Source organism: Astatotilapia calliptera, chromosome 6 (genome assembly GCF_900246225.1).
Source record: "Astatotilapia calliptera chromosome 6, fAstCal1.2, whole genome shotgun sequence".
Lineage (NCBI taxonomy): Eukaryota > Metazoa > Chordata > Actinopteri > Cichliformes > Cichlidae > Astatotilapia > Astatotilapia calliptera.
In genome coordinates, this window is record NC_039307.1 from 9,812,856 (window position 1) to 10,093,348 (window position 280,493).

Sequence of the window (280,493 nt, forward strand, 5' to 3'; positions counted from 1 at the left end):
TGCAGAGGTTTTGACTTTTTGGTCCCTTTAACTTTCCCTGATGATGAGTACGCCATTAGACAGGCTGACCTTCTTCTGACTTGAATAAAAAGCCTTTCTTTCATATGCAGTGAGTAAAAGCCAGGCGTGAGGAATGTGCGTGTCCTGCAGAATCAGTCGAAAATGTGCAACATTGACTCAAAATGTGGGACAGATAGAAAAAGACTCAATGTTGCACAGTCTCTCACAAAGAGGGATATTTGATCAGCCTAGGTACAAGTTGTCTCAATGAGATCGTCTGATCAAATGAAATTTGAACTAATATAAAGGCAAAGTATTCAATTAAAATGTCTTCATATTGAACAGCTAAGTTTTTTTTAATGGAAAATAATAATTTTAAATTCATACAAAGGCTTTTTCATTTAGAAACCACTCGTTATTTCTAAATGCTCCAAACACTGATATGAAATAGTTCGCATTTCACAGTAGAAGTGTTTTTATGGTTACAAACACCCTTTTGTTTTGTTGCACAACCTGTTAAACCACGTATCTGTTTCTCTCTTTTAGGAGGCGGATTTTGACGAGCTCATAAACTGTAAATCCCAGCATGCCTTTGCACAACCTAACATGATAACTGAATATACCTGAAACGTCCTACCTGTGCGTCATCGTGACGTTACGCAAGTCGATTGTGTTTTTGTAGGCTACAATTAAAGTAAGTGTTAACAGCTGAAAAGTAAAGAGAAATTAGGTCTATAATGTAGTAAGTGGAGTTTTTTAATTACGTCACGCCTATTTTATTTTTCATGAACAGGTGAAATACACAGAGTAACAGCAGCACTTCAGCACGTCGCTTCGCAGGAAGTCCAAAGGATTTCCATCTGGGTTGCGGGCAGCAGGGGGCGGAGGTAGTGTTTTTCTTTTTTTGGATGAGTTGGGGTCTTTGCCAAGGCGGCAGGACAGAGTTTGAACTGCTGCGGCGGAAAGCGGCCGAGCAGATTTGCGGTTTCTCTCTTTTTGTTTTTTAACGCCCAGGACAGGCGCTGAAACCTGACGCTAACTGGGGGGAAAGCGCTTGTGGCTGTGCGTAAAATCAGTTTTGTCTCGAAAGTTTGAAATAACTCTTGGAAGTTTGAAGAAGGTTGTTTTGGCAATGGCCTGGACTTTTTTCTTTGCCGAGGTAACTCCTCTTTTCGCTCTGCCGGTTTAGTTTTGGAGTAGAGGCAGAGCCCGAACTCGGAATATGCAGCTTGTAGAAAGAAAGTCGGACTGATCCCAGGTTGGATTGCCCTGCTTTTGTTTTCTCTCTGGCCGGGCTCGTGGAGGAGATGCGCGCTCAGGATGGGACTGTGCCTCGGTACCGAAGTTACAGAAGAGCAGAAGAAGGCGAGGATACACAGCGCCAAGATAGACAGAGAACTTTACGAATCTGCCAAGCGGGAGATGAACGTGGTTAAAATACTCATTCTTGGTGAGACTGACAGCTTTAAATGAACCCAGCTGTTGATGATTTTAGTTTAAAATAACTCAGATATTCCATGTAAACTTTAATTTTTGAAGCACAAATCCTACTTTGACACCACACTTTGATTTTATAGATAACTTTTACAAATAAAGCCCGATCACAGTTGAACACACAGTAAAACAAGTTTTAAAACACTTTTTTAACCATCTCACGTTCTCCTACAGGTGCAGCAGAGAGCGGCAAAAGCACTTTGGTGAAACAGATGAAAATCATCCACAGTAATGGCTTCACCAAGCAAGAGCTGTGCACCTTCAAGGTGAGAAACACTCTCACGCTCACCCTGCCTGTGTTTTTATCAGTTTATTAGCATATAGTGCTTCCACTAAGCTCTTGTAGAGAATCTAAACAAATGCATGACTTCAAAAGATCAGTATCACGTGTGGGGTTAGAGCACGGGTGTCATCTATAAGGCCCGAGGACCAGAACCTGGAACGGCAAAAACTCAAATCCGGCCCGCTGGACAGTTTTGCAAACATGATAGAGGGCATAAAATGTAAGTTTTACAGCTTTTCCTGCTGATAAAGACCTCTCCAGTGATTCATACCACAGCACAGACGTTAAGTAAAAGAGAAATGATTAAATGGCAGAAAAGTTCCCTTTTTTCACTTTCTACTATAGAAATCTTGGTTAAAAAAATTTCATCAATCATAAAAAACTTTGCTTATACACACAGGCCACTGTGGGCAGTGAGCTACCAAAAATGTTTCTGTAATTTTATGCATTTATCATCTAGAAAAAATGAGATGTACTTTCATATTATTTAATTAATTAATTAAAAAAGCCATTGCTCTTCCTTATTCTATATTAAAATATCTCAGGAATTAAGTATGTAGTTAAACATCTTTGCAATGACAAAAGGGGGAGTTTCATTCGTCCAGCTCACTTAAGATGAAAGTGGTCTGTATGTGGCCCTCAATGTAAAATGAGTTTTTCATCCCTGATTTGGAGTCTAGTTTCCTTTCAGGTAATAACATGACTTCGACAAAGAGCTGAGATTATGCTGCAGACACAGGAATGCATTTCAGTTTTTTTTTTTTTTTTTAATGATTAGAGAAGAGATAGAGATGAGATGGAAAATGAAAGCAAAGCCTGGTTTTCCTGCAGGGGGGGAGATATCTCATGATACCCAGGATCAGGCACAAGTTGGTATGCAGTGATTTGGCTCACATCTGCTCTTCCTTCTGTTTGTGTGAGAGTGACTGAAAGCCAAATTCCTCTGTTGTACTAGAGGTTGGGATGGGGAGGGGAGAATGGAAACGGTTCAACACACACACACAGTTTTTTCTCCCATTAGCTTGTTTTTAACGAGGGCTTATCCTCTTTGACCTCTTCTCTTATTGTTTTTCCTGATTTTTACTTTGCTGTACTTTGCCCTTCTCATTCTCTTGCTTCTCCTTGCTGTGTTTAATGATGTGATGACAGGAAGGGTCTTCATCATGCTTCAGTTACCTGTTCTGTCTCCCAGCAATAACAGTCCTGTCAGTGGAAAAGTCTGACAGTCAAACCTCTTTTTAGATTGTGAAACAGACCACGAAGCTGAAAAGAAAGTTAGGAGGCTGGAGTTTTTCTTGAACCAGTGCTGACTATAGTATTCATTTAAAATAAGTTAACCGGATGTCTGGATAGAAGTGTGTGTGTGTGTGTGTGTGTGTGCACGCATGTGTTGGAGAGGGGAGGGGCGTCCCCTTGATTTGCAATAACTTCGGGAGCAGTTAATTGGCCAGGATCAGCTACTGTCCACTAATGCTTTATGGCCACAGACTGTATATAAAAGATGGACATGGCTAGGGTTTTTGGGGGGGGTTTTTTGGGCTCAGAAGTGACCGTGTCTTAGCTATAGAGAAATGTGTCTTCATGCTAGCTTGTAAACTTGCTTTGTAATGCTGTAAAGTTGGGGATTTTTAATGTGGGAGTCTTTGTTTTGGGAATTTACCTCAAGTGGCCACTTGAGGAAATGCAGTTTTTTGGGTTTTTTAAATTTTACTTTTATCAAAACACAGAAAGGAGAAGAGAGTCAAGAAACTGAGTGTGAGTCTGCAGAGGTACTGTCTGCCTGACAGGGCTTTGTATGTTCACACAGACAGAATACCAACAGTACAGTTGGTTTAATGTAGGTATACATTAATGAGGCTAATCCATATACTATGCTTCATTCAATTTTTTTTATTTTTGGCAGGTACAATCCTCCATACATCATTTTTTGTTTCATAAATACATATTTGATTTCAGCGTTACTTTGCATACATGCTTCAACACATTTTGAGTTCCAGTTGCACCTCTCTTTTGTCATTGCCGGTGTCAGTTGGGTTTGGTTTTGTTCTCAGGTGACGCCCTTATTTTAAAGTGGAAAAATGACACCAACCCACAATCCTGCTCTTCCGCCCCCCTCCCTTCCCCTGTCGTCCCAGCCTCCCACAGCAAACAAAAACACGCCCTCTTCTCTCTCACACACATGCACAAAAATACACAGATGAGCTCATCGCTCTTTCACCTATTGTTTCACATGTGTTTGTGTTTATCTCTGACACATTGCCCTCTTTTTGGAATAAGAGTCCGTGCTTCCATCAGTACAGTAGTAAACACCTCAACCCTGCCTTGACCTGAACAGATTATCCCTGCTCCACTTTGTTTTTTCTCTGATGAAATATCATCTGAAGCAAAAGCCAGAAAGGCATTAAGAAAACATTCCTACATTTCTCTGCGTGGCTCTTAGGTTTGGGTTGTGTTAGGACCATGACAGGACAGCCTGTTTAGAAGTAATAAGTGGAGGAAAGGTAGGACGTGGGCTCCTCTTTGTTTCATCCCTCTTTTATTTGCAGCCCAAGGCCGTGGTGTGGTTTTTACTTTGGACATGCCGACGGGCAGACATTTTTTCCTTTTGTTCCCTTCCAGTGCACACAGCTCTGTTTTTCTGTGTGTGTGTGTGTGTGTGTGTGTGTGGGTGCACTGTTGATGTAGTAGTTTTTATCAACTGAATTCGTATTTTTGAGCCTGTAATCTCGTCTGTTGACTCAGGTGTTTCACTAAGAACCTTTGTCAAGGACAAGTTGCTGGAGAAATGCAATAAATCTTTGAGCTTTTTCCTCAAATGTGACTACAAAGCCTGCAAGCAGACTCATGCTACACTCTTATACTTAGTTACTCATTGTTAAAAGAAAAGTTGGTAGTTAATGATTAAATATCAGGCCGCTGCCAGTTAAGTCACATTCTTTGTCGTGGTTTGCTCTGACACGAGACATGTGCTAATGGCTGTTAATTTTCTGTGCTCAGTGAGCTGATCCAAACGCCGAGCTGGACCAGGACAATAGTTCAGTGTAACTGGACGGATTTAGCGATTATGTTGTTGTAATGGGACTCATAATGTCTTTGCTGACGCACAGTGCAACACAAAGTTTCCGTAATACTTTGAACTGCTGAATCTAGCTGGAAACAGAGGTTCAAAAGGTGTAACAGGCTCTGTGGATTTCTATCTGGTGGACTTCCTTTCAAAAGGACACACAGACACACACACTGGTAAAAACAAGGTGTCACTTTACTCCTTGAGAGGTGAGGTAAAGCTGATAATGAGTTCAGATTACCATACAGTGACTCCTGTAGGCTGCAGGGTATGTGCTCTGTACTGATTGGTCAAATGCTCTGAAATGGTTAACAGTTATCACTTGAAAAGACAATGAGATATAGTGATATCTGCACACAAAGCACAGATGTCTCCAAAGGTGTTCATCACCATTGCTGGTGAAGCATCTCTGTATATTGGCATGATCAAAGAGAGATGCAGATAATGCATGAAAACAAGTTACCAGAGGCAAATCTGCAGATGCCTGCAAAATGGTGAAATTTGCTTTTAGGAGGAAGCCACCGCCTGGATTTAACCAAGCAAATGGGGATGAGCCTTGAACTGTATAAAAACTTTAGTCACTGGTATGTTTAAGTTGGTGACAGGTTATTTAACCCAAACTGGTGCAGTGAGTGGCTTCTCATTTCCTAAACTAAAGACAATATGTAGGAAGATGAAAAAAGAGCTTCTCTCTTTCAGAAGGGTTAAATAATTGGCATCAAGCAAAGAACTGTGGAAGTGACTCAAAATTCTTTATTGGGTTAACATCTGTCCCTCCATCCATCCATCCATCCATCCATGTATGTCATGGGGCAGCAGTCTGAGCAGAGAACACTCAACATTTGTGAAAAGCTACTTTTACCCTTTTTGAAAAATGTCATTTATGGTCTGTTTGGCCTGTGAACATTGATGGGTTTTCACCTACAAAATCCCTCCTTAGCTTTTCTTCCAAAATCCCAACTGCATGTTATTAGTCTTGGATAATCTATGTGCTCATCGAATGCTGATTGGTTGACGAGTGGAGCAAGATATGGAACTAAATGGGAGAAGTGTGAAAAAAGAATCATCAAAGATAAACAACACAGCATGAAAAGCAGAAGCGGCGAATACTTTTGTTTTTTTAAACACCTGGTTTCACTTCAGCTTGCTGATGGACCAACAGCAGCACAGGCACGAGTAGCCCACATAATACAGTATCACATAATTTCTACACTGCCTCTGTCAACAACAAATACTCTCCGCAGATAGACGGGCGGTCCGTGGGTGCCTTAGCGCTACCTGTGCTCAAGCATAAAGCAACCAAAATAGTGACTTCATGGAGCACGAGAGGTTGTTTTCACACATGGATTGGTCACCACAGAGCCCAGACCCCACTGAGAATCTTTGGGTTGGAAAAGACTTTACACAGTGGACTGACTCCCATCATCAATACAAGAGTCTCGGTGAAAAAATTGTGCAACTTTGGGTGGAACTAAATGCTGTCACATTGCACAAGTTCACTTAAAGGATGCCACAGTGAGCATCCTGCTACTCTTCTTCTCCTCTGTAAGTGCTAAACTAGAATAAGCTGAGTCAGGGAGGACGAACTGGGAAACAATTGATAAAGACAACAAAGGTGGAGAGGGGGAAGTGAGGAAGCACAACTGAATCACTACCCTGAGACGAGCTGTAAAGATAGAAGCATGAACTGTGACGCCTCTATAGTAAATGCTTCCATTGTCTTTATGAAGCTTTGATCACTTTAATTCAACTTGAAATATGAGAGTTCACCTTCCTCACTAAGCTGCATGTGTGTGTACTCCTGAACTTCTAAAAATATATCGATTGTGTTGCATTTTCTTGCTTTTCAAACTAAGAGCACTGATTTTTGGAGTCCTGCATTATTTGCATTCATGTTTACTTGCTAGCGGCTCTTTTTCTCTGCATCTGCTTATTTCAGTTCATTCATTTAGCTCCAGCTTCTTCAAAGTGAGTGTCAGTCGGTGCAGATCAGTCACAGGTGTTTGATTTGGTTTGTTAGGCTGGTGCAGAGAGAGAGTGTGTAGGTGCTGCTGACTGAATCGAGAAGTATTTCAAACTCAGATCTGAATAAACATTTTTCAAATTTTTTTTGTGAAAGTCCACAAAACATAAAAGCATAATTCGCACAAACATAACTGTATTTCTTGTATCTTTATGACCACATGTGTTGTGCAACTGTTTTTATTCTGAAAGCGTCTACACACCCACACACATGCTTTCACTTACGCTACCTGGTTAAACCCAATCCTTGCTGGAGTCACTTGTGAGGTCAGATGCGAGAGTAAAGGCATGTTATCGATGAACAGATTCAATCTGTTTTTGCTGTTTTTAAATCTAAACAATTTAAATAATTTAAAACAAAATGAAACTTTGTCTGTCTTTTAACCAGTGACCCTGGTAAAAAATCTGGTGAAAATCATCAAATACAAGTATAAGCAATATGTCTGAGAGCTTTTTAAAGCCAATTATCTGCCAGACTTGTGACTTCCATTTGTTTTTGTGGCCTTGATCCGTTACTTTGATGAAGCCCACAATGCTGAAACAATAACCTGTTTGTTCTCATGGGAAAGTAAACTAGTGTAACTGAGATTTGTGAACTATTTCCCTGAAGTTTCATATTAGTGCTACATTTTACCTTTGAGCTACTCCATCTCCGAGAACCTGAGAACTCTGCTTCAGCTCAGTTTCAGCCCGGAGCAAACACAAAGTCCTCATTGCTACTTTGTGTATGTTGCAAAATGCTGAAAGTGGTAAACATTGAAGATGATCTCCAGCTTCGCGACAATAAATATACCTGTGAAAAATTTGAAAATGCCAATAAAGACATCTATTGTCTAAAGGAAGACACGCAGTGCTGTGAAAATTATTTGCCCCGTCCTGATTTCTTGTTTTCTCGCATACTTGTTACATATTTAAACATTTCTCCTATTCTGACGCTGCCTACCTTTCCTAATAGCTTACAGCTTTATACCCCTCGTCACACATTGACTTCTACTGCCGATCAGTCCTCTGAATCTCCCTTCCCCTCAGCTTTTCTTTTAGCCTCTTCATGTTAGCTTCAATCATTAACATCGTCCTTTTATCAACAGTTCTGGTTGTTATCTTTAATCATTTATATTTATGTTTTAATTTAATTTTTTTTTTTTTTTTTTTTAAACTATGTCTTTTGTTGTGTTTTAATTATCCCAGTTATTTTACTGATTGTCATGCAACACTTTGCTCAATGTTTGTTGTGCTTAAATCTACCTACACTGCTGTGAAAAATTATTGGCGTCTTTGCTGATTTCTTATGTTTTGCTAATTTGTCGTACATATAGATACTAGCGTAAATGGGCTATAAGTGGGCCCCGGACCATCACACTACTGCCACCATATTTGGCTGTTGGTGTGATTTTCTTTTTATGAAATGCTGTTAGTTTTATGTCAGATACAATAGGATCCAAATTTTCCAAAAATTTCAGCTTTTTGGGGAAATATTCATTAGTCCACAGAATATGTCCACAAAAGGTTTTGTGAACCATCAGGATGTTTTCTGTGAGATGAGACTTTGTCCTTTTTCGAGCTCTCCCATTGATGCCATTTTTGCCCTGTCACTTTCTTATTGTCGAAACATTTATCCTGACTTTAACTGAGGAAAGTCAAGCCTGCAGTTCTTTAGATCCCAGACTGACTTCTTGAGTTTCTTTAGATACATGATGTTTTTCTTTTTAAGATATTTTAGCCTACTTCACTTTATCAGACAGGTTATATTTAAGTGATTTCTTGATCCACATGTCTGGTGACAAACATTACTTTTATTTATTATTAAAAAAAAATTTTAATGGGCACTTTTGGCTGCTCCCTTGTCACAAGTGGTTGCCACAACTGGTACCGACTGGGTTAGGAATGCTATTTGGTGTGTCTCTAGTTGGAATTGAACCGGTGACCTTTCACTTGGCAAGTGAATGCAAAGTGTGAATCTTTGCCTTTTAATAAGCATTAGTAACCTCGATATTTACCCGCACGTCCAGTTTTCAGTCTAAACTAAAGATAATCCGGCTCCTTTGTCATCTTTCCAATAGGGACACAAGGATGTTGTACCAATGGGACAACCAGTTCTTTTTCTTCCTTTTACAGATTTAACAAAGAAGCTTGGTGAGTTTTTAAGATTTCTTGTGTAACCATGCCGTATTACACGTCACTGTAACTGCCTGGTCAAAACAACCCCTCGACTCCGGTTATGGAATATCGCAGATGAAGGCTGGTTGTCTTCTTGTTGTTTGCTTGTGTGCAGCTGTTATCTGTATCTGGATAGAAACAGAAGATGTGCTGTTGTTGTCATTTGAAGATTTTATCGCTTGAAGCTTTGCAAGCGCCCTTGTACCATACGGGCCGTAGAAAAAGGTCATGGTTTGGCTTAAAATACAACAGCTGCCACTTCTTTTAAAGCTCAGTTTTCTTGGTTGCCAGGGTTACACATCTCCACTGAAGGGTCTGAATAACATACGTCCTGCAGTTTAATGTCCGTAAACGTAAACAAATGGATTTCTTTTTTTGTGAATATTTCAGATTTTGCTCTGACACAGGGTTGAATACACAGGCCACAGAAAAGTTGTTTGGCAATAACGGATAACTGAGGTTTCTCGTGTGACATCATGTGGAGTTGCTCAAGAGTTGTCTATCATATTGGAAGTGATGCAAGCGCTCGTTGCTACAGAAAAACATGTATTTCCTGACTGGTTGGCAGTGGTTTCTGGAGGCTGCTGGCTCCTGCTGGGTGAAATGGTTGCATCAAAGGTGATTGCTTTGGTTACTAGCAGATTGCCACGGCTGCCTGTAGTTTTTTTATGTGCAAATACTTTGTAACTACTAGCCAAGCTTGGAAATGGAGAAGAGTTGTGCTCTTTGGAATATTTGAAATATTTTGGCTGCAGGGCAGAGGCACAACTTTCACTTTGAAGTCGAACTGTCTCCATTTCTCGTTTGCGTTCACGCTTTTCACAGTTTCACTAGAGCTCGGAAAGAAGCTGGACAGTGTTTGCAGACGAGTCTTTCACTTCCACTACAGCAATATGCCAGCGACCAAAGCAATCCCATAGTGGTTTTTACCAGCTGGCAGGGGGAATAGTGGTTGCTGTGACTGACCGGTCTCTAGGCTTGTGTGACTTGAGCCTACATTGTTATCACAGTTGTCACACCTCCAAAATAGGTAACCACTTAATATCACATAGTTAGTGGTCTCGTGTCTGTAAAACCTCAGTCTCTTAAAGTGCACATGTATCCATATAGAGGGCACATATAGACACTATTTGTACACTACTCTGCCCAGTGCAGGCGTGAATTTCCACTTCGAATGACCCCCATGAGCCAATGAATCTCGAAAGACTCATAAATATTAAAATTATAGTAATTATTGGAAATATAATCAAGTTTATATAAACTCTGTTAAACCTTTTGAGCTTTGGACAAACAACAGCATGCTGTCTATTGTGCCATACAGGTTTGAAATCAGAAGTGACTGCAGATGAAGTATATATTAACATATAAACATGTGATGTTGTTTTAATTGAAATTTCTTCTTCATAAACATTTCTTTTCTGAATAATATAAGCTGTGTATAATTCAAATCAGCTGCCACTCTCGGTCTTCTCCGACATCTCTGACATGCTGACATATCTGCAGCCAACAGCTGTTGATCAGCAGGGCGTTGGGAAACTGTTTCCTATATTACGTTTGTGCACAGCATGCACACAAAGGTCTGTGTATTAAAACACTGCTTCACAGCACTGCCGCTGGTCGAAAAATACAACAGAAAGAAAAATGTAAATATGTGAAGTCGTTCATCTGTCTGAAACAAGTTTCCTTCTGATTGGCTTCCTCATAAAAAAACAAGTTTTAACACAAGTGGATTGGGCTGTTGTGCTTAAAGCCAGAGTGTTGTCCCTGAGATGACCATACATAATAAGCACTCTCAGTGATATCATGCAGACTGAAGACTAGAAAAAAAAGATGTGAAACTTGAGTGTGTAGTGCAGTCTCACAGAGATTGTTTGCATACATGCTGATGTCATTATGTGGAGGTTTGAGCATCAACCGTTAGAACAGTTTCTGTAAAAGAAATAAATAAGGACTAGCATGTTTTCCTCCATTTTCACTAAGTGACCTAACAAATCTGAGCAGCTCCAGGCGGATATCTTTTTTTTTTTTTCCTATATTATTTGTTGCACATCTCAAATCTCGTCCCTTTACCGGAAGCATTCTGATTTTTAGTGAAGTTCACGGTCATAAAGCAGGAAAAACTGAACACATTATTTGGTTTTTAAGACTCAAAGTGACAAAGTTATTGTGATATTAAGTTGTATATCTCTGAGTGACTTTTATTGTGAGTCAGAGGGAGACGAAACACAAAGCAACTTATTTGTGATGCAAGTCAATGCAGGGCTGTTTGCTCAGCTCTTCTGGTGAGGTGAAGCCTTGTCACCTCTCTCTCACACACACACACACACACACACACACACACACACACACACACACACACACACAAAGAAAGAGGAGAGCAACCAGACTGTGGTAGAATTGTGATGGAATGTGAAGCTTATCTTTAGTTGGTAGCAGATAGACAGAGACAAAAACTCATATATATATACACACACACACACACACACACACACACACACACACACACACACACAAACAACCTGAGTTAGTTCAAATCTCCAGGTGTGTAAGCATGAATACAGATTTTTGAAATTAGTTTAATTTATGTTGTTCAGGTGTATTTAGGATCTTATGCATCACATTCTTTCTATGTTAGAGGACTGGACATGCTTTGGTGGGCTAGTAGTAGTAGATTTATTTATATAGCAGACAGCACAATCACTTAATCAAGAGGATACAACCAAAACAAGTTTATAACATTCAGTAGAATCAGAGGAGAATCATCTAAATGTCCAACAGATGGGGATCCCAGCCACACTCAGATACACTGACTGGACTCAACTAAGTTCCAAGTACCAAGTCAGGAAGGACATGAGTCAGGTCTCAGAGGTCCACAAACCTGAACTGGCAAAGTATACTATCAGGGGTTAACCACTCAGGGGCAGTGTTTGCCAGGGTTGTAACATGAGGAAAACTGGGTGGTTTTCCCTGGTGGGTAGCAGCTGCTTTTTGCAAATGAAGATGTGATCAGGAGCTCTGATTGGTGAAAGTCAGTTACAATACAAGATCAGAGAAGAAGCTTCAAACAGCTCGATAGTGCCTTTTATCCTGTGGTTGAACTTGACCTCTGCTCTGTGCTCTTTGGCAGCCGGCAGTGCTCGATAACCTCCTGACCTCCATGAAATTTGTCCTCCATGGCATGGGCACCCTCCGCATCAACCTGGCTAACAACAGAAACAAGGTACTCATGTTCGACTTCTCTCACCTTCAATTTTGGTCTTTTTATTTTCTGTCGTTGTCATCCTGCTCCTGCCCTCTTAGAGTTTTGTGCTTCTTGTGTCTCTGCACGTCACCTGGATCACCATTAGAGGGCAGCATCTTAGCACTATAGCTACACAGCTTTCATTGAAGGAGAGCATAAAGTTAGGCCACTGGTGGGTGGTTTGCTTGTGAGGTTTAATTTAATTTGAACTTTACTGTCAAAGTTATCAGAGTGCATGTGTTTTCCACCTACACAGCACATCCTGCTGGGCAATGATGACCAAAGTATTTCCTCTATTAGATGTCATCAGAATGTGTGTGTGTGTGTGAGCATCTCTTTGTGTATGTGTTTGTGTGATTAACAAGTCTGGATGTGGAGACAGACTCATAAACTTTTCTATCATTTAGGCTTCCTTCTATCTGACCAATCGCTCCTCCCTGATCATTAATCTGAATTTCTGTCTCCCTGTTGTCTTCTGGCAGGTTCACGCCCATTCCGTGCTGTCGTGTGGGCGTTGTTTTGACGAAGACCAGGTGCTCTTTCCTTTCCTGAGCCATGCTCTGTCCTGCCTGTGGGCCGACCAGGGAGTGAGGGCCGCGGCCGCCCGGGGATACGAGTACGAGCTCAATGACTCGGCGCTGTAGTGAGTACTCCTCGAGAACAGACTCACGCTGTGCTGAAGAGATGCAGGGGACTAATTAGCTGGACTTAGCAGTTGATGCTGAGCCATCTGCTTACTGTCACTGGGAGTTAATGTCTGGAGAAAGGAAGAAAGTAAACAGTGCAGGAAGATAGACCACAGTTTGGAATCACATATACTTCCACAACTGTTGTATATCTTAAAATAAAAGCCATTAAATACATACATAAACCAGATATTATTTTAGTTTTGGATGCGTGTATGAAGGAGGAAAGGCATTTTTAAAATTATCAGTATAGGGAAAAAATTGTGATTAGACACAAAAGTGATGACACCATAGTGAAAGCAAAGAATTGAGGCTGAAGCCTGAAACTAAGAAAGTAGAGTGTGTGAAACAGAAATAAGACAGAGCGCTGACCCACCAGGAGGCCGTCCGGTCTCATCCTCCGCCCCTGTGAGAGGCCTCGCTTTGGGGTTATCTACACCGACAGGACTCTTGGTTCCTACTGAGAACCACCATGCATCACCTTCTTGCAAACACACATGCACACACACACTGTGCTTCTATAGTACTTATGAGGACTCTTATTGACACAATGCATATATTACTCTTTGATCTTAATTTGTGTTTTCTTAAACACAAATTAAGATATTTGTTGTCTGCTGTCATTTGTTGTGATTGGATTCACCAAGTTTGCTGTTGAAAACTGGATATGCAGAAACTTGAAAATGAGGACAAACTAAAGACGAACACAAAGAGTGTGCACTGACGATAAACATGATATTTAAAAATGAAAACACAGGTTGCTACAGTGGGCAGCTCGGTACCAGGTGCCCTTCCTGACGCAACCACAAATGGATTCAATTGCAATAATACCACACACAACACATCTTATAATTGAATTTGACTGATGCCATTACTGTTGTTATGATTACTATTGTTAAGTCAAACCATGTAAAAATACTGCTGGTCTGTCGATTCAATCAAAGCCCTTTCACTGATTTCCAATAAAAAGGCTTGTTAGACGTTTCAGGTGTTTCCAACTGTTAACTGTGATAAACTGGCAACAGTTGCAAATCTCTTGCCATCTGTTAACTGCTTGTACGGAGAGTCCAGCCAGAATGTCAGAAATTTAAAACAGAAATCCCTCCACAAATGGTGACGAAATTTCTGCAGGATGGCGAATTAACCGGAAAATAATATAGTTTCTCAGCAACTTCGCTTTTGCATTTGAATAAAACCAGAACGCAAACAGCTGGCGAGCAGCTGAGTCGAGTCATCGTCTGCAAAAAGATGCTTTGCAGATCACTTGCAGTGCAAAAATCTGCATTATATACAGTATTTTGAGGAATTGCAAACAGATTTTTATTTTTTTTTTTAAATTGCTGGCTTTGTAAAATAACGACTAAAGCTCAAAGTGGTCCTCACAACAACAGAAGTACCAAACAGGCTCTTGCATGTTGTTTGCCCTGTGTAACATTTTTTTTTTTTTTATTTATTTTTTTTTAGCAGCAGGATGTGTGTCGCTGTCCAAGAAACGAATTCAGGATGACGGGTAGAGAATGTCACAGTCAGTTCACATAGGTGGAGATGCCATCGTGTGAATGTGTGTGTAAAAAGATCACATTTTACTGAAGGCGCACACACACACACACACACGATACAGTTGATTACACTAGCTGTGTAAATAGCTAATCTGTGTTTAGAAGCTGTGCCTCAGTGTGTTATTATGGTAAACCACAGTGTGAATATTCATCGTGATCAACCGCTGCGGCCCCTGGGGCTTCAGCCTTATCGCTGCACACCCAACACACGCACTCAGCCACACCAAACACACAGTGTGTTAGCCTCCACTCCCGTAAGTGATACCTGATTTTTCTTTTGATCTCAAGTTTGTTTTCAAGTTATTAATTTCCCTGCCGCTCTCTTTCTTCTTCCCCTTGTTTCTCCTGGCTCTTTAACCTTTTTGCACCCTTCCCTCTGTCTTCTTCTCCTTCCTCCTCCTTTCCCAGTTTCTTTGAGAACATGAGCCGCATCATGTCTCCTGAGTACGTGCCCACAGAGACAGACGTCCTTCGAGTACGACTGAGGACGACAGGCGTGATAGAGACCCAGTTCAAAGTCAACCACCTTATTTTCAGGTAGTCACTTTTCTTTTTTTATTAAGGTGAAGGATGATTCTGCATACAAGAACCGAGTCACTCAGAGCTGCTGTTGTCAGGTCTGCTCTTGACTTCTGCAGGGAGCGCCTGTCGTACCGACTTACTTCACTTCTTTAGCTGCGACTGTCTTATCTCAGTCTACAGCCATATGATAGTCCTGAGATATAAGATGGAGATGGGCGGCTTCATTCAATACGTCAATACGACACCTATCAGTTGGCTTTATGCTCATCTACAAACACACACACACACATACGCAGAAGCATCAGTGGCTCGGTCTTATCAGTGGAGCAGCAGAGGGCAGGTATCTGAGCTCAGGAGACTGCTGTCAGATGACCATATTCATCTCTGATCAATGGGCCGTTGTCACATAATACCACCTTCTTTATCATCTTCCTATGGCTGAACTCATTTCCTGAAGCCACTGACGGTCACGACAGGGCAATAGGTACTAATGAACTTGATTTTCTCTGCAGTGTGACTAATGCAGAATAAATGTCACTAAAGGAAAAAATAGTCATTTTTACTTCATATCGATGCAGTTTTATTAAATATTCAACGCCTTACTTAAACGGTGCTTCATTTGATTAGTGACACATTTTTTTAAATATTTATTATCAGATTTTTTGATAAATACTCTTTTACATTTGTCGTATGACTGTTACACGCTCTGCAGCCCCAACTGTCCTTCCAGTTGAAGTCCAAGAACCTTTGGTGTGTAAATAAATTGGGTAGCACCAGTTTTTGGTTGCACTCATCATGCTGTCATGGCTGTTTTTGTTTCTTAGATTATAAGTAGTGCTGTCCCCGTTAATCTCGTAAAAATGACGTTAACGCCATAACCGCATTAACGCAGCAAATCTCTATAAGCGACTTAATGCGGGTGTGGCTGGACGGCGCTAACGTGTTAACGAGCTAGCCGTGCTAACACGTTAGCACTGTGCAGCCCCATGAACACATTAACTCACTAACAGAGATTTGAGGCATTAATGCGGTTATGGTGTTAACGTCATTTTAACGAGATTAACGCTGACAGCACTAATTATAAGAAATTTAAAGTAAAACCAATATTTCCAAAAATTCTTGTGTCCGTCTGTGCTACATAAATGGGGGTTTGTCCGGGATCCTTTGGGCTAGATGGCTGTGCTGTCCTTATATTGAAGCATATCTTTTTTAGTATTTTTTTTTCTTTGCTGATTTAGGTCATCGTGCTTGTTGGTTATTCTGGGTGGGAATCTGCCACGTTCCTGGAACAGTACTGCAGATGGGCGTGGTTGGTTATGCTATTTTGAAAAGTGTTTGGTTATAGCCTTGTGTGAACATGGCTGTGTTCATCTACATTACTGTTTATTGGTGACTTTTGAATAATGATGCAGTTCTTTTGTAGTGTGACTTTTAGAGTTGCGGCCCACTTTTGTTGAATAACTTGTAAATGTGGTTAACTGAAAAAAAGTAACTTTGTGTTCCTTTGCCACACTGTGGGTGTGGGTGTGACTCTTTATTTGCAGATGGACACTTGCATTTATCTTGCTGAATTTTATGGCTGTGGAAACTTGTAGTCATATCAGACCACTTGTTTTGTGGGGACAAGTGATCACTTCTTGTTGGGATTATTTGTTACTGTTTTTGGTTGATGTTTTGTTGTAACTTAAATAAGACTTGTAGTCTGTAGCTGTTCTCCTGGTGAAACCTTTATGAGCAGAGGTGTTACATCAGGCTATAACCCAGACTGTCCTTATACAGGTAGCACAAGAGACTTTGGGTGTTGACTGGGTTTAATTGCTAATTATTTAAAGATGATGAGGTGTGGATAAAGGAATTCCCGAGGTTGGCTTGGAAGTGACGCCATTTTTTTGCTAATCCTTACTTCCCTAGCTGTTGTTTTCAGCTTAGATTTTTTTTTAAGTAATTTAAAGAAAAAACAGAGCAAAACTTTCTTGAGCAAATGCACCTGTGTTTGGGTATTTTAAGTTAAGCAGTAAAATGCTGAAAGTCTCGTACAGGTGGCAGACAAAACACAAATACTTTTGGAGGAAGTTTAGGTTTCAGTTCAAGTGAAAGCATCAAAGTACTTTATAATTCATCTGAAGTGCTGCCAGGAGTTTAAAGTTGAGTAAAAATGTGAGCTGAACTGTATGTGATTGATATGAACCGTCACTTTTAAGTGCTTTTACTGGCAAAACAAGTTGAATTGTTGGCTGAAATCTAAACACCTGAATCAGTAAACGTACAGCAGTACGTTTGGGAGTGAGAAGAGTTAGGGCCGATGGAATGAAATGCAGCATAGAATTAGAAAATTATATGTCAATTAAATCTGCCAGAGCATTCGCTGCGAGTTGTATTGATCGTCTTTGACAGTTTTCATTTCCTGCTGTTAAAATGAAATGTTCAGCTTTTTATGTTTTATTTTTGAGAAGAGATAAAAATATAAAATGTTTATATGTAAAACACACACACACACATGCACATACAGTCTCTTACTCTGTCTGTGTTTGGGTGCGTTAATCTGGGACAGATCAGATGTTATTCAGTGATGGATGATAATGTATGACATTTGAAGGATTTTCAGGTTGTAGTTAAAGTACAGTCTAAAGTTACAGGTACATAAGAAACTGACTGACCTGCCTATAAGGTGTAATTATATTCACTGCAAATAAAAGATGGATGTAGTCTCCTAGAATGTCATTCATTGGGTTGCAGACAGTGTTTTTTGAAGTGATTTCAGCCTTTTAGCCATCAAGATTTAGTGTTTTTGTTTTTGTTTTTTTTAACCTCCTAAGACCCGCACTCTTCCACAGTATGCATTTTTAATTTCTCTTTGATATTTGGGCATATTGGGGCATATTGGGGCCCAATGAACAACAAATAATTACCAGATTTTTTTTTTTAACCTTATTTTTGTTTTTAAGAAAAATAAGAGCCACATATGACGATATTCGTTTAAAAGTTTGATAGAACAGTAGCAGTATAATGTCCTCGTAAAGCAAAATTGAGTATTCTGGTCTAAATAACCCAAAATGTGATGTCCACATATGTGGACGCCAGGTCCTAGGAGGTTAAATAACATTTTTAATCAGAGAGGTGGAATGCAGGCCTGAAGAAAGATTCACCAGGTGGTCGGTCCCATGTCATGTTAATTTTGTCATCAGTCTAACATTTGTCCCTAAAGTGGCCCCGCCCTTAACCCTTGCATACCTTAAAATCTTAATATTACTGAAAGCCAGTCTGTTAAATAAGAATGCGTCCCCTGCATAAATGTAATTGAAAGAGAAAATTATTTGCAAAGACCAAAAAAGATATTTTTATGTCAGGCCGTAAACAAGTTTACTTCTGTGTTTTACTTCTGAATTAAACAGCCTCTAGTGGTTGCTCCAGGAACTGCAGTTTTTATACCTATGTAGTGACTTTATTTTTCACTCTACTGGAGATTTCAAGTTGGGTGACATAGGTCAGCAGTCTGCAGCCCCCAGGCCATGTAAGTCTTTTGGTAACAGGCCACGAGAGTTGAGGCTTGGGGCGTGAAATTAATGGTTTTCAGGGTTTTTTATCGTTAACTCGGTTGACTCTGGGTCTTTTCCTGTGTTGTAGTTGTGTCTTATTTTGAAAGAAATATTTACCTGTTACCATAGTGACCAGAGAGCATTAAGGGGCAGAGAGGAGGATGTTACTCTCAATGTTGTTGGCGCATTTCAGGAGGACGCTATTAATAAAATTACACAGTTAATTCACATTTCTTATTATATTTACAAAATACCACAGGTTTTGTCGTATCATTTTATTTTGTTGTATTTATCCGCGACACCTTAAAGGCCAGTCCTTGAAAAAATTGACGGACATAAACCGGTCCGTGATGCAAAAAAGGTTGGTGACTGCTGTAGGTGTTTTTCCTGAAAATTAATCTGTCTTTAAATAATATCCCCAATAGCCGCTAATTTTACTTTACTTTTAGAGGTAATATCTAGTATGATTCTGGTCTGTATATTAAATCCTGCTGTTTGTGTAGCTAAAAATCATGTAAATCTCAAATCAGGCAATGAATGTTAAATTGATGTTGTGTCTGTTGTCATGTCCAGGCCGTTATGGAGATAGCAAAGCTAACACAGTTTTTTCTTATGTAAAATTTACCATCAAAGTCATTTTCTTGTAGAAATGAATGAAACATAATCCTGACTTGGTGGGAAAAAAATGTCAGAGTTGGGATGAAATGATTTACTCCAGAGCAGTAAGTTCTTATTGAACTTTAGCAACTGACCTCTACAGACCATAAAATTTAATAGTTGGTTTTGCGGTTCCATTTACCGGTGTGACTTTTATGGTACGGGCAACACAGTTCGCATTCTTTCTGTGTGTGTGGGTTTGTGTCTGTCATCATATTCCAGAAAATCAGATTATTTTCCACCTCTTTGTCAGTAATATCCACCAAAGGAGCGCTCCCTCCCCCTTTTTCCCACCACAATATCAACCTGTCCTTCATCTCAGTTCGACGTTACATCTCATATGGAATTATAATAATAATAAAACACATTACCCTCAGCGCTTCATACGATCTCTGTTTAGCATATAAACATTGTAGAGAAAGTCAGTTTGTCAGCACACGGCTGCCATCTGGGATATTGGCGTGACATTTAAATGCTTCTACTATGTCTCTGGATGCTGCAGACGTGACATGTTTGACTTGATTTGACAAAAGTAAGTTGTGGTTTGTTTTTGTTTTTTTGTTTTGTTTTTTTTAACTCAGGAAACATTTCACTGCATTGAGATCCTTTGATCGTGCCCGAATCTTTTGTTCTGTGGTGATAAATGCTACCTTTCCCTCACAGTCTTATTAATTGCGTCATTTAGTTGCTCAGTTTCTGCTGTCTGGGCCTTTTTTTGTTTTTTTTTGTTTTTTTTGTGAAACACTAAGAAGCTGACGTCACCACCAAGTGACGGTGTCAGATCAGAGCTGGGGGAGCGGAGTCCCAGGTGGTGCTGCAGGAAGGAGCCCAGCATCTCACGCAGCCTCTTTCTAATCTGAATTCTGGAGAAGATAAATAATTGGCTTTAGTTAATTGACACTCTGCACCATTAGTGTGTGTGGATTTCCTTCTGTGACTTGAAAAGATTAAACCCAGAGGGTTGATGAAGAGCTTAGCATAAGTTAATGTAATTATTTCATACTTGGCCATAAAATGGGTATTACAGGGATTTGGAGAAGTAGATGGTAGGGGAGAAAGGGTGAGTTTTTGCTTTCAGACATAGGAAGTGTGCAGTTTTTTTTTTGTTTTTTTTTTTAACCTACTGTTAAACAAAGACTTTTGATTTCACATTTAAAATATTACTTCCCAGCATTTGTGTTAGTAACCTGCTGATATTTCAGAAAGTGTGGTGTTATTACAGAGGCGAGTTTTTGGTGTCGTTTTGTCGCCATTCGGGCCGCACTCAGAGCTAACACAATGCGAAACCGTCTCCCTCTCTTCAATGATTGTCTCGCTTGTTCGTTCATAAGGTTTCTCATCAGTGGCCACATCTGCGCCCTGTACTCCTTCCCTCTATTATTTAAGAATCACTTTAGGTCTCACTGTAAGTGCTATTAGGCCTGTGTCTGTTTTCATTCTGACTCATTTAGTGCATTTTATAAGGTACTAAATCATCAGATTTTAAGTCACAAATTAAAGTTTAAAAATGAAGCTTCTATGAGTTTACAAAAACAGTTTAAAGTATATGAGTAATATGAGGTAAAGCACAGACTTTTAGGTTTATTTGAGTGCTATTTCGATCCAGATTGGAGGAAAGATTTAGGAATTACAGGGTTTTTAGGCTATTACTTTATTATTTATTCATCTGTTGTGTAGAAAAAAAAGATTCCTAGTATAAACATTTTCTGTGTGAACACAACATATAGTTGAATGACCTCTCACAGCAAGTGAAAGAGAACAACATGCATTGGCCTTAAAAAATAGAAAGATTAGATCAGACCAGGGACCTCTGTCTTCAGAGCCACATGTGCTTCTTTGTTCATCTTTACTGGCTATAAAAGTCCTGTTACTTTTGCAGAACCTCACATGGATGTACAAATGGCTCATCTTTATAGTTCACATAGATTGGAACAAGAATTTAAGTGTTCAAGAATTTAATGTGATTTCATTACCAACACTACTGGCTTGCAGGTATACTTGATCCACTGGTGGATTTTGTTTTCTTTAACAGGATGATTTATATATGGAATAGGTTGTATCAGGATGAGACATTTATTATCCTAAAGTTTAGACATTGTTTTATAGCAGCAGATATTAAAAAAATTAAGTTGCACACCACAAACATGTAATAAATACCATTTTTTTTAAAAAGCCCACTTTAGACTCTTATGCTTTGGAGCTCCAGGTAGTATTTTCTTTCAAGAATTACATAAAAATAGCTTTCGGTTGCTTTGGTTTTTTTGACCCCTGGAATAGCAGACGAGAAGGGATGGATGGATAGAGAGATGGACCTCTGAACTACAACAATAACAGCTTTCCCTAAACTGACTTCTTTGGACAGGAATCTAAGACCGGATATACCAGCATGACTGCTCACGATCCGAAGCACCTGTAAGACATTTTCGATGCTCTCATTGGGACTGGGTTACTGGTTTATTGATTATGTGACAGAAGCAGCTGGATAAATCCTGGAGTTTATAAAGCACGAAGGTGAAAATGTGGATTTGGGGTTATTGTACTTAAATAAAACTAAATGGAAAACTAAAAATAGACATGAAAAAGCAAAACTAACGAACTGACCTTTGTGAAAAGGAGCTACAGTACAATAAAAAAATATTGAGGAAATATCTTTAGTTTTAGTATCTGTTTGGTTTGATGAGGCATTAATGGGACTCTGGATGTCTACAAGAGTGAGTGCTCCGTTTTTATTGTAATACCTATCATGCCTCTGATATACCTCCCAAACAAAGACTGACACTAATTAAGACTAAACTAAAACAATTTCAAACAATAAGAAGTAAAGTGAAATAAGAAAACTCACTCTGGAAACTAAACTGAACTAAAAGGAAAAAGTCAGAATGAAAGAAAATTAAAATTAATTGTAAAATACAACAGTATAATAACATTTGCTTGGAATGGTGTGCAATGAGGCACTTTACTTATTTGGGAAAAGTAATCTTTTAACGGCATTTAGATTAACATTTGCATCTATGGTGGTGGCATACAAATCCAACATTTTTAAAAACTGTAGAAAGTATATTCAACCCATTTAAAAGTGAAAAATCGAATCAACCATAAAGTATTGTCAAATAAAAATACCATAATTTCTTACAGGTTTAACAAAAAGCTTCAGTTTTTGGGACATACCAAAGAATTTAGTATTTTTAAATGAATCAGCAGGCCAGCTGAACATGGGGAAATCTGAAATCAATCTACAGGTAGATCTCCAATCCAACGTGCATAGAGTATAAACCTTTTCAAAAGAAAAAAAATTAAATATATTGATGTTTCCAAATTTGCTTTCCAAACAAAATCACTTTTTCTGAGAAACTTAAATGCATTTTATGAGAATTTTGTGAAACCACTGATAGCAGTGTTCTACAAATTAATAGACCAATAAGAGCTTATTTCTGGTTTAGTACATATTCTGTGTGTCTGCTGGTAAATAAAAAAAGTGTCTTTTAATCTAGTTTTATAATCGAGGACGAACCCTTTCAGGAGTTTTATTCTCGTCTTATGTTCTCGTTCAAAATTAAATTCTTCAGGCACTAAATCAGAAGTATAAAATCCTCCAAATCTGTCATTAGATCTTTTTGTACAGCTGTGTTTAATTTCTGCTTCACATTATCTTTGTTACAGGAGATTTACTGAAAACCAAAAACATTGTGGGGAATCGTCCATGTAGAAGTAAACGTGTAGTAAAATATTAATACATTAACCAGTGTGTAACATCAAACTTTGTTTTCTATATTATAGAGGCTCTGAATAATGAACATGACCAAATGTTCATTTTTTTTAAATAATTCAATATCTTTTACTGATCTCACACTACAGTGGTGTGCCGGAAGTCTGTACGAAAATAAGTCTGCACGAAAATAAGTCTGCCTGCCTTCCTCCACCCACACTTCCCACAGCTGTAGTTGACCTTATTGACCCACTTTTGTTTAGTTATTTCAAATCACATTTGACGGTCTTGATTTCTGAAAAAGCTGCAGAGCGCTAGATGAGTTTCTTTAATTAGTTGAAATATGTAACAGGAGACACCTGAGGCACACAGGATTACACTTTATTAAGTTGAAAATGTTCCAAGTGTGAGCTTTTGGTGTTCTTGGATTCAAAACAAATAATTCAAAAGAACAGTTTACCGTTTTATGAAATTTGCACGCTAACATTGCTAAGACTTTAATGAGAGGATTGAGACCGTGTGTGTGCGTGTGGGGCCAAACAGCAACTAGCTTATGTTAGTATAAAGACAGAATAGTTAATCTACTATGTAGAACAACTTTTAAAACTATATATTGTTTTAGAATTTTTATTAGTGTACAGATTTGATGAATAACAGTCAACCCCCTTTTATTACACCTGCTTTAATTTCCATTAATACAAATATCTGCTCGGCTCATTTAAGCATGTAGATGCAGCCAAAGTTCAAACTGAGCATCAGAATCTGGAAGAAAGGTGATTTAAGTGACTTTAAATGTGGCATGGTGGTTGGTGCCACACAGACTGGTGGGGTATTTCAGAAACTGCTGATCTGCTGGGATTTTCCCAAACAATCATCTCTATGGTTTACAGAGACAGTGGGGAAAAAATATCCAGTGATTTTCTCTTGGAGAAAAATCACATGTCAAAGTTTACCCATGTCCAAGGTGAGTGGGTAAACTGCCACAACCTGAAAGGAGAGTAACAGTAGCCACTTGTTAAAACCAAGCAATGCAGAAAAGCCAAAGTTCAAACAGTATGTCACCCTTTGAAGCAGGTGGGCTACAGCAGTAGCAGACCACACCTAACATGATAACACTTGTGAACAGCCCAGGCAAGAGGTGATGGTCTAACGGTGTCTTGTACATTTACTTGGCGCATTTTGGGTCCTTTAGTACCAACTGAGCATCATTTTAACACTACAGCCCACCTGAATATTTTTTCTTACGTTTATAACCACAGTGCAACCGGATGCCAGTCTAATAGAGCATGTTTGGGGTAGAAGAAGAGATTCAGATCATGGATATGAAACAAATGCCATGAAGCACTGAGGCAGTTCAGAAGGAGAAGCCATCTTTTACATGTAAAACATGCAACTTGTATTACATACCTCAAAAACATATAATAAACTAACAGCACTGCACTTCTGTTGAATCCTTATTCAGACACTTTTGATGAAGTGTGTGTGTGTGTGTGTGTGTGTGTGTGTGTGTGTGTGTGTGTGTGTGTGTGTGTGTGTGTGTGTGTGTGTGTGTGTGTGTGTGTGTGTGTGTGTGTGTGTGTGTGTGTGTGTGTGTGTGTGTGTATACAGTCTCGCAATTTTACGCCCAGACACAGCCTAGTTAGCATACAGAGGTCCTGTTTGAACTTTGACCTCTCCGTGTAATAAGGTTCTGAGTCTTTTCCTGGATCATTAACATCAACTGCTCTGGTAATTACAATTACAACACTGCAGATGAGGGTGAACATCAAGGGGCAGAAGCAGGGGAGGGGTGAGAGGAGGGAAGGATGACATAAACAGAGATGTCTTATAGAAAGAAATGTGTTTCTTTATGCAGGCGAGGTCGGCGTTTGGATGCTGGGAGTTTCATCACTTTTCATTTTGAGAATATTACAAACGCAGTAGAGCCACGCAAGGAGCTTTCCATCAAACTAAATGCTACAGCATACACCGATGAGCCACGGCATTAAAAAATAATGGCAGCTGTCCTGATATTCACGTGGATGTACCACACACCTAAACACTGTTGCTGCCACTGCAACAGCCAAACAATGTACCTCATGGTACCCAAAGGTTTCGCTGCCAGTGTACTGGTTTTTATCAGCACAGGTGTCTGTGTCCTGATGGGTCAGAGCTGTTTTTACTGGCGCAAGGAGGACACACACAGTGTTAAGCAGATGGGTTTTAATGCTGTGGCTGACAGATGAATATTTCCCTGGTCCATTTAACTCAAATTGCACCCTCCAGCTTTTTATTGAGCACTGGTGCTGAAGGTGGTATGTCACGTAAAATTGATAAAACTTACTGAGAACCACTGATCTACTGAGAGGCTCTAATAGGCACGTTTCAATGTGCAAACTTTTAGAGACCACCTGCCATAAAAAAAACAAGAAAACAAACATGCAGAAATAGAAATGCATCAAAAACACATTTTATTTAGTATTTAGTTAGCAAGTAAATAACTGTAAGTTACATTCTTAATATAAGATGGATTATGGGCTTTATTTTATCATTTTTTTTATAAACAGTAAGTTCATGGATGACAACTATAATTGTATTTTAGCACTGTAAATATCATTTTAAGTAAAGCGCTTACAGATCTCGGTGGAGTAACTGTTACAGCAACATAATAAATGATAGAGGCTCTCAGTGACATCATCCAGAGCCCTGACTAGAGGAAAAAAATAATTTTGAGCAGTTTGAAGCCTGAGCGTTTTACTCAGAATATGTCAGTGATGTTGTTTTGGTTAAGCTGGGCTTTTGTGTATCTTGACAGATTTATTAGCTTATGGAAATGTCATTTAATTTTCCAGACAGATGAAGGGATTTTTCACCGCCTTTCCAAATATCTGAGTTTTATTTCGGATGCTTGCATTATTTTAGATTTTTCCAAAGTTATTAGCCCTGCTGAGGCTATAGTGTATTCTTTTTCCTGGATAACAGCCGACAGTCATTTGTTGTAGGTCTAACACACATCTCCTGAATAATCCCAGCACATTCTTCTTTGTCAGATCCCTCAAGCTCCTCTACATTTTATGGTCTTCTGGCATGGATCTTGGTCCTCAGTTCAGCCAACAGATTTTAAATGAGATTTCATTGCACAGTCCATTCCTGTGCAGGGTTCCAGTGATTGTCTTCTTTGAGACTACAGTTCCTGTCTTGGTTAAATTATTCACTAGTATCTCTGCAGTTGTTCTGCGGTCTAGGCACACGTCTCACTCATTTCTTAATCTTTTGCTTCCTACCTCTGCCAGGCTTGTTCTATACTGTGTGGCTCTCTTGAAGTACTTGATGATACCTCTTGGTCTGGTTATTGACCCTTGGAAACGCTGTGATAACTCTGCTTTGTGAGCATCAACAATGTTTTTTCTCAAACTTTGGAAAAAAGTGAAAGTTCAAACCCTTGCTGAGGTTTTTGCGCTGTGTGTAAATTGGAAGATTACGCTCAGTTTTAACTTGATTTCACAAGCTTTAAGCACTAAAAGTGAAACGCATCATCACGCAGCAGTGGTTTGTGCTAGGGCTAATTAAAAATGTCAGGTTTTTTTTAGGGGGTTAAAAATCTGTTAAGTGCAAATAGAATATATTTTTGTTTCCTGAAGAAAACTAGCATGTTTAGAAATGCTATGCTGAAAATCCTTTGCTCTCTTTTTAGGGGCGCTAGCAATTTTGTCCTCATCCGTAATTTGGTTTATACTTCTGTTCAAGAACAAGTACCTGCCAAATCATGACTACCATAAACCTCTGCTGTGTTTTAATTTTAGCGCTAATGAGCAAATATTACATTTAACTGGCAAACCATCAACATGCTAGTAGTAGTAATTAGCTAAAAACGTCACTCTGCTGGAACGCAATCCACTGGATGCTAACTACATTCAATATAATTCGGAAACTAACAGTTAAACTCAGTATGTGTGCTCATCAGAAATCCTACGTTATTACATTTATTTGTAATACAGGTGTCATTATGCACGTGGCTTATTAGTAGGTTTGTATAATGAACTTTAGCTTCAATGACAGCTCCTGTGTCTGGAAACAATTCCACTGAAAATTTCCAGCATAAATCTCATCTTTATGTTGCAGTCTTTCCTGTTTGTTTCCCCTGTGTGTCTGTGTCTCCACATGTTCATTTCCCCTCTTAATAAAGAGCTGCACTAACTCAACAGATGCTCAAAGGAAGGTGGCACATCTGGCTTTGAAAAATGGGTGAAGTGGCAGAAACTGATCTGTGGTGCTCTCTGTGTTCCTCGGCTCTTATTCCTGTTGTGTTTTTCTTTCTATCATCTTTCTGGAGAACATTGACCTTTACGCGTTTTGTGTGCCACGGTGTGATTGTCTCTGGAAAAACTGAAAAAGTAAGGGGGGGTCTGCAGAGACGTGCGGCACGAGGCTCCTTGTTTGTGTGTGTGTAAGTGTAAATAGCATTTTTCAAAAATATGACCTTATCCAAAACCAATACAATCTGTCATTGATGAGAGGCATCCTGAGGCACTTCAGCAGGCTTCATCATCCATATGGGAGGTCATGAACACGCTGACGGCACAATCTCAGATCATACACTTAATCGCAAACACAGACATGTGGTCTGTAAATACTTGAATGAAAATGAGCAGGATTTCTATCGTTTTGGTAAAATGACAGACAAGAGATGTGGATTATAAATTTATGCTAACTATAATAATAATATGTTGCTTACAGTAAAGGTAATACAATGTTTGGGTGAATAATCACTGTTTGTAATGTGTGTTTAGCCCCTTGAGCACTCCTGATTAAGTGTGTTGATCTTCCGAATCAGAAGCACACACCTATAGTTTGTCATTATCTTCTATGTCATGATAGATTTTGTGAAAAATGTGTTCTACTGAAACAAAGACTTTTCAATGCAGATATTATGGCATGTTGTGAGACATCACAGGGTTAAGGTATGAATATTCTAAATTCCTTTTATTTTTCTCAAAAACAGTGAGGTGAAGGTGGTTCCTCATTACTGATAGTGACTTTCTGGGATCTCACAGAATGACGTGTGTTTATTATATTCATCAGCAAGTAACTACCAACCCAGTAGCGCTCCGGACTGCTGTGCATCTCTCTTTAGATGTTTAAACTGTCTCGTTCCCTCCTTTCGTCTGTGTGTAGGATGTACGATGTTGGAGGTCAAAGAACAGAGCGGAGGAAGTGGATTGGCTGTTTCGAGGACGTCAGGGCGGTGCTATTCGTGGTATCGCTCAGCGGATACGACATGACCCTGGTGGAAGAGCCTTCTGTGGTACAGCATGCACAGAATCACTCATTCACAAATGTTTGTTTTGTTAAGTGACCGAACGTAGAAGTCTTTTTTAAATTTATTCATTTATTGATTTATTTTTTAGGTCAGACTACTATTAAAGACAGAGTTTAAAGTGAAAGTGTGTCTGCTGTTCTCTCTGCAGCTGTTTGATGGTTGTAATATCTTCTCTCTGCAGAATCGTCTTCAAGAGAGCATGAAGCTCTTCTCCTCCATCTGCAATAATATCTTCTTCCGCAGCACATCCATGGTGAGAAACTCATCTTTGACCTCAGGAGGGTAGATGTGAGTCCACAGAGCGTCATCATAGGAAGGAGACGTGTTTTATTCATAGACTGGCTTTATAATTGTTCACTTTTTAAAATCAGAAATATGTTGTGAAACTGCATAAGTGATGATTCTGTGCTTAAGTGGGCTAGTTTTATTCATTATCATCTTATCAGACTGGTAATTTGTACAAAACAAATTCAGTTCTCTCAACGAGGACTGACAGTAGCTCCCAACAGTTTTTGGCTTAAGGGGAAAAGTTGAAGGGATCACAAAAAATGATCGAATCCATCAGGAAAACGTAATGGCAATATCTGCTGAGATATTTCAGTCTGACCGCTATTGGTGTTACATTTCAGTCTCATTTTATCAGGCAGCTGTGGCTCAGGTGCTAGAGAGCGTAAGCTACTATCCACATAAAGTAAGATGAAATACTTTATTTAGCCTAGAAGCTGGCAAATTACATGAAAAACAACTTTCCTCAATGAAACTGATATATTAACACAAGATAAAATGGATCAAAGAGGGAAAGAAATACACAAAAGAAGGGGCTCAGATGATTTTTTTTCTTTTTAAAGTGAAGTGCTCAATAGATCAAAATTTAATTGTAATACAATAAAGAGTTTAATAAGTAAAATCTGATGAATGAATGCAGATGTGATACTGTGATTCCCGTGGGAGTGGAAGCAGTGCTGAGCAAGTGGCTAGGAAGCTGTCTCATGTTACAAAAAAGGTTTCAACTAAGTCAAATCTTCAGCTGAATATTGATGAAGTTGATAACAACACACTTTGTAACAAAATACCAGCAGAGACCATTTCCAAACTTTTTTTTTTTCATCATCATAAAATAGAAAACGTTGAAGTCAAATATTTATTATTTTATCTCCTTCACTTGGCTTTTCAAAACACAAAAGAAGACGTGCAAGTTATGAAAATATAACAAAGCTACTTTTCTGCAAGTTTGAAAGGAATTTGAAGGAAACTGCTGCTCGTGTTGCAACATTATAACCAATCCTTTAAAAATCAAGTCCTACATAGCAAACTGTTGCAGTTTCGTCTTTATAACACTCGTAGTCAATATAACATTTCAAGTTCTGGGAATTTACCTCTATATTCAGGTATGCATCTCATTTTAAAGACTGTTTTTTGTCCTAAAACATTTAAGGACAGAGCTCAGAGCAGCTCGAGGGGAGTCTAAAGCTCCTTCGAGAAGTTGCGCTTTCTCTCAATGCGCCACAAAAGAAAGTAGTAAACGTCCTGTGAACATGAATCTCTTAATAGTTGTTTAATGTTTAAGTTCCTTTTAAAGATTAATGCTATATAAGTTTGATGGTTCTTGATGGTTGTTATTTTTATCAGACTTGGGTTTGTTTTGTGATTCTATATCAGCTGCCGTGTTTCAGTTTGTTAGGCCGGGAATCTCAGTTACATTTTTATAGGTCTTGTTTGTTTTTTGTGCATTTTATTCCTGTTTGACTTGCTCGGGGACTGCAGATGGAAATTAGCTAGTGGCTAAATCTGATAAAATGCATCTCTTCTCTTGGGAGAGTGATGTTCTTGTACAAAGTCCCTGACAAATAAATACAAACAGAAAAAGATGTCCTTGAGTGTCTAATGTAATATACTCCTTCCTATCTTGTTAACCCTCCTGTAACACCATGTTGCTCCAAGACTTATGTTGGAAACCACTTTATTATATTTTTACAAGGTTACAGCGTAAAGCGATGGAAAGGAAAATGTTAAACATGTCTTTCTGTGAGACGGGAGAGAGACTTTGCCTTTTGTTTTAAAGTCAAAAAACAAAAAGGACCCGTCCAGAAAAGGTGGGAACCTCGGTTCAGTTTGACAGCTCGGCTCAGGCGGGCGGAGCTCGCCGATGAATCGAGGAGAAATTAGTTAAATCTTTGTCGCTCTCCGATTGTTCCCTATGACACCACGAGACGAGCATAAAGCTAATGTGTCTGGTAAATGTTGTTTCCACACACGGATCGCTGTCTCTGCCTTTTGTCTCTCAGCGCGCTGTCACTTGCAATTAAACGGCGAGTTGTAATTAGGATGATCTTTGGCTCTCTGTTTTTCCATTCCCATTTCTGGTTGACGATCACAGTAAAACAACCGTGTAATGAACTTGTTTAGTTTATTCCACCTAACTTGAGTTTGCGGTCCACTTAGAATACAGTGATGCAAAGGCTGCGACCTCTTTTTAACACTTTTGATTAACCTTTGGAAAAAGGAAACTCCAATCTCTGAGAAAACAAAGGCCTTTTTTTGCTTTATTTAACTTAAAGTTTTAAGTTGTGTGTGTATTATAGAAAATCTCTTCATGTGATTGTTTCTGTATTGCACCAAATCCTCTCCTAGTAGGTTATTCATTTTTACGCTATAAAAAAAACGTATTTAAGGCTTCATTAGAGCCAAATAGGCAATTAAGTATCTTTGTGTGACGTGTTTATGTGCAGGGTTGTGTGTGTGGACCTGCATGTTAACATGGCCAACAGGCTCATTAAACAAAAGTGTTTAATGATACCCTTTTTTTTTTATATGTGGGAGGGAAATTTGTAACCTCCACCTCAATTAACTTTTCACTTTGGCTGGTCAGTGATAATTGCACACCTAGGTGTCGCTCAATTTCTTGTTCATTGAAAATGTGCACAACCTTTCCCCTCTGTTGTTATTATTGGAAAAAACTAGTCCTTGTTTTTTTTTTTTTTGTGATCAGACAGGCCAGAAAGGGAAAACCTGGTCTGAGTTTTAATTGGTACACTACAAAGCCAAAAGTAGCGGTGTAGTTTAGTTGTAGTCAGGTTGAGGAAGTAAACAAAGAGACAGATTTACGAAAGGAGTCGCTGAGGTTGTGGAACTCGACTGCAGGAAAGTGCGCGACAGATTACTGAACATTGATGTGAGCGAAGCCATTGATCCACCATCAACACACGATGTTTGTGTCAACACAGCTATTGATTTTTGCATTTAATGTGAATATTTGTGATTTATTCGAGTGGATTTCATGTTTTTCCACAGTTACTGCAGAGTTTTAGTTGCAAACGTGATCTTTCACAGTTGTTCTTTCACACTGATTTTCCTCTTGTTATGAACTCCTTCTCTCAGCTCATTGTTTTTCTCTCTTTGCAGATTTTATTCATGAACAAGATAGACCTTTTTCAAGACAAGATCTTGCACTCTGGGCGACATCTGCGGTTGTATTTACCGCAATTTAAAGGTAGGATTGATATTCATTAGGAATGTTATTACCACGGTCAGCATAATAGCATGCAAAAGTCCATGGCTGTGTCCAGAATCACTCAGTAGACAGTAAGTTCACCATCTTGCAGTGCTGTCTGAAAGCACAGTGCATTTAGAGCTGCATAGAAAGTACTGCACAATTTATGGTAACTACCCAAACATTGAATACCATCATGAAAAACAGCAGATGCATCACAGCCTGAATTTGTCTTTAGATGCTCGCTATCATATGTGTTTATAATAAAAAATTAATGTTGGTATTTATCTGTTTGGCCAACACTGAGCTGCCAGGTTTTAGTGTTTAAAAATCATCAATACTATGTCAAAACTTTTTAAATTATCAAGAGTTAAATGAAGCTTACACGTTTTACAAATATAGATATTTGCTGTCATAAAAGCATAAATTTAGTCCAGCGTCACCTAGGGGATTTAAACGCGTACAATGAATGATGAGCTCTTAGCCTGCTGCAAACTGTGATATTTTGGGGGGATTTCTGCATCTGCTCAACATTTCACTTCTCGTGTCTCAGTGGGCTCAACAGGGGCCGTGTCCCCTCTGCTCGCATGCAAATGTCAATAAAAATGCTAAAACACTTGGGATTGGGGTCAGCCTGCAGAGCAAGAGTCTATTTCACACTGACCTCAGATGTGATGATGAGTAATACAGCAGCTCCCGGCATTTTTATGTGTGTAGGCTGTGTTTTTGTTTGCTTGGAGCTGACAGAAGTTGGATGGCTGGACTGTTGATTCATTATTTTCTAGTTTAGCTTCTCTGCTTGGTTAGTATCAGTCGTGGAAATGGACTAAGTGCATTTATTCAAGTGCTGTTATTAAGTCCAATTTTGAAGCAAGCTGCAGTGCACAGACACACAAATCTGCTAATTAGTGCTTAGTAACAGACTAATGAAACACTAGAATTTCACTTATTAAAACTGAAGCACAAACTTCAAGCTGTTATTTGTCAGATAATGCTATTTATTGCTTGAAAAAGTACCAACAGCACAAACACAGATGAGAGGTCCAGTTAGGTTAGTCAGATATGGTTGGGAGGAGGCTTGGTGGACAGCTGTCTGCTCCAGCTGCCCTGTGTGGGTACACCTGTCAATCAATGTGGCCACAACTTTAATTTAAAGCCTGTGACCACGTAGTTTTCTCTTGAATTAAGAAAATATCCAAACGGTACAGTTATTAAAAAAGATCTTTCTACTTCATCCCAGTATTTATTCTTATCTAGTATAAAATGTTACTACAACTTGCTTTTTATTCCTTTCCTCTCTCATAAATCATCTCACGACTTCTTTTATTTTTAGACCCTACTACAGAAGATTCACAGTTCAAAATAATCATTATTTATCATAAACGGCACCTTGGTTTGACCTCTGAATTCGTCCTCTGGCTGAAATAAACTCCTCTGTTTAACTCCTCTCCCTTTAAACCGCTTTTCCTCAGAAGTGCTGCGCCTCGCAAACAAAAGGTTTGAACATCAAGCAGGTGGAGCTGCTCGGATATCCGCTCTGTCACATCACAGAGAACAAAAAAACTGAAAAGCAAACCGTTTAAAACCGAGTGTTCAAAGCAGTCTGAACATTCTGCCTCACAGGGATTACTCATGTATGCCTAAATTTAATGATTTAAAAATGCTGGTCGTGATTAAAATGAGATTAAAATAAACATTCACCATTTCAAATCATGCCCACTGGCATTACAGTGGAACAGTAATGACAGAAAATAAGGAAAAGTATAATATAACATCTTGTGCAAATTTATAATTTGGCTAAAAAATGGAGATAAACCTAAAAAAAACTTTGGGATTCACCAAATCTACAACCTGATCATTTTTAATAGGAATGAATGCACTGGGCAGCTCAGCAACACCAAAAACATTTGAAAGATAGTAAAGTGCACGATGACAGGATTATTTCCATGGTTAAGAAAATTAACTTTCACACATCTTACCAAGTCATTTACTAATCAGGTTGGTGGTTCGATCCACTTAACCTTCAGTCACTCGCTGCTCCAACCTGGATGCCAAAATATGTTCACTGGAATGTAAATGCTAGATAGAAAACACTGATATGAACGGGTGAATAACACGTTTTATAAAACTCAAGTAGAGTAAAAAAAGTGCTATATAAGAACCTGTCCATCTATTTAAGAAAGCCTCACAAAAGAAACTGAAGGTGGCTGCATCAAAGGTCTAACAGAGCATCTCAAGGTAGGAAATGCAGCATCTGGTGATGTCCATGGGTCGTGACCTCGTTCAGACATTTATTTTTTTTTGTCTTAAAATGGAAAAACTAGTCCTTATATTTCAAATCGTGTTAGTTTGTCCAATTAATTATGAACCTCTGACTGTGAGGGACTGAGTATAAACATGGTTGTAACAAAACTAAAGCTGAAAGTTTGCACTTTATTATTTGATTTAAAATTCACTGTGGAGGTGGAGGTGCAAAACTACAAATACGATGTCTTTGTCCAACAAATTTATGGACCAAACTGTAAATAACCCACAAGCAGCTAAGGCAGTAAAATGATGCTTACACACCGCATCAGTTTTAATTCAAATCAAGTGGCAGAAAATGTGCTTAAATATCTGCACCTCAAACTTTTTTGCCTTTTTATTACATAATTTGCAATTTTTTGTCTTATGTCCACTTTCTTGTCAGTGAAAACTTGAATAGTAAAGCTGTTTTTGTAATAGAAAAGTAGAAACTTCCACTGCCTCAGTGGGCCGGTTGCCACTGGTGTCACATCTCCTCCTAAATGCAAATACAGAATTCAGAATTTCATTCTTTTCAACATTAACTAAGCAACTCCGGGAGTTTTTGCAAACACATCTGATCTCTCCCCCTTTATCTTCGTCAGGTGCAGACTGTGACGTGGATTCGGCCGCCCGCTTCATCGCCGTCACCTTCATCTCACTAAACAAAACGCCCAGCAAACTCATCTACCACCACTTCACTACGGCCACCGACACCTCCAACATCCAGATTGTCTTCCAGGTGGTTATGGAGACAATAATCAAAGAGAACCTGGAGGCTGTGTCGCTCCTGTGACTGCGTGAGGACTTTGTCACATTTTAAATACTGAAATATGGAGATCATGTCACGCAAACATGATTCCTGATCTCCCTAATGTGAGGAGAACCCCAGGAGCTCTGCTGCTCCTCTTCGATTTCATGATCACATGTGGCTTCTAAAAACTGTTTCAAAGCAGATTGAAGTGGAGGACCACTCGGTTCATGCTTTGCTCGTGTTGGTCCCCGAAATGTTGACTTTTGAAACCTTTAATTGAAAGTAAAAGGCATTAATGTTTTATACTGTAGATTTATATGAAGTCAAACTATGAAAAGTGACACTGATTTTTATGTTTGAAGACTGGATATAGATACATGTGGCATTTATTTGTGTCCTCCTCTGTGAACGTGGGGCCAGCATGGAGCGTGGGTGAGGGTTTGTTCAGTAACTTTGGTGGCGCAGTATTCCATCATGTGTTTCCTGCTCATCCATCACTTTGTCTCTGCTGTGCGTCATGCCTGTTTTTTTTTTTTTTTTTTTTTTTTTGTTTTTTTTTTTTTTTTTTAATGAGGTCTTAATCACTTTAAAAACACACCAGAGTGTGTTGACTTGACATCCTGAGCTAAAAACACCCACATCCGTGCACAGCCCCTCTGTCTTCTGATTCCTACCAGTCACACTGATATGGGGAAACTTATTAGAATTTAAAAAGTGAAACGTCTGACTTGTTAATTTCCTTCCCATCACCAATGACAATTATTGTTCCAGTATTACACACAAACCCCGTTTTTGTGTTTTTCAGCCAGGATGAAACCACCTATATGTGACTTGTTTGCAATTAGCTGAGCTGGAGTTTGTTTCCAGGGCTCCCCTGTGCTACTGACTCCAGTAATAAACAAGATATGGTAATGACTGATGCAGTGTGATTATGGATACTAAAAAAGAAAAACAGTGAGAAAAACACCCCCAAGTGCCTGATGAAGTTGTTTTACTGTGCTGTAATATAAATGCTTCATACACATGTATGAAATGTGTTTTTCATTCTTTGTTTCTTCTTTCTGAATTATTTTTTATGTTTACAGTTCATTAAGTGTTACGTCCTGAGACTTACTTTATGGGTTGTACTGAATCTGGAGTAGAGAATAAATGTTATGCTGCAAACTCAACGGAACTCATGCAAATGGATAAGATTCAAATAATCCCGTGCTGGACCACTTATGTGTCCCCTGTGCAGTTGAAGATTTAAAGACACAGTTAGACCACACAGCAGGTTACCAGTGTTTGTTCATTTTAATAGATAAAATAAATAAAAGTACTTTACAGTAAATCTGCTCTGCAGTCGACTTCTCGTATATTTAATACAGTTTGGCAACACAGGTAAATGTCAGGGTTCAAACACTAAAGATGAGAAATAATTTGGGAAGAAAACGGCTTGAGCGAACATCTCTCACACCGATGTTTTTCTTGTTTTTTTCTTTTACACTCATGTCTACGCAACAAAAGCAAAACTGAACAATGTTGAGGGGTTTAAATAAGAGAACATTCAGAGTCTGCAGCGGTCCGTCTTTGACAATTTGTGGGTCTTTCCCGGGAGTCGCCACCTAACCCTCACACTCATGCATCCTCGTTACTTTTCTTTTTTCCGGTTTCCACAGCAGTGCTCCCGGGATTCTGCGGAGGACGAGTCCAGTCGGGACTCACGCGGACAGGCAGTCCAGGGAGTCCAGAGTGAGGAAGACGTCCGCCTTGCACTGGAAGGTGCCCGTCCCGTCCCGCATCAGCTCGCAGCTCTTCAGGTTTGGGGAGATGTCCTTCACGCAGATGGCCTGAATGAGGCGAAAATGACAGATGAGAGAATTTAAAGGCAAAAGACGAGTCCTGTTTAACCAGCCTGAAAACCTACATTTCACTGATTTACACCGATTACATAAAATCATGCAGACTAAAATAATTAATCCTGGAGTTAGGGATGTAATCAGTTTAGATTTAGTTAAATATGCGATAGCAGTTTTATTAAAGCTGACCTTCAGCGCCCAATCATTTGATTTTTTTCTGTTTTCTTTGTTTGTTTGTTTTTGTCTTTATGATATAAAAAAACAACAACAAATAAATCAGGAGTATTAATTCAATCTCATCCTGATTTTTTTTTTTAATTTATTTTATTTTTAAGATGTCAAACTTTCAGCACTAATTAATCGCCAGTGTGCGAGCTGAATGGAAAGCAAACTTTACGCGCATACCTTCTTCGTTTTACTCTGAATGGTCATGTTTTAAAGCGCTTCCTAACAAGAATAGCGTTTGTAGTATGTTCTTTTTTGGCACTCACCATGCTTTTGAGGATGGAGATCTGCCTGGAACTCTCCGGGATTACGTTGTTACCGACTGTCTCTCCGCTCTCCATCAGCGTCTCCTCGGATTCGGATCTCCGGACGTACGGTGACCTCCTGATACCGGACAGCAAACCTGAGGCGCGACCAACCGAGTAGTAACTGGGACCGGTGGTCTGCTTGTACCAGGCTTCAACTGAATAGCAGGAGATGAGCAGAGACACTCCAACGCACACCACAGCAAACCTGGCTGATTTCTCCATGTCTGGAACCGTCTTGGCACGTTTTACGCAGGACTTTTCTCGTCAGCGGTGCGTTTGTTTTGCTTGGTGTTCAGGAAACTTTCTGCTGCTTATATAGGCTGACTGGGCGACGTTATCGTGACCCAGGTCGTTCGTCAAATCAGAGCCATGAGGTGGGCGGATGATGATCCATCTTCAAAAGGAGAAAAAAACATCCGAATTGATCTGCTCTTGATGGCTTATTGGCGCCACTGGAATGTGTTTGTGTATGTGGTAAGTGATAGAGGGTCATAGGACGTCAGAAAATCTCTGACCCTTGAAGAGGTCAGAGCGAAATTGATTAACATCAGTCGACCATGACAGACACTGAAGTCAAAACACAATAGACACCGGATACCGACAAATTAAAGGAAGACACCTTGTATTTCACTGATTCATTCCTAAAAGAACTCTACTTGAGCGACAGGTGGTTTTCTTTTTTCCCCTTTCCAAAAGATATTTCCGGATTTGTCGTTTTGTTGATGGTTGTTGAGATGCTGATTAAGAAGTTGGTTGAAAATCCCTCAAATGTTCAGTTAGAATCAAAATTGGCAGGCGATACGGTCTCTCAATCACACCACCACACAGTACTGACCCACACATATGGTTCTTACACACACACTGGACTTTCTGGACATTGTTTTTGCACACATTGTTTTTTTGCACAACACTGGTCACTATATTCTTCATTTCCGGTTAATACTTGTACAGCTGCTGTTATTGTGTATATATTTATTTATATTTCTTCATACATTCTTATATAGTTCTATATTGTGTATTTTGTTGTACAGTTATTTTATTTTCAACTTTAATTTATATATTTTCTTATTCTCCCAGTTAAATTTACCCTTCTAATTTGTGTTGTACAGTTATTTCATTTTTAACCTTAATTTATATTTTATTCCTTCTTAGTTAAATTTACCCTTTTTAATTTTTCATATTTATTTCCTATCTTATTCATAGCCTTTTCCTTTTTTGTTTTCTTTAGGTCACGAGCAGTTGTCCAAGCATTTCACTACATATCGTACTGTGTATGACTGTGTACGTGACAATTTGAATTTGAATTTGAAAATTGGTAAGTGTGAAGGTCTCAGCATATGATTCACATCATTCTCATTCTCGTGAAACTACTAAGTGAGTCAGTGCCCCCTTTGGATGAGGAGCTTTGTCATCTTGGAAGAAGCAGTCATCTAAGGGAATAAGTGGAGTGAAACCATGCCAGCAAAATGCCGCCCACAGCATAACAGAATTACTGAATAACCTCACTTGAGGGGTAAAGGGTTCCAATTTTTCCTTCAATAAATCACCCAGTAATAGCTTATGAGACCGTGTGTGTGTGTCCTAACTGCACGTATTTATTAAATCTCAATGTAAAATAATCAGACTGACCAATTTTCAGAATTTCTTGGTTGAGTTTTCACATCAGTGAAAAGTTACGATTCATTACTTCATTCACAGAAATCAGCTCGATCAAGCAAAATCAGAGCAAAGGGCTTCAAAATCTTGAATTGAAGTAAAGGCAGATGGATCAGGAATGACAAGATGAGCCGATCGATGTAGGAAGCTGTTAAAACTCGTTCACCCAAGGATTTAACGAACCAGTCTGACTTCAAAGTGGAGCTCAGAGGAAAAACGGTCCTATTTCAACAGAACCCATTTCGAGATTGATCCGCTGACATCACCAGTCATGCGTCATTTTTAATGGTCAAATGCAGACCTTATTATCTCCCCAGAGAATTCACTTCGATCATACTCACTGCCGTGTATATACCCCCCGACGCTAATGCTAGGTTGGCCATGAAAGAACTTTCTGCAGCCAAACACCAGAATAAACACCCCGAGGCTGCTTTTATTGTTGCTGGCGACTTCAACCACACCAACTTAAAGACAGTCCTCCCCAGATTCCACCAACATGTCTCCTGCTACACCAGAGGAGACAAGACTTTAGACCATGTGTATTCCAACCTGGCTGGAGCCTACAAAGCAACACCCCTCCCCCACATTGGACAATCGGACCATCTCTCCCTGTTCCTCACACCTCGGTATTCACCACTCATCCAACGTGTGAAACCTGCTGTGAGGACAATTAAAGTGTGGCCAGAGGGGACAGACGCAGTGCTCCAGGACAGATTTAAAAACACAGACTGGAATATGTTCACCCACACAGACCTGGACCAGTACGCCTCATCTGTACTGGATTACATCTCCAAAACCACAGACAGTGTCACCACCCAGAAACGGATCACCATGTACCCCAACCAGAAGCCTTGGATGAACCGGGATGTTCGTCTCCTCCTGAAGGCCCGCAACACTGCCTTTAGGTCAGGAGATGCACACGCCTACAGTACAGCCAGGGCTAATCTAAAGAAGGGCATCAAAAAAGCCAAACACCATTACAAAAAGAAGGTAGAAGAACACTTCTCCAACTCCAACCCCCGACGCATGTGGCAAGGACTCCAGACCATCACAGACTACAGGACCACCAAACCCTCCCCCGCATCCTCTGATGTCTCCTTCCTCAACGAGCTCAACAACTTTTATGCTCGTTTTGAGCGAGGGAACCCCACAACCACAACCAAAGCAGACATGACGCCAGACCACCAACCTATGACTCTCTCCCCCACCGATGTAGGAGCGGTGCTGAGCAGGATCAATGTCCACAAGGCTGCAGGCCCTGATGGCATCCCCGGGCGTGTTCTCAGAGCGTGTTCTGGGGAGCTTGCAGGAGTGCTCACAGACATATTCAATCTGTCCTTGGCCCACGCTGTGGTACCGGCCTGCTTCAAATCCACCTCCATCGTCCCGATACCCAAAAACTCCAACCCATCTTGCCTCAATGATTACCGCCCAGTAGCACTCACCCCCATCATCACTAAGTGCTTAGAGCGACTGGTCCTAGCACACTTCAAATCCTGTCTCCCCCCCACCCTGGACCCCCACCAATTCGCATACCGCCGGAACAGGAGCACAGAGGATGCAGTCTCCATCGCAATGCACTCTGTCCTCTCACACCTGGACAACAACAACACCTACGCCAGAATGCTGTTTATAGACTTCAGTTCAGCATTCAATACAATCCACCCCTCACAACTCATCAGGAAACTGACAGACCTGGGCATCAGTTCCCTCATCTGCAAATGGTTACTAGACTTCCTGACCAACCGCCCCCAACATGTCCGGCTGGATAACCGCTGCTCATCTACCATCACGATGAACACCGGTGTACCACAAGGCTGTGTGATGAGCCCTTTCCTCTACTCCCTCTTCACCCACGACTGCAGACCTGCTGATGGTTCCAACACCATCATTAAGTTTGCAGATGACACCACGGTGATTGGCCTCATCAGTGACAACGATGAGGCCGCCTACAGGGAGGAGGTGGATCGTCTGGCTGAATGGTGCGACAGAAACAACCTGCTGCTTAACACCGAGAAGACCAAGGAGCTCATCGTGGACTACAGGAGGAATGCTGACCCACATCCACCCATCCACATTAAGGGGACGGCTGTGGAGCGTGTGAGCAGCTTCAAGTTCCTGGGAGTCCACATCTCCGAGGATCTCACCTGGACGACCAACTGCTCCAAGCTGGTCAAGAAGGCTCACCAGCGCCTCTGAGGAAGAACCACCTGTCCTCAGACATCCTGGTGAACTTCTATCGCTGCACCATCGAGAGCATCCTGACCAACTGTATAACAGTCTGGTACGGGAACTGCTCTGCCTCGGACCGGAAGGCGTTGCAGAGGGTCGTGAAAACTGCCCAGCGCATCGCCGGAGCACCACTTCCTGCCATAAAAGACATCTACAGGAAGCGGTGTCTGAAAAGGGCTGGGAAAATCATCAAAGACCCCAGTCACCCATCACATGGACTCTTCACCCTCCTGCCCTCTGGGAGGCGCCACAGGAGCCTCCGGACTAAGACCACCAGGTACCGGAACAGCTTCTTCCCCACAGCTGTCAGACTCCTGAACTCTGCCTCCTGACATCTGACCCACGTTAAACTCATGGACTGAACATACACACACCCACAATGGACAACTGTACCCTCAAACACAATAATAACATGGACTGAACCACCACTCACAACCACTAGCACTTTATATAGCCTCTGTAGAAACTATCTACACCCTCACTTATCTTAACTGCACTACTGTATAGCTCTGTGTAAATAATCATTCTGTACATTCGATAATTTTTAATCCTACAACTGTTTACAACTTGCATAGTTCCCATTTCTGTATAGCTGTATATCTCAGATTCTGTAAAGTTATTTATTTCATATTCTGTATAGTTTTTCATATTTATATTCATATCCTGTACATAGCTTGTACTCACTACAGCCTGTACATACTTATAGTTATAGAATATTCACAACATACTTCATACCGTGTACATTATAACATACCATAATAGACCCATTTCTGTAATATACTCACATATCTATATTATTGCTAATATATATTGTAATATATCTATATCACTAAAGCACTTCTGGATGGATGCAAACTGCATTTCGTTGCCCTGTACCTGTGCAATGACAATAAAGTTGAATTCTATTCTATTCTATGAACTCCACCACGTCTTCAGTTACCAGATCAATCTATCAACAATAACAAAAACAGTTAAATGGTGTCTAAATATGTTGCCTTTCTATAACTCAGGGTTATCGTGAGAGTCTGGATGAAAATGGTGAAAATGAACCTTAAATGTACAGAGACGGAGAAAAACGATGAGCGATTAAATTATGCAGTAAAATAAAGCGGACGGTACAAATTAAAGCAACTAAAATTGTTTATTTTAAGCATTAAAAGCATCACTCACATACAAAATTAGAAATTAAAATAAACATATTGTATTTTACAAAGTAAATGTCCTCATCCATAGAGCTTTATCAGTCAAGATGACTGAAGGTACCATTAGGGTCCCTCATAGTCCATTGTAAAGTGGTCTGCAGTGCGGCTCCAGTTTGTCCTCCAGGACATAGTCTGGTCCACAGACCCAGGGGTCGCCAGTCTTCCACTGCCACTTCTGCAGATCCTGCTTCAGGCTCTCCAGCACGCCGCTGTAGGACGGGTCTAACACCAGGTTCTTCGTTTCCAGTGGGTCTGTCCTGCGTTAGCGATGCAATTATTAATATTTAAACATTTTAGAAAGACTGAGCTCATAAGCCACAATTACTCACTGCAAATCCCTCCATCTAATGCAAAAATAATGAGTTATATTTACTAAAATGACTATAGACTATAGCAACTATAGCTTCTGTTAGTTTTATTAAAAATTATTAATTTTTCAGGGAAATATGTTGGAGTTAAACTGTTGAACCGTTCAGGGTTTAACATGAATCTCACCCCATGACACATGTGATAGGCTACAGCTTCTCCACAACCCTAAACCCAGTAAGAGAATGGTTGCTTTGCCTCCATTTCTAGTGAAAATAATAAGCATTTTATTGGCTAACATAATATCTGACCAGTGTTTTTTCCCCACACATTACATTTAAAAGTACTAAACATAGCCTATGAATGAAACCAACTTTTACCTCTTAAAAGCTTAATATTACCATCAAATACTTTTTTAAAGTGCACTACATACCTATGTTTAAATAAGGCGTTTGTTGGTATATTATTAATTAATTAAAACCTTCAGGTCAACAGTCATTAGCACAGCAGGAAAGAGGAGTAAGAAATGAATGGTGAAATAAATTATGACAAGTAATAATCCGTTAAAATGTTCTTATACAAGTGTATGCCTTCATTATAGTGTGTTATAAGTCATTCATTAAATGTTTTTATACTGTGCATTCAATCAGGTTGTTGAAAATCAGTTTTAAATTAAGCTAAACATGGTTTTCAACGCCAATCTGTGGTGTAGTTTTAGTTTTAGACTATCAATAGTGTTCATTATTGGAGAAAAAAGAAACTTGATTACGTTTGTGCTCGTTCACTCTTCAGCTAACAGTCACCTTCATCCGTTGTTATGAATGTCATCTTTAAAAAAGCTTTACACTCTAAGAAACTGAGGGAACAGTCTGTTAACGGTCTGATATAAGATGTGAACGATGTGTCTGCAGATGTGGTGGACTCAACTAGTGAACCATCTACGTTTTTTACTCACAACTGATTAACCTCAGTGTAAAAGTCACAGCAAAGACAGTGCTGCTGATTTTTAGTGTGAAAGACGGCACAGCTCGTTATCAACATCCTCCTCAGTTTTTCACTTGTTACTGCTGCAGTGAAAAATTACGGACACACAAACCGTGAAATAAAAAGCTTTAAATGGAAACAGCCTGCTATTTATGTGTCGCATTTTTTTTAGTGACCGATCAAAGTGCTTCGAAAGACAAGTTGCATTTGACCAGTACATGTTTCTTCTGTACTCCAAGCACTTTATCCTTCTCACATCCACAGCAGATTGAGAATCACCAATTAACCTAACATGCATGTTTCTTTCTGTGTTGTTGAATATGTGGGTGGGGGGCAGGAGATTCATGCCAGGAATCTTTACCATCAAATGCAACAGTGTTTGAAGAAAAAAAAAGAAAAAGAAAAAAGTTTTAAATACTGATAGATCACCAAAAAAAAAATCTGAACAATCATGGCAAATAAAATTTGCTCAACACGTGATTCTTGTTCTGTTTTTGACCTCTGCTCTTTGTTTTCTGAGACAGAGTTGTTATCGCTAAATCAGCTGTTTTAGGTTTATCTCACTGGAATCGGTGGATGCCCCTGTCATCCACTGATCAAGGTCAAGTATTGTGATCCACTTTTCCATGAGGACCTTTTAACTCCCGTCCTTTGCAGGGACTGATACTTATCAGGAATAAGGTTGTGTTTGCTTCTCTGGATCAGCTCTAACAAAGCGAGCGACAGCAGCTGTTACAGACCTGGTGTCGTACAGCTCCCAGCGAGCTCTGTAGTAGTACTGCTCCAGGCTTTTAAACCAGTGTGTCGGCTGACTCAGCGTGGTGCGGTTCAGCAGGTCCTGAAAGGTGGGCGACACGTACAGATCTTGATCGATAGGGAAGGGCATACGGTAGTGCAGGTTGTGCAGAAGGTGGTACGGCCCCTGGTGAATAGAGCGAATCGGGTAGTACATGGTGACCTGAAATCACAGCAAAAGTTTTAGTTAAAGACATTTTATTCTCTCATTAAAGTGTTGCTGTCATGTTTTTCTTGATTTTCTGTCTTATTAATACTTTTGCAACAGCGAATTTAAAATAAAGATGTCAGTGTACGTGCAATTAATCCTTCTGAGCCAAAAGCTGCACACTGCTCTAAGCACTTGGTTTTAGACTTTTGTTCCCTACTCTTGGCTCAGTGTGAGTCCAGTCAAAGCAGATATTCTTATATGGTTGTGTCAGGCTTACAACTCTAGCTGTAACCACAGCAGCCCACTGCTGTTCAAACTTTTAGCTTGTAAGGGGCAGCCAATCAGAAAAAGGTTGGCTTCAAGTAAGAGGAGCGAAAATAGCTCATCATTAGTTTAGATAAGGGAATATTTTAAACTGAGACTCAAGCAAGGCTACCACAGTAGAGTCCAAAATAAAAATTTAGAGTTAGAAATAAAAATGATTCATCAAGCTAAAGTGGTGGTGATGTCCTGACCTCATGCAGGGACTGGCTGGAGTAGACAGTGTGCCAGCTGGTGGGCTCAGTTACCAAAGCAGGGAGTAACGAGCGGCCAGTGAGGTGGACCTGGGAGGCAGGGGTGCCAGGTAGGCTGTAGGATGGGTAAGGAACAGAGAACCAGTCGAGGATGGTGGGAGTGATGTCTGTAAAAATAAAAAGGAAAAGAAAAGATAGTAAAAACAAACAAAAAACTGACAAATGTTCAACTTAAGTTACTAATAATTAAAGGAATTCTTAAAAAGGCACACAGACCAAAATATAAGACCGCTTAGCTTTAAATAGTACATTTTAAACTAAGGGATACCCTCATATTTATACAACACCGTCAAAAGAAAGAAAAAGAAAGCCACATATCTCTGTATTTTTGTTAGTATTTGTTGATAGGTTGAGAAAATACTTCTACCCCTACTTGTACAGTCTATTACTCTATTATTTTTCCTTCTATCAATATTTCATGCTCTGTTGTTAAGTCTCCATCTAGTGTCTGCTTCAGATCAACACACCGACTCTTCTGCTCTGTCACTCTTTACTGGATCGTAATTATTAGAACTTTTTTATTGTTTGTTATTCACAATCCAGAAAGGTTTAGGAATGAGTGGCATCAGTATTTAACTTTAACCTGCAGCTCACTCTGTGCTCATAATGGATAGCTGCTTAATTTTAAGGCCTAAAATACTGAGAAAAGGTCCATTTGCATCGTTCCTTGTATCTTCAATTTTCTTACCCAGCAGGCTGACGTAGGCCTCGCTGGTGTCTCCCCATCGCTCCCTGTGCTCCGGAGAGGACACCAGCATCGGCTCTGCCGTTCCAGAGTGATACAGGTTGGTTCTGCCATTCGGGAAGGGGATCCCGTTGTCTGAGCTGTAGATTATCAGAGTGTCGTTCTCATAACCAGCTTCTCTGAGCTCCTGAAGAACTAAACCGATACCTGCAGGGGATATGCACAGCATCGTAGTTTAGTGTTTTACAACCTTCTTTTTCTATGTTATAAAACCGTTACGCACCCTGATCCAGCCGGCTCACTGTGGTGTACAGTGCAGCCAAGTCAGCTCGTGATGCAGGTGTATCCGGCACAAAAGGAGGAACCTGAAGTGCAGAAGATGAGGAAATTCTGCATTATCATGTGTTAAAGTTCTGTAGCTTTAATTCAACCATAATGTAATGTGAAAAGTTTAAAAAAAAAAAAAAAAAGAGTAAAGACTAAGACAAACTGGGAAATAAGAAAAAGCTGTGGAAAATTTGGGCATTTGAAAATTTCTGTTAATTTCAACTGCAGCCTGTGCAGGCTGTAATGCAAAGCAGCAATGAGCTCAAGACCAAATCTTAAATGCTTTATCTGGTGTTTGGTCAAATATGAAGTCCGTGATAAAACCATCATCGATGAGTACTCCGTTTAGAATTTATTGTTAGGCGAGTACGTCATGAATGAACCCACATTTATTAACATTAATGCACTCCCAAAGCACGTAACTGTAACTACAGTTAATTCTGACATTTAAACAGACTTTTGACTTGGTGTGAAAAATATGACATCTGGCCAAAACAGTCCTAACTTTTATACAACTTAATCAGTCAGATGGTTTAAACCAGCGGTCTCCAACCTTTTTTGCGCCACGGACCGGTTTATGCCCGACAATATTTTCACGGAACGGCCTTTAAGGTGTCATGGATAAATACAACAAAATAAAACTAGTACCGGTACTGAAAAAAAGAAATTTTATTCATAACACACGTGAAAAGACCCAGGAAAACAGAGTACACGATAAAAACGATAACAAAATAATGCTGAAGACCGATAAAAACCCTGAAAACTATACATTTCACACCTGAGCCTCAACTCTCGCGGCCTCAACTCTGGGGACCGCTGGTTTAAACCGTTCTCTGAAAAACCTGAGTATATGTTTTGTTTAATTTCATTTATTTATTGTCTTTAGTTTCCTGTAACAAATGATTTGACTCACTCATTTCGTTTGAATGAGCAGTTTTGCAGAAATCTGCACAGCCACATTTTAGGCACAATCCCAGAAACAAAAACACACTACTACAGTAAACAGTTTTGTAATAATTAAAGAAACACTTTAACCAGAGTATAGCATCAAGCCAACCTCTGGGATATTGATCTGGAGCCCTACAGCAGGCCACTGGTGTGAATGTCTCAAACTTCATGACGGTGCACTGAGGGCTTAGTGTACTCTAGTTGGTCCTGTGCTCACTGCCCGGCACCATAGAGCCTGACTGTCATTTACTATAAAATGCCAAAATTTGTAAGTCCACCACTGTCACCCTGTACTTTTCATTAATGAGAGCAGGCTCATCCTGAGCACATGTGACAGACAAGAATGGGTTTGGACAAGTTGGAGAATAATGCTGCCTGTAATGTTGTTCAGCATGACCAGTTTGGTGATGGTTCTGTGATGGTCTGGGGAAGCATATCCATGCAGGCTAGGCAACGGCACACACAGTACAATGGCACAGTGGTTCCTGGGTTCCTCCAGTTGCACGACAAAGCCTGGCTTCATGTGGCGAGAGTATGCATGCACTTCCTGGAGGATGAAGTAACTGATACCACCGACTGGGCCCCTAAATCCAATAGAACAACTCTGGTATGTTATGTTTCAGGCTATCTGATGCTGCCAGGTTGAACCTCAGACTACCTAGGAGCTCAGTGATGTCCGGGTCCAGATCTGGAGATCAGGAAATTCCTAATGATACCATCTACCATCTCAGTAGGAGCATGCATACAACAATGTCAGCTGCTGCAATGAAATTTCAGCAAAATGGACTAGCCTGCTTTCATTTTTATAGCCTTTTTCTTTTTAAAACAGTTAAATAATGACATAAAACAGGTATTAAAGCAGAAACTGGGATTTCTCTGACCTTTACTTGGTCTGGCGTGTAATACTGTGGTGTCCAGTCACCGATTCTACCCATCCCCTTTTCACCATTCCCAAACTTCTCACAGAAGGCTCCGTATTGGGGCTGCGAGTGTCCACATCGATGAGTATCATGGAAGGCAACATAAAGGAAAAATGGCCTGTCTTCATTCTTTATATTCTCCCGGTTACTTTTTTCTGCTTTTTTCCCGTTCTTTTGTTGAAAGGCTTCCTCTTTGTGAGTCTGGAAAAACTTGCGGACCAGGAGTTTAATGCGAGTGATGTTCCTCCCCACCTGGAGGACAGAGCTGTTTTCCTCTGTGTAGGCAAAGTCAAAGGGGTAAACAGATCCAGGGCCAACGTGCTTCTTTCCAATTATACCTGTGAAGAAACAATCAGTGAGTTCAAAAAGTAAAAAATAAGAACGATTTTTTTATAGACATTTTGTTATCTACCTGTGTGTACGTTGGTTTGTTTGAGAAGCAGCGGCAGACTTTGTACTTCATCAAAAGAATTAAAGTGATGAACTCCTTGATGAAGTCCATAAATGCCATTCTGATGCTGGAAACCACAAGAGAAACACACCTCAATAATTCACCTCGCTTTAATGAGTGGCATTTACAGGTGTGTGTGTCTCACCTGTGGCAGGCCGGTGAGGATGGCGGAGCGGCTGGGTGAGCAGCTGCTGACAGATGTGAAGGCGTTCTTGAACACCACGCTGTGCTGAGCCAGAGAGCGCAGGTGAGGCGTGTGGACCACAGAGTTGTTATAAACCTCTGTCTCGAAACCTGCATCATCAGCTGTGAGGAGAAAAAGACAGAAACTGATGCGGGGGCTCAAACAAAATGCCCATAACTCACTTTTAATAATCTCTAAAATCTTTGTCATCTACATACTGCTTTGCAAAGTCAGTAGAGTAATGAAACCTGGCTTTGAGTCACAATTCCAGTTCTTCTCAGAAGTACAGGATGGGTTTAAGGTTGGGGTTCAGTGCAGAGGATTTAAGTAGGAAAAGTGTTTCTTGGTGGATCAGGCTTCATGTTAAGAGACACTGACATTTTTCTTTTTCCCCGAGTATAGTTTTCATTTTTTTTCCAATTGTTTGGCATTTTCTGACAGATCATTTTAGATTAGTTTTACTTTAAACATATTTCTTTATAGAATATTTGTACGATAATAAAATCTACTTGCATGAAGGTTAAAACGGCTCAAGACTGTAACATACAAACCGACTTCTGCCTCATATTTAGTTTGTATTTAGTCAACTTAATTATTTTTTGTTATGGAGAGAGGTTCTACTAATAAACAAAATAAAAGCAACTGCCTAAAACAGTTATAACCTCCATCATGCACTTTCAGTACTGTGCAAATCTCATGCCTCTACTTATTTGTATATACAGAGTTTATACAATCCAAAAAGTCAGCAATATGTCTGTGAAGGTTCTCAGTCATCCAGGTCATTGTAGTCAAAGGAGCTTGCAAAGAAAAGTGTCTGGACTTCTTTCAGTTACTTGAAGACGTTTCACCTCTCATCCGAGAAGCTTCTTCAGTTCTAAGGTCAAATGTCTGGGACTATTATCTGGGACTCTCCACCATTTGACCTTAGAACTGAAGAAGCTTCTCGGATGAGAGGTGAAACGTCTTCAAGTAACTGAAAGAAGTCCAGACACTTTTCTTTGCAAGCTCCTTTGAATCCAAAACGTCAGTATTTGGTATGACTATCTTATTTCTTCAACACAGCCTGAACTGTCTTGGGCAAGCTTTCTTGTAATTTTTTTTGAGCAGTCTTCAGGAATCATTCTCCAGGCTTGAAGGACATTCAAAGCTGTTCTTTTGCACTGTTCCCTTTCACTATAATGATAAAGTCTCTGGGGAGGCCGATCCATGACTGATGGTACTCCAGTATGTGTTTTTCTATCCAGGCATGCTTTCACTGCATTGTCGGTGCATTTGAGATCATTTGATCATCCTGAAAAATTAAAGCTGTTTTTAGTAAGACGCTTTCTGCATCCATCTCAGTGTCCATCAGTTTTTATGATCCCCAACTGCAGCTCCAAACCATGACAGAGCCTGCACTGTTACAGATAGCTGTAGACACTCGCTGTTGTACCTCTCTCCTGATCTTCTCTGTAAATACTAACAATGATTTGAACCAACAATCTCAAATTTGGATTTGAGACTGTTACTGCTGATTTTCAGTTCAATTCTTGTGTAATTTGGTGTACTTAAGCCTTTTCCCCATGTAGCTTTCATTAATCATTAATGCTGTAGATATTTTTTTTAAGCCTGGCACTTTTAAGTGGATTGAAAATGAGTGAACAAGCAGTCAATGTCCAATGAAAAACTTCGGGAACTATTGAATCTCTGTTATATAACGAATTAAAGGGTGGCTCGAGATTTTTGCAGATAATTGTAATGGCAACAGGAGGGTGTATTTCAGCATTTTAAATTTCCAGCCAGATAACAGAAATGATTTATAGTTTCTCCAGGAGCACAAAAACGTGAACTCACCAATTATTAGAAGCACATTTCTTGTTTTGGACTCTCCGATGCAACATGATGCTAAAAAAATAATAAAAACAACCCGAGGGAGCATGCTGGCCTCTTCCTCTATTTCTCCACAGAAAAATAAACTTTAAATATGAAAACAAAACTCGCTAAAGTTAGCACTTAAAAGCATTGTTGGAACGACGTGAAATATGCTTCCTCAAACAACTCAAACCCCGCCCACTGGGAGTCACATGACACAAGTCACGTGAGGAGAAAAAAAACAGGAAACGACTTATTTTATTTTATTTTTTTTAAACAGGAAACGACTTATCTCGCGCCTAGTCAGCGAAATGTTTTTGGAGAAGTGGGTTTAGCAAAAGGAACAGTAGAGAAGGACGTGAAAAATCACAGCCCAGCCAAGAGAAAGCATCACGCTGTGTAAGAATTTATGTTTTATTCAACTCTATTCTATTTTATTTACTCTTTTCTACTTTATTTTGGTCTGTTCTTGTCTATTTTAGTCTATTTTGGTTCAGTTCGGTTAAACACTGCGGAGTTATTTTATATTATATTGTCAAATTTCTATTTTATTCTGTTTTGTTTCATTTCTGTAGTATACGAATTCAGTCTCTTCTGTGCATTCTTCTCTCTTGCACTCAAACACATCACTGTTTTTAGTGTATTATCATTCTTTTTTGATAATTACAAGGTTGTTATAGTCTGGGTAACATAGACTCATAATCAGACACAGTGGGAGATAAAGTATCAGTCTGAGGTCAAGTTCACGTAAGACTGTGGACCTATCTGTTGGACTTTTCTGATGAGGGAGTTTATAGTTTGAAGGTAAAGGTGACTTCATGAAAAAAAAAAGTCCTGACTGTTCAGATACCGGTATGCAAAGCACCCAGCTGTCATATGATCGCCATATAATTGTAAATGACACACAGTGAGCTTGTGAATGGTTCTTTTTTTGTGTGGCACGCAGATCACAGCATGCACCTGAAGATAAGTCCTCGGCTTGAAGAAATGCAAACAAACAGGTTGACAGCTGCTTGCATGAGCAGCATCTTTGTGGCGTTTTCCTGAATGCTGCATATCTCAGCAGGAGGTAGGAAATAAAAGGAAAAAACAGAAACTTGGGCAGCACCCAGCAAAGCTGATGATATTTAAAGCTGAGGGGAGAACTCATGCTTTGTGTGTGGCTGTTGTTTTGTTCATTTTACTTTTTTCTGCTACAGATGTCTCTTTGCTGAATTCCTCTCCCGCCGGTCTTTACCTCTAAGTGTGATGCAGCGGCGTCTGATGAGAAGACAGTCAGCCCCGTGCTGCTGTTCCTACAGCACCCTGAAGGCCTGGTTGCCCATCCTCTCATGGCTGCCAAAGTACAACCTGAAATGGCTAAAGATGGACGTCCTTGCTGGTCTCACTGTTGGATTGACGACTGTACCACAAGCGCTGGCTTATGCTGAAGTGGCCGGCCTTCCTGTGCAGGCGAGTCTTAGGCTTTCCATTAGGGTTCACCTCCCTCTGGATAACTAATTTGGCTTTCCTCTTTTCCTGAGACATGAGCTTTAAGATGAAAAAATAATTAGCTGCATAATTAGTTCAGACTTTATTTTATTTTCTGTCCACAGTTCGGACTCTACTCGGCCTTCATGGGGGGGTTCATTTACACCTTTCTGGGAACCTCCAAGGATGTGACCCTGGGCCCCACGGCCATCATGTCCCTCTTGTGCTCCTCTGTGGTGGGAGGGCAGCCTCACCGAGCCGTGCTGCTCAGCCTCCTCTGTGGACTCATCCAAGCTGTGATGGCGTTACTGAGATTAGGTGAAATGAGTGCTCCCGAGGTCATGTGGAAAGCTTGTGATTTCAGTTTTGGGCTTTTCCTGAAAAACTTGTGAACCACTGACAGCAAAACAAAATATTTTTTCACAGTAACACACATTGTTGTGTGAGTCTGAGAGCACTGGTAGTTTATCACATCCTTCAATATGTAAAATTTAAGGTGAAGTCCAAAAGTAAAAACAACATCACAAAAATCAAGTAACTATCATGTAGGAACTTAAATTTTAGAGGTAGACAGTCTACTATAAAATCTGTGGCTCTTAAATAGTCATGTGGTCATCCATTTTATTAGCCACATATCTAGTTCAGGGTCGTAGGGAGCTGGAGCCCCCTCACTGCTTTCATATGGTGTGACGCAGGATACACCCTGGACAGGGATGGCACACAGAGATAGCCATTCATGCTCACATTAACATCTAGGTTAGAATTGCCATCACCCGACCAAGCATGTCTTTGGACTGTGGGAGGAAGCTAGAGTACCTGGAACAAACTCCACAGGCACAAGGAGAACATGAAACCTTGTCTCATGCTCTCCTTGGACAGGACCCAATCCAAACTTAATTGTGCTGCGGGTTATTTTTAAATGACTTACTAGTCTTGTGTCATTTTACGGTAAAATGTCAATGAATGGGCAGCCTACGAACATAAGCTCCTTATCAAATGAGAATTTATATTTTTTCCTTAAAGAGTTACTGTAATATTTGAAATCTGGAAGGTTTAATAATGTCTTGGTTCTGTAAATCATCCACTGCTTTGCTTCTCTTCTGCAGGTTTCCTTCTGGACTTCATCTCTTTTCCTGTAATAAAAGGCTTCACATGTGCTGCTGCAGTAACCATTGGATTTGGCCAAGTCAAAGTAAGAGTGAAAACATGCACACACAGCAAAAACTAACACACATACATAGAGTTATCTCAGCATATACAACACATCAAACTGTATGCCTCAGTAGGAAAAAAGTCTTTAAAAGAATGAAAAGATAAAAAGTGAGTCTTTATTAAAACAAAGCAGAAAGGAAAATATTATATAAATAAACACGCCAGGATGGAAATGAGACCGGAGAAAACAGGAAGGCATAACAGATGACACAACAAAGAGCAAGGGCCAAACTGGGGGTATAACTGCACCAAGGCAGATTAGGGGAACGTGGAACAGCTGGGGCAAATAAACACAGGTGTAAATAATCGACACAATGAGGCAGGGGGAGAAAGTAAGACTAAACACAATGTAAAGGAGACAAAATGGTAGCAAAATAAAACGGGAAGAGAGGCACAATAACTAAACTGAAGACAGAACTAGCCTAAACGTAGGGGAACTGGCATAGAAGGAAAAGGTAGGAAACAGTAATTTGAACTAAATGCTCAAGACTGAAATGCTAAGGGAGTACACAAAGGTGAAAGTCTAAACCAAAACCAGCAAACTAAAGATAATGAAAAATAAACAGAACTTGAAAAGACCAAAAAACACAAAACGCTGGGTAAAAGACCCAGAATCATGACAGAAGAAGTGCTGAAAAATACGCTGAGAAGCACACAGAATTAAAAAATAATCTCTAGAATGATCAAAACTAGCTTATTGGCATCTAAGAAAATAGAAAAGTCACCAGAAAGCACCACAATAATGATTTGAGCATTGGGTCGACCAGTGGTTAGTACTGTTGCCTTTAAGCTAAAAGGTTGTGTGTTTGAATCCACCTGCTGGGTCCTTTCTGTGTGGAGTTTGCATGTTCTCCTTCTGCCTACAAAACTCCTTATTGCTTTTTTTTTTTTTTTTTTTTTTTACCAGCACAGGCTCTGATGTACATTCCCGCTCTGCTTCAGTCAGGTTCTTGTACTTCTCTGCGGTTTAGTCTCTTAATAAAACACTTAAACACAGCAGTCTGCTCTCTACAAACTAAGCACATGGCTTTACCTCTGACTTTAGTAAATAAATATTTGAAAAGTCTGTCTTAAAACTCTATATTCTGCATCAGTGTTTCTTTATTAATTAATGCAAGTTGAAATCTCTTTGCTTGCACACGCATACATAATATACAATAAAATTAATAGTTGCCTTCAAAAAAAAAAAAAAGGAAAAAAGTTGTGGTGTGGTTTCCCACAAAAATCACACCTATCAATTTCCCATTGACCTCATGCAGACAGGTCAAAGATGTGACCGGTGAGCACTATAATCTGTGTTGAGCTTTTACTGGTGGATTTGCATCATTGTTGGTGAACTGATTAACAATAAATGGTAAATGGCCTGTATTTGTATAGCGCTTTATTAGTCCCTAAGGACCCCAAAGCGCTTTACACATCCAGTCATCCACCCATTCACACACTGGTGATGGCAAGTTACATTGTAGCCACAGCCACCCTGGGGCGCACTGACAGAGGCAAGGCTGCCAGACACTGGCGCCACCAGTAGGCAACAGGTGAAGTGTCTTGCCCAAAGACACAACGACCAAGACTGTCCGAGCCAGGGCTCGAACTGGCAACCTTCCGATTACAAGGCGACCTCCCAACTCTTGAGCCACAATCGCACACGCGAATGTTTAGGTTATACTCAAAAATGCATTTTGATTGCTCTGAGTGCTTAAACTCCAAAGAGAGAACTGCTCTTGCCCTCTCATTTTCCGTTCATAATGTCAGTGGTTTTACCCGCTCTTCCTTTTTTTCTAGAATATTCTGGGAATCCAGGGTGTCCCTCAGCAGTTTTTCCTGGAGGTTTACTACACCTTCCACAAGATTCCCGAGGCCAGGATCGGTGATGTGGTTCTTGGTCTGATTTGTCTCGCTCTGCTGGTCACGTTGATGTTCATGAAGTCGAGTCTAACCTCTGACAGTGACTCCACCTGCTCCATGTATGCCAGGAAAGTAGTGTGGGCTGTAGCTACCAGTGAGTACCTTTGTGTTTGAGTACACGTGTCTCTCTTTTACAAAAAAAAAATTCTGTTCATTACATTTTTATTGTATTTCTTTATATCATCAGTGCGTAACGCTGCAGTGGTCATCGCTGCATCCCTCATAGCATTTTCCTGGGAGGTGTATGGTAATCATGTCTTCACGATCACTGGAAAAACTACCCGCGGACTGCCACCATTCAGGCCTCCACCCACCTCTGACACTACAGCTAACGGCACCGTCGTTTCCTTTGGAGAGATTGTGAAAGTAAGGAGGAAACCGCCAGTAACCCGATGAAGACACTGGATCTTTTTGATAAATGATTGAGCTGAAAGTTTCACTTCCAGAATCCCTCTGCTCTCAGAAAGAGCTGCTGACTGTCTCGTTTTCCTCTCTGTGTGTTTTAAAGGACTTTGGAGGAGGGCTAGCGGTGATCCCCTTCATGGGCCTGTTGGAGAGCATTGCTATTGCGAAAGCATTTGGTAAGTAATGTTAGTCACTGGTTTCAGAGGATAATCATAATGATGCTGGTAATTCCTTGACGTTTCCACTTTTTCAATGAGATGTCTTCAGACAGAATTAAACGATAGACATAAAATATGGTACAGATATTCACATTTCTTACCAGAATAATAATAAAAATAAGTATCTCCAAAACTAATAGCTGACAGTCCCATAATTTAACATGTTAAACTAACACTGTAAACATATAAAACTCCAATAGCAATCTTAATATTTATCATGTATTTAGCTTGTAAGTGCAACCTGGCTGTCAATTTAAGGCTTCATCATGAAGATGAAATTAATAAAGATCAATACTTTATACATTTTTAAAAACAAAACATGTTTCAAAAGCATTTTTCTACTCATTAAATAGTTATTAGAGAGACTTAGACTTAGAGCTTTTTATTGTCATTGTGCGGTTTCTTGCACAGCGAAATTGGGTAGCTGAACCACAAAGGTGCTAAAGAAAGAAGATTAGATATTAGATAATAAAGGCAGCTAAAGAATGTTTTTCCTCATCACACTGGTGGCTGATTTTAACTTAATGTTTCTCCTCAGCCAGTCAGAACGACTACAGGATCGATGCCAACCAGGAGCTGCTGGCAATCGGAGTGACCAACATCATGGGCTCCTTTGTGTCAGCCTACCCTGTCACAGGCAGCTTTGGGAGGTTTGTGTGTCTGTGTGTGTTATTTTCATAGTTATAATAACAGTTATGTTTATACTGACATGTTTTCTTTCACATCCAGGACAGCTGTGAACTCCCAGACTGGAGTTTGCACTCCAGCTGGAGGGGTTGTCACCAGTAAGTTGTGACACTTTCAGCTTTTACGTTTTCCTCTTCTGCCCCCTTGTGGCCATTTATGTTGTCATACAGCAAATTATCCTCACTTCACATTTCTTTAGTTTCTTTTTTCGTTATTGGTGAAATTAAAAGGCTTATCGTGCAGGTTGGAGACACTGCAAGAACAATGTTTGTACAAGAATTCAAAAGTTTATCTTTCAGTCTGTCATAGCATCCTTCTTATTAAAAAAATTTGCACCTTGAAGTCAAAACCAAAATAACAATCACATATTTTTTTGCTATTTTGGTGCAAATAAATATCATATTTTATGTTGTTTATACTGTTTTTAAATGTTTCATGATTTTCTTTCTCTTTATTGTTGCAGGTGTAATAGTGTTGCTCTCCTTGGCCTTCCTCATGCCGGCCTTTTATTACATCCCCAAAGCTTCTCTAGCTGCTGTCATCATCTGTGCGGTGGCTCCCATGGTGGATTACCGTGTGGTGGCTAAGATGTGGAGGATACGAAGTGAGTTTCATCTTGCTATTGTAATTAGTCAAGTCACTTTTATTTATGTAAGATATTTAAATTTAAAACAGAGTTTACCCAAAGTTCTTTGTATTCGACTATACAGAGTAGCCAAAATATATAAAAAGGATGTGGGAAAAAATGATTGAACTGAATTCAATTTGTCAACTGTTGTAAACTTTATATGGGAGGGAGAATTCTGGAGTCTGGAGCCAGACTCAGTCACCGTCTCAGTACCCCATTTTTAGGCAAGAACATAATATGTAACATGTGTAACGTCTAGTATCGATGGCACTTAAACGTTAATGATGATGATTTATCCCCCATAGAGCTGGACCTTCTCCCCTTTTTTGTGACGTTCCTGATGAGTTTCTGGGCGGTGCAGTACGGCATCGTAGGAGGTATAGCTGTGTCTGGAGCCCTGCTGCTCTACAGTATGGCCAGACCCCAGATAGAGGTGCGTTATCTTTTTATGTCTGTGTGCAAGCAGTGTATGAAACTAGTCATGTGAAGTGAGTTTGTTTGGCTCAATATCACGGGTAAAGGGTTAAAGTGGTTCACAAGCATAAAACAGGAGAAAAAAACAATTAAGAAGGTCACAAATATTAAGTCATGAAATGGTCTTAAAAGTCATAAAATACTAATCCGTAAAGTACTAAAAATGTAAAAAAATACATGAAAAGAGAAAGAGGGGAGGGAGAGATGAAGGACGCAAAAGAGGATAATGATTAAGGATGATTTGACCGTGAAAATGTCTTAAAAGCTTAAAAGCTAAGATTTTTTTTTTTGTTAGTATTTGCCTGGGTTAAACATTTGCTTTTTGTAGGTATGTGAATCAAAGCTGGATCCATCCTTATCCACCCAGAGAAAAGTCATCATAGAGTTAAATTGTGATGTTTTGCTGCTTCTTCCTGTCACACCAGTGTGTGATGACTGGCCCAGCTTCCAGCAGCTAAACTCTCTCAGACTGCATCTTATATCAGGACCAAACTAGAACCCAGATGCAGGAGACACTGTGTTGTTTCGTAGTGGGGTATTCACCATTTCAGTTTATTTTAGAGCCAGTTACAGTGGTGGGAAAAAGTGTCTGTTCATGACCTCTGCTGAAGCGCACTTGGGTTCTGCAGCAGGACAAAAGACACCAGCGAGTCCACCTCTGAGAGGCTTAAGAAAAACAAAATGAGGAACTGGAACTGGAATGTCAACAGAACTTTGAGACTTTGTATGAACTTCTTAAATCTTGCCCTGCCAATACTTAATAATGAATAAGCAAAAAATAAAAGTAGTAAAAACTAAAACTAAACATTTTTCATAACTTTGATGAGGACACATTTGAAATATGTGGTATCAAACAAGACTAATGCTGTAATATTGCATATCTGCATTGCAGGTGACTGATCACGGCGTGTTGGTGATGGAGTTGAGCAGTGGCCTCAGTTTTCCTGCTACCGAGTATCTCAGCCACATCATACACACTCGGGCTCTGCAGGGTAATGAAATGCTTGATAGTCTGCGTGGGCACATTTCAGTGTTTCCTGCTGTTTACTTGCTCGTCTTTCCCCAGTGTCTCCACCACGGTCTGTGGTGCTGGACTGCTCTCACGTCAGCGTCATCGATTACACAGTGATCAGTGAGCTCAGGGACCTGCTGAGGCAGTTCAAACTCCGAGAAGTGCATCTGATTTTTGCCGGATTGCAGGTACACCCTTCAGTCCTTAAAAACCTTTAATCCTTACTGAATGAGTTCATACTCATCATCTTTTGCTTTCCCCTGCCTGTGTCTTCCTCCCTCCTTCAGCCCTCTATTCTGAAGGTTCTCCTTGCAGCTGATCTGGAGGGCTTCAGGCACAATCACAGCGTAGACGAGGCACTGCAGATGGAGTCAAGGAACCTTCTTGATGACTAACACAAAAACTATCCAGTTACAGCCTGGAGAAGAGAGATGCCCCTAATCTGGAATTATAAGGCTCTTAAGACCTCAAAAAAATCTATAAACTACCTCCAGCGAGTAATTTCTCTGCAGTTTGCAGCGACTGCCACTGACCAAGTGAAGAAATAAGGAAATCTGTTAAGTTTACAAACACTGTCCACTGCACAACAACTTTGGAGCACAAGTTTAATATAATGTCTGTAAATGTAAATAATATAATCTATTAATATCTGGACTGTGTAAGTAATAGTGGATATATGTGGTATAATTTTGCTAATAGATGTCTGTGTGGTGTTTTAAGGTTGAAAGTCCAGAGTGGGACCAAATATGTTCTTAAAAATAAGAAGTTACTGATTAATGAACTGAGCAAAGTCAGGCTAACACAAGTGCCATCTATCGTTTTATTTATTCATATGTGTAAAATGTACTGTAAGGCAGTAGTCTCTTATTTTATGTTGACAAAGAAATGCTTCTAGGTGGGAAAAAGACAAAACTTTTCTCTTTATAAATAAATTATTCCAGTGTTGCGAGAGACCTGGTGCACACAGCCTCCCAGCCAATGACAGCTGGGACAGGATCTCTAGTTCAGTCGTTAAAAAAATGTTGAAGATGAGTGAATTATATTTTTAACCCAAATCATCACATTTATACAAAGATTTTTCCTGAATAAATCATTACAAGTTATTTGTGTTTCTATGTACATGAAGAATTTTCTTTTCATTTATCATTTATTCTTCTATTTAATGATCATTAGTTATCATCACTTGTCATGGGCATGATCCTTGGGATCACCATGCAACCGTGCTGCAACTGAAAAGCTGGTTCAGGGTTCTTTTCCATTTCTATTAGTTTTATTTTTGCTAGTTTTCCTTCCAGTTTGCTGCCACATCTTTTCATAGTCTGTTCATAACTCTCCCCAGAATGCAGTCGTTTAAAAAAAAAAAGTACGCCATCTTTCTGTTCTAGTTTTACACATCAGGACACAAGTTAAAAAGTCATCTAGTCTTCACCAGATTTTGAAATAATTTAAATAAAACCTCAGATGAAAAAGCAACACATGACATGTTACACTGTGTTGTTATCTCTTTGACAAAAACTAAACCAAAATGCAAGCATTGTGTAAAAAAAAAAAAAAAAAAAGTGCACTCTATGATGCAGTAGGTTTTAAAACTACTTTTAACAGGAATAGCTCAAGTAGTAAGAACAACAATTAAGAAGTAATTGTAATTTTTTCACCGTTTGGACTGTTTTTTAAACGAGTCAAAACATTTTTGAGGTATTTCAAGCAGATTTTAAAGCACTTCACAGCAAAGAGTCTGGACTTTGAGAGTTTTTAATGATATCTTACTAACTGCTGACTCTGGGAATTCTGTCTTATTTGTGCTTTTGGATCTCACAGCAGCTTTTGATACAGTAGATCACAACATTTTAATTTCCCACCTAGAACATCATGTCGGAATTAGAGGCACTGCCTTGGAGTGGTTCAAGTCATACCTGTCTGACAGAAGTTTCTTTGTCTCACTTGGGAAATTTTATTCATTCGCCGCCCCCCTCCCATGTGGTGTACCTCAAGGATCCATCCTCGGGCCCCTTCTTTTTTTTCTTCTTTTTTTTTAGCATTTATTTACTTCCCCTTGGCCATATTATTAAAAAAAAATATAGAGTCTCATTTCATTTTTATGCAGACGACTGTCAAATTTATCTACCCCTGAAACACAATGACCCTAACCCCCTCAGGCCTATTTAAGAATGTCTTAAGGATATCAGAGCATGGCTGGCTCTGAATTTTTTAAATTTTAATGAAAAGAAGACTGAGGTCATTATATTTGGGCCGAGTGGCCCTGGTGTCCCACCATCTGACTTGAGTCCTCTCACATCCTGTGTCAAACCAATTGTCACCAACCTTGGAATAAAAATCGACACAGCTCTTAAAATGGATAAACAGGTAAATACAGCGGTGAGCTTTTTTTCGGCTGAGGCAGCTCTCTAAAGTCAAACCTTTTTTTCTTTTTGTGACTTGGAGAGAGTTTTACATGCATTTGTGACCACTCGCCGTGATTATTGTAATGGGCTTTATGTTGGTATTGATCCGGCCTCACTAACATGCCTGCAAATGGTCCAGAACGCTGCTGCTCGCCTGCTGACAGAGACACGCAAACGTGAGCACATTACCCCAGTTCTTTGCTCTTTACACTGGTTGCCTGTCCATTTTAGAATTAATTTTAAAATCTTATTGTTTGCTTTTAAAGTTTTAAATGGCCTGGCTCCTTCTTATCTGTCAGACCTTCTACACCGATACCACGAAGGTCTCTCAGATCAACTGACCAGTCACTCCTTGCTGTCCTCATGTCGAGACTGAAACACCGGGGGGACTGAGCGTTCGCTGTTGTGGCCCACAAATATGGAATAAGCTGACCCTCCATATTAGGCTGGCCCCAACACTTGAAATGTTCAAATCATTTTAAAAACACACCTTTTTTCCCAAGGCTTTTTAGGAATAGTACCAGAGTGTCACGGTCCCTGTGTCTCTCTGGCTGGCTCACGCTGGCTACACGTTTTGTTGTTGTTGTTCTTTTTTGTTTTTGTTTTCTTTGTCTCTCCTCCTCCTCTCTGCCTGGGTGGAGCTCGTTACGGGCTCTCGCTCTTGGCCCACGCACCTGTGTGATTGTCTCCACCTGCTGCTGATCTGGCTGATTTCCCCAGTTGCTATTTAAGGCAGTGGCACAGAGCAGCTCACCGCTGGAACGTTGAGCCTCTTGAGTTCGTGCTCTCGGCATTATCAAAGGAATCCCCTGTGTGTATTTTGCTGTGGAACTAATGTTGAAATTCTGTGTGTAGATATCCATCTTCTGGACCAAATCACGGGACCTGCCCGGGTGTGGCAGCGTGTGTGGAGTTTTGGAGCGAGTGCGGCTGAAGAGGAGTGCGTGTGTGCGGAGGAGCTGTATGGATTCCCCCCCCCCCCCCCCCCCTTCCCTCCCTGGAATAAATAAATATATATATATATATATATATATATATATAGAGCACTGAGGTGATCCCTGTTGTAAATAAATAATCTCCTTTTGTTCTCATAGAAAGAACTGACTGCGCGTGAGTCCGTCCAGTAGCCATGACACAGAGTCAGCTTGTAGTCAGTAACTGGTCGCTCTTAATCTATTTATTTTGTTAATTTTATTCATTGTATATTTTATTGTTTATTTTACTCATGTCTTAATATTTAAGATATACTGATTTTTTTTCTTTTCTTTTCTTTATATATATTTCTTTGTCTGTTTAATGTATTTTTTTAACTGTTATCTCTGGTTTTTTATTATTAGAAAGCACTTTGGTCAACTATGTTATTTTAAAGTGCTGTATGTGCTGTGTGAGGATTCTGGGGAGGAATCACCACTGGGACCACAGTGCCTGGGAATGTACATAGTAGTTGTTTCACTGTTAATAAAACTCACTGTTCATCTGCATCAGTCCTGCATTTGGGTCCTACTTTCCCGCAACACCACGGTCTGCCACCGCTGTCTGTGATACCACAACTGAGAATCCACTGCCTTCTGGTCGGTGCCTCAGGTCAGTCACACCTCCAGAGTCACAAACAGCTTCTATCAGAGATATTGACATAACAGTGACAACTTGAGTTGGCGGAATTATTTGGGCAGGTGTGGTGATTATTGATAGGAAAGAAGTGAGGTAATTACTATCAGAGAAATGGAACACCAGCCACACCCCTGGAAAAACACACACGCAAAGATAAGTTGTGAAATTCAGAATGTTAACCTACATTCGGAAGGTTAACACTCCAACAACACAAATGATAATCTTATCTTATGAACCTTTCTGGAAAAAGATGAGTCATACATGCCAAAATTCAGAATTCTGGGCTGTCTTAATAGTTCATGGACCCTATTCTCAATTCGTACCAGGGTAGCCGGCCTCTAGCAGGCTCGACTGCTCCTTACCTCTGGTCCTCTGGGACTCTCATCCTTTGGTCTCCCTGGTCTTGCTGCAGCTTCCCACCTTCATTCTCAAGTACATTGGTGACAAAGACACATTCTCACACTAATTCTCTTTCTCTCACTCTATAAAAGAATTGTTAATTTATGCATCTGTGTATTTTCTAATTATTGTGTTTGTTTGTATGTTTTTTTAAACTATACCACATATAATGTAATAACTGAAATAATACAAATAGAAATGAATAAATAAACAGATAAAAGATTCACATGACCAAGAGGAGCCTATAAATATAGCTGTTCTTGCAAAAGTCAAATGTGTTTTAAAACCACAATGCTGAAACACTGGAAAAAAATATTTTTATTATGACACCTATTTTGCTTCAGTGACCAGAGCAGTCAACAAAAATCATGTAAAGATAGATCTATTAATGATGAAGATCAAAAGCAGCTCACTTTTTCTGTGGCCCCACAACAAGGATGACAGTTGTGATTCGTACCAGCCTGTCAGATCACAGAGAACCAACTGGCCGGATGTTGCCCACACTTTAGGCTACAAAGGTCAACTCTGCACTAAAATTTGAATTCTGGCAAAACAAATTTTCTGTTGTTGGACAACAAAGACAAAGAATCTTGAAACTTGATGTGGGTGTGAATCAAAAGTTTCAAAAGAGTATACGGACAACCTATTTCAAATTAGCACATTTTTAGAATATTTTCATCTTTTTTTATGCAAAAGTTTAAACATAAACAATGAGAGCTGTGAAATTTTAGCTTCATGTATCAAATACTTCTCAACCCAGTTTTTGTGTTTACGATTTTCTTAGTCTGCCAGTGTTTGTACTTCCTGTTTTACTTTGATAGTCTTCTGTTTAATGTGCATTATGTTCAGTTTTGCTTCCCCTGTCTTGTCAGTCAGATTAGTGTCAGCTGTGTTTCCACCTGTGGACGTTGTGCTTTTTGCACATTTTTCATCTGCTTTTAATTGTATTCAGCCCCATATTTTAGCAAGACATCTCACCAGTACACTTAATCTTAATTCTGGCTTGATTTCTTGGCTTACTGACTTTTAAACTGATAGACCTCAGAAAGTGAGAGTCAACAATATCTTATCAGATGTGCTTTTATCTTCCATCAGATCCTCTCAAAGTTGTGTCCTTTTACCACTTTTATTTGTTATTATACAATTAAATGTCAGAGCCTCTACCAGGGCAGAAATATAATCAAGTTTGCAGATGTGATTGTCTCTCTCAGGACGTTATCTAACTAATGAGACAGGGAAACAAAACAGAACATGCTGCACACAACCAGTGTTGGTCAAGTAACTAGTTACTAATGACTGATTACTTCTCCAAAAAAGTAATCCAGTTACTTTACTGATTGCTTATTTTCAAAAGTAATTCAAAAACATGATAAACCCGAGTACTTAATAATGCAATAGACCTTTCAGCCCAATTCTACATTTGTCAGTGGGGATACGGGGGTTTCTCTGTGAACTTCACATTCCCATGGTGGCTTGCTAGGTTCTTGCTCAGATTTGAAGTTTAATTTTTCACTGTAGAAAGACGTTTTCTTCCCAAGCAGAGTACAGCAGACTCTAATGTTTTTGTCACTTTTTACAGAATTAAACTTAAAGTAATGTAAGTATTTCCACGGTTTAAACGCTGCATGGTCGTACTCTCTGCTGCAATCCATATTATCCATTGTTGATCTACACACATCTGTTGCTGCCATGGACGACGCACACGCTTACGTCATTGTCATGAGACACTCTCACAAACAAAATCACGACGGTTTAGTAACGCGGTAACGCAGCATACTTACAGGAAAGTAACAGCAGTCTAATTACTTTTTTGCAATAATAATCCCTTACATTATTCATTACTTGAAAAAAGTAATTAGATTACAGTAAAGCTACCGCATTACTGCCCATCTCTGCACACAACACAAGTGACTATCAAAGTAAAACATGAAGCGAAACAAACACTGAGACACAGACTGACTAAACACAGGGAACAGAGGGAGTGAGGGAAACACGACCCGACTGCAGAACAGGTGAATAAACAAGACAGAGACAAAATTAGAATTACACAGAACAAGGTGGGAGTGCGAGGGACAGAACTTCCCAGGCATGATAGGCTACACAGAGACATGACTAGGGAACAGACAAATTAACACGGAGACAAGACTGACTTCAAAGAGAGATACTAACACAGGAAACCAGACACAAGAGAACGCAGAATGAGAACAGAACCGATCCCAGTTGCCTTAGTGTAAGAGGCTCATTCTATGAATTTTAAAGAAATTTCGTATGGCAACACTGATATTGCTTGATATTGCCAGCCAACTGCTACTCTATCTAATGATATCGGAGGTGATACAAGCATGTAGAGTCCACATTAGGTGATTTTTTTATATGTATATTTCAGCAGCATGGAAAACCAACTTCATGCATCAGAGGTAAAAACATTTCTGCAAAGGAGGCATATGTATTTTAGAATTTAAGACATCCTCTAACGTGGCTTAATGAGACTGATCTGCAGGATGAGAAGAGGCACTAAACAGAGAAACGAGAAAGTCCCATGTCTCCAAGACATTAAGTTTCTGTGCTCTTAAAGACCTCTTATGTCAAACCTGTCAAGACCTGCATAAAAATTAAGAATAGCTGATTATCTGTGTTTTAGTAACTCTGAAAGACTGGCTGGACTGGCATTAAAAACAGATTGTCACTGAATATATTACTGAAATAATCAGTGTCAACATTTGTGCCAGTTTTGCAGTTTTAAAAAGAAAGACTGGAGTGGTGTGTTACAGGCACATGGTGTGAAAGAGAAAATTAAAGAAGAAAATGTATATGGCCTGACCTTTTAGCTTAAACAGGTTCAGTTATTAAATAAAATGTTACAGTAAAACAAGTCATGTAAAAGGAATCTATTAATGATAAAGCTCAAGATGATTATTGCAGTGTTACTCTCACATCTATGCTTTGTGATGTATAGTGCTTTATGTTTTGCTTTGGTCTCCACAGTCAATGTTAAATACATCCTGAGAGGAACACAAATATGTGCTTTCTTAATAACGTTCCTTCCTGAAGGGCTGAAAGTTTAGTTTCTATTTGGAACATCGTTGGTGCTCTTTGGTACTTACAGTCACAAAGTGCTGTAAAAATATTACTATCAAACTTTTCTTGTAATCGAACAAAGAAGAAGTCAATCATTAATCAAAAAGGGGAACAAGGAATTCTCTGAATAAATATTGTGTAATGGTGTTTATTCCACTAAGTAATGATAAGAAGTGACATGCCAGCATAATAAAAGTAAAATAAATTGAACTAGAAAATGAGAACGATCAGTCAAATAGAGGTTAAAGTGAGCCACTCCTGTTTTCAAAGAAGACAATTTGATTTATTGAAACCAATTTTTTAAAGCCAGTCGGATAAATATAGAGAACAACACACAAAAGAACAAACGTGATATACAGTGTGGTCTATCTGCTTTTTGAAAATGGCACCTTTTTTTTGTGGTATTTTCGCATCTGTAGAGATGATTTTAATGATAAACACAAAGATGTGATTGAAGCGCAGACTTTTAGCTTTAATTCAAGGAGTTCATCATATATCTACATATATGTGTGTGTATATATATATATATATATATATATATATATACACACAAGGCTAGACCCCTTTTGCTAAGCAAGCCTACCGTAGACATGAGCGAGACAGATAAATATGAAGGCATGCCAGCTCGGACATCGCCCGGATCAACAAGGTCCGCATCAGGTGTTGAGGAACAGGGCACCCTGACGAGAAGTGGGCTACTGGAACAAGAAGGCATCGGTGGGCAAGAGACGAAAACAGGGCGTTGTTGAAATGCTACTACGCAAGTAACCCTGGCGGAAGGGGCTACATGAATAGGATGAGGGACCTATGGATTCTTCGATACCCAACATCCACAATGACGGCGAAACAACTAGTAGCTCAGTGTTCCAACATTTGGAAGAAGGGACTGCTCTCACAGCTAGAGATTGACGAGGTACAACATAAATGCTACGGCAAGGTCAAGGTCAGGTCAAGGTCAGATTTATTTATATAGCACATTTCCAACAGCCGATGCTGCACAAAGTGCTTAACAATAACAATAAAATTAAAAACTACAGTGTAATACAATAATAACAATAGAAACAATAAAATAGAAGAATTGAAACAATACTAACTAATTCAGATAAATCCAAAATGCTTGGGTCATAATGTGTTAAAAGCCAGAGCGTAAAAGTGTGTCTTTAGTAAAGATTTAAATTGCTCAAGAGTTTGAGCAGATCTAGGAGGAGTCAGGACGCCAGGTCAGGGGGGAGATATCATCACCCCCACCCGAGATTGGGTACCAAGCCCCAAGTGCGATAGGAGAACGATCCTCAGAAGGTCTGCTAGATGATGTTAATGCAGCACTACGGATGATACCTACAGCCACGATTACCGACACTAACAAGCTGATCTACAATACGGCAGCAGTGATCAGTGAGATGCTTGGCTACAAGTTGAACAGCCACAAGGGGCAGTACCCTCCATGGAGAAGGAGGCTAGAGGCTAAGACCAAGGTAGCACGGAGGGAGGTTAGCCAACTATCGGAGTTGCAGAAAGGCGCGATGAGGAAGGTGCCTAAGAAGTACAGGAAGCTGTCCATACCTGAGGCCTTGGAAACTGCCAAGCAACGACTCACAGCCTTGGCCAGCCGTTCTCCACGGAACCAGCCAAGGTGTACTCTCACTGGCAGGGGAACAATATGAGAACAGCACCACCAAGGCTGGAGACGGAACAATACTGGAAGAGCATATGGGAGAAGGACGCAACCCATAACGGCAATGCTCAGTGGCTAGTGGATCTGAGGGCAGACCATAGCAACCTCCCTGAACAGGGTCCAGTAACCATCACAGTGGCAGATATCCAAGAAAGGGTCTCCAATATGAAGAGTTGGACAGCACCAGGACCTGACATGTTTCACGCCTACTGGCTGAAGAAGCTGACTGCACTCCACGAGCGCCTGGCAGCACAAATGAACCAGCTGCTAGTTGACGAGAGACACCCGGAATGGCTAACCGAAGTCAGTCCTGATCCTCAAGGACCCCCAGAAGGGACCGGTCCCCTCCAACTACCGACCAATAACCTGCCTCAGCACCACGTGGAAGCTCCTGTCAGGCATCATAGCGGCTAAGATGAACAGGCACATGGGTCAATACATGAGCGGGGCATAGAAAGGATACCAGAGGCGCAAAACACCAGCTACTGGCAGACCAAGCAGTCAGCCGAGACTGCAGGACCAGACTGACCAACCTGTGCACTGCCTGGATTGATTACAAGAAGGCCTATGACTCAATGCCCCACACCTGGATCCTGGAATGCCTAGAACTATATAAGATCAACAGGACCCTGAGAGCCTTCATCAGGAACTCAATGGGGATGTGGCAGACAACACTGGAGGCCAACCTCAAGCCCATAGCACAAGTCACCATCAAGTGCGGGATCTACCAAGGAGATGCTCTGTCCCCACTGCTGTTCTGCATAGTGAGATAATTGACAAGATTGGCTACGGATACCGACTACGGAATGGAGCAGTTGTCAGCCACCTCCTGTACATGGATGACATCAAGCTGTATGCCAAGAGTGAACGAGACATCAATTCACTGATCCACACCACCAGGATATACAAAAATGACATCGGAATGTCGTTCGGGCTGGAGAAGTGTAGTCGGATGATAACAAAGAGAGGGAAGGTAGTCAGAACAGAGGGGATCAAACTACCAGAAGGCAACATTGCAGACCTAGAGGACAGTTACAAGTACCTGGGGATCCCGCAGGCAAATGGGAACCATGAAGAGGCCGCTAGGAAAGCTGCAACCACCAAGTACCTGCAGAGGGTCAGGCGAGTCCTGAGGAGTCAGCTGAACGGTAAGAACAAGATCCGGGCCATCAACACCTACGCCCTGCCCGTGATCAGGTACCCTGCTGGGTAATAGGCTGGCCAAAGGAGGAGATAGAAGCCACTGACATCAAGACAAGAAAGCTCCTTACCATGCATGGAGGGTTTCACCCCAAGTCCAGCACCCTGAGGCTGTACGCTAAGCGGAAGGAAGGAGGCCGGAGACTGGTGAGTGTTAGCACCACAGTCCAGGATGAGACAAGGAACATCCACGAATACATCACAAAGATGGCCCCAACTGACAGCGTGCTCAGTGAATACCTCAGGCAGCAGAAACCCAAGAAAGTGGAGGAAGGCGAGGAACCATCATGGAAGGACAGGCCCCTGCACGGTATGTACCACCGACAGATAGAGGGGGTGGCTGATATCCAGAAATCCTACCAGTGGCTGGACAAAGCTGGACTGAAAGACAGCACGGAAGCACTAATCATGGCAGCACAGGAACAAGCACTAAGCACAAGATCCATTGAGGCTGGGGTCTATCACACCAGGCAAGACCCCAGGTGCAGGCTGTGTAAAGATGCCCCAGAGACAATCCAGCACATGACAGTAGGGTGCAAGATGCTAGCAGGCAAGGCATACATGGAACGCCATAACCAAGTGGCCGGCATAGTATCTGTGCCAAGTATAACCTGGAAGTCCCAAGGTCAAAATGGTAGATGCCCCCAAGGGTGATGGAGAATGACCGAGCTAAGATCCTGTGGGACTTCCAGATACAGACGGACAAAATGGTGGGGGCTAACCAACCGGACACAGTGGTGGTAGACAAACAGAAGAAGACGGCCGTAGTGATCGATGTAGCAGTTCCGAATGACAGCAACATCAGGAAGAAGGAACACGAGAAGCTCGAGAAATACCAAGGGCTCAGAGAAGAGCTCGAGAGGATGTGGAGGGTGAAGGTAACGGTGGTCCCCGTGGTAATCGGAGCACTAGGTGCGGTGACTCCCAAACTAGGCGAGTGGCTCCAGCAGATCCCGGGAACAACATCGGAGATCTCTGTCCAGAAGAGCGCAGTCCTAGGAACAGCAAAGATACTGCGCAGGACCCTCAAGCGCCCAGGCCTCTGGTAGAGGACCCGAGCTTGAAGGCAAAAAAGTATTTAGTCAGCCACCGATTGTGCAAGTTCCCCCACTTAAAATGATGACAGAGGTCAGTAATTTGCACCAGAGGTACACTTCAACTGTGAGAGACAGAATGTGAAAAAAAAAATCCATGAATCCACATGGTAGGATTTGTAAAGAATTTATTCGTAAATCAGGGTGGAAAATAAGTATTTGATCAATAACAAAAATACAACTCAATACTTTGTAACATAACCTTTGTTGGCAATAACAGAGGTCAAACGTTTTGTATAGGTCTTTACCAGGTTTGCACACACAGTAGCTGGTATTTTGGCCCATTCCTCCATGCAGATCTTCTCGAGAGCAGTGATGTTTTGGGGCTGTCGCCGAGCAACACGGACTTTCAACTCCCGCCACAGATTTTCTATGGGGTTGAGGTCTGGAGACTGGCTAGGCCACTCCAGGACTTTCAAATGCTTCTTACGGAGCCACTCCTTTGTTGCCCGGGCGGTGTGTTTTGGATCATTGTCATGTTGGAAGACCCAGCCTCGTTTCATCTTCAAAGTTCTCACTGATGGAAGGAGGTTTTGGCTCAAAATCTCACGATACATGGCCCCATTCATTCTGTCCTTAACACGGATCAGTCGTCCTGTCCCCTTGGCAGACAAACAGCCCCATAGCATGATGTTTCCACCCCCATGCTTCACAGTAGGTATGGTGTTCTTGGGATGCAACTCAGTATTCTTCTTCCTCCAAACACGACAAGTTGAGTTTATACCAAAAAGTTCTACTTTGGTTTCATCTGACCACATGACATTCTCCCAATCCTCTGCTGTATCATCCATGTGCTCTCTGGCAAACTTCAGACGGGCCTGGACATGCACTGGCTTCAGCAGCGGAACACGTCTGGCACTGCGGGATTTGATTCCCTGCCGTCGTAGTGTGTTACTGATGGTGACCTTTGTTACTTTGGTCCCAGCTCTCTGCAGGTCATTCACCAGGTCCCCCCGTGTGGTTCTGGGATCTTTGCTCACCGTTCTCATGATCATTTTGACCCCACGGGATGAGATCTTGCGTGGAGCCCCAGATCGAGGGAGATTATCAGTGGTCTTGTATGTCTTCCATTTTCTGATGATTGCTCCCACAGTTGATTTTTTCACACCAAGCTGCTTGCCTATTGTAGATTCACTCTTCCCAGTCTGGTGCAGGTCTACAATACTTTTCCTGGTGTCCTTCGAAAGCTCTTTGGTCTTGGCCATGGCGGAGTTTGGAGTCTGACTGTTTGAGGCTGTGGACAGGTGTCTTTTATACAGATGATGGGTTCAAACAGGTGCCATTCATACAGGTAACGAGTGGGGGACAGAAAAGCTTCTTACAGAAGACGTTACAGGTCTGTGAGAGCCAGAGATTTTCCTTGTTTGAGGTGACCAAATACTTATTTTTCACCCTGATTTACGAATAAATTCTTTACAAATCCTACCATGTGGATTCATGGATTTTTTTTTTCACATTCTGTTTCTCACAGTTGAAGTGTACCTCTGGTGCAAATTACTGACCTCTGTCATCATTTTAAGTGGGGGAACTTGCACAATCGGTGGCTGACTAAATACTTTTTTGCCCCACTGTGTATATATATATATATATATATATATATATATATATATATATATATATATATATATATATATATATATATATATATATATATATATATATATATATATATATATATATCAACAATCTGGTACATTCTGGTCAGCTTAGCAACATTAAAACGCCTGAAGAAAAATAACTTCATAACATCTAACCATGTCAAGAACACGTTTGAGGAGGTAGGTGTGTGACTGTCAGTTTACAGTGAAGAGATGTCTTTAAGAATAATAGATGGATTATATGCATGGCTCTGTTCAGATAATGATAAGAAACTGCAAAAGCAACCCCCAAATTTCTCAGAACAAAGGAAAGGAATAATCAATGGCCACGTCAGTCAGACTGTTGAGCTGCCGATTTCAATCCAACAGAGCAACTTTTCAATACAAACCTGAAGGCAAAGAAACACATGCACAAGCAGCTGTAAGTTCTAAACCAATAAAGCAAAATGTTGTAAAGCCCCTCATATTAAAGATGAAAGCCTTTCACAACATCAATGTTTGGTCAAACTTACAACAACAGCAAGTCTTTATCCAAAACCTTTTGGGTCTAACTGTAAAAGTACTTACATGTGCTGGGGCATTTTGATTCATGCATGATTATTAGCAGGGTTCACCTGATGTCACTGGAAATATTGAATAGTTGAAAGTCTAGATGCCAACAGGATCTTGAGATAAGAATATTGGATCAAACAACATTTCTGAATGTCGGGCAGATAGCTTCATTGCACAAAACTTAGTGTACTTTTTATCTTCTGAGATGGTTATAAATGAGCAAAGTGCGAGAAAATACTGGATTGTGCAAACATCAATTTGTTGTACCATAAAAATGACTGACTTGGGCTTTGTGGATGTGCCCTTTCATTGTGGACGTGATTCTTTTTCGTTCTTTAGATTAATGAGTAACTCCTTTGATGTCATATGAATAAGTTCTCTATCTTGCCCACTTATATATTTCACCATCAATCACTTCAATTTGTCCTTTGCACACAGAAACAGGCCTATAAATTCCCATCCTTGCTGTGAGCTTAAGCGCTGGATTCTCAGAGTCTCTCCAGGGTAAGTACAGACACATCAGAAGTTATAGATTTAATACAGAATAAGATGGCATAATGTAAAAATGCAGTTTTAAAACATCTCCTTTGTCTTTTTCACGCAGTTTGAGTCGTGGATGTGATCAATAATGGGAACGCCTTCTGGACTGTTCTTACTCATACTTGTGCATATTTTCACAGGAACTTCTTCAGGTAAATCATCTCTAGTTAGACATAAATTCATTTTCTAAATGGACTGATGTAATTATTATAATGGTACTTTTTCCTTTGTCGATTATTGTGCCTCTAATTAAGACACTAATTAAATAATTGCTCCAGACAAACTATAATGAATTTGCTAATTTTACATTTTCACATTTCTCCTTTAGAAATTTTTTAGGTAAGGTATGTTATTTAAATATCAGTTTGAAAGTAGACAAATATTTACCTCATATTCAGTAAGAGTATTCAACAGTGACGTGAAATGCCTCCAAAGAGTTATTTTGATGAATTATCTAAATTACAACAAATTACTCAAATCTTTCTTCTTTTTAAATTCAGCTATTTTACACTGTGGTGAGATTTCAAAAGATGTTTCAAAATGATTATGAATCAAAAAGTCTTACTTGTATTTAAGTGCTGTGACAGATGAAATGCTGTGACTATTTTGTCTGCAGGGACTCCTGTGACCAGCTGTGATTCATGTCATGGCAAAGCCACCTGCTTGGAGTCACAGGAAAGAGGTGACACCTTCACCGGCCACGCCCTCTCATGTATCTGTAAAGATGGCTTTGTAGGTGATGGCCTCACCTGCTATGACCCAAAACTCTGCAGTGACTCTTCTTGCTGTGACCGAGGTTACCACTGGTCCTCAGAGAAGGGCTGTGTGGACACTGATGAGTGTTCCCTCCCAAACTCACCATGCACACCACCTCAGATTTGCCACAACACGCCAGGCTCATACGAATGTCCGGAGCCTTCCTCCAAGAACAGACCAGCTGCCTCTTCCCAATCTGTCCGGTTCTACTGTGGGAACACAGTTTGTCCTTCAGGCACGGACTGCATCAATTCCCAATGTGTGGACCCTTGTCAGAACTATGCAACATTGAATGATGACTGGCGTTCAACAAATAACACAAATACTGAGGTCCTACACTGTGATCAATATATAAACTGGCAAGGCTGGTATCGCCTGTTTTTGAATCAAACCAGTGCTCGTATTCCAGAGAGGTGTGTCGAATCAAACAGGTGTGGAACTCATGCGCCTTTGTGGATAACACAACCTCATCCCACATGGTCAGGTGAAATTGTGAATCGCACTGTGTGCAATGTTTGGAGTGGCAGCTGCTGCCATTTTCAGTCACACACCATCCATGTTAAACTTTGCCATGCAAACTACTATGTCTACAAACTTGTGAAGCCATATACATGCAACCTTGCATACTGTGCAGGTAAACCTATGCTTTAAATATGATTAACCTGTTGATGATTCAGTTGGTTCAATGGTTTCTGAGTGCATGATTATTATTATTATTTTAAACAGAAGTGAACACAATTACACCTGTTTTACCTACCACAACACCAAGGCCACAGAACTTCACCACCACACATGTGACCGCTAACATCTCTACCACAACACCAGTGGGCAACAGCACAACAGTCGAGGGGGAGGTCCGCCTGGTTAATGGAAACAGCTCCTGCTCTGGCAGGGTGGAGGTCTTCCACAGTGGACAGTGGGGGACGGTGTGTGACGATGCCTGGGGCCTGGTGGATGCTCAGGTGGTGTGTAGACAGCTGGGCTGTGGCAGGGTCTTCTCAGCACCAACAAACGCGCGATTTGGACAGGGCAACGGACCCATCTGGTTGGATGAAGTCACATGCACAGGCAATGAATCAAAGCTCTCTGAGTGTCAACACAGAGGGTTTGGAGCTCATGACTGTGGTCACTATGAGGATGCTGGTGTCGTCTGTGAAGGTAAATATGAACATGTGGGGTTAAAGAGAGTGAAATCCAACTTTGTTCGTGTGTGCATTTGGGATAACACTGAACTAAGATGATTTATAGTTACATACTACTACAGGTTTTTATCCACACAACAATTTTTTCTTTTAGTCTTGAATTATGAGAAATTTTTCAATAAAGATAAACTTACTATGAAGATATTTCCATGAATCCAGAACCTGCCCCCAAGAACTATCAAATTACCAACAAATTAAAAATAAGTTTAAAATAACGTGTTGTCAGCTGAAGTAAAATAAATGGTAGAAAGATGATTATGTTATATTATTATATATTATATATATTATGATATTGTTATATTATTCTAATAAATCTACATTTCCTCTGAAGTACTCCCATAGACAGTGTTCCTTCTTTTGGTTTTCTATTAGCTGCTTCGTCAGTGAGGCTGGTCAATGGTGAGAACCGCTGCTCTGGCAGAGTGGAGGTCTTCAATGATGGACAGTGGGGCACAGTGTGTGATGATTCTTGGGACCTGAATGATGCCAAAGTGGTGTGCAGACAGCTGGGCTGTGGAAGTGCTCGTTCAGCACTACAAAATGCAGCTTTTGGACAGGGCAGCGGACCCATCTGGTTGGACGATGTATACTGTTTTGGAAATGAACCATCAATAACTGACTGCAGACACAACGGGCTTGGAGTCCACAACTGTGGTCATAACGAAGATGCCAGCATCATCTGTGAAGGTAAATTTTATGCATTTTTCAGGTACCCTCCATTTCTTACTGCTGACACCTAACTGATGAGAAAACTATTCTCATTTGTTGCTTTAATTTACCATTTAAATATAACCTTGTTGTGCAGCACATGGAGTCAAATGCAAAGTAAACAAGGAGTTTGTGAGAAAACAATAATTTTGAGATGTACTAATGAGAGCTTATCCTCATTAATTTAGATGAAAGTGCAAACTGAGTTTGTCCTTTTAGTTCAAAGACACTTTTCTTTCAGTCCAACCAGGAATCAACAGCACTGTTTTTCCAACAACACCAAGGCCACAGAACTTCACCACCACACATGTGACCGCTAACATCTCTACCACAACACCAGTGGGCAACAGCACAGCAGTTGAGGGGGAGGTCCGCCTGGTTAATGGAAACAGCTCCTGCTCTGGCAGGGTGGAGATCTTCCACAGTGGACAGTGGGGGACGGTGTGTGACGATGCCTGGGGCCTGGTGGATGCTCAGGTGGTGTGTAGACAGCTGGGCTGTGGCAGGGTCTTCTCAGCACCAACAAACGCGCGATTTGGACAGGGCAACGGACCCATCTGGTTGGATGAAGTCACATGCACAGGCAACGAATCAAAGCTCTCTGAGTGTCAACACAGAGGGTTTGGATCTCATAACTGTGCCCACTCTGAGGATGCTGGTGTCGTCTGTGAAGGTAAATATGAACATGTGGGGTTAAAGAGAGTGAAATCCAACTTTGTTCGTGTGTGCATTTGGGATAACACTGAACTAAGATGATTTATAGTTACATACTACTACAGGTTTTTATCCACACAACAATTTTTTCTTTTAGTCTTGAATTATGAGAAATTTTTCAATAAAGATAAACTTACTATGAAGATATTTCCATGAATCCAGAACCTGCCCCCAAGAACTATCAAATTACCAACAAATTAAAAATAAGTTTAAAATAACGTGTTGTCAGCTGAAGTAAAATAAATGGTAGAAAGATGATTATGTTATATTATTATATATTATATATATTATTATATTGTTATATTATTCTAATAAATCTACATTTCCTCTGAAGTACTCCCATAGACAGTGTTCCTTCTTTTGGTTTTCTATTAGCTGCTTCGTCAGTGAGGCTGGTCAATGGTGAGAACCGCTGCTCTGGCAGAGTGGAGATCTTCAATGATGGACAGTGGGGCACAGTGTGTGATGATTCTTGGGACCTGAATGATGCCAAAGTGGTGTGCAGACAGCTGGGCTGTGGAAGCGCTCGTTCAGCACTACAAAATGCAGCTTTTGGACAGGGCAGCGGACCCATCTGGTTGGACGATGTATACTGTTTTGGAAATGAACCATCAATAACTGACTGCAGACACAACGGGCTTGGAGTCCACAACTGTGGTCATAACGAAGATGCCAGCATCATCTGTGAAGGTAAATTTTATGCATTTTTCAGGTACCCTCCATTTCTTACTGCTGACACCTAACTGATGAGAAAACTATTCTCATTTGTTGCTTTAATTTACCATTTAAATATAACCTTGTTGTGCAGCACATGGAGTCAAATGCAAAGTAAACAAGGAGTTTGTGAGAAAACAATAATTTTGAGATGTACTAATGAGAGCTTATCCTCATTAATTTAGATGGAAGTGCAAACTGAGTTTGTCCTTTTAGTTCAAAGACACTTTTCTTTCAGTCCAACCAGGAATCAACAGCACTGTTTTTCCAACAACACCAAGGCCACAGAACTTCACCACCACACATGTGACCGCTAACATCTCTACCACAACACCAGTGGGCAACAGCACAGCAGTTGAGGGGGAGGTCCGCCTGGTTAATGGAAACAGCTCCTGCTCTGGCAGGGTGGAGATCTTCCACAGTGGACAGTGGGGGACGGTGTGTGACGATGCCTGGGGCCTGGTGGATGCTCAGGTGGTGTGTAGACAGCTGGGCTGTGGCAGGGTCTTCTCAGCACCAACAAACGCGCGATTTGGACAGGGCAACGGACCCATCTGGTTGGATGAAGTCACATGCACAGGCAACGAATCAAAGCTCTCTGAGTGTCAACACAGAGGGTTTGGATCTCATAACTGTGCCCACTCTGAGGATGCTGGTGTCGTCTGTGAAGGTAAATATGAACATGTGGGGTTAAAGAGAGTGAAATCCAACTTTGTTCGTGTGTGCATTTGGGATAACACTGAACTAAGATGATTTATAGTTACATACTACTACAGGTTTTTATCCACACAACAATTTTTTCTTTTAGTCTTGAATTATGAGAAATTTTTCAATAAAGATAAACTTACTATGAAGATATTTCCATGAATCCAGAACCTGCCCCCAAGAACTATCAAATTACCAACAAATTAAAAATAAGTTTAAAATAACATGTTGTCAGCTGAAGTTAAATAAATGGTAGAAAGATGATTATGTTATATTATTATATATTATATATATTATTATATTGTTATATTATTCTAATAAATCTACATTTCCTCTGAAGTACTCCCATAGACAGTGTTCCTTCTTTTGGTTTTCTATTAGCTGCTTCGTCAGTGAGGCTGGTCAATGGTGAGAACCGCTGCTCTGGCAGAGTGGAGGTCTTCAATGATGGACAGTGGGGCACAGTGTGTGATGATTCTTGGGACCTGAATGATGCCAAAGTGGTGTGCAGACAGCTGGGCTGTGGAAGCGCTCGTTCAGCACTACAAAATGCAGCTTTTGGACAGGGCAGCGGACCCATCTGGTTGGACGATGTATACTGTTTTGGAAATGAACCATCAATAACTGACTGCAGACACAACGGGCTTGGAGTCCACAACTGTGGTCATAACGAAGATGCCAGCATCATCTGTGAAGGTAAATTTTATGCATTTTTCAGGTACCCTCCATTTCTTACTGCTGACATCTAACTGATGAGAAAACTATTCTCATTTGTTGCTTTAATTTACCATTTAAATATAACCTTGTTGTGCAGCACATGGAATCAAATGCAAAGTAAACAAGGAGTTTGTGAGAAAACAATAATTTTGAGATGTACTAATGAGAGCTTATCCTCATTAATTTAGATGGAAGTGCAAACTGAGTTTGTCCTTTTAGTTCAAAGACACTTTTCTTTCAGTCCAACCAGGAATCAACAGCACTGTTTTTCCAACAACACCAAGGCCACAGAACTTCACCACCACACATGTGACCGCTAACATCTCTACCACAACACCAGTGGGCAACAGCACAGCAGTTGAGGGGGAGGTCCGCCTGGTTAATGGAAACAGCTCCTGCTCTGGCAGGGTGGAGGTCTTCCACAGTGGACAGTGGGGGACGGTGTGTGACGATGCCTGGGGCCTGGTGGATGCTCAGGTGGTGTGTAGACAGCTGGGCTGTGGCAGGGTCTTCTCAGCACCAACAAACGCGCGATTTGGACAGGGCAACGGACCCATCTGGTTGGATGAAGTCACATGCACAGGCAACGAATCAAAGCTCTCTGAGTGTCAACACAGAGGGTTTGGATCTCATGACTGTGGTCACTCTGAGGATGCTGGTGTCGTCTGTGAAGGTAAATATGAACATGTGGGGTTAAAGAGAGTGAAATCCAACTTTGTTCGTGTGTGCATTTGGGATAACACTGAACTAAGATGATTTATAGTTACATACTACTACAGGTTTTTATCCACACAACAATTTTTTCTTTTAGTCTTGAATTATGAGAAATTTTTCAATAAAGATAAACTTACTATGAAGATATTTCCATGAATCCAGAACCTGCCCCCAAGAACTATCAAATTACCAACAAATTAAAAATAAGTTTAAAATAACGTGTTGTCAGCTGAAGTAAAATAAATGGTAGAAAGATGATTATGTTATATTATTATATATTATATATATATTATTATATTGTTACATTATTCTAATAAGTCTACATTTCCTCTGAAGTACTCCCATAGACAGTGTTCCTTCTTTTGGTTTTCTATTAGCTGCTTCGTCAGTGAGGCTGGTCAATGGTCAGAACCGCTGCTCTGGCAGAGTGGAGATCTTCAATGATGGACAGTGGGGCACAGTGTGTGATGATTCTTGGGACCTGAATGATGCTAATGTGGTGTGCAGACAGCTGGGCTGTGGAAGCGCTCGTTCAGCGCTACAAAATGCAGCTTTTGGACAGGGCAGCGGACCCATCTGGTTGGACGATGTAGCATGTTTTGGAAATGAATCATCAATAACTGACTGCAGACACAACGGGCTTGGAGTCCACGACTGTCGTCATAATGAAGATGCCAGCATCATCTGTGAAGGTAAATTTTATGCATTTTTCAGGTACCCTCCATGTCTTACTGCTGACATCTAACTGATGAGAAAAACTATTCTCATTTGTTGTTTCTAAATCACCATTTAAATATAAAGTTGTTGTGCAGCACATGGAGTCAAATGCAAAGTAAATAAGGATTTGGTGAGAAAACAATTATGTTGAGATGTTCTAATGAGAGCTTATCCTCATTAATGTAGAAGGAAGTGCAAACTGAGTTTGTCCTTTGAGTTCAAAGACACTTTTCTTTCAGTCCAACCAGGAATCAACAGCACTGTTTTTCCAACAACACCAAGGCCACAGAACTTCACCACCACACATGTGACCGCTAACATCACTACCACAACACCAGTGGGCAACAGCACAGCAGTCGAGGGGGAGGTCCGCCTGGTTAATGGAAACAGCTCCTGCTCTGGGAGGGTGGAGATCTTTCACAGTGGACAGTGGGGGACGGTGTGTGACGACGCCTGGGGCCTGGTGGATGCTCAGGTGGTGTGTAGACAGCTGGGCTGTGGTACGGTCCTATCAGCACCAACAAATGCACAATTTGGACAGGGCAACGGACCCATCTGGTTGGATGAAGTCACATGCACGGGCAATGAATCAAAGCTCTCTGAGTGTCAACACAGAGGGTTTGGATCTCATAACTGTGCCCACTCTGAGGATGCTGGTGTCGTCTGTGAAGGTAAATATGAACATGTGGAGCTATGAAGAGTGGAATCAAACTTTGTAACTGTCTGGCTTTGAGACAGAGCAGAAGCCCATGCCAAGAAGCTCCTGTTGCGCAGTTTTTGAACAGCTGTTAATGCCAGAGGAGGTCTGGAGCACTGCAGTTATTGAGTCAGCTGAGTGTTGGACATTTTAACATACTATGTGCCTCAGCACACAGAGACACTGCTCAGTAACTTTACATAGGATGATTCTTTGTGACTGAGCTGCTGTGGTTCCTAAGAGTTTCCACTTTGCAATAATATCAATTATAGGTGATCCTGGAATATCTAAGAAGCAAGAAGTTTCATGTACTGACATGTTGTAGTGGTGTCATCTTTTACAGCACCACCAGAGGTAGCAAAAGTACAGAAATTCTGTACTTAAGTAGAAGTACAGATACTACTATTGAAAAATATTCCAGTAAAATTTGACAGTGTTCCTTCTTTTGGTTTTCTATTAGCTCTTTCGTCAGTGAGGCTGGTCAACGGTCAGAACCGCTGCTCTGGCAGAGTGGAGATCTTCAATGATGGACAGTGGGGCACAGTGTGTGATGATTCTTGGGACCTGAATGATGCTAAAGTGGTGTGCAGACAGCTGGGCTGTGGAAGCGCTCGTTCAGCGCTACAAAGTGCAGCTTTTGGACAGGGCAGCGGACCCATCTGGTTGGACGATGTATACTGTTTTGGAAATGAATCATCAATAACTGACTGCAGACACAACGGGCTTGGAGTCCACGACTGTGGTCACCATGAAGATGCCAGCGTCGTATGTGAATGTAAGTTAAAGTTCTCACATACTGAAAAATTGAAATAATGAAATCTTTTATCTTATCTTATATTATGACATTGAAGTACTCATGCTGGCCTCATTTGGTATTTCCTATTTCATCTGCTTTCATTTTTTATTAGTGACCTCATGTCTTTTTCTTTAGTCCAGCAGCCTCCACTCCAGACTTCACAGTTAATTTGTGGCCGTGATAAAATCCAAGTTGGTCTGCATATGGGCAGCATGTCATCCTCCGGTTTGAACCCCTTCTCAGGCAACCTGGCTTCCAGCAACTGTTCCTGGGTCAGAGTCCGTGATGATTATGTTTGGTATGAAATGGAGGCTCGGGCAGGTGCCTGTGGAAATGTGCTGAGGGTAAAGACTTATTTCTTTTTCCTATTGTTTAACTGTCCCATTAAAAAACACTACTGCGCAATTAATTTGTGATAAGATGGCTGTAGACTGTGTTTTGGCATAAAATGGCCTTTTTGTTATTCAAGGAGAAAAAAGTGAGCAACAGCAGTCAGAGACTTCAGAAGGATTCACTGTATTAACCCCTGTGGACATGTCTCTGGTGATTAGACTTTCTCTAGGTGACATGATTTCTTAACTGACTGAAAATGTCATCATCTGTCTTTCAGACCAACAGCACACATGTCATCTACTTCAACAGTTTATTCATCTACCCTCTGACTAATTTGTCCTTCGCTCTTCCTGTGGGTCTTCCCTTCTCCTGTGCTTATCCCCTGGACACAGACGCCAGCCTGAATGTAGCTATCAGGCCAGACCTGTAAGTTCATTGAATTTAACTGCAGCATCACTTAGTATATGTAGCTCTAAAATTCAGGGCTCTCATGTGTGTAATAGTATAGTTATTACCCCACTCTTTTCAATTATTCTGTTACCAAACTGCAATAATTAAGATGAATCTTGTTTACTGTGTGTGTTTCTTTTAACCATTTATGAGAGAGTAAGCATGCATTACTGTGAGCTGTTTGTAATTTAACATGACCACTGAAAGTCATTTTCAGATCCTTCATGCATAAACTTAAGTGCTTTTAGCTGTGAGGCTACTTTCCAAACAGCGTTACAGTTTGTTTAGAAAGCTCCACATTAAGTTGTTTACTCAATCCAGTTAACAGTTTGCTGCCTAGTTGTAGTTTAAAGATATGTTTTGTAATTAATCAATGCAGAATTTAACAAACATTTACCACCAGGAGGCAGCGTTTTACCAGTGCAAATGTCTTTTTAGTCGCACAATTTCCTCAAGAGACTTTGTTGCTTTTTGCTCAAAATACATATATATCTTGGACTTTATAAAATAAAGTTTATAAAATAAAATAAACAAAGTCTTCTTTCCAGTCAGAAAGGGAGATTTGTCAATTAACATAACAAAACATGTTTACTGGATTAAAACTCTAGTGTAAAATTTAAATCAGCTATATAATCTGTTATTTAGGCAGTGCTATTTCACTTGTTCAACTACTTGATTATATGCACTTGAAGCACTTTTTATCTGCACATGCTCACATACCAATGGATGCATGTTTAGCACCATCTCCAAAGACATTTCCAGCATATGGTCTGGAGGAGCTGGGGCTCGAACCATCAGACTTTTGAAGAAAACAAATCCAAAGCTGTCTTCTTACACAAACCAGGAAAAAGACAGAATAGCAGCAAGTAGTGTCTGAGAGATCATTGCATTATATAATTTTCTTTCCCTTTGTCAGGTTCACTGGAGGAATTTCAGGTTCGGGTCCAAAAGCTCGAGCCTCCATGTCTCTGTTCCGCAACTCCAACTACACTGAGTCTTATCCACCAGGCCAAGTCTTCCTCCCAGTGGGTTCACCTCTGTACGTGGGCGTCTCTGTGGAGGACACAGACCCAGTTTTGGCAGCTGTTCTGGAGGACTGCTACGCCACTCACTCACCAAACCCTGATGATCCCACACAATATCCTCTCATCCAGAACAAGTATGTGCATCTCTCCAACCTCACCAATGCTTTGTGAGATACAGTGAAGTGTGTGGACCCTGCTGATCTCCTCCCTCCTGTCTCACAGGTGTCCCACTGACCGCCTAAAGGTGTCAATAGTTGAGAGCGGCTCGTCCCTCCGAGCTCGTTTCTCTGCTCTGCTCTTCCTGCTCCAGGGTGAATACAGAGACATATATCTTCACTGCAGCCTCAGCCTGTGTAACCAGAGGAACTACAACTGTGTACCAGTGAGTTCCACATTTCATTTTAGCAGTACTCCATAATCCAAAATGGTTTCTCTGGTTTAAATCCTATATCTCTTTTCTCATTCTTTTGCCCTTTGCAGTCGTGCACAAGTAGGGCACATCGCTCTGTTTCCAACTCAGCTTTTATGAATCCCGTCACCATTGGACCGATCACTTGTGAGTATGAATTAAAACCTGGATTCAGAGCTCATGTCTTGACATAGTGATTTATATTAAACTAATAACTGCCATATCAACTTTTTCTTCTTCTTCTTTTTTTTTAGTGGACAAGCCAGCTGAGTGATCTGGAACATCCAATAACATTCTGTAGTGTGAAATTAACTGCCAGAACTCTGTTTTCAGAAGAGAGATGATTTAAATATAATATTCACAAATATTTTACACATATTTTTTTGATATTATGTTCCATTTGGGCTTTTTTTCATTGTATAACTGCAAACTGTCCAAATAAGGTATGCATCCTATTTGTAAAAACTATACCTTGATGCTAGAATGTGAAACCAACTGGGTGATAAACTGCAAAGCCACCAAGTATCACAGTTCACACACTCTAATCATACCCTTTACATTTCATTGCACCGTATGAAAATTGCAGAGAAGGTATTAATTCAATTCAATGCAATTTTATTTATAAAGTGCCGAATCAGAACAACTGTTTCCTCAAGGTGCTTTATGTTGTAAGGTATAGACCCTACAATAATACAAAGAAAGCAGAGAAAACACCAACAAACATATGACCTCTATGGCCAAGTGCTTTGGTGACAGTGGGAAGGAAAAACACACTTTTAACAGGAAGAAACCTCCACCAGTTTCTTTCTCTCGAGTCCGAACTGGAAGTTTGTTCCACAGAAGAAGGGCATGAAAGCTGAAGGCTCTGCCTGCCATTCTACTTTTAAATACTCTAGGAACCACAATAAAGCCTGTAGTCTGAGAGTGAAGTGCTTTAATGGGGTGATTCAGTACTATAAAATCATTATGATAAGATGGGGCCCGATTATTCTAGACCTTGTGTGTAAGGAAGAGGATTTTAAATCTGATTCTGGATTTAACAGGAAGCCAGTGAAGAGAAACAAATATCGGAGAAATCTGCTCGCTTTCTAGTCTGTGTCAGTACTCTTGCTGCAGTATTTTTGATCAGCTGAAGGGTTTTCAGGGAATTTTTAGGACATCCTGATAATGAATTACAGTAGTCCAGCCTAGAAGTAATAAATGCCACCATTTCTTCTTTTTGTTTTGCGGGATAAATCAGCTCGGTGAGCTTGTAACATCCTGTAATATCAGAAAGACTTTCTATGATGTAATTAAATCCTTTTTTCAAATTCATTCTATATAATTTAATCAAACTGATGTTACATTGTAGAATTTAATATGTTATTTCATATGTTATATGCTAAGTACATTATATCCAACCTTATTATTATATTCACAAAACATTTTCTTTATTACTGGAACTAATATAATCTTTCTCAAAAAAACACTGGATTCCTCTCTGGGTTGGTTTACTGACTTTCCATATTTTGATAAACTGCCATTAAATTTGGGATGGGTATCAACAGTCAAAGAAGGAGGATTTGAATGACTTTGGTTAACAGATGACTTTTCCTCTGGCGTCACCATGAGGTTGTCATTTGTATTACATGATGAAAATCAGGTCTGTAAGCTTTTGGGCAATGACTGTTTCTGTGATCTTTCCTCTGTACACTGCAACACTGAATTTTCTAGATATGAGCGAAGTGCAGATTCCAGCTTGAATTCAAGAGGTTTTTACAAAAGTACAGCATTAACAGCTTAGTCAGGCCATCATTTGACTTAAAGACATATATACCTATGAGCAAGATAATGAAGAGTTCACGAGTGGTCAAATAAAGAAGGAGTATGATCCAGAGTATACCACATCACCAGGTAATGTCATGGCCTTGGCATGTATGGTTAAGAATAGAAACAAGTTAACTTTGTGTTTACTGATGATGTGACTCCTGGTGATGAGTACACGACTGTACTTTCTGCTCAGATTAAACAAAATCCTGCAAGAATTTCTCAAGGCAACGAAATGGGATATTCTTCAATAGACACATCAGTCACTGATCTGAACCCTAGTAGACCATAGTTTACAGTTACTGAAGGCAGAAAGACCCACAAACAAGTAACAACTGAACATGGGCTCAATAAAAGCCTGTTAAAGCATCTCAGAGGAGGAACCACAGCATTTGGTGATGTTCACACGTCCCAGTTGCTGTCTTGGTAGCCGGGGATCGGTCTGCCAGGGCCTCCGCTCCTGGCTGCTGCCCGACACACGATGCACCCGACCCCTGCGATACCTCCTGCGGGTGGTGGGCCTGCAGGACGATGGGCCTATGTCCTTTTTTCGGGCTGTGCCCGGCTGGGCTCAATGGACTAAGGCCTGGCCACCATACGCTCGCCCTCGGGCACCCTCCCTGAGCCTGGCTCCAGGGAAGGGCCCTGGTAACCCTATCCCAGGCAGGGTGAACTGTTCTCTTCTCATAATGGTCTTCTGAACCGCTCTTTGTCTGGTCCCTCACCCAGGACCAATTTGCCATGGGAGACCCTACCAGGGGGCAGAAGCCCTCAGACAACACAGCCCCTGGGATCCCTGGAACACACAAAACCCTCCACCACGATAAGGTAGCGAATCGCAGAGGGGGATTGGTGATGTTCATGGATTCTAAACTTCAGGTAGTTATTGAGAGCAAAGAATCCTCATCCAAGTATTCAAATGTAAAATTATGTTATTTTATCTAGTTAATTTTGAACCTCTGAAATACAGAACTATGTATAAAATGGCTTCCTAAGCAGTTAATAGTTTTGTTAAACCCTTTGAATTAAAGCTGAAGGTCAGCCCTTCAATAACATCTCGACTTTATTATTTAACCTCCTAAGACCTGAACTCTTTCACGGCATGCATTTTTAATTTTTCTTTGCCATTTGGGCTGATTGGGACCTAATGAATATAAAAACAAAGAATTACCTGATTTTTTTTTTTATAACCTAATTTTTGTTTCTGAGAAAAATGAGATCAACATATGAGGACATTCGTTTTAAATTTTAATAGAACAGTGGCAGTATAATGTCCTCGTAAGTGGATATCAGTCCCTTGTAGAGCAAAATTAGGTATTTTGGTCTAGACATCCCAAAATGTGATGTCCACATATGTGGACGCCAGGTCCTAGGAGGTTAAAAACAAAATTACAAGAATTGTACAGTTTTCCAAAAGGTTACCGACCAAACTGCACCACCTAATTAGTGCTAAATAATGGTAAATAATGCTGTTTAGACCAGGATGATATATCTGTCTTTCATGCTACTCTGTAGGCACCAAAGTAAAAATTACGCTCTCCTGTTATTACATTTGATGCCTCCAACAAAACACTGGATTTGTGTTTAGTAAGCTATTTACCCTCACATTTCATTTATTTTATTGTAAATAAAGCTATCACACTGGTGGACGTTAAGTGATGTGATGAATGCTGTGGCTGAAGGTCATGCAATGGCTAATGTTTTCAGGGGCGTGTCTCTGAGTTTACTTTTTGATTGACTGGTCTAGAGTCCAATCCAGTGCTTTTTTTTTTACTCAAATTATAATTTATATATATATAAATAAATATTATATATAATGTATATATGTATGTAACAGGTTACTGAGCTGTGCTGAGCCTCAACTCGAGATTTCAGTGTGACAAAGGTGGCCTTCCTTTGTACCTGGTAAGATCGCCATAGTAACTTAACACTGAGCACCTTTTATGTGACCTGAGTTATAATTTAAAATTGTCAAGCAGTGCATAGATTCTCCGCTGAAGGAATGCTTTTTGTGCATGTCACCGTGACATCAGCACAAACTGCATGCATTGCATTGCTGCCAGAATTTGCATGTATTCAGTTGGTGACTCCAAAAATGCATAAATGCGTTTTTATGTGTCGCCTTCCTGTAAAGTCTGTTTTACACTGCTTGACCTGAAGCTCACAGGCTAGAGCACCTTTTCAGTCAGTGAACTCAATTTAGCTTACAGAAGACTATAAAAGTAACTGAGGAAAATTTAAAATCAAATCTACATTTAGCAGTCAGTTAGTTTGGCGTCACACAGACGGGAGTAGTTGAAAAAATTCTTCAGTTATGCTAGTTGATCAGATGGTTTTATAAAGGCTGTGAAGGTTTTCATTGTATTTATAGTAACAAGCTGATTGCCGTGTGTGTCCGAGAGGAGAGGCTACTGCTGCATAAGACAGCATTGTCATCACTAGTGTTTTTTGTTTACAGGCTTTTAGTTGAGAAAAAGAGGCTACTTGGGCTGGTTGTATTATAATTTTTATACATGTGTTTGACAGTCTAAATGCTTTTATTGTTAGTAAAAGTGAAATGAATTGATCGTGCTGTTGAGCCTCTTGTTTTTTCTTTCACTAACTTCAAACACTAGGCTTTTGTTCTTTTAATCTTAAAACAGACTATAGGCAGAAAAAATGTTAGTTTTTCTTTACAGATGAATTCATGCCTTTGAGGCAAATATTATAGAACATGACCAGATCAAATAACATCACTATTTCCCATTGGGTCTTATCATGTGCACTTTAGTTTAGGATGATATGATGTCTTGTCTATGTAATATTTTGATCTAAGAATCAGAATCAGAATACTTTATTAATCCCGAAGGAAATTAGGGTTACAGCAGGCAGCACGCTAATGGCGCATGCACACTTACAAAGGAACCTTCTGACCAAACTTACACAAACAACACATTGGGAAGACATGTCAGAGAGGTAGGCTGATAGGAAAAAAACAACGAAAATATATAACATGAGGTGAGAGGAGGAGAAAAAAAAACTCCACTCAGACTGAGCTCCTAATGGGAGAACAGTTTGATAACAGAAAAAAACACCTCAGCACAAAAAGCACATGACTATCAGTACACCATAGAAACACAAGACAAGCAACAGGGTGGGTAAAGGGTAAGAGAGAGCCGGTGTAGACAGCGCATCCGGTCCTGCAGCATGTCTGCGCTGGTCCAGTCGATCGCCATCTTCCCCAGGAGGGGACAAGCATCGAAGGCGTTTGGAAAGGGAGGGGGGATGAGTGTGTATCAGTGTGTGTGTGTGTCCAGAGTTCAGCTGAGACAGTGTCCTCCGCCCTGCTAGGCTAAGTAAACAGTCTTCCAGCCAACCCATGGTGGCCTTGCGTAGGATAGGAAGAACAGTCTAAGCACAGTCTGTTATCAGGGTGTTTTTGTTCAGCTCCTGCCTTGAGATCACAGCTGGCGCCGAAGTGGTAGCCGCATGAAGTGATGGTGGTTTTTTCTTTAGTGCGAACAACTCATGTGAATTTCAAAGCTGTTCTAACAGTCCGACACTGGTCTCTCAATCTCCCGTTGGAGAGCCGTGAGCTTCTCCATGATCTTATCAAACTTACGCTCCGTGATGTTGTCCTTCTTGTGCTCAAAGAGCAGATTCTGAGAACTCACGACCGCAGTGAGCTTCTCCAAGATGTAATCAATTTTTGCTCAGAGGTCTTATTCTGAGTGCGATGTAAGATGTAATCCATCTTAGATATGACAAGTTTGTATGTTTTTTCTTCAAATTCAAAAGATTTTTTTTTACATTTTTATTTGTTAAAAAAACGGGGGCCTAACGACATCTTCTGTAATGACTCTAATTGTAAGACTTGAATGTTGTATGACACTACCTGCATAAAACAGAAAGGAGGTCAGATTATATCAAAGCCTATTCCTCATATCTTACAGTAAAAATCACGTGAGAGCAAATCTAAAACAAACATATCTTGATAAGATACCAAGATTTTATCCTATCAAGATACAATACCAAGATATGGTATCTTATCAGTGCAATAGTTTAATCTGAATTGGTTAGATAGGTTATCTGTTTTCATTCTTCCTCTTCTGGCTGCTCCCTAGCATGCTCTCCACAGTGGATCACCTCCATCTCACCCTATCCCTCCTCTGTCACACCAACCCTCTGCATCTCCTCTTTCACCACATCCATGAATCATCTATGTTGTCCAGCACCTGGAAGCTCCATAATCAACATCTTTGGTCAAATACATCAACTCTATATCTTCTCTGCAGATATCTAAACTATCTCAGCAACTACCCTCTCTCTCAGACAAGTCGATAAAAGTCTTTTCTCTTTGCTGTCTCTTTGCTACCTCTCTCTTTTCTGTACGCCAAGCCGCCCAGTGCTCTAGTCCAGCGGTCCCCAACCCCCGGGCCTTGGACCGGTACCGGTCCGTGAGTCGTTTGGTACCAGGCCGCGAGAGTTGAGGCTCAGGTGTGAAATGTATAGTTTTCAGGGTTTTTATCGGTTTTCAGCGTTATTTTGTTATCGTTTTTATCGTTTACTCGGTTTTCCTTGGTCTTTTCACGTGTGTTATGAATAAATTTTCTTTTTTTCGGTACCGGTACTAGTTTTATTTTGTTGTATTTATCCGCGACACCTTAAAGGCCGGTCCATGAAAATATTGTCGGGCATAAACCGGTCCGTGGCGCAAAAAAGGTTGGGGACCGCTGCTCTAGTCTACTTTCTTCATGTCCTTCACTACCCCTCTTTTTCTTCACTGATCTCTTTGTTTTGTTTTGAACACTTTCCTTTACTTCCTCATTCCACCACCAATTCCACAGTCCAGAGGACACAACACCTTCTTGGGAATTTCCCTCATCACTTAAGCTGTACTTTCCAAGTCATCTGGCAACTAATTCCCTACTACCCAGAGGCCATGTCCACATAATACGTTTTCATTTGAGAACGCATCTTTTTCTCTCCGTTTTGGCCTTCCGTCCACACTGAGACGGCATTTTTGGTCAAGGAAAACTGAGCTCTTTGAAAATGCTCTCCAAAGCGGATACATTTGAAAACATCGTTTTCGAATCGCAGTGTGGACTGCGAATCCGGAGCATTTAGAAAATTCTTTAATTCTCACTCACTTTTGCTACTTTGTACTTTTGTGTTACTTGCAGCAAGAACTCCACCTCATTGTCAGTCCATTTAAAAAACTTGGTGCTTTTCCTCAACATTTTACAGCAACGTTTCAAAGAGCCGGTAAGTAAATAAACAGCAGGCAGAAATTAGCAGGTCGAATCGTTTTCGTTTCAGGCATGCGCAATACAGGAACAAGCGCTTTGAGTCGTTTCAGTGTAGATGAACAACTGTTAGGAAATGACTGAAAACGACAGTGTGGACGCGGAGCGTTTTTAGACGAGAATGTCGTTTTCAAATTTATCATTTGAAATTAGTGTAGACGTAGCCAGAGTCTGTATCAGCTTCTCTGTCTCTTATCTCTTATAGATTGCACAGGAGACAACAGAGGGCGAAAATAAAACAGGAAGTAACAAACACGGAGAGAGACAAAGTGTTAACAAGATACAAAAGGACACTGGAGATGTTATGCTGAGATATAAACCAATGCTCAAAATGCAAACAGAGCCAGAGTACAAAAGTAACAAGAACTACAGACTGAAATATCCAAAAGAATAAACTAAGAATAGAAACACGAAACTCTTGCCCAAAGACCCAAAGCAACAACACCTTCCCCCATTCTTCCACATCATCCTATATGTTAGCAGTCATCATAGCAAGCCTTGTCTACCAATAACATTATTCTTATTTTACTTACCCCAATTAATATTTTGTTTTTCTGTTGGTGATGATTCCTGAGATCTTAATGATGCCAATGTGGTGTGCAGACAGTTGGGCTGTGGCAGCGCTAATAGCACTACCAAATGCAAACATACTTGGTTTGGGGTCCACAATTGTGTTAACTGTAAAGATGCCAGAGTCATCTGTGGAGGTAAATATTATAACAAAGCAGGCTTATGTCTCCTTTTATGAATTTGCCACCGGGCCAAATCCAGTGACGTGTTTACTGGCTTCAGTGAGGTGGAGACGGTGCCTGCGCAAAGTGTCTGTGTACCCCTTTCTGTCTCTCTCTCTCTTCCTCTCTCTCTCTCTCTCTCTCTCTTTCTTGATAGTGTTGCGTCCGTCGGCCCCAGAAGGTTAATAACACTCACCTTCATTCCATTTCCAGAGTGTAACAATCAACCACTTGTGGCACATGCCACCCCAGTAGATCCGCCCCTGATAATCAGGAGGGCTGGAAACTGGTCACAGCTGGGATAAACCTAAGTATTAGTACAGAGGAAATAGAATGACTACAAGTAAATCACCAAAGTTTGATTCTGCTCATCTGGACGTGAAGTTTTCAGTGGGAGAAACGTTTCGTCACTAATCCAAGTGACTTCTTCGGTCTCAGCTGAGTGCAGGTTTCCCCAATCTTATAAACAGTACGCTGCATAACGGCTGAAGGAACAATGGTCTGGGAGGTCAGTTCCTTAATCATTAATATGCAAATTCTTATTTTTCCCTCGTTTCTTCCACTAAAAACGTAAATATGGATAACAAAAAGTGTAGATGAATCTGAGATGGTTTAACAAAAAATAGTCTAAACAATTTGATGAGTCAACATGGAATAGAATTTTTTCATTTTTGTGACTGGGAATTTCACATTGGATTTTTGGATTTATGTGTGTTCAAATATGGGACTTTGCAATCTTTGGACAACCAAGCCCTGCTGGTCAAGCAGAGGACTTGGTTGATTTGAAATACAATTACCCAGCAATGTTAATGACCTTATAGAAATTAACCAAATTAGTTGCAAAATGTTACTTGAGATTTTTCTCTTTAGCTCCACTTCATGACATTCCATGAAGTGTCAAACATTCAAGAATAATGTTTGTGCAAATAAAACTGCCAAAATTAATGAATTCTTTTGGTACTCTGGTGCAAATAAATATAAAACATAAAAAAATATGATTCTTCAAGATTTTGTGACTAAAACACCACAAATGTCCTTTATTTAAAATCATCTTCTTCAGCCCATCTGTTATATGTTGTTTTTAAACATTTTTCATCTTTTCTCTGTGTTTTTGTACAATAGTGTTGTTTTGCTTGGCGTTCCTATGGTGGATTACCACGTGGTTTCTAAAATGTAAAGAATACGTAGGAAGCGTCTTCTTATTTAGTCAAATCACATTTATATAAAACATTTAAATCTAAAAACTGTTTACTTAAAGTTTTAAAAACAAATTTGAGACAAATATACTTAATAATAAAACCTAAAAACAAACTCTAATTCCAGTAGAAAGAAGAGGATTCAGGGGGCAAAAGAACCCACCTGAGTCTTTAGTGAGAGGCTGAAACAGAGTTTTCCCACAAAGGCTTTGAGGAAGAGAGGAGAGATAGCAGTGATCACTTGACTCAGCAGAATGATTGGTGGGGTGAAGTGATTATACACACACAATCATACACACACGCACAGGCACAAAGATAAGTTGTGAAATCCAGGTCAATAATCTCAAAGTGGTGCTGCTCTCAGGCACATTTTTGGTCATTATATGGTCCCTGATTATGCTGTATAATTTTTTTTTTTTTTTTTTTTTTACCTTTCTCCAGCTGAGGACAGTGTTTTCCATAAGGGTGCGTCTACTTGGCTTCCCATGATGAAAGGGAAAGTAGATTACATGGTCACTGATAGGCATAGGGCCAAGACAAATGTGGTAATTATATTCATTTCCTAAATGATTATTTATGACTCTTTCTGAATCAAATGATCACACACACGTCAAGGTTCAAAATTCAAGGTTGTCTTAACTGTTCATCTACAGGAAATTTGTTTGGTAGCAAGCGTTCACATATTTGAGTGAGCAGCCGTGGGATGTGAAGAGTACATTTTTTAAAGAGAGCACTTCCTGTTCTCAAAAGTCTTTTCTTTGCTTCATTCCATAATGTATCCTGTCCATTTTAAGAACAACAGGATAAACATGAGAAAACAGGACAAAAAGATTCTGCAATTAGATTTTTATCACTAAAACAAGTTTCTGATTTTTTACAGCCTTATTTATTATTTAACCTGTCCTTGTTGACTTGTTGAGCCTCCTGTCATCTGAGGACCTGATTATTCATTAACAAATAAAGATCAGTACAGTGAGAGGAAAAAACTCAAGGAGATTTCACATGAGAGATTTCTATATTTGTATTTGTCCTTCTTTTTGCTATTTCTATGTATCCACCAATTCAGAAATGTTGTAACAAAATTATATGACAGCCACATTGCTTTAGTGAACAGAGCCGTCAGTCAATAAAAATCATGTAAAGACGAATCTATTAATGATGAGGATCTAAATACCCACATTCAAGTACTGACAGGGACTTTAAACACTTGCCTCGAGGCAACAATTTGGATTTACAAATTAACATAACCCCACAAACTGTATGTAGGCTGAAACAGAGTTTTCCCACAAAGGCTTTGAGGAAGAGAGGAGAGATAGCAGTGATCACTTGACTCAGCAGAATGATTGGTGGGGTGAAGTGATTATACACACACAATCATACACACACGCACAGGCACAAAGATAAGTTGTGAAATCCAGGTCAATAATCTCAAAGTGGTGCTGCTCTCAGGCACATTTTTGGTCATTATATGGTCCCTGATTATGCTACTTGAGTCTATGCACTTGAAGCACTTTTTATCGGCACATGCTCACATACACACATCTCCAACATATGGTCTGGAAGAGCTGGGGATTGAACCATCAGACTTCTGATTTAGAGATGTCCACTTTTGCACAGTGGGCATAAAGACATAAAGTGAAAACAAAGCAAACAAACTGAAGGCCTCCACTTACACAAACCAGGAAAAAGACAGAATAGCAGCAAGTAGTGTCTGAGAGATCATTGCATTATATAATTTTCTTTCCTTTTTTTCAGGTTGTCTGGAGGCATTTCAGGTTCGGGTCCAAAAGCTCGAGCCTCCATGTCTCTGTTCCGCAACTCCAACTACACTGAGTCTTATCCACCAGGCCAAGTCTTCCTCCCAGTGGGTTCACCTCTGTACGTGGGCGTCTCTGTGGAGGACACAGACCCAGTTTTGGCAGCTGTTCTGGAGGACTGCTATGCCACTCACTCACCAAACCCTGATGATCCCACACAATATCCTCTCATCCAGAACAAGTATGTGCATCTCTCCAACCTCACCAATGCTTTGTGAGATACAGTGAATTGTGTGGACCCTGCTGATCTCCTCCCTCCTGTCTCACAGGTGTCCCACTAACCGCCTAAAGGTGTCAATAGTTGAAAGCGGCTCGTCCCTCCGAGCTCGTTTCTCTGCTCTGCTCTTCCTGCTCCAGGGTCAATACAGAGACATATATCTTCACTGCAGCCTCAGCCTGTGCAAAAAGGGGACCTCCAGCTGTGTAGCAGTGAGTTCCACATTTTACTTTAGCACTACTCCATAATCCAAAATGGTTTCTCTGGTTTTAATCCTATATCTTTATTCTCATCGCCTCTCTCCTTGTAGTCATGCACAAGTAGGACACGCCGCTCTGTTTCCAACTCAGCTTCTATGAATCCCATCACCATTGGACCGATCACTTGTGAGTATGAATACAAATTTAGATTCAATACTAATGTTTAATGATCGGTCTCAAATCAATAACCACCATTTCTTCTTTTTCTATTAGGGAATAAGTCACCTGCATGAACTCATAATATCCAAGTATATCGCAAGGACATTCTATGAGGGCATATTCATTTTTTTAAATCCTTTTTTCAAATTCATTAAATATTCATATTTAAATAATAAATATTAATGCTGTGATATTGTACAATTTAATCAATAATAAAAATCAAGATGCATGTACTTTCTTTTGTATTTGTTTTTGTTTTCTTATTTGTATAAAAAATTGTTTGAATTATTGAACTATTATTATTACTATGTTCACAACTATTTTTCTTTATTACTGGGACTAAGACCATCTGTTTCAAAAAACACTGGGCTCCTCTCTGGGTCTAATAACCAAACCAGTTATAAAGTTTCACAGCATAAAAGGTGAAAAATATGATGAAAAACAACTGCTTGATAATCTGTCATTAAATGTAGTATGTGTCTCAATGGAGGATTTAAATGACTTTGGTTAACTGATAACTTTTCCTCTGGCGTCACCATGAGGCTGTCATTTGTACTACATGATGAAATTCAGGTCCGTAAGGTTTTGGTCAACGACTGTTTCAGTGATCCTCTGTACACTACAAGAGTGAATTTTCTAGATGTGAGTGAAGTGCAGATTCCAGCTTGAATTCAAGAGATTTTTACAAAAGTACCTCATTAACATCTTGACTTAAAAACATATATACCTATGAGCAAGATAACAAAGAGTTCACGAGTAGTCAAATAAAGAAGGAGTATGATCCAGAGTATACCACATCACCAGGTAATGTCATGGCCTTAGCATGTATGGTTAAGAATAGAAACAAGTTACTAGTGTTTAGTGATTATGTGACTCCTGGTGACGTGTACACCACTGTACTTTCTGCTCAGATTAAGCAAAATACTGCAAGAATTTCTCAAGGCAACGAAATAGGATATTCTTCAATAGACACGTCAGTCACCTGATCTGAAACCTAGTAGACCATGGTTTACATTTACCGAAGAAAGCCTGAAGCATTTGGTGATGTCAATGGGTTCTAAACTACAGGCAGTGATTGACAGCCTGTAGGCAAGGATCCTCTTGCATAATTAAAGTTATGTTGGTTTTTCCGGTTAATTTTGAAGTCAAAGCAAATCTTAGCAAAATCCAGACAGATAAGTTATAAAAGACTCACCCACTACACCCAACACCATTTTTACACAGGGCTCTAAACATACTTTTTGTTTGGCCATTTTTACCGTGGAAGTCTGTGGGGACTGATTTGTTTTTCAAGCCATCCTGAAGTTACTCCAGGAACTACAATTTTTGGTATTTCCGTGTTGGCTCAATTTTTAGCCCTCGATTACAATGCAAAACAGTTATCAGATAATAGCTAGACCAAGTTTTCATGCAGTGACAATGTTCATGAGATATCACCTTCATACCGATACAGTACTAACACTAGAACTGTGCTTACTGTTTTAACAGTGCTGAACTAGTCTTACTAGCCAGTTTGATGTCACCCAGTTGTTAGTATGATCCTATTCTATCCTATCCTACACAACAGGACCATCCTATAGTATGGTCCTATTGCAAACACTCGAGGTGAGCATTTTTGCCACTTCCAACTTAGTGATTTGAAAGTGGATATGATGAGTGATGTGTGGGTGAGTACTGTGAAAATACACACCCAGGGAGCCGATCTTGTATAATCCTGTCAGACTTTTTGAGTGACCATCATTTGCAATTCAAACAGACTTAATTTTAAGTTCAGTATGACTGGAAAGTATCAATTAAGCTCATAAACTCATTGGGAAAGTGTTTACTGAGGTCACAGATTAAGTGAGCCCTGGACCATTTTCCCATGTTTTCTATACAAGTCTTTCTGAAACCACATGAGTCGCCACCTGGTGGTATTAAAAAGAAGGCAAAGGTTAGCACACTTTCACCTTGGCTTGGCTTTTCAGATCTGGAAGTTATGTCCGTCTTTCATGCTATTGTGTAGGCACCAAAGTAAAAATCCCTGAATTACGCCCTGCTGTTGCTACACTGGATGTCTCCAACAAAACACTAGATTTGTGTTCAGTGAGTCATTTACCCTCACTTATTTTATTTTCACGTATTTTATTGTAGATATGGCTATCACAGTGGTGGACGTTAAGTGATGTGATAAATGTTGTGGCTGAAGGTCACAGGATACCCTCGAGATCTGCTCTCTAGGAAACTAATAATAATGGTTAATGTTTTCAGGGGCGTGTCTCCGAGTTTACTTTTTGATTGACGGGTCTAGAGTCCAATCCAGTACCTCATTGGCGCAGCGGGGGCGGGGCATTGACCAGTGGACGATGTTTCCCCTCTCGGGTTTAGTTTGGAGCCGTTAGGGATAAATTGCCTCTCGCTCGGTGGTGGCAGTTTATAAGAAACAGCCTTCAACGTGTCTTTACCGACAGCCGTCGCCATGTCTAACAACAATGCCAACAACAACTTAGTTATCGCCCAGAGAGCCGTGAAGCAGCTCCGGTTCGAGGCCAGTATCCGGAGGATCAAGGTACGAACGAACCCCTGCTACACTCACACACAAACACGGAAGATTGAGCTGTTCTTGCTGCTGAATGGCGGAGACCGACCGTAGAAGTGACGCTGTGTCCGTAGATTCAACAAAGTTGTCCACACTAAGTTACACTTAAGACTCACAGATTGCTTTCTGGTAGTTTAAATCGCAGCTACAAGCGAACAAGTTTCTTCTGCTTATTAGTTTGTTTTAGAAAGTCGCTCTAAAGTGTCAGGAGAAGTGACCCGTTTATGGAATTTCTGAAAGTTAAACCTCCCTGGGTTGATTATTTTAAGGAGACTGTGAGCATAATCTGTCAGAGATACACAGCAGACACACCCGTTCGTGTATGGAACTGTTCCTTGCAAATGTTATGCAAAAAAAATGAGCCAGTTAGTCATGTAAATGAGAGAGTGGGAGGTACAAAGGGTTGTAGCAGGAATCACAAATACTCTGTTTTTGTTTTCATGATCCCCCACCCAACACACACACACACACTCACTCGTGTGTCTGGCTCTGCAGGTGTCCCAGGCTGCCGCAGATCTGAAAAACTTCTGTATGCAAAACGCCTCCAAGGATCCTCTCCTGATGGGCGTCCCCTCCAGTGATAATCCCTTCAGACCCCCCAAGTCCTGCTCCCTGTTCTGAGGTAGGCTTGCTTGCTCCTTCATGGAGGTTTCATTTGGTGGGGGTATAAAACTGTATATTTAATTAAACTAGGGCGGAAAAAAAATGCAGGGTTTTAACTGGGTCATAATGGATATTTTTCAGAATCAGAATCAAATTCTGATTCTGAAAAATATCCATTATGACCCAGTTAAAACCCTGCATTTTGGGGGGCATTTATAATGGACATTTTTAGGGGGTTAATGCATATATGGGTCACACACAGTTGAAGTAGATGGTATCAAATAATGTAGTGTTACCTTAAAGTACATTCCTGATATTTGATTAAAAAAAAAAAAAAAAAAAGTAAATAAAATTAGTTGTAGTTTAAAATTGTCAAGCGGTGCATCGCTCCTCTGCTCAAGGAATGCATTTTATACATGTCGAGCTATCTTGCTAACACATCTGTTTTGGAGGAAGGTTCAGAGCCTTTACAACAACATCACAAGGAAGCTGTGTGGTAAAGTCACAGCAGCGCAAATTGCATGCATTACATTGCCACCGGAATTTGCATGGATTCAGTTGGTGACTCCAAAAATGCATAAATGTGTTTCTATGTGTCGCCTTCATGCAAAGTTTGTTTTACGCTGCTTGACCTGAAGCTCACAGGCTAGAGCACCTTTCCGGTCAGTGAACTTAATTTAGCCCACAGACACTATAAAGGTAACTGGGGAAAATATAAAATCAAATCTACAATTACAGACAGTGAGTTTGGTGTCACGTGGATGGGAGCGATGTGACTCTGTCTCTTTGAATTTGGAGATTTTTGGCTGAGACTCACACAGAGTGACTTACAAGCCCAAATGTGATGAGTTGAAAGTATGGATGACTTTCAGGGTCTGCTTGGGATTAAAACAGTTTTAACTTTGGTAATATCTCTTAGTTGGAGAAGGCATGACTGTCTAAACAAAGCTCTGAGTCAAACATCACATCCAGATTGGTAGCAGAGTCCTCAATGTAGGAGAACCGGTTTCCATGATTGTTTTCCAAGCTACAGGTCAGGTTTGTGGAAATGAACAAAAGGACCTCAGATTTGGAATCACTGAACCAAAGTTTTGTGACATCAAATATCTAACGTCATAGAGACCAGTCTTAGCGGCATCCAATGTCGCAACTTTGGGCACGTGATTGAAAACCTTTTTTTTTTTTTTTTTTTTTTTCTCCCACAGCCCTGTTTGTTCTTTTCCATGTTATCAAAAACAGCTTTAATTTTACAGTTTTAGTTTACATACACACAAAAATATTAACTAAAGCTTAAACTAACTTAATTAAAGCTTTAATTACAAACATGAAGGACTCTAGCTTTTCATGCTAGGAGTTACTGAGGTTAGCTGCCTTCAGCCTGCAGCAAAGTTTACAAGAAATCTGATGAATTTAAAGATGCCACAGTAAACAGTGGCATCTCACTGTTTATCCTGTGCCTGTATGGGATTTCTGCAAGTAGTCAGTCATCCTGATGGTGTGCATGTATTTGGACTAGTTTTAATTTATTCTAAATAAAAGAAAGGCTGGAGATCAGGCGGGTTGATTAAGGCTGTGAGGGTTTTCATTGTAATTATGATTGTAATTACAATTGTAATTGTTTTCAGGCTTTTAGTCGAGATAAAAGAGGCTAGTTGGGCTGGTCGTATTATACGCACGTGCCCCTAAATATGCTTCACAGTCCAAATTTTTCTATTGTTGGTAAAAGTGAATTGATCATGCTGTTGACTGTGAAGGTTCTCAGTCATCCAGGTCATCGTAGTCAAAGGAGCTTGCAAAGAAAAGCGTCTGGACTTCTTTAAGTTGCTTGAAGACGTTTCACCTCTCATCCGAGAAGCTTCTTCAGTTCTAAGGTCAAATGGTGGAGAGTCCCAGATATAAACCTAGTGGGAGTATCCCCCACAGAGAGGGACAAAAGGACCCCCTGATGATCCTCTAATCGCCTGAGCCAAGGTGTGAAACTGGGTGTGGGTCCCAATCAGCCAGAGTTTCGGGTGAGTTCATTGTGAAACCTGGCCCCACCTTATCATGCGAATTCCTGAGGTCAGATGGCCCAGGATGTGAGTGGGCGTTAAGGCGTCTGGGAAGGGATCTCAAATCATGCTGTTGAGCACTACTACAAACACTAGGGTTGCTCCACCCAGCCTTTGGGGCAAATAGGCTAGAATATAAACAGACTATAAACAGGCCGGGGCGGCTTTTTTTTTACTCGTCCTCGCCCTTCAAAAGATTTTTGTATTTGCATATAGTTGTGTGTCATCAGCATAACAGTGGAAATTAACAGTATTATTATCTGACCCTACAGAAGCAAATGGAAAGAGAATAAAAATGGGACAAAAAAACACATTAAGTTCAGTTTTATTTCTTTATCGACACGTGAGTACATCCATTTAAGTGTATACTATCCATCAGTCTTCTTAACAAATTTATTCTGTTTAGGGTCATGAGTGGGGCCTATTGTAGCTGTGGACAGGTCACCAGTTTATCACAGCACTAATGCAAAGATGTTCATGCCTGGAGCCAGCCAATGCAGGCACAGAGAGAACATGTAGACTCTATACAGGAGAGCCCCAGCAGGTCAACGGATTAAAACCCCAAATATTTTCGCTGTGAATTGATGGCGCCAGCTGCTGCACCATTGTGCTGACCCATTTATTTTTATTACAAACATCCAAAAAACATCCATAGAACCATTGTTTTACTGAAATGTTATCATTTGCCACCATATTTTCTCAAACTTATTTATGTTTTACACAAATGACAATGTCGGCATTGCTTTTCCCACAGTTTCTCCAGCACTAAGAATATAAACCCAGTACAGCTATACTGGAGTTTTCACTTGTCTGTTAAGGTTGGGTGGAGTTTTCCAGGAAATTACATCAGATTGCCAAGCTGCATGTGCTACTAAGAGCACATGAAATACTTTTACTTTTCACCACAGGAAAAGGCCAAGTGTTGATAATACTTGTAATGATGCCCCTATTTTATTTACCTGTTCCAGTAAGGCTACAGTACAAACCACCCAGAACATTACTCCCACACTCAATGCTGTTACACTGTCATTATTTTTAATTATTTTTGGTATCTACACAAAGCATGATTAAGCATTCAGTAATATTATTGCACTTCCAAGCTTCTTAAACCTAAACCTAATTCTAACTTTAAACCTAAAAACTTTAAAACATAGGTGGAGTAGTTCCCTGTTAAATATGTGAATTAATTAAGTCACTAATTTTAATATGAAATTTAAAACCAAAGTTAAGTGCTTTTCAATGGAGGCAAATGGACTATGTAGTCTTCAAAAATGTGCAGAACCAGCAGTGACAAAACTGAAAACACAAAATACAAAAAAAACAAACCCATAATCAGTGTTGGGAAGGTTACTTTTAAAATGTATTCCATTACAGAATACATGCCCCAAAATGTATTCTGTAACGTATTCCGTTACGTTACTCAATGACAGTAACGTATTCTGAATACTTTGGATTACTTAATATATTATCATGCTTTTTACAACAACGTGAATGTACTATTGCTGTGTGATTTATTACTATTACTGAAGGTCCGCGACTCCGAACTGTAGTAAAGGGACCTCTGACTAATACGGCGGGGTCCGTGTCAGCTCGTAGCTGAAAAATAGCTTTACTTTGTTGTGTGGGTCAACTTTTCTTGCGAGACACAGAGAGAGGTGTCGAAAGGCTGCTCCAACGGAACTTATTGTTTTCGGAGGAAAACATGAACACGGTGTACAGTCGAGTCTTAATAGCTTACTTACAACTGGGCTCGTCAGGCACTCTTCTTGGCTGAAGTGGTTATTATTATATTTACATGCTTCCAGCTCCCGTTTTTCCTCGATGACAACTTGTACCTTTCCACTCCCCTTTTTCTCCCTCCTCGCGCTCACAGACACTGCCCATGATGCTACATTCTTTAGAGCTATGCTTGTAGCATTCTGCCTATTAGCTTAGCACAACAACAACAACAACAACGAAAAGGCGCTCTCTCACCCAGGAAACACACAGTCGCAGAGAGAGAGAGAGCGTCGCCCTGTAACCATGGCAACCGTAACGCTGCTGCCTGGAACAACAGCACGTAGCTGTCAAACAAAACCCAAACAGTCCTGACCCGCGACAAAATGAAACAGGAAAGTACCGCAGTGTAATCCATTTATTTCAACAAAGTAACTGTATTCTGAATACCACCTTTTTAAATGGTAACTGTAACGGAATACAGTTACTCATATTTTGTATTTTAAATACGTAACGGCGGTACATGTATTCCGTTACTCCCCAACACTGCCCATAATTACAAAATAAGAGAATCACGTAGACATAATAAAACTAATAAAAGACAAATAAAATCTGCTTTTAAAAATGTCGAAAAAAGAGAAAATAAAAGTAAAAGGTACAATAGTCAAATAATATTTTAAGTAAGAATAAGTAAATAATATTTGAATATTTTATTAAAAATAGTTACAATTAAAAAGTAGAAAAAACAGGTAAGAGATAAACATAGCATGCAGTACTTGAAGTGTTGCTTCATTTGTTTCTTAAAGCTTGCTTTATTGTGTGTTACAACAGTGTGTGTGCTTTTGTGTTACACAAAAGGAAGCAATTGACAAAAACTTGTGTTTTTGTGTTATTTCTAACATTTTGAAAAACAAAAATGTGCTTTAAGCAAAACACTGGTAAGAACAAAATATTATATCCAAGTACTCGTGTTTTTCTTTTGGCTTGGGCTAAAACGTATTCCACTAAACAGCAAAAACCCTAATGCTGTCTGGCCTGGTCAGATATGCATGTGTTTGACAGCTGAATGTGAGTTGACTATATAAACAATTAGGAATTTTCCTGACCTTAATGTTTCCGAGAAAAACCAACAGTGGTGTTGTCATTGCTCTCCTCTGTGATCTTTCTGTTATCTGGCTTCATTTACCCTAACATCATCAGTCAGGCTGAGAGGTCACATGGAGCGTGTTGACACAAAAGATAACAAACACAAATAAGTCTGTTTAGCAGCAGAGTGGCTGATTTTGCAAGGATAAAACCGTGATATTAGAAAATATGAAGGTTACACACATAATACAAACTGAGAGCAGCTGAGTGCGTGTCCACTTGTTTAGTAATTTGTTTAAGCACTTTTGTAAGTAAGACCAGAATAGACCTACTTTGTTAATAAAGATTGGCCTATTTGAAGTCAAAAAGGAAAGTTGGCAATAAAACAAAAGATGACTGTGTAAATAAAGCAACAATATAACATTACACATAATGTGGTATTAAGACTTGGTAAGAGAATCTTACAGATTATAATAGTTGTTGTTTTAGTTCATCCTTTCAGCTGCAGCCAGAGTAAAGAATAAAACATACAAACCAGTGCTCTGGTTTAGGAGCGAGCATTAAGGCTTTTAGAACAATGAAAAGTTTTTCAAATTGTTTGCAGCCAACAAGTGGGGGGGGGGGGAGAAATAAAGATGGTTCTAAGAATATTTATTGTATGTATGGATTTATTATTGATGTTCATTAGAGAAAGACAAAAGACTTTAGATGATGATTTTTAAAAAAAACAACTTTTGGTCCTCCTACTGTCTACACACGGAGGTCTGAGTGATATTCTAGGAATGCTGAAGCTGTTCTCTGTAGAACTGGTTGGTCCGTAGGCAGTGATTTCATACCTTTTTTATCTCAAATTTCAAACATGCACTCATCTGGAGCAGGTTTATTCTGCAGCATAAGTTACCATGGTGATGTACCTTGGTACCGAGTGAACCACCTTCATAACACAAACTCAGAGTTTTAGCATGCATTAGATGTCATCAGATGTGTTTTATTGATTTACTGATTTTTGTCATTTTGGCCTGCAGCTTAACTCTTTTTTTCCATGTTTCTGTTTTTTTTTGTGTGTGTAGCGGAAGGAGACGCGGAGGATTTCTGGATCTGTTCTTTGAAGGCTTTCTTCACTTCTAGTTGTTGCCGCTGTAGATCTACCTGCAACACCTCTTGGGATGATGCACACAGGGGTCGGGGTTTTGGGAGAGGGGAGGAGGGATTATGGGGGGCAGTTATTCCACTTGTTTGCCAAACTAATGGCTTCATAACTCCAATCTGTTACATAAAAGCAGGTCTAAACTCTACATGTTTAAAAAAAAAAAAGTTGTTCCTGACACTAACTTGACTAATGATTAAGCCGCTCTGGGTTTACCTAGTACTTAACATGTCCACTCTCCATTTACTGACTGAACAGTGTCTCTTTCCAGTCAGTGAAATTCAGCCCATGTTTAACGGCCAGTGCAAGTGTAACTTCCTCTTGTATTCTGCGTAACACGTGGAAGTACAATCAATCATTAATTTAAAGCAGGTGCTGCTCAGCAATAGGAACATGTTGTTATCCATGCCAAGTGTGTCATTACAAAGCACAGACATTAACACTACAGACACAGGACTAACTCTATATGTGGCCAAAAGAAACTGCTCATGTATTTGTGATTATGTAAAAGGTGTTTCTAATAATCTGATTTACGACACTTTTAACCTCTCGCTTTAGGGCATGTGATTGTTCATTAACATTTTGTCCCGCTGTTTTCTGTATGTATGTAAGAGCCCATTAGACGTGCTTTTACCTGCCTGTATCTGTACCTGTCTTTAATTTAAAAACACATTATGGCCTTACACAATTTGGATAGTGGCAGAAATTGAATGTATATCACATTAGAAACATATTTCTGATAATGTTTGTATTTAATGAATCTACTGCAATGACTTGTTGCAATAGTTGTTTTCCACACTGGAATCATTTTACTATCAACCAAAACCTTCACTGCTGTTAGTCTGTATCTTTATAAATGTTGCTTTTGTGGGAAGCCTTCAAAAGAAACTAAATTAAATTTTTTTTTTTTTTTTTTTTTGAACACTGAAAATCTGTATGCTATGCTTTTTTTTTAAGGAAATGTTAATCCTTTGCACAGATAGCATAAGAAAATGATTATTATGAAGTGTCACTTTTTTGACTTATTTTACGACTCGCACATTAGCAGGTCAGAAGGTTCAGTCTCAGGTGTTTTATAGTCAAAGTGAAAAGACTGAAGGATATGCAAACATCAACATTTTCCAGATCATATATTGTGTAAAGTGCATCTGAGGAACAGAGAACTGCATCAAGTGTGATGCTCAAAAGTTTGATGTCATTTTGAAATGTGGTTTCACTTTTTTAATCTGATATTAAAGCCATCTGAACAGCTGAATATGAAATCATTTATGATTTTTAAATGAATATTTAGGGTAGGCATGCACTGACTCAGTTCCAGTGACCATCTGTCTTGTATGCAAGTGGCATGTTTCTACATTAACACAAACTTTTGTGCACTAGTAAGTGTCTGCCCACATGTCATAAATCTCCAGGATCTCACCAGCATCAGTATGTCATGTGTCACCTCTATAAATCAAGAAAAATATACTGATAACGGCAGTGTCTTCATAAAAAAAAAAACAAAATAAATGTTGATAATGTGCTGCATTTGTTCTATTCATGCATTTGAAAACAAAATACAGCACCAAGCTCAAAGTCACGGGACAGATGACGAACACTGTGACTTACAGCAGTGTGACACTGCAAAGACGTCTCAAATTATCGCTGCTGCTCTTGTTCGAGGTACTGCTTTTAATTTGACATTAAACGGGAAAAAAACCCATCTGGATTTCTTTATTGGCATTCAGTCGATACGTTACAGATGCATTGCTGAACGAAATTATGAACACAGAAAAACAAAAAGGGGACCATGTAAAAATGCTCTAGTGCAGCTGTCAAAAAACATTACATTTATATAAGAAACCTGAAAAAGCTAAGTCGTGCTTAGGTTATTGTACTACATCCATTTATGATGTACATTATGAATTTACCAGTCTGATGGCAGTTGGGTAAATTCACATTATACTGCGATACCTTTTGCCTGAAGGCAGGAGGGAAAACGGCCAGTGACCGGGTGAGTGATGACCGTCACGATCCTTTTTGCCCATGAAGGGCAGCGTTCCTTTGCCAGATCCCCAGATGGTGGCAGTGAGACCCCGATAATCTTGTCAGTGCCGTTCTTTCTGAGACACTGCTACTCTCATGTTGCAGACGAATGCAACACTCTCTGCGGTGACTCTGTAGAAAGTGGTGAAGCCCGATGGGTTGGGATGAGTCTTTTTTAGCCTCTGTAGGAAGTGCAGGTGCTGGTGAGCTTTGACACTGGAGGAGGTTGTCGGTCACATGCACCCCCAGGAATCTTGTGCTGTTCAATCTCCACAGCAACAATTTGAGAAGTAGTAGTGGAATTTCTTTTATAATAAGTAGTTTGATTGAATAATGGTCTAAAGCTGCAGTCTCCTCATTCATCATTGTCAGTGATAATTAACAAAAGTGCCATCACCTGTGAACACAGGCTGGACTCACCTGAGGAGGTTTTGCTGCTCAGGTGAGAGCCTTTGTAAAGTTATATATAGCCACGTTTCCTAGATGTTGTGCACATCAATTAGAATTGTAAAAACATCTACCTTTTGCTATTATACGTATACTGCAGCCAGATGGCTTCCAGGTTTGTGCAAAGAAAAGACGACAGACAGGAGTACTCAGGTAATGACATCCTTTCACTTGAAAGAACATTATCTAAGCTACCAGACCACAGATTTTTTTTAAAAAAAGAAGACATATTTGTATTCATATTTCACCTTATCTCCACCTACTTGCTTTTTTGTGTTTCTCCTGCAGACTCTCATCTGTTTAGGGATCCCAGTCTCAACCCTCTAAATGCGCACCCCCAAAGCGCCTCCTGGTGGGCTGATAGGGAGGAACAAGGAGACTCACTGAGGGTGTGTTACAATAAATTTAAGAGCACAGATTTGTGTTTCAGATTAAGGAGACAAGGTGAACTCTTTCCCTCTAGGAGCAGCTAAAAGAGATGGATGAGCATGTGGCCAGGCTTCAGGACATGCTGAGATGTGAGCGGGTCAAAGTAAGATGAAAGCATGTGTGAGGGTTTTCTAAATGAATGCCTTCATATTCATTTCCAATTCCTAAACTATATCTTTCCACTTGTCAGTGCGGCCATCTGCAGCTCCAATGTAACCAGCAGGAAGCGGAGCTGCGACGGCGAGAACTGCAGACCAACAGACTGAAGGAGCGACTGTCACAGATGACTGACAGACATGGAGAGAAAGGACCAGGTGAGATTAACCCCAGCAGTTTGCTTACCTCTTAAATATTTCTCACATCCTGTAGCTTTCAACCCGTTATATTTTTCTATCCAGCCATAGAGGTGCTAAACTTTCCACCTGGAAGCCGGGGCAAAAAAGAACAGCCAATTAAATCATTCAGATCTACTGCGAAGTACGTTAGCTGGTTATTTTCATGCATTTTCTGATCTTGGACTCTCATCAAATTGCTCTTCCTAATCTTGACTTGCTCTCTCCAACTCGTAGACGAGAAGAGGCAGCACTGCGTCTGATGCTGGAGCGAAGAGAAGCAGAGCTCAGGGAGGCGATGAAGCTGCGTCACAGCCTCACCACTTTACTTCATGCACTCAGAGTCGACATGGAGCAGGTGGGCAAAGGCTTAACTAACACCAGAGATGCTGAATAAGTTATGTTGAATGAACTGATCCAAAAACAGTCAAATGAAAACTTAATCCCACCACAAGATCCTTTTAGAGTTTCAATCCCTGCTGCTGCAAACATTTGGAATGATACACTAATGAACCTTATAGTGACTGATCATATATTCATAAATCTGCTGCCTTAAACCACAAATTACATTTGCTGATGAAGACCATGTAAAGTTTAAAGATCTGGAATAGCTACTAAAATAATGTCAAGATAATAAATACACTTTCAAAGCTTTTGAATATTTTTAACATTAGAGTCTTCTTCCCAATCCCAATAAATCGATCTAAACTTTGATGTAAGACCCTGTCAGAGTCGATGGATATGGCCCAGGATGGAGATAAAAGGTTGGATCAAGCTGAGGAAGCACTTGGAGAACATGTGACAGGCGGGGTTGTTCAGAGTTGGAGGAAAGTGCAGAGGCTACTACCGGGCATCATGTTTGAAGGTAAACCTCTTTCAAACACACTTTAAAACAATCTGTGAAATATTGTTGGGTCAAAGAAGACTGTATCGAGTGTTGACTGGAAAACTTTTAAGAATTACAGTGTTCATGCAGGTCAGACTACTGCTGGTACCGACCAAGAAAAGCTTCTGGCTCAGCTGGAAGCTGAACTGAAAGAGAGTCAACATCTTGTCAGATTGCAGCAGCAAATGCTGCAGGTATTGCCCTCTAATATGAGTTAACATTCTTTGTCTTGTAAACTTTTGCTAGTCTCAGACTTTTTTCCCCTCATTTCTTTGTGAAGGATACCCTTGCTTCACCCATCCCCTCCGAACTTACTGATAGCTACTTTTTGGAAGAGTGGGAACGTCTTCAGGTGCGCTGGGCAGAGTTCCATCATATGAGGAGGACTTTTGAAAGGGAACGTCAGTCGTTCACTGATGCTGCCATTCGACTGAGCCGTGAGGTTTGAAGAAAATAAGGCAGACTCATTTATAAAGGGTTATATAAATGTCATTTGCTGTCAGTTCTGATAGTTCCCTAATAAGGTTTGTCAAAAAAAATAAAAAAAATAGTTTATCAGGACACCATCACACTGGAGGATTGTACATTTTCGAGTGGTTCTCTTATGCAACTTGTTTTTCTGCTTTGTTTTAATGTCTTGTCTGCAGCGCTGTGATTTTGAGCAACAGAGAGCCTCTCTTCTCAAGCAGCAATATCTGTGTGACTCACCTCTGTTTAACAAAGGAGCGCCAAACAACAACAGAAGAGAGAGCACTGCTCTCAGTGAGTGAAGTCGTTTTAATAGGTTTAAATAATTTACGTCAAATGCTTTGAAGTCACACACATGTTTGACTCCAGGTCTGTCAGGTTTGGGACCCACAAACATATCTGGCTGTCTTCCCCTTACTCCATCAACCTCTGAGTCGGGGACCGCTGCCGTTGCTGGATTACATCAGGGAAGAGGCAGAGTCCAAACTCCCAGCACTCCTGAGCTCTACTCTTCCCTCAATCTACCATACAACTGCAGGTGGATTGATATGACTCTTCAGTTCTCTCCTGCACTCCTTTCATGCAATAATTATTTAACAAAGTATTTTTTGGGTGGTGGGGGGTTGTGACATGAAAACAGATACAACTTCTGTATTTACTGCAAACTCTTTTCCTCTTGACTTTATGAAAGTGCTGCTTATTTTAAATTTTGTTTCTGTATTGTGTAGATCCAGAGATGTTGATCAGCACTTGGAAACATGGGACGCTGGAGCAGACAGGATTGGGCACACGCCCCATGCTCCACATTTAGATTGGTCATTTTAATGCAATTTTATTCAACAGAAACTCAATTTCCCCTTTTTAGAATTGACAATAAATATTGAATTTTATTTATCTCCACTGTTTTTTGTTTCTTTTTTTTTTCATGTGGATGCAATGCTGTTTGCTGTGATCTAAAGTTGTCAGTAGACTTGCACTATATTTTAGAGAGAACCTCAAGAATTTAGTGAACTGTAATTCCCTGCTGTGAACAACACTTTGCAACAGCAGAGTGGAAGATCTCCCTTTTAACAGGATGACGACCCAGGATCTGGACCAGGTCAGGCAGCCATCTGCTGTTAAAAGGAGCATAGAGACTTTGCACGACAAAAGGGGACCAAATTCAAACAGGAGAGAGTACATAAGTTAGCATGCAATAGTGGCATATTAACAATGGGAGTGAAAAGGAGTGGTGGAAAGTTCATCATGGGAGGTCTCACAGCAGTCTGAGACTATAGCTGCATAACTAAAGGGTGATACCATGAGGTTCTTTAAGATGCCATTGGCCTTTATCACTGGTTTAACTTATTTGAATCAAGTGAAGCTCAGCAAATTCATAACTTTTTTTGGGGGGGGGGGGGGGTATAATCCAAAATTTCTGAATAGTAGTTCAACTGGACTAAGATGGGCACTGAGAAGGTGTCTACATATATAGAATGATTTATGTATTTCTGGCGCTTCGACTTTTCAGTCATTATCGAAATAAAATAGAATTTATTTATTTTAATGTTTATTCCAATAATAAAAAAGTTTGTATACTGACATATATAATTTGACATTGAAGCATGTTGAATATGTTTACGTACAGAAAATGAAATCTATGTACCCATTAACCCTCGACAAGGGCTGCGCAAACATTTGGAGGAAATTCACTTTAATTGGCCGCACGCGTTGGGCACGTGCTCACGTGACTGGCTGCTGCGCTGTTGGTGAGGTCACACCTTGTGCTCAATTACTACTCGTAAATTCTGTGCGCAACGCGAGCTGTTTTGTCTGCTGGTGTTTGTTTCAAGTAAAAAAAACTGGGTCATCTTCCCGAAGGGGCCGAAAACATCGCCGGACTGGAGCTAGAATGAACGGAATGGTTTGGGGATTCCTTCATCACCTGCCACGCGTCATGGAGTCCGACAGCAAAAGTTTCCAGCCCTGGCGAGACTACATGGGACTGTGTGATACAATTCGAGATATCCTGGGTCGCAGCACCGTCTCCGAGTCCTCCCAGCCTGTGTCCAAAGCTCATCACACGGAGTGTGACGACATGAGTCAAGCTATGGTATCTGTGCGCAATAACGCAGCTCGCCAAGGTGGCCTCGGAGCAGAGAGCGCGCCGGATCCCTGCTCCCGCGAATGTGCACTAATGCGTTCCCCTGCTCGCACGGATCCAGTGGATGGTGTGGCGTATGCACCAAACGCAATTGATGTGAAAGTGATGCAAAACCCGCCGGGCTCCCGGGGGCCAAAAGATCGAAAGAAGACGAGTCGTTTCAAAACACCTGAGGCAGTCTTACCCACTCCTGAGCGCATGTTCTGCAGCTTTTGTAAACACAACGGAGAGTCTGAGCTGGTCTACGGATCCCATTGGCTGAAGAACCAAGAAGGAGATGTTTTGTGTCCCTATCTGCGCCAGTACGTGTGTCCTCTGTGTGGAGCCACGGGGGCCAAGGCTCACACCAAGCGCTTCTGCCCCAAAGTGGACAGCGCATACAGCTCCGTGTACGCCAAGTCCAGACGCTGAACCAGCAGGTGGCAAGGGACAATAAGACACTACACAGAAGGCAGGACCCTCGTTTCGTTTAGTGTGACTTTATTTTTTCTATTTGTGTATTTATTTTAGCACTAGTGTGGTTTTGCTTTTGTGTGCTTTTCATTTGCATGCTTTGGTTCGTTTGCTGTGTAGCTGATTAGAGTTTCTTTGCAGCTGGTCCTGCCAGCCTAAAATACCTCAGCTGTTTGGTGTTTGGATTTGAGAGGCACTTTCAAGAACGACTGCCAGATTTTATGTTTGGGAGGAGACATGTTTCAAAAAATCACTGTATGTTTCTTTTACATACTTTTAAAACGTGGCCAGCTGATATCGTTTCATATTTCCTGTCCATGCATTGAAGGATTATAACACTGTCAAACATTATAAGAGATGCAGTCATCATTAATAACTCTACTAAAACAGGTAAAGCATTATGTGACCATGTCAGCATTTTAAATTTTTTAAAAATGAGTGACTTGTTCTTGTTTCTGTGTGCAAGTAGGCCTCTGTTCTTGAGGATAGATTATTTTATTTTGAAAACTGTAATTGTGGCTTTTCTAAAAATGTTAACGCCGTTGTAACTCTTCTGCCTTTGTGGAAAAAGTCTGAAAATTTCTCTGTGGATATTCTTGTGTGCTAAAAAGTTATAAATAACTAAATTGGTTAAGTTTATTTGCATTCTATGTTGTCATTTTTCAATTTTGAATTTATTTATTTATTTATTTTTTGACATTTTAAATGAGTCATGTTCAAATTAATGTGACTAAATCACCAATGACAAGACGCATGTAATAAACATCCATCTTTATTTGGGAAGAAGTGGAATGAGTCATTAAACTAAAAAAGCAAAACAAAACTGAGCTGCAGTTAACTCCAGAACAGTAAACACTTTAAAACATGTTCTTTACCAGTGAACCACTGGGGCAGCAGTAAAATAAGGACTGAAGAAACCTGAAACAACTCTCTTAACGAGTTGAGCTCCTTGAACTTTTACTGCTACGGCGCAGACTCTCCAGCTCTCGATGAGCAGCCATGACTCTCCGACTAGAAGAAAGATGGAGGACATTATTTTTCATTCATGACAATTTAACTCTGTATCCGTCAACCTGCCGGGTGGGCTACAAGCGTCATGGACACCTAAGCTTGTGAACTCAAGAATGAGGCGATGTAGAACTTTAAGATAAATCCCAGAGAAGCATCTAGTAAAAATCTCAGACAAGTTCAAATCCAAATGACTTTGACCTTAAGGTCAGAGGTCAACTTCTCTGCAAATCACCAACGATCTTCAAATTTGTACCATAGGTGCATCTACTGGGAAGCTGAGAGAAGCCACTATTATATTTAATTTTGTCAGCGATTCTGTTTTACCATCCTCAACCCGCTGTGCATGTCGACGATGCACAACAGGGTTTACTGTTTTTCTGATCTTGGCTCTGTGTAATGTCAGTGAGAGTAGATGGCCCTACTTTGGTCATCTCAGGCACACAACTGTGGCTTTTTTTTTGTGTGGGGCACCCAATCAGAAGAAAACTGCCTTGCTTGGAAGAGAAAGGGAGATAAAACATTCATTTTTTTTGGACATGTGCAACCTACAAAGTTGCTCTAGTGAAATTTTGGAGTTAGAAATTAGAGCAAGAACTGCCTTTTAAGTGACTGGTTTAAAGAATGGGAGAGGTGTGTAATAACAGATAAATGTCATGGACTTTAAAGGTGCTGCAGGATTATTCAAGCAAATTTGCCACTTAAATGTCGGTCTCTCTCACATCTACATACTTTCGCTTGCTCATCTTTGACCAGACGAGATCTACAGCTGGCAGAGTTGACCACACATGCTTTACCCCCAACCAATCACAGCAGGGAGGCGAGTATAAAAACAATTAAACTGACTAATGGTAGTGAAAGTCAAAAGGTTACCTATAGGAAGAGACGCTAAGACGCTGGTAGCTGAAAGAAGAATGGCATGTACTAACTTTAGAGAGGAGAGTTCTCTGATAAGTCCGCAGATTAGGTCTGTACCATCTTCATCACAGTCTGAGGAATCAGGGTCTTCCTCTTTCTGCATCGCCTCATCCTCACTACAGAAACACAAACATTGGAATAATTTAAAAATAGAGGTGTTAAAGCTTGTCTGTTAATTTCATAAGATGACCAAAGTACATTTTTAACTTTAAGACAGCATTGTCTCTTAAAAATGTCTTTTTTTTATATTTGAGACTATTTTTTTAAAACAGTTTCTTGAATATTGAGTAAAATTAGCACAGTAGAGTTGAAAGATACACATACAGAGACTTGTACATCTGAAGCATCCGACTGCTCGTGTGTGCAGTCTTTTGTGTATCAGCGGATATACTGGTATTTCCTCGCTTATTTCTTACATCAGAACGATGGTGTTCAGCTGGGAGTCCGACACATAATCTAAGCACCCAGATCCAAACGAGTCAGCAGTGAGTGAGAGTGTCTGCGAGCGATCAGCGTGAACAGCTGACGGACCAGCAGCAGGTTCATCAGGATCACACTGTATTTATAAACACAAAGAAACAAAAACAATAAATGCTCTTTCCACATGATATTAATTAAGTAGCTATTTTATGTTGGGCTTATTTTCAGTTAATTAATTTCATAGTTTAGTTTTTTAAATATTAAAATAATTAATTTGTCAAATTAACATCACAAGTAAAGAGAACATAAGGAAAACTGACTGTAAATCAACACAGATAAATATACTAGAAACACACAAGATTGAAACATTTGTTCTTGATATTTTTAACATAAATGACTTATAATTTTACAGACAGTTTAATCAATAACTGATTAAGAGTTTCAGCACTAATGCCCAGTGCGTTTACTGGTGGTGCATAAGTGTGAAAGACTGTGATGACATTATAAACTACATTAATGAATCATTAAGGGGAACAAAAGGGCAAAATAAGAAGAAAGATTTAGTCCTTTAGTCCTTAAAATAGAAGAAGAATAAAGTTGAAATGTGGAGATTAAAATTGTTGTTTCAGGTCATAGACGTGCCACGGCTGCTACAACCTCTAAAAAATGGTTTGTGCTGATGAGTTAGTGAAATCATACTTGCAAAATTAAATAGCTGGCAATGGACAGTATATCGATATGGATGGCTACGCCCTCATGCAGTACAGAGGGGAAACAATGGCAGCTGATCAAGCTGTTTCCCTAGCTCATCTACACAGGGCATTTTGTAGAGCTTATACGAGCTGTGGAAGTTGTTTGACTTGAAACAACAACTGTAATCGCCACATTTTGACATTATTCTCAAAATAATACTCTGTTGCATAACAGTCTGTTCCTTCCCTCCGTTTTAGGTTTTAGCGCCACTACTTACACTGTCTTTCCTCTCTGAGACACTGGGTGTAGCTGCGCTCTCACAGATTTCCACAGAGCCACAGTTTAATCCTCCCATTTGGGTGTGTGAACAGGAGACATTTTTATCAGCTCCATCACCACTGAACACATTCCCGCTGATCTCTTCCTCCTTCTCATCTCTTGTTCCAGTAACACTGTCCACCTGCAGAAGGAGAGCCTGCAGGTGGACAGTCTTCTCATCTTGACTTGTGCAGAAAGACATGGCAGAGCTGCAGTTTGCTTCTGCTAAGCCAGCTTCCTCTTGATTTTTAGGTACTTCAGCCATAATTTCATTGGTACAAACTTTGAGTTCTTGGAGTTTTTGGCTGCCCAAATCCTCCCCTGCTTCTTTTTCTGCAATGTGATCTAAGTCACCGGCTTGCTCTGAATCAGTAACTATGCCATCTTCACGCTCACTACCTTTTCCCTCTGAGCAGCCGGAATCGAAACCAGCGGTGGAGCCATCTGAAGGACTGACAGCAGCACAGGCTTCACTTTCTGCTCTGTGTGTTCTCAAAGAAAGAAATGACAAATTAGTATCTCTTGTATTTTACATATACAAGTCAGTTTTAAAAAGTCATTTGAATTTTTATAAACCTCTTCTGAAACGGTTATTTAACATCTTGACTCGCAATGAAAACAGCACTTTGCAATCTTAATTTTTCTCTTTGTCCTGTGATTTTCAATTCTGGAAAATAAAACTGTCTAAACTGAACTCCATTTTGATAATTAAGGTATTTAAAACTAATCATTAACTGAAGTTCATGGTGTTTAAATTTTAAATGAGCAAAACTGTTACGTGAAACCTCTTTTAGGTAAAATATAACTAATGTAACAGTAGTTGTGTTAATGTTCCTTTCCAACACTGCTGGTTGCTAAAACAGTGTAAAACTCTGAAAAATGTAATAAATGTAATAAATGTAATATTACACTTACCTTTCATCTCCTTTACAGTGACTAGGCTGAAGCTTTATCTCTTCCTCTCTCGGCTCCCCGTTCTGCCCGTCTGCTGGGATGGATGGAGGTGAGGATGGTAACGGGAGTGAAGATGTGTTTTCTTCCACAGTCACAGGTTCAGCTGTGTTCTCGCAAATAGGTTTCTCCACTTTACCCTCTCTGTTTTGCCCGTTTTCACGCTTTTGTGTCATTAAAAAATGACTCCGCTCCTTCTCTGTCAGGCCACACATGCCCATCCTTCGCTTTTTCTTGGCTGGCAATCCTGCTACCGACCCCTTTGTGACATCACCCAAGCACACGTTGGTAGGTTCTTCTGGGCCAGTGTGTTGATTGCTCTCCACATCAGAGTTCTCCTTTCCATTCAAAGCAACCGGGCAGGACTGGACATGTTCTTTGGTGATAGGCAAGAAGACCTTGAGCTGATCTGTGCGTGTGTCATACAATGATCTGTTACATTCATCTAAATCCATTTCCTCCTCATTTGTTCCACTCTTGTTGGTGAAATTTTCAGAAAGTACTTGAAGGTCTTCCAGCTGAGAATCATTTTTGGGATTGTTAGCATCTTGCTCTTGAAGTTCCACATTTGTAAAGCAGCCTGCATCTTCTTCCTGTTTTGTGGCACAGGCTTGATCTGCTTCCTGCTGATTTGTAGTCTTAGCACATTCCTGAGCAAGAGACTGAGGACACTGTGGTGGTGTGGAAACTACTGCTGAGTTATACTCTTCAGCATCCTGAATTTAAAGAAAAGACAAAGAGAATCAAGCAGCTTGTCTTAATGATATGTGAATGTAGGTTCTGTTTCAATCACCTAAAGTACCTGTTGATGTGGAGCCTGAACATCATCGGTTAGAGAAATGTCATCACTTGGACATTCCCTCTTTCTAGACCTGAGTGACCGAGCCTGGGGTGGAGCTAAGTCTTCTTAAAACAAAGCAATCCGTTCAATTAATCAAATACTGTGGAGAAGAATCACTACATATACTCACCATTAACATTTAGTTGGTGCTATGTCAAAGAGGAGAGTCAAACCCTTTTTAGTTCTTAAGTCACGTACAGCAAGTTTAATCTCAAGTAGGCCAGACAAGTAAAATTACTATATAATACCTTATATATATTTATGTATTATTAGTAGGATTATTCCAAAATGTTTTTCCTTTATTACTATTTATCTTGTGTTAGCCTTCTGTAACAGGAGTTACAAAATAGTTATCCAAAGAAATGGCTTGTTGTTTTGTGACTCTGCATTATTGTACCTAATCAGTAATAATCGATCCAGTCCTTTTACTCCACATAAAATATCATTATAGATGATGTTATATTTCCTGCTTCCCTCTTAGCCAGAATCTCTTGAAAAAAAAATTAATGTCAATGAGAGTTTTGTCTATAAATAATAATAAATAAAGTATATATATAAAATATAAATATAAAAGTCACTTTGCCAAAAGCTGATTGCTACTTTGTGGCAGAAATGTTCTTTCTGGACAAAAATGACTTTTTTTTATCATTCATCAGAGATATGTTGAGATATGTTTGGTAGATTATAGGCCAACAAGTCATTTACAACAGTTTAAATACTGGTAATCACTCTCTGGCACAAGACAGGAGTCACAGGACACAGCACAACACAACACACTCCTTTAAATGGACTGAAATCAAATTCGTAACTTTTTTCAAAATCAACTTATTTTAAACCATAATTAATCTTATAATTATTTATATTCGGCGGCTAAATTAGCAAATATCTGTGTCAGTAGCATCTCCTGTTACCACTGCTCTTGATCTTCGTTTTGCCTTTCGCCATCTCCTCCTACGAGAAAGATAAAGACGTGAAAATATCAAAGATATATCAGCTGATAAGCCAGCTAACTTAAGGTTATGCAAAAGAGTCAGCTAACTGTTAAAGACATTTTTCTCGAAACAAATGTATTAGCTAGCTAACAAACGTAAACTTTGCTTACTCAATGAGAAAACGTACAGATAATCGGAGCACCGATTAAATGTGTCTGCTTACATTAAGTAATAAAAATATGGGGATTAAATAACTCCTGTGACAAAGTGACGACTTTTTTCAGCTGACTTTTTCTTCCCACGGGGACATACATCCACCCACCAGATGCACGGACCGTGTGCTTACGTTTTACGTCAGTGATGGACGTGTTTCGTCAACACTTGAAGCTGATTTCAAAAGCAACTCAGTTCTCAAAGACACGCAGATGTTTCCAGCCTGGTACAAAAACGTTTCGTGGCACTTTCCCCATTTCACAAAAGTTGCATTGAAGTATTTTTTTAATATAACTTATCCATCTGGATTCAAATAAGGCCTGAAGTAAAGGGCTTTTGTTAGCAGTGGTGTTCCCAGAATCTTAAAACACTGGACTTTCAATCTAACAGATAACAGCACAATAATAGCACCTTTTAAAATTTAATTTATACATTTTATAGTAAACTGAATACTAAATGTCAAACACTTTCTTCCTAAAGCTTAAAGTCTCACAATTATTTTTTTAAGCAACAGAAGTAAAACCTTAAGAAAAAAAGTAAAAATGTTTAGTTCAGTTTTTAAAGTCAGTTTAAAGTAGAAGCTCTGAGACAAAGACCAGTACTGGCCTTCTACTTCCATTGTGCCATAATGGTCCCTTTTACTGTTTTTTAACTCTCACGTCTGTCTTGTATTTTGGAAGCTCACCTCTTCTTCACCTTTCCTGCTCTTTTGCTTATCAATCTGCTGCACTCTTAATATCCTCTTTCTTCCCGTGAGGAGTTTGAATATTCTCTCTATGTTCTTTTGGATTTTTCTCCGGGTATTCCAAATTTTTTCCAATATCCAAAAATATGCACCTGACTGAAAATTCTAAATCACCCACCTGATTTGGCTACTAATTTCAAAATAAATCTGATCATCTGAACATTAAACCAATGCTTATATGTGATTTTCTCTAAAATATGAATTGGTTTGCAGGAAATCTAATTGACCAATAGATGGTGGCAAAAACATAGATGAACAAAACAGTTACTAGTTTGTGCTTGAAGATAACATTTAATAATATATACTACTAAGAACTACTCAGTAGATTTGACATAAAAGTTTAATATCTCTAGATGAAGGAGCAAAAAACTCTTTTGATGTTGGGCTCACAGGTGATGAAACTGTACAAGTAAAGTAGGGAGTAAACTTTTTTTCCCTTTTTTTTGGAAGTACTGCTTAATTTAATATTCATTTAATATTACTATATTGTCAGTGATGTACTTATGAGAGTAAAATAAGAGTAAAATAAGATCAGAACCTGCTTATCCTCCCGTAGTTTCTGCCCACAGCTCCACTGATGTGACCATACCATTTTGTGAGGGGCATGCCTCACCCCTGCTCTCACTCCTCAGCACCAAAAACTCAAAGATAGTAAAAATCTATCCAGGTGGCATCCCAGCATCCCACAGAGTAGTAGTTATTTTTCTTTTTTAAATCCATAACTCCACCTGAGTTTAATGCTATCATTAGAAAAAGTGAATCAGAACTACTGAGCATTCTTACAAAGTGCTTTTTATTGCTTCATAGACTTCATATATGCTTCTGAAATTTTCAGATTGTGGTCCTTGTGGAAATGCTGATGTAGCTTCGGGGACAACGTTGATAGGAATTCTTATTATGTCATAAATTTAATGGGTCACTGAAAGCCTCCCACACTGACAGATGCATGGTTTCTCTCTTGTGTGGGTATGCCGTGTCTTCAGATTTGTTGACTGGGTAAAACTCTTTTCACACTCATCACAAGAGTCGTGTTTTTCTTCACTCAGGCTATACAGATGAATATTAAAATTGCATAAATGACTGAAGCTTCCAACGCTGGTCACAGACGTGTGGTTTATCTTCAGCTGAGCTGAGCTGATCCAGCTGTCCTTGAGTAAAATCCACCCCACTCTCATCAGGATGTTTGTCGGGGATGTTGCATGTCTGGTTCTATTGAGCAAAAAGAGATGGACAGAGTAACAACAATCTGAGAACATATTTGATTTGAAATATTTCCTATTTTTTTTTCAGTTGTAACATTTCATTAACTTTAATAATACTTTCTAATTAAAAATAACAAGATGTCCTGATGCAAATAATAATTTGAAATATCATTTACGGCTTCATTTACGGTTTTAGCCAGAGCATCAACGTGGTTAACATCTAGCTCCTCCCACAAAGTGTTGAGCAAACATCATGCTAATTCCCCTCATGGATGCAAGAGAAACAATATTGAGTACATGTATACCAACACGCAGCTCAAACTGTCCGAAAGCTCTTCTCTGATTGGCTCATATGCTTCCCATTTTGGCTGTTGATAGGCACTTTGAGGTTAGAGGACCATTACAATAATATCAGTGGTTCTTTGATGCTATGTTTTCTCCCTATCTAATTTCTCAGGTTAAAGTGACTCATCTCTATCTGTGGTAGACAGTTTGCTGCTGGTGTTACTCTGCTCTTGTTCCACAAAACTCCTCCATCAGTGAATCAGCTCTGACGTACATAAAGATAACAAGTTAGATAAAGCTATCCAAATATAGCCATAAAAACTACAATGATAAGAATTAAGAGTTATTACCAAAATACATACATAAATAATCACATATTCACTTTTAAACATTAGCTTGAAAAAAGAAATACTTGTAAGCAGCAATAAGAAAGATAGTAGGATGCCACTGGGATGACTGTAGATGTAATTTATAATCTGATCTCTGAGTGAGCAGCACAAGGATGTATACAGGGATACATGATACACAGTAACTTGTTTTAATGTAACCTTCCCAGTATTGATGTTCTAATTTAGTAGCAGATTGTTTTTACATACACAACAGAAAGGTTTCTGCCTATGTCATGCAAAAGAACAAATAGCAGTATATTATTATTATTATTATCAAGTGTGCTATGTATTTACAAAGAAAGCAGACTAACGCTCATGCTAGTGCAGTGAATTGTTATAATGTCATCCTTCATAACCTTTTCTTAAATAACATAAATTTATGATAAATTCTGAAAGGACAATGAAGAAAACGTGGCAGGTAGGAAATAATTAACTTTTAAATATTTATTTTGTTCCATCAACATATAGTAATATATTTGGTTTAGACTCTTTCTGATTAGCATGCTGTTAAACAACACATGAACAACAATTCAACAGTTTTAAAATATGTTGAGTAAGCAAATAAGGCTTCCAGTTCAAATGAATCCTAGAATATTTGAGTTATAAATAAATATACAAAGATGTTAATGGATGTACCTCATCGAGGTATACACACTATTACATAATGATGCATTTCTTGATGCCTAATTACAAAAAACAACAACAAACACAAAAACACTTTTTCGCTCTGCAATCACACTCCCTAAGCACTTCCGGGATCGATTTGCCCTGCATGAATCACGTGAGACGTGACTCTCCATTCAACGGCTCTGGTCTAGCCGTAAAGTGCAATGCTCGTTGCTATTGGAGACGCAATATAGGAAGTAAATTCCACTGTCTGCGAATCTTGTTTTGGGAACTCGAAAAGAAGGCAGAAATATATCTGTCACGGTAGATCTGGTCTGCTGTTCCTCATTTGGATCCGATTTTAACCGTCGACCCGTGTGGCTGTAACGCTAACGTTTAACTCCGTTAATCTAAGCAGGTAAACAGCCCGTGTGAAGCTGTGGGTCTAGCTATTAGCTGACATAAATATAGAAGCTAACTGCATATTAGATCATAGAAGTTGTTTGATTTATTACGCCACATTGCCCTTGAGGCTGATAGTGAAGTGTACCGACTCAGGTGTACTAAGTAATCATTATTTATGTATATTTTACTCCAAGGAGTCAGAGTTGTACTTGTTTTAACTTTATTCTATATCTATTGGTTTCCCTTTTGGGGTAATTTACTGTCATCCTGTTTGTGCGTTCACTTTTAGGTATTAAAAGTCAATGAGTCGCAGTCGCAACCCACCTCCTCGGGGTCAAGGGGCGGCCCGAGCCAAACAGGTAATTACCCTCCCTGTCTGATAACTGTAAACTTTACGTGTGGCAAGCAGGCAGGACTCTGAAGCCGTTTCTCCTATCTGTCTGTCTGTGTCACAGATGGGGCTGCTCCTTGACCTGTCTCCGGATGGCGGCATGGATGATGAGGGAAATGATGATGAGCTGGAGGCAGAGTTGCTCAATCTAGTGGGAGGAAGGAAGGAAGGAAGAGCACAAGGGAAGAAAGGTGATGGGAGAGGTGAGGATGACACACTTCTGGCACATTAAGCCTTCTTTCTTTCTCATTCATGTGCTAATGTTTAAACTGACCTTTTCCTTATATCACAAAGAGCAGTTGACATTATGTTCATATGTTTGCCTCTTCTGTTCAGCTCCTGTTCCCATGGCTGAAATTGAGCGAATGGCAGCTCTGTGTATGAAAGATATAGATGATGACGACATGGGGGACGATGATTTGGATGATGAAGATCTGTTGGTAATGGACACAAACAGACACAAACGTAAGCGTTTCAGGGACTAAACAGTTAACTGACATTTTCCTTTCTGCACATAGGCAGAACTGAATGATGTTTTGGAGGATGATGAGGAGCATACTCCTGCTCCAACTCCACCTGCCGCTACACCAACAGCTCCTAAAACTAGTGTCGCCTCACACCCCTCACCTCCTGCTGCTCCCAGTGGTGCAACTGGGTTGGAGTCACGGCTCCTCGAGCGTATTGAAATGTATCAGACTGCCATTTCCAACGCCAAGGCTGCAGGCGAGACTAGCAAAGTTCGAAGATATGAACGCGGGCTGAAGGTAAAGCAAATAGGCAGAAACGCATCTTATAGGATGTGAAGTCTTGTGTACATACTTTTGTCTTTATTTAGAGTCTTCAAGTTTTCATTTACTGCTCAGATCAAGCTTTATGTTTATGGGTTTTTTTCTTCCACCTTAGACTCTACAGTCCATGCTAACATCTGCCAAGAAAGGAAAACCAGTCAATGAAGAAGAGATGCCTCCACCTGTTGCTCTCGGCGGAAAGTCGGATTCCCCAACCCAGCCTGAAGTGGTTAAAGAACGGGAGGTGCCCAAGCCTGTGCTGGTCCCTCCCCCTCCCACCAATCAGAAACCTCTGAGGGAAGCTGACCCGACACCTCTGAACACTAAGCCAACGCGTTTGATCCCTCCCCAAAAGCAAGCTGCTGCCATGACTCCGGAAACACCTGCCATCTCTCCCCTCACACCCAGCCAGCCTAATGCTCATCACTCAGGTAAACACATTATGTGAATTATACTGTTTATTAGAAGAGTATAAAAGTAAATACACGGTCATAGTGCAAGTTAATCAGATTAGCATCGTACTCAAAAGAATTGAATAATATTTGGTCATTTAAATAACTGCACTAAACAACATTGCATAAAAGATTAATTTGCGTTGTTTTTCTTTCCTTCTGCAGATCTTTACTTCTGTTTCAGTTTGAGAGAAGCTTTCTTTCCTTTATTAAGATTAAAATACATGTGGGATTTTTTTCACTTCTGATCAGACAGTACATTTTCTCTAGCTTCTGTTATCGACGACACCTTTTTAATAAATGCCTCACAATGTGATCTCACAGCAAAACGGTTCTTGGTTCAGATCCCCTGGTCAGTGGCTTTTCTGCACGCAGTTTGCATGAATGCTTTTGTCTCCTTGCTAACACCGTCAGACATACAGTACATGCTTAGTTAATGAGTGACTCTAAACTGGCTGTAGGTGTGGATGACAGTGTGTTGTCTATCTCTTCGAGTTAGCCCTGTGAGTGCACCACTCTACCTCTCAGTCCTGTAGCAGCTGGGATAGGTTTTAGCTCTTCCATGACCCTTATTTTGATAAGCGGTTAAAGAGATCGATGGACGCTTAACTGACAACATACATTATAATTTATGCTGCTCTGACAAGTAGCGTGTCTGCTAACTAAATGTTACTGTAATGCTCGCCCTCACATGACTATGTCTTCTTCACGCAGAGGCGAAACAGGCAGTGTTGACCAGACAGAGGGATTATAAGATGGCTGCCATACACGCCAAACAGAGCGGCAACATTGACCAGGCCAAACAGCACTACCTCACTGCCAAGGTAACACAGCTGATGTCAGCCAGGGCTTTGGAGTAAGAGTGTGTGTGTGGTTGTAGTGTGAGGATTTTTCATAGTTTGTTTTAACAACGCTGCTCTTGATTTATGCAGAACTTCGATGTGATACTGGAGGCACTGGACCGGGGCGAACCAGTAGACCTGAGCTCACTGCCTCCTCCACCTGGTCAGTGGTTAAAGGAGAATGTTAGTTTTAAATGCTCATTCATGCACTCACTATAGTGCTAACAGTTTCCTTTAATAAAATTAAATTAATGCCCATTTAAATAAAATAATTTTGCTTAAAAAACGTCCAGTTTATAAGCTCCACTCTAACACACGTCATCTGTACTTAATTGAGTTATGTTATGTATGTTCATGTCACATATTTGTTTCTGCACATGTGCCAGAGTCTCACTCAGATGTTGCTTGTTCTCTGGCTGGTCTTGTTGAGGCACAGTAAAAATTGAGAAACTGTAAGAACATTAGCGCCAATCACACAAGCATCATTTAAAACATTTTTATATTTATTCAGCTGCAAAGTGCTTTCCAAGTAATGGAGATGTAAAAGAGTTTCAGAGACTAATTCACAACAAAAACTATAAAAACAACTCTGATGATTAAGGACTGTATATTAAAAAAATCTGTTTCACTGTAATACTTGAGAGCAAGAGTTACATCATCAAGTCTTTGGATAAAGTTCAATCGTATATTTTTTGGTCCAGAAACTTCTCGGCCACGGCCTCTATATTGTACCAAAAAACGGTCTTGGATTTGATAATCATGTTCAAACGGGGTTTAATGTGTACTTCATAATTAGTTACAATCATAACCTGTGTCCACTTCTCCACCGTCTGCAGGAGACGTAATAACAGAGCAAAGTGCGCCTCCTCAGTCTTCTTCTAAACCTGACCCCCCTGCTGCTCCTGCTGCTCCTGCGCCCTCCCAGGTGGCCACTGCGGGTAAGATTCCAGGAGTCCCAGTCCCTCACTTTAACCAAAAAGTGTGATGAAGTGATTTTAAATAAAAAAAGTCATGTTAAAATAATAATGTACGTTACTGTGTGTTTGTGCCTTCTGAAGATCTGCCTGCTCCCAAAAGTTTGGCTGAAGCCCTGCAGCAGAGGTTGGATATATACAAGTCTGCAGCAGAGGGAGCTAAGAGCAAAGGGGACGATCGCAAGGCCCGGATGCATCAGCGCATTATGAAGGTACACAACACAAATATTGTGGCACATGTGTTTGCTTGTTTTTTCCAAATAAACTCTATGCTCAGTGAAACTAAAAGAAACAAGATATTAAAACATTTTTAGCTGTTACAGCTTCTTTTTTTTAAAAACTAATTCCTCGATTTTGTGCTTGGATTGGAATGGAAATGGTTTTGTGTGCTTTCATATGTTAGATTTCTATATATATATATATATATATATATATATATATATATATATATATATATATATATATATATATATATATATATATATATATATATATATAAATTCATGAGACAGCAGATTTATCAGTTTAAACCAGTACAGACCAAGATAAGGGAGCGTCTTCCTGCCCTTGGGTGAAGAAGCATCCTTTGTGTAGTTTATTAGTTCAGCTACAATTGTGATTATCTCAGCGACATATTTTCAAGGCACAAAACGAAGAGTTCTTTCATTAGTGAAATCTGAAACAAACCATTTGGCCTTCAACAGGCGTCTAAAAGATTAAGAAACTAATGTAGCTGAGGGAGTGATCTCTGTGGTATTTCAACCTTGTACCAGCCTGTGATTCTCACACATCAATTCTTGGGTCAAAGAGAAAAATAACTAAAACAAAGGGGCCTTATTGAATGACAGAGTTTTCCTGCATAATCTCACTATAAAACAATATCCAGTAAATGCTACCATGGTACTAAAATACCTAACATTGAGTAATATTAATTACTTAATGTTCACTCTTAACAGCAATATCAGGACGCCATCAAAGCTCACAAAGCTGGCCGACCTGTTAACTTATCTGATCTACCCGTGCCACCAGGTAAGTTTTGAGTTCATGTGTGTCTTGAGATTTTGATGTCTTGAGTTGATGTGTAAGGCTTCTTCGTGTGTGTGTGTGTGTGTGTGTGTGTGTGTGTGTGTGTGTGTGTGTGTGCGTGATTTTTGTTATTTGCTCCAGGTTGTCCACCGCTTCAGGGCACAGAGGGTGGTCAGCAGAACTTCATGGGTGTCCTGGAAACAGCAATGAAAATAGCAAACCAGGATGCAGACGCAGAAGATGAGGAAGAGGATGGGCACGAAGAAGCTGCCAAGGTAAAAAGAAGAATGGGGGGAAAAAACAAATTCAGGGACTGCCAAATGGCCAAATTGTGTTTTTTGCAGCCAAGAAATCTGATTGTTTTTGCACCAAGCCAAAAAAAAAAGCTTTATTGTCTCCCATAATAGCTTCTGCAACTTCTATGGCAGATTATTCAGTCATTGTTTTCTCAACTGCACCTTCTGCCTATTGCATCATTTTTGGGCTTGTTAACAAGTTTATTAATAGCCGTAATAATTTACACAAACGCTTTAAGGTAAATCAGTTTATTCACACACAAACTCACAGATGTATTAAGCTGTATTTTGTGACCTTGAAATCTGTTCTTGTGTTCATTTCATTTGCTATTGATCCTAACCTCTGCAGGCTGTGGTGCGTCCACCTGTCCAGAAAGCAAAGTCTCCAGCTCCTCAGGCTCCTGCAGGCTCCTCAACTCCGAAACTGGGAGCTAAAGGTGAGTTTCAAATGTGGGTGTGTGTAAGAGGGGCATGTGCATGTGTCATGCGCGATGTTTGAGTGTTACACAACACTGAAGTGTTGTCATACTGCAAACCTTATGGCCCATTTATGCTCACCGTTCTCGCTCTCACAAAAGGCGCTATATGAAAAAAGTGACTGAGCAATATCAGATTTCATTGTGACCTGGTCTCAGTCCTGAACTTACCTGCATGTGCAAAAGAAGACGAGGGCACTAATTTTGCTGTTGCCAAGCAGTAAACATGGAGGACACCTGAGTCAGTGTTTACACTTTTGTCTGTGTGCAGTAGAAGTCAGCAAACTTGCGACTGGACAAAGAAGACGAGGGTAAAGCGAGACAACACTTCACTTTTGGTTTTTTGTACTGCAGTGGCTGCTAAGTCTTTACAGAGGTGTATGCAGCTGGAGCCAGGAGTGGATCGTGATGCAAATGGCTTCAGTAAAACAAATTTCATTCAAAAAGTTCAGGATGTAAAAATGACACTTATTTCAAGCAAGTGATGAATCAATTTTTACTGTTCAGACTGCGAAGAGAATCAGACCTGTATCTGATTCAGCACCACACACTGTTCAACCCAATATGTGACATAAACAATGTGTGGTCAAGAAGTGAGTCACAGATAAGCTGAAATAAACTTTTTCTAACGGTGTGAACGTGGTATACAGTAAGTTTCGCTTATTTTTGTCTTAATTATCCTTGTAGCCCAGCAGCAATTGGATTTCCTGTTGCTAAGGCGACAAGCTTTCATGCGTGCGGCACTGCGCTCCAAAAATATGAAGGTAATCTTTTGACTTCCCAGCTTATTTTCTTTGTTTTTGTTTTAGATGCATACAGTGCCATCTTTACAGTTATGCAGATGTTTTTAGCACAGCTGCCTTTGATGTTATTGGAATTCCAAACCTTTGTTGTATTTTTCATTGATGCATCTGTTGCTGCGTTTGTAGGACATGACAGGAGCAGCACAGCACCTCAGACATGCCAAAGGACTGGACGCCATGATCACTGCTGCAAAGTCTGGCCTGCCAGTTGACATCACCAAGGTTATAAATACATTTTCTATATATTAGTAATCACTGCTTGCCCTACGGTAGCTAGGATAGGTTCCAGCACCCCCACGACCCTGAATAGGAGGTGGATCGGTAATACTCAGGATAATCTTGATCAAGGGTGTCAAATTTAGTTTCACTAGAGCCACACTGGGAAATAAGAGTCATGTTGACTGTGAGACACCTGTAGTTTGTCAGGCTTTGATGGTCATGTAACCTGCATATACCACATAGCCTCATCAAACCTCACAGAAACTCTCAACTAGTCAACACAAAAAGCTGCACAGCCATTCTGATTAGTTTTACAACAAGCAGATGACTCATAACAACCTGTTTCATAAGCTTGAATATGATGGGCACTCACAATAAATGGCATATTTACACGTATTTGGAAAAGGCTCTCATAGCTCATTTTACTGGCTGGGATGTGACAATATAGTGGCAGCATTGGGGGAAAATGTTTTTTAATTTATTCTTTTTTAATTTAAAACATTTTTTTGTTCATGTGGTTTACCTGTACCCTACAGCAGCGGTCCCCAACCTTTTTTGCGCCACGGACCGGTTTATGCCCGACAATATTTTCATGGACCGGCCTTTAAGGTGTCGCGGATAAATACAACAAAATAAAACTAGTACCGGTACCGAAAAAATAAGATTTATTCATAACACACGTGAAAAGACCCAGGAAAATCGAGTTAACGATAAAAACGATAACAAAATAACGCTGAAAACCGATAAAAACCCTGAAAACTATACATTTCACACCTGAGCCTCAACTCTCGCGGCCTGGTACCAAATGACTCACGGACCGGTACCAGTCCGAGGCCCGGGGATTGGGGACCGCTGCCCTACAGCATAACCTTCTGGCGTGAACTTGACTAAGCACACACTAATCACATAGCTTGAAAAGTCAGTTTTTGCCTGTAGTTACATGCGTCTTTTCAACTCGCCAACATTTTGCCTCCATACCCAGCTTGTGGTTCCATGTCTCTGCTGGGAAAGAAAATACTGCACATTTATATTCTTTAAAAACACCAATTATCTCACAGTGAATGGAAACGCAGGCCTGTCTTAACACTTGATGAAGAAACTCTGTCTCACACCTCTGTTAAAGTTGGCTTTGTGTGCGCTTCTTTGTTTGCTGGTTGGTTAGCTTGCAGGTGCTCTTCCCTTTTTAGTTTGGCATGTCCACTGGGCGCGTCACTGTGCATACCTCAGCTACAAGTAAACAGGAAAAATTTACTAAAAACCTGAAATAATACACAGACTGGTTGTATCATGCTAAAATAATTTATATTAAACGAGTTGTGTGTGTGTGTGTGTGTGTGTGTGTGTGTGTGTGTGTGTGTGTGTGTGTGTGTGTGTGTGTGTGTGTGTGTGTGTTTGCTGCTATACAGGTTGTCACGGCAGCAGGAGCTGAATGTGTGAGGTGTGTTAACACAATGTGACGGAAATAGAAGATGATAGGAAGGAAACACGGGGTGAAATCAAAACACCTGGTCTCACCTCCTGTGTGTGTGTGTGTGTGTGTGTGTGTGTGCGCACGCCTGTGTGTGCGCGCACGCCTCTGTGTGTGTGTGTGTGTGTGTGTGTGTGTGTGTGCGCGCGCACGCATATTTTCAGCATCATTACACTATTCATATTTCATATCTGTGCCAGTTGTCCCATAAGATTTTGATTTATTTTTGCCTCACTTTTATTTGACTTCTCTGCATATAACTCACTATAACTTATTTATTTCTCAGTGTGTCCCCTCATGTGTTAACCAAGAATATTATGCTTGTGCTTCTGTTTGTTTGTCACACAAGTGTAAAAACAGACAGACAGGAAACGAAGTAACAGCTGATTAGAGTTCGATCCAAGTTGGACATGCGGTTTTCAAAGCTGTGTTGTAACTCATAACAGAATATTTGTATTAAATCAGTTACATTTGTATTTGAATGGGTCCTGGTAACTTTCTAATTGTCTTTATTATTATTTGTTTGTTTCTATTTCTCCTTTACAACAGATTCCCAGTCTTCCAGTAAGTGAAGAAGACTACACCCTGGCTCGTTCCCGTACCTCTCCTTCTTCTCGTACCACGAGTGAGCAGTACCATAACCTCATGGATCACTTGAAAAAGCAGTACGAGGTTAAGATGCACCTTTCCCTCATCTTTATGCTACATTTTATCTGAAAAAGCACCTTCTTCACGTCCACCTTACATACTGATGTTAATGTCATGTGTTAGTTACGGTTATTAGTTACGAAATGTTCATACATATTGTGATTGTGATTCTTAAACAGACAAATAACAGTTGTTCTTTATTTTGTTGTCCTCGCCTACGGTATGTTCTCTCTCTCACACACACAACACGCCCTCTTTTGTTCTCTCTCCATGAACAGAAATGTCTGGGCCTCTCCCAGCAATTCACAAACACGGGAAACGTGGCCGAGGCTTTAAAGTAAGAAACTTTTTTTTGTTTTAGTTTTATAACCGTGGGATTTTTTTTTTTTGCAATCATGTTGGAGCTTAACATTGAAAAGATCACTGTTTACCTCAAAGGCATCAACACCAACTTCTAGAACAGATCTGGTTGTGATCACATTAAGTATAAATTCACCTTTTCACAAAATTTCAATAAAATCTGAAATACAGAGAAAGGGTTTTATGACTCAGATTAATGTAGTTTTTTTTTTCATTTTAATGAATGTCTGTAATAAATCTAACTGAGAACTTCTGTAATTCTTAATTATATTGTCAGCATGCACACAGTGATTTTAGCTATCTTTATATATGATGTACCTCTTTATAATATTTGTAGTTTTCTTCCAATATTTTGACATTTAACCTTTGAGAATTGTACTTTAAAACTTTTTCTTATCTTCAGAGGGTTTGTCCTGCTTCCTCATTTTTCTGGCATGGTTTGAAAAATCTTGTCCTGTCCTAGAAAATTAGGATTTATTTTTACAGATGATGCACAGAGTGTTTTGTAATCGCGGATTTTCAAATGCAGTGATATATGTGTTTGTCTCAGGAAATAGAGCTGTTCAGCTGTGCAGTTATTAAACTTGTTGTATTTCAGTACCAGGCGAGACCAAGATGTGTGTAGACGTGTAGACACGAAAATGCATAAAAATGACAAAATCAAACTAAAAGAAAAATGTTTTTTGTCACACAGATCTAAAAATCATGACTCTGTCTCTCACCCAGGTCTGAGAAGTTACTTGAGGAGACCATGAAGTACATAGAGATTCTAAAGAGCGCCTACACAAAGGGTCATCCAGTCCCCAAGTGCCGCACCGAGGAGAGAACCTTCAACTCTATCAAGTCAGTAGCAAACATTCAGAATACAGATTCATTCATAATAAACACCATCGCAAGTCGCTCAGTTTGTCTGTTGGTCCATCACTTTGGTCCAGAAGGATTTCTGTAAATCTTTCGTGGTCTCCTCCGGCCAAACGTTACCTGATTTTTCTTCTAGTCATAGTTCTGCTGCGCTCTGTCAACATTATCCTTATTTTACTTAACTATCAAATTTTCAGATCAGTTTATATCTTAGTAACATCCTGACTGGAGATCAAGTCACTTCAACAGCGTTATCAAAATTAGAAAAGAAAAAACTAACCAGCTCTGTAGTCGGATTAGATTCGTTAGATTATATAATTTGTGTTTTGGTTATTTTTTTTAAATGGTTGATTTAAGCCATGTTTTTAATTAATTTTTAAGGCAGATGTATTTGACAAATGACAAATACATCTGCCTTAAAAACCTAATACAAATCAGCCTGCAGTATAATGGCCAACATGATGTTAATTAATGTAATTCATCCATCCAGAGGACGCCTATGATAAAGACTACTAATCATCTGTATAACTTTTTGTTACTCATCTTGTGGCATTATGTCAGTGCCTGCAGAAAAAGGAAAATCTGTCAGTCAGTCAATTAAGCCGCGGTTCATCAAACTGTCACTTTTATTGTGTATTTTTTAAAACGTTATAATCAAGATGTTTTGACTCTATGAGGATTGTCCTTTATATTTAATTTTCTACTCGTACATGAGCTGTTTAATTTTGAAAGCAAATGATTGAACATTAAAGGTAGTGCTTTTCCTGACTGGATTGATGGATGACTCAGAGTGACTCATTGTGACTCACTCTGCCTCTGCTCCAGTGTCATACGGAGCTAACAGCTAAGCGACTGTGGCGGTGACTCATTCATCAGTTAATTGTTTGCCTCTCCGTGATGCTGACTGATGCTGACTTTTGAAGCTGTTTCTGAATGGTGTTTTTTATGTTTGTTTGTTTGTTGTTGTTGTTTTGCTCCGCAGGATCAACCCCAACCTGACACTCAATGACCTGATACTGTACGTCACCCGAGGCATCAACCTCCCAGCTCCCTCTGGTATTGAAGTCATCCCCATCTTTGAAATTACCAGGCAGTAATCTGTCAGATCGCTGTGCACTGACACCTAGCTTCTCTCTCTCCACAGGTGTCTCTGCTAATGATCTGGATGCCAGTGTAAAATTTGAGTTTCCTTTTCCCAGCGCGGTGAGAATCTTTCACATTCACTCGCTGTGGACGTTTCAGTCCGTGTATTTACATATGTGCGTTAATGAATTCTGTGTGTGTGTAGGAGGAGGCTCAGAGGGACAAAACCAACACAGTAAAGAACACCAGCAGTCCAGAGTTTAAAGAGACTTTCAGACTCAACATCAACCGCGGCCACAGGGCCTTTAAACGAGTCATACAATCCAAGGGAATCAAGTTTGAAATCATCCACAAGGGGTAAAACGCAGCAGCTTCAGTAGAAAAAAAGAGAATATGCTTCCATATCGGTGTGTTTTGTTTGTTTTTTTTCCCCTCGTTGTAGCTTCTGTAAATTGTATTCTCTGCTGTGTTTACAGAGGCCTGTTTAAGAATGACAAAGTACTGGGAACTGCTCAGCTGAAGCTAGAAGGTCTAGAAAATCACTGTGAAATCAGAGAGATCTTAGAGGTGAGTGTTGATTACGCGTGCGCGCACCCACACATGTTCAGAGGCGGTTTAACTGCGCGCGTTTGTTTTTTGTAGGTGATGGATGGACGTAAAACTACAGGCGGAAAGCTGGAGGTGAGGGTGAAGATCAGAGAGCCTCTGTCAGGCGTCGAGTTGCATCCAGTGAAGGAGAAGTGGCTGACTCTCGAACCAGTCTCCACGCCGACAGAGAAACAAAAGGAACGGGTGAGTAGTGTTATCAATTAAACTGACCCGCCTTTGTCTTTGGACTGAAACACGTCCAGCTCAAGCAGGGACGTACACAAGACTTCCATGTGTGATGCAAACTGTGCAAAACACTGAGCCAAAGTGCTGCCTCACAAACTGGATGTTCATATGTGTCAGAGCAGAAGTGTGAAGTCAGCCAGTATAAACAAAGTGTTTGGTGGCTGATCAAATAGTGTCTGAAACCACATCTATTTTAAAACTGGTGATCTACCAGTAACATCCCACTTCACGCAGCGATTTTAAGTCTTAGAGTGTACAAGATTTTAGCGTCTTCGCGAGTTCTCTTTATTCTTCACGCAATTACTTTATGAACTCAAGTGCTAGTGGTTCTTTGGCACAGGAGAAACTGGCAAACTCTTGAATCCATACTGCTGCATAATGTTTAGTCAATGAGTGGAAACACCGTTATAGCCTTTCAGGAAAAATGGAGACTACAGCGATATCTTTATCTGAACAATTGTCGTGTTTCGCTGCTTTCTGAGAAACAGTTTTCACACGTGAATTTCAGACAGTTTCAAAAGAATCACAGTTTTACTTTCTCACATGGAAAAAAAAAACAGAAAATTGGATTCTTTCAAAATATAGACCGTTCTATGCAGTTCAAGTCATAGAGCTGCCTGGGTAGAATTACAGAAGCCAGGATGCATGATCACATAAATGCAGCAGATACATGGAGTGGAAATGCAAGAAATATATTTGAAAAGCACAAAATAGGGAAAAAATGGCTGTGATGGAAGTAGTTTATTAAACATGGCTCCACAAAAGAAGGAAAACAAACAAGAAGCATGTACTTTCCTCAAATTATTGCTTTTTGTTATTAGTTGTTTTACTTGCGTAATTTTTTTCAACCAGGTTGTTTGAGGTGCGACTGGCGCTGTTGTAATTACATTAGCTCATTGTGTCATCTTCTGCTGCGATGATTCAATGAGGCCTGACTTGAGTGTTAATACATTCGTGTGCTTTTTGTAAAGTATATGCTGCATTTAAATAGAAATGACAAACAGCCTTGCTTTAAAACTCACTCAAACTCTCGGCTTTAGGCATCTTTTTTCCTTCTTCGTGTTTGGGTGTCTTACTGATGCTTACTGACTTTTTTTTTTAGTCAGCCAGGCTTCTTTACTGATTTTAATTCATTCTGTATCGTTTTTTTTATTTATTTTTTTAGGACAATTAATGTTTATTCTATTTTATTTGAGTACACTGCCTTGCTACCACTTATCTGTGAAAAGCAGTTTTAAATAAATGATGCTTATTTATTGATGTTTTGCATCTACACATATATTCTTACCCATGGTTTAAACTGCAATCTATTTCACGAACAATTACAAACAAAGTTGAAACAGAATAGTGACAAAGATTTGAATTTAAATACTCTGAGCGTGCTGGAAAGCAAATCGTCAGTCCAGTAGCTGTACCAGCTTTTAGTCTTTCCCACTGTCAGTAGCCAGAAGAAGCAAAAAGCATTGCTCACATCGTAGCAGACTGCAGGCTTTTCACTCACATTAAGTGCGGCCAGTACCTTTTAGATGTGTTTGGACTGCAAACTTGTTGTGTGTAAACCAGCCTGCTAGTCAGATTACGGGTAAATAAAGGTAGGCATTACAAAAACTAGCAATGCACAAGTCAAATAACCTGATTTTCATAAACCTGGGTGAAAATGAGTCAGTTGCCCAAGAAATCTAAGAAATGCTCTGGTCTGCTTGTTTAGGCTCCATCTCCTCAGTCCAAACCGAGACATGGAGGAAACGGCAGAAGCAGCTCTGATCAGCCTGCATCTCCTCGGTCTAAACCGAAACACGAGGCGAGCAGCAGGAGCGGTCACTCCAGCAGCTCCCCTCCACAGTACAAACTCCACAGCTTCAGCCTCCTCAACTACGACAAGGAGCGGCTGGAGAGGAAGGTAGTACTGCGTGTTCATGCGGCCCGAGTCGACCCACAACGTGCACTTCACTGATGCTTACAATGGCCCAAAGGCGCCAAGGTCTTGTCACTCATTACGCTTGTCTCTCAGATTACAGAGTACAGAAAGAACAAGCGGGAAACCCCGTCTGACCTCATCCATCAGCACCAAGAGGTCACACACCGACTGCAGTGGCAGAAAGCACAGCTGGAACGAGCCTCTCCTGCCATGCTCACAGGTAACACACACATCTCTTACTTTTGAACATGTGCTTTTACCCCTCCCTAAAATCTTAGCCTGACTCCGTTTTGGAACAACTTGACCGAGACAGGAAAGTCTTTCGTCAACAGCATCTATGTAGAGCAGTCCAGGTCCTCAAAGTACTGGCTGATAGCAGCACACAGCTCCATCACAAGTCCATCACTGGGATCACCACTACAGCCTAGAATTGTTTCAGCTAAATGGAACAGTTTTTGTCATTTCTGCTCTGTATACCACAATATTAGATATTAGATTCAGATTCAGTTGCTGCTTTTTTGTGAGTCTTTGCATTCACAAACTATTTAATAACTGAAAAGCTCCTTTAGGTTAGACTGTCCCATTATTTTTTTTGCCTTGCGTTTCATTATTCGTTTGCACTGTGAAGTGAAGTCGGATCAGTTTTGCAGCATTTGGCTGAATCTGAGCAGCACCCTGTGCACTTCAGAATTGATCTTGCAAAACTCCAAATCTAACTTTTAAATTATTACATTGATGAACATCGGGTTATGGATGCAACAACATCTCTGCATCTTCTTTTTTGTCAGGCAGGTTTTGTGGCAGCTTTAATTTTTGCAGTAATTCAGTCTGATAGATGCATCAAATTGGCACTCAAGTCATAAATTGAGGATCCCCTCTGCGGAGAAAGTAAAAGTTGTTTTATTATTAAGGATTATTTAAGGTTTCCTGCTGCTGTCACTGTCTCTGCATCTCAGAGAAACTCTACCTGCATTTGGCAGTGTCCCTCAGAGTGGTTGGTTGGTCGGTTAGTTGGTTAGTTGTGGGCTTTGCTGTCCTTGCTGCTGCTGTGTCAGTCTCTTGATGTGTGTGATTGTGCTGCCACTCCACAGATCCTGTGGTGGAGGCTGCTGCATCGAGGGGCCATGAGTGGCCCTTGCGTGCAACTTTACCCAAAGCACAGGCAGAAACGAGCTGTTTTATGGTTACTGGTTTATTTGTTCTAAATCTACTGAGGAAAGCAAACACAGGACTCACTGGCTGAAGATGAAAAGAGAATTAGCTTTGAGTAACGAGACGTCTCCGTATAACTGTCCATCTCAAGAGTACATAGGTGGCAGTGCTTCCTTACTGGCTTGCAGTTGTAGCTGAAGAACAGACTCACTGCTCACAGAAAAGCTTATGAACAAAATACTATACAATGTTTAAAAAAAAAACAACAAAGAATGCATAAATAACAAATGCAGCATAACTATTTCTCAATATGGGATTTGAAAAAAAATCTAAAAATCAGTATGATGGCAAAAACTGAGCCTAAATCCCAGGTCGGGATGAACCGTTTCCCCATCACTTCTTTCTGTTTTCTCGCAAAAAATTCATTCTGTTTAAGATGATGATGATAACGAATCATGTAACTCACTTTTTCCTTCACCACATGTGCAGAATATGAAAACGTGCTGCAACGCTTCGTTCAAGGACTTTCTGAGTCTGTGAAAAAATACTCCAGCCAAGGAAACCGGGTGAGTGCAGGGTCAGGGTATGGACAGGCGTGTGTGTGTGTGTGTGTGTGTGTGTGTGTGTGTGTGTGTGTGTGTGTGTGTGTGTGTGTGTGTGTTTTAGTGTGAAAAAAATTTTTTTATTCTCCTTATATAGGACGCTGCCAAGGATGCACTGGGCAGGTTGAAGATGGTTGAGAATGAGGTAAGGCTTGCTGTTGTGTAATTGTCATGTGTATATAAAAGCAGTTTGTTCAGTGTGTTTACACCTTCTCTCTGCTCCAGCTGGAATCGCTGAAGAGGAAACGCACTGGATGAGAGCAGAATAAGGAGTGGAGCCTTGGCTGGAGTACTGTTTTCTCTCTCTCTCTCTCTTTCTCTCATACACACTCATATACCAAACACTACAGTGGGTACAATAAGTACCTTTAGCATGATTCAGTGCTGCAAAACAACTGCATGAGCTAAACTGCTAATTCAGTCAGTTGTTCCTTTAGCTTGTGTCATATGTGGTTAGTTACCTGCCACAATAACCTAACAAACGGCTGCAGCCGCCAAGCAGACGGCAATTAAAAACACATCCAAATGTGTAAAGAGGGAGATGCATTTGCACTTAAACAAGACAAACACTACAGGAAACTGCTTCTAAAGAATGGCTTTACAGACTTTGCTGGTATTCTATTTTGTTTTGGGTTTTTTTTGTTTTTTTCCCAACGTTCCTGTGACAATTCTTGATGAAGTAATCTGCCAGAAGACTTGACGTTTTACATTCGGCACCAGCTTTTGGTGTCTACAGATGACCAAAAATATGTGTGTGTGAAGGTGCGTGTGTGTGTTTGTCCACGCACTCTTAGGTGTGTTTAACCAGTGAACTAGAGGGGTTTTTTTTACCTTTTTCCCTGTATTTTATGTGTGTAATGAGCTTAATCTAATCTGTCTGCTCCAGTGTTCACAGATTACAGTAATCTGCTCCGTTTGGAGTGCTGTGATACGGGAATAAAAGAAAAAAAAAAAACAACAAAAAAAATGGGGCTTCGGGGTGCAGCAGCCTACATCCCATGATAAGGGATTAGTGTTTATGTCACCAAAGAGGCGACTACATCAGACGTAGAGTCGCCTCTGGGGGCTGGGAAGAGGGGTTTTAACAGCCTGCCATGAATGTGGTAGAAGCTTAGCCTCGCTAAGAGATTGCTGCGTCTTCATCAGCTGTTTCTTCTTTGTCGTCTTCGTCATCTTATTTTCCTCGCACCCATTCCTTTCAAGATTATTCTTGATTAATAGGCTGCCCTACTCATAATCTATTTAAACTCTTAAACAATATGAAGCCCGCTGTGCTGTCACTTAGTTTAAAACAGTTTAGAGCTGCTGCGTCAGAGTGCTTTTTTCCCCCACAGATTGTGGTGGATGCAAAAACAGAATTTGTCCCATTGAGCTCTCCAGTGGCAGCACAGTGGATACTGAAAAATCTAACCACAGGAAGGCGGCCCTATAAGTGTCAGTATGGCTGGGTAATTGCTCATTTCTGTCTCAGTTCTCCCACAGACACCTATGTCATCATCATCTTCCTCTCTGCCTTCCCTTCTTTTTGGAGAATAAAGTCAAGCGGACAAAATACAGATAAAACCACTTAAACTTTGACACACTGACAAAGTTGAGGTGGGCAGATTGCAATGATCAGAATGATTTGCCACAACACCACAAGATGTACAAAAAAAAAAAAATCCGACAAATGTGGGCTGCCATGTATTCTGAGATCTGGGCAGATGTTTGGTGTGCTAATCTGACAATAGCTCCTGTTGCACGTTGATTGCATCCAGCCGGGATGTAGCAGACTACTTTAAGTGAGCCTTATTGTGCGTTTTGTGTTTGAATCCTCAATATTAACGATGTCTGGTAACTCCAGTTAATAGTTTTTTGGTCATGTGACACGTCAGATAATCATGTGTTCACGCTAATCCACTCACTGCTTCACTCCATTAGCAAATAATCCCGGTTAAAGTTGGCCTTCCACTGTGTGGTGACCCTTATGTAACACCCGTTGCCCCACTTTTTCTTTTTTTTTTTAATCAACAGAGGACATCTTTTGACTCTTTGTAAATGTTATGCTGATTTTGATCATCTCATATTATTTTGTAGATAGATCGTAGCATTAGAACATCAGATTGGAGTATTAAACATGGCTTCAAATCTTTAAACGTGCTCCCTTTCCTTCTAGGTGATCGTTTGTGTCTTATTTAAATCTTTGTACGGCACAGACTATAATCTTGAACGCTCCTAAAACTCGAGCTCGAGCCAAGCAGGTCTGGATTAATGTCAATGATGCATTTATGCAGCAGTGTAGTTTAAGTACAAATTTATTTGTAAAGCTTTGGGCATTAAGAAAGATTTAAATAGTGAATCAGCGGATTACTCAACTTGAGCAAATTTGAAGGTTCTGCTAATGGTTTTCATACTGTACGCAGGGCAGAGCCAAGGGGTGAACACAGCTGAAAGTCTGAACCACCTCTCTGTCCGGACCTTACACTCAGCTGTAAATCTGTTAGAGGGGCTATGCATGTAAAACTGGAGTAAACATGTGCCTGTTTGTTTCAGCAGAACCATTTTCTTTGACAATCAGCAGAGGGTTACATAAAAAAACAAAATTCTTAAAGTCCTTATGGTGGACCTCTATACTTCCTTGTATAAGTTAATCATGAAACTGAATGACCAATATTTGGAGATCAGTTTCTGGGTCGCCGGAAGTAATGGCCTCATGTTAGCAACACACACAGAAAGGAAAGAAGCCCCCAATTACTGCTTATAACTTTAAAACAAAGGGACTAGTATTTAATTTTAATGTTCCCGTGTTCTGTTTTGTTTTTCCTGTGGATGAAACGCAAAGCTGAATGAATTATTTGAAAACAGAACATCTGTCCCAGGAGTGGGGTTCACAGAAAGACCAGCTCTAATGGAAAATAGTGAGTTGGACTAAAACAACAACAACACAAAGATGTCGTTCCGATTAAAAGAAAAACATCTGAGTGTGACCGTGTAGCAGCTGCATGTTTGAGCCTGCACAAAAAGTGCAACTGCACACCGCCACCCCCATCCCCGCCTAGACCACACCCACTTTTTTTCTTTTCTTTTAAATCCAGAGCTGTAACCCCACGTCACCCCAAACACACAAACGCACTCCTGCCACATCACCCCACTCCCCAAATAACCTTGCGGCCTCTGAGGCTGACCTGTTGTCGTAGCAACGAGCTCATCAGCATTCAGTGTGGTAGGTGGATGGTCAGGACCCGGGTGGAGGGACATATTGTTAGTTTGTCCTGCTGGTGACTCACACTCCGTTTCTGCATATACAACACACCACAACACACACACTCCTGCTCACTCTCTTTTCATACGATTGTTTGGCTGTCTGTCTTTATCCTGTTATTGATTTCATTTAAAAAAGTTTGGTCTAAGTTTTGTTATTTTTTTGTTTTTACTACTTTCTTCCCGATGAGTTGGGTAAATGTATCCATTTATTGTTGAAGCTGACATCTTTTAAAAAATTTGCTAAGTCACGTAAGGGCAATCATTATAAATGTAATATTTATATTTGGTAAATATGGCATAATATGCTCTGTCTCTTTTTTTTTAAGTGAATGTCTTGATGATTGATGCAGTTTAAAATGGGAATGTATGACGGCCTGATTCTTGAGGCTTTATTATCTTATGTATGAGGTTGGTGTTGACACGAATAAAGTGGTGAAACCGCAGTGAGTTTGTGTCATTATTAAGTCTACTATAGGTAAGTATAACACTAAAACACATGAAATGTAATAAAGCTAACTAAAATAAAATATAAATGCAGTTTTTGTTTTGTCAAGAACACCCAGCCCGAGGGAGTGTTGATGCATGTGTTTGGTAAGGGTGTCTACTTAACTCTGAGGGTTTGTATAAAAACTAAACCTAAGAAATGTCAAATGATGACAACTACACTGAAAGAATGAGAAGAAAAACATCCCAGAAACCAGCTGAACAAAAACGAAAGAACAATTAAGAAACACATGTTTGAAACCACATTTGAGTATTGAGAATAAATTAAGCAGGGGTCAGTTTGCCCTTCCACATGGAAGACTTGGTTTAATTAATTTGAATTTTCTCTGCATCAGAAGAGGATGCAAATGTATTTATGTAAAGAAAAACACAAAAATCAGGCACCCGTTGACGATTCAACACGTAGTGGAATATTTCACTTATGCTTTCACTCCTTAGCAAGCACACTTTATCTCTCTGCAAACAGCAGAGTCTTTAGTGGCTTTTACTCAATGCCAAAGGGTAGAACAGGTTCAAATGCTTCTTGTTTTTCCTCTGTTATCCGCTTGTGTGACTCTCATTTCAGATAATGTGAGAGTCACAGACTTGTATATGAAGCACTGAGGTCTACTGTGCTCTTTACTCGTTAATGCAAATCATTTATGAGTCTGTGCTGTGGTTGGTAACATGATTTTAATTTTAACTAAAACAAAACACTAGGTGTGGGGAAAAATAGTAACTGGATTGAAAACAAAAACTAGACTTCAGACAAAAACTTGAAAAAAAAACCATGTAAAACATCTTTTAGGTTTATAATAATAAATAAAATAATAATAATAATAATATACTGCTACAATATAATAATAGTGATAAACTTTTTAAACTTAATCTTAAATCGCCTCCCAAATACCTCCCAAATTATAGTAATAGTTAAGAACTGAAACACAAAGTAAGCTGAAAATAAACATTATAAATAAATAAATGAATAAACCTGCTCTGTAAACCAGCAGAAACAAAAATGTATTGTAAAATACTTAAAATGGAAAAATAAAACAGTTTTGTAATTTTATTACTTTTGGATTTTATGAAATTTTCACATCTTTACTTTTATTACATTAAAAAAAGTTTAGTTTCAGTTGAGATTTTATTACTTTCCGTGTTAGCCCAGCTTTTGCTTTCATCGTAATTTAGTTGTACAATTTACTTAAGGCAGCTAAGTTAGAGCAACTTGTTAATTGTGAGTGCACGGTACGGCACTGGCATATATACTACATGAATCCGTTGCAAAAAGAAAAATGAGGTTATTCTAAGTACTGTGCACTAACTTAGCTATATTAAGTAAACTGTACTTTGTATTTTGGCAATTTTTTTAGATTTTACGGTTATATTTAGAAGTTGAAACAGGTACAATAAAAACGAATACTGTGACTCAGTACTTGAGCATGTTGGACTCAAGACATTTCCTATACATTTTTTGCAGTGCTTATTTTAATCAAACTTCACAAGTCACTTTTGTTGGTTTTCCCTTTTAAGCAAAAGTCCAGTTTATATTTTTATTTCAGTTAACCGGTTTTTGTTTTTCCATTTATAATAATCTTGATTATATATATATCTGCACTGTGTTTAACAGGCATCGCCCCCACAGTCCCGTTGAGAGGATCCCCCATTGAAATCTACTCCGGTAACATATTGGATTGGTTTTTGCAGTGATTACTGCACACAGAGCATGCGGTGCTTGGTGGGAGGAGGTGTCGCCAGAAGACAGAAACAATAAAATCTTGGGACAAAAATAGACTTGTCTTTGCAGAAGGAGTCTGCTGTTGTTGGGGGAAGCTCGTGGTTCTTTGGTGTTATGCTAATAACGTGCGTGAGTGTGAAATTTCCCGAGACAAAAGATGGGGGGAAAGAAAAAAATAAGAGGAAAATGTTGGGGGAAGGGACGGCGCACAGAGGCATAAGAGGGGAGCCTTAAAGAAATTGGACAACCCCGCGAGACTTTAGTGGGCGTGGACACCGAGGCGAGGGCTTCCTGCTCGGATGAACACGTGGTTCCGTGTCTGCCTTCCTGCTCGTCTGTCAGTGTGTGTGTGTGAAGGTTTCCAGCCCTTCTCTCACTCCTCTCCCTTTCATCCTCCCATACAGCAGACAGCACACCACCTTCTCCTCTCCTTCCTCCGTCCCACTCGCACCTCCTCATCCTCCCGCTACACTTTCCTCCTCTTTGCGACGGGACTGCCGACAGCCAGGCCGCGGTCACTTCAGCGTGGATCAGCTCAGAGAGGGAGAACGAGTGTGTGTGTGAGTGTGTGTATATATGTGTGTGTGTGTGTGTGTGTGTGTGTAAGTGTGAGTGAGTGAGTGCGTGTGCGCGCACCCGCCGGCAACCGGTCCATCCGCGTTATTCCCTCTCACCCCCTTCCCGCTATCCTGCCTCGTTGCTCGGTCATGACGCTAGAAGCGATCCGCTACCGGACCGGGTCTCTGCAGATCCTCAACCAGCTGCTGCTGCCACACCAGACCGTTTACGATGACATCCGCTCGGTGCAGGACGCTTACGAGGCCATCAAGTCCATGAAGGTACGGGGTTCTTCTTCTCCCCTTTCTCCAAACCTTCTCCTTTCACCCGCTCCCCCAGCCTGCCCTGCACGCCTGCCGCATGTGCATTCATTCCCGTCATGCATGTGTGGGGTTTTTTGTGTTGTGTTTTGTATGTGTCGGGTCTTTTGTGCTCTCACCGCTGCATGCATGCAGGCACACATACATGTGCTCGCCGCCGTCGGCCTGTATTTTTGTTTTTGGACCTACCTGCAGCATCGTCTCACCTACCTTTAAACCATCCGTTATTTATAGTTTTCACATCATGTGTAAGCGCGATAAAACTGGGTGTCTGCGCTCACTGAGCCACCCAGCCATGAAATATGCCTTCCCCCCTCTCTTCCTCCTCCTCCTTTCTTTGGGAGAGATTATTGATGAATTATTAATGACCTTTGCCAGGGTTTTTTTTTTTTTTTTTTTTTTTTTTTTTGTTCGCGTTTTTTGGTTTTGTGCTGCACTCGGTGACACCTCCAGCTCCAGTTTGTCTCCACACCTGAAATCCTGAAATACCTGAGTGTTCACATACATGTAAGACGCTCAAGTTCTGTAACAGCTGGAGCATTTTAAGGTGTTTATTATTATCATTATTATTGTTGTTATTATAAGAGCCAAGAAGACACTAGACCTTTTGTCTTTCGAGTTGCACACACACTCACTAGCTGTTTGTTTGATCCTTTGTGTGTGTGTGTGTGTGTCAGAGTGAAGGAATGTGCCATAAGCAGAGGGGTGATGTCATGTTAATAAAGTCTAATGGTAGTGAGAGAAATGTCTCCAGTAACGGAGATGAGATCATTTTAATCAAAGCTGTCGTGACAACTTTTGGCTCTGTGTTCACCCACTTCCAGCTTTGTGCTGGAAAAACATTGATCGTCCTCTTTAAAACTGATGGTGATGATGATGATGACTACTGTCCTCTTCCTTTTCTCCTCCAGGTGCGCGGGGCTCCGGCCATCGCCATCGTTGGCTGTCTCAGCTTGGCCGTGGAGCTGCGGGCAGGCGCCGGAGGTGACGACCCTGTGACCTTCATCAGGGAGTCTCTGTGTCACCTGACCTCAGCGAGGCCCACCGCCGTCAACATGGGCCGCGCCGCCCGCGAGCTGATGGAGTTTGCAGAGAATGAGAGTATGGAGAAGAACTCTGAGCAGCTCAGAGAAAGGTAGACAGCAATTTGCGGTTTGTTGGTTATGTTTGATATGTTTGAGTGGAGTCACATTTAATTAATCGGATAACAGACAGTATTCTTCTTCGGGTCCTGCACGTCTGTTACTCCGGGACCTGTAGGCCACCTTACACTGATCAATCCCAACCAAAATCTTTGGCTGGTTTCTCAACTTCTAATCTACCTTAAAAAAACCTCTCTGTGGAGTAATTGATACATTTCTGCTGTTATGATCAGCGATTCACATGCATGCTGCTGATCCACATTTTTGATGATAGTTTCACATTACTTCCTGGTCTACTGATGGTGGTTTGGGGTCAGAAAACGCAGCAGTGTGCCAGTAAAGATGAGCAGGATGAAGTGCACAACAGGAGTGGGGGATGATGTCTGTATAGCAGTATATACCGGTACTGCATTGTTTCTTTGAAGGTTTGCAGGGGCTCTTAAGGAGTTCCCTCTCTCTTTGAGGTGTTGGACCAATGGGCAGTGATCTCGTGGGTTGCTGGTGGTTAGAGTGATTTTAAATTAATTTTATTTTTTAAAGCATGTTTTCTTCGCTAATGCATTAAAGCAGCACTGTTATTATTATTCCCTTTGATGTCAGAGTCTCCACATGTGGCTGACATATGAGATGCACATACCTTCTGTGCTATTTAAAATGAATGTGAGGAGCAGCTACAGTGAAACGTCGGGCGGTGTTTGTCTGTTGACTTTGCGTGTTTGATTTTTAAATTAGAACTTAATGTAAACACGTTTGCAGAGACTCTCGCTCGTCTCATCTCCTGAACTTTTTGTTTCACGGTGTGTGCATTTGCGAGTAAAAGACAAGTGGAGGACACGCAGGGGAGCTTTTTTACACTCAAAAACGGACTAAAAAAACTGGTTGAACCAAAAAAAAATGTAAATAATCAGGTGAATCTTCTCAGTATCTGTTCAGCTGATGTAAATCCACTTTTAGTCCCTAATTACAGCTGGATAGATCATTCTTCATTGTTTACGCAAACGGCTCTCACGCCGGCCTTTGTCTTCATGCTTTAAGTGAAAAATAAACTCCCAGGGTTTCTGTCTTACCAGCACTGGTAGCTCACTTCTGGATTTTTTTGGATCACGGTGTTTGCATTATGGAGGTGGAATAACAAGTTAACCATGTCCCTGTTAGCCACACACAGAAGCACAAAAATGCTATGGAAAAAAAGACATTTCAGCCTTTTCCCTTTTTAAGGATATTTGTTTTAATTGTATCTTGGACATCTTGCTTGGATTGTATTACAGAATCAATGGATTGTGTTAATATTATTCTTGTCTGCAACATACCATGATCGTATCGTGAGTTCTGGTACTTCCCTTGGACTGGTGTTATGTCATGCGAGAGATTACTCCGTTCCCCGGCATTGGCCACGTGATGGACAATCAGTTAGATAGTCGATGACTGACAGATGTTCTAGATCTTCTACAGGCTTATAAAGAGTTCACCTGATCGGAGAAACGCTTTGTGTGGTCTGGTTTATGATTTCAAACCCAAATCAACATGGCAGCTTAACTGAAAACGTTCTCATAATGGACAAATGTATGTTTTGAAATCATTTGGTATCACAAATACTCCATGCAGTTGTTGAAGTTATCTTTATTTGAGATGGACATTGACTAGTTTTACAGATTTTCAGTAGTTTCCACCAGACCGGTTTGGGGTTTGTGGCCTGCTGTTAGGCACACAGTGAGAGCTTGGTTCATGTTGTTCGCAGTAAGTCGGTCTTGGTTCGAGTTGGACACTGCTAGAGGTGCCATTTAACTTTTATGGAGAGAATTTTCATTCTTGTGGGTCTTCTGCTTTCATTAAATGATGACCTCCAGCTTACACTGGGGAATTTTCCAGCTGAGAGTGACAAGCAAAGAATGAGAATTGGCACCGCCAAACCCTAAAAAAGGTGGAGTGCTGTCTTCGGGTCTGGGAAAAGTTGCAGAAAATGGATTGATGGATGTGTCTGTGTAGGCTTTCATGACATACAGTGGATTCCTGAAATCCCAGGTATTTTGAACTCGCACCCACACCTCGCCATATGTGACCTCAATAGCTCGCACAATGGCGGGGTGGGGCAATATCTCAGAGGTTTTAGTCGTCGGCCACGGTGATGGTAATTACCCAAACCACCTTGGCTCATGCAATGACTCGTGTGACCAAGATTGGGTTAACGGCTCCTAGAAACGCCTCCAAACAGGACAGACCCCACTAGGGGTTTATGACCTGGGACTCTCTGAAAGTTACGCCTCTTATCCAAGACGTTTCTTCAGTTCTAAAACGTCTTCAACAAAACAAAGACAAAAAAACTCCTAAAGACATCCAGTTACCTTCTTTCCAACATTTGAGGTGGGAAATAAGCCACGTGGTCTTTGGGTCCTAACAATGATTCAAAGATTTGCAGATTTCCTTGTTTTGCATAAAGTAGTGGGTAACTTGCTGGAAATGCAGAGCTATGTGGACACATGCCTTCACTCTGTGATTTGCACATCTGCTAAAGAATGGTTCAAACTGTGAATAGCTGGCTTTGTAAAAGTTTCATCAGGAACAAAAAAACATTTGCATTTTAAAAACGTTCATTTATCTAAAGGATTCACAGACTTTATGCTGTTGAATGCAGAGGCAAAATTGCCAACTGATATTGACTGATATTAATATTTGGCGATATCTGACATCAGGTGAGATTTTCTTAATTCAGACATGCGTAACAAACACACTTCACTTTTTTTTATGTGTACTTATTTGTGAGTCTTAATATATCGGTGCTGTTCAGCAATAATCTTTTTTTTTTTTTTTTTTTTTTTTTTGCCACAGCAAATCATGAATTACTCGTTTACAGTCAGCCCGACTGCTCGGATCAAAGAGTTTCCTCTGGTAGATAAACTATGCAGCATTAATATGCTCATAACATGATTGAATGGCGTTGTTTTTTTTGTCTGTTCTTTACTTTTTCCATTTTCATTTATTGGCCATCATAAACGTCGATACGAGCATATCCGCAAATAGTAGGGCTGTTCGATATAACGATATATGTCGGATGACGATAGAAAAACGTCTATCGTTTCATTTTACGCTATCGTTTGTTTCGTGGTGTCGCAAAATAAACTGTTCACGGCAATATTTTTTTTTATTGTTTTGATGGTCACTGTAGTAGCTATATTAATTTCTTAAAGTTCTCTCTTTCTCTTATATTTAATATAACCACACTACAGACGGACAAGCGCCTGTTTTTATGGGTTGTCATTAGCAACAACGACGGTAACACCATCGCATGTCCGCTTGTTTATTTTCCACATAAAACTTTCACAATAAAGCTCAAGATCCTGTTGAGAATTTTCAAAATAAACGGAATCACGTGAAAAAGTATGCCGAGTATTGACGGATGAGAAGCAAAAAAAAAAAAAAAGAGTCGTCAGGTGCTAAAAAATAAACTTTAGACTCAAACGTTAGAACAGGCTTTCCCCGCAGCACGCCGTGTAATAAATACTCACAAAGAAAACGGCGGCCGTTACAACTTATGTCTAAAAATGTATAGTTTCATGCATCGGTTAAAACACTCGACTCCAGCTACATGACGCCCAGCTGGAAACACTTCACCTACCTGAGATTCACAGAATTTACAGAAAATATTAAATTTTTTGTGATTTATATCGTTATCGGACGATAGATGTTTTATATCGGGATATGAGATTTAGGTCATATCGCACAGCCCTAGCAAATAGTTTTCTCTTTTACCTCAGAAGGGTTAAATGAGAATACAAAAAATAAATGAAAAAGTAAAGCTAGTGTCAGGCACACCGATATATCGGTCAGGCTCTACTGTCAGCTTTTCAGTTGTTTGCTCTGTATGAACTTGTTCTGTTACATGAAATCATCTCGGCTCTTCAGTTTTCCTCCTGAATGGTGTCTCCCGAGTTAGTTGCTGCTGTAACACTTCCTCATTTAACACCAGCTGCAGGTGTCTTGCTGAAGAAGTTGCAGAAGCTATCGGATCAGTTGTGAAGTGAAAATTGGAAAGCATCAATAGTATACATTTTTGCAGCTTATTAGTGTTAAAACCAAATTATCAAGTGGTAATTTTTACAGGGTTCACTTGTTAAATAGTGATTGAATAGCAATTTGATTCGTTTTTATTTTCAGACAAGTGGAAAAGAACACGTGTGAAAGACATTGGTGTTTCTTGGTGACGGAAAACGTTCAGTCTAGGTGGATAATGTCTGTCAGGGGCAGATGATGCAGCTTGTTTTTGACAGAAGGGAGTGATCTACTTTACAGTAACCCCGGCCTCAAGGCAGCGATTCACTTAATTTTGTGCAGAAAGCTACGTAGAGTTAAAAGAAGAAAATGCTGGTGCCAAAGCATGAATCAATATTTACTGCGGTTGCACCAATACATGCATTTCATGGTAACTGTTCCAGTTAAGAAGCAAGTGTTTCAGTTCATCAGTCACTGGCCTCTATGCTTATCAGTGATTGAATGTTTTCCTGACTTTCGTGTCAGTGGGCTGAACATAAGGGGGCCCTCGTCTTCGTCACCGTTTTTAGGTCAGGGATCAAAGTAACGCCATGTCAGTCGTTAGCATCCACTCAAAGGAATTTGTTGAAAATAAGCACTTTTTTAACAGGTATTTTAATTGACCTTTAAGCTGGTATTGTGCAGCACGCTCGTTATAATTTGCTTTCAAGGAGTCAAAAGGTCTCTTTGGACGTTGGCTGCTTTTTCACTCCTTTTGCACTTTTTAGCTGAAGATTTTCAGAGGTTTGTTCGTTAAGCCACTTGGAACACTGACTTACGAGTCATTCGAGCCCTGTCCAAACAAAGTGTCCCTTTAAAGACTGTGGAAACTGAAAAGGTGACTAGCTCCCTTCCCACGTGTTAAATAAATATGTTAGATTTCCATTACAAAGCAGTGAGTCACATTGCTTGGGGTGACTGTAGCTCAGAGACCTGGTCAGGTAGAGCAGGTCACCCACTAATGGAGAGGATAGTAGTTTGATCCCTGCATGCCACATATCCTTAGGCAAGGTACTTAACCCCAAGTTACTCTCTGAGTGTGAATGTTAGATACAAAGCACTTAAGCATAGAAAAGTGATTGTGTGACTGGGTGAATGAGGCATATTTGTATAAGGTGTACAGTAGAAAAGCTCTATATAAGAACCCGTCCATTCATCTGAGAATAAGTTGGGCTAAAGAGAAACACTGTAGTGGTGGAGTGAAAGACCTAGCAGGTAACCATGGAAGATTTATGTTACTTTAAACTTGGTGTGGTTTGAATTGTGGGCCAGTCTCCAAAAACACTTGTGCAAGTGTTTACTTGATAATGCGTGTCTGCAAGGTAAGAATCGAGACTGTGCAGCAAGAATAATGTAAGAAAGTGAGAGAAAATGAGGGAGATGTGGCACAGCTATGGCAGAAAAAGAGAAGGAACAGCATGAAGAAAAAGATTGTGTATGAGAAAAGCGGAGAAAGCAAAGTCATGACAAACAGAAACACAAAGCCGTATTGCTCCTGCAGATATGATGGACACATTGAGCCCACAGTGGCAGACATATATCCTCTTCTCAATTCCCACCTCTTGTGGCCCCCCTCCTGCAGTGTAATTGCCTGGATCGAAGACATGCTGGAGCGTGACGTCAATGACAACAGGAAGATCGGTAACTATGGCGCTCAGCACATCCTTTCTGGCGTCCCCAGGGACTCGGTGACCATCCTCACACACTGCAACACCGGCTCGCTGGCCACAGCTGGATACGGGACGGCGCTGGGTGAGACTGGAGCGCTGGCTCTGAATGAGAAAAGAAGGTGGTTGTTGAAATATTTAGAGCACTGTAACTGATATGAGTCTGTGTGTAGGCGTGGTGAGAAGCCTCCACGCGCTGGGCAGGCTGAAGCGCGTGTACTGCACAGAGACGAGGCCGTACAACCAGGGGTCCAGACTGACGGCGTACGAGGCTGTAGCGGAGGGAATCCCTGCCACGCTTATAACAGACAGCATGGCAGCTCTCACCATGAGGGAGATGGACATCACAGGTGTGTGTTTGTGTCCCATCACGTCTCCTTCACTTCACTAAAACCTCACGTTTTTTTTTTTCTTAAGACTTCCTTTCTGCTGTTTTCTCCCTCAGCTGTGGTGGTGGGTGCAGACAGGGTGGTTGCTAACGGTGACACAGCCAACAAGGTCGGCACGTACCAGCTGGCCATCGCCGCTAAGCACCATGGGATACCTTTCTATGTGGCGGCACCCAGCACGTCGTGTGACCTGAGTCTGGAGAGCGGGAGGGACATCATCATCGAAGTGCGCCCCCCCGAGGAACTCACTTCTATAAACGGGGTTCCCATCGCTGCCCCAGGTAAGGCGTGAGGGATGTCTGTGCAGAGAGAGCACTTAAATAAGCGCGAGCTCGGTAGAGTATCGACAGGAAAGCATCAAGGTTGGAGAGGAGATGAGCTTGGCCCAGTTCCAAAGTCAGCCCAGAGGCTTAAGCACCGAACACACTCAGAGTTAAATTGGCATCACATGAAACGTAAGTGCCAGAGTGAAGGAGGCTGTTAGCTCATATGTCCTGCACAGAGGCGCCCTGTGGCCACTAATGTGCACACAAAGTTCTTCTGTCATCGTCCTTTTTATTTTCTCGCCGGGTTTTCTTTCTTGAACTTTCTTGCAGACCATTTATGCGTCTTTAGTAGTCAGTGGCATGATAGAGATAAGAGAACAGAGTCATTTTCACACATGCACCACCGCCCACAGAGGTGTACGTGACACCGCAAATGTCAGACGCATTCAGGTGGGACTTTAACTGGTTTTTAACCTCTCAGCTCTCCAGTACAAAGTCTGTGTGATGTCATGTGCTGCTGAACAAATTATGGAGCTAACAGTCCGGCGTATTCAGTGCTAGTGAGTGGGTGTCATGTGTCTAGCTGCCTCTACATGGGGAGCTCCTTTCAGCTGAACCGCATGCATCTGAAGCAGACTGTTTACTGCTCTGCGCTGCATTACAGAAAGAACAACTGTGCAAAGCTGGCCAAAGTTCATGTGTGGAAATGGCCTGTGCTTGGACAGAAACACAGTGGAAATGTGTGAGGGCAAACTAAAGCCTGGATTATCAGTAAATATATTAATGCTATGCACTTTGGAGTGCTCAGAGCAGCCCTACTGAGCTCAAGTGCCCATATACCTTACGGCTGAAGCCCAGGTTTGAGTCTGACTTGCAGCCCTTTGGACCTGAGCCTGAGTCTGTCGGATCAAACCTTGAAAATGTATTTTAGTTGAGTTTGTGAGAGTTTAGTTGAGTCATTTAATCTCTAGGTACCCAGTGACATCACAGTAATTGTGCTGAATTAATGAGTACACAGGCCCCCGGGGACGAGGATGTGTGCTTGCACATTCGTTTTTTCCACTCTTTAACTTTCCCCACAGACTTTAATAATTATGAATTAACCTTTAGTTAAGGTTTTGGTGTACTAGAACCACACTGTTGCAGTCGTTAAACATTCCTTTACCACAGTAAAGAAATGCGTAACGAGCAGTGTGGGGTGCAGTCCTGCTGCTGTTTGAAGGAATAATAAACCCGAGACAGAAAGCAGGGTCAACAAACTCTGAGTCTAACTGTGGGAGACTCTGAATATCCAGAAAGGCTGATCAGACTTAGTTAAATCAACTCTGAGTATGTTCACCCTGATTGTAGCGCGATTAGGGAAAGAAAGCTATCATCAGTGGAGCTCCGATACTATGATTTACCCCGGCGACAGGTAAATATAGAGCACAGCCTCCATTTTAATCCAGTGTACTGAGAAATATGAACACGTTTCACTTAAAACCATGATGTTTAGTTTAAAAACAAGAGGGCAGTCCACTCAGCGTCCACTCAGTCATCGCTTACCCACTTTCAGTTTGTATTAACAGGAAAAGACGGAAAACCTAACACAAACGTACATTTTTAAAATGATTCTGCATTTACTCTTATTTACAGCAACTGTAAATAAGAGTATGTTTTATTATGACCTACTTGTAGTTTTTGTACATAAGTAAGACTGATTCGGGTCTTTTCGAGTGGAAAAGATGTCAAACTTTAAGCTTTTTGGGCGTCTGTTTTGCTTGGCAGTATTTAATGATAATTTAATCCTAAGTGTGCAGACAGTGTTCGAAAACTCACATTAAGGCACATTATTTCAGACATAGTCTTAAAGTTATTCAAGCCTCTTTTTGACTCAGGAATCTTCACATCTTCAATATGACGAGACTTTTTTCATCACAGCAACAGATTGCGACACATGATTATTCATATTGATGATAGATTTTTATTTTTTAAATCAATCTTCATCTTGTTGTTTAAATCAATGTTTAAACAACTGACAAGGAGCACGTTGGGCTCAGTGTCAGACCGTTCAACTGGGTTTTAATTCTCAATATTGTGTTCAGTACAGCTAGCTTACACGTTAGTGCACTTGCATTATAATAACCTGTGAATTGTGTTGTGTGACTAACACCTCATTCCCGGCCGCTTCCTGCAGGTATCGAAGTGTGGAACCCGGCCTTCGACGTGACCCCTCACCAGCTCATCACAGGGGGCATCATCACAGAGCTGGGAGTCTTCCTCCCCTCTGAGCTCCAGGCGGCGCTCACCGGCCGCCTCACTGCCCTCTAGAGCCACTCGGCTCCTCCTGCTGGTCCGTGCGCACCACTGCACGTTTACGTCACACTAAGAGACACTTTCTCATCATCACAGACGCCGCACAGTTGTATTTCTAATTGAATTTTGTTCAATACACAGTCACTGTTGCATTCAGTGGTGCACACAGGAAAAAAAAAATCCTGTTTGTCACTTTTCCACATACACAGCTACATAGAGTCTCACTGCAGGGAGTCGAGTAGCCACACACGTGCGGTCTCCCCTTTCTTTTAAATCCCTGTTCTGTCTTTACCTTTCACCTCCAAAGCTTTCCATTGCATCTGTCATTGTCTCTTTCAGCCTCTCTTTCCAAATGGCTTCTGTACCAACAAAAAAAAAAAAAGAAGCTCAGCTGGACTCGAACCCAGAAATTCAATTTGGCAAACAAACCTAAATGCGACCTTACGAAAGTCACATTGTAACAACTTAAAGAATAAAACGAAAGCCTAAATAGCACGACTGGTTCTTTAATTTGAAACAAGTCGTGGTTTCTAAAATGCTGCTACCTACTTGTAAATATATATATCCTTGCTGGTAGTGTGTACATATGTAGAAACTAACCCCCGCTCGTGAAACGCGCCGCTTTTTCATCCAAATAAGCGGTTATGTAAAAAATACATTTCGCATCTAAAAATGTTATATTAACATTTCATTTCTTTTGCTCAGTGTAGGAACTTTTTTGTAATAGACAAATTCACATTTTTAGCTCATAGTCTTAATATGGAAGAATTTTGTGTGTCAAAATAATTGAACGATCGGTCACGCTAGTCAGCTGAAGCCTTTAACGTCACATGGCTACTTTTATACCTCACTCCTTATTTGCGTTTTGCTCTTCCCAGTTATACTGTATCATACCACACATGTACTCTCGTAATAGACTTGTATAAACTGATCAGCCACAGCATTAAAACCACCTGCAGAAACGGGTCCAGATCGGTCTCTTTCTGATGCATCCCGCGGCCGCTCGATCAGATTTAGACCCGGGGAGTTTGGAGGCTGGTCAGCACTTTGGGCTGCCTGTTACCCTTCTCTGTAAGGAAGAATCATTAAAAAAAAATAGGAGTTAAAGGAGTAGTTTGCCTCAAAATTAAGGTTTAGTTGTTGGCTTGTGTGCACATCAGTCAAGACTTTAAAATAATTTTTCGATGTCAGCTTTCCTGCTTAGAAACGAATCTCTCTCCAGATGGTGCGTTTAACTACATCAGCCTCAACACACGAAAAGCTGCACAAAAAAGGATTTTTACTCTCACACTTCCTGCTCTGCGTGACGCAGCAGACGGACACAGCTGACAAGTAGAAGAAAGAGATAGTTGCTTTGATTTGACTCCAAGCTAATGGTTAGGTTGCTCTGTGACCACAGTGTCATCATAACAAACCGCTTTGCTAACACATCCGCCTTGATGGCTTGTTTTAACATTGGGTTAAGCAGCCTAATGATTATATTCCAAACCATGTGAGTGAAATCTCCAGTGTTCAGTCCTTTGTTGCGTGTCATACACCCACATCTCTGCCTTTATGTCAAGCTGCTCTTAACTGCCAAATAAATACCAAAATACTCTTTTAATATCTCTGTTATTTTGTGTGTTGTTAGTTTGTTTTGCCACTAAAGTGTGGAAAACAAATCAATGCAGTTTTAAAGCCCTCCAGTATTGACATCGTGATGGCGTTTCAAAGTGTCAGAGACACAAAACTTGGTCTAAAGGTGAAGTCTTAGATTTCAGACTAACTAGTTGGGCCATACAAACCTGAGAGACTCACAAATTTAATGTGAGGGTGAGTAGGAGCTGACTGTCTCTTTTTGTGGGGGCATGAACTACTCCTTTATGATGGAGGGCATCTTCTGCGTTATGTACTTTTACGCCACCACCAATGAGAATGTAACATTTAAGTCGTATAAATGTTGTTTTCGTTTGGGGCCGGACGTCAGACACTCAGCCACTTCTTGCCTTTGCGCTCACCTTCGAATGTGTTTCGACCGCTTGGACTAATCCCTCCTCATAAACTCCCAGACATGCTCGCGACTCGCCGAAATCTGTGCCGCGAGCGACTGAAAGCAGGTCGATATCAAGAAGTACACAAAGGTTTTGTTTTTTTTCTCAGAAGTTATTGTTTGACATTTCTGGCCCCTGAGTTTCTTTTCTCTATCATGATGAAAGAACAGGACTATAAAGGAAAAATGAATTTCATAATAGTAGGAAATGCCAAACTCGTCTAGTGCTGAAACTATTTGTACAGGAAAAGAATGAATATCCTAACAATATAGCAGTTGTTTAAAGGGAACCTATTATGCTTTTTTCCATATTTTTATTCTTGGGCTCTAGTAGAGTAGATTTGAATGATTCACAGTTAAAAATAGTTCTTGTTTATTTTATTTATCCTCCAGTTCATATGCCATCTGAAACAAGCCATTTTAGCTCCTGTCCATGGAAGACCTTTAAGAAATCCCTTTATGAGCATCCAGCATTGTAACAATATGTGTGCATTTATAACAGAAAATAAAGCATTTTCACACAAAATACTAGTTGAAATTTTACACCCAATATTTGGACCGTCCTTCAAGTTAGTTGCCAACTTACTAACTGATAAATCCAGCATCGTTAGGCAGACTGATTGATGCAAGCCTGTGTTTGAGGTCTTGTATCGTGATTTGAATGCACTGAATTTTTGCCACCTGGCCTGCAAGCTTACGGTGCATTTGTCGTTGCGAGAGGCTTCGTAGAAACATCCCAGACGTCTCTTATCTGCGTGCTGACACCTAATCATTTACCCAAAGTCACCAGGTCCACACTGTTTGCTGCCTTACAGGTGCAGCCTGATTGTAGCTTACTGATGTAAGGCAGTAGTCCCCTCGCTCCGTCCTTCAACAGAGTTCATATCGTGTTGCCAGAGTGCTTAAAGGCTGAGGCAGGCAGTAATATTTTTTTGTGGTTATTAGACAAAAAATCCTTTAATAACCTTTCAGCATATTGTAATTCAAGTGCTCTCAGAGGAAACCAGACCTCTGAACCATCTCTTCACTCTGTTTTCAGGCTTTATTAGATCTAGCCTACGTCTTTGTTCAATCACAGGCCTAATGGCTCCTCTGCAGATGTGCAGAGGAGTCATTTGCACATACTTCAGATTGTGAAAAGTAGCAGAAATTCCTGAAGGAAAATATGATTTTCAAAATTCACAGCTTGCACTGCGTCGCAGTCTGGTTTTTTGTTTTGTGGTTTTCCTTGTATATTACCTGAAACTCGGCCATAGCAATTGAATGGTAACATTTTTGTTTCATTTGAAAATACAAAGCCCGATGGCATGTTGAAATCTCAGACTTGCCTGTTGGCGGCGTGTTTTATGCCTATTCAAACATTTTTGCCTCGTGCAGAAAGAACAAAACCTTGTTAAAGACGCCCTAAAAACACAGACAGCGTTTTGATTTTTGTGCTCTGTGTCAGAAAATGCTATCCCACTCCTACACACAGTGTCACCACTCTTTTGTGAGTGAGTGGATTTACCTGCACACTCATAATGGTGAAATGTGTGCATATAAACACACATGAAACGTGATTGTACTCCTATGTGCGTCAGTCAGTATCAGTGTAAATGGCCGGAAACTGCGGAGATGGCTCAGCTGATGCATAAATGAGCGGAAACGCGATACTGTAATTACGCAGGGTTATGACTAACATCAAGGTTGAAAAGCAGTGCTCTAGACCAGCATGGTAATGTGCATGTAAATGCATTTACTGACTCGATTAGAGAGATGTCAGAGGTCTGGCCACAGGCACCACCACCTCACACATTGACTGTCTACTACACAACTTCTCTACTCTACAGGACCACAGGGAGGTTCTGAGAAAACATCATTTTAAAAAACAAAACAAAAAGCTTAACATCAATAATTACGACAGTGTCTATTGTCTATATCTTAAGATATGCTGTAATGTAAGCTCATTTCTTCACTTTCTTCCTCATCAATCATCACCTCTCTCACCCATCAAACCTCAACTCACAAAGATGCTGGTAGGTCACACACAAGTGTTAAAAAATTTCTTTCGTTTTGTAAAGTTAAAGACTTCATGCTTTTTTGGGGGAGGGGGGGATTTTAGACAATTTTCCTGACATATGTAGCAATTTTATGGCCCGTTAGATGCGCCGCCTGTCATTTCTGTTTAAGAGGTACAAGATTTTTGTTTGTCTGTAGGTCATGATTATAACTGTTCTGCTGTGGTTTGTTGGTTTATTTCATGATTTCATTGTGATTCCTAGTGACTAGGCCATTAGAGCACCACACTGGGGAGGCCTCCTCAACCATACGCACTACCTCTCCGTCTGCCTGCACGGACTCGAACACTGAAATGCATGAACACAAGCACTTAATGCGCCAGCCTGCAGCAGAGCAGATTGACAAGGTTGATGAAAAGAAATATGGATTACAATTTTCACTCGTTTGTATCTTGAACGCTAAGTGACAATTAATTTGTGGCGGTGCTTTTAGTTTGCCAAAGTAGCCTAGATTCAGGCTCGTCTGTTATTTTAGGTTGCAGTTGAATTACAATACCTTGCAGATGTCTCGAGTTCTCCCTCATTTCTTTATATTTCACTTCTAATAAGTCACATTTTCTTGTTATTTTTTTTATTTTATTTTAAGTGGTCTTGAGTAATAGTTCTGTAGGCTTTCTAAAGGTCTTTCAAAGTTCTTCTTGGGACATTGGCTGCTACATAAAATAGTAAAATGGTATATTTGCCCCAGCAATGTGATTCCCGAATAGCTATTAGCCAAAAATTTGGCATATCTCAGCATGGAGTGCTCTGAGTTCTTAAAAAATTTGAGGAAAGTGGACAAAAGAAGAAAAGGCCGGTCCGTAGAAGTGTCTACAGCAGAAAGTGTTTTTTGTCTTATATACTTACATATTTGTTACCATGTTTTCATAAATTGGTGCAGTTATTTCCAATTTCTTAGCAAGATATAAAGAAATGAGGGGTGACTTTTGCACAGTACTGTATTTCTGTATTATGGATTAATGCTTTTTAAGCAGCAGCAATATAATGTCGTATTTTAAAAAGAGATAACGCAGTCCTCTCCTTCCAAAAAGGCCAAAACATGGATAATAATGAGGTGCCAAAATCCAGCGCCGCCTGTCTCGTACTTTCCAAGTTGATTCGATTAATCATAGCAGATGTGTATGCATTATAAAGCGATTGGTGCAGTCTGCATTTACCATGGAAGGAGTGTTGTTCAGATGGCCTCTTTAAGTGCAAGTATGTTGTTGTTGTTGTTGTTGTTCTTGATAATCACCTGGTCTGGGTTTGATTTTGTAACATGTGGAAAGTGTTCTGAACTGGGTTTGATTTTTTTTTTATATATTTACGTATATGAATATAATGCTGTAAAGTGCAGTCATAAATTAAGAGATTTCTCTTTCACATCAATAAAGGAAAGAAGTAAAACCACAGCAAAAATGCACAAGTAGAATTTGCCTTTTTGTCATTTATTGAGCAAAATTGTGAATACATGACAGATGACATAAAAAGTAACCAAGTCTTTGGCCTCAGAGGTGCCGATGAGCGGGCTACTATCACCTCACAACAAGGTTCCTGTTTTGAACATGTGTGGGTTTGATTTCTCTCTCCAGAGCATTTCATTCCCAAATACTTGGTCTTTGTCATATGTTCACTGGGAAACTGAGGCCTTTTTGTTAGCAGGCCTCCCATGCAGGTCAAATGTGTAACCAGTGGCTGCAGGATTGTTCTGCAGATTGTTCTGTGAAATTTGGCAGACTGGGGGACATGGGATAAAATTGCTGGGATGGCAGTCCTAGAGGGACAGGAGTTAACAATTCCACCTCACAGCAAGACGTCTATGTTCAAACTCAAGTTAACTTAAACGCTTCCTTCAAGTGTTTAAGTTAACTGGTGATTCTAAACAGTCTGTAGATGTGGACTGAACAGACTATGGCTCTCTTTTCTTTGTGTTAGCTGTGAGGGCCTGGCAACCTGTCCAGTATGTGCTACCTTTTTTTTCCCCTCACAGTGTCACCTGGGATAAGCTCCATCTCCACCACAACCTTGAAATGGAATAAGTGGATGAGCCACACGCTGTTCAACCAGCATTTGTCACAAGTCAGTCACTGTGGTTGTGTTGGTCCCTTCTGCCTCAACAAAGAAATCATCAACAAAACACAAATATCCTTAGTTTTTGTGCTAGGTTTATTCATCCACTACCGTTTATGGCTTCAAGGACTCTTTTGAACTTGGAATAGCGATAGCAGATGTCAGAGGTGTGAAATAAGACTGGTTCCACCTGTCCCTAAAGTACTGGACCTTTAAAAAGGATAACAATGCTAATGACACAAAACCACTAAGGAGTGATTTAAAAAGAAGAAATGGTTGGTCATGGAATCGCTTAAATTAAGGTAAGCACAAATGGCCACATATTTTCTAAAAGCTGAATTAAAGCGTTGTTAAAGGTTACAATGAAAATATCACATTATTACATAGAAATCCACCTGAATCAAGGTTTAAGTTGCTCTACAGCTTTGTCACTGCGAGCCGGACAGCACAGACTGTGCAGTCATTTGCAAAATGCAGCAAAAGACTCATCGCCCCGAAATGCAGAACTGATCGCCACAGTAAATCCTTTGTACCGGTGGCAATAAGACTGTACAGCTCTTCCTCACTCTGTAGGTGATTTTCCTAAGACTAATACCAATGTTATTCTGTTCCTTTTCAGACCGTGCAATATCACCCAACAGTACCTTATTGAATATTTGTTTCATCTCCCCATCATACGCTGCTACTCCCTTTATTCAATTGCACAACACTATGTCACCTTCTAGAATCGCCTGCACTGATAGTTAAGTTATTTATTCTCCAGGATATAGTTATATTGTTACTTTGTTAGAGTTATTTGATACTATATTTTGCACTATCTTACTGTATAATACTGTATACTGCTATTCTTATTGTATATCTTATTCATCTGTTCCTCTGTCTCTCCTGCTGCTTTGAGCATATCATATGACAAAAGAATTTCCCTCGGGATAAACAAAGTTATACTTATCTTATTTGCAAGAAGATACTTGAATATCAAGTAAATTAAGTTTAAAAGGGACAAAGTAGGTTTAGACTTAAGTTTATGAAAGTGTTCGTGTGATTCTAATGCAGCGCTGAACTTCATTTCCAAGGCTGTACTAAACAGCTGTAAGCTGATTAACCAGCAGGTGGCGCTAATGACAAAAAGAAGGCTATAAAGCACCTTTTTATGCAAAGAAGAAAAAAACGGAGGAAGCAAAAATGGCTCAGGGTTCGCAGAAGTTTAAAGCTCAGCGTCCAGGATCCAAAAAACAACAACAGAGCAAACAGAAAGGCCCGAAGAAAGGAGGTATGGCTCTGATTTCTTTCCCTTATGAAGCCCGATGATTAAAAATATTAACAATAACGTGTGAAGTATTTTTAGTCGGTCAGCAGCTCCACCATGTGCCCCGCCTGTAAACAGCTGAGCACGTTTCAGATTATTTACCTCAAACATGTGGACAGTCTGTCCAGCACGGATATTTAAACGGCAATGAAACCAGTAACCCACTAAAGCCTTTCGAAAGCACACAAAAAATAAATAAGTACAAATAAAAAAAATAAGGGGGTCGAGAGTAAAACAGAAACATCAAATTAGCTTCATGCCTTTGTAAGCAAGCTAGTGACAGATGGATACAGTATTGATGCCACAAGGGAAATGATTGTGTTACAGCAGCAGAATAAAGAATAGAAATAGTACAGTCTACAATAAATAAACAGCATAGTTAAAATGCCACAGGTGCAAAGTACACAGTGCAAGTACTGATATATAGAACAGTGGCTAAAATGTTATAGAACAGTGAAAAAAGAGAGTAGTGCACATCACATTAACATATCTATCTAGATAGATAGATATCGATAGATAGATATCGATCGATAGATATACGCACGCACACACATATATATTTATATACATATATATAAAAGAAACGGCTGCAGGAAGGCATAACTCGGAAATATGTGTGTCTTAAGGAGTATTTAGTTGTCACAGAAACTCAGAACTGATGAACTTGTGCAGAAAGGCGGGACAAGTTTGGATGTGATCCAATCAGAATTAATATTGTTAAAAAAAAGTCTCCCAAGTTTCCTGTTTTTTTTATGAAAATGTGACAAAATGTCAGCACTTGGGAGCGAGAGAAGTGTAAACTTACAGACTTAAATTTGATATCAAGGAAAACTGTAAGCCATGGGGAGCAACTTAAAGTGAACTTTCTGAGGAATGCTTAAGCTGTTTTCTGACGTGTCTTTATTAAAGTCTTAACTAATACATAATGAACATTTTAAAATATGACCTCAATTAGAGTCACAAATGAAGATAAAACACACTATGCTGTAAGCTTGCCGGCCTTTTGAATGACACGTGAGTGAACACATGTCACAAATGATTTCAAAAGATGGTGATAACAAACATTCAGCTCAAAATTCACTAAATTCATTAAACGCTGTGATGTCATGGTGGCTACATCCATCTTTCATATACAGACTGTAGTTTTTGCAGGGTATACCAAAAAGCGCTTGAGCTCCATCTGATGGACAAACCTTCAGAGTATCTGAAAAAGGAAAGTTGATGTTTGTGACACTTTCTGTTACAAAGGGAGGATCATAGCACCGAAGAAGGCTCAAGTGGTTCAGCAGCAGAAGCTGAAGAAGGTGAGGAGGACAAGTGACAGGAAATCAGAGGAATTTAACAGTGAGTACAGGTCTGAGCTTGACCCGCTTTAACTTGTCTCCAACTCTGCTGAAGGGTCTAGAGGTTGCCATCAGGAACAAGATTGAGCAGGAGGTGACCCAGAAGGCCAGCTCCTCCCTCCACAAGCCGCTGAGTGTGATTAAAACTCCCGAGGCTAAAGGAAACCCTGGAGCAGCCCGTCCTGGAACCAGCTCCAAATAAAACCAGCTCGCTCGAGACCTGAGTCTTCTGGTTTTATATTACAAATTGATTAAAATGAAGTTTGAATGGGTTGCAATTAATATCAAATGTTACATGTCCTGCTTTGTTTTGTTTTTTTGACTGCAAGCTGACTTCCATGTTTTTAAGAAGTTAATCCAAAACATTTAGCGATTACACTCACTGGACAGGTTACATCAGGCTGTCACAGGATTTTATCTTTTCCTGCAAAGATAAAATCGACAAAGGAGACAGATTTTTGGTACTCTGTCAGATTATTCTGTAGTTATCACTGTACAGAAAAATTGTATTGTAAAATGTATAAATGGGCTTGATTTATTTAATCTTTTGTGTTGATAAAGTGTTTTGTCAGCTTGCTTTTTAAAACTAAAGATGATCAGTTCACTGTCTCTCTCTAATCTGTTGTGAGAATGTTTACACACTGCACTGTCAATAACTATGAAACTATATATATATATATATATATATATATATATATATATATATATATATATATATATATATATATATATATATAATTTATATAATTTTTTTTTTTTTTTTTTTTTTTAATATGAAAATTTTTTGGGTGTCACTTGTTTTCTTTCCTTTGATGGTACTTGGTCCATGCTTTGTAAGGAGTATAAAAATTTTACAAGGATAACAGAATCTGCCCTGCTCACGCTGACAACTAAATATGATTGGCAGGTCCCCACACCCTTTTCCAAATCACAGTGAAAATATAAACAGGTTAAATAAAAGCAGCAAAATCATTTTTAAATGCCTCGGCTCAGTCAGACTCCAGCCATGCTGACAATAGCTGCATGATCGGACATGGTTGCAAGTTTACTGGTGCTTTTCTAACGTAAGCACATGCGTTGTAGTGATTGGAGACAAAGTTAGACAGGCAAGGCTGAAATGGTTTAGACGTGTGCAGAGGAGGGATGGACAAAGGATGCTGAGGAAGACCGCAGAGAAGGTACAAGAGTTCTCTGTTATGAGGTATTTATTTAAATCCTTTTGCTGGATTTAATTTGTAGCCATGCAGAGGTGCAACATCTACATTTAAGTTTGATAATTATGAGGTTACAACGTCAGACTTAAAGCTTACTGATAGTATACTGTGCATATAAGGACAGCACTACCTTATGGTTAACATGATCACATATGTTAGATTAATTGCTAAAATACAATCAACAATTGAAGCAGTACAGATTCACCAGCACTTATTTCTAAAGCAGGTCTAGTACTAATCTGAGCATGTTTAAAAAGCCTTAACGGCCTCCATGCAGTGATGTGAGCGCAGGAAACGAGGGAAGGAGTCCTTGGCCATCAGACTGTAGATCCTCTGCTGTGCTTTGTTGAATGTGTTGGGACATGGAGAGTCCATCACACTCAGCAGAGCCTCCCGGGTCTCAGCATCCAGGTTTACCTAACGAGGGAAAAGTTATTTAAATAAGTTTTGTTCTTCATCATTTGATGTTTAGTGATGTGTGCTCCTCTCTACCAACCTCCTGTGGAGCGTCAGGGTTGATAAACTGGCTGTAGATGCTGCAGGCCTTGTTCTTCTGCAGGTTTGAAGGGGAAACCCTGTAATCCTCGCAAGCCAGCCAGAACTGAAGGTTCTCCTCACTGAACTCGGAGCGCAGGAACGCCCGAAAGGCCTGCAAACCACCTGAGAGGAAGAAGAAAAGAAGAGCTAGAAGAACGGTTCAGGTTTGACACAAATTTCAGCTAAACATCTGAGCTTTTCATGTTTTTACTTGGTTACAAAAATTCAAAAATACTGTTCTAAAAGCCATTTTTACACAGTTCCTATGATAAACTGTTCCACTGGAATTAACATTGAGTTATGTGAGATTATAATATTATTTTATGCCATGTTATACCCCTAATTAAAGATTGTGAATTATTATGTAGTTTTAGTTTGCATTATTCTCCTGAATTAGAAGAAGGTGATAACTATTGCATTTGTTAAACTGATTTGCATTACATTAGACTGCTGATTTATTGTGAATGAATGATATTGTTTTATGATGCATTATACTGCTGAGTTATAAGAAATACTGTTCGCAGAAAGTCATCGCCTTATTTGTCTGATTAGAAGAGAACGGAACATGCTGGAGTTTTCTGCCCCATCTCAGCAGGAGCAGATAAACAGGGAGCCAAGGTCATAGCTTAGGCGCCGTGTGAGAGAAAGCATGTGAATGTTTAGGCTTTTATGATTAGGTGGGGGCCACTAGAGGCTATAAGAGTTTGATCAATGCTCCACCATTTGTCCATCTCCCACGCGTGTGATCATTAAAATCATCGTTTGACTCAACCCGGCCGGACCAGTGTGGTTATTGTGGTTTTTCCTCTTGTATCCATCCCCAATATTTGAATCCGTAACAGTTATTTCACCTTAATTCTCCTTATTGAGGCTTAAATAGTACAAAATATGCAGTTGTCAAACACAGCTGACTGCCTTTCCTTTGATACATACTGTTTTAAATAGTAAGTTAGCATTAGCAACACTAAAAAATAAATTAGCCAACAGTAATATGATGGTTTTCACCATCTATCTAGAGTATTAAGAATACAGGAGATATAGATGTATAAAAGTAAAGGTACTTTTACTTTACAATTAATTAATTATAAGAATTAACTCAGTAAAAAGTAAAAAGCAGTTCAGTTAGGATGCACCCTGAATAAACATTACCATGTCACATTTTTAAAAAGGAAGAACACTATATGTTAGTGATAATAATGCCTAATGTCTTCAGATTTTTAGCTGAAATATCAGTGTGCGTTCTTATGTACAAAATAAAAGCACTTTGCTGCCTGTGCAAACGACTGATTAACCTTTCTCAGTAAAGATGTGCTAGAATTAACCAGAAAAAGGTCACATCTCCTCACCCTCCAGTAACATTGAGCTGTTTTTCATGTTTGAATATTAAAGTGGTGACTGACTTCAGAAGCAAAATAAAGTGAATCTTACTTTTGCTGTTCAGCAGCGTTTCCAAGTCTTGCAGAATTCTTCCGTCCTGAGTCCTGATAAAAGGGGCACAGGGAGTCAGAAATGTAGCTTCAGCTCCTCTGATTTACTCCTTATTCAAAATACGGGTTTCAGTGAACTTACTTGTTCTTGTGGTGGGTCTCAGCCAGGTGGCTTAGCTTCACCCGCATCTCTTTTGCCCTGAAACACAGACAAAAGAAGATGTAAAACAAACTCAGGGTTTCATTTATTAATGTAAAACATAATATCAAAAATAAACACGTACTTCTCCAGACATGAGGAAGGCAGGTAGGAGAGCCCCCTACACATTGAAGCTGCTAGTATTAAATGATCTGCAAAGGGAAAATTAACCGAGCTGTATTTGAAGAATTATTCCGAGCCAGTCTCCTGGACTAAAGCGTGCTGCTCTTATATACAGCAGTCCGCCCGTGTGCTATCTGATCTGTCAATCTGCTTCGATTAGAACAGCAGGTGTGGAGATGGGAAGTGAATAGAGATTAAAACCGTTGAATGAGAGGCTGTATACGTGCTCAAAGGCCATGTAGTCCTGTCAACAAGAGATACAAACACAGTCAATATATAATATAATAGTAGGAAAATCACATGTGTGAGTGTACATGAGTGGTCAGGGTACACCTGTCATCTTAAAAGTGTGTCATAAACGAAACACAGAGTGGGCTGCAGAGTTATATCACAGAAGAATAAAGTGATGAGGGAGGAGCAGGTGGACAGGCACAACCACTCATCGCTGGAGAATGTCTGAGATCTGCAGGCCGGAGATGATGATGGACAAGCTGGTGGACAAAATTAGAGGAACATCTGGCAAAATCATTAAATAAGGTTCAGCTTTTCTTCTCCATTTCTAATTTGTTAGTTGGCTGTTTTATAACCCTCTTATGTGGCTCTCTGCAGACAGTGCTCATCTGTATGTCACTGCAAATAATGTTAAAAAGAGAGCTAAAACTTTGTGCCAAATTCTGATCGACTCCATATTACTGTAAATTTGTAAAAATCAAATCAGAGACACATAGAGACAAAAATGCTCCTGTTGAATCATAACTTCCATTGTTTGAATAATGTGACGTATGGGAGGCCTGCAGATTATGTCGTGCTCCTCCTGAATGAAAAGATGACACTGGTTGGTTAAACATTTGCACACATGAGTCAACTAATTTTTAAATACTGGTGTTTCATTAGACGCTGTGAGGAAAATCCCAAATTATCTGAGATACTCAGAAAGATCCCCAGCTGTGTTCTTGTTCATTGATGTTCCTGTCTCACCTGGAGAGAAATATCATTTATGAATACATATCAGTGCATTCGGTTATCTTCACTGTTTAAATTAATGACTTGAACATGCACGAATATCCTCTCTACATGTTAGTGATTCCTTTTTTTCCTTCGACCTTATGCTTTTGCCAGCTGTGATAGGTTATAAAATCTCCGTGCTCATCTTCAAGAGCTGCAGGGAAGAAGCAGGAATTTTGTGACATAACTAGTGTGGAAGCCAGTCACGTGTGATTTGGAAACTTGAAACTTCCAAACACACTGAAAATAACGAAGAAGGGGACACCTTGTGCCCAACAGCGGAATTGTTGAAATACCTTGAATAATTTTAGGTAATATACTGTGTTAAAATAAACAGAGAGTGGTTATACACGTGAATACTCAAAGTATTTTTAAAAAGTCAAACTAGTATAGTTAAAATCCAGCATGCACGAAAGTGTCCAGCCTTTAAAAACCGTTCGCAAAGTACATTGAAGGTAAAGAAGCTCATTTAGCAGAATGTTTTTCAGTGATATACAATTCTGTGCAGGCTTTCAGCTTTAAGTCAAGGGATTTCACAAAAGTACTGCATTAACTGTTTAGGAAGTGCCGCCATTTTTAATCATATTGCTCAATAGTAAAGGGACAAATTAACATAACTTTAAATATAAGGAATTTGTACTTTAATTACAGCATGGCTGTTTGAAAGGCCACTGTGGTGGTGAACAGAGGCAAAACTAAGAACACTGTCACTGTCCAAATACTTATGGACCTAAATGTATTAGCCTGTTATAAGCATTAGGGAACCATGGACTGATGATCTTAGTATTTATTTAGAATCTGGCCCAGGGGCTCTAGCTGATGTCATGTGAGAAGTCCTTGTCGTAAACAATTAATAATTCTTTTTATTGACGCAAAATAAATTGCCGGCTTCACACTCTGAGTACACTGCGGACACACACGGATCGGACACTTCTCCACCAGAAGGCTTCAGCAGCAGCAGCAGGAGGACGACTGCGTGTTTCGGTCGCTTCCTGCTTCCTCAACAAGAGTGTCTGAGAAATCTGCAAGACGCAGCGCCAAGCGCCGCAGAACACGGAGACCCGCTGAAGCCAAGGGGAGCCCGCTTGTGTGGTTTCCAGTGCTGTTTTAGGATTGAGCGGACCTGCCGGTTTCTCCTGCGTCCTGATCCTCCGCATCCGCCCGAGCATGGGCGGCGAGTCGGTCTGCAGATAAACACACTGTGAGTGCGCCTCAAAATGGTCTCGTAGATGTTATAATTAGACCGTAACAGCGTGCGTAACGCTGTGAGGATCAAGTGAAAGGTGTTGTCATGTATTTAAAGGATAAAATGCTGTTGTGTATGTGGATGAACATGTGAGCCGGGGTATTTCATGGCATTCCCAGTTTACCGGTAATAACCAGTAACTCAGTTACTGGAGAGTGTTCGAACACATCAGTATTAGGTTACAAATTTAGTAAACGTTCCACTCGATGCCCACATGCCCTGCTGCTTGCATTCATTTTTCAAAATAGGCTAATCGTAGCCTATCAGATTAACAGGGTGGGCACAGTAACAGCGCCTTACACAACTCACACTACGTCCTGTGCTGCAAACTCAACTACAATACACACTCGACTCGACTGAATCGACTACACATCCACTATGAATAATAGCGTTCAACTCTATTCATTTCAAATGGTGTTTTATAACAGGAACACTATGTAACAGCTACAGTACACCCAGTTTAACCCTGCCAGATGTAATCTCTACCTATCATCAAGGCTTTGTAAACAAAACTGTGACGGCTGCCTGTTATCAACAGATACAATGCACACACACACACAAAAAAAATAAAAATAAATAAATTTGAGGTTTAAAACTGCAAAATAGTGAGTTTACATCTGAAGCTTCCTCCTCGTGTTATCTCTGCTCAGGGGCATCTAGTTTTGGGTTAAAGCTCTTCGGTGGCAGGAGGAGCCTTTTCTAGCTTGGAATGAAATGTTTGTTTTTCCTTTGCTGTGTTTCATCCGTAAGTAAATTAGTCATAGTTAAATTGCCTGAATGCATCAGCTTGGTGACTGAATTTTGATTTCTCAAAAATAGTGGAGGCTCTACTAGAGGTGTAGAGGTGCTACATTCACCTTATACAAATGAAGCTGACCTCCTTGGCCTCGCTTTTACACCACTAATTTATTGTATCTAAGTGACAGCTAATGGCATGAATCAACAAAGGAGGGAAGGCAAAGTGAGGGGAGTCAGCTGTTAACAAAGGTTAGCAGAGCACAGATAACAGGCTTAGGATGGTTTAGCAATTGTTAAAGACAGTGAGCCAGTTTCAGATGTGACATCTACCAAAATGACCCAGTACAACTTACAACCAACAGTATGAAACACATGGCCTTTCATTTCAGAAACAGTCAGAGTGAGTGAAGCAGCCCCAGGCCCCTCTCCAAATGATCTGCAAAATGTAACACAAACTGAGGTCACATCACGGCAACTCAGAGTTATTCCAAACAATCATTTCTATCCAGAATAGTTTCAACTGAAAGCTTAGCCACACTAATGCCAAGTGTCTTCGTGATATGCTGGACCAGTGACTCTCAGCAATTAGACAGTGAGATTTTCAGGCTGATGAAACAGCATTTTTAAAATACCACAGTGACACTGCTTCTTATTTAAAAAAGAAAATTATGTAGACACTTTTATGGGTGCGTTTATTCAGCTTTTGCTGTTTGCTGTACACCAGCACCTCTTTGTACACCCACAAAGATTGTCATATGTTCCAAAACCACCCGATATATATCTGCAAAAACAGTAGACTTCCTTATATGATATATTTAACTTCTGCTTTAAACGTGAAATAAATACCAACAGAAAGTGGCTGTTATATATTATTTTATCACATATATCATTAAATTGAATGGATTTCATTATTCTGTTATTCAGCCTACACAACCAAAGGACTGTAATTGTAGTTATTTCTCACTATGTGGAAACGCCCTCTGGTGTGACTAATCACAGAAGCTCCACCACTACCACGTCTATTCAACAGACCAATCACTGCAAGGACATGAGGCCCCCCTTTATTACAGTCACTGGCCCCACACAAGGTATTTTCGCTTTCTTCCAAAAGAGCTCCTTAGCGGAAGCTGGGAGACTTATTTAAACTTTCACAATTATCAGGATACTCACATTGTTACAACTTCTAGTGTGTCTCAGTGATCTGGGTAGACCTCTAATGTACCTTAGCACTAAACAGGCTGAAAACAGTGTTAGGCTGTAAGAAGGTTAAGAGGCTTATACAGGCTACAGTATGTTATGAGATGAGGATCCAAACATGGGGAGATTTTAAGGTGGGCAGACTATTGGACATATCATAGTTTTGTTTTTTGTTTTTTTTAATCAAATGCAGAATATGAACAGTTAATTATTAGCTACACTGAAAGATACAGATCAAGAAAGAAAGGGGGCCCACAGAGACTGGTTATGATTGGGGTCCAGGGTCCTGCGCTGTGCCCCTGTTTCTGCTTAATATTACATTTGCTGCCTCTGCAAAACCCGCCAACCAGATAACAACTGTTTGCAGTCAGTTTTAATAATTTTCTCGATTGTTTTTGGTCTCTTTCTTTGCAGCCCATAAGCTTCAGTTTACTGACCCTAATGGGTTGCAATGCTCTCATTAACAAAACTTAATTTTGATAACTGAATAGTTTGTTGTACAAATGAAAGTTTGAGGTATTCACAGATAAACAGACATACTGTTCTGTGTCAGGCTGTGGATACTGAACTGGTGCCCCTGTATCTTATCAGCTAACTCTGACTGGTGACCAGTCATGGGACCCCAGCGGACTTGGTTCCCCTGGGTGCACTGCCAGGAGAGTGAATCCTCTAGTCCAGACGAGGAGCGGGAGCAGCGCTGGGCTGAACTCTTTGAACAGCTGGACATCAACAAAGATGGACACATTGACATCCTTGAACTGCGGAGAGGGCTGGCAGACCAGGGGCTTTCCAAAGGCTCAGTAGAGAAGGTAATACAGCAGCATACAGTGATACTGTGCATTACAAATGGGTTCATTTTCTACAGATATTTGCCAGTTCACATTAGACACCTCCCAATGTCAGTGATCAGACTGTTTTGGTCTTTAGGAGCTAGCCGTCTGGGTGGCTGTAGCTCAGGTGGTAGAGCAGGTCACCTACTAACTGGAAGGTTTGCGGTTTGATCCCAGTCTGCTCCAGTCTGCAAGCCAAATATCCTTGAGCAAGACGTTAACCCCATGTTGCTCTTCGATGCATCCATGGGAGTATGAATTTCTGTGAATGTTAGATAGTAAGCGCTTAGAAAAAAGTGCTTGTGTGAATGTGCAAGTTGTCTAAAGTGCTTTGAGTGCTCAGATAAAACAGAAAAGCACTATATAAGAACCAGTCATTTACCATCTGACACAGTTTTACCATTAAACAGTCAATAAATCATTCCTTATCTGCTCTATGCTCTTTAAAAATCTTGTTACCTAACATGCACACAAATAGTGGGCCATTTTGATAAACGACTCTACACTTCAACCTTCCACGTCATTCAGTCTTTGCGAGCTGCGTTGACCCTAAATGTAGCTACATTTCTTGGGAGGTGCACATCAGATTACGTGGAATGTTACACCGTAGGGTTAAAAGGAGTTTCCAGTTACATCATAAATTATGAAGCAGATTTCCCGCTGAAGCATAATTTAAGCTCAAAATGGTTCCTAGCAGAGTGGGAGAGTCCTATTGTCTTCCCAGTCTCATTACACATTTCCACCCAGCTGAATCCTGGAAAAAGGAAAGTTGAGTTCCCAGAAAGTTGATTCTGTTTACCCGGACGTTGAGAAATGCAATGTCCAGGTAAACAGGATCAACGTTCTGGGAACTCAACTTTCCTTACCTTTATGACTGAGCGTGCAATACATTTATTCAGGGTGGTTATAGCGAAGATTTTAAACAAGTAGATAAGAATGAAAGTGAAGACATTTCAGCTTTGTATTTCTTTTATTTTAGATAGTTTTGTAAGCCTGCAATTATGCTTTTGTTATTTCTTTGGTTTTTCCACATCTAATTTTAGTTTTAGATGATAACTTTGGTCCCCAGGTGGCCTACTGTCTCTACAACAGATCACACTCGAGAGAGAATATATCCACCAAAATCCTCCAGCAGGCTTCTACTTTTGGGCTTTGCCATTTGCCATTTTTGTATATTGAAGTCAAGGTGCATTAGAGGACTCATGAGGGCTGGTCTCTGTAAATGGCAAACATAAGTAGAGGGCACTCTGTAGTACCAGCAGCCACTTCACATTAAAGGTCACATCAAGTCAGTTTAGTTGTAAAGAAAGATTTTTAAACCAGATGCTGGTTTCAGATAAAACCTCAGTAATTCAGCTTTTCAGTGCTTTTTTGCCATTACTTGTTGCTCTACTGTTGGAAGGTCATTGTTTAACTCAGTGGTTTAACCTGCTTATGCATGGGTTTTTGTGGGAAGGAGAAACTGTGTCTAAATTTCACCTTCCTGCACACTTTCTATTCATTAAGAATAGCACCCGTTCATCTTTCCTCTTCTCTTTACATTAAACAACCAGGAAAGGCAAAATCTCTGCCCTTCTCCCTTTACGTTCTAGTTCCATCTTATCTGCATCCTTACTATTTATGCAGCAGCAGCAGCAGCAGCAGAGAACATAAACAGCATGGATTTGTATTGAGAAAGCACACACGGTGTCTCTCTTCTCTCTTTGAGTGTTTGTTTTGGTAAAAAGTGTCTGGGTCACCAAGAGAACTCATCAGTTCTTCTAGTTCTGCTTCTTCTCTCGCCTGGACTGTGTGAAAACTGTAAGCTGAGCCTTGCTCCTCTTTGTGAATTAAGAGGGCTGCAAGCATAATATGGTTTATTTCAGAGTTTGAGGCTTATGTTAGGGTAAGATTTAATGTGTGAGTGTCTGTCTTTGCACACATGTAAAGGGCAGCGGGATGCTATTTTGGTCGAAGGAGCAGGACTTTGTAAGCTGAGATTAGTAACCTTTTGCTCTGTCATATGCTTGATCTCTCTACACATGGATAATTGTCCAGTTTCTTTTTCTCCTGTAACATTTATCACTGCTTCTGTGTAATTCACTCTCTACTTTCAGTGTGTTTTGGCCCCTGTTTTTCCAAGAATATTTCTGCGACAGAGTTACTTTTTAGGTAACTAGACAGGGATTCTTATTGTTATTTGAGCCACTACATAAAACAGAGATGGACACCAAAGTTTTGGAAAAATGGGGTGTAGCTGTAACTGTAAGGAGAGTAAGGGTTGCAGAGTGGCATACTAGTCATCCAAACCTTTTGTGGACATTCATAACACACATGGCCAAAATTTCAAATGATAACGTCATGGTAAAGTCAGCATACATAAATGTGTTCACTGTAAGTCATACAGCTCTTACAGTGAACACATAAGAGACTATTGTTTTCTCTTCATGAGGGGCAGCCAATCAGAATGAAATGGCTTGTTATAGACTGAGGAGCTGCACACAGATAAATGTCATACAGTATGTGAAAAAGTCCAAACATTCTTTTTTCTTTTTATGTTTTCTAAAATTTCAAAACTTCTAGATTGCAAACAACAAATTTGTCTATCATTTTTTAACTTGATAAGATATGAAACTGTGTCAGTTCTGACAAACGTAAATACTCAGCAGATAAATGATTGTTTATAATCAATTAAAATTCAGATAAAAACTCCTTTACATTTACATGAAACCGTTGATTGATTACAATCCACATGGTGTCATCGCCACAGGCTAAAGATGAAAAAGTTGCCGGCATCACTAAGGAGGTAATATCCACTAACAGATTTAAGGGAAAATCGGTGCGTTGTTTATCTGCAGTTCATTCATTAGAAACTGTTTATTAAACTAAATTTTGGACACAGTTTCGAGAGATATTAGTAGACAGTGAAGTTAACAAACACTGGAAATATTGGAAAATCCGAATGGTCTTGATCGCGTCATTGCTTGGCTGTTTTTGTGCAGCTGGGATTCTCAGTGTACGTCTTTTGGACCCTTTACATGTGCTTCTAATGGAAAAAAAAATGTAAACTGTGAATCATGCAAGCTACACTAATAGAAATAAACATTGAAGTGGCCCATTAAATCTTCGATTATGGTGAATACCTTAAAAATAATTCTGTTCACAGCTTAAATTAACTATTAGCTGGATGTGTAAAGTTCAATTAATAGTTTTAGTTTATAAAACAGCCTTTTTGACTTTTTAAAACAGATGAACCGATCCTTCTTGGGAGAAAAGCATTTCATTTAACACATATTTCCTTGACTGCACAACACCTATCAGCCATATTTTCCCAACAGATTGCAAAGTTTATGTAAAGCCCAGAGGCTGCTGGACTTTTGTGAGGAGATATTTCTTTGCTGTCAAGGTCACCTCAGCTCTGTGTGCTCTGATAAGCTGAAGCAACCTTATGCTGTTGTGGAGAACTACAAACACACTGTCTTTGTAGTAATGTGTAGACAGGCTAAAGTCCATTTTTGGTCCGGATACTTTCAAGTAAAAGTAAAAGTATACTTTTAAGGACCAAGCAGCACTGTGTAATTACACTTGTTTAAAGACCTGTTTTTTGTTCTTGACCAAATGTTGTTTTACATCACGTCCTTGCTGTCAGATCGTGGAGGCCGGAGACACCAACCGTGATGGAGTCCTGGACTTAGAAGAGTTCACTCAGTATCTTCGTAGCCATGAAAAGCAGCTTAAAGACATGTTTCGCAGCCTGGACAATAACAACGATGGTCTGTATCAGATCACAACATGATAGTTTTTGTAATTATCTCACTCGTCTCTCACTCAACCCCTGTGACTTGTGGATATCTGCAGGTCGCATAGATGCAACAGAGATTCAGGTCTGTCTTCGCAACATTGGTGTGAATATTAGCTTGGAGGATGCCAACAGGATTTTGTTAAGGTATGTTATCAATCAGTAATCCATATTGCATTAATAATTCCTACGATCCCTGTCTATCATCAAAAATACTACCTGCCACCATTTCTAATAGGTTGAGCAGCGTGACACTTTCAATATTAAGCCACTGACTATGCTCTATAACCAAACTGGGGAGAATCTTTAGAAGCTGTTCAATCACCTCAGTCACAGTGACCCATTGTTACAGGTTTGTTAGTTACTCTCTAACCTAGAGATTTAGTTTTGTGGAAGATATAATGTCAATTTTTGCTGGAGTCAATCCTCACTCTGGCCCAGTGATGGAGAGGAGGGAGATTTGTAGTATTTACAAAAGCTGTCTTTTATCCATAAAACCTTGATTTTAGCCTCATATTTTAAAAAAACTAAACTGATTGAATCAGTGGATTATTTTAAGGGGATATTGAAAACATGATCTGAAGAACATTCAGAGAGTTGAAAACATGAATATGAAGAGATCTCCACACTAATGAAACTGAGTCTTTAGAATGGATTAGAATAGCCCTTTATTGTAATTGTACATTTACAACAAAATTGTAGGTGCTCTACACCAACTGTCCTGCTGGGATAAAATATAAATAGTAGACAGCAGGAATAAATAGAAAACAAGAGAAAAATATACAAAAATAAGAGAACGATTGAAACATTGGACAACAAAATAGTTGCAAAGTGCTCAGTAGTAGTGCAAAGAAAAGACTTGGTCTGAAAAGAGTCCATAGTGATGAAGGTTACTCCGACCATGGCTCAGACTAGGGAGGCAGGATTGGTGGGCAGGGTGTATAGTGTTTGTTGACAGTCTGAATTGCCCAGGGGAGGAAGCTGCTTGTGAGTCTGGAGGTGTGAGACCTGATTGACCTGAGGCGCTGACCAGAGGGCAGCAGGTCAAACAGCTGCCCTCTGGGTTGGGTGCAAGGGGTCACCTGTGATGGGCCTGGTTTTCCTGAGACAGGAGGAGCTGGCGATGGCCTCAAGGGGTGGCAGAGGGCAGCCAATGATTTTTTGGGCAGTGTTAATTACCCTCTGCGCAGCCTTCTTGTTCTCAATTGTGACCCCTGCATACCAAACGCCCAGGCAGTACTAGAGCACACTCTTCACTGAGGAGCGGTAGAATGCCAGCAGCAGGTTCTGGTCCAGGTTATTCTTCCTCAGGACATAGAGGAAGTGCAGCCGCTGAACTACTAATAGTAGTAGTAGTAGTTAATAATAAGATGAACTTTTATCGATTTACATGAACTTACTGTGGTTTCAGACGTAAGGTGTCTGAACCCTGCAGACATTCTAACCAGAGGGTGATGTCACTGTGGCTGTGTCCATCTTTGTTGTACAGTCTCTGGTGTTTTTCTTTATATGAATTTTATGACCTTTTTATCTATTTTTTAATATTTATTTATATGTGTTTCCACAGTATAGATAAGGATGGTACAATGACCATTAACTGGAATGAGTGGCGGGACCACTTCCTGTTTAACCCTATCACTAACATGGAGGAAGTGGCGTGCCATTGGAAACGCTCATTGGTAAAGTCAGAAACAAAATTTATCATACAGTATGCAGTGTGTTTGACACCACTGTTAAGAATTCAAAATATTTTTTTATTCCCCACTCCTTGTTACTTTTTTTTTTATACATCTTCTGACCTGCATGGCTTCAGTAGATGGTGGACATCGGTGAGCAGCTGACAGTCCCAGATGAATTTTCAGAAGAGGAAAAGAAGTCTGGGTTTGTCTGGCGGCAGCTGATGGCTGGAGCCATAGCCGGATCTGTATCCCGGACTGGAACGGCCCCTTTAGACAGGCTCAAAGTCTTCCGACAGGTCAGACTGGTGCACTTACTGCCTTATCTCTCTGATCACTCTGAATTCATCCATGTGTTACTGTTTATGTATAAAAAGTCTTTTTTGAGCTCTGATGCTTTAATATTGACTTTCTTGCTTTACTCTGCCAGGTACACGGCTCCTCTGATTTTAAAGGGAATGTGCTAAGCAATTTTCAGACGATGGTGAAAGAGGGAGGAATCTGGTCTCTGTGGAGGGGAAATGGAATCAATGTCCTAAAAATTGCCCCGGAGACTGCTATCAAGTTTGCAGCTTACGAACAGGTGGAGAAAACTATGAACACACATTCAATTTTTCACCTTACACTCCTAACTCTTTCAAGGCTTTACCGTGATTCATCATTCTCTTATTATTATTATTTTCCTTTGTCCAAATATTTAAATCGTTCTAAATGATCTATTTAGATCATTGTGAAAAATAAACATATTCTCTTATTTATTCTCTCTGTATCGAATATGAATCCAAACCAGCAGCAGCTAGTTTGGTCGAGATATCGCGGAAGTGAGAAACAGATGCAGGACTTCTCAGGCTATTATTTCCTTCACTGTATTCTGGTTGCATGGCAACAAGACTGCAGAAAGTCACAATGTTTTTAACCTTCTGTGGTACAAATAAAAAAAAAAGATTTAACTAATGAGAGGTGCTTTCCTGAAAATGCTCATTAAATTCTAAAACATGACAGTGTTGTTTCCTCATTAAGGATGTCACCCAAAATGTTGACTTCCTCATTGTGTATTATTATACACAATAAACGCTTTCCCCTCGCTCGTGCACCAGTTTTGCGTGTAAACTTTACGTCTAATTTTGTTTCATAACTGCGATGTAAATATACTGTTTATACTGTCCTTAATCATTAATTATATGAATAAATAAACATTTGATTTTGTGAAATTCTCTTGCATTTTAAATTTAAAATTATTGCTTTTGTTTATGAAGGCAAAGATTTTTTTTCTTTGCCTCAAAAGAAAGGAAGTGTTTTTACGGGGTGTTATGCAGTGGCTTTACTGGTCTGTAAATGTTGCACCTGATCTAAAACAATGGGACTCCAGTATTAGACTAACAGGCATTCAGCTTCCGTTACCTACTGATCTACTAGAAATTCTGAGAACCACAAACCCTCCAAATCCTGGAGTGCTCACCACTGACCCAATCTGAGGCTCACTTTGTGCTATTTCTCGATTCTATTACTCTCTTTCCTTGCTGTTTCCATTACCAGGCCTTCAGTTTTTGTTTTTTGCTTTTTTACCAGGTAGATTTTCTACAAGTGTTTTAGTTGTTCTAGCATCCAATATTGAGGAAAGCTGCTGATAGCTACCAGTCATCTTTTTTTTAAATTTCACAACTCAAGGCTTGAATTTCTTGGACATTTTGTGCTTGGTGACATCTTAAAAGCAAAGCTTGCATGGAACAGATGTAAAAGCTGACAGTCATGTTATTCTTATTGTTCAGTTTACTTTTTAACGATACATTAACAATAATTGCCAAAATAATTTGTCTTTCTTCTCTGATTGTACAACCATTTCATATTATTAACTTAAAAATTATGTATTTCTGCACAGATCAAGAAAATGATGCGTGGCAGTAATGAATCTAGGACTTTAAAAGTACATGAGAGATTCGTTGCCGGTTCTTTGGCTGGAGCAACAGCTCAGACAGCCATCTATCCAATGGAGGTAACAGACATAAAGAATATTTTTATATTATTGAGAAAACACATTTTATAGACTTAAGTTCTCTCCTTAAGTTCTCTCCTTTTGTCTGCTTCTGTTTCTTTTCCTTCTCTCTTCTTCCCCTCAGGTGTTAAAGACCCGTCTCACACTGAGAAAAACAGGTCAATACTCAGGAATAGCAGACTGTGCCAAACAGATCCTACAGAGAGAAGGCGTCGCAGCCTTCTACAAGGGCTATATACCTAACTTGCTGGGTATTATCCCTTACGCTGGCATCGATCTGGCTGTCTACGAGGTCAGAGAGACATGAAAACCTACAGCTCCCGCTGTGTTTTCCTTAGTCTTGATCTTCTTTTCATGTCTTTTATTCAACAGACTCTGAAGTTTTCTTGGCTGAACAGGAACAGAGGTTTAGTGGACCCAGGGGTCACGGTGCTGGTTGGATGTGGTGCCGTGTCCAGCACTTGTGGACAACTGGCAAGTTACCCTTTGGCGCTGATCCGTACCCGAATGCAAGCGCAAGGTGAGGATACGCGTGCTTGTACTCACAGTTACAAATAAGTGACAAGTGAGAGGAATTTCAACACATGCTGGTGTGCAAAGAAATTCCTTCATATATGAATTTTATATTTATAAGATTTGATGTGACTCTCCAGGCGATACATATGGTAAAGCATCATTCAAAGCATCAACTGCACATAATCGCATAAAGTAATGAGGGCAACTGTTTTTATTGTGCTAATACAGCTGAAATGGACAAGTACTACAATATAAGCTGATGCCGTCTCGAAGAAATATTGTCATATGCTTTGGTTATTGACAATTACGGTTCTGAGGGGTTGTGCACTAGTCGAATAACTGTCTTACGGCTAATTTAGCCTTCTGCTGTAAATCTATGTAAAGCCTACGATGCAACCTACGTAAGTGGCCGAATTCTTTAGCAGAATTCATGCTTTCGTGGGGGTTTTTATGGGTTAGTTAGTTATATGTTGCCCCGGCCATAATAGAAAGAAATAAAGTGTTGGGTCCTTTTTCCTGTGTCCTGTGTCCCTTCTATTTGTTCTGGTCATAGGGAAACAAATTATTTCCATTTGTTTGGAAATCCACAGGAAAAATTAACAGTACTGAAAAGGCCAATCACAATAGTCGCAGGTTGCATCTATGCATCTATGTCATTAGATTTCCAGGGAGATACAAATCAGGTTACAGTGTACTTATGGCATAAATGTAAAACATAAATTTAAAACAGAATCATAAACTGCCTGTTAGCAAGATGTCGAGCCACCAGAGGGCTTTTAAACAGTAGACCAAAAAAAGGAAACAAAGAACATCTTAGTCCAAGGTATATTTCTTAACTTTTTTCCAGAGTCTTTAGCTCAGTTTTCTTTCAACAGAGTTTGCTTAGTGTTTATAACAAGTTCAGAAATATGTAGGATTGACATGTTCAGCTCCATCAGATGAAGACCATATTGTGCCCCTTGTGTTAAAATGATCTTGATGTGGCTCATCTCTTTACTTTCCCAACAGCTTCAGTGAAGGGAGCCCCTAAAGTCTCCATGCTGACATTGCTTCAAACCATTTTGAGCCAGGAGGGCATCACTGGACTTTATCGAGGAATTTCTCCCAACATGCTCAAAGTCATCCCCGCTGTGAGCGTGTCCTATGTCGTCTATGAATACACAAGGATATTCCTTGGAGTGGATATAGAGGGTAGGAGGGTAGGAAAAGGAAAGGGGTAGCAAAAGGAGAAACTGTGGTGCTTTTTACCTGCAAGCTGTTGGAAGTGCATGGGTCGACAGGCTTTTGAATGATACAAGAGAATGTAAGTCTTGAATTTTGAAGATAAGGATGAGAGAAATCGACATATATACTGTATGTTATATATACAGTAATCTGTTTGAAATTCTGACATTTGGGTGACATGTGATCTGTAATTGCTTTGCAATGCATGTCAGCAGATGTGTGAAAGCTAACAGACTGACATTTTGCTGCTGGAGTGACCTGGACATATGAGGATTTGCATGAACTTGACTGAGAACAGGTAAAAGGTATAGTCGATCTTGAAAACCATATTATATTGCTACAACATTATTTTTTTTCTTCCAGGTGGTACTTAGAGAAGATGGAGGGCTGATCCAATTTCCTCAATTCTCTCTAAGTAGAGAGACTTACAGGGTCTCCCAGTCCCACATATTTTACATGTAAGGGGTCTGATCTCCATGGGGATACTCTTTAAGAGACATCACTGATTGGCTACAGAGTCAGAGAACCTAGGTTACAAAGTAACTAACTGTTCTCTTATGTATCAAGGCTCTCTCTCCACTCATTTTCCATGTATATGAGGACTCTGTAACAAACACAGTTAGGAAACGAAGCAAATGTAGCACAAAATGGCAGCTGAGTACTAGTGTGATTGTAGAGTTCTTCTACACATAAGCATATGCTCATGGTTTTGATCCAAGATGCTACCAAAGGTTAGCTGCCTCTCCCAAGCACTACGCCTACTTGCAAATGTAAGGAAAGCCACTTGGCTACAGTGAAAAAACAACATCATTCTCAACCATATGTGAGCCATGTGCTACAGAATCTAGCATGTGTTTTTCAATTAAGTCACTTTTAGCAGTCAAATCTGGTAAAAGTGGACAAGTTCGTCCAAAAGGCTCCTGTAAAAAATTTCTGTGAGAAACACATCCTGCAATAAAGCACATGAGGTGGGAGAACTCCTAAAGGGAAGACATGCATTCTGCAGGTCCTGGACTGCCCATTTAAATGAATAGTAGGTCACCTCCACAATCCAGTGACAGGTTTTCCCAGGCAGTCTGGTCTATTACCAACGAGTAGTTCACCTACTGATCTCTGAGCACAAGTCTGAAAAAGATACATCTTGAAAACAAGGCCTTAAAGTGAAATGGAGGTTTTGTGTAAAGCACCGCCTGCATAATCTGGCAGCCAGCTGCAACACTACCTGTGTGCTGAAAGGTCGTTCTCACAGCTGACACCACAACCAGCATGCACACAAAACCATTACCTCCAAATCCCATGGCAGGACAGCACAGCATAACACTACGAGCACTTTTGGCAACCAGGCAATACAGGTGCTAGTTTATGACGACCAGCAAAGGTTGTTTTCATGGCTGCAATCAGTCCCCTCAAAGCTAACAGGGACTTGTAGAAACTGGAGAATGTCAGGGGCTGTGCAGATGAGGGAATCCACCTGTCTCACATTGAACTCTCTGTTTCAACTTTGCTTGAACTACTATGTAGTCATACGAACACACCACCCTGTTTGACCAAGAGCCTTCGGCAACGCTGTGGCTGGAAACTCAGAGGCCAGGCCTAAAGCCTCAGCCTCTGTGAAAGGAGATGATAAATGTTGCTAAGATACAGACCTGATGACCACAATGATGAGGGTCACTCAACCTAAACTCTTTGCAGGACGATACAGAGGCGGGTAAAGGGATGCAGGTCAAATAGAAGGCCCCTAAGGCCACGGATGTGCCACTGTGCAGATAGCTGACCGAAAACACAACCCAGCGACACAAAGCTCACATCACCTGAGTCCTCTGAAACTGGCTGGGCTGGTGTAGCCTGTGGTGTCTTTAGGATACATTCTTCACAGCCTTGTGGGTGCATCGTTAACACTTCCTCTTGAGCCTGCGGTAACATCAAGGTTCCATTTGACTTGAACAAAGCCGGTTGTACAATCCTTTGGACAGACAGACCTGTCTTCACATCTTTTCTTACCAGCAAGTGGAAACTTCTGCTAATCACAATTACACAAACAATAGACACAAACACTCAATGCAAGTTGAACAAACTGTAACACAGTGGTCACGGGAAACACACCACACAACTCCAGTCTCTCAGTTTCAACTGTGCAAACCCTGTTTATTCTCACAATTAGTGATTTAGTGGTCACACTTTACAGTGCCCTTTCCTCCGTCTGCGTCCCTCTGATTTCTCTCTCTGCTTCACACTGCCGGTCCCAACGTCCTACTATGTAAATAAGGGAGGTCACGATTAGCTGATGACTGGCAACAGTGCCAGTCAGGCTCCCCTGGCACTGCCCCGGAACCCTCTGCCCCACCCCTCCCCTGCCGCTGCGCCACAAACCGCACCCCGCCACCATACTCATGTTTTCTGGACTCCATGGAAATCAAGTTAGTAAAAAGCCCTGCACACATTGCACCTACACTGCAGTATTGCCAACCATTGTGTGTACACCACAGGTGATGTCTTAAACAGTATACACAGTAACTGAGCTTGGGGGATCAGTCCTTGTACATGTGGAATATGTAGGGTGGAGGTACACTCCTGACTTAAAAGGGCCACAATTAGTAAAGCAAAGCAATAGGTATTGAAAAAAAAAACTACTGAAGAGGCACTCTGCCATGCATTTTCTAGAAGAGTTACAACTGAATAAAGCACACCCAAAGACTTTATGTTTTACAGAAGATGAACTGCCAAAGCCATATCAAGGAGCACAGATTGTTTCAGATAACTTCTTTGGCTAAATGCTCATGGGTAATGTCACTGTTCTTATGCAGAGAGGTATTTGAATGCTTTCTTACCACATGGGCCAGTGCCATGTACAGTATTTTCATAAACACTATACTAAGACTTATCTTTGTCTGTATCATGAAACAATAATAGTATTTAATGCAAGTGAACATTTTTTCTCAATATCAAAATATGTATCAATGAGAAATAAAATGAAAGCAGTGAACTAAATAAACTTTGTAATTTGTGTTTATTGAATGCTCCTTGTATTTGGTGACAGTGTGTTAAAAGATGAAAGTCAGACTTTAAGAACACTCCTAGTAAACCCCACCTTGTTATTTTTACCTGACATACAGCAATTATGCAATTAAATTCAAATTTAATGAATGAAAAATTGTTTGTGGGGTTTGTACTTACCGTTTCCTATGAGAAGTAATTATTTTGTGAATTTCCAAATAATTTCCTGCGGTTATCCAGGAGAGCACTTCATTGCAGTCTAGAAGCTGTTGAACGCCAGTGAAGAGTGAGTTTTTAAATGTTTCCAAATCTTTGAAATTGTCAGATTTTTCTTAATTTGCAATACAATATGAGGATTTTTTTTTAAATCAGAATTGTGGCCCTTACCGTATATAATTTAGTTCTTCTAATAGTCAAGACTGTTCAATTGGGAACAGTTGATAATAATGAAGAAAGAGGAAAACCTCCAAATTCTTCAATTTCACTCAGATCAATAGCTACACAGTTCAAACTTGGACACAGTTGGGTGTTTCAACTGGACACTGATCCCAAACACACATCGAAACTGGTGCAGGAATGGATAAAGCAGGCAATAAACATAAAGGCAAAAAATAGACTCAACAGAAGCTTCTACCCACAGGCTGTCAAACATGCCCTACCTCCAACCTGATTGAAGGTTAACTGCACTGACAAGACTCATGGATGTTATATATATAATATATTTTTGTGTGTGTGTGTGTGTGTGTGTGTGTGTGTGTGTGTGTGTGTGTGTGTGTGTGTGTGTGTGTGTGTGTGTGTGTATGTATGTATGGGTGGGTGTATCCGTATGTATGCATTTGTATGTATAACTTATACATATCTTTCTTGTGTAAATGTTACGTTATTGTGTATTTCACACAATGGAAAGATGCCAAACTGTGTGTCATTGTTCTTGTAGCAGTGACAATAAAAATCTATTCTATTCTAAAGCTCCTTGAATGGCCTTCCCAAAGTTCTCAACACTGTTGAAAATGGATCTGTGCCAGGAAACCAACCAGTTTAAATGAACTCCAATTCTGCCAAGAAGAGTGGTCAAATATCCAACAATAATTGTACTAGAAGCTTGTTGATGGCTACCAAAAGTGTTTGGTTGAGGTGCATCTTGCTAAGGCACTTAGCACTGAGCCAAATATTATTGGTGATATAAAAAAATGAAAACTTGTACATCCAGTTTTTATTTTTTAAAGTCATGACAGATGTATGTTTGGAGTTTAGTCTGTTACTGTTGCTTTTTTTTTTTTACCATTTCTTCTTGGAGCAACTGTAACCCACATCATTTCCTTAGGGGTTAATAAAGTATTCTGATTCTGATAGTTTCAGGCTACATGTCCTGCCATTATCCAATGACACATCTGCTTACCTGTATCTTTTGCTTGTTTCTCCTCCTCTTCTTTTCTATTTTTTCTAAGCTGAGGACTTGATGGCTTTGAACTTTTCTTGTCCATCTTGGTTTTAATTTTGCACTCCAGTACGAACACCCATTCCCCAACCCGAGCATCACCACAACATAACCTAATAGACCTACACCTTAGTTCACAGATTCACTTTGTCTAGGGTTTATGTCTGGGATTTCGCACAACCCAGGATTCAAATCATGAATACATAATGGGCTTGGACTGACAACATTATGAATGAAATGTGCTCTGGAAGCAGCCGGCCGCCTGCCCTTTCGACAGGTTGTGTGTGAGACTTTAAATCATCAAACTATAAATTTTAAATTGTTATTGGTCCCTTTATCCCTAGTTGTAAAGTGTATATTTACTTTTTTACTCTTCTTATATTTATTGTTTGTTTACTTGCACTGCTGTAACTGGAGTCTCGTCGTCTCGTCTCTCTATATACTGGACTGTATGTAGCGGTATGTATGCTGTATGTAACGATGCCGCCCCGGGCAACCGCCCGTATTAAAAACCGCTACTGGTTGTCAGGACCAGAGCCAAAGGGTATAATGTATTCTGAATACTTTGGATTACTTAATATATTATCATGCTTTTTACAACTACATGAATGTACTATTGCTGTGTGATTTATTACTATTACTGAAGGTTACTCACCATACCAATACCAACTAGATTTTTAAATCTTAATATAAAATGAGTAACAGGGTGGACATTAGGTAAGGCTGCACTTTTTGCAGCGATCTCTGAAAACTATTCACGTGTATATAAAACAGGTTTGCGGCTCCGAGCCGTCGTAAAGAGACTTCTGGCGGGCTTGTAGCCGAAAACTAGCTACCCTTAACTTGTCTGGGTCAACTTTGCTAGCGAGACAGAGAGAGGCGTTGAAAGGTTGCTTCGAAGGAAAACAGAACACAGTGTACAGTCGAGTCTTAACAGCTTACTTACAACTGGGCTCGTCAGGCACTCTTTTTGGCTGCAGTGGTTATTATTACATTTACATGCTTCCATCTCCCGATTCTGCTCGGTGACAACTCTGACTTTCCACTTCAGTTTTTCTCTCCCTTCCTCGCGCTCACACACGCACGGGTATGGCAGTCCATTCTCCCTGCAGCACGCACTACACTGCCCATCAGGCTACATTATTTAGGGCTATGCCTGTAACACTCTGCCTATTGCCTTCATATTAAATCATTTTTGTGAATAACTTTTTAAAAATATTTATTCACGTGATTATGCGGCCGCAAGTAGGGGTGACATGGGCCGCGAGATTGAGATGCAGACATTAGAGCCTCTTAATGCGTGTTTTGTTTGGGTTTCCCTGGCGTGGAATTACCAAAAATAGAGATGTCATAGCCTAACATGTGAAACAGGAAAAGACCACCGTGTAATCCATTTTTTTTTTTAAAAAGTAACTGTATTCTGAATACCACCCTTTTAAAAGGTTACTGTAACGGAATACAGTTACTCATATTTTGCATTTTAAATACGTAACGCCGGTACATGTATTCCGTTACTCGCAAACACTGTCTGTATCAGCAATTACATAAACATGAATTTAAGCATCCATTGCAATGTCTTCATGGTGTATCTCTACATAAGGAAATTACATATGTGATATAATGTTATTAAGCTAAAAAATACAGTTAAAAAGCCTACCATAATACAATTACTTGAACACATTGAAAGAAAAACCACTGAGATGACTAGACATCGGTTTCTGTGCAATTTCAGTGCAACTACGCTCCAGTCCAGATGGAGGCGACATTTTTTTATTGTGTTTGAAATTTTTAACAATTTAACCCTCAAAGGTACAAGGAAGAGGAAGAAGAAAACCCGGGGTCGAACATGCATTGATTGGTTATTTCAAGCAGGGAAGTTTGCCGGCGTGGTAGGAGATCTCACACACATCGGTGTCTCCCTGTACGCTCCTGTTAACCTTCCCGCTTCTGCGCAGCTCGACCCGGCCAAAGCCGTCCAGCCCGCCTGCCCCCCCTGTGTGTGTGTGTGTGTGTGCGCGCGCGCGCGTGTTTGTGTTAGCCCTCTGGGAGCAGCATGTCTGATTACAGCTCTCTGCCATCAAATGGAGTCGGAGCAGGAATGAAAAACGACGCTTTCGCAGATGCCGTTCAGCGAGCCAGACAGGTAATCCAAGCGCTCGACTACGAGAGGAGTCAGCCGGCGAGCTAATTAGCTGCTCTGAAACCGCAGCTAGCATAACGACCAGTAACGTTAGCTTTAGTTAGCGAGGTAGCACACTAGCTAATAGCAAAGCCATTCATTTGCCCTACTTTCTGTTCAGATCGAGGCAATTGAATTGTGTGTGTTAGCATGGCTCTGTTACATAAATGAAATGTTTGTCCCTACCGCGATCCTTGAGGTAAATTTAGTGAACTTGGGCTAAGTAAGCAACATTTACTTATTACCCGTTAGTTAACGGTTAGCTGTTATATGGGGATCATCTCCATTCATTTATGAGGCATTTATTAGGTAACTGTATTATAGCATTATGGCTGTTTTGTTTCATGTAGACCATTGACTGAAAAGAGTTCAGGAGCCATCGTTTACTTTTTTTCACTGTAAAGGGTTATTTTTCAGCTAATGGCTATTTTCATTAACAAGTATAGTTGTTTATTTCAACAAAATAAAAAAACACATCGTATATTTTATCTGGTGATAGTTATATTTTGAGATGTTGAATATAGATATATTAAATTAATATTTTTTGATAAATTAAGATCGTTTAAGGTTATTTGTGATACTTGAAGGGACTGCTAGCATTGGATTATAGTTTCTTTGATTTATTAGATTTAAATTAGTGTCGGGTTGTCTGACTGTCGTGCTTCCATTAATTTGGGGCACAGTCACAATGGCTCATGTTTCAAAGTGGCTTCTAATATTATAATAAGTACTTAATATTTGATCAATTATATGTGGATAAGCCCAGGGAGTCAGAACAAACATTTATACAACAAGTGGTAAGATATTTATTATAATGCATAACACAACAAAGGCGAACCAACAATAACCAATAATAAAAAGCAAATTAAACTACACCATCATACAAAACGAACCTATTAAGTTATTCAGTTAGAGAAGAAATAAATGAACATACTGAATAGACATAGAAATAGAAACGAATAGACTTACTGAAAACATAATAAGTCAAAAACAAAGCTTGTTTAAAACAGTGATAAAATGGACATTTAAAGATAATTTATTCCAAACAGAAGCCACTTGACACATGAAAGCTTTTTTTAAACCATTTTTCTGTGATACAAAAGGGACATTAAAAGACCTGGGGATCACATCTTTTTAATTTATAATGTGGAGCAGAACTAAACATTGTTTTGGACTGTAAGAATAACCAGAGTTAAAATGATAACTAAATCATTTGTACCAGCAATTCTTAAACAAGACAGTGTCCATATCAGCACTATGCAGTGAAGGGTTAATGAAAAGTCTGATACAAATCTGTAGTCAATTATATATAATATTAAGAGAATGATGATCAGTTTTGTAGGGATTCAATGCACTGCAATATTATCATTAGTTTATTCTTCCCAACCTGGCACATGCTCACATCTCTCAAAATTTCTACTCTTTCTTTGTAACAAACAACCCAAACCCCTGAATGCCGTGGGAGCATCATTTATTAGCACTACATTATCTCCTCATAATTAAACATATATTCATGTGTCTGTTGATTTGCAGTTTTAAATGTGAAGATCTTTTATTTATATGACATGAGCTGAACATGTCTGAAAGCTCCAAGCAATGTCAAAGATTTCTTACCAAAATAGACACATTTCAGATGTCTTAATGGTGTCTTTGCAAAGGTTTCTGGTTTAATCCAGTATTCACCTCTTTCCAGATTGCAGCTAAAATTGGTGGCGACGGTGTGTCCCCGACAAACAACGGAGGAGCCGAGAGCTACCCGTTCACATCACAGAAACGATCCCTGGAAGAAGGAGGTAGAAAATCTGATCAAACTTGGACTCTGTCTACAGTTTCCTTTACTCCACTTTGAAGGCTTACTATTATTTTTGTTTCCAGATGAACCCGATGCCAAGAAGGTAGCATCACAGAGTGAAAGAGATTCTGCAATGTGTACGTTAAACAATTCTCTAGTTACAATAACTCCTTTTTGCTCAGTTTCCACCTGCTCACCAGTTTTGAATCTCTTACAGCTATTGGAGCTCAGCTAGCTGCTCTGTCCCAGCAAAGGTTTGACTTTTATTTTTCTTTATGTAAACACCTTTTGCTGTTTATTGTTGAAACACTGTATGTCATTATTTATTCACGATCATGTGTCTGCAGTGTAAGGCCCTCCACAATGACAGAAGAGTGCAGAGTGCCTGATAGCATGGTTGGGCTCAGTGAGTAGACAAACCCTTCATAAACTGTACAAATTATTCCCGTGTTGCTATGTTACACATGTTCAGACTAAACTCAACATTCTTCTGTTTTCCTTAAAGTCATTGGGCGAGGAGGCGAACAGATTAACAAAATTCAGCAAGAATCTGGCTGCAAAGTCCAAATTGCACACGGTGAGCTGTGATTAGTTAAGTAAACGGTGCCTCATCGATATACCATCGTCCCTTTTTGATTTATAATTGTTATCATATCAATCCACAGACAGTGTTGGTCTGCCAGATAGAAGCATTTCCCTCACAGGATCACCCGATGCCATACAGTAAGTTGGTCCTTTAAGTCTTTTAAATATTGGGAAAAGCTGTCAAGAAGTTTGGTTTGTGGTAAATTTTATTTCATTATTAATATCTGTAGGGAGAAATGGTAACGAGATTGATGGCCAGCCTAGTTAAATGATAGACAAACCTCCTGGTACAGCTTTAGATTGTGTGAAATCTTTATTTCCTGTGTACTTGTTAAGTTTCAGTGGTTTGCACTATTGGGATGAGTTTGGCCTCTAAGACATGACTCTGTGTTGTCTGTGTCCTATATTAAGCTTAAACCATAAATATGGTCCTTAAACTAATCATTGTTTGTTTGCTATTGTATGTATGCCATGAATCTTTAGGTGACTGGAGGAAGTTGGCGTGCTCTCAGAGATTTGGACATGTTGTGTAACTGCTTGGATACTATAAGATGTCAGAAGCTTTATCAGTTCTAAGGCACTCTGTGCAACATAGATCTAATGAAACTTGTCTAGGACAACAAGACAGGTTGGCTGCATGGTGATTTAAAAAATATTGAATCATGGGCTGTGACTGCTGTAGCTTGTTCCCATTCTTTGTCCTCCTTGAGGCAATCATGATTTATTTTTATTTTTTTTGGATCAGCGTGTTATTTCATGCAGCATTCCTGTTGGTTGGTCCTAGGTCGTACCTACAGTCACATTGGGAGATAGTCCTTATTATAAACATTTGGCAGTGTTACCTGTTCAAATCCTTGCAGCTTTCTGAGGCAATGCCATACTGTGTGCTGTAAAAGTTGCTTGGACCTTCTGCAGTAATGGTGTGAAATGTTAACTAGGTTGCGTCTGTGCCACATTAACCTTGTGTTCTTCAATCATTTCATGACCTTGATATGAATTTGCTTGCAGGAGAGCCAGGGCGATTCTAGATGACATTGTGTCCAGAGGTCACGAGTCAACCAATGGTCAGTCAAGTTCCATGCAAGAGATGATAATCCCTGCTGGAAAGGCTGGCCTTATTATTGGCAAAGGAGGAGAGACTATCAAACAACTGCAGGTGACACATGCAGCATTCAGTTATACAGATGGTGATGATTATTTATTTAACCAGGAAAAGATAGCCAGCAACACTGCTTTTGTAAGAGTGCAGAGATCAGTAGTTGCATAAACTAGTAACGCAAACAAATGTGCGCATAAAATGCACAAAATTAAGTATATAATTAAAGTAACAATCAAAGTTGCAAACTTGAAGCTGGGGAAAACTAAAACAGCAGAACAGTTAATTGTTTTGATTTGTGCCAAGAAAGGCCTTAATTATCAGGAGTAACATTTAGAACCTGAGGTAACTCAAGGTCATATAAAGTGACTTTAAACATTTAGACCATCTCCTGAAGGTTGTTTTTAATTCCAAGATGAGGGAGCTGTAGAAATTAAAGCATAAAAATATTTGGAAAAAAATTATTATTACAAATAACACCTGACATATCACATAGTACGAAATACAAGTGCAACAAATGGACAGTCTGATGTGCCGAAGTTTGGTTAGTCTGCCATGTGTCTGTAATATACCTCTTCCTTAATTCTTAGGAGCGAGCTGGAGTCAAAATGATTCTTATCCAAGATGCGTCGCAGCCACCCAACATAGATAAACCTCTTCGTATCATTGGAGACCCATACAAAGTCCAGGTACCGTTTTGGGTTAAGTGGTTTCATTTGTGCGGGAAATATGTTAAGCTGCTGTTGGTTAAAATTTTTCATTGTGTTGCCTTTCTAGCAAGCTAAGGAGATGGTTAATGAGATCCTACGAGAGAGAGAACATCAGGGTTTTGGAGAGAGGAACGAATATGGATCAAGGATGGGAGGAGGGGGCATAGAAGTGAGTAAAGACAGTGTGTTTGAATTCGACCAGCACAGTGAGACACATCAACTCTGAATGGTTAAGTGTTTATTTAATGTTACAGATAGCTGTCCCGCGGCACTCTGTGGGAGTTGTGATTGGTCGCAGTGGAGAGATGATCAAGAAGATCCAGAGTGATGCTGGCGTGAAAATACAATTTAAACCAGGTACACTCTCACTCTACTTTCACTGCATGTAATAAAATTGAAAAATATCTTCACCCCACTGGGGAGGTGGGCGACGTGGACACCCAAGTTTGGGAATACGATAACTCGAAAATGAGATGACATAGTTTTGAAATTCATACCACAGGTGCATCTGCTACAAATCTTGGATGAATTTGAATCGTGACTTTGACCTTGAGGTCAAGGTCAGAGCTCAAATTTTCTGAAAGTCTTGTGGGTGTGATAACTGAGAAGGAAGTCACCTAGGATGTTCACATTTATACCATACATACATCTACTCAGTATTGGTGGCTAGAAATTTTTGTTTGTTTGTTTTTGTCTCAGTGTGGACTCTCATCAATAAACCCAACTGTCATTTTCCTACTCTTTACAGATGATGGTACAGGTCCTGAAAAGATTGCTTATATTATGGGTCCACCAGACCAGTGTCAGCACGCTGCCTCGATCATCACTGACCTGCTACAGAGCATCCGTGCCAGAGAGGAGGGTGGGCAAGGGGTAAGTACACGCTGAAGAGACGGGCAGGGGATGTAATTTAAAATGCTCAATTTAAACTCCATATTTTTTCTTCTTGGATTATGCTAGAGTAGCTTTGCATGATTCCAAATAATCCTTATTTATTGCATACTGGGTGTTTATGCAGACCCTCAGGTTATGTGTATGAAACAGATCATTTTAGCTCCTCTTTTCCTCTCTAGATAGGCTAGCCATTAAACAGAGAAGGTGCAAACACAAAGTGGGTGGGGCCAAAGCTGTGTGGCTGAGATGACCATTAAGTCAGTCTTCAGCCTGAACTTTTGGCACCCAGGGATAACTGTTATAAACACTGACCTCATTATTTGAAATGTTACACATGTTTATTAAGGGCCTCTTTAAGAAATTTTAATGTTGAATTTTGTGTTAATTAAAAAGAATGTGGCATGTTTCTTTCACAGGGTCCACCGGGTCCTGGTGCTGGTATGCCACCTGGTGGCCGAGGGCAGGGTAGAGGCCAAGGGAACTGGGGTCCACCAGGAGGTGAGATGACTTTCTCCATCCCTGCTCACAAATGTGGGCTTGTTATTGGCAGAGGAGGAGAGAATGTCAAGTCCATCAACCAGCAAACTGGTGCATTTGTGGAGATATCTCGTCAGCCACCTCCAAACGGTGACCCGAATTTCAAACTGTTCACCATCAGAGGGTCTCCACAACAGATTGATCATGCAAAGCAGCTTATAGAAGAGAAGATTGAGGTAGGTTCACATTACTTACAAAGCAGAGAATGACTTTAAGCAGCTGCCTAAAGATCCCATGCAGTCTGAAGTTATTGGTATAATGATTTTTATTCCCTGTTTTTCCAGGCCCCATTGTGTCCTGTGGGTGGTGGTCCTGGTCCAGGAGGGCCACCTGGTCCAATGGGTCCCTATAATCCGAACCCTTATAATGCAGGGCCTCCTGGTGGAGCTCCTCAGTAAGTACAGTGTGTAAATAGTTGTGCCAGTGTGTTTTCTTTCAGGGTTAACTCATATAAGTAGGTGGTTTATGCTTTAACTGTCCCGTCTCTCTGCAGTGGAGCTGCACCAGGTGGTGCCCAGTATTCTCAGGGTTGGGGAAATGCCTATCAGCAGTGGCAAGCCCCAAATCCATATGACCCCAGTAAGTCCTTTATTTATTTCTCTTTTGTTTGTTTCAGTACTTGATTATTTATTCCTCAACTCAATTTCATCTTTCCCAATTAGATAAGGCTGCAGCAGACCCAAATGCAGCATGGGCAGCCTACTATGCACAATATTACGGGCAGCAGCCAGGGGGGACAATGCCAGCTCAGAATCCAGGAGCTCCTGCAGCAGCAGCAGCACCAGGGGACCAGAGCCCGGCAGCCCAGACTGCTGGGGGTCAGCCAGACTACACCAAGGCTTGGGAAGAGTATTATAAGAAGATGGGCATGAGTAAGTTGGAACTAATTTTGAGTAAATAATGTTTATTAAGTCTGTAACTGACAGCCTTTAACAACTTCAAATATTTAATTCTTAAAGAAGTTAAAAAGTCACAACCGTCAAATGTGCTGCCATCTCACAAGTGACTTTAATGCTAATATATTATTCATTCATCCATATGTGCTTGTAGCATGTAACTGTACATATATAATGTATGTTTGCACTTGTTTTTCTTTTCCAGCTCAGCCAGCAGGAGGGGCAGCAGCTGCTCCAGGCACAGCAGCAGCCCCCACAGCAGCTGCAGCAGGAGGAGCTGCACCTGGTGGCCAGCAGGACTACAGTGCAGCCTGGGCTGAGTACTACAGACAGCAGGCTGCCTACTATGGACAGACAGGCCAGGCTCCTGGACAAGCAGCTGCTCCACAGCAGGGACAACAGGTATGGCTGATGTTTAAAACTGACCTCATGGCTGCTTGGAAGGGGGTAAACTAAACTAATTAATTGGCTATATATTTAATTAATGAAAAAAGAATTAATTTGGGAATAATTCCCCAAATTTTGTGTATAGAATTCTGTAAAAATGGATAATAGTGATCCTCACAGCTATGAGATAACATTATGGTAGGCTACAAAACTGTTCTGGAAGCAGGGTAACAAATGGACACCGCCTTGTGTAAAGATGGAGTAAAAAGCAAGATCTGGATATATGTGATTTGTAGTTCAGTTGGAATGGTAACATGCAAAAATGTATATGCATCTATGTCAAAGTGGGTTGGTCAAAAGGCCAGCAATGATGTTTCCAACCATCACAGGTATGAGTTCACTGATGAAGTTAAGCTCAATTACACGTAGGATTTTTTTATATGAACCAGGGATGTTTTATCTTGGGTTAAGCTTCTCAACCAGTAGCTTAAATCAACCACATCAGTAGTTTCCATATTCTTCTGTCTAAAGATGGAAATGGCATTTACGTTGAATTATTTATTTGGCACCTTTCATGCAAGTTACCTTCAGTTCAAAGTATTTTACAGATAACTGACAAGAAGATGGAACAAAGCAAATAAACATTTATAAATCAAAATCTAAAATGACTCTTTAGTACCATAAGGGTATATCAACTGAATTTGAGAAGAACTAGAAAATATGGTAAAACTTAATACTAAAAGAAAATGGTTGAAAAAAACAGAAAAGGCCTTTTTAAAAAAAAAGTTAATACCAGGAAATCGACTACATCAACTGTTGATTTTGATTGTAAGAACATTTTTGTCTTTTATTAGTGTGACTAGATCAGTGCTTCTCTATGACATCTTTTCTCTTCTTTTCAGGCCCAGTAAACGTGTGACGTGTTCTGTTGGGCAGATGTGTTGAATCTCCGGGCTTGGTTTTTTTTGTTTGTTTGTTTTTTTAAATTCCCAGGTTTTTTTGGGCTTTAATAGGACAATAAGCCTGTGGTTAACTCATCCTCTCAGACATTTTGTATTCAAACCTTCCTGTTTGTTTAATTTTTTTTAATGAAATTCAAAAGGGAATGCGTTTTGCAGATGTATTGAAAAAAAGCACTAACTTACCCCTTCACCTCACCTTCACCTTGTAATACATCAGATGGTTTGGAATTTTTTTCTTAAATGTGAAATAATAAGCATCTTTTCTTGCAAGCTAGCACAACAGCATCTCAACAATGACTCACATGTCAGTAGTTTTCCCCTTCTGTTTGCTGAAGGTAAAAACTGTCTAGCAGTATTTTGAATATATTCAAAAAATTATGTTTGTATGGCAGAAGTTGTTGGTCTTTTTTCTTCTTCTTCTTCTTCTTCTTCTTGGTACTTTTTTAAACTTCAGTTTTTTTACAAAAAAAGATTCCAGTGTTTAAGTTGCAGGTGAACTTCTCCCTGCTGTCATAATTTCTTATTTTTAATTACATTCTCTGTGATTTTCCTCAAGGGGCAAGTCTTGTGTCTGTATACAGTGTATGCTACTGAACAGAAGACCGTGTGTAAGTTGGCTGTAATAAGGCACTAACTGTCCTGCAGTTATGTAGGCTGGTTCTTTGTGCATGTATGTGTTTGTGTGCTTGACTGCCCTTGGTTTCATTTCTACATCTTTACAATGAAAAGAATAGTCTCTTTTCCAGTAAGTTCTCTTATTGTATGCTGATTTATTTTTTTTTCTTTTTGTTTGTTTTGTTTTTTACAGCTTGTTTTTAAATACTTAAATAAAAACATTCAATTACCAGTCTTGTGTGATAATCCCCTGTGCTGTTTGTAATGCCACATTAGCTAATATGCCTAAAATTAAAGTTATTCTTTCAAGTTTAATGTTTTTTATTCATATTTGAAAGTTTTCAACACTGAGATAAAAACTATAGCCTCTTTAATAGTATTGTAGGGGATACAAAATATTACCCCTGACAAGTAAGATAAGATCAGATAAATGAAAATAAAAAAATCCAAGTGGACGTCACAATCTCACTAAACATCTTCGTATATCTCATCTCATTCTTAATGTCTTGACAAATTTTCCCAGGTTATTTTTTATATCAGATCACTAAGAAGAATTTTCACACCTGCCTATTTGTAACTAAAATCCTAGGCACGTCAAAAAACAAACAAACGCATGCATGTCTTCCTTTGTGGTTGCTTCCCTCGGGATGTTCCCCTTGTCGTGCCTTACTTTTGTTTGGGGTTTTGATGGATGCGAGTACTGGCGGATGAGGGCCGCCCCGTGCAGCCTGTGAGCCAATCGGGACGGGCCTCTGACGGGCAACTGGGAACAGTTCAGGGGGAGATGGCGCCCAGCTCGAAATCTGAAAAGGACGACAGCAAACAGAAAAGCCAAAGAAAACACAAAGACCATGTCGTGAAGCTTCTTATGCGCGGAAAGGTAGGCATGCATCAGCAGGACCTGAAGAGAAAGGTTTAGAATGAGCCGTCAAAGAGAAGGCCTCTACGGTTTCAGGAGCTTCTGAGGCCAGCTAGGAGCTAGCTGCTAACTAGCACCGCGGCTAACTTAATAACAGCCAACGGCTGGCAGGTGGCTAATGCTCCAAACTGTAAAACAATGCAGCTTCCCTGCTCTATGTTATGATATTTATCCATTTTACTTCCCAAGTTGGTTTGCAGATGGCCCATACACATTTTAATGCAACCGAACCGTGTTAAAGTGCTAGCCACTTAAGCCACATTTGTAAAGGTCTATTTGATCTGAGTTTTAACTTTACCAGTCAGCTTTAGCGTTTATTCAACCGCGGCAGCACACCTCAGATTTAATGGCAGTCTTTGTGCATCAAGCGTAATTCATGTACTGTTCGTGTCGTCTTACTGTGCTGGGCATTACACGAAGATGAAGCACAGCAAAATTGCAAAGTATTTTGGGCTTTATGTTACACCGTGTGCTAATTAGCTATATCTACCTCCACTGTGGTTTCTTTCCTGCAGCTGTCAGGGCAGTTTTCTCAGCGCCTGTTCAGGAAGCTGCCACCTCGAGTGTGTGTACCATTGAAGAACATCGTAAGCGAGGAGTTCCTCAGAGCAGGGTACGTATGTGTTTACTGCATTGTTTTACTGTGATTAAAGAACCTTGACTGGCACAGTATGCTTCATTACATGCATGTATACCACACTGGCTGCATCTCAAATAGACTGGGATTATTGGTGACTGAATCAGAGCTGTTGACACTTGTGACACATGGCTGTCTCTTGAAGTTATGAGGGTTCAAAGATGCTGGAAAAAATTTGTTAAAAGCACCAAGTTTCCACCCGCCTCTGGTGTACTTTCAGTACCTGGTACTCAGAAAATATTCATAGTATGAAAATAAAATTTTCCATATGTTCTTTGAATATGATAACATTACTGTATTTTTAAAAAAAGGAATTAGCAGATTCTGAGGATGTCTGGTGGGTAATTGTTGTTATTTTGTATTGTTCATTGTGGAGCATATATGACACCAGTACTTTATCTTTTTGTTTTCAGGCACATCTTTCTTGGCTTCACCAAATGTGGACGCTACGTTCTGTCTTACACCAGTGATTGTGGAGAAGATGATGATTTCTCTTTCTATACTTATCATCTTTATTGGTGGGAGTTTAACCTGCACAGCAGACTCAAGCAGGTAAAAAAAAAATCTAATTGTAATATATAAATATAATTGTAGAATTTATTTTTATTTTCTTTAACTCCTTTGGTTTCTCTTTAGGTCCATCATGTGCGACTGTTTGCAGGAGAGGAAATCTACAGTGACCTGTACCTTACAGTATGTGAGTGGCCAAATGATCACTCCAAAATTGTCATCTTCGGCTTCAAGTAAGGAATGATAATTATTTTTATGAATGGCAAAAATAACCTTATTGCAAGCCACAGGTAGTGATGGCTAAATTATGTGTTGGTGTGTATGTTTCTGCTAAGTACACGCAGCTCCAACTCAGTCCTGATGAATCTAATGATGAGTGATGAGAACAATAGAGACATCTACATCACCATCGCCTCCATGCCACCTCCTAAACCTTGTGCTCAGTGCTGTCCTGTTCCTTCAGTCACTACTATACGCACAGGTTAACAAAAACACATACAGAGCTACTACTTCACCACTCTCATTACGTTTTCCTCTCTCACTCTCATCAGACATCACTTTTTTTCCACAGGAAGTGGTGAGTGTCTTGAACACGGATATGTGCTCAACAGCAGGTACCAGGTGGTATATCCGTTCCCCACTTTTCAGCCAGCTTTCCAGCTTAAGAAGGACCAGGTCATTCTGTTAAACACTAGCTACTCTCTTGTAGCCTGTGGCATCTCACTCTGCCCAGGTAAGACACACACAAATAGTAAAATTGCCACATTTCTCATCTCTTTATAATGCGTCAGATAAGATTTTTATGGATTTAAGATCACCACATTATGAGTTTCCTTATCAATGAGTCCACAAGGGTTTACGCAGCTGAAAACTTCAGACCACCCAGACTCTGCAGACTGTGCACATACACAGACTGGTAATATAATGGATGCAGTTTCTGAGCATAAAAGAGAAAGGCAGTGTTGGAAGATCCTCAATTCTGCATTCATTCTGTTTGCCAGCAGGCAAGTGATTTTGCACTGGTTGCAAAATCACTTACGATTGCAAATAGGGAAATTGCTCTCATCTCCCCTAATCTGTGACTTCAGTAGACACTTACAGTGGGGCAAAAAAGTATTTAGTCAGCCACCGATTGTGCAAGTTCCCCCACTTAAAATGATGACAGAGGTCAGTAATTTGCACCAGAGGTACACTTCAACTGTGAGAGACAGAATGTGAAAAAAAAAAATCCATGAATTTACATGGTAGGATTTGTAAAGAATTTATTCGTAAATTAGGGTGGAAAATAAGTATTTGGTCACCTCAAACAAGGAAAATCTCTGGCTCTCACAGACCTGTAACGTCTTCTGTAAGAAGCTTTTCTGTCCCCCACTCGTTACCTGTATGAATGGCACCTGTTTGAACTCATCATCTGTATAAAAGACACCTGTCCACAGCCTCAAACAGTCAGACTCCAAACTCCGCCATGGCCAAGACCAAAGAGCTTTCGAAGGACACCAGGAAAAGTATTGTAGACCTGCACCAGACTGGGAAGAGTGAATCTACAATAGGCAAGCAGCTTGGTGTGAAAAAATCAACTGTGGGAGCAATCATCAGAAAATGGAAGACATACAAGACCACTGATAATCTCCCTCGATCTGGGGCTCCACGCAAGATCTCATCCCGTCATACCTCTGTCATCATTTTAAGTGGGGGAACTTGCACAGTCGGTGGCTGACTAAATACTTTTTTGCCCCACTGTAGGTTATGAGTCACACGTTTCAAGTTCTATAAACCGTGATGTTGAGTTTGTAGATTTTTTTTCTGTTTTTGAGTCGCTAAGCGGGTAAAAGCCTGTGAACGTGTGGTAGTGCTCGGTTTCTCAGATGTGCACCTTGCTCATCACATCTCATTGCAAAACACCGAGATGGTGACAGTGAAAAGACTCAGAAGTTTTGCAACCAGAGGGTCATATCATGCTGGCGCTCTCTCTCTCTCCCCCCCCCCCCCTAAAAAGAATATTTTATTTTTGCTGTCAGGATGTTAACATCAGTTGTTTTTGCTTTTTTAATGCATAGGTGCATGGTGTGTCCATGTACAAATATCTTCTTTTTTTGTTTGCTTTGTTAATTGTAGGAGCATATATGTTGATCATATCCAGAAACACGGCTGTTCATAGACACACCTTAAACAGCAACTCACTCTTATCTCCAGATAGGATTAGAAGGAACAGTGCTACACTGAGTAGAGGCCTAAAAATGTTTGTGTCTTCAAGAGTAAAAAACCATCACAGTGATGTTTTGCTGTCTGATTTTATCATTATTAGTTTTTTCATTCCTTTTTCTTTGTTTGCTTCAGGTAAACAGGGTCAGTCATCGCAAATCCTTTACACAAAGAGAGCAGCCCTGTCAAGTCAAGCTTCGACGTCTTTTTCCTCCTCTTCTTTGGTCTCTTCTTCCTCACTACCTCAAGAATCTCCTGAACATCGACTTCCACCTAGCAGACCCACTCCAGTCCCCTCATCTCCTAGCCATTCACAAGCAGCGATGCGAGCCCGGGAGTTTGCTGCTGACCTTTTCAGGCGAGCCCAGGGAGGAGGGAAAGATGGTGAAGGCCAGGGGGAGAGGAGAACGTCTGATGGTGGTGTAAAAGAGGCAGTACAGTCAACTGGAGACAAAGGGACCATTGCAGAGACTGTGAGAGAGGAGGGTGGTTGTAAAGGGTTGAGCGTAGAAGAGAGGACTAATTTACTACAACCATTAACCTCAGGTGTTAGCCATAGTCTGCCACAGGTATCGGAACAAGTGATGTCTCCCGCCTCTTCTTCCTCATCCCCGTCAGCCACTCCAACTATGTCTTCATGCCAGGAAGCCAGCCCCAGTGAGCCTGGATATGTAAACTACTCACGCCTACACTACCGCTTACAACAGCCAGGGGCAGCAGAGCAGAATGCCGGAGGTGAGAGATGATAAAAGACAGAGTCAAAGAATGTGTCCGGTCAGATCCAAAGATGCTGACTGGTATTTCTTCCTCATTTGTTTTTCTAGGTTATGAAGATGATAAAGTCCAGCTGCCTTTCACAGTCACAGATCTGAAAGGACGTAACCTCCAGCTGGTTACAGGGCCACACAATGGACAGGTAGGTGTTGGTGCATGTGACTGTAAAGTCAATGGAGAACATGTATGGAAGTAGCAGTAAGGAATAAGTAAGAACTGTCCTGGGGATGTTGGAGTTACAGGGCTGAGTAACCAGAATGGACATGAATTAGACACTTTGAAGACAAAGGTAGAGAGGCAAAGCTGAGATGGTTTGGACACGTACAGAGTATTTTTGTGTGTGTGGTTGATCATGAATTTGTACTTTTTGTTTTGCAGAGTGTTTGTGTTGAGCAGCTGACTCTGGATTTTGAATATCTAATCAATGAGGTGATCAGGAGTGATGCTGCCTGGGCCACACAGTTCTGCTCCTTTAGTGACTATGATGTTGTGATATTAGAGGTCAACACACACACACACACACACACACACACACACACACACACACACACACACACACACACACGGAGCTCAGGACACTCGCATTGTCTAATTTACACCTGACTCAAGGTTGCTGTAGCTTTTATGAAACTTGTCATATATGCAGACTGTTTTTATTGTGTTTATTATAAAGTCTTACAGTATTAAAACAGTACTTTCATGTTGCATCACGGCGTGGACTGCAAATACCAGTTCTCATTAAACCTTTGGGTCTTAAAAACTAAGCTGTGTAACTTATCAGTCAGCTGACGCTGCAGCCACTAGCTGGTTGTTTTAGTAAGGTATGGTGACTGTTTGTTCCAAAATGTTACATCATCATCTGCAACTGCAAACAAAAGCAAGAGAAGTCCATAGACTAGTTGTTCCACTTTTTTTTTTTTTTTTTAATACTGGTTGCTAGTGACGGGACACAGCTACAACATGTAGACAGCAGCCTGCAAAACAACTAATCTGATATTGAGTGTGAGCAATATTATGCACAGCTCAAAGTGTACATTTCAGCGACATTTAAAATATGATTTGATTTTTAAAGAATGTGAATCCTAGTTTTAAACAGTCCTCCGCTTTCTCTCCTCTGAGTCAGGCTGGTGTATTGCATTGTTTAAAGTTGATTCTAATAGTGTGTTTGTTACTTTCCAAATTGTAATTGATCTCAGATCATGTTGGTATTTATATCTTGGGACTTAATTGAAAAAGTGTCATCCTAAAAATACCTGCCTTTGTGAATCTTAAACTCACTTTTAGAGAACATATTGAGCCCTAAATGAAGTAATTGAAGGTTAAATTCGTTTTTTATTATTGTAATATGGCCTGTAGTAATTTGATTTTGGAGTTAGGAAGACACTTGCACATGCTTCGTTCCTAAAAGAGCCTAGTTATGGTTACACTTAATTACTGGTATGCTGCTGCCTCTACAGATCATCGTCTAGACCAGGGGTAGGCAACACCAGGCCTCGAGTGCCGGTGTCCTGCAGGTTTTAGATGTGTCCTTGATTCAACACAGCTGATTCAAATGGCTAAATTACCTCCTCAACATGTCTTGAAGTTCTCCAGGGGGCTGGTAATGAACTAATCATTTGATTCAGGTGTGTTGAACCAGGGTGAGCTTTAAAACCTGCAGGACACCGGCACTCGAGGCCTGGCGTTGCCTACCCCTGGTCTAGATTCACTTTTGCATCTAATTTATTGTCCAGTACACATCACAGTTTGACTAGTATTGGCAGGGATAGCTCAGTAGGTAGAGTGGTTGCCCCACGATAGGAAGCTTGTGGGTTCGACCCCACTGAACACCTACCCTGAGGTACCCCTGAGCAAGGTACCGTCCCTACACACTGCTCCCCGGGTGGCTGCCCACTGCTTCACTTAAATGCAGAGGAGTAATTTCCCTACGGGGACTAACACATACACATTATTATTATTATTATTATTATTATTATTATTTGTATATTTTTAACAACAAAGCCAAATGGAGTAAAGTCTTCCTGATTTGTCACAAACCTACACTTAAGATTTTTCCCTCGTTTAGACCTCTTAAGGATACTTGTATTTTTGCAGAACTTGGAGGCATAGTGTTCTCTTATTTTGCACCTTGGTCACAGAGTAACCTTCATAACAACAAGAACTAAAGGTTAATGTTTTTGTTTTGCTGGTGGGTTTAAAGAACTTATAAATGATTCTGTAACTGAAGAGTGCAACTGTTGCTCCAGAGGTGGATTTTAGATTATGTGTTGCTGTCTGTTTATGGAAAATGCAGCTTTATCATTTTTGCAGGCTTTTGTTTCCTTGGTTATGCTTCCCTTGAAAAAAGAAAAGAGATATTAATCTCAAGGGACTTTCTGGTTAAATTAAAAATAAAAAAGCAAGGCTTAAATACACACAGTCAGTGTTTAAGCCTGTTCAGTAGATTGTATGAATTCTTTGCATTTTTTTTTTTTTTTAAATTTCTAGTCCACTAGTTTTCTCCAACTAGGAAATTTCTGATTTCCTTAATTTTAATTTCATACATTTAGTGCATGAACCATGGAAGAACACTTTGCATGTAGGTAACATGTTTTTGATGTGTATCAGGTGTGTCCAGACAGCAACATTGTGATGATCAACATTGGTCTGCTGTTACTAGCATTCTCCAACTCTGACGAGGAGCACTGCAGGTACTTCGCCTGCTCTTTTACCCTAAAGCACCTCGACCCTCACCTGTTTGACCCGCCTTGGATTTTTGACCCGGTGGCTCTTATTGTTTTCAGGCCAAACACATACCATTCCAACCTGCAGGTTAGCTGGGACCTCAACACGGGTGTATGTCGCACTGTGGGTGTTGGCGACCTCACAGAAGTCAAGGGTCAGACAAGGTGAGCCCTGCAAGCCTGTACCACATACACAGGTTCTCTCTGCCTCCTGTTTCTCGTTAGTTCAGTTGTATTGAAAGGTTTTGTCTGTCCGTCAGCGGGACCGTCTGGAGTTCGTACAGGAAGTCCTGTGTGAACACGGTGATGAAGTGGCTTGTCCCCGAGAGCAGCTCCCGTTACATCAACCGCATGACCAATGAAGCTCTCCACAAGGGTGAGTATATAGACACAGAAACAGATGAACATAAATCCTCCCAAATAAATCTGTCAAAAATAAAAACTGCCAAATGTTAAGTCCTTTTTGGAGAAATGAGACCTTAGTGAGCTGTAAGATAGAAGATCAGAATAAACAAGAGAGCCTTTGACTTTCTAGTCCCAAAAAAATACTGCACTTTCTTTCTGTGTTTAGAGACCAAAAGCACATCAAAAACATTAAAAGATGAGACTTCTCAGATGTTAAGGACCTGTGTATTTGGACTAATGTTTCTGACTGATTGAAAAGATGAATTGATTGCTTTGTTTTTTAAGTATATGGGATGAGTTTTTATGTTACCAATGATGAAATCACATTCCACCTCATCTATTAAATTACTAAGCTTAATACTAGAAGTCAACTGAGAAAAAAGTAAAGACTGATCCCCTGCGCAGCTTTAATCCAAACTCATGTTTCTTCCTTATACTGAAAAAGAAATAGAGATCTGACTTCTCTTCCTTAACCCCCTCAGGCTCAAATTAAACTTTTTGTTGCTAATGCACAACCAAGTCCTGCAGTGGTACTTCTGAGTAAAAAAAACTCATAAAATATGTATGTGGGGTAATCAGGTTGTTAGTTTTTAACTGTTGCAAATCTGCAACGCCTGCCTCCAGAGGGTTAAAAACGTCTTATTTTATTTTATTTTTAGTTTTCATCTTTTGTATCAATAAAAGAAAAAGAGAGAGAGAGAGTTAAGTCCCGCTCTTTTCTCACCTGCAGGCTCATCTCTGCAAGTGTTGGCAGATAGTGACCGGTGTACCTGGATTGTATTGTGAAGGAAGAAGCGATCCACATGTGTCCAAACAACATAAAGAAAAGCACACAGAAGTACACGTTGACATGAGCTCACCTGCAGTATCGACCTTAATCGGAGGCTCCGTTTGTAGCATGTGTTACAAACCAAGAGCTGGACTGAACAAAGACTTCATTTTTACTTTTGTTTTTATACATTAAGGCAGTTTTATTGTCAGTGAGTGTGAGTAACTGAATGTATGTGATATCTGTACAAGGTGGGTGTATGAGAAATTTAATAGATTTTGCTGCTTCTGAACTCATTTCTTATCCAGTGTGGACCAGCTCTGTCCAGCTGTGTGTAAGGCTGCAGTATTTGAAATTTGAAAAACTCTACTGCTTCACTTGATTTCTGTTTTTGTTTTTTTAAAACCCTCGTCAGTGGAACCAGGAGTCACCTGCTTAGCTGGCTGCTGTCGTGCTGTATGAGTGACAGCATGGAATACAGACTGTATTCTGCTGGGATCTTTTGTTTAAATAAAATGTTCAAAAACGTTATGAGTGTGCTGTGATGATAACTGGATACATGAAAATAATCCAACAGTCTGCAGAGAAGATCTTGCCTGGAGGGGAAATAATTACCACAAAAGTTGTCATGTGACTTCAGCTGAAGCAGTGCTGGTTCCCTAACTAGAACCATTTATATACAAAACAGAACAGGCCCAACATTGGAACAGACCACACTGTCTAATACTAAAGTTACATTAAAAGACGCAAAGAGCTGGTTTCGCTCAAGGAAAACATACACAGAGAAGAGGTAAAAGTACTCCACATGTTTAACCGATTAACATACAAATAAAACACAAACGTGTTTTGTTTTTCTTTAAACGTCGTACAGTCTTGTCAACTTGTGAGATCTGCATGATCCATAAAGCAACTGAGTTTTGGGTCTGTTAGTGTAGTACTGGGTATTTGCAGTGAGGCTAAAAAGGTTCCATGAGCTCCTAACCGTCAGAATTTTTATTCTTTGTTACATTTTCAGTTTGGTCGTCTGAAGCCTAAAGACCTTTTGGACTTTTTATCAGATTTTGTTCGTCTCCTTCTACAGCCATAAAACATCTGTATAATTTGACATTTATACCTTTTTTTTTTTTTTAAATTTCACTAGTTGAATGTATTAATAGAACAATTTTGTAGACTAATCAATTTTAATACTACAATGTCCCAAATTTATAATTTAAGTACAGAGAAACTTAAATTTAGGTTTACCTTTTACTGTTCATTAAATGGTCCCTGATCTTCTGTCTTTTAGCTGAAGTAGACCCCCGGGCCATCCATCAGGTCTGACTTGTACAACCTGAGCATTAATTTGTATAAGAACCAAAGAATGAATGAGGGACACGATCAGTTCTGCAAACTCCCACCAAACCAAACCTGAATCTGAGGTTTAACTAATGGACGAACTCCCATCCTCCGTGGCATAAACTTTCCCAGGCAGGTTGAGGATCATGATCCCCCTGAAATGGCTACATGATCAAAGGTCTGCTGCCTTAGTTTGCCAATCCAGAGGAACTGCCCCTGACAGCCGATGTTGCGAGGGGCATCAGTGGCAACAGCCCCACAACATCTAGAGCAGGTCTTCTCTGAGCCCTCAGGTTCTCTTTTTCCTGAGTCTCCGTTTGACTTATTTAAACCTAAGAAAAAAATATTATGAAAACAAAGGTGGTCATTTTTTGGGACAATTCCATTACAGCCTTTGTTTCATTTTGAGGACTCCCAAACCAAACTGCCCATCCCCAAACCAACCTCCAGTTGGAAAATGTGGTTAAGAAAAATTCCAAGAACAACACAGGGAATGAAGGAAAAACAGTCTGGCACAAGTTTTGATAGCAATCACATCTCTTTAGTTATAACAGTGAGAATAAAGCTACAAACATTGATCACAGGTTTAAGTACAAAGGTCTTCAGAATAACAGCAAGAACCTCGTTCAGAAATGGTTCTGCAGCACAAGCAAGGGACAGAATCCACGGCACAGTTTGTATGACATCGCAGTTGGCGGTTAATTTTAATTCGAGTCAGATTTTTGTAGCCTGCTCTCACATATATATTTATATATAAATGTAAACATACTTTTTTTTTCTCCTTTGTTATGTTCTTTGGTGACATCTTTGTAATCAGGTGGTCCTGAGGGACATCCCACTACCATTATAATATTTTTATTTCTTTTCCCCTCAGTCCCACAGTCACACATTGCTGCTGGTTGAGCGTGTGCTCTTTGAGGGGGTTAATCTTAAGTCACCATACTCACATGCTTGGTCCATCATCACAATAAAAATATAGCTCAAGACTCTGGCTGGTGGACATACCACGACATACTTATTAAGGCAATAATGGTTAAACAACATACGAATATTTTGGATATATTACGGCGTTCACAAAAAGGTACATAATATAAGTTATCTACAAACGTCCAGCATACACACTTTCTGAAAATAAACATCTACTCTTACACTACAAAAACTTTGAGATAGCTGGTACATCTAGCTGGTACAAAGATTGCAAAATATGTGGAGCTGATCAGGTGGGAAAAGCTGGGGGGGGGTTGCACTCGAGTCATCTGGATGTTTATGTGTGAAAGAAAGATGTTGATGATGAAAGAAAGGATGGATGAAGAAAAACAAACCAGGCAGAATCATCACAAAACTAGACGATCAATTTTTTTTTCTTTTAACAGCTACAAAAAGTTCATGACAACACCACGACTACTTCACAGGACCTTCATTTATTGAACCACCGATACAGAATATATAGAGCACAACCTTTTTTTGTTAAGCCTAGAAATCTCTCAAAAGGCACAGCGTATCAGTTAGTTGGCTAAATGAATAAGGAGTCACATTTATAAAGCCAAATACCTTTCACTCAACGTCCATGTGCCAACAAAAATTCATGATGCAGTATCATTCTAGATGCTACTCTTAAACAAATATATTTTTCAGACAATATCATTCATTCAAGTCCAGCTCCCCTGCATAGTCATTGTGTTAAAGGTAATTAAAGTGATATTTGAGTTTAGAGGACAATGAATCTCTCCACAGCAATCAGGTCAGTGGTTAAGGCGGGATGGGAGGGAATCAAGAATATGCGTATATATAATTCAGGCTGGGCAGGAGCAGCCACTGAAAAGGCAGGGAAGGCACAGGGAACGAGGGGGGGACTGTGAAATGATAAAGTGAAGGTAAACATAAAGGCTGCAGCACAAACAGTACAGCAGAGAAAATTTGGCAAAAGGCCCTCCCACTTTCTCACCACAGACGACCAAACATGCAAACCAGAAGCTCACATGGTGCGACAGAACGAGATGACATGATTTGAAACTTAAAGCAAAGGGATGTGTCAAGCATTGTGCTAACCGTACAGGTGATTAGCTAAGGTGGTGTGCTGTCGGTCTCATTGAGCGTGTGCAGGCTTAAGTTTGTCCTGGGCTGTTTGACTGGCGGCTCCATCACCTCCTTCTCATCATCAACTGCGCTCAGAGAGCTGGACTGCAGCACCAAATCTCCAGTGTCCTCCTCACTATATTCATCGTCATCCTCCTCCTCTTCTTCTGAGACATGAAAGACAATAAGTAAATACCATGGTGCCATGCTGAGTGTTGGCCTGTTGCAGCAGCTACTGTGCACTTTTGTTTTGTTTTTTGTTTGAATCTCTAATGCATACATAATTCATTTGTCTTCTCTTTGTCTCACCATCTTTTTCTTTTCTCCCCCTAAACATGAGTTCTTCCTCCCCACCATCTCTATGTAATAGCGCCTCAAGCTGATTTTATTTTGATTAAAATTGGATCAAACCACCAAATTTAAAAATCTGTAGAAAAAACAAAACAAAAAAAACCCCTTTATATTACCCACAGTTTCTTATGGATGATCTTCAAACTTCACAACAATATACTAAACATTACATACTAAAGTATACCATTTTAGTATGTAAGGTCAAAGGTCAGGGTAACACAAATAAGGCAAAAGTTCAGCACTTTCGTTGCTTTAACTTAAAACATGATTTCATGACTTCACAATGATGCAAAATATACTTTGCTCCATTTCCATATTAACAATACTGATATCACCATAAATGACCTCTAAAAACCGCTGATGTCATCATATTGTAATAAAAACTTCTCCTCAGTGGGGACCTTGTTATTGTTTGCATTTAAAAAAAGAAAAAGGTGTGAACTCTAAATCTGTAACGCAAAGAGTTTCATAAAAGATGGACGAGTGTCTGAAAAGTGAAGTCAATGCAGAAGTGCATTAATTCAGCATTCTTTGTAATGGCCAGCAGGGGGCAACTGCTGTGGTTACAAAGTAGCAAAACGGCTAAGGCTGAGGCTGGTGCTTATGAGGAATCCTAATAAAAGAGTATTTAAGGAAAACCATCCTCATTTACCTTTTTCAATATCTTGAGAGGTCCGGCTCTTGACAGTACTGGCAAACTGTGTCCATGGCAAAGAAAGCACATTTATAAATGTTTGTGAAGGTTCTCATTTATAGACATATTTATAAACTTAATTCAAAAGTGGAATACAAGTATGAGTGTGTGTTCAGGTACATACTTCTGCCATGACTGCTATGGGAGTTTCTCCTCTAGCCTGAGCCACTCTGTGCTCGATTAGGTAGTACATGTACTCATCATACAGCAAGCGGATCAGATGAAAGGACCCAAAACTTGCAGCACTGCGCAGAGTCAAGTCCCGGATTACCATAGAACTGGTGAAGAAAAGAAAAGATTCAGAAAATGTTTCTTTAACATAAAACTGCATCTTTACAAAGCCCATTTTCCCCCATTTCCCCTCACCTGTAGAAAGACCAGTTGAGCAGGAAAACCTTTGCAGCCTTTGGCAGGGCCATAGGGTTGTGCTCATAGGGCTTTAGGACCTGGGACACAACACTATCTAGCCAGGTAGCCCACTGTTCCAGAGAGTTCTGCTGCTGCAGAGTCGCTTTAAAGTCTTGCTCCAGCCTCTGGATCAAACTGTCTTCACACTGACAAACCCAGGATGCCTGTTCCTGAGGGGGACGCAGGCAAGCACAGTGAGCAATCTGCTGTTTTATTTTAAAAAACACTGATGTACAGCAGCAGGTAAGCGCAGGAGACACAGACGGCAGTACTGGCAGACCTGTACGTTATTGAAATCAACCCGATTGAGGTCAGAGAGCATCTGGTTGATCTGAGCTGAGTTCTGGAGGACGGCCCGGGCAGCCTGAGCCAGGTGGTTCAGACTGGTGTAACGACGCAGCGTCTGGGAGAAAGAGCCAATGCACACCACCTGAAAGTAAAAGCGAGGAGAAATAAAGTACCATTGTCAAAAAGAGCCATAAAGAGGACAAGTCACATTTTTCCATCACAATATGGCAGCACTAAAAACCACCAAGTCAGAAAATACATCACAAATCCCACTTATCAGCTTACATTTGGTGATGTAAGGTGAGCTAAGTGCTAAGGGATGCACCCGTGTATTAAAGAAAAAGCTCTAAATTAAAACACGGATACAGAGCTCAGTGTAAAAAAAAATAAAAATACCTTTATGCGAACCATCTCCTCTGGGATGTTCATCATGGCACCTGTCAACCAGTTTTCCAGACTTTTGGCAAAGTTGCGGATGGCCTGAGTTAAGGCACCTGATGGCGGTGATGCAGAGGAAAGATGCAATTTACAGGGATATACAAAAACACAGGAACACTTCTCTCCATTTTAAATGAGCCGCAGTGTATAATTCTTACATACAGTATACATCACTAAAACAGCACTGAAACGTATTCAGGTGGGTTTCGCAGAAAATTAAAACGTTTCTACATGACATTATTAACTTACTTGGAATGGGTCTCAGTACATCAGGGATGAGGATCTCCACCAGAGTCTGGTACAGCAGGTTGTCGCACTCTCTCGTCCAGCGTAGCACTGGCTCAAACTTACACAGCACCACCAGGCACGATTTGGGCAGTCGCTTCTCAGACTCGTTGTGTCTGGGTGGGCATGTGAAACAGCTGATCAGCTTCAGTTTCAGCAGGGGATGCTTGGGTGCACACATTTGAGTGTGTTTGCAATACTTACAGGTTGAGCGATTCTGCATCATTGCTCTGGCTAAACCTCCAGAATGATTTCCACAAGGTCTCAACAAGAGTGAACTGAAGGTTGACCATCACATCCAGAATAGCCTGCGAGGATCACACTTAGCATCACAGAGGTGTTCATGGGACCTGTATGTATAACACTGCACAGCTGGATGCTTGTATTTATGTTAAAAATTTCAAGTAATAGGCTCAGCGAGTGAAACCCGATGCTAATTTACACAGGATAGAAAATTAGAAGAAACTGGGCTGGATAAACTTAGGGGTTGCATCAATGTCCAACATAAAATAAAGATTATTTTGAACTGTGTGAATCATCCAAAACTACTTTGTGAATGAGCACAACTTCACTTCAGTGTTTCTGTTTGCATTTCTTCGGAAGCTGATGTTACTGTGCTTTACAACAACTACAAGAACCTTGCTTTTTTCAATGACAAAATGAAATGGCAAGAGAAATAAGTAAATAATGGCAAGAGAAATAAGTACACACACATGGAAAGCATGTCTATTATATTCAGTCTCCATGTCATTTCTTTTGTCTAAGCTGCATACCTCACAGTGTTCTCTGTACAGAGTCTGAAAGGCCTTGAGGTGCTCTAAAAGGATCCCACCGGGCAGGGTTCGATCTTGAAGATCAATTTCCACAAAGTCTGGCAATTGCTTTGATGCCTCTGCACATGATAATGCACAGGAAACAGGAACCACGGAGAGTTGATTCAGTATCATTTGAAATAAAATCATATCCATCCATTTTTTAAACTGCTTATTCAATATACTAAAAAAGAAACAATGATGAACAATGTGCAGGTGTTCCTCACCTAGGAACTGCTGGTACTGTTGCACCTGGGCCGAAATGTCACAAAGTGTCGAGCCCTGCTGTTGACCTATCCCGCCTACTGTGCCGTTGGTGATCCCCTGTGACTTCTGAACTGGCTTTACCCTATTTGTCACATCATTCACACAGAAACAGAGCCAGAGTTAATGAATATATGAATATATGTGTGCATTGTTCTATTTTTACATATTTTTGTTTGAGTGGATCTTTTCACACAAGGTGTTCAGTTTTGACAAAATAACGTAAAACCCAACAGGAGGACCAGTTGTGGATAAGAACGAAATGTCATCCATGCATAGAATGAAATCATAAACCACAGGAGGAATATTTTTCAGCAATGATGTACTCTACTAGTATTTCATACTATATTTAGAAGCTCAGTACCTGTAATGGCTCAAGGACAAGTTTTAGAGTGCATGGGTGGCTACCTGTTTTTCTGTGAGAAAGGCTGCTGCCTCATCGCCATGTGCTGTTGTTCATCCATCAGTCTGAGCAGAGGTGACCCGGATTTGATCCTCAGACCATAGTAGTGGTACTTAGAGTTCCCTCTGAAACATACACAGGAAAAAGTTATGATAAACCCTTGAGAGACTGGTCTTGCACAGTTCGTGTATGTGTGTCTGTATGCGTGTTTTTCTGTACCTGGTTCCTAATCTCCGTGTACGCAGCCCCATGAAGACAGACCTGATGAGTTTTCCAAAAGATGCAGCATTAACAGGTTCTAGTTTCTGTTCCTGGCAGTGAAGCAGGTAGTGGTAGTAGAGGGTGCAGCGAGGTAAACTCACCCCCTCAGCCCCCTCGTAATTATCACAGAGCCACTGCACCTGGGGAAAAAGGACGTCACAGTATTTGAACCTTTGGGTGGTAGGCTGTCACGGATCATAGATGTGCTTCACTTTCAACTTTTCGACTCACGGTAGCAGGTGGGGCACGAGAGTTGGGGCTGGAGTAACTCTGTCCTCCTCCTCCTCCACCTGCTGTTGGAGTTCCTCCTGCTCCTAAGACATAACCTCCTTGAATAACGTAACCACCTCCACCTGCAGCAGCTGCTGTGCTGCTGGCTCCTGCTGTTGCCACAGAAACTGGCTGTGAAGTCACAGATCCAGTGATGTCTGACTCAGAGCTGGGCGTGGCCTCGTAAAAGGTGGAGGCGGACGTAGGAGGTGTCTGGGAATACAGGGGCGACTCGGAGAAGGGGTAATTGTTCGGTCGACTGGACAAGAAAAGACACAGACAATGAAATATATCAATGGCTCTGTGACGAGCAAAGTTTCAGAGTGTGTGTAACTGAACGTGTGAGCATAGAGCAAACAGACAGACAGATCAGGTGCTTTACTACTTACATGGTGGGTGTGGTGAAAGTTGCATCTCCTGCTCCATCCACATATTGGATCTGGCCAGAGTACACATGCTCTACCTGAAAAATTAGCAAAAAGGAGATTAACACAATTAAAGGGTTGCAAGAACTGAATGAAGTCCTCCTTTAGCATAGAATATATTGGACCATCCTCCTAAAGGAAAGGAGATGGCACCCCACATCTCACAATTTAAAGTGTCACACTAACAGACTGTGCTCAACATGACTAACAGTTGCATTTTCCACCTAATGACATAACTCAGCAACATGCAGATATGTTTTGAATGTCCCACTTTATTAAAATCTGCTCCTTATGATGGTGTTGCATGAACAACTGTGAAAAGCACTCTATAACTAAAGATAACTAATGTAATTAAAGTGTAATTGAAGTGAAGGGTGCAGTGAAACTTAGCGTGCATCAGTTATGCTCTCGATAATTATTCGTATTTTACTTATTAAAGCAGATAGTAAATATTGTAATGACGGAAAGACAAATCGACTCTTTAACCGGAACATAAAATATGTGTGGGCACAGTGTGAACAAGACTGCTAAACCTTTTGATTTCACATTTGTGACTGAAAAGCTATATTCTATTTTTTTTTTTTAATTCTAAGGAGTTACTATACAAGATGCACTTGTTATAGTACATTTCAACTCAATGAAATGCAAGCTTAATACATGCTATGCTGGTGTGACTACTAGGTAAAAAGCTGCAAAACTGTTCTCTTTCTACACATCCACTTGGCATGAAGTTATCTTTCTGGCAATTTCAAATTGGTTGCAAAAATATTCCTTAAAACATTTATACAAAAGCAATGTCTTAATCTTCATCAGGCATTATGAAGAAGACAAGCAGAGCACGCATTCGTTCACCAAGTTCAATATTTGATTTGCTTTCATCGAGTCCTGAAAAGTAACTGTCTCTTTGACTGCCCACGAGGTTCTCCCGGTCTTCAGTAATATCATACTGTGCACTCAACATGTTGATTACACATTAATTAAACCCAATTTGTTAACTTAATTGTATGATAGCAGGCTATTAAGGATTACAACTAATGAAACAAAACTGGCAGCGGTGTGCTGTTGCAGATCAATGTACGTGGTGTGGCATGACTGACATGCTGATGAAGTGATGAGAGGAATTATCTTCCTTACCTCTGGGGTTATATGCACAGACTGTAGATTGTTGACGTGGCCTGTCTGATTCCTCTTGGCTGCCTGAGACACGGCTTGCAACACTGACCTCTGTTGATGTATAAAGCCAGAGCGTCAGATTGAAAGTTGAAAATTTCTTGTAGTGTTTCGTGAATGTCATTCCAGTAAGTCCTGATCAAAGAGCAGTCCCACAGTATGTGTGGTGTGCTCGTTGGTGTCCACATTGTCTCCAACATACAGGGGAATTCCCATCATAATGAATATATGTGTGCATCTTTACCTGTGGGGTGGTCTGCACTGATTGGACCACCTGAGTAGGTACACCAGGGGCGGGCGGGCTGGAGTCTGACAAACTGTCGCTGGAGGGCACAGAGTCATCTGTGGATGAAACACAAAAGGTAAAGGAGAAAGGTTTCATTTGACGATCAGGCACATTTAACTGAAAACCCATCCACCATCGCTTCAAGCGAAGCACTCACGACAGACTGGTTCCAAATCGTAATAACAGCCACCACAGAACATCTCGCAATCAAGTTTCTTTTTTTGCTCTACTGAGGAAAGATGGACAGTGAGGAGGAGGAGAAGTGTGTCTGTCCAATTCTCATTTCATCCTTATATCTTGTATGCAGAAGGGACAGCCTTGGACAGCTAATCTCCCCAGATGGAGAGAGAAATCCCTCCATCTTGTAAACATGGAGATCAGATGAGAGGGGAAAAAAGAGAGATACGTGTGGGTTGACAACAGCGGGAGAAAATAGAGAACGGAGGTTGGGTGGAGGAGAGGGCAATATTCACTTGTTTTTATTTTTCGGGTGAGAAAACGTTTTACTTTAACCACCTGTACTGTTACTCCTGTTGTGATGCTCTTACTCCAACCAAGGTTGAACACTGTGGAAATAGACTACCAGTAACTACACTTTGGTCAAGTCATAGCTGACTAATGCCCAATGTACCACTCAGTTGAATTTTACATTATTATAGCTAAACGCTCTGGCCTAGGTGCTTGAAAATGATAACTCTGATCACAATTTCACCTCCCATTTTACAAGAAAACGTTTTTTATTCAGGCAACAACATCAGTCTGACAGCTAACTAGTCACCTGTGTTTGGTGCAACAGTATAAATCCAGTCTGTCTGTGGTTTGGTGGATACATTTATACAAGATTTGTCAATCCTGTGTAAAAAGGATGGCTTGCGTTGTTTAACCTGGTTTAGGGCTTGTTTGTAACCCCAGCCCAAACACACCACTTTAGAATTCTATTGTTTTCATCAATTGGTATAATTAGTACAGTTGATAAGTCAGTTATTTGTTAGAGAACTTTGCTTTTATTTTTTCAATCACCTACCAATAATCCAAGCCTATACAACCTGAAGGTTACAATATTTTTTTCTCGTTTTACAGCTATATTGTTAACTATTGAATAATGAAAATGTAAATGTTATGTTCTAGACCAGACTGAAGCAACATTTAAGAAACACCATCTAAACCTTACAGTGCAAAACAACATCTAGTCATATATTATGACTCATAATTATTTGGACAATGCCAAAAGTTTTGTAAATTTGCCTCTGTACACCACCCCAATGGATATGAAATCAAAAAATCAAGCTATGACTGAGGTGCAGATTTTTTTAAAGTACTGTATTAACCGTACAGCCATGACTGTATAAATCATTTTCAACACCTAAAAAAGAAAAGTAATTGGACAACTTGGAAGCAATTTAATGGAAAGGTGAAGACAGTTCCTTGTTATTGCATGACAAATTCATTAACTGTGCTGATACTGCTTAGGCAACTGTTTACTGGAACATTCAACATGAGGTCTACTTGTCAATCTAAGCATGGGAAGCCATCCTTAACCTGAAAAACCACAATAAACCTATCTGAGAGACAGCAAAAACGTTAGGAGTCATCAAATTAACAATCTGGTGCTTTCTTAGAAAGGAGGGCTGATTTTGCCAGGTCAGCAGCAACAAAAGACCTGAAAGACCACTACAGTGGATGATCACAGAATTCATTCCTTGGTTCCAGCTTCAAAATATCTAACTCAAGAGCACTCTCAAAGAGTAAACGTCTACATTTAAGAGAGCTTACAACAAAGTGCACACCACAAAATACATTCAAGAACAAGACGTCCACATTAAACTTTGACAGAAAGCAAGCACCTACACAGTTCTTTGGACAGATGAGACCAAGATTAATGTGTGCCAGAATGATGTGAAGAAAAAAGTCTGGAGGAATGGAGAAATAGCTCATGTTCGGCAGCTTACGACATTATATGTTAAATATGGTGAAGATAATGTTATGGAATGGGGATCTATATCAAACAGTGGAACCCAGTCATTAGTGTTTAGTGATGACGTGACTGCTGAGAAAAGTATCAGGATAAATAACGATGCATACGGGGCTATAGTCTCTGCTCAGATTCAGCCAAATGTTGCAAAACTAATCAGACGGGGTTTCGCAGTGCAAATGACCATAGTGCTGTGGATTATGACCCAAAGCATACTGCAAAAGCAGTATGAATTTCTCAAGGAAAAGAAATGGGTTATTCTTCAATGATCAAGTCACCTGACCTCGACCCAAACAGAGCAACCTTTCTGTTATTAAATAATGAATGCAGGGAGATCCACGAACAGCTGAAGGCAGCTGCAGTTCCAGACTTCAGGCGGCCATTGGCAGGATAGGATCTCATCCAAGTATTAGAAAACACTCCTTATTTTTAAAACTGTCTTAGTTTGTCCAATTACTTTTACGCCTCTGAAGATGTGGGGCTGTGTGAAAAAATGGCTATAATTCTCAAAGAGTTAATACGATTTTTGTTTTGTTTTTTTGTTAAATTACAAAAAATGTGTCAGTCACTAAATACTTATGCCCCTAACTGCATAATATTATTCATGTTATAGAAATCTTAAACTATATTTCCAACAAGCTATCAAAAAGCTATCAAAAAATTGAAATACAGAAAACAAACATGCACAAAGTCTGTTCTTTTTACTGTAGTCCATGTTCTAGATACTGTTACATTGTGTACTTTGTATTCCTACTTTATGAGGCAGAGACAAGCCCCAGGCAACAGGCCTGTGAGGCTCTCACTCTGGGTGAGAGGGCACAGCGTCACTCGATACTGGCAGGAAAAAAGATCTACAAATAGAAGGCCCTAAAATAAACATACAGATGGGCACTGACACTGGGGTCTCTTTTCATTTCCTCTAGTTAGCATAACTTTTTAAAATACTGATTAGGTTTTTTTGACTAAGCTTTTGTATTTATTTAATAGAATACATTTTAAAATAAGCCATGGCTGATTGAACTTTTCCTAGATAAGAAGTACTAAGCTCAAAAGTGTTATTAATCCATCTTACGTCAACTACCTTCATTTCTACGGTAATGTCTAATTTTGTACATTTGCTACTATGATTTGCAACTTTTGTGGCATCCCAACCCAAAAATTTCTGGTTTTGTTTTTTTTCTTTTCTCCAAAAGAAATTCAACAACTGCTAGGCAGAAATTTAAAGACATGTTGATGTAGAATAAATATTTTTAAAATCCCCATACGAAGATCTATGTATAACAGTAAAAGCAGCAGAAAAGAGGTTCAGTGAAGTTTCATTCATTGGCTACCCATAGTCCCTAGTTTCCGACTATTAAGGCAAACAATCCAGTGCACATAGATTGTCATCATAACGCATCACCATCACACCGCACAGGTTCATTCTACATCAGTGGGTTTTCTTTCTTTTTGGTGGGACTTTCCACCAACAGACTGCCTGTGCTGAGATAGGTTTACCTTGGTGCCTTTTTGAGAACCATCCCACATTTGGACATTTTTGAAGACTGAATGTTACTTAGTGTCACTGGCGAAAGCTTCCATTGCCGACACAATCTGTAGACTGCATCTGTGAATCATCAGTAAAGTTCTTATGGTAGTCCCTCCAGTAGCCAGTGGATTCAACTTTTGGGAACAGGAATTATGTAATGTCTTGCCAGTACTAGCTTTTTGGCACTAACACCTTTTTATTTTATTTTTTTTCCCCACAGGGGAAATGTGTGGAACCGGTTCTACAGTAGGCACCAGTGCTGCTTCGTTGGAAAAAAGGTATTAGATATCGGTCTGACTTCTTCTTTCTTAAAGAGATAGCAAGAGATGACAGAAATCTTCTGTAATAAGACTGATGGGTGATCAGGAAACATCAATGCAAAATTATTATTTATTATTATTAATAGAATAATTATTATTACTTCTGATATTATGCTCTAGGTATTCTAATTGAGATTGAAATCTCATTTTCTGTGTAAAAACATAATGCTTGGATATCCAAGCATTATGTTTTTAGTGTTTGTACAACACACATGCACTGACATCCCTTCATAGAAGTTCTGTTATTCAAATACCCACGAGCAAGCCAAAGTTTGCCACATATCTGGGCGGTTCTAGCCCGGGAGGTTAGTGGTTTGATCCCCGGCTCCTCAACTTCACATATCAAAGTGTCCTTGGCCAAGATAGTAAAATCCCAAAGATGCATCCATTAGTAGTCTGTGAGTGTGTGTTAGGTAAAGAGCTCAAAGTGCATAGAATATAGTGCTGTATGAATGCGTGTGAATGACTCAATCTGGCTTAAGGTGTAACGAGTCTTTGAGGAGACAGTGGGACTAGGAAAGCACTGCATAAATACCAGATCACGAGCATGAGGTTTGCGAATGTAATGAGCTTAAAACATTGATTTGAAATGCAAAAAAAGGTGAACAAGGCCTTGTGTTTTACATGCCTCACCCAGCTATTCATTTCTGTGGAGGAAATTCCCTCTTTCTTTCAAGTACAACAACACAGTTCATTCACAGAGTGACAAAGCGATGAGTCTTCCTCCACAAACAGCATCTGGGAGAGCGCATTTAAAGACAAGCAAAGAGTCACTGTAGTTGTAAAAAAAACATTAAGTGTGTGATACAAAATCTAGTGATTCTCAGTGTTTTTTCAAGGAGTAGTTTTTTTCTGTTAATAAAATGTGTTTTGAGGGTCTAATTGTCTTGTCGAAATCAAAAAGCTTGAATCCAAGCCAGTATTCATCTGAAACATTAGGGACAGATTTATGGGATAAATACCTCTCCTCTGATCATACAGCCTAGTGCTCAATCTAGAATTGGCTCCACACATTTCTACAAAACAAAAAAACAGCTGCACCCAGAGTCTGAAGTAGAGATGCCAGTAGGTACAAGAGGGGCTGCTGCAAGAAATTTATCACCCATTTGCTTCCACATAAGCATATTAATCCAGTTTCTGGTAGACAAACTATGTAACACAGCTGTCTAGAGACTTTATCCAACAGACACGTGGCGAAAAAAAAAATTCTACTAGTTTAATCTAAATAACACTCAACCCTGCATGCTGCGCTAATCATTGCCAGAGAGGGATGGATCACTGCTGTCAGCCTTCAACAAAGTTTACAAGAAATCTGTGAAATTTATACATTTCACAACTATATAGTAAACAGTGTCTGCACACAGACAGTTTTCATTTTCTTTTCATTTCTTCACTTCTTAATTCAGCAGTGGTTTGACTGTGTAAAACTAACTGCCGGTGGATGGAAGTAGAGCAACAGATCACTTTCCTTTGCATTTAAACAATTTTATCTTCATTTTCAACAAGACTTTTGTTGGCATTTTAACATAAAGATACTGACTGTGAGAAAAAAATACTCATTAGTGAAGCTTCATTCCAGCCAGTTATCCAAACATTGGCAGCTGACCAGTCAACATGCCTGGGCTACGAGTTCATTGGTAATGTTGAATCCTGGTGTGTGTATGTGTATGTGTGTATCAGTCACTCCTAAGGTAGTCTCTCACCTGGAATTGTTACTATGATGTACTGAGGTGAGCTGCTTTGACCATTACTCTCCTGGACTGGAGAAGGCTGAAGATTAGGGTTCACGTAGTGCTGTGTGGGAGTAGTCAGAACCACAGCCTTCTGGCTCTGGGCTTGGGTGGGCGGAGCCTGAGAACAAAGTGCATCCTGTCCAGTTTTAGAAGCAGCAGTTGACTGGTTAGCTGACGAAATGGTTCCAGAGGCTGGTGGGATCTCGGACAGGAAGTGTGCAGTCTTTGCGGATGAGGGTGTGGTGGAAGCAGGTGTTGCTATGGTTACTGTGTTGGCCTGCTGAGGCTGAAGGTCTTCGGAGTATCCAGAAGTTGCCATGGCAACCAATGCTTTGAGGCACTGGTTTTATGGATACAGAAAAAATAACAGTCATTAATGAAGGTGCTATGAACATACACAGAAATACACTTTGTTGTCCTATTATCTCACCGTGCTTTGACCACTCAGAGTGAGTGAGCGCTTGTGTGTGTGTGTGTGTGTGTGTGTGTGTGTGTGTGTGTGTGTGTGTGTGTGTGTGTGTGTGTGTTTGTCCTTGTGTGCCTGTAACATAAACCTTATGAGGAAGTAGGGCTTTTGTCTGAGACTAAGCAGTAGTCTAAAGCCTTTCCTGTTTTGTCAAAACGGAAAGAACCAGTATAATCTTACAGCATAACAGATAACGCAATTAATCAAATTTTCAAAATGTTTCTGACTGACCATGGCCATGACATTTCATCTCAAATAAAACAATCAAAACCGCTGAGCAAAAAAGCAATTAAATTTACGGATTGTGGATAGTCCCGTGATTGCATAACCTGAAGAAAAAAAAAATACTAGAGGCCATCCTACTGCGCGAGAAGCCAATCCTGCGTGAACCAACATGCCACACAACACAAGCATGAGGCACACCGACCTCACGACAGTCACTTCCACTGGATTCAATGTCAGCGCAAGAAACTTTTTCAAAGTCACTAAATGATTATGAAACATAGTGCAATCATCTTGTGTGCGTTTAAAACTCATTAAAAACCCAGTGGTGCGTGTGTAGTTTGGTGTGCGTTTCGGTATTTAATCTCTTTAGTCAGCTTTTGTTTGAAATGTGAGTTGAGAAAGTGATAGCTCCCCCCTCTCCAGCTAGGAGATCGCTCACGTTGAGTTATGACGTTAACGCAAGCTACCCAACTGCTAGCTAGTCACGTCGGTAGCGAATAAATCTACGACCACGTTACAAATCTCGCCTCGTGAGTTTCTCGGTAATCGAAACTGTGACAAACAACCTGAACATTATGACAAAATAGCAGAAAAAAGTACGACAGGCGCCACAACACACCCGCCATCTTGTGCTCTTATCAAAGATCTGACATCGCCATAACAACGGTCTACGTTTGGAAGGAAGCTAGCAACCACTTTCATCACCTAAACGCTCGAGCGATTTTGCGCGAGTGTTCGCGACTGCACAAACACACGCACACACACAGTTCACCTAAAATTAAATGGAAATTCAGAGATAGTTTACTTTTCACCTGTTTGTTCCGGTTTTGTCCTTTTTAGGCGTTAAAGTTTTTTCCTCTTAGATTTAGGTTGTTGTTGTTGACTCCCGTTGCTTAGTTCTTGTCGCCAGGACTACCGTGACTATGGCGCCGAGCCTTCACCGGGGCAACTGTTGCTACCCTCTTGTAGTTACCCCTCCCTCTGCTAAATGTTGGTTGGCTCTGTAAGGAGGTGGTCGAAGCATCGGTTGGAAAACTCGACCGTTGATTGGCTGGTTACACCTGTCTATCACGTTCGCTAGATTCTAACGTCAAATGAACGCTTGTAATGTTACTTTTTTTGATTGCCCAAAATGTCACACAGATTGGAAATGATGGGATGTAAATTCATTCTTATTCACAGAAAGCGGTGGTTATCTCTGTCCCCGTGTGTCTCTCTTATAAATAATTAGTATTCGATGATGATAATGGGACGTTCACAACTGATTAGTCACTGTGGGGTCCACTGAAATGTCTCTTTAGTGTGTGTGTGTGTGTGTGTGTGTGTGTGTGTGTGTGTGTGTGTGTGTGTCAGCAGTGAACAGCACCCTTCCTTGGGGTGCAAAGATAGTGATCTTAGTCCCATGGTAGGCAGAGTTAATGTGCTGGTGTCAGACAGCCCAATCAAAATGATGTGAGGGACAGAAAGGCCACTTAAAGGTCACAGGTGATGAGATTCCCAGTGGCACTGTTGACATCACCTCTGGTATCGTTCAGCATTTTAATCACAACTTTTCTTTTCCTCTGAGTGCATTGTTGCCCGTAAAGGTCTCCAGCCTTATCTCGAGGTATGACGAACACTGGAGGTGAGTTCAGGTCCTCCTCGCTGATGCTAGGCCCTATAAAAGGTGGAAAGAACATCCAAAAAGAAACACAAACCACAGAGACACTTAAACATACCTTCGAGATACCTTCAGTATTTGTTCAGCATCATGTGGAAGGCAGCGCTCTTGACCCTGGGCTTGTTGGTGGCTCTGGTAGACAGGGTGCGCCCCAATGACGGTCATCCCTCTTTTTATGGGGTGAAACTGTGTGGAAGAGAGTTCATACGAGCTGTCATCTTTACCTGTGGTGGTTCTCGCTGGAGGAGAAGCGCAGAAGACTCGGGTAAGACGGTGTGATTTTGTGTGCTGATTTTCTATAATGTGCTTTGTTTTCAAAGAATTAAACTGCAATATTGACAGATTTACTTTTTATTCTTTTTGTCAGCATTTATTGGAGAGAAGACCTATGATCCATGGAAGGCAAATCCCATCCCTCAACTTATGAGCGAGCAAGATCCTGCAGAATCCGAACCATGGAAAAATCCAGCCTCTGTAGCAGCAGGACTCAGCCGCTCAGCTCGCTCACCGATAACAGAAGAGGTCCTGGAGGCTCTACGGAGCGCAGACAGGAAAGGACGGGACGTAGTGGTTGGACTGTCCAATGCTTGCTGCAAGTGGGGCTGCAGCAAGAGTGAAATCAGCTCTCTCTGCTGAACTTAAATTTTTCTAAATATACACCCTGTTCTGTTCAAAATGAAGAACTTTACTCCCATACGCAATTTCTTAAATGTCCACTTTCGTTCAACTACCTGTCCATAATGTGAATGTCTTCTTGATATTTGTTTGCTCTGGTTGATGTGGTTGTTTAATAAAGCTTTGCTTAGTTGATTATGAAATGTTTTGCTTCGTTAAAAAGAAGAAAGTTATAATAAAGATACTTCATGCTGTTAGAGCACTTCCCATTTTCCAAAGGACTGTTTCACAGTTTTGGTAAGTATTTCAAAATTAAGGAAGTGGTGATGACTACGAGTACATGGTTAAGTACATGGCCTGCGATTAACTGAATTATACCGAAGTCATTTTCCTTCCTTAAAATGTAGTTGCTTACTCTGATTCTGCAAGGGCTTACAATGTGACAGCCCTGCAGCATATTAGGCTTATGATGCTAGAGTTTTTTGTTTTTTTTTTCTTTTGGGAAGGGGTGGGGTTTCTTTTTCGAACCTAGGACCCCTGTGGCAACAGTGCTAACCACTGTTCCATCTTACTACCGTGTATTACTATAGATAAAGCTAAAATTAGTCATTTAATTAAGTAGTAATATGTGAAGCATGAAAGTGTACATATTGATTAATTAATATTTATCATCCAATAATATCACACATATCATATGATAATGCAATAGTGGGTACGTTATATATTTTAGACATGTTTTGAAAACTTTAGTACAATTACTTATGGAATTATAACTTTTACTTAAGTAAAATCGTCTAAATACTTGTCTAAGCACTTTACAAAGTACTTAATTTGAGTGTAGTGCCACTCTTCAAACAATACATATGTCTGAAGACACAGGAGCCCTTGAATGTATACACAGTGTTTTCAGTGCCAGTTTTAACACTGTATTTACCTTGCTCATATCTCCTCTGTGCCATACCGGTGACAAAAATCACGGAGACGCTCATGATTGTGATTGTTGATGGGCCATCATCTCTGGTGACAGTGTTTTTCTGTCAACGCCCTGTCTCACTTCATACACATAGCTAACAGGCTAGAGGCGTTGAATATGGTTCCATCTAGTGGAGAAAAATGAAACCGCACAAACCGACGTAGGTATATTGTATAATCTGCTCCGTTCACGGAATAAAATGTTATCAGAATTTTATAATCATACATGCATTATTAATTAAGCGGTAAATGCTCATAAATGCTGAACACAGACTGAAATAACAGTAATACTTAAAGTTGTTTACGTCTCTTTCACCTCGCTCGAATACGGAAGCCGAACGTGATCATACAGATCACCCGGCTTGATTGCAAGGCATGCAATCTCTGTCACATACCAACTAGCATAGCAACCACGTAGATCTACTGCGATTAGAAGTTTGTATTTACCTACACAGACCGCGGATATATATATTATTTAATGTTAGTTGGTACATTGCATCTGCGCGGTTGTCTGTAGGAATATAGATCTACCACATCGGAGAAACCAGGTAAAACCTTTCGCGGTACTTTCAGGATGCTGTTAGCTAGCGGTGCTACTGATAGCTGCCGGGGGAAAGGGGGGGTTGGTGTGCGGCTGCCTTGTTATGCATATTAATTGAACCCCTTTAGCGGCTTTTGTGGCTTGGATTAAAACATAACTGTGGCAGCCGGGTAGTTGATGTGAGAAAGCGTTTCGGCAATCAGTGAATCGTTTACCTGTTACTGCGACGCCAGGCTAGCTTGCTAGCTGATGGAGCGAGACATTTGCGCCTTTACCGTCTGGGCCTCACGTAGAAAAGGTTCTTAGGGTCACGGTTGATAGTTGTTGATGTTTGGCTACTTATTCGTGAAGCCTTAAATGACCACTGGTTGTTGGTGGTCCTCGCCAGAAATGTCAAATGTTCATAAACGCCACTGCTTCCGCAGCACTGTTTTGCTACGCTATACATATTTACACTGACTCCAGCATTTTGTCTCAAATTACGATTCAAAGAACCGGTTTTGAGGCTATTTTAGAATTTGATGCTTTTAATAAGTCAGCATAATTCATTTGTTCTGTAGTCATTACATGGCGTTTTGATTTGTAAGATTACAGGTGCTGCAGTGAGCCCCTAAACGGGTAACGTGTGTGTGTGTTCTGTTGTAGGATGGAGTGGCAGCCGGATGAACAAGGTCTGCAGCAAGTGCTTCAGTTACTCAAGGATTCCCAGTCCCCAGACACAGCAACACAGAGAGCTGTGCAAGAAGTATCCTTACATCTGGCTCTGTATGTGTGTGTGTTTGACAGTTAGGGTGAGAGGAGAAGGTGTGAAATGTTGCCTCCCCCATGAGAGCTGGTGTGTCAGTTTGGAGGACAATGAGAAGATACTGTTTGTTCAGCTTGCATCAAGTGTCTGTGAAATGAAGGTCTGTGAGGATGTGTGAATTCTTGCTTTGTATTTATAGTGATTCAACTCCTTAACAGACTCTGCAGAAACTGGAACAGCTTAACCAGTTTCCAGATTTCAACAACTATCTCATCTTTGTTCTCACAAGCCTAAAATCTGAAGGTGAGTTTGTGCACATCAAATTTATAATTAAAAAAACAAACAAAAAAAAAACGCGTACTAGATTGTTTCATCTTTGCTTACCTCTCTGTATCTCACCACCTCCTTTTGGGTTTTCATGTTGCCTCTCTGCTGTCTTCCTTCTCAAGATGAGCCCACTCGTTCTCTGAGCGGTCTGATTCTGAAGAACAATGTGAAAGCTCACTACCAGAACTTCCCTCCCAATGTGGCAGACTTCATCAAACGAGAATGCCTCAACAACATCGGAGACCCTTCACCGCTTATCAGAGCTACAATCGGTGGGTGTTTCAGTCAGAGAGGGAAGCTTGAGAAATAAAAGGTTTAGTTAGATGGAGTTTTTCAGCAGTGTGAGTCAGATTATTATGGAGGTGGGTGAATTTTTGCAGGTAATATGGTTGTGTGGGAGAAAGCGTTGTATTTTCAAGATCTTTAAATGACAGAGGGTGAGTTATCCGGCTGGGTTTTAAAGCCTAATGTACTAGTGTGTAACTTTTTAACTCTTTATTATAAAGGCATTCTGATCACGACCATCGCCTCCAAAGGAGAGCTGCAGACCTGGCCAGAGCTGCTGCCTCAGCTCTGTAACTTGCTCAACTCGGAGGACTATAACACCTGCGAGGTTAGGGTTACATACCTTAAACACATGCACAGCCTTGCAATGAAAATTTGGTACTATTTTGGTGATAAGGTTTGTGTCTGTTTCTTTTGTAATTTGTTTCTGATTTGTTTTTTTTTGGCAGGGTTCTTTTGGAGCACTGCAAAAGATCTGTGAGGATTCATCAGAGTTGTTGGATAGCGATGCTTTGAACAGACCTCTTAACATCATGATCCCCAAATTCCTCCAGTTTTTCAAACATTGCAGCCCCAAGATCAGGTCAGTGAAATCCAAGTCTCAGTGTCTGAATCTTGCAGAATTAGCAGTTTTCCTTTCCTCCTCATCTAAAATCTCCTTGTTAAAATTATCTCTTGTTTTTTCTTTTTCTTTTTTGCCAAGGTCCCATGCTATAGCTTGTGTGAACCAGTTTATCATTGGCCGAGCTCAGGCTCTGATGGATAACATCGACACCTTTATTGAGGTGAGCAATTCAACATTTTTTACTTTTACTTACGTTTTTACGAGGATCGCAAAATTTTGCTCCATGAAGGTATTTTTGTTGTTGTTGTTTGGGTTTTTTTGGGGTTTTTTTTGCGAAAGCCTCTTTTTGACTTCAAACAGAAGCTGCATGAACACGGCACTTTTTCAGCTTACTGTGAAAACACCATTTGGCGCCGCACCACCATCTGCTCAGCTGTGATATACTCTGCCACATGTGTTGCAGACAGTGCTGACAGTTTTGTAAACAATGAAGTCTGAGCTGCTCTGCTGGACAAACTATGTGATGACATAATTTCTAAAATGTTCCAAGCCGGTTTTTTTTGCCCTGTGTTCTGTAAAACAAAAAAGAAAAGGTTGCATATTTATTCCTGTTGAGCGACATGTCTGCTGTGTCAGTGATGGGCCAAAATGTTCCTAGACTCTAGTTAGTTTGTGGATGTGGGTAGATTGCCAGCACATGTAAAATAATTAAACAGACCTGCACACGTTTTATAGTAAAGGTGTAAAGCCTCATAAAACCTCTAGAATAATAAATGAATAATAAATTGTTTTTGTTCCTTCACCTTTGTTGACCCTACCTGTCTTTCCTTCCCGTTTTTAATTTGTTTTCTTTCTGTTGTTTGTTTATTTTCTATCCAGAGTCTGTTTGCTCTGGCTGGGGACGAGGACAGTGAAGTGAGGAAGAATGTGTGCAGGGCTCTGGTCATGCTCCTAGAAGTCCGAATTGACCGTCTCATCCCTCACATGCACAGCATCATCCAGGTAAAGGCCTGACTCATCTCGACCTTAAACTATGTTTGGCTGTCGCTTTCTCATCTTCTTAATCACTTGTTGTTGGGTTTTTTTTCCCCAGTATATGCTCCAGCGGACGCAGGACCCAGATGAGAACGTGGCCCTGGAGGCCTGTGAGTTCTGGCTGACACTGGCTGAACAGCCCATCTGTAAAGAGGCCCTTTCTGGCCACTTGGTCCAGTAAGTGCTCACTTTCTCCCATAGCAAGGACTGGTTTAATGATGAGATAATTTCATCTGAGTAGTAATGTGTTTCCTTATCTTTTTTTTTTTTTCCTTTTCAGACTGATACCTATACTGGTGAATGGGATGAAGTATTCTGAAATAGATATCATTCTACTAAAGGTTAGCATCCTCTGGACAAATCTGGCATCTCTTCTTGTGTTTTGCTGTTTACCTGTGTTCTGAATTCACCTTGAGCTCTGATCTCCTCCAGGGTGATGTTGAAGAGGACGAGACGATTCCAGACAGCGAGCAGGACATCAAGCCTCGCTTCCACAAGTCCCGCACTGTCACCCTGCAGCATGAAGGAGGGGAGGGCGAGGAGGGGGAGGACATCGATGAAGATGAGGACGATGATGATGACACGCTGTCTGATTGGAACCTACGTGAGTTTCGCATGCAAAGTTAGAATTAAAGTTAGATTAGATTTCCTTACCAAAACAAGTAAAATGGAGCAGAACAGCACAAAAAATTAAACGTAGAACTAAATTATTAATAAAGAAAAGGTTCTTGTGAAATCTTTTGTGACATAAAATAATCTAAGCATTAGAAGGAAAGAGGTAGGACTGGGTGATCTTTTGAACATTATTTTAAAATTAAGGTTAAAGTAGAATAGAATACAAGGATGTTTGATTGAAAAGGGATCCTGTAGGTTTTTTGAACCTGCGTGGAAACTGCGTCATGTCAAAAACGTCTTTCAACCTAAAACCTATTATATACTGTTTTGTTGTGTAGTATTAATATTAAAAAAGTGCTTCACTTTTTTTTTTCTTCTATTTTTTTCTTCAAAACAGTACATTTGAAAATTCATGGACAAGGTTTAGGGTTAGCATTCAAAACAGTTTTTGGTTAAAGAGTGTGCACATACCGGTGAATTACTCATTACAGAAACAGAAAAAATGATTTTAGCAATTACCGATACTGTTAATTGTTAATGTTTAATTATTAACCTTCATTGGGTGGTGGTGTAACAAATTTGTTAAGCGCCCCGTGTGTGTTTGCAAGAGTGTGTGCACGCGCAGGTATGTGAGAGATATGAATAGAAATGGATTGATTTCTCTGGGGAGCATTTACCAAAAAAACCCACCTACTTATCCTCTTTATTATAACCATTATAACCCTGTTGTGGTACCTTTTATTATAACATAGTTATCCAACACTGATCCTGGATTTTCCTCTTTTCAGGGAAGTGCTCTGCTGCCGCTCTGGATGTTCTTGCCAACGTGTTTCGTGAGGAGTTGCTGCCTCATCTCCTCCCCTTGCTCAAAGGCCTGCTTTTCCATCCTGATTGGGTCATCAAGGAGTCCGGCATCCTGGTGCTTGGGGCTATTGCTGAGGGTAAGATGAGGCAGAAGCACAGTAAAGGGGACTTAATATGTTTTTCTATTTTACCTGAGAAAAAATAAATTTCTAGTTTTAATCTGGGCTTTTTGTGGTACCCCAGTTCATCCACTACTGAAACAAGCCATGTTAGTTTTCTTGGCCCCTCCTTTTAAGCTAACTTGCCTATTGCTTGAACAGAAGGTGGATGGATTTTTTTTGCTACAGCCAGAGCTGTGTATCTGAGATTAGAGCAGGGCAATATGACCAAAAACATTTATCGCGATATACATTTGAAAATTTGCGATAACTTTATAACTGACAATATAATTGACACTAGACAAAACATTTGACATATTTTTGAGCGCCGTGTACCACATAAAATCGTTTCGAGGTCAGTAAACACAACCAGAATTCATACATAAGGCACACGGGATTATAAGGGGCACTGTTGATTTTCAGAAAAATCCAAGTATTGATTTTAAGTGTGCCGTATTTTCCAAAAAACACGGTAATAACGACGGCCCGCTAGCATGCTCTACCAAAAATAGTGCTTTGTTGTGTATCGGAGGGACAAAAGCCAAACCAGTTCCACACCACTGAAGTTGCAGCATTTTTACAAACCAATTCTGGTTCATTGTTTCATTTAACGATCCACTTTCGCCCTTCTCATTCTCCGTCGCCGCCATGCTTTTTCCGCCATGTGCGTATGAAAACAAAGGCACTGTGCGTTTTACCCATATTCTATCGCGATATTTCATTTTCTTATCGTTGCCCAACATTATACCGGTATTACCGTGAATGTTATGATATGGCCCAGCCCTATCTGAGATCACATTAAGGATATCTGCTCTCACTGACCAGAACCAAGAGTACAAAAACTGCCTGAAACAAAGCACTTAGAGCAATCTGAAAACTGAACCTTTGGCTCCTAGGGATTACTTTTGTATATGACAGAAAATGGGTATGTGTTGTTTACCTAGGTCCCCTCTAAAGAAAACTGATCATAGATGATAAGTTTAAGACTGTAACTATGGGGAGACCCCCCACATATTGTGTAATCTTTTATAAAACTTTTTTTTTTAATTCTTTTTTAAATTTTAGAAATATCAAAACAAATTCTTTTCTCATTTCCACAATAGTGATAAATAAATTATGTTTATCCTTCCAGGATGTATGCAGGGTATGGTACCTTACTTGCCTGAGCTTATCCCTCACCTCATCCAGTGTTTATGTGACAAGAAGGCCTTGGTGCGCTCCATTGCCTGCTGGACCCTCAGTCGCTATGCCCACTGGGTGGTCAGCCAGCCCCCTGATGCTCACCTCAAACCCCTCATGACGGAGCTGCTCAAACGGATCCTGGATGGCAACAAGAGAGTACAAGAGGCTGCATGCAGGTACAGATCTTCCCTTTTCTTTGTTTTCTGTGTGCTTTCTAGTTTCTTACTAATAAGTGGTTAAACAAATTGCGTCCTTCCTCAAAGTGCATTTGCCACTCTGGAGGAAGAAGCATGCACAGAGCTGGTACCATACCTGAGCTTTATCCTGGACACCCTGGTTTTTGCTTTTGGGAAGTACCAGCACAAAAACCTCCTCATCCTCTATGATGCCATAGGAACACTGGCAGACTCTGTGGGACACCATCTCAACCAGCCTGTGAGCCCGAACGTTTTAGACACAGCTGCATGCATTTACACAAAAATGACAAAAAACAAAGACAAAAATCTCCCTCTTGTTTTGTTTAGGAGTACATACAAAAGCTGATGCCTCCACTGATAGCCAAGTGGAATGAGTTGAAGGATGAGGACAAAGATCTCTTCCCTCTGCTCGAGTGTCTGTCATCTGTTGCCACAGCGCTGCAGAGCGGCTTCCTTCCCTATTGTGAGCCCGTCTATCAGCGCTGTGTCACCCTGGTCCAGAAGACCCTTGCTCAGGCCATGGTGAACCAAACATGCATATTTAATTACTCACAATTTATGCTTTTGCTGCTTTTCATAAATGACACTCGTTTTGCGTACATCTCAGATGTACAGTCAGCAGCCAGATCAGTATGAAGCACCCGACAAGGACTTCATGATTGTGGCCTTGGATCTTTTAAGTGGCTTGGCAGAGGGACTCGGAGGCCACGTGGACACACTCGTGGCTCGCAGTAATATCATGACCCTGCTTTTCCAATGCATGCAGGTGAGGAGAGCCTATGTTTGTGTGAATGCCTTTCCAGAGATCATTCAGAGTCAATGCTGTATATGTTTAAGTTTTCATTTTTAATGTTGGTGTATGAATCTCTGAGTCTCTCTCTGAATCAAATTAGCTGCATGCATGTACATCGGTATTAGTGTAATTTCATGTAATGGATTTTTTTTTTTTTTTTTAAATCCCTGGTTCTTTGTATCAGTTGTATTTAGAAATGCTCATGTAAACAGGATATTTTCCACTACTTTTCACTCTGCATTTAATTTTAATGTGAAGTAGCCAGAGGAAATGTGCTATATTTGTAGCAGAGTGCTCAGCGCTTGCAGCCATTTGATCACAGAAGGTTTATCTGGAAAGAAACACTTTTTTTTGTTTTAAACTGCTCATGTTTTGCAATGTTTTATTTTTTTCAAAATCGCAGAAGAAGGAGGAGGACAACTGCTACGACGTGTTAGATGTGCCAAATTCTTTCAGTCATTTGATGGTGTATATTCACATTACTCCTTGTCTTTCTGTCTCTTTTGTCCCAGGATACGATGCCCGAAGTAAGACAGAGTTCATTTGCTCTGCTGGGTGACTTGACCAAGGCTTGCTTTCCTCATGTCAAACCCTGTATCGGTAAACATTTAGCTGTCTGTTACCCTTACACACCTGTACATACATATACGTATCCCATAATTCTACTTTTTAACATTTTGTGTCTCTCTTAGCTGAATTCATGCCAATCCTCGGAACAAATCTGAACCCAGAGTTCATCTCCGTCTGCAACAACGCTACCTGGGCCATAGGAGAGATCTGCATGCAGATGGGTACGTGGAAGAAGCCCAGTTTTTGTTCTATGTATTTATGCTAACTTTTTGATGTACGGCTGTACAGTGTGAGATGTCGTGTGTCTCATTTTATTTTTATTTCTCTGTCAGGAGTGGAGATGCAGCCATACATTGCTATGGTTCTGAACCAGCTGGTGGAGATTATTAATCGACCCAATACTCCCAAGACCCTGTTGGAGAACACCGGTATATGATTTCACAGATCATTTTATACATGCTTTCAAGGGGAAGGGAAGGGACTTGTACAGATACAAATATGCATTTATCTAAGAGCAGGTTTGACTCATCTCTGTTCTCTTCCAGCAATCACCATTGGCCGGCTGGGCTATGTGTGTCCTCAGGAGGTCGCGCCCATGTTGCCGCAGTTCATCCGACCCTGGTGAGAGATGGTTTGATTCTGAGTCTGAAAAGTGAGGTTGAAGTGAAAATGCAGACTTAAGATACTTTGTTCTAATGGATGCATTATCATTTACATAACTTCATTCTTTAAATGATTTCCAGAATTGTTACTAATTCCTTGGGAATAAGAATTCTTTTCTTCAAGCCCAATAGCAAAATAAGTCGTCTTTCACAGTGACACAACAGTTTGCATGTCTCCCATAAATTTTTGATTTGGTTTATCTCTTATTAAAATGGGACTTGTGAACTCACAATTCTGGCAGAATCATGCTTAGCGGTCACTAACTGGTTAATAATTGCACAATGCAGGTGTACGTCTCTCCGAAACATCCGAGACAACGAGGAGAAAGACTCCGCCTTCCGTGGGATTTGCATTATGATTGGCGTGAACCCTGGAGGTGTGGTGCAGGTGAGACACTGCTCATTGCAGTCATTAGGATTCACAGTGTGCGTATTTGGGTTTAAATTAAATCAAAAGATAGTGTTGAGGTTGATCTCTTCCTGTGTTTGTTCAGGACTTCATCTTCTTCTGTGACGCTGTGGCCTCCTGGGTCAATCCTAAAGATGACCTGAGAGACATGTTCTACAAGGTGAGGGTCCACCTCATTTTAAGGGGCGAGTTCTTGTTTCCACAGCTAGTACCATCCTTCTGTCTCCTCTCCCTCTGAGAGTGACTCGGTGTGAGGTGCAGTGACCTTAGGCGCAGCAGAGTGTTAACTATGAACCTCAGCAGCACAGACAGGGATGTTTCTATGCAGAAAAACTGACTGCACACATTCCCCTCAGGGTCCATCACATAAAGTGTGATCTAAGACTAGACAGACAAACGTCAAAGCACAAGGATCCATTCAGTAATGTTTAATTCAGTCTAATGTATCAGTGTGCTGGGCTTCATTATAAAAGGAACCCTTAATATGGATTTGGATCAGACTGATTGCATTGCAACAGAACTTGTGTAGGACCCTTCCTTTGATGCATTTGATTACTGACCTGTTTCATAATACCCCGTTCCTCTATGGCGAACAAAATGAAATTGGTAAATCTGCCTGGTCTATAAATTTACCTTTTATACTAGGGCTGTGCGATATGACTAAAATCTCATATCCTGATATAAGACATTTATTGTCCCGACAACGGTATGTATCACAAATGTTACATTTTCTGTAAATTCTGTGAATCTCGACTTGCGTGAAGTGTTTTCAGCTGGGCATCGTGTACCTGGAGTCGAGTGTTACATAAGTTGAAACGGCCGCAATTTTCTTTGAGTTTTTATTTTATGGCGTGTCTAAGGTTTATTTTTTAGCACCTGACGGCTCTTTTTAGCTTCTTGTCCGTAAACACTCTGCATGCTATTTCACGTAATTCAGTTTATTTTGAAAAATCTCAACAGGATCTTCAGATTTATTTTGAAAGGTTTATGTGGAAAACAAAGAAGCGGACAGCGGAGCCACGAGATGGTTTTACCGTCGTTGTTGCTAACGGCAACGCATAAAAACTGTCGCTTGTCCGTCCGTGGTGTGGTTATATTAAGAGAAAGCGAGAACTTTAAGAAATTCTACAGTGACCATCAAAACGATGAAAAAATATTTGCGTAAACAGTTTATTTTGCGACACCACGAAATAAATGATAGCGTAAAATGAAACGATGGACGTTTTCATATCGTCATCCGATATGCATCGTTATATCGAACAGCCCTATTTTATACTATTTTGATCTAAGCTGATTTTGGCCTAGTTTATAGTATTTTGATACTAAATGACGTAGGTCTCCAGAAAATATTGGGTGATGCCTATTAGTTTCACTCCATGTCCCTGAAGGAAGTAACCACTTACTGGACACTGTTTTGCACACACATACTTAGGTGGGACTCTCTCAGCTATATACGGCTCCTTATTTAAGTTTTTGTTTTTTATGTTCCTCTAAGAGAACTATTGCATTATTTTGAAAGTTGAATCACTGCTAACCGGCTATCTTCAGCTGGATTGCTGGCTCGGTTGTAGTTGTGGTGGTTAAAATGTGACCACAAGTGACACATTCAGTGGGTCTGTAATGCAGTAAGCAGTGGTTGCAGCATAACATATAGAGACAAAGTGGAAATTTTAGAGCAGATAATAACACAAGATCCTGAGGTTGTAATTATGCTTTTTCACTGGACTGTTTCTCGATCAGTCCACTTCTCCTGCCTGCTTGAGATATTGAAGAGATGCCATTTTTCTGTTTCCAAAGATCTTGCATGGTTTTAAGGAGCAGGTTGGGGAGGAGAACTGGCAACAGTTTTCAGAGCAGTTCCCACCACTGCTGAAGGAGAGACTGGCAGCCTGCTATGGGGTTTAGATTCTCTACACCCACCTAAGAGGTAATGCCACATCCAGCTTCATTTAAACTGCATTTTTAGGCACAAACTGCATTTGATTAATATTAACTTATTTGTGTCCATCTCTCTCTCTCACTTTTCGCTCCTTCCAGGTGAGCCAGCAGGAGGAGGGTGAATGGGAAACTCATCCATCTGTGTATTGCACTGCCCTGATCTGGGGGGAGGGAGAGGGATGCTATTGGCCGCTCCCCCTGATGGACGGCCCCCACGCCCTATGTGTTTGTCCATAGAGGGAGGGTAGGCGGGTGGGAGGGAGGGACAGGGAGGACACCTCTAGATTAACTAGGCAGGGACCTGACACAGAAAAACTAACTGGTAGGGACAGATAGAGAGGGACAGAGAGAAGGAGACGGAGGAGAGATGGAGGGAGAGACAGGATGGGAAAGAGGAGAGGCAGGGAAAGATACCAGCATAGAGTGAGTTCAGGGAAAGAAACGGAGGGAATTCAGTAATAAGGAAGGGAAAAAAGAGCCACAGAAAGGTCTGTTACTTGGCTTTGAGGACAGGGACAGCTGAGATTTTAATGGGATTCTTAAACTTAAGAGTAATTCTTGACCGACAGAGACAGACCAACGAACACAGACTCTCACACTTTAACTTGCACATGCTGTACATTCAGTACATGTAACAGACTGTAGGTGGCACTATAATTTAGACTTTTTAAGACCTACTACATGTAGTTAGGGACCGACAGGTGTCTAAATTCTGTTCATTTTCTGGGTGATACATTTCTTTTCCGGGGAATAGGATTCAGTATAAATTACTTCATCCATAGTCACTGAAACAATACTTAACTGTAAGATAATCTAGCTATCTTCATCTGTGTTTCCTACCTTCATTTTTGACCAGAGTGCTGCTTCACAGAGCTTTCTATCTATCAGACGTATTCCTGTCACATTTTCTACCTGATCAAACCAGAGTAAGAGAGCAGGAGGGAAAAAAACTAAGCATCTTTTCCTCTTGGCTTCACAGCAACCATTCCTCTAGGAAGGGAGGATTAGGGCTAACACATTTGTTTTCTCTCCAGAGGGGGAGGAAATATTACCAAGAAAATCACATTTTTAGTTGTCTCTGTGCAGTTTTGTGCGTGTGAATGTGCACGCGCGCACGTGTGTGCATGTGCAGTTTATAAATCCTTACTTCGGCATTCTGTGTTAACAGTCCGTGAAATGTGTATTGTTTTTGATATGGTACCGAGCTAAAACTTGACTCCCACCGCGATGTCCTTTGGCACCTGTTAACTGTGACCAAGTGTGTGTGTTTGTTTGTTTTTTTGTATGTGTGTGAGTGTGTATGTGTTTGTCTACATTCGTACTGATATCCATTTGATGCCATATCAATATCTTAAGTAAAACAGTGATTGGCAGTGTCATTGTGATCTTTATAATGTTTTAAAACTGGTCCTTTTTTTGCTGCTACTGATGATTCTTGTTTTTGTTTTTGTTTTGTTTTTTTATATAGTGGATTTAAATTCGCACACTTAACACAAAAAATGAATTAATGCTATTTTCAGTGACTGTTAAGTTGTTTTTTTGCACTTTTTAAAAAAAATTTATTTTACCTATATTTTGTTTTTGTATGGATTTTTTTTTTAACCTCACCCATATGATATGGTTTGACCCTAATGTCAGTGTTTGTCATACTGTGTTGCACTGTGAAATTAAGTGTCTGTGACTGGCAAAAATATCCCAATACTAAATGGCAAATAAAAATAACTTTGTGAAACTGCGACTAATCCGCACTTTTACAATGACTAACCTTGCCATATTGCTGAGTGGTACGTGTGTGCGTGTGAATGTATGTGTGTGTGTGTGTGTGATCCTGCATGTGTAGGTGCGCATGAGTACCTTTTTTTTTTTACCTATGAGCATGTTTTTGATAGTTTAGTTATGATGTGTGCACAGTAGGGATGCAAATGATATTTTCTTTCTGTATTTGGAAGGGTTGTAGCCTGCCCCAGCATACTTTGTGTGCATGCTCAGTGTCGGTGTTTTCACTTTGCGTGCGTGAAAGTGTGTGTGTGTGTGTGTGTGTGTGTGCAGTTTGATGGATATTTTAGAAAAAAATGATTGCCCTTTACACACCAACACACCACCTCAAATCACAATAAGACAAGAGCACAGTACACTTAAAATAATAAAAGCTAGGACACTGCCAAAGAGCAATAGCCACTGAAATTTTAAAAGCAGACAGTGATTAGAGGTGAGCTGCTATTTCCAATAGTCACCTTGTTTGTCGTGCTGGTGTAGAGTTAGACGCACAGTGGGGCTTTTATGGATAATCATTGTTAAGGTTTTTCCAGCAAAATTGACTACAGGGATTTTTTTTTTTTTCCATTTGATAATCTGCCAGTGTTTTGCAGCATGTTGACATTTGGAAACACGCAGTGGTACTTGGTTTGACCTAGACTGTGACCATAGAGATAATCAAACCGATCCTTAGTTATTTCAAATATGAGATAATCTCAACCCCAGTTTAATTCTCTCGCCACTGTCTCTTAGTTCAAAGCTTGAAAACACATAAAAATGTTTGTGGTTGCTTGTTTTTTGCTTTACTGCTATTTTTTTTTTTTTTTTTTTAAATCTTCATGAGCAGTTTTTGTATTGGCAAGGTCGGTGTATTTTGTTTCTTTGTCTTCTTCAGTGCCAGCAAGATTATGATGAATTTGAAGTGAAAGTGGGGGCATCACGGCTTCTTTAAGAGGAAAAGAAGCAGTTTATGTGTCCGTTCTGTTTATATAATAAAAAGCATGATAATGTTGCAGTTTGGCAGAAAGACTTTGGTACTTTTTGTTTTTCTGTGAATTCCTCTCGCCAGTCTTGTTCCCTTTTTTGGAAGATGGGAATAGAAATAAAAATGATTTATAGTTTGTGTGGAATCTCAAAAGTCCAAATGGATAGTGGAGTCGTGAAATAAATCATGACGTGCATGCTGAAGGGTGATTGTTACAGTTGCCAGTCCAGTGTTTTTTATCAAAGGATGACGGTTTGGTGTGAATTCTTAACTCTTAAAAATCCTTAGCCCTTAGGGCTTAAAAGTTTGTTTGTTTTTATGCTGTATTTTCTGTTCATGCAAAACTGAGCTGCAAACTCCATCATGTTCAGCCATGAGTTATCTCTGGAAATATTAATATTACCAGAATTTCCTCAGGTCACCTCGTCAGGAACTCTACTTGGCACAAAGGTGGATGTTTTACAAAAGCGCACTGCAGGACTCTCAGGAAATAAAAGTAACATCGCTTGCTCTGTTTAGTTTTCACAGCAGACCTGGCTCTTGTACTGAAAAGTAATGATGCAAACGTCCCAGCTGTCCCGCTAAACTGTTACCTTTATCCCAGAAAACATTACAGTGTCTCTTAATCTGCAAGGGTCACTTATAGATCTGGAGGAACAGGAAGAACAGTTACTTTAATGTGTAGATGTTCACGGAGAGAAAATGTGGCATATTCAGATGTTTGTATCTTGTATCTGCAGTTTATTTACTTAATTTCAAATATGAACTTTGTATATATTTCACACATTTTTCACTGCTCAGTGTAGATTTTTTTAATATACCAATTTCATTTTCAAAATTAAGATGTATTGTTTTGATCATTGTAGTGCATTTCGGGCACATCTATGGAAATGCGTTTATAAAATGTTATGAGTAATATGATCCACCGCAGACTCCTCAGACTGCAGACTGGGTCAGTGATTAAACACATTCAACATAAATGTAACATAGTACATGCATAACATTTCTTTCTCAGCTACTTTTAATTGTGAACTAAAATATCTTATACGAGTGTATATAACAACAGCCTTTAGTTCATGGATTCTGCATTTGAAGCCTCCATATTAGCATTTTGTAGCATATAGCATTAGCATGTTATACTTTTAACGTCAGTAGTGACTCCCTAAATTGCACAGCTACAATGCACAGACATACATAGGCTACTTTCTAATTATGTTGATAGAATACAAGAATTTCACTCACCAACACTGAACCACAAACATCTGGGACGTATAATTTCTCAGAGCTCAGAACTCTTTCCAGGATATTTAATGGAGATATTTCAGCCAGTTGAAGAGGTTTGTGGGAAATTAAAAAATTCTATCAGCAATAAAAAAAAATTAAGTACTTGAAAAAACGCTTAAAAAGGAGAATTCGGTGACTTTTAATGACGTATAACGTGCACGAACATCCAGCTTTCATATAAACTCATACACAGTAATTTAAAGCAGCTGCACTCAATCACAAGATTTAAGGATGAGGTAATGGAGCTAATAAAATTTAATTTATACAGAGTGTTAGAGTTGAATAACACTGCATCACAAAGCTTTGTTTACAGTTTGCAAACTAGTCGAGGTACATGAGAGGGATTTAGCCTGAAGCTTGAGGTGAAGTTTGGGCAGAGAACGTTCAGGGAAACCCCCGAGTTAAGCTCTTTTCTGTCTGATCACTTCTCTCCCAGTGTTTCCTTCCTTATCTGTCCCTTTTCCGTCTCTGTACTGAGACACCATCACACGTAGATCAGCACACAAAATCTGCATCCAATGCAAAAACTGTGAGAAAGCTGGCTCGCTCGCTTTGACAGATAAAAATGTAGGCTCAGTTGTTTCTATATGTGTTTGTTTCAGCTGTAAACTGATACGAACAGGCTTTCATCTTCTGTTGGTGTCCTTATTCAGCTTTTTGTTCAATTTACAAAGTTCACAAAGAAGAAGGGAAGAGCTGATGGTCCCACAGGGCCAGATATTTTTGCCATGACCTCATGAAGACTTTAGTTACAGTTCACTCTGGTCTGGTTTTTGCTACAATGCTTGAAGAGCAAACCTACAAATATAATTTCACCTGAAGGCAAGGCAAGGCAAGGCAAGTTTATTTGTATAGCACAATTCAACAACAAGGTGATTCAAAGTGCTTTACAGAGACATTAGAAACAAGAACAAATAAAAAGCATGATTTAAAATTGATTAAAACAAGCAAATAAACGAACTAACTAATTAACAAACAAACAAACAAACAAAACAGTATATAAAATCAAAACAGATAAAATCAGAACAGTAGATAAAATCAGTAGTTAAATGTAAGTTTTGAAATTTAAGCTTAAAGAGTGGATTTGGTGCTTTATTCAAATGCAGCTGAGAACAGGTGAGTCTTCAACCTGGATTTAAATAAACTGAGTGTTTCAGCTGATCTGAGGCTTTCTGGGAGTTTGTTCCAGATATAAGGAGCATAAAAGCTGAATGCAGCTTCTCCGTGTCTGGTTCTGACTCTGGGAACTGATAAAAGACCGGATCCAGATGACCTGAGGGATCTGGATGGTTCATACTGGGTCAGGAGGTCATTGATGTATTTTGGTCCTAAACCATTCAGAGCTTTATAGGCCAGCATCAGAACTTTAAAGTCTATCCTCTGAACAGAATGTTTTGGTTGTTTTCTGCACTAAATCATATCTAACAAGACCTTTTGGATTTATTTTTTAAAATAAAATCCAAAAGATTGTTGACCTTTAGAATTGCACATGTACACACCTTCATACTGAAATCATGTAGTTGTTTCTTTCACTAAGCTAAAGCACTTAATTTTTAAAGTTTCTCTTACCAGCAGTTCTGCTAACTAACAACTTTTGGTGGGATTAATGGAAAAAGATGCAAAGGGATGGTGGTTGAACAGCTGAACGGGTCATAGCGTTCATGAGAAACTGCCAGTTGAGCAACCTAAATCTTTCAGATCATCAAACAAATTTTAATATTAGACATCGATGTGGAAGAATTTAGGTTCTTCTTTGCAGATTTGTTGAAATTCAACCACAGTGGAGGGTTTGTGAGCATAAATGGCCCGTTTAAGGTCACGCCAAAGCGCCTCAGTTGGATTTAAGCCCACACTTTGACTATGTCACTCCAAAACCTTCATTTTTTTTCAGAGTCGTGCAGAGTTTGACTTACTGGTGTGTTTTGGATCATTGTCAACATTCCTCCACAGCAATGATAGTTGTAGCTGCCAGACAAAAGGAAAAGGGCAAATACGAGGCTTGTGGAGATGGCGACGTGTGCGACAGAGGAATATGACAACAGGAAGTGTTGGAAATGAATGATCTGCTGAGGTGACCCCAAACAGGAGCAGCTGGATGAAGGTTAGGATTGGCCTTGCGCATAAATGCTTGTCAGACCTGGATATTACAACACTACTGTCGCATTTTGCTCATATTATGAAAGTTTATTTCACACAGCGAGAAATAAATGGGCACATTGACAAGAAAATAATTTACAAAGCTAAAACAAGTAATCAGAGGCTACTTAGTCTAACTTTTAAATATTTTCTGGTGTAGAAATCACTGTGGACCATTTAAGAAAAGTGCTGAAGTGATTAAACATCATATATAACATTGCCCTGAATTCACATTTAAAAGTCACATGGTACCTAAGCTGAGATATTGAACACATATGGTGACTACCTACTCCAGGATGCCAGTCTGATGGCTTCATTTATAATTGAAAATAATAATAATAAAAAAGCTTTATCTATATATATCTATATCTATATATATCTATATATCTATATATCTATATCTATCTATACACACATAGATATAGACATAGATATATACAGAGGAAAAAAAGAAACATTTATCTACAGCAAATACAGCAGGTACAGATAATATCATAGAGACATGAGAGCACTGTGCTCATGGCTGTGAAATTGCTATGATTTGATACACCCTCTGTGGTCTGGGCACCATAAAAACAGTAAATGATCTGCCAATCATCAAATGTCATTGTTTAATACAGCCAGATTCCTGACACATCCACAGGGCATGTCTTGGTCCTTAAAGACACTGGAAAGTAGACATATAGACAATATTATGCAATATCTTAAAATGATTTTATACACAGAATAAAATTTAAGAATATTACCACAAATGTTCCTTTCCTTATACAGTTTATCTTCTTGCACCTCTTTCCTTCCACATGCCTTTGCAAAGTGAAGCTATGCTCTTGCAGCAATCATGATAATAATCCCCACTTTGTTTCAGTCTCTTATTTTACCCCTTAATGGGGTCAGAAGTTGCTGAAGATCTCTTGTTTCTTGCTCCAGTCCATAGGGGGTGCTCTTTTCCTGTTGCGGCTGCCCAGGACCTTTTGCTTAGCCTCGGCAGCTGTTGGGCTAAGACGCAGACCGCTGTCCATAAAAGGGTCTGGAATATGACTGTCATCCTCATCAGGGATCTACAGTACACACAAACACACTTTCTTTAATTACACTATCATTTTCAGATCGTATTGTTGATCTCGCACATCATTTCTGTGTAGGTTCTGACTCATACAGGTCACGGTAGTCTTAGGAGCTTGAAAAGAAGGTGACTGTGCCTAAAAATCAAAAGGCTGAGAGTCCCAAGGTGAGGCCTATTAGGTCACCAGATGCACGGTGTGGATTCTCATCAGGTGTGAGTAGGGATTGAGGCTCCTGGAAAGGGATCTCAAGAGTGCATTATAAGTCCCTGAGAGTTGGTATTGTAAGCCACGCCCTCTGTTCAAAGAAGTCCAGTCACCTTCTTTTTAAGCCCTAAGATGGGTCTCATAAATAATTCCTCTCTCACCTGAAAGCTCATGTCTGAGCTGCTGATCTCTGACTGGGTGGTGGAACTTCTGGAGGACTGGGACGCTGAGCTGCCATTGGTACGGGACTTGGGAGACAGTTTTGTAATCAGGGAGTTTGTCATGGTGACGTTTATTATCGGTGCCTCTGTGGCAGAGAATTCAGTGGTTGGAGAGGGCGTAGGTGGCTCACTCTCAGGGGCTGGGTCATCCACACACACTTCTGTGAAAACCGAAACAATAATAAGCATCTCCTCTCAAGAACAAAAATAACTGTGTCTAATAGCACAGGCACTATTTAACCTTTAATGTGGGTGATAGTAGGTATGATTCCCAGTCTGTTAAAGAGCTCGTCTGTCTCCTGGTCCACCACTAGGAGGCGTACTTCATCCCCTGCTGCTCTGATGAGGCCTACGACTTCTGAGTGCCTCAGGCCCTCTGTGGTCACTCCATTCACCTGAGACAGAAAACAAAAACAGAACAGCATTGGAGACAAAAACAGCACAATTAAAGAGCCTAAAGGCACGACACAGGACAAAGAATAGAGAGTGGCTTTAAAACTACGTGACAATCAAAAGGTATGAAAAGATCAAATCCAGAATGATTTGCATGAATTCCCTTCCTGCCTCCTCACACTTCCTTTACCCAACATAGAATAAAAATCTCTGTCCGTGAGTATCCCATAAGACTTCACTTTCTTTTTGCCAGTAAAAAACATCGCTTTCCCACACAGACTGACAGGAGCTGATGTTTTTATCCCAAAATTAACGACAAATAAATGAAGACTTCCAATAATCACCAGGTATTTAAAAAAAAAAATGACTAAATGATTTTAGTTTACCTGCAATATTCTGTCTCCAGGACGCATGCCTGAACTCTCAGCAGGTGAGTCGGGATCCACGGCACGTACAAACTGTCCACGCTTTTTCTTATCGCTGTGCAGATTAAAGCCATAGCCTTGCTGTCCCTTTACCATCTGACACAAACGGGGAAGGAGCTGAACGGCTGGCTCTGGCGAAGGCTCTACCTGCAGCTATAAAAGAATGAAAAAGAAAAGCAAAGATTACTTTTACTTTTAACAAAAAGTAATGTTTAAATGTTTTCGATAGCGATGGAGAAGATACACATTACCACAACACTGGCCAGTTGAAACTAATGAGAGGTGAGGTCAACCAAATTAAATCTATTTCCCCTGAGTTTGTGTGTGTATGTATTAATGCAGTATAATCCTTAACATTTAACTCAATAATGTTTGATATACTGATAAGGCTTAACATTTAATAATGTTATAAGATGAATAATGTACAACCTAAAAATTTCCATTAGAGAGAATAACACCAATACTGAAGGGCAAGCAAACATTTTGAAAAGGTCTGAGGACTCTTTATAAACTTTACAAAGGATTTGGATTTTACAAAATAGCTGTCAATAGAAACTAAATACCGCATGGATGCCGTTTGATTTTGTGGCAATTGTTGCCTGGTTGTTATTATTTTTACTTGTTAAAAGAAAAAAAGAGCAGAAATGAGCTCTACCATGAAGCAAAAACTACTCAGGAGCCGTATTTGGGATACCTCCTCTTTCTCCTCTTTATGACATCATACAGAGCCAAGAGTGGGAAAAAAACAGCCTACTCTTGTCGGTCAGACAACCTGAGACTTTGGCTCATATGGGTTACTTTTACATATGCTGATAACACTGTTTCAGACTTTGTCCATGTTTAACAGAGACATTGATGATGAACCTTTGATTAAATACATGAACGCAGATTCGATGTAATAGACTTAAGGAGTTTATAATCATGTGAGATTCAATGCCTGGAAAAGAAAACGTCGACTATGTCAGCGTAGCTTGCTGTGATATGAAGTATACTATAAACACATTATATTTTATAGCAAATTATGTGATAAACACTTAATACAATATAAGGTTCGTAAAGATCCTTTATCTGAACTTACTCCACCTTATAAACTGGTGACTCTCAGTTTACAGCAATTAGCCACAACATTGAAACTGGTTGTCTGATAAAATGGGAGGTGGGTTTAGTATTTAATTCAAAAGAATATACTAGTGTCCTGTAAGAATTAACTGTGTGAAGAACTCACTATTCTTTACATATTTATCAAATATGTAACGTTTCACGCTGTTATACAGTAAGCAGCAGCTCCGAGTTCTTGACACAGAGGCGATCCTTTAAATGTGCAATATGTAGAAATTGTTGGTTAGGTTGATATTTTGTTTTTATCCAATCCTAATCTAGTTTGATGTCAAAATGTCTTTTTTCTAACAAGAAACAAGCAAAAACGTCACAGTACAGCTGCCCCAAGATATCATTTATAACAAGGCTCTTGTATTGGATTGCAACAGATTGTTCTGGGCATTCATTCATTGTGGTGTATCAGCTTTCAGTACAATGGTGTAATGACAATATGATCATATCAAATTATTTTTTGACATAATTCAGTTCTAATAAGTTTCACACGTACATTACGAGTCAAAATGAACAGAACAGACGTTTTTTTGCACACTTAAGATATTTTGCTATATGCAGTTTTACATTTCGTGTGCAAACTTCCACAGGTGTGGAGGTGAGAGTGTTAGGCTGTCTGTTTCTCTGGGTTAGCTCTTTGATGGATTGGCTATCACACCAGGGATCAGCTACAGTTGCCTCCACCTTTCGGTTGGATAAAAGAATAAGGTGGAGGTTTACCTTACACAATATTGCGGGTGCACTAAAAGTTGATCAGAAGGTAGTGGTTGCCAGGTTGAATTAGTAGTCTAAGTGGATCTGGCGAAAACACATTAAGCCCAATGAAGGGCCTAATCTCCTGTGACAAGAATTGGCACAGCGTATGACTCAGCTGCTGCTCAGACCTTGACTTTGGCTTATAGTACTAGGTACATGCTGGCTTTGTGTGTGTGTGTCTCTGTGTGTTTTGCACCAGTGACTTGTATTAGTCCTTGTCCTGAGGGTAGCATTTAATATTGACTGTTGAGTGACGCAGTTCTGACTACACCTTCATGGGTAAGCTGGCCTGAGGGCATTGTGACAGATCGCTGTGCTCTCTGCTCAAACAAAAACTGAATGCAAAGCACTCACAACTCCAGGAGTAGCAAACATATATGAATAACTACAGTGCGGAAAGGTTCATCCCTGACTGTCAGCTTTAGCTAAGGAACAACACAGCAACTGTTTTTAAAGATCTCTGTTATATTATAGACGGATTAGCTGTATTTGTCATGTTGACCCAAAATAGCTGACACATCAAAACTGCAGGACATGCTTATCTGGAAATATCTCAACTGATCCATTTGAGGATCTAAAACTTTTCCTCTGTAGATAAAATATTTGCATATTATATTAATGATAATCAAATAGGCAGGTCAACACACAGAATTAATTGCCTGCAATGGAAAACACTGTTTTAGAGCCTTGCTTCAGGTTTAAAATATCTTTGTATTTTTGCTCTAATTGTCAGACAAAAAGTCCTTTTTGGGCTCTTGAAAACCACATTTTAATAATTATCTGACAATAAAAACAATTAACTGAATGGTAAACGCAGAAATCTGCACACTAACAGATGCTTTTTTCTATATCTATCCTATAACATCTAAGCAATAACAAATGATATATTGTTTTTAGTCTGAGTCTGAGTAATTGAACACAGCAAGTGGAAGCGAAGTGTGTCTGTATGCAGGTAGCATTTCTGTGACTAAGCCAGATCAATGTGCAACTGTAATACCAGCCAACACTGTAGTTATATTAGACTGTTGTATATGGGCATCTGCTTCCATAATAACACCACGGAGCAATGAAAATGTGTCTGTATTTACACGTACCATGACGTGAATGTCAGTCACAAGACAAATGACACAGAAGTGGAGAAATTAGAGCCACTGTGTCTGTGTATGTGATGTGCTCGTCAAGGGCATAAAAATTTTGTCTCTTGTGCACATCTGCAAAAAAGTATATGTATCATATGCACAGAATTATCCTTCTGTGTAAATGATACAGGCAGCTGCAAAAAAAAGTTCAGGTCCAAAAAAATCCCAGATGTAACTATAATATAGAAAATCCTTTAGCAGCATCCTCCATCATATGTTTCCTGTAGCTACTCATGAGACTTTTACAGCAACAAGTAAGAATTCTGGAGCATTCCTCCCAACAAAACTTCATCAATATTTCTAGGATGCCAGGATTGAATACGCTTGTTCTGATCCTGTCACACAGTGTGTTTGGTTAAGGTCGGGACTGTAACATGGTCAATCCAGGTTTATTTTTCCCGTGGCATTGCCTCTGAGACCAGTGGGAGACACAAACTAAGCGTCTGGTGGTTACAAGCTAGTGCCCAGATAAATCTGTGCCGTGGTACCACTTGGGTAATAAGTACTTTTTAAATCATCCCTGACATTCTCCTGTAAAATTTAGATTTCACGGTTGCTTCATTATTTCAAAACATTTACGAGCTGAGGTAGCAAACAAGCCTTGGGAACAGTTGGGATAAAGTTCTGATAATGACATTGCTTTTGTGTGTGTGTGTGTGTGTGTGTGTGTGATGTCTTTATAACACAACTTTTAGAGATTTTGTTCGACTGGAAGACTTGACAACAAAGACTGTACGAAGCTGTATTGATTTTTGCAGCTGTGTTGCTGTGGGGTTGCTCACTTATTTTAGGTCTCCACAGGAGGTCCACTCCCATGGACAGTAGCAATAATTTGTCCCAGTTTGTTCTGGTCTTTAAAAAGATTTATGTAGCCCCTTTCAGCTACAACTCTATTGTGCTTTTCAGTTTTTGAGTTTTTAGACTTTGAATTAATTTGTAACTATCTTGTATCTTTAGTTTTAGTTGTTGTGCTTTGTTGTTTAGAGTCTTTACTTTAGAGTCTGGGTTCCCCTTACTTATGTTAGCATTAATCTCATATGGTTTTATGCTGTGAATATTTTGTTTCTCAGTTGTCTGTACTCTTCAGTAATTACCCTTCTGTGTATATATATTTGCGGGCTCCTTTTGTCTTTTGTGAATGCCTCTATTTAAAGTCCCTCATGGCTCTCAGTTTATGTTTTAGAATTAAGTGGACTGGATTTCTATATTTTTGCACCTTGTGGAGTTTGGCTTCCTAGTAAAAAGTTCATTTTTATGTTTACCTGGTTTACCTATGAATCCTGGATTTTGGTCCACTTCCTGCACTGCGTCATATTTTATTTTGTCTTGTATTATATTTTCACACTAATTATGTGCCTACAAAGCAACTTTAAAACATCAGAAATCTAAAAGAAAAGGCCCTTGCAAATGATATGTTAGAGACTCACATTGTTCCCTGCAGAGGGGGTGGCCACAGTAACACCTGCACAACATAATGTAAAGCTTAGTTAACTTTTAGTTTGAGCAGCTGTTGGCTGTGGTGTAACATTGATGTAGAGAGATTTCTTATATTTCGTTTTATTCTTTATGCAAACCTTTTCCTGAAAATAAGCTGCTGTAATGGCCATCAAAGCAACAGCCGCTATTTGCTCTGCCTTGAGCTAAACAGATGGCAGTCTGACGTGAGCCACTGGCCTTAAAGATCCTGGTCCTCTTTGTTTATATCCCAAACAGCTAAATCTCTGACAGCCAGTTGCTGTTTATTTCTGCAGCAAGACTGACATTACAACGTCACATTGAGGTCTGGTGGGCACTTTTGGAAATTTTGTTTTTGCTCCATCACACACACTGAAATTTAGGACTTTAACCCTCTCAGGCTCAAATTAAACTTTTTGTTGCTAATGCACAACCAAGTCCTGCAGTGGTACTCCTGAGTAAAAAAAAATCATAAAATATGTATGTGGGGTAATCAGGTTGTTAGTTTTTAACTGTTGCAAATTGGCAACGCCCGCCTCAAGAGGGTTAAATGATTTTGTGTTTATTTTGTTAACAAAGAATTTACAACAAGAATTTTTTGCAGGCAGATGCAGTGCAGACTCTCACTGAAGCAAAATAAGAACTTTGCTAGAAGGCTCACATTTTTCGACTGTTTTAATGTAGCCTGTAGTCCTGCTGTACTTCACCTCATTATTCTCTGTATATAAAACAGAACAAAGTTTTAAGACTATTTCAACTACAACTTCACACTATATTCTCAAAATAAAAGTCTGTCTAAACAATAACTATTGTATTGTGCACTGTATTTGTCACTGGTGTTCAGTCAGGTGGGAAGAACCAGATTACATCAATGAGAGGTGATGATGCTCAAAGAGACAGCACTCTTTAATTACAGCTAAATTCTGTATTCTAAATGTTCGCACCTGTCTGAGACAACAGTGGCTTAAAACTGATGTAACAATGACCTTTCATCATATTTAAGCAGATTCCTGAATCACAGGAAATGCTAAATATAGAGCAGTAATATTTGACAATGCATTTTGACTAGAGAGGAAAGTAACAAGTGTGTTTCTGCAAACCTGTGTGGGTGTAAGACTTCTGTAACACAGACTGAAATTTCAATGCAAACAGCCTCTATGTTGCATCATAGTATATTCCCTTACCACGCTACCCATGTGGCCCTATTACTGCCAGGCAAAGCATGCATAAAATGCTTCAAAATAATAGTTTTTCATTACAAAAATATATAATTATGATCAAGTTTTCAGGCATGCGGTCTCCCTATTTTTTACATTGATCCCCTGCATAGAAAAAAAACAAGCAATGAACCGAAACCATGGGGTGGAGCATTTTCACTTCTTGTGGATATCATCTCTGTCCAAGACAGCTAGCTCAATGAAACAGAAAGTGATTTAACCTCCCAAATAGTCCCCCCATCCTTTTACGCTTATCCAGTTAAGGGTTCTGGAGGGTGGGGGGGGGGGGGGGGGTGGAGCTTATCCCAACTGCCAAAAGGTAAGTAGCAGGGTACACTCTGGACAGATCACCAGTCTGTCACAGGGGTAAGACAGACAACCATTTGCACTCACATCCAACCTTATGGACAATTTAGAATTACCAGTTAACCTAACCAACTGCATGTCTTTGGGAGGGATATAACCCACAGGAACACTTTTGATGGATTTGAACCCAGCACCTTCTTGCTGTGTGGCGACAGTGCTAACCACTGTGCCACTGTAAATGTCAGTCCAAGACACCTACCTCATAATTAATAATAATTATTTAAACTCCCACATACAATTTTATATTTTATGAAGAAATTCATGTACCTTCATCTTAATGTTTTAACCCCATTTAAGCGAGTTTCAGGAGGTCAGCCTTGTGATTTGTTATTGTTGGATTTTTTCAGTCTCACCTGTTAAGACAAGTCAACAGGCTTTCTAAAAGTACTTGTCTGAGACTGAATCCAGGCAGCTTGCCAGCCAAGTACAGATTAGTGCATGAGAAACATCAGGTCTTACACACTCTTAGCACATTAACACATTGGTTCACAGTAATCACATAGAATTATTTTGAAGACTCAACTGTTCCTCTGGTGCTCATAAAAAGTGTCTTGATGCTCACTCTTACCTCCGGGTCTGTCACGATACTTGAAGTCACGGAGGAGCTCTTGACCTTGCCTTGTGTGATCATGCGAGTGGGTGACTCTGCAGCTGGATAATGAAACACAGGAGTGTAGCTAGGCGTCATGGGTGAATTAGCTCTGGGAGAGATGCAGGGTGTCTGCCCAGGAGAGGGACGTGGGGAGAGGGTTCCCATCTCAATGGCCAGGTCCTCTGTGCAGGCCAGGCCATGGCTGCGGAGGTAGTCTTCTGTTTCTCTATCCACCACCAACAGTCTGGTGCGGTGGGGCACCTCACGGATCCTGTTCACTACCTTCAGAGAGGAGAAAGGAGTAACAGCAAGGAGTTTCATATATATTAAAATGGTTAGATGTGTCATTCAGTCTAAGCTGTTTACAATGAACTGATCAGCTCATTACATTTACATTACATTGCACTTTTGTGTTATGACAAAGGCAAAAAGTCATTCCCATCACAAAAGGCTCACACTGACCCATTTTACAACCCCACTCTCTCCTACTCCTCAGGCAAGAGAAAGTGGTCTAACAGGTACTCGTTGCATATGTAAGGGTTCATGGGCATTCCTGGATCATTTCAACCAAGCAAACACATGAAAATAAATATAAATTACCGAACCAAAACTCACTTGATGATGAGTTTCATTCTCTACATTCTCTCCGTTCACCTCCACCAACCGGTCACCTGGTCGCAGCCCGGCCAGGTCAGCCGAGGAGCCGGGCTCGACTTTGCGGATAAATTGTCCTCCTCTATTCCGCTCGCCATGCAGATGAAATCCATAGCCACGCTCTCCTTTGACCAAAAAACACAGCCTTGGTCTCAGCTCGATTTCCATCCCAGTGCGTCAGTAAAGGAGGGAAACAGGTTAGAAGGTCTCGGGAGAATAAGCAGGTGCTTTGCCTAAGAGCTGTGGAAACGCACTGGCTTTTAATCCAAAGTGGTTATGCGCTTCAGTGACCAAAAGATCAGCATCGCTTGGCATCCTGTGAGCCTTTAACTAATCCACAATTGTTCTGATGAAACAAATTAAAATGTAGGCTAAAAGTAATGAGTGCTTAATCCATCGTGAAATATCCAGAGCTGCAAATATGAGCGCACAAAATTGTGCAGAGTGCGCGTAAAATTGTGGTTAAAACCCCCCCCCCAACAAAAAACAAAACAAAACAAAAAACCACGGACAAGGACCAAGTCCCGTCCGTGAAAGGAATAATCCAAGAGATCAGAGATTAGAAAGCTGCTCCTGGCACGCAAAACTTAATTCTCTTCGACAGCCGGGCGTGTGTCCTCCTGTCCCACCCGGTGAGAGTGAGGAGGTGTCAACGGCACACGGACTATCCCCCTTAGCGCACACCTGACGCCGCGCTCTCCAAGCAAAAAAAAAAAAAAAAAAAAAAAATTATATATATATATATATATATATATATATATATATATATATATATATATATATATATATATATAGCTTGAAAGGAAACCTTGTTTAATCAGTGAGAGCAGGCGTTTGAAACATGCTCAACAAGTACTGAAAGAGTTCTTCTGAGGGCATTTTTGTCTTTCACAGCCTCCCCAGAGAGACAGAATCTTTTCCAAGTAGGTGGAGTTGAAACACGAATAAACTGTGACCTGAGAAAGGAAATCTGCCTTATCCGTCCTTTAGCCTTATCTTTGCCGGAGATCTATAAAAAGAAAGTTGGGTAAAAATGTTTCGTGAAATATAAGCTGTCCTTGCGTGACGTGATAGCTGGTGCACGCGCATTTATCTCTTTCAAAGTGAGTCTTTAAAGAAATTCAGGACAGTTGACGTGCAAGGACTGAGAACCTGATCGGTAAATATGAGACACTGACATGGTAAATATTTGCATAGGCAACAGTTTATCTATACTAATCGTGTAGGTTTGCATATAAAATCATCCGTGACAGACATAGGTCGCTAAAGCAGATCTTCCCTTGAGCAATCAAGGAAAGAACATTATTAAATCCCACACACGACATATCTGAAGATAGGTCTATCTTCAGATATATCGTCAGATATGTCCATCACATGACATGTCTACATGTCATGTGATGGATGCATAAAAAGAAACTGCTTTTAATAGTAGTTTTTTTTCTGGTGTTTTTGTGTGTGTTTTCTCTCATCTCCCACAAATAAACCCCACAATTTATGCACATGCACATTTTTAAAAGCTTTGATGGATCCGAACTTCCACATTCCCGTTTTATGAACTAGAAGCAGATTCTCGTCTCAAGTGCACATCTTAAACTTAGAATTAAAACGTTTAACTTTCTCAACAACAAAAAAGCCCCAAGAAAGCAAATATTTCTGCACAGTAACGATCAAACAGGCAAAATAAGTGAACAAGTGAACTGTAGGGAGGCTTCTGTAAACACACCTGACTAATAATATAACTGACCCTTAAGCAAGATGCTCAGCCAGCTCTGGTTAAAGACATCAACTAAATCACTAAAACAGACTTCAAAGTAGCTTCGAGGTACGTGCATATTTAAGACTTACATAGTGTTAAGTTCTTACATTTTTTTAAACCTTCTGCAGAAGAAATATTGTTACACAGGTGTAACTAACAAGCAAGTCTTTTCACTTTAAGCGGTGAGTTATGGCATGCAGCATACATACAGTTTTATCTGGGCGCTCTGGTTAGGTCTATGAGCAGGCTGATAGTGCAGTCATTAATACTGTTACTTTACAGCAAAATGGTCCTGTGCTCAAACCCATAGGGGACTTTTTTATTTTTCTATTTGGTTTCTCAGAAAAATGTTGCATATAAGAGTTTCACTTCCTGCTTAATTAAGTTTAGCCTGTATAGTTAGAAATAAAGCTTTCATAGGACTCTCTGCATTCATGCGAAAAACAAAGTACACCCCATGTTTCAATAGTGTGTAGATCTGCCTTTAGCAAGAATAACATGAAGGAAGTGTTTTCTGTATAAATGTATCAGTTTCTTTCTTCTTGTGGAGAAATTATGGCTCACTCTCTCTTTACAACATTCCTGCAATTCATTGAGGTTTCTGGGCATCCTTCGATGCACATCTCTCTTAAGGTTCTGCAATAGCATTTCAATTAGGCTTCAAAGTTCTTTGACATCAACATCTTCTTTTGTTTTTCAGCCATTCATAGATTTGCTGCTTTGCTTGGTGCCATTGTCCTGTTGCATGACCCAATTTGGGTCAAGCTTTAGCTGTTGGACAGATGTCCTCACATTAGACTCTAGAACAGCCCACTTTGATATACAGATATGTTTATAGTCAACTCAATGACTGACAAGTGCCCAGGTCCTGTGGCTGCAAAAGCAGCTCAGATCACCTTCTCTCCACCACCACGCTGTTATTTGGTTTTCTACAAAAGTGTACATTATGGCCAAACATTTCCACTTAGGTCTCATCTGTCCGAAGGACATTGTTCCAAAAGTCTTTAGGTTCTTTATGTTGCAACATACCTAAGAGTGACAAGGCTAAAGCACACCTGAATGTGCCAAATTAGCCATATGTTAAAACATCTTGTGTATTTAATTAGTAGCACCTGGCTCCTACTTATCCCCTCAAACAGAAGCTTACTTTCTTCCTTTCTAAATGTAAGTGTAAAGGCCAGTTTATTTCCTTTTCTGTGCAGGATAAATTGAGTATGAATTTTCAGGTATTTGCTTAGGTTTCTTAGTCATAATTTATATCCTGTTCATATTAGACTCAAAATGTGAGTTTTAAAAACAATTTATACTGCATGCTAACTATAAGTCCTGTACATGCTAGGTACAATATTTTTAGGTACAGTTTATAGCATTTTAATTAATATTAAAATGCTATAAACTGCACGCCTCAGAAAATGTAGTTTATGACACCACACAAATAAAACTTACATAATTTTTGTATTTTATTTTCTTCTTCTTAGACAAAACTTTACACAAAATATTAGTAACATGTTTTTTATTTGGTAAAAAAAAGAAAAGTATTAAAAATATTTACCCTTTAAAGGTGCTGTTATAGTGTCAAATATATTCTTATATACATGTTTTTAAATCTATCTGTATAAGTAAACACATAATATGTCTTCTTGTGCTCACTGTCTGCTGAAATCACAAACATCGGTAAAATTTAAACATTAACCTTGGTTTTCAGCCTTCTCTTTGTGGTGTGGGAAACAGATGTGGGTAGTAACTCCTTATTTATCATCTCATCTTTAAGAGCTGCTTCCTGTTTAGGTTCAGTTTTTATTTTTGAAGAGGAGGTTGGACTTGGAGACTGTGGTGATCCCGATTTAGGTCTCTTTGCTGGAGAGTTCTTGTGGGCAGATGGACAGCTGTGCTGGTTCAGACACACAGAGCAGAGAGGGTTGACGGGCAGACAAACCTGCTGTCCAAAACCCACAAGCAGCCAGTTGATCTCACTCCACAGCTCCCTGCAACAGAGAAACATCACCTGATGACTTTACAGAAGTACTACACTTTGAAACATATTTTTGTAGTAAATTAAATGATATCACTGCACTCTAAGAAGAACACACTGGTGCTGGTGTTAATATCACCATATCAATACATTTTTATAAAAGTGTCAAATTTCATGGATTGAAAATGGGTCACCATGACATCTACTGCTCTCTGGCCTGAGGATCTCTTTACTTTATAAGTGACTGCTCTCACATTTGCTAATTAAAGCTGCTTTCATCTGTTTTTTTATTAAAAGAAGATAAAGTAACTTTTAATCAAGAAATGCTGTCAAATTCTAATTAAATGAAAAAATATAATTTCCTGTTTATTATTTGTTGGGAGTCGGTCTCTCACAATATCAGATGTATAATCTATGACCAAAGAAGTGTAGTATTATATTGTCATTTCTGGTATATCGTGACATCAGAAGAATATAGTGAGATCTGCATGTTGTTGAGCACTGATTATTATTTTGCATTCTAAAAATAAATTCCCAGATTTCCACATTTTGATTTTCATTGCTTCCCACTGTCAGTCAAACGTTAAAGAGTCAACATTAACCACTGGCAGCGCTGATGTATGGTACGTATCTAAATCAATCCTGGACATCTTTATAGGTTTGTTGATCACAAGTTAATCAGGTTTCGCGGATCAGCAGTGAGTTGTCATGCTGTTACCTGGGTAACCACTCCTCAAGGGCCTTCCGTGTTTCCTCTGGGTTTTTGGTCGCCTTCCTGAGCCAGCCCAGCCTATTAGATATACGATGCACATGTGTGTCCACACCTAGACAAAAATGATCAATACAAATGAAAGCCTAGTCTCATCACAATACTTCTAAGTTGCCAGTTTATTCGGTGCACCTGAATAAATCTAATGCAATCAAACAGAAGAACCCTGCAACGCGTCGTAACTACACGATGAATATAAGGCTCATTTTTTGTTTTAAAGCTGTGTGATACCAAAGGATGTAATTTCTGAAGTTTCTCAAACGTAGTGCATACATCATTTTACAAACCAATGATTTCTCAATGCGGCAGAAACATCAAATATGACGACACATCAAAACCACTGATGTGTCTTCACTTATTAATAGAGGTAAAAATAAGGGAATTAGTAGACTGGTCAATCAAGAGAAAGGCACGAGCCCCGGCTTGGACAGTCTCAGTCGTTGTGTCCTTGGGCAAGACACTTCACACGTTGCCTACTGGTGGTGGTCAGAGGGCCCGGTGGTGCCAGTGTCCAGCAGCCTTGCCTCTGTCAGTGCGCCCCAGGGTGGCTGTGGCTACAATGTAGCTTGCCATCACCAGTGAGTGAATGGGTGGATGACTGAATGTGTAAAGCGCTTTGGGGTCCTTAGGGACTAGTAAAGCGCTATACAAATACAGGCCATTTACCATTTATTACTGTGACTCAGCTGCACTACCTTTGCGGCCCACCAGGGGGCTTCAGCCTACACTTTGGGAATCACTGATCTAGAATTTTTCTTAATCAGTTTCTGGGAGGTTAGCCAATTGTCTCTGCATGTTTAAGAGATGGAAGTCCCTACCAATGCCAGACACCTGGTCCCAGGCGATGTCCATAGCCAGGTGAGCCATTTTGGGTCCAACTCCCGGCAGACGGACCAGCCCCTCAACACTGCTTGGGATATCCCCTCCAAACTCCTTTTGTAACATGGCTGATGTCAGCTTCAGATACTTCACCTTATTCTAAAGAAGAACAGGTAAGAAACCAAGAGGACACAACAAAGAACACAGCTGAGAAACCAGGTTAATATTAATATTTAACTTTTATTTACTGAAATTTGATTAAACGTGCTAACAGCTATGGACACCATCTGTTTTACCCTCCAGAAGCCGACAGGATAGATGAGTTTTCCCAGTTTTTCATCATCTGTAGCGAGTATGTTTTCTACAGTGCAGCCGTGTGCTCTGAGCTTCTGCATAGCTGCTGCTGTCACCTGGTCCTTTGTCTGACTGGACAGCATGAGTGACACCAGCACCTGGAAACGTCTCACCTGCAGATGGAACAGAGGAATTAACAGGTTCTATTTAAGGGGACTTAAAATATCCACCCCACACCTACATGCGCAGGAGCCTCCATGTCATAGCATTTCTCTGCTCCCATGTTATCTACAGGCGCATCACGACCGCTCCTCATCTCACGAATGAATCCTAACTGTTTCCTCCAGTCGGCAGGTTCCCAGCGCTCAGTTTTCATGGGAGAAACACGTTCATCCTTCTCGTATTCCACCTTTAACTGTCTCCTCCTGCAGCTGTGTGGATACTCCGTTAAAGCTTCGGTTTTTGGTTGCACCGGTGCCTCGTGGAGGAGTTCACGACCTGAACAAGCGGAAGCATGGCACCACAGTAAGCACCATAGGTAAAAATTAAAACACAAATGATATCTAATATAATCTAATTAATCAAAGACTAGTTTTGATGTAAAAAAACCCCCAAACAAACAAAAAAAACCAAAACAAAATCACAAAAAGAAAATCACTATAAATAAGATATTTCTCCAACCAGTTCAACATCTAAAGATGTTGAATGTTGGAATAATTTCACCATCTTGGTTAAAAAACAAACAAACAAAAAACCCCTATAATCTTCGCACACTGTCTTTTTATCATTATTTTATAAAAGCAAAACATTTTCAGTCCCATTCACCTTAATTGGGTCAATGTTCATATCATGGTTCATATGGTTGCTATGACAAATTATTTACAAAATGAAAATCAAGTTGTATTTAATAAATTTTGAAACTTAACAATTAAGAACAAATGTTTATTAGGAAAAAAGTTTATTTAGGCCATAAATCAAGATAGAAGTAAAGTGGTTCTCTCACAGACTTTTATATAACTAGACTCTTTTTTTTTTTTTTTGCAGTTAGGAGTCACCCCCTGCTGGTCATCACAAAGAATGCAGGTTCTCTAATAACTAATCAGACAAGCAGATTAGCTTCATGTTTTTGTATAAACTCATTAAGACTGTCTAAAAACCCTTTAAAGAAAGAGACTTGAAATACTGAGCCCACTGTGTAAAATTTACACTTATTTCTGAACAAGCAAATTCTGTCTTTTTTTAATGACAACAGATCTCAAGCTCAGAGTAAGAGACTTCCAGAATCTTGGGGCCAATGTTGCAAACACAATCTCCTTTAGTTCACACGCTTATATGATCCACAGCCAGCAGGGCCTGATCACATGACCTCAGGGACCTGATGAACACTGGTGCTCAACTATGCAGAGCTCTAAAAGTCAAAACCAGAATCTTAAAGTGGAACGATTTTCACAGAGAGCCAGTGCAACTGAATTAGTAACGATGTGATAGTTCAGTATTGGCTCAGGGGGTTGGGAATCGCATCTGTAACCGGAAGGTCGCCGGTTCGATCCCTGGGCTCTCTGTCCTGGTCGTTGTGTCCTTGGGCAAGACACTTTACCCTACTGCCTACTGGTGTTGGCCAGAGGGGCCGATGGCGCGATATGGCAGCCTCGCTTCTGTCAGTCTGCCCCAGGGCAGCTGTGGCTACACCTGTAGCTGCCTCCACCAGTGTATGAATGTGAGAGTGAATGAATAGTGGTATTGTAAAGCGCTTTGGGTGCCTTGAAAAGCGCTATATAAATCCAATCCATTATTATTATTAGTAGCCTTAGTCAGAAGCCTTGCGGTGGAATTCTGAACTACCAACAGATGTGAGTAATAAACAACAATGAATTCTAATTCAATAATTAACTAAAAAAAAAAAAAAAAAAAAAAATCAGACCTGATGAAATAAAGGCATGAACAACAATTTCCAATTCGGAGTACAAAAACGTGTCTGCCCAAAAAAGTACATTTTTTGAATTTCATCTTGTGGAAACAAATCTTCTCGAACAGAGTTATTCGTTTCAGCCTTCAAAGAGGTGCAACAAAGAGGCTCAAAATGTTCATATAGTAGGGCAAATATTACAGAGACATGCTTCAGAGCAGGAGTGCCAAACATAAGGTCCTTGGGCCAAAATTGGCCCAGCAAACACTACAATCCAGCCCACTGGATCACTGTCGATGGCTGTACTTTTTTTTTTGTTACACTGTATGCACAGTAATAAATAAAAAAAATGATAAAAATAGGAAATTTCCTGTGAAATAACCAAATGTTTCCACTTTATTATGATTAAGGGTAGTCTGGGCAATGAGCTACCAAAGTGTAGTGTTGAAATGACTCTTCTTTTTCTATAAATGCATAGTTAAATATCTTTACACTGACAGAAAGGGTATTTTTTACTGCTCTGGCCCATTTAAGATCAAAGTGGGTTGTGTGTGGCCCAAGACGTAAAATGAGACTGACATCCCTGCTGTAGAGCGACCTTTATTAGTGTAAACAGGGTTTTGTGCAGGATAAACTGAACTCCCTGTTTATTAGCACAGACTCAGTCGCAAGTACAAAATCTGTCTCTTGAGTGTAAAGGTCAGTTTTCTCTTATGGATGCACAAAACCTTATATCCTGCACGTTCATAATTCTATTTCACCTGTTTCACCTATTTCTATTTCACATTCGCAGAACAAAAGAAACAACATCTTTCACTCTGTGCCCTGTAGTGTTCATTGATAACTCCTGCACACTGGGCGAGAAAGGTGATGACAAAGCCTGGTTTTCACCTGCCAGTCGCTTTTTTAAGATGTAAAGGTGTAACTGCAGAATTGGTAAGCAAAGCAAATCAACCTGCTCCAGAATATGCGCAAGCGCAATAGCCTTCTGCCACCAAAACAGCTCAAGTTAATTAATTTGTATCCACGTGTACCAACGTACGTGGTCAGTTTGTGTGGTTAGCGTTACCGGCTGATAAAGGAGTAGACGAAGCTCTTAGTTCTGACACGCTCTTCTCCTCCACCTCCACCTTCACTGGCACAGCGCAGACCGGGTCCTCGTTCCTCCGTCTGTTGGTGAGTTTGGTCCTGAGAGAGGCTGCAGGTGTGCGGCCAGCAGTTTGACTCGCACTCCGAGTCATAACAGACCTGTTCTCCATGAAGTAAGGAGAAGTCATTATAACACCTCGGACTACATAACAGACCCGCGCGCTGCAGCGGACGTGAAGCATTGAACTGTTGCTGAAGTTAGTTTCTCATTCGTAGTTTTTGGATCGCGGGTGGAGCTGACGAGCTGAATTCGCCTGCAAGAGGAAGAATGACATAAACACAAAGACTCGATTTTATTTTGAAGATTTAAAAAATAAATCTTCCGCTCTGTTAATAAAACAATATTTTTTTGATATATGAGATTACACTTACACTTCCTGGTGGAATTGCCAATTTACTTTTAAAATATAAAAAAAACAATAAACAAAAACCTACACGATACTCAATTGCGACTGAAAACGGGTCAGGGTTATATTATTAGTTTAACTGTAGACGTACTGAACCCCCCCCAATATAACTGTCTTATAAATAGAAGTCGACAATGATGTCGTAAGAGAGTCACTAAATAATTACATTTTATTCAGGACTGCATAATAATAATAATAATAATAATAATAATAATAATGATAACTTACAAAATCTGCTCATTTCCAAATCCATGTTTTTATTCTTAGACCATACTAAGCTTTATGTGGCTTTACATGAGTGACAAATGAAACATAATCCTTATTTATCTTATACTGGGTCTTGATAATCTTCCTTTACTCTCTTTTAAGCCAACCTTCCTCTGATTGGCTGCCCCTCACAAACAGAAGGTTTGAACAGCTGGATGGACTGAAAGAGAGTGTTTAGAGCAGTGCCTTTGACCCAAAGGTACCACTTTACCATCAGTGTGGAGCCGATCCTGTCATGGTGTCTATATTTTGATAAGTTTGAGAACCGATTATCACAGTAGGGTTAATGGAAGCTGCTAGTTGTATTCGCCAAATATTAGAGAATTTCTTGTGGTAGTCCAACTTCTGTCCTAGAAATATAGCCAGGTTCTTTTGTGTGCGTGTGTGTGTTTTTTTTTTTTTGTCCAGAGCCCAAAAATAAAAATATTTGTATTACCTTGTCCATAAGCGCCACTCACAGGACCCCTGGCCACATTGCAGCTTGTAGCGTCAAAAAGGAACCAACTTCACTAACAGCAGCACGGTAAGCTAGCTGCTAGCTTAACAGCTAAAACCGTCTTACTTTATGCTAAATTTTGACGGCTAAACACTTTTATATAGTCTATAGGAAACTTTACCTGCGCTTTACTTCTTTGTAGATGTTATGCTTTCCCGCTTGTGCCACAACACAAAAACTCATACTGCTAACAAACGGACTAGCATACTTCGTATTTAGTCTGCCCTTAAAAAATACATTTCCCGCGAGGCAGTGCGGCAAACGTGTTTTTGTAGGAAGTCCCACTGTCAGAGCATTAGTGTGTCATCCGGTTGAGGAGTAGGGGTTCTGGGAGCGAGCCTTCGGCTGCTAAGACAGAGTTAAATCAATGCACAGAAGCGGGCGGCTCGGCTGGCTGCAATCTGACGAAGCAGCGACTGAATGAAACCAAAACCGACTCAACTTCACTGAGGTGAGATGAGAGGGGGAGAAGGTGGCCGGGGGTAGGAGGGGCAGTGCCACAACAGAGAAATGCTAGCTTATTACAACCACTGTGAACCGAAGCTGAGAGGGTTTAGCAACGCCACACTACGTTTGTGCTGATATGAAGTGTTTAGGCTGACTTGTATCCGCAGATATATCAACTCTGGTTCGAGCCTACCTTGCACCGTTGCTGCTGCTGCTGTTGTTGTTGTTGTTGCTGCTGGTGTTGGACTGAAACAGACCAGCCGTTGTCCGTCTGCTCACCTCCCCTCCCCTCTATCTCTGTCAAGTCCACATGACAGCAAATTCTTTAAACGTGCCCCATGGGTTTACATATTTACAGGCTGCAGTGTCAAACTTTACTCCTGCTTAAACAGTGGCTTGTAGTGCTATGTGGACCCACCTGTAATGTCATAAACTTGTTGCTCAAGTTTATTTTGCTGTTGTATGGTCTAAGCTCACATGCACAGTACAATAATATGCAACCCTTTAAAGAAATATAAAACACACTTCATTACAGATATGGACATGGATAAACTGGAGTCGTTTAGCAATCTCTTATTATCAGCTTCTCCACCTGCTAAGCACAGACTTCATATAAGCTAAAAATAAGTCTTTTTGGCCTTTTGACCTCACTTGTGTTTTTAACCTTGTGCTAACAGGTGAAAATCCACTGTTTAACCCATGTATTAACCTTCATTTTACTTTCCAAGATGGACTTTTTCACTTGAAATATGACTTGACTTAATACACCTCATTATATCTGGTCTGAACAGTTTCCAGAGCCCAGCTCCAGCTTAGACAGTTTAAAAATATGCTGACAGGTTACTGTTGGTAATCTACTGGTTGTGAAGTTATGGCCCAGTGCTGATTTTTAAAATAACTATTTGTTATATGTATTTTTGGTGTTACCATTTTTGTGGCGAGGAAGCAAAAATAAGTTATTAATAGGGAATAACTGAAATGTTTAAGCTTATTTTTTTAGGTTTTCATCAGAGGACTGTAGAACAGTTTGCCGGCACAAAGCTGACAGGACAGATGGACAGTGCCATGTGTAAATCTGTACTAATTCTCAATGTATATACAGTCACGTGAAAGGGTTATCACACGACTCTACAGACTCATGTGAGTAGTAAGTATATATAATTTTTCAGTAGCTAGTAAAGCCACTCTTAAAGTCCTTCTACAGCATTTCAACTGGGCTGAGGTCTGGACTTGCAGCACTTTAATTCTTTTCTTTTTCAGCCATTTTTTGTTTGGTAGATTTACAGGTGTATTTGGACTCATTGTCTTTTTGCATGACCCAATTTGGGCCAAGCTTCTGCTGTCAGTTAGATGGCCTCAAGATTGCCTCTAGAATACTTTGAGCCAACCATGAACTTCTCTGTACACCAAAGAGTGACAGGTGTCCAGGTCTCATAGCTGCAAAACAAGCACAAATCATCAGCTGTCCACCACTGTGCTGACAGGTGGTGTTAAGTACTAATATGCTATGTTTGTTTTGTTTTTGTTTTTTTCCAACATGTGCATGGGTGTACATTATGGCCAAACAGCTCCACTTTAGTCTCATCTGTTCAAGAAATGCTATGATTTGTACTGATGCTACTTTGCAAAGCTAAACTGTGCTCCCATGTTCTTTTTGTCCCATGCATGTTGTTTACCTCAACTGTAATTTCTATACCTGGCAATACATTAAATCTATTGAAGGAAGGTTTACACATTTCCATAATAATATTAGTTAGGTGGAGGTGGGGGGGTGGCATTTATGTTATCAGCAGTGAATGACATATGAATCCACATTTAGAATCCACAGGAAATGATTAACTAATAAGCTTAAAGGGGGGAAAAAAGGTGTGACTTGCTCTGTGTCTGGTTCCGTGACAGGCAGCTGCCAGTCCCTCGCCTGTATTGTGCATCACCCTTTCAGGCTGGGCCATGAATAAACAACCAAGCAAGGAGAGTCTCAAGGACAAGGTGAAGGGGATCTTTGGGCTCGGTACACAGCGTCCTCCGAACAAACAGAGTGACACTAAACCCTCCGAGTTTATCATTACGGCTGACATCATCAAGGTCTGCAGAAGCGACTGAGTGTCTGTGCATGTTCACTGAATGTCTCCCATTCTTTTCCCAGCATATCTTCCATTGTTTGACGTATTTTTTTGCTTTGGTGCGTTTCAGGAGCTCCACCCAGATTGCGGTCTGAGCAACCGTGTTCGCACTATGAACCACATCTGTGAGCTTGCCAAAATGAAAAAGTTTGAGGAGGTGAGTCTGCTGACTGCGGTCCATTTTTGTCGTTGTTTGGTGAACAGTACGCAGTCTTCTTTATTTGTTAAAATCTGAGTGTATATGTTGTTCAGCATGCAGTGGAGGCTGTATGGAAAAATGTGGAAGACATGCTGACTCCAGAGCAGCCACCAGAGGCCAGACATGCTGTCCTGCAGCTGCTCAGGGCCATTATACAGGGGCAGGTATAAAAACACAACATACACACAGACACATGCAAAAAGCTTCTGTATGTTTTTTGTTTTTAAAAAAAAGTCTTTTTGTGTGAAGGGTGAGCGACTCGGCCCTCTGAGAGCCTACTTTTTCAAGGTAATCAGAGACTACCAGCCGTGCAATGAAGACCTTTCTGACAGACTGGAGGTGTTTAAGGCTTTAACAGAGAATGGAAAGGATATCACATACCTGGAAGAGGACATAGGTAAAAACAGACTAATCCTCTTTCTTTATCAGTTGCAATATTTGTGTTTGTGCATTTAAAAAAAACAAATCTGGAAAATAAATATAAGGAATTCTGAATAAAGCAAAACATCAGCTTTGAAGTAACCACTATTAATCACTGATAAATTTCTGGCTGTGTCACACCTCAGCTGATTAGGTTCAACTCGTGTTCACTGTTCCCTTTTTGTGCATTGACTCTATTGATATTATGTAATACAACAGTTTGCTTTCTTTTTTTTAATCAGTTGTTTTTCATTTCGGGTACAATGATGACAATGTTTTTTTTAAAAATTCTAATAATAGCTCTTTTTTCCGCACACAATACCCTCAACTGTTTCTTTCAGGATTTATTTTTTTTTCAAAGGTGGTAGGGAAACCTTTCATAGGACAAATACCCACATCCAAGATAGTTTGATCCCAGTATTATCTGAGAAATGTGACATCATATATTCAGCCTTATTTGAGCTACTTTTTTAGTAGTATTTTTAACTGTTGTGTTTATACTACTGTGAATAGTTTTATTTGCCATAGTGTATTGACCTGCATTAATACTTTTCACATGAATTTTTTTTTTCTTTCTATGTTATTTGCTTTCCTCTCTCAGCACGCTTTGTCCTCCTGTGGATGGATATAGGCCTTACATCTGACTTTCTCCATGTTCTTGTTAATCTGGTGAAATTCAATAGCTGCTACTTGGACCAAAATGTTTCCATCATGGTCCAGTGAGTCAGAGAAATCCACACACACACACACACACACACACACACAATGATTCTCTCTTACTCAGCAATTGGTCTCAGTGTCTCTTTTTCCTACTCGTTCTTCTGTGCTCTCTGCAGGAAAATTTGCCTGCTGTGCAACAGAACGACGTCTTCGACTGATATTGAGGTTGGTATTTCAAATTACTTGACAGTTAAAGGTTTTTACACACTGGACAGCAAACATTTGTGCAAACATTTTGCATGTTAAAAATATTTTTGGGGACTTTTTTTTTTTTCCAGTTGCAAATAAACACATCTGACCGCTTAAACCCACTGCATTTGGCAAGATGGACACTTGTAGCATGGAAATGGTGAAAGAGTACTGTTTTACCTAAGAGACACAGTTTGATGCTATTCAAGATCAATTTACTCCTGAAAGTATTTCTCTGCCTCCTCAGACGTGTTTCCAAGTGTGCCAACAAAAGCTCAAACTGCCCCACTGACATCCTGAAATATGTAGAAAAGCGGTCGTGATACTGTTTTAATCTCTGGAGCAAAACATTCAAATTTCCTTGTTGCTGCTCAGTTTCTTCTTTTTCTGGTTTAGAAACATTAGGATCAACATTGATGCCAATTTCACTTTATTTATTTTTTCGTCAGTCTTTTGGGTTTTTTGTTTTTTGTTTTTTTTGCAGTTTGAGGAGGAATTTTTCACAAAAACTTTGCAACAGTTTTTCTTTTGCAACACCCTCAGTGTGTAATGGCCTTTGCACGACATGTTTATGATTCCTCTTCAAAAGAAGGTGCAGTTTTTGTTTAGTAAATACATAACAGGCCCTTCACGAACCTGCAGGTTTAAGAAAAATTACTGAATAACTGTCCAGTGTCCATATATTTATTATATGTGAAAACTCTGTACGCCAAAGCTAGAGATGGTTTTAATCTGATGTATTAAAGTAAATGTTTTTGAGTAAATCACAATCATTAGCTTCAGTTAAACCTACCATTTAGACAAACCCTACCATATTTTTTGATTTGTGAACCTCAGACTGTTTTGTAGCGCTGGTGGTCACTAGTATTTCCAACCTTTGTATTTTTCCAGGTGGCTCTGCAAGTGCTCGATGCAGTTGTGTGTTACAACTGCCTGCCCTCCGACTCTTTAACCGTTTTCATAATCACACTCTGCCGTACGGTCAACGTCAAAGAGTTTTGCGAGTCCTGTTGGAAGGTGAGGCAAGAACACACCTGCATATATACAATTCTGCCTCTTGTTTGAAGTCTATGATTTGAAGGGACATAATTCATAACTGTGTCCTCCTCTGTGCCGTTTGTTGTCCCTACGCTTTGTTTTGCTCTCTGGTTCTTCAGTTAATGAGAAAGGTTTTGGGGACTCACCTCGGCCATAGTGCAATTTACACCATGTGTCGCATTATGGAGGAAAGGTATTATTGGTTAAATATACAATATTTCTGACTTTGTGTGAATGAGCATATATAAGTTTGGAGGTATGGTGCAGTTCTTCTTTGATCTGTCCCTCCACCAGGGTGTATATGGAGGATGCACCGTTGTTAAGAGGAGCAGTTTTCTTTGTTGGAATGGCGCTTTGGGGCGCACACAGACTGCCTGCACTCAAAAATACACCGACGCTTGTTCTGCCATCTTTCTACAAGGTAACTCACATAAATATACATGCAGTTTTGCAATGAGATTATAATACTGAGGGTCAAGTCCACATCTCATAATCAAAAATTTAACTGATAGGATTTTATGGTGGTAAGCCTCTCTTGCACACTGGAGTTCTTAATGTTTTATAAGGACTTATTATACTTTTACTTATTTTCTGCTCCCCTGGTCTTAAATCTGTGAAATGTCATTCAGAGCAAATTTCCTTAAAAAGGATGGGAATTTATAAGAATTTGCTCATTGAGTTCTCACTGGGTCCACTTTGAGAGTGACCACCATTGCTGTGCAGCGTATCAAAGACATTACATTCATGCAAATTAATTGCATGCTGTGAGTCAAATGTATGCTCATGTTGGAGGTATTTCCCATTTTTGTTGTGATCAAGGTTGGAGCATTACTAAAAAAAAGATTTCACAGAACACTTTTTTGTAATGCAGTATGGTACTTAATTACCCCAAAGAGAAAGTAATTCATTATACTCCTATATTACTTTCATGTTACTCTGTAAAATAGCTGAAACACACTCTCATAATTACTATTTAACTATATAAACCTGAGGCTTCAGCCCCAAACACCAACACAAATCCCTATCCTAATAAGGACTCACATTTGATCTTTCTCTTACTATTTAGGTATCTAACTTGGTGTTAGCATGGTGTTTGGCTAGCTTAGTGTTAGCATGCTGCGGTCTCTGTAGATGCTTGCAATGAGCCAAAATTGTGCTACCAGCATAATACTGCAGTTTCTGTCTCTGATGCAGTTTCCACTTTACTATCATGTCCTCGTCATTTTGTGCAATAAAACGAATGTTCATATCCATGCTGTAGACTGTGCCACCATCTTCCACCTCCGACCCGCAAACAAATTGGCTGATTGTAGTGCAAGTGGAACCGATAAGTGGGCTCGATAGGCAAGCAGACTAACAGTTCCAGGGAACTGGGCTACTCGGAACTTGTTGTGTACAAGAACTTGTTCTTGATTCCCATCGCTAGTCGTTCTTGTGGTCATTTCAAGCACAGGGCTCTGTCTGTGAGCACAGCAACCCCACTCACATGGTTTTCAAATGTTTTTGATTGCAAGGAGGAGCCAGTAAGTAGAAAATTGGCTTAAAGAAGTGGTTTTAAATTCGGGATAATATTCCACTTTGTGGCTTTATTATTGTTAAGAATTCATTAAAAAAAAAAAATCAAAGAATTATGAAACTTTTTTTGTGCTTCTGGATTGAATGAGGCCTAAAATTGCTTGTTTTAGACAGCGGACAAAAGAGGAGCTGCAAAAAGGTCCATTGTAAGATAAATGAGGATAATTTTGACACAAAGATGCTCTAATATAGAATAGCTTTGCTTTGCATCAAAAATATGGAGCTGGAAATCTGCACAATAGGGTGAAAAGAACAGACTGTCTGACTTCCAAACCCGTGGCATAGATTTTCACTTTTGTGTTCAAAGTCATACAGATATTTTCTTTCATGCAGGATGTAGTCAAACTTTAAGTTGTTGCCATGTGTTTAGATCAAACCTGAGGTTGAAAGATTATACGGGGGTAAAATGACTGCACTTGATATGATGACTGTGCTGAATAAGTGACTTTTATTTCTGTCCCTCAGGCCATGTCATGTGCCAACGAGGTGGTCTCCTACGAAATTGTTCTTTCAATAACAAGACTCATCAAAAAGTACGGTAAAGAGCTACAAGTGGTCACATGGGACATCCTACTCGGCATCATAGAGCGACTGTTGCAACAGATTCAGGTTCTTGAAAATATATTTCACTTGTGATTGACCATGCTTCATAGTGTAGTAGTTAACACCTTTGTTGTTGTTGTTTGATTCCAGCTGGAGACCCAAATCCCATTTGGGCTTGTTTTAGGAAGGACTTTTTCCAAATTAAATATGCAGAGCTGTAGTTTTTAATTTTTATGTTTTTATCTGGTTGAGTATACAGAATAAAAAGTAATGGTTCTAGCTTGACCAAGTGGTGTGCCTCTTGTTTTCACAGACAATAGGCAGTGCGGAACTAAAGGCCATTGTTTATGAACTGTTGACCACCGTGGAAGAGCTTTATGAACAAAACGGTTACCACGGCTCCACTGAGAAGTTTTTCAGCCTGGTGGAGAAATGTGCTGATAAAAGACCAGTTAGTGCTTTGATTATCTTCTGTCCTCCTCCAACTTTTGTTGTAATTTAGACCTCTTACACTGCGTTGCCCCCCCCCCCACTAATCTGAATCTTATCTTTTGCAGGATGCATCAGTGCTGACACTTATCTCCTACAGGGCTCAGTCTATCCAGCCTGCTAAAGAAGGCTGGATTCAGAGCCTTCACCGGCTCATGGAGAAATTCTTCAGGTAGGACACACACACTGACACACGTATATATCTCAGGGAGGTTATAGTATTATCCTTGTGATGTTCGATCTCGTTCTTGTTCTATCTCTGAAGTATCTTAATCTCCGCTGTCCCTTTCTGTTATCTCACCCTTTTGCTCTGTGAAAGGAACGAGACTCGCAGTGTGATAAGAATCAAAGTGCTTCATATCCTGTCCTTCGTTCTCAGTACCAACCGGCAGCTCTATGAGGTCTGTGCTCTCTCATACACGCTCACATCAGAAACCTGTGTAATTCCAGTCCGCTGTCCAGACTGAAAAGCTTCTGGTGCATTTCTCTTGCCATAGTTCCAATTTTTACTGAAGAAGATATTTCGATAGTAGCAAGCACCACTCAGATGCTGACATACTTCTGAGCCTCCCAAAATTTATTTACATGCAATTTATTTTTGAAACGGAGCTTGTACAAATGTGTCAAACATTTGTACAAGCTCCGTTTATGATTTTCAAAAAAATCATACTTTTCCTTTTTGTGTTCTTTGCTTATTTTCTATTTTTTCTCCAGGATGAGTTGATTGAAATGGTGGTGATTCCCCAGCTCAGTGGGATTGCTGAAGACCGGGACTTGGCAGTTAGAAAACAGGCTACTCAGCTATTAGTAGACCTCGCTGAGGGCTGCAACACGCACCACTTCACCAGCCTGCTGGACATCATTGAACGGGTACAAAAAGAGTACATGCAATCACACAAAACCGCCCCATTTCTGTCACAATGTCATTACTTCTCTCCATTTTATAATTATTTTTTAGGTGTCTAGCCGCTCTCTGGTGTGTTCAGGGCCCCTAGAGGTTTCTGAGAGAGACCCCACAGCAGAGTCTCCTATGGAGGACGTCAGGACTGCTATTCTGGGCCTGCTTGAAATCCTGCAGGTATACATAAAAGTAGTAGATGTGAAGAGTTGTGGGTGAGTTAAAATAGAATATTAAGACATAGTTTCTTCCACAGTGACTTATCACAATGTAGGGCATCAAATGACATCAATCAATGGAGAAATCCCCCTCCCCCCAGAACAGTTCAATACACATTAAAATGGACTAAAATTGGCTTTGTTGACTGCTGTCAGACTGTAAATGTCATTTTATTTGGCGACATTTTACCATTAAGAGCTCAAAGATCTCTTTATGGCACAAAACGCTGAGAATATAACAAGCAAAGAAAATGTAATTCACAAACAAAAAATTGGACAATTAATTTGTCCAAATTAACCAAACCCAAAACAGTTTTTGTTATGTTGCCTCACTGCGTCTTTGCATTGCTGTCATGCTGCAGTGACTGTACTCTGACCTGGTTATCTGACACATACCTATCGACTGCCCTCTCCGGCCTAAAAATGTATTAAAGGAAAACTTTTTTTTTTCCAACTAGTGCTAGCTGCTGCTTACGTAACTTAAAAAAATCCTCTTAATGAAATGAGTTAGCAGCTAAAACTTTTAATGATGGAAAGACTAAACTAATGCTTAATGTCGCAAGCTTAACAGACCTGCCTGTCAGCTTCTCAGGTGTCATCCAGTTTTATTAATATAAATCGAATGTAAATTGATGTATATACCTGGACAGCAAAACATGATTTATCTACGGACTAATACAAATGTTGTATTTTCTTAAACAAAGTTGATTTACAATAAAAATCGATCCTTGGAACAATGTGTGAAGTTTATAAAATCTTAAACATAATCGCTCAGACTCAAGACTTGCTTCTTGTTCTGGCCCGGCAGTTATTAATCCCATAATTAAGCTCTAATCATTAACTGTTGATGACGATAGATTTCAGCCTTCTTGGTGACCACTCTGCAAAGTCTGTAATTATGTTGTGTCTGTAATTACTGTTTTGTAATGTTGGATATTTTTGCCAGTGTGGTGTCATGTGCTTGCATTTCATGATACTTAGCCAACTGTTAGGTACATGGTAAGGGTCATGAGATCGAAGAAAAAAAACAAAACAAACTATTAGAAGTGAACTATTTATAGTGTGTTAAATTGATATGAAATGTTGCATGCTGCCTAAGACTTTCATTAAGCTAGCAAAACTAAGATTATCAAGGTTTATCAAATAAACTAAATATTTATTATATTTTACCTGGTGATAACATGTTATCCTTTTTCTTCTGACAGAGCAAACTTTACAGTCTGCCAGCCAGCCATGCGAGTCGTGTTTATGAGTTGCTTATCAGCCACCTGCAGCTTCATTACAAGAACAAGTACTGTTCAACTATCGCCTCCACTATTAGACTAAAGGTAGGTGATCTGTCACTGCTCAAATGTTTTTACCTCTTATTACATCATTTCTTTGTTGATTCCTCCTTTTTCTTCTCAGGTGTTTGACTTCTTCCTCATGATGCGTGCAGACTCTCTTCACCGTCTTGGGGTCCCAAACAAAGATGGTGTCATGAGATTCAGCCCTTATTGCTACTGTGATATAGGGTGAGAACACAAACATTTCCTTTACTAAAGGTATTGAGCTTACTGACAGCTCTCTAACATTGTGTCACTTGCTTTTGTTCTTGTTGTTTTTCAGGGAACCAGAGAAACGTGTTGGTGAAAAGAAGCCAGCAGGTTCAACCTCTCCTCCTGCTGGCAGCCCTGCTCCTCCTGCTGCTCCTCCCAGTTCAGCAGCCTCAACACGCTCAGCCTACCTTTCCTATTCGCCTGCCTTCAGTGTCCTCCTGCAGTGCCTCAAGATGGTACACACAATAATTATTGTATCAAACAGCATTGCACAGTTCATATATACGTTCTGTGGTTAAACAGTTGGCCTCATGCCTAGTTTTGTATCTTTATTCTTAGACTCAACTAGAGTTGCTATACATTTTAAGTTCAGAGTAATCCTTAGATATCTTACACTGGGGCTAGATGCACCCCCCTGGAACAAGCCCATTTAGCTCGTCTTTTTAAGTCAGGTTTCTTTTCTGATTGGCAGACAGTATTGAATTCATATCAGAATTAAATCATAGGCATTGCAGCTGTTAGAATGCAGAAGCAGTGACCGATAATTGCAGTGACTTCCCTTTTATCTGTAAAAGGTTCGGATATGATTTATCTCTCTTACAGGAGACGGATTGGAAGGTGCTGAAGCTGGTTCTTGACAAGCTGCCATGGATGCTGCAGTACAAAGTGTTGCTGCTCACATCACCATGCAACTTAGATCAGCTGTGTTCTACACTCTGCTGCATGGTAGCCTGACTTTATGCACATAAATACAGATCCATACACTGGATATTATGTTGTGAGTGAATTCAATCTTTATTGATCTCTTCTGCGTGTGTAGGTGACAGATCGTCTCATCTCAGAGCGATTGAAAAAGACTCCAGAGGGGTTTTCTCGCACAGATGTTCAGCTGGCAGTGATTCCCGTTCTTACAGCAATTACCTCCTACCACAACTACTTGGAGCAGTCAAGACAGGTACAAAGACTAGTCTGCAGAAATCAAACACCTTCTGTGCTATTTCTCACAGGATACTATGATAAGTTTTATGCTAGCATCTACAAAACAACTTTAGGCTATGTTGAGAAAACTAGGTTGGAACCAGGTTGCTTGTCTTCACATGCAGCAAACAACAGGATGTACTCTGCTTTAGATAGAAATAACATGGTTTTGTTGAGAGTACCGGAAAAGGCAGGACATGAAACCCACTTTCTTGCTGTGAATGATCAGATTAGCTTAATCATATACCAGACAGACTTTGCATTACAGAACTGGCAAATTACATGTGCAGCCTGACTATGTTGTACATTTGCATTCTATTACTGTTAGAACTCATATTTAAACAAAATTCATGCACGTACACACCAAAGTCTCCATGGTGTGTACGCTGAGTCCATGGAGTGTTAGTGACACCCATTCAACTGCTTGTGAATGTAAATGTCTAATCAGCCAATCACATGGCAGCGACTCAATGCACTTAGGCTTGTAGTCCTGGTCAAGAGGACAGCTGAAATTCAAAACGAGCATCACAGTGGGGAAGACAGTCGATTTAAATGTCTCTGAACATGGTGTTGTTGCTAGTGCTGATCAAAAGAGAATGGTCCAAATAAGAAGTCAGAGAAAAATGGTGAGACTGCTTTGATAGGAAGGCAACATTAACTTAAATATCAGTTCTTACATCCATGTTTTACAAAGCATGTTGAAACTTGAAACAGCTGTCTACAGCAGCGGATGTCAATACTTAGCTAATAACAGGAAACTGAACCTACAATTTGCACAGGTTCATCAAGATCGGACAACAGAAGACTGACAAAATGTCACCTGGTCTGATGAGTCTTGATTTTTGCTGACACATTTGAATGGTAGCGTCAGACTTTTGCATAAAGAACATGAAAGCATGGATCCATCCTGTACTCTGTCAATGGTGTCAGATGGGGTTCTCAGTTACTGGACCTCAATCCAATAAAGCACTTTTGGTGGTGGTGATAGAACAGTGATGGATGTGCAGGCAACGAATCTGTAGCATTTCTGTCATTTTGTCATGTTAACAACCAAAATCTTTCCAGCACCTTGTTGAATATATGCCACACATTAAAGCAGTTCTGAAGGTGAAGTAAAGTCCAACCCAGCAGTAGCAAGGTGTACCAAATGTAGTGACTGGTGAGTGTATATGGAAACATACAAGTGGAATTATATTCATCCTTTCATTGATACATGCAGAGAGAACTGGTTCAGTGCCTCGAGACTGGGCTCATTTACCGCTGTGCCAAGCAATGTGTGGTGGCCCTTACAATGTGCACGGTGGAGATGCCTGATATCATGATCAAGCTTCTTCCTGCTCTTATCGTCAAGCTCACTCACATCTCTGCTACTGTTGCCATGGCATCTCCTATGCTCGAGTTTCTCTCCAGTGAGTACTTTTCTCTTTTCCTGTATTCTTTTATATTGTTGAAGGCCAAAGTCTTCAGTTGTTTTTTTTTTTTTGACTGTGTTTCACAGCCCTCGTGCGCCTTCCCCATCTGTATGCCAACTTTGTAGCTGAGCAGTATGTCAGCGTGTTTGCCATCTCACTACCTTACACTAACCCCTCAAAGTAAGTCCTAGCACATGTGACATTTTGTATTCCCTGATGCAGAGACTCACTCTGATCTGAGTATTTCTTCAAATCCCATCAGGTTCAACCAGTACATTGTGTCCCTGGCCCACCATGTGATTGCCATGTGGTTCATACGCTGCAGACTACCCTTCCGCAAGGACTTTGTTCAGTATATCACAAAGGTACACCACAGTGAATGACAAAAAAGAGCCTTCAAACCTGAAGCTGAATTTACTGTTACTCACCTGCTCATACACATGAACAATATAAGGAAAAGAAATAATGCAGTACTAAGAGAGAGTACAGATGCGTAGCTCCTACACTGAAATCAATGTCGCTGAAAAGGACCTTGTCCTTGCTCACACATTTATAAAAGAAAGTGTCTTCCTTTCAGAGACTTTTAACGATAGTTTAATTAAAAGGCAACAACTTTTACAAACTCTTATGCAATCTGAAACAAGGCTCTCTGGACTTCCTTCAGTTCTTGAGAATAACTTGATGTCCAGTAATTATCAGATAACACGTTTATGTTTGATTGCTTTCTTGTCAGTAGTGGGCTTAGAATGTTTTCACCACCCTCATTTCCACTTGTTTTTTATGCTTAGCATAAAAACTCAGATGAGAAAATGTTAAAGTGACCCTGGTGTATTTTCTCCAGAAAGAGATGGAAAGCAACAGAGATATAACCCTCACATTAGAACAGACCAGCTCTTTGTGTTTATGCTGAGCTAACAGCTTCAGGCTGCAGCTTTATATTGTACAGAGAATTGAACTCTTGACAAAAAGGCAAATTAGCATATTGTAGCATATGTTGAAACATTCTTTTAAATTGTCCTTGGATATTTCCACTGGATTTGTCAGTTCTACTTATTACTTCATACTTTTTATTCATTGCATTCTGATAGTGTTGAATTGCATTGCACATAGTTGTTCCCTTCTCTTTTGCAAAAAGTTGAGGTCTCAGCTTCTTAATGCACTTTTGGGCATTCACTTGGATTTATTTGCTCTGGCAATGGTGGCTTAAGTAACTGCACAACACACTTTTAACCTCAAATGTCTCCAGAGAGATGTTTCATTGAACTTTTGTACTGTTCAGGAGAAACATGTCCAGTTAGGTGCATCTGGATGCTTGTGAAGTTTGAGAAACCTGTAGCAGAGGGGGCACAACTGGTAATCATCTGTAAATCTGGGTCACCACTTTTGTTTTGCATATCTGGTTCCTTTCTTTGTGTTCCTTCAGGGTTTGCGTTCCAACGCCCTTCTGCCATTCGATGACAGTCATGAGCAGAGTCCGTTTCGTGCCCGAAGCACCAGCCTCAATGAGAGACCCAAGAGGTAAACTGTGTTTTCACTGTCAGTCACCAGCAGTAATGTACAAACCAGCAGCACCGCACGCTGCCCACGTGGCTGCTGTTGTGGTAAAGGGTTGGGGGTAGCCAAGGTAACAGGGGACTCAGCATGATTCGTACTGATGGTTGCAGTGACACCTCTCAGGTTGCCATGGTGATCATTAGTTCATTTTATCTGTTTATGCTTTTTTTTATGTTTTAAAATGTGTTCTTATACCACCACTTATTTTTATTTTGTATTTTTCCAAGAGTCACCTCATTTGTCATACAGACGGTGGACAAAATGGCATAAACACCTGTATAATGTTATGCCTTTATTTAGTTTATATTTGTTGTGGATTATTATATATCATTATTCGGGTGTTTGTGTACTGCTTTCACTACCTGTATCTCACAAAAGTACATCCCTAGCAATAGCATGAGTAAGAGGTACAGGGTGTCCCTCCCCCTGTCACACTGTGCCGTCTGACTGCTGTTTGTGACCACAGAACATGTACACAAAGAGAAATACACGCCATCTTTCACACAGAGCGATAAAGAAGCTTTTCTCAGCAAGGTGCCATTCTCATTCGTACAAAGTGTGAATGTTGTTTGGTTGTCCACACATGAACAGTGTACATTTAAAAACATGTACAAAGTAACTTTTTAAAACACTCTAGACTGTAACACAGAGAGAAGGGTACTTAACAGGGGTCTTTTTGCATTAATTAATAATACTGCTTTAAATTGTGCCACCGCATATGCTATGCTGTAGTACCCACCAAGAAATGTAACTACAAAGACACAGATTGTTGTCATTCCACTTGTAAAGTGTTTTACCATGTAAAGATGGTAAACCTTTAACAAAATGCATTAGGCTGTGATAGTTTTTACTTTGCTTACTATGCTAATGTAATAGCCAGTATTCTGTCAATGTAGGCATCATTATTTTTTCTTATTTCCAAAGCTGTCATAATCCCCAACTCAGTTGCTACTAAAATGTTCTCTTTCCCGAGTTTCCTTAAAAGTAACTTTTGTTCAGTAATTATCGCCAAGTCCAAACTAATCAGCTCAGTTTTGCTTGTGAGGGTAGAGCAATGCAGATCACACATGCACACAAGTACAAGTGCAACTGCTGTGTAGATTCTGCAAGGAGTCATCGCAGAACTGAAGCTCAAACTTGACTACTCTGTGTCTTAACTACACTTTTTCTGCAGCTCTCCTTTGTGAGAAAGTTAGAAGTGATAGGTCTATTATTTTGTTTGGTATGAGTGCTGTAGCTTGCTGTTTTCTCACACGCTGAACAAAGCAGGAGGAGAGAGTGTGGAGGCAGTAGCAGGAGGGCAAGACATTTACAGGCGAGATAATTCTGTCTATAGATGTTTTTCTAAATGCAATAAATAAATATGCTGTTAGAGAGCTATGAAAAGTTGCTAAGGCAGCATCATAGGGAGAGACTGAAGTGTGATTGCACACGCTGATTTATCTAAAAAAAAATTGAAATGTGCACTTCAAAAATCAAAATCCAGCTCAAATAGTGAATATCCAACTAGGTAAATATTCAGGCACACCAGTGGTTGTCTCTTTTTGAGTCAGCAACTAAAATTGCGTATTACAAAATTGTAGTTATTTAATCTTTTTCTGATTAATCAGGTGTTTGATTGTGGACGACGTCTTAAGAAAATAGAGACACCAATGTTGCCATACACAAAAAATACATGTTTTAAAAATAAGTATTTGGTGTAGAAATCCCAGTTAAACCAGAGTTTACCCAGTGAATTTCAGAGACACTATAATATTCATCTTCCTCTTTTCCTAATGTGATCTCTACTTTTACGCTCACGTTTATTGTGGCATTTTTATTAATTTTCCATCTTTTCTTAGATTTGTGTTAACAAATTGTCTTAGATTTTTATGAAGCCCTTCCAGTATTTTTAACTTGGTAATTAAAAAACAAAACAGCAAATCCTTGTTGCAGCTCTCCACAGTAATCCAAAATGCTTCTGCTAACATTAATTCTTCCATAATGGTTTCAGTTTTCCATATTCTGGTATCACAGTTCTTGTGCTGCTCATTGCTCATAATGAGGTTGGAGTTCCTCAGCTCAGTTTCCACCAGGATGATGGTCAGAATGTCAAGTTTAAATTAATTTAATTCTTAAAATGTTCTTGGCAAACGTTCCACTGTGTCCAAACATTACCTTTGCATACATAAAAAATGCATACATTATTTGGTGATGATACTAAACTAGTATTTGGTCCAGTCCGAGGCTGCTGTGCTTCAACCCTCTGGTTTCATCCAGCTTTATGTTTCACTTGTGTTTTAACTTCTATCATAAAGCCTGTGCTGAGTTCATCCCTACGGTTATACTTCTGTACTAGTCCTTGGCTTCTCTACAAACCTGCTGTGTGAAGTAATGTTTATTTTGTTGCTCTCCTGAATACTTTCTGTGTATTTTCTTTTCTGAATAGCAGAAGCTGTTTCCCCCTCTGCTGTAGCTTCTCTGTTTTCTGTTTAGTTGGCGTGTATCCTTTTATTTTTTTTAACCCTCTTTTTTTTCTTTCTCCACTCTCCTGTAATCTGATTCATAATGTTCACTGCTGTTAATTTTCACCGTGTTTTGTTTTTCCTTTATTTGACCCTTCCCCCTCTCCACTGCCCCCTGTGTTTGGTGTGGTTGTGGTTTTGGGGGTGGTTGTGTCATCCTGGATCCTTTCTACATTGCTCCTGATCCCTCCCTCCTCATGTGACGCTGCCCTTTGACCTTTGTGGCCCTCTCCTTTGTACCCTGCCCCTCTCCATGTGTGGCGTGCGCTCCTGATCCACCTGCTCATGTTGCTCTGGTTCTCTGGTGATGATTCCTGCTGTCTCCTGGTATACTTTTACACCACACTTCCTCCACACTCCCAAACCACCACCCTCACGATGACCCCGTCCTCTCACTGCCCCAACGCCACCGTTACTCCATCTTGGGCCCAATCCCCCTCGCCCTTTGCCATGGACACTCCTCACCACTCAGCTTGCGGGCAGCAAAAGTGGCAAAGGCAGCAGCAGCGGTAGCCAATAGCAGCAGCTCTCCAGTTAAAGAGCTGAGGGACCTTTCAGCCATGGACGCTTTCCGCTCCCGCAGCATCAGCGTCTCCGAACATGCGGTCCGCAGGTTAGACGAGCCTTCTGGGTAACAAAACAAAAACCAATAACAACCCAAACACTTACTGCTTTCTTCATGGGATTGATGGGGTCTAGGGTCATTGTCCGTCTTTGGGGGGGTGTTGCTGGGGAGATTTGTTGCCAGGGGCACCTGGAGTGGGTGGTGCATGCTGGAGGAAGGTTCATGTGTCGACCTTTTTGGTTTGTTTTGGGCTGTGTTTATATTTGTGCTGGTTTCAATGTTGTTGTTTTTTCTGATTTGCTTTTGCATGCAGTGTTTGTTGAAGATGTGGGAAAGCATCTTTTCACTTTATTGATGTTTTTCACTTTGCTCTAACACAGATTTTGCTTTTTTGTTTGTTTGTTTCTTACATTTTGCTTTGGTTTGATTTTATTTGTATGTGTCTTTTATGTGCTGGGTGCATTGCTGACTGATTTTGATTCGCCTAACAACAAATGAATGGCAGAAGGAACTGGTGCAAAGCAGTGGTGGGATCTTTATAAACTTCACTGTAAACAACTGCAACCCCCTACTTTGGCTCCCTCTGTTTGCTTTGGGAGCACATCTGCTTCTTCGACCAGTGACTCTGGCAACAGCAACACAACAGCTTTTGTTTGCTTGCTTGACATAATTTTAGTTTTGTTTTGTTCCACTGAAACATCCACTGTACTGCTATGACCATGGCAATCTCCTAGTGCGGGATTTCAGAACTAGCTGGGTTGAGATGAACTTTTAACAGTTTGATCAACACATCATTCACATCACGCACATCCACAGAAACACTCTTCCTCACTAATCGTCATATGCTTATCTGTCCTTGGCTGACTTTCTTGGGCATCTGGAAGAAGTACAATGCAACATTGCAGTTGTTAGATGAGGCTGCTCACACCAATTGATTGTCATAGGTCATACTAGTATTGCCACCAGATGGCAGCAGCAGCTCAGTACTTGTATATGCTTAAAAGTACTGTTTAATGTTCAACGACAAACACAAAATTAGTGGGACTAAACAACTGCAGTGTTGCTCTCTTTAACCTGCTTTAACTGTTGACTGGCTGATAATCTGCTTTTGCTCTCAGAGCTGATTTTTGTGTGAACTGGGTTTAAAATTCACCTCCATATGGACACTTACTCCATCTAGCATAACGTGACCGCATTCAAAGCTTTCAGTCTTCAAGGCGACATTTTCATTGGAAAAACTGTATGGGATTAGATAAGGTTACATTTGTTTTTCTTTACTTTAAATTGGGTAATGTCAGTGAATTGAAGTACAATAGCATGTGATGGTATGACAAAGCAGCAAACCTCGTACTGCTTCAGTCGTGAGTCTGTCACGGTCATGTTTTTGGAGTATGTGTCCATTAAACACTGAAATGAAAAATAAGTCATCGTCAGTAGAAGAATAGTAGTTATAAAATGTGATTGAATAGTTGCTGATTCACATTCTGGGACTTGAGAGATTTCTTTGAGCCTCATACAAAAGATCTACGCACCAGTATTAGTCTGTATGTGTGCCTATATTTTCATGCTCAATACATTTAAAGTGAAAACACTATTTCTACATAAATCTTTGAAATTCTGAAAATATAGTTGTATTCCTACCAGCCTAGACCTTCCCTAACCTTCATAGAGTATTTAAATTTGACCTATAGGTAAGAAGAATGGAGGCTTTAAACAAAAACAAAAGAAAACAAAAAACTAAGGACCTCTTGCTCTCTTTTTTTAATCCATTGCATCACTACTTTCTTGTTTTAATCTTTGATGTTTTCTTTCATTTTTGCATTTCTTTATAATTTGGCTTTGAAAAACAGTCCGCATGTCTTTAATACTCCCCATTGTGAGGAGAAGTAACATCTGGCAAGTAACATGGGCTGGAGTGTTGCTGTAAATTGCTCATTTTGAGCATGTTTACTTCTAAGCAGCAAGCTTTCAAAACACGTCCATTATCTCCCTTGAGCTGATGTTCACATCTGTAAATTTGCTTCCAAACTGATTCTTGTATAGAGCACGGAGAAATGCTTCTTGTGAATACAAAAAGCTGCTGCACAGTGAATGCTAATTGAAAGATTTGACTTCAGTGGAAACATTAACATACCGTTAAACACATCGAGTCACACGTAGCTTCTACCTGCTGGTTTTTCTGCATCAAAATATTACAGATCCTTTTACCCTCGCAGAGAGAGCTTTTTTACATTTAGAAGGAGAATCAGTGTGGTATCAGGGCATGCAAAGCTATGTATTACTTGTCCCAGCATGTGTCTCTGCGTGTGCACTTAGAGAAAATGTAATCATCATATGGTGGTTGAGCATAAGAAGTTGGGTCCGTAAATATTTAGACAGTGAGTGTACACAATTTTGCCTCTTTACATTATCATATCAACTTACGCTTACGTTTTATTGTTAACCTTTGGGTACAAGGCTGGGGAATGCATTAAAATCATTAAACTTTCCACATACTGAGTTCCCAGCAATAGATACCAAAGTTTTCTTCTGAACCAATGGCTGTAGTTCCTAAACAGTGCAATATTTTGAGGTACTAGAGTAACATCTTGATTGCTTTCTTTTAGTACCGATGTGATGGTATACAGAGGCAAAAATGCAAAATTTGTAATCCTTTCCAAATACTTATGAACCCAACTGTAAACAAATGAATGCACGTTTCCATGTGTGCTTGTGATGAATGTGATCTAGGCACGGACATGAGCACGAGTGATTGTGTGATTCTTCTTGCAGTTTTCTCTGCACCAATAAATCAGAACCTGCATGTTTCTGTGCACTTTACACATTAAATATGCGAGGAGCTTGCACCTTCAACTCGCTCTTCTCCACCTTTTGCTGTTCTTTATTTGTCTCTTTGTTTCCACCTTTTAGGATGCACACCTCAACCACCACATGCAGTCTGGGCTCTGCCGATGAAAATGCAGTAACTCAGGCCGACGAGGGGCTGAAAACTGTCCACCTAGAGCTCACAGAGACTTGTCTTGACATGATGGCCCGATATGTATTTTCCAACTTCTCTGCACTTCCCAAGAGGTTGGAAGAATTTTTTATTTTTTTTTTTTAATGCTCATATTTTGGAAAAAGAGTTGGAAAAAGCAGCAAGAGTGATGATTTTGGCCTCTGTTCTCTTAGGTCTCCCATCGCAGAGTTCCTGTTAGCAGGAGGCCGCAGTATGACCTGGTTGGTGGGCAACAAGTTGGTCACCATAACAACCAGCGGAGGGGTCAGAACACAAGCGCTGCTGGGCCTGGACATGGCTGATCGCCTGGGAGGAGGAGGAGGGGAATTGACCAGGTGATGCATGCTTGCACACATACTAAAAGGAATTTGTCTGCTTTCAACTGCCAGACCTCACTCTATCTATCACCCTTTACTTAATCAAAGAGATGCTCCACTTTTACTTTCTTCCCTTTTTTTTTTTTTCTTTTTTCTTCCCGGTGAGCCGGTGGGCCAAAAGTTAATTATAAGAGCATTATGCTGCTCTAAACACAGATCTTCTTGGCTCTGTGTAATGTCAGCATAGAAGCCCCACATACCTGCTGCTGAGACAATTAGTTTCCGAAGGCAAGCTATTTAAAAGGAGAGTGACCACACACACACACACACACACACACACACACACACAGGTTGAACTGAGTAGCTGCCTAGAGGCCCAGAAGAAGATAAATATAGGATTATTTTGAAATGGGAATCATACAAAGCTACTCTATTAGTCCAAGAAGACTAAGAATGAAACGATGGAGCTGGAAATAAACACAATAGACCACCTACCACATGGCATTTACCCTGTAGTGCCACCATGGGGTTGACATTTATCCTTCTGAGTAAAATATTTTGACATTTAGTGGATGAATAGCCATGAAATATTGATCTAGACCCCTCCCCTTCAGGACAAATTGCAATCATTTTAGCTTAATTCTTAAAGACAAAATGTCTAATAAAAATTTTTTTTAAAAAATGTAAAAAAATTGTAACCTGCAATTAAGAAAAATAGCAAAACTGTTGACATTAAAACTTGAACTTAAATATTTAACAATTACAAAATTAACAAATTCCAAAATGATAAACTAAGTTGATCAACAGTGTCACAGACGGAGATGGGCAGTAACGTGTTACTGTAATCTGATTACTTTTTTCAAGTAACGAGTAATGTAAGGGATTACTATTGCAAAAACTGTAATTAGATTACTGTTACTTTCCCGTAAGTACGCTGCGTTACTGCGTTACTAAAATTTTGATTTTTTTTTTTTTTTTTTTTTTTTTTTTTTTTTAAATTTGCGAGTATGTCTCATGACAGTGACGTAAGCAAGTGCGACGTTCGTGACAACAGCTGTATGCAGATCAACAATGGATAATATATCGAGTGCGGGAGAAAATATGAGCGTGCAGCGTTTAAAGCGTGGAAGTACTGACCTTTGAGTTTGATTCCATAAAAAGTGACAAAAACATTACCATCCGTTGTGCGTGGGAAGAAAAATTCTTTTTACAGCGAAAAAAACCCCCTAAACTTCCAAGCAAGCATCGAGTGCGCAACGACGTAATGGGAAACGCAGAGAAACTCGCGGATAAT

At 40.2% G+C, this 280,493-nt stretch overlaps 22 protein-coding genes across 44 annotated transcripts in view; 15 read left to right on the forward strand and 7 right to left on the reverse strand.

Annotated features, from left to right (window-relative positions):
• Positions 1-665: 665 nt before the first annotated feature.
• On the forward strand, positions 666-35,272 carry gnav1 (guanine nucleotide binding protein (G protein) alpha v1). Its single transcript, XM_026170155.1, has 9 exons — positions 666-1,450; positions 1,669-1,760; positions 12,148-12,240; positions 12,744-12,904; positions 14,915-15,043; positions 28,082-28,211; positions 28,408-28,479; positions 31,629-31,716; positions 34,605-35,272. Exons 1-9 carry the CDS (start codon positions 1,321-1,323, stop codon positions 34,793-34,795), a joined length of 1,086 nt encoding a protein of 361 aa, XP_026025940.1. The 5' UTR covers positions 666-1,320; the 3' UTR covers positions 34,796-35,272.
• Positions 35,273-36,027: 755 nt separating this feature from the next.
• npb (neuropeptide B) lies at positions 36,028-37,501 on the reverse strand. The gene is made up of 2 exons (XM_026169255.1): positions 37,083-37,501; positions 36,028-36,582 (listed from the first exon to the last, which is right to left on the reverse strand). The coding sequence occupies exons 1-2, from the start codon at positions 37,344-37,346 to the stop codon at positions 36,454-36,456; spliced, it is 393 nt and encodes a 130-aa protein (XP_026025040.1). The 5' UTR covers positions 37,347-37,501; the 3' UTR covers positions 36,028-36,453.
• Positions 37,502-42,134: 4,633 nt separating this feature from the next.
• sgsh (N-sulfoglucosamine sulfohydrolase (sulfamidase)) lies at positions 42,135-50,607 on the reverse strand. Its single transcript, XM_026170156.1, has 9 exons — positions 50,374-50,607; positions 48,502-48,662; positions 48,318-48,423; positions 47,867-48,243; positions 45,994-46,075; positions 45,714-45,917; positions 44,966-45,132; positions 44,245-44,462; positions 42,135-42,471 (listed from the first exon to the last, which is right to left on the reverse strand). Exons 1-9 carry the CDS (start codon positions 50,456-50,458, stop codon positions 42,288-42,290), a joined length of 1,584 nt encoding a protein of 527 aa, XP_026025941.1. The 5' UTR covers positions 50,459-50,607; the 3' UTR covers positions 42,135-42,287.
• Positions 50,608-50,654: 47 nt separating this feature from the next.
• On the forward strand, positions 50,655-59,505 carry slc26a11 (solute carrier family 26 member 11). Its single transcript, XM_026170157.1, has 15 exons — positions 50,655-50,790; positions 51,338-51,460; positions 51,591-51,843; positions 51,987-52,179; positions 52,968-53,053; positions 54,856-55,072; positions 55,166-55,344; positions 55,487-55,559; positions 56,140-56,251; positions 56,331-56,386; positions 56,752-56,892; positions 57,222-57,349; positions 58,283-58,382; positions 58,457-58,590; positions 58,690-59,505. The coding sequence occupies exons 3-15, from the start codon at positions 51,640-51,642 to the stop codon at positions 58,795-58,797; spliced, it is 1,731 nt and encodes a 576-aa protein (XP_026025942.1). The 5' UTR covers positions 50,655-50,790; positions 51,338-51,460; positions 51,591-51,639; the 3' UTR covers positions 58,798-59,505.
• A 12,956-nt stretch (positions 59,506-72,461) lies between these two features.
• On the forward strand, positions 72,462-83,841 carry LOC113023794 (deleted in malignant brain tumors 1 protein-like). Its single transcript, XM_026170158.1, has 19 exons — positions 72,462-72,515; positions 72,616-72,703; positions 73,168-73,941; positions 74,034-74,465; positions 74,882-75,196; positions 75,459-75,890; positions 76,307-76,621; positions 76,884-77,315; positions 77,732-78,046; positions 78,309-78,740; positions 79,159-79,473; positions 79,738-80,169; positions 80,656-80,970; positions 81,127-81,335; positions 81,602-81,750; positions 82,691-82,933; positions 83,022-83,181; positions 83,280-83,355; positions 83,463-83,841. Exons 2-19 carry the CDS (start codon positions 72,640-72,642, stop codon positions 83,480-83,482), a joined length of 5,430 nt encoding a protein of 1,809 aa, XP_026025943.1. The 5' UTR covers positions 72,462-72,515; positions 72,616-72,639; the 3' UTR covers positions 83,483-83,841.
• Positions 83,842-96,980: 13,139 nt separating this feature from the next.
• On the forward strand, positions 96,981-105,122 carry LOC113023796 (guanine nucleotide-binding protein G(I)/G(S)/G(O) subunit gamma-10). The gene is made up of 3 exons (XM_026170162.1): positions 96,981-97,227; positions 97,753-97,879; positions 103,784-105,122. Exons 1-2 carry the CDS (start codon positions 97,138-97,140, stop codon positions 97,876-97,878), a joined length of 216 nt encoding a protein of 71 aa, XP_026025947.1. The 5' UTR covers positions 96,981-97,137; the 3' UTR covers position 97,879; positions 103,784-105,122.
• Positions 105,123-106,259: 1,137 nt separating this feature from the next.
• Positions 106,260-109,343, forward strand: LOC113023795 (afadin- and alpha-actinin-binding protein). Of its 2 annotated transcripts, XM_026170160.1 has the most exons (13): positions 106,260-106,327; positions 106,433-106,485; positions 106,621-106,721; positions 106,796-106,864; positions 106,952-107,075; positions 107,160-107,238; positions 107,331-107,451; positions 107,814-107,958; positions 108,070-108,173; positions 108,260-108,421; positions 108,627-108,741; positions 108,817-108,985; positions 109,176-109,343. In XM_026170160.1, the coding sequence occupies exons 2-13, from the start codon at positions 106,437-106,439 to the stop codon at positions 109,270-109,272; spliced, it is 1,335 nt and encodes a 444-aa protein (XP_026025945.1). In that variant the 5' UTR covers positions 106,260-106,327; positions 106,433-106,436; the 3' UTR covers positions 109,273-109,343. The 2 variants fall into 2 exon arrangements, with proteins under 2 accessions (XP_026025945.1, XP_026025946.1); XM_026170161.1 differs by lacking the exon at positions 106,260-106,327 and having other exon boundaries at positions 106,334-106,485; positions 108,826-108,985.
• A 771-nt stretch (positions 109,344-110,114) lies between these two features.
• Positions 110,115-111,682, forward strand: nanos3 (nanos homolog 3). The gene is made up of 2 exons (XM_026170171.1): positions 110,115-110,195; positions 110,308-111,682. Exon 2 carries the CDS (start codon positions 110,339-110,341, stop codon positions 110,999-111,001), a length of 663 nt encoding a protein of 220 aa, XP_026025956.1. The 5' UTR covers positions 110,115-110,195; positions 110,308-110,338; the 3' UTR covers positions 111,002-111,682.
• Positions 111,683-111,799: 117 nt separating this feature from the next.
• LOC113023797 (uncharacterized) lies at positions 111,800-117,516 on the reverse strand. 7 transcript variants are annotated; one of them, XM_026170170.1, is made up of 8 exons: positions 117,348-117,484; positions 117,104-117,143; positions 116,154-116,257; positions 115,316-116,067; positions 114,360-114,891; positions 113,386-113,525; positions 112,981-113,085; positions 111,800-112,054 (listed from the first exon to the last, which is right to left on the reverse strand). In XM_026170170.1, exons 2-8 carry the CDS (start codon positions 117,135-117,137, stop codon positions 111,976-111,978), a joined length of 1,746 nt encoding a protein of 581 aa, XP_026025955.1. In that variant the 5' UTR covers positions 117,138-117,143; positions 117,348-117,484; the 3' UTR covers positions 111,800-111,975. The 7 variants fall into 7 exon arrangements, with proteins under 7 accessions (XP_026025955.1, XP_026025951.1, XP_026025952.1 ...); XM_026170166.1 differs by having other exon boundaries at positions 111,993-113,085; positions 117,471-117,516; XM_026170167.1 differs by having other exon boundaries at positions 111,993-113,085; positions 116,154-116,254.
• A 3,256-nt stretch (positions 117,517-120,772) lies between these two features.
• On the forward strand, positions 120,773-139,848 carry cc2d1a (coiled-coil and C2 domain containing 1A). Of its 2 annotated transcripts, XM_026170172.1 has the most exons (28): positions 120,773-120,982; positions 121,259-121,328; positions 121,425-121,563; positions 121,697-121,800; positions 121,879-122,124; positions 122,264-122,579; positions 123,315-123,424; positions 123,533-123,605; positions 124,279-124,380; positions 124,501-124,628; positions 125,373-125,445; positions 125,584-125,717; positions 126,088-126,175; positions 126,902-126,978; positions 127,144-127,239; positions 129,254-129,376; positions 129,631-129,689; positions 130,439-130,555; positions 131,556-131,629; positions 131,718-131,776; positions 131,862-132,013; positions 132,133-132,223; positions 132,299-132,448; positions 134,199-134,390; positions 134,502-134,628; positions 136,050-136,126; positions 136,260-136,307; positions 136,388-139,848. In XM_026170172.1, the coding sequence occupies exons 2-28, from the start codon at positions 121,272-121,274 to the stop codon at positions 136,418-136,420; spliced, it is 3,045 nt and encodes a 1,014-aa protein (XP_026025957.1). In that variant the 5' UTR covers positions 120,773-120,982; positions 121,259-121,271; the 3' UTR covers positions 136,421-139,848. The 2 variants fall into 2 exon arrangements, with proteins under 2 accessions (XP_026025957.1, XP_026025958.1); XM_026170173.1 differs by lacking the exon at positions 120,773-120,982 and having other exon boundaries at positions 121,257-121,293; positions 121,434-121,563.
• A 1,748-nt stretch (positions 139,849-141,596) lies between these two features.
• On the forward strand, positions 141,597-157,786 carry mri1 (methylthioribose-1-phosphate isomerase 1). The gene is made up of 6 exons (XM_026170174.1): positions 141,597-142,465; positions 143,416-143,639; positions 149,255-149,424; positions 149,513-149,689; positions 149,785-150,009; positions 152,171-157,786. The coding sequence occupies exons 1-6, from the start codon at positions 142,334-142,336 to the stop codon at positions 152,302-152,304; spliced, it is 1,062 nt and encodes a 353-aa protein (XP_026025959.1). The 5' UTR covers positions 141,597-142,333; the 3' UTR covers positions 152,305-157,786.
• A 1,775-nt stretch (positions 157,787-159,561) lies between these two features.
• c6h19orf53 (chromosome 6 C19orf53 homolog) lies at positions 159,562-161,682 on the forward strand. Its single transcript, XM_026169256.1, has 3 exons — positions 159,562-159,694; positions 160,979-161,034; positions 161,129-161,682. The coding sequence occupies exons 1-3, from the start codon at positions 159,607-159,609 to the stop codon at positions 161,273-161,275; spliced, it is 291 nt and encodes a 96-aa protein (XP_026025041.1). The 5' UTR covers positions 159,562-159,606; the 3' UTR covers positions 161,276-161,682.
• Positions 161,683-162,247: 565 nt separating this feature from the next.
• Positions 162,248-184,177, reverse strand: LOC113023802 (regulator of G-protein signaling 5). Its single transcript, XM_026170177.1, has 6 exons — positions 184,155-184,177; positions 164,536-164,602; positions 164,394-164,450; positions 164,253-164,305; positions 162,784-162,947; positions 162,248-162,704 (listed from the first exon to the last, which is right to left on the reverse strand). The coding sequence occupies exons 2-6, from the start codon at positions 164,577-164,579 to the stop codon at positions 162,537-162,539; spliced, it is 486 nt and encodes a 161-aa protein (XP_026025962.1). The 5' UTR covers positions 164,580-164,602; positions 184,155-184,177; the 3' UTR covers positions 162,248-162,536.
• LOC113023801 (calcium-binding mitochondrial carrier protein SCaMC-1-like) lies at positions 166,080-179,768 on the forward strand. 2 transcript variants are annotated; one of them, XM_026170176.1, is made up of 12 exons: positions 166,080-166,779; positions 169,351-169,568; positions 173,218-173,341; positions 173,427-173,514; positions 174,935-175,046; positions 175,184-175,342; positions 175,474-175,626; positions 176,923-177,036; positions 177,161-177,328; positions 177,409-177,556; positions 178,561-178,743; positions 179,140-179,768. In XM_026170176.1, exons 2-12 carry the CDS (start codon positions 169,374-169,376, stop codon positions 179,148-179,150), a joined length of 1,455 nt encoding a protein of 484 aa, XP_026025961.1. In that variant the 5' UTR covers positions 166,080-166,779; positions 169,351-169,373; the 3' UTR covers positions 179,151-179,768. The 2 variants fall into 2 exon arrangements, with proteins under 2 accessions (XP_026025961.1, XP_026025960.1); XM_026170175.1 differs by having other exon boundaries at positions 166,081-166,779; positions 178,561-179,768.
• An 830-nt stretch (positions 184,178-185,007) lies between the features above and the next one.
• Positions 185,008-194,176, forward strand: khsrp (KH-type splicing regulatory protein). The gene is made up of 18 exons (XM_026170191.1): positions 185,008-185,351; positions 187,081-187,180; positions 187,263-187,316; positions 187,397-187,433; positions 187,527-187,585; positions 187,685-187,756; positions 187,845-187,902; positions 188,773-188,920; positions 189,451-189,549; positions 189,638-189,739; positions 189,825-189,927; positions 190,319-190,443; positions 190,881-191,177; positions 191,286-191,395; positions 191,495-191,580; positions 191,664-191,873; positions 192,103-192,299; positions 193,187-194,176. The coding sequence occupies exons 1-18, from the start codon at positions 185,262-185,264 to the stop codon at positions 193,193-193,195; spliced, it is 1,956 nt and encodes a 651-aa protein (XP_026025976.1). The 5' UTR covers positions 185,008-185,261; the 3' UTR covers positions 193,196-194,176.
• A 307-nt stretch (positions 194,177-194,483) lies between these two features.
• On the forward strand, positions 194,484-203,331 carry dcaf15 (DDB1 and CUL4 associated factor 15). Of its 2 annotated transcripts, none has more exons than XM_026170189.1 (13): positions 194,484-194,741; positions 195,296-195,393; positions 195,831-195,969; positions 196,054-196,160; positions 196,263-196,408; positions 196,499-196,660; positions 198,265-198,864; positions 198,954-199,045; positions 199,282-199,404; positions 201,511-201,593; positions 201,687-201,791; positions 201,887-202,002; positions 202,762-203,331. In XM_026170189.1, the coding sequence occupies exons 1-13, from the start codon at positions 194,553-194,555 to the stop codon at positions 202,815-202,817; spliced, it is 2,016 nt and encodes a 671-aa protein (XP_026025974.1). In that variant the 5' UTR covers positions 194,484-194,552; the 3' UTR covers positions 202,818-203,331. The 2 variants fall into 2 exon arrangements, with proteins under 2 accessions (XP_026025974.1, XP_026025975.1); XM_026170190.1 differs by having other exon boundaries at positions 199,282-199,332.
• Positions 203,332-204,654: 1,323 nt separating this feature from the next.
• Positions 204,655-223,742, reverse strand: rfx1b (regulatory factor X, 1b (influences HLA class II expression)). 6 transcript variants are annotated; one of them, XM_026170184.1, is made up of 19 exons: positions 223,728-223,742; positions 220,529-220,656; positions 218,090-218,459; positions 212,525-212,622; positions 212,245-212,334; positions 211,075-211,148; positions 210,647-210,944; positions 210,374-210,555; positions 210,160-210,279; positions 209,715-209,836; positions 209,449-209,567; positions 208,880-208,983; positions 208,640-208,791; positions 208,349-208,446; positions 207,945-208,094; positions 207,623-207,834; positions 207,381-207,534; positions 207,215-207,260; positions 204,655-206,378 (listed from the first exon to the last, which is right to left on the reverse strand). In XM_026170184.1, the coding sequence occupies exons 3-19, from the start codon at positions 218,436-218,438 to the stop codon at positions 206,200-206,202; spliced, it is 2,547 nt and encodes an 848-aa protein (XP_026025969.1). In that variant the 5' UTR covers positions 218,439-218,459; positions 220,529-220,656; positions 223,728-223,742; the 3' UTR covers positions 204,655-206,199. The 6 variants fall into 6 exon arrangements, with proteins under 6 accessions (XP_026025969.1, XP_026025970.1, XP_026025968.1 ...); XM_026170185.1 differs by lacking the exon at positions 223,728-223,742 and adding an exon at positions 222,814-222,864; XM_026170183.1 differs by lacking the exon at positions 223,728-223,742 and adding an exon at positions 220,819-220,885 and having other exon boundaries at positions 220,529-220,709.
• Positions 220,561-221,280, forward strand: rln3b (relaxin 3b). Its single transcript, XM_026170192.1, has 2 exons — positions 220,561-220,735; positions 220,838-221,280. The coding sequence occupies exons 1-2, from the start codon at positions 220,561-220,563 to the stop codon at positions 221,104-221,106; spliced, it is 444 nt and encodes a 147-aa protein (XP_026025977.1). The 3' UTR covers positions 221,107-221,280.
• Positions 222,377-233,419, forward strand: tnpo2b (transportin 2b). 3 transcript variants are annotated; one of them, XM_026170179.1, is made up of 24 exons: positions 222,377-222,605; positions 223,244-223,343; positions 223,571-223,646; positions 223,793-223,942; positions 224,177-224,283; positions 224,405-224,538; positions 224,659-224,740; positions 225,400-225,522; positions 225,614-225,732; positions 225,836-225,896; positions 225,988-226,159; positions 226,959-227,111; positions 228,265-228,490; positions 228,578-228,749; positions 228,839-229,033; positions 229,119-229,277; positions 229,811-229,904; positions 229,997-230,095; positions 230,207-230,302; positions 230,420-230,495; positions 230,825-230,924; positions 231,031-231,105; positions 232,743-232,872; positions 232,983-233,419. In XM_026170179.1, the coding sequence occupies exons 2-23, from the start codon at positions 223,245-223,247 to the stop codon at positions 232,848-232,850; spliced, it is 2,676 nt and encodes an 891-aa protein (XP_026025964.1). In that variant the 5' UTR covers positions 222,377-222,605; position 223,244; the 3' UTR covers positions 232,851-232,872; positions 232,983-233,419. The 3 variants fall into 3 exon arrangements, with proteins under 3 accessions (XP_026025964.1, XP_026025966.1, XP_026025965.1); XM_026170181.1 differs by having other exon boundaries at positions 229,817-229,904; XM_026170180.1 differs by lacking the exon at positions 222,377-222,605 and adding an exon at positions 222,837-222,896.
• A 5,651-nt stretch (positions 233,420-239,070) lies between these two features.
• Positions 239,071-249,284, reverse strand: nherf2 (NHERF family PDZ scaffold protein 2). The gene is made up of 6 exons (XM_026170193.1): positions 248,601-249,284; positions 247,962-248,267; positions 241,312-241,503; positions 240,774-240,927; positions 240,473-240,693; positions 239,071-240,101 (listed from the first exon to the last, which is right to left on the reverse strand). The coding sequence occupies exons 1-6, from the start codon at positions 248,805-248,807 to the stop codon at positions 239,934-239,936; spliced, it is 1,248 nt and encodes a 415-aa protein (XP_026025978.1). The 5' UTR covers positions 248,808-249,284; the 3' UTR covers positions 239,071-239,933.
• A 2,558-nt stretch (positions 249,285-251,842) lies between these two features.
• Positions 251,843-258,690, reverse strand: nthl1 (nth-like DNA glycosylase 1). 2 transcript variants are annotated; one of them, XM_026170203.1, is made up of 7 exons: positions 258,596-258,690; positions 257,225-257,558; positions 254,491-254,747; positions 254,252-254,422; positions 253,955-254,114; positions 253,086-253,191; positions 251,843-252,380 (listed from the first exon to the last, which is right to left on the reverse strand). In XM_026170203.1, exons 2-7 carry the CDS (start codon positions 257,484-257,486, stop codon positions 252,077-252,079), a joined length of 1,260 nt encoding a protein of 419 aa, XP_026025988.1. In that variant the 5' UTR covers positions 257,487-257,558; positions 258,596-258,690; the 3' UTR covers positions 251,843-252,076. The 2 variants fall into 2 exon arrangements, with proteins under 2 accessions (XP_026025988.1, XP_026025987.1); XM_026170202.1 differs by lacking the exon at positions 258,596-258,690 and adding an exon at positions 258,415-258,471.
• The window catches only part of tsc2 (TSC complex subunit 2), a 32,980-nt gene continuing 9,756 nt past the window's right edge, over positions 257,270-280,493 (forward strand). Inside the window, exons 1-28 of one of the 5 annotated variants that reach the window (XM_026170197.1) lie at positions 257,270-257,331; positions 260,821-261,006; positions 261,115-261,201; positions 261,297-261,407; positions 261,493-261,640; positions 262,265-262,382; positions 262,500-262,548; positions 263,464-263,589; positions 263,730-263,803; positions 263,905-264,031; positions 265,651-265,794; positions 266,042-266,179; positions 266,286-266,389; positions 266,537-266,618; positions 266,932-267,087; positions 267,176-267,295; positions 268,539-268,661; positions 268,741-268,847; positions 268,942-269,107; positions 269,475-269,597; positions 269,692-269,826; positions 271,069-271,258; positions 271,348-271,441; positions 271,524-271,626; positions 272,685-272,779; positions 275,792-275,932; positions 278,795-278,956; positions 279,056-279,217. In XM_026170197.1, coding sequence (XP_026025982.1) covers positions 260,872-261,006; positions 261,115-261,201; positions 261,297-261,407; positions 261,493-261,640; positions 262,265-262,382; positions 262,500-262,548; positions 263,464-263,589; positions 263,730-263,803; positions 263,905-264,031; positions 265,651-265,794; positions 266,042-266,179; positions 266,286-266,389; positions 266,537-266,618; positions 266,932-267,087; positions 267,176-267,295; positions 268,539-268,661; positions 268,741-268,847; positions 268,942-269,107; positions 269,475-269,597; positions 269,692-269,826; positions 271,069-271,258; positions 271,348-271,441; positions 271,524-271,626; positions 272,685-272,779; positions 275,792-275,932; positions 278,795-278,956; positions 279,056-279,217 — 3,320 coding nt within the window. In that variant the 5' untranslated portion in view covers positions 257,270-257,331; positions 260,821-260,871. Of the gene's footprint in view, positions 257,332-258,441; positions 258,502-258,771; positions 258,926-259,921; positions 260,062-260,820; positions 261,007-261,114; positions 261,202-261,296; positions 261,408-261,492; positions 261,641-262,264; positions 262,383-262,499; positions 262,549-263,463; positions 263,590-263,729; positions 263,804-263,904; positions 264,032-265,650; positions 265,795-266,041; positions 266,180-266,285; positions 266,390-266,536; positions 266,619-266,931; positions 267,088-267,175; positions 267,296-268,538; positions 268,662-268,740; positions 268,848-268,941; positions 269,108-269,474; positions 269,598-269,691; positions 269,827-271,068; positions 271,259-271,347; positions 271,442-271,523; positions 271,627-272,684; positions 272,780-275,791; positions 275,933-278,794; positions 278,957-279,055; positions 279,218-280,493 lie in introns of those variants that run through there. The other 4 variants (XM_026170198.1, XM_026170196.1, XM_026170199.1 and 1 more) reach the window with 4 other exon arrangements.

What these genes read in the sequence shown, in the direction of transcription:
- cc2d1a (XM_026170172.1), top strand. Translation starts at nt 121,272, where the DNA reads ATGAGTCGCAGTCGCAACCCACCTCCTCGGGGTCAAGGGGCGGCCCGA. An exon ending in GCCTAATGCTCATCACTCAG is followed by an intron (nt 122,580 to 123,314) that starts GTAAACACATTA and finishes TTCTTCACGCAG; the next exon opens with AGGCGAAACAGGCAGTGTTG. An exon ending in TCCGAAACTGGGAGCTAAAG is followed by an intron (nt 126,176 to 126,901) that starts GTGAGTTTCAAA and finishes TTATCCTTGTAG; the next exon opens with CCCAGCAGCAATTGGATTTC.
- LOC113023794 (XM_026170158.1), top strand. Translation starts at nt 72,640, where the DNA reads ATGGGAACGCCTTCTGGACTGTTCTTACTCATACTTGTGCATATTTTC. An exon ending in TGCCAGCATCATCTGTGAAG is followed by an intron (nt 78,047 to 78,308) that starts GTAAATTTTATG and finishes CTTTTCTTTCAG; the next exon opens with TCCAACCAGGAATCAACAGC. An exon ending in TGCTGGTGTCGTCTGTGAAG is followed by an intron (nt 78,741 to 79,158) that starts GTAAATATGAAC and finishes GTTTTCTATTAG; the next exon opens with CTGCTTCGTCAGTGAGGCTG.
- slc26a11 (XM_026170157.1), top strand. Translation starts at nt 51,640, where the DNA reads ATGCAGCGGCGTCTGATGAGAAGACAGTCAGCCCCGTGCTGCTGTTCC. An exon ending in TTGGATTTGGCCAAGTCAAA is followed by an intron (nt 53,054 to 54,855) that starts GTAAGAGTGAAA and finishes CTTTTTTTCTAG; the next exon opens with AATATTCTGGGAATCCAGGG. An exon ending in TAAGATGTGGAGGATACGAA is followed by an intron (nt 56,893 to 57,221) that starts GTGAGTTTCATC and finishes TATCCCCCATAG; the next exon opens with AGCTGGACCTTCTCCCCTTT.
- LOC113023802 (XM_026170177.1), bottom strand. Translation starts at nt 164,579, where the DNA reads ATGTGTAGGGGGCTCTCCTACCTGCCTTCCTCATGTCTGGAGAA. An exon ending in CCTTCCTCATGTCTGGAGAA is followed by an intron (nt 164,451 to 164,535) that starts GTACGTGTTTAT and finishes TCTGTGTTTCAG; the next exon opens with GGCAAAAGAGATGCGGGTGA. An exon ending in GAGACCCACCACAAGAACAA is followed by an intron (nt 164,306 to 164,393) that starts GTAAGTTCACTG and finishes CCCTTTTATCAG; the next exon opens with GACTCAGGACGGAAGAATTC.
- nanos3 (XM_026170171.1), top strand. Translation starts at nt 110,339, where the DNA reads ATGAACGGAATGGTTTGGGGATTCCTTCATCACCTGCCACGCGTCATG.
- LOC113023796 (XM_026170162.1), top strand. Translation starts at nt 97,138, where the DNA reads ATGTCTAACAACAATGCCAACAACAACTTAGTTATCGCCCAGAGAGCC. An exon ending in CCAGTATCCGGAGGATCAAG is followed by an intron (nt 97,228 to 97,752) that starts GTACGAACGAAC and finishes CTGGCTCTGCAG; the next exon opens with GTGTCCCAGGCTGCCGCAGA.
- gnav1 (XM_026170155.1), top strand. Translation starts at nt 1,321, where the DNA reads ATGGGACTGTGCCTCGGTACCGAAGTTACAGAAGAGCAGAAGAAGGCG. An exon ending in CTCAATGACTCGGCGCTGTA is followed by an intron (nt 12,905 to 14,914) that starts GTGAGTACTCCT and finishes CTCCTTTCCCAG; the next exon opens with TTTCTTTGAGAACATGAGCC. An exon ending in GTCAACCACCTTATTTTCAG is followed by an intron (nt 15,044 to 28,081) that starts GTAGTCACTTTT and finishes GTCTGTGTGTAG; the next exon opens with GATGTACGATGTTGGAGGTC.
- dcaf15 (XM_026170189.1), top strand. Translation starts at nt 194,553, where the DNA reads ATGCGAGTACTGGCGGATGAGGGCCGCCCCGTGCAGCCTGTGAGCCAA. An exon ending in AGCAGAGCAGAATGCCGGAG is followed by an intron (nt 198,865 to 198,953) that starts GTGAGAGATGAT and finishes TTGTTTTTCTAG; the next exon opens with GTTATGAAGATGATAAAGTC. An exon ending in GAAGTCAAGGGTCAGACAAG is followed by an intron (nt 201,792 to 201,886) that starts GTGAGCCCTGCA and finishes TCTGTCCGTCAG; the next exon opens with CGGGACCGTCTGGAGTTCGT.
- sgsh (XM_026170156.1), bottom strand. Translation starts at nt 50,458, where the DNA reads ATGCTCCCTCGGGTTGTTTTTATTATTTTTTTAGCATCATGTTGCATC. An exon ending in AAATGTGCTTCTAATAATTG is followed by an intron (nt 48,663 to 50,373) that starts GTGAGTTCACGT and finishes TTCTCCTCACAG; the next exon opens with CTGATGATGCAGGTTTCGAG. An exon ending in AGTGAGCCGGCTGGATCAGG is followed by an intron (nt 45,918 to 45,993) that starts GTGCGTAACGGT and finishes TATCCCCTGCAG; the next exon opens with GTATCGGTTTAGTTCTTCAG.
- c6h19orf53 (XM_026169256.1), top strand. Translation starts at nt 159,607, where the DNA reads ATGGCTCAGGGTTCGCAGAAGTTTAAAGCTCAGCGTCCAGGATCCAAA. An exon ending in GAAAGGCCCGAAGAAAGGAG is followed by an intron (nt 159,695 to 160,978) that starts GTATGGCTCTGA and finishes TCTGTTACAAAG; the next exon opens with GGAGGATCATAGCACCGAAG. An exon ending in AGCAGCAGAAGCTGAAGAAG is followed by an intron (nt 161,035 to 161,128) that starts GTGAGGAGGACA and finishes ACTCTGCTGAAG; the next exon opens with GGTCTAGAGGTTGCCATCAG.
- khsrp (XM_026170191.1), top strand. Translation starts at nt 185,262, where the DNA reads ATGTCTGATTACAGCTCTCTGCCATCAAATGGAGTCGGAGCAGGAATG. An exon ending in TGATAGCATGGTTGGGCTCA is followed by an intron (nt 187,586 to 187,684) that starts GTGAGTAGACAA and finishes TTTTCCTTAAAG; the next exon opens with TCATTGGGCGAGGAGGCGAA. An exon ending in GAGAGGAGGGTGGGCAAGGG is followed by an intron (nt 190,444 to 190,880) that starts GTAAGTACACGC and finishes TTTCTTTCACAG; the next exon opens with GGTCCACCGGGTCCTGGTGC.
- nherf2 (XM_026170193.1), bottom strand. Translation starts at nt 248,807, where the DNA reads ATGGAAATCGAGCTGAGACCAAGGCTGTGTTTTTTGGTCAAAGGAGAG. An exon ending in GTATCGTGACAGACCCGGAG is followed by an intron (nt 241,504 to 247,961) that starts GTAAGAGTGAGC and finishes ATTCTTTTATAG; the next exon opens with CTGCAGGTAGAGCCTTCGCC. An exon ending in CTGGAGACAGAATATTGCAG is followed by an intron (nt 240,928 to 241,311) that starts GTAAACTAAAAT and finishes TTTCTGTCTCAG; the next exon opens with GTGAATGGAGTGACCACAGA.
- LOC113023797 (XM_026170166.1), bottom strand. Translation starts at nt 117,137, where the DNA reads ATGGCGAAAGGCAAAACGAAGATCAAGAGCAGTG. An exon ending in TTCAGGCTCCACATCAACAG is followed by an intron (nt 116,068 to 116,153) that starts GTACTTTAGGTG and finishes CTTTAAATTCAG; the next exon opens with GATGCTGAAGAGTATAACTC. An exon ending in CTGAACACCATCGTTCTGAT is followed by an intron (nt 113,086 to 113,385) that starts GTAAGAAATAAG and finishes GTGTTTCTGTAG; the next exon opens with TGAGGATGAGGCGATGCAGA.
- nthl1 (XM_026170203.1), bottom strand. Translation starts at nt 257,486, where the DNA reads ATGCTTCACGTCCGCTGCAGCGCGCGGGTCTGTTATGTAGTCCGAGGT. An exon ending in ATCCTGTCGGCTTCTGGAGG is followed by an intron (nt 254,115 to 254,251) that starts GTAAAACAGATG and finishes GTTCTTCTTTAG; the next exon opens with AATAAGGTGAAGTATCTGAA. An exon ending in CTTGAGGAGTGGTTACCCAG is followed by an intron (nt 252,381 to 253,085) that starts GTAACAGCATGA and finishes TCTCTGTTGCAG; the next exon opens with GGAGCTGTGGAGTGAGATCA.
- LOC113023795 (XM_026170160.1), top strand. Translation starts at nt 106,437, where the DNA reads ATGGCTTCCAGGTTTGTGCAAAGAAAAGACGACAGACAGGAGTACTCA. An exon ending in AAGAGAGAGCACTGCTCTCA is followed by an intron (nt 108,742 to 108,816) that starts GTGAGTGAAGTC and finishes GTTTGACTCCAG; the next exon opens with GTCTGTCAGGTTTGGGACCC. An exon ending in AATCTACCATACAACTGCAG is followed by an intron (nt 108,986 to 109,175) that starts GTGGATTGATAT and finishes TGTATTGTGTAG; the next exon opens with ATCCAGAGATGTTGATCAGC.
- rfx1b (XM_026170184.1), bottom strand. Translation starts at nt 218,438, where the DNA reads ATGGCAACTTCTGGATACTCCGAAGACCTTCAGCCTCAGCAGGCCAAC. An exon ending in CTCGTGCCCCACCTGCTACC is followed by an intron (nt 210,556 to 210,646) that starts GTGAGTCGAAAA and finishes CTTTTTCCCCAG; the next exon opens with GTGCAGTGGCTCTGTGATAA. An exon ending in GATGCAGAATCGCTCAACCT is followed by an intron (nt 208,792 to 208,879) that starts GTAAGTATTGCA and finishes ATGCCCACCCAG; the next exon opens with ACACAACGAGTCTGAGAAGC.
- mri1 (XM_026170174.1), top strand. Translation starts at nt 142,334, where the DNA reads ATGACGCTAGAAGCGATCCGCTACCGGACCGGGTCTCTGCAGATCCTC. An exon ending in TGGATACGGGACGGCGCTGG is followed by an intron (nt 149,425 to 149,512) that starts GTGAGACTGGAG and finishes GTCTGTGTGTAG; the next exon opens with GCGTGGTGAGAAGCCTCCAC. An exon ending in GGTTCCCATCGCTGCCCCAG is followed by an intron (nt 150,010 to 152,170) that starts GTAAGGCGTGAG and finishes CGCTTCCTGCAG; the next exon opens with GTATCGAAGTGTGGAACCCG.
- LOC113023801 (XM_026170175.1), top strand. Translation starts at nt 169,374, where the DNA reads ATGGGACCCCAGCGGACTTGGTTCCCCTGGGTGCACTGCCAGGAGAGT. An exon ending in CAGCCATCTATCCAATGGAG is followed by an intron (nt 177,037 to 177,160) that starts GTAACAGACATA and finishes TCTTCCCCTCAG; the next exon opens with GTGTTAAAGACCCGTCTCAC. An exon ending in TACCCGAATGCAAGCGCAAG is followed by an intron (nt 177,557 to 178,560) that starts GTGAGGATACGC and finishes CTTTCCCAACAG; the next exon opens with CTTCAGTGAAGGGAGCCCCT.
- rln3b (XM_026170192.1), top strand. Translation starts at nt 220,561, where the DNA reads ATGTGGAAGGCAGCGCTCTTGACCCTGGGCTTGTTGGTGGCTCTGGTA. An exon ending in GAGAAGCGCAGAAGACTCGG is followed by an intron (nt 220,736 to 220,837) that starts GTAAGACGGTGT and finishes TCTTTTTGTCAG; the next exon opens with CATTTATTGGAGAGAAGACC.
- npb (XM_026169255.1), bottom strand. Translation starts at nt 37,346, where the DNA reads ATGGAGAAATCAGCCAGGTTTGCTGTGGTGTGCGTTGGAGTGTCTCTG. An exon ending in TCTCCATCCTCAAAAGCATG is followed by an intron (nt 36,583 to 37,082) that starts GTGAGTGCCAAA and finishes CGCCTCATTCAG; the next exon opens with GCCATCTGCGTGAAGGACAT.
- tnpo2b (XM_026170179.1), top strand. Translation starts at nt 223,245, where the DNA reads ATGGAGTGGCAGCCGGATGAACAAGGTCTGCAGCAAGTGCTTCAGTTA. An exon ending in ACATCGACACCTTTATTGAG is followed by an intron (nt 224,741 to 225,399) that starts GTGAGCAATTCA and finishes TTTTCTATCCAG; the next exon opens with AGTCTGTTTGCTCTGGCTGG. An exon ending in TCATGTCAAACCCTGTATCG is followed by an intron (nt 229,905 to 229,996) that starts GTAAACATTTAG and finishes TGTCTCTCTTAG; the next exon opens with CTGAATTCATGCCAATCCTC.